The sequence below is a fragment of the Typopeltis vanoorti genome, chromosome 2, assembly GCF_054136105.1.
Source record: "Typopeltis vanoorti isolate ZY-2024b chromosome 2, IOZ_Tvanoo_1.0, whole genome shotgun sequence".
Lineage (NCBI taxonomy): Eukaryota > Metazoa > Arthropoda > Arachnida > Uropygi > Thelyphonidae > Typopeltis > Typopeltis vanoorti.
In genome coordinates this window covers 100,469,422-100,740,207 of record NC_143550.1, presented here as the reverse complement: position 1 = coordinate 100,740,207, position 270,786 = coordinate 100,469,422, and the positions used below count along the sequence as shown (strand labels likewise).

Sequence of the window (270,786 nt, the reverse complement as noted above, 5' to 3'; positions counted from 1 at the left end):
GAAGTCGCGATTCCGATGATGTACATCTGTCGGATAACTGCCGACGACTTCTAGATCACTGACGAAAATTTCTGGAACCGATGTTGCGATCTTTTCGCCAATGCCTTTTATTCGGTCACTTGCGAATCCTTGCATGGAGATATTGTTGTGTCCCAATTTACGATTTCTACTCTAATCTTACGAATTCCTTTTATCTATATTCTTCTAACTTCTATGCCCGAGATTTTACCAAAACTTATACCAATATCTAAGTTATTGCTCCCCGTAGTACCCCTAATATTAGTATTTATACTGCGCCTTTTGGGATATTTAGTTTAGGATATTACATACATAAACAAGGAGAAAGAACTCAAATATATCTGAAAGTGTAACTATTGCAGTCGTGACACTTAACTCGATTCTCAACTTAAATTTTCCGCGTGACTAAGTACAATATTTTCAAGTGGTTATCAACTGCACCATTTATGTTGTCATAAATAGGGAGAAAGTCAATCTCAAATATATCTCTTAGTATTTAAATATTGTTGCAGTCGTGACTCTTAATCTCTTTCCTCAACATTAAATTTTCCCGCGTGATTAGGTACGATGATTTTAAGCGGTGCATTGGATTAGCAACATCAAACAACTCTTTTATCACTGAACAAAAGGTTTATTAAGTTTCTAAACATGGTACAGTTTAAATACTAAACTAAAATACTTATAGACTAACATTAATTTATTACAAGCAATATGGCTATTTGTGATTATGCCACCATGCACATTAATTTATAAATTCACCTGATGTGAACAAATTAGATCAATTCACACTATCTGATTATTCATACCGAAGTAGATTAACAAATCATTCACTGCTAACACATACTTGTGACATTTCAGTTATTTTATACATTACATTAGGCATTCAATTCTTAGGATACGTAATTACTTAATTCACACTATTCCGTTATACCGTTATTTGCACTAACACACAATTATGTCATTTAAATATCTTGTGCAATATAATAGACATGCAAAAATACCTTAGGACTCTTAATCATTCACAAATCTTTAACACTAGTCAATCTACACATAATGCATCCTATCATATACTAAAGTCCTAGTATAACTTCAGCAGTTCTGTATTGGAATCACGATACTTTTCACAGACAAATTTCTAGCTAACATAGGTTATGATTTACAGTACCTTTCCTGAGCTTTTCGTATGGGCCTTTATCCTTTTTCTAACGAACCTCTGGTATAACTTCTCATAACTCTGGAATACTTTAACACACATATATTTGCTCTACTATTAGCAACGAGGACATCGATCTCTTTACAGCTTTCTGCTTTGCGTGGTTATCACTAGCGTTGAAACGAAGAAGATCCCTCCTTCTCTAGGACCCTATGGCAATTTTTTCTTTGCTTCCTACTCGGGAAAACGGGAATCGAAATCCCGCTCACTTTCGTTTCCGTGTTGTGACGAGGAGATATCACCCCTGTCGCCACTCAGGAAGACCCCGTGAACTCCACTGGAACCAAAACCAAACTCTAAGGTCAAAAGCGACTATCCAAAAAAAAAAAAGACCTTTTTCCAGGGGGTTACCAACCCTTTTATAGCTGCTTCCCTAATGGCACCATTTCTTACTTCCTTTCTCCTCCTTCTACTTGTTTTTTAATCACCGACCAATTAAGGTGGCGTTTTCCCGCCAAACGTCGTTTGATCGGCAAGCCCGTTCTCAATGTTTCAATCCGGGGATCAGCCCTAAGCAATAGCTTTGCCTTTCTTGTGCTAGCCTGACTTAATCCCCTTTCAAACTTTTTCTATGAATTCTACTTAATAACTTAATCTCTCACATAACGTATTTTATGACTCACCCCTTTCTACTTATTTACTTAACTCTCTCATTTTTAATCGTTTTACAATATTAATCTATACTTTCCTTTGTTAGCTACTTATTTAGTTAGAATTCCTTATTTTAAGTCATATTACAATATTAATACATTCCTTCCTTTATCAGCTACTTTAACGACAACCCTTACGTTTTATACATTTTACTGGATACAAGAAATTTTCCATTAAATAATTTTTTTTTTTTATGTAGGGGTTTTAATTTATGATATTTATTCTTCATGTTACACCATGATAGCTGAGAATACTATATTCCTAAGATATCAGGTGTAACAATATGTGACCCCCAAACATTTCGGTGAAATCCCTTGATCCTTTTCTCAGACTGACCCTTCCTTTAATTTTTCTCCAACACTCCCTAAATCCTATTCGTTCTGGCAGCAGACATTCTTTTGAAGCTTTTGTCGATCCACCTAGCACTGACCTTGAGCATTTCCATGTAGAACACACACAAAATTTGACATCTTTACAAAGAGCTAAAAATATACTGTTTACTACTGGCAAGGTATTACCTTAATATTACACCTTCTAGAATATTCCCTTACTTGGCAGAGAGCATATACAGTTCCCATTGGGATTATTTACATTTAAACAAACATCTATGTACAGGTTGCAATTCTTCCTGGACTTGACCTTGGTAAATTTTATGTAAAAATATTTAGACTTTTTGGAGCTACATAAATATTTTTACAGCAACATGTTGTATAATAGCCACCAGCTAGATGAGTGCTGTCCAGCATTTTTAGAGCCATGGGTGAAGTTTTATAAGAGTTTTATGACAGGCCATAATATTTTGGAATATATATAAGATGATGTAAATGTAAAGATGTCCTCCTTAATTTATTAAATTTTCTAGCTCTTTTAATTAATATTAGAACAACTGAAATTTAAAATTTAATAAAAAAACAAAAAACAAAAAAAAACCTTTTAATGAGAGCACTGTGGACAATTATGCTCCACTATAAGTTATCACGTGTCCACTTCAGTGCTTGTTATTGAAAGTCAAAGTAGTCATTCATTTTGTTCACGAGTAGTCATTCATTTTGTTCCTGTGTCTTTACTTTGATGTATTTTATGTCAGAAAATGTCCTCTCACTTATATAAGCACTTCCAAACATTGTAGTAATTTTTAATCTCAAATCTCTTATATTTGGGTATTTTTCAGTGGAAAATTTAGTTAAAACAAATCTATTCTGCTCTCTGAGCTGTGATAAATCTATTTGCTTGAAGTTCATATAATTCCATTAGATAAATGAAGTTACACAGTACTTTCTATGTCAATATTCAATGCATTATTGAACAGACATATGCTTGGTTTCAGTTCATCAAATTGTTTATACTCTTCATCAGAACTCATCAATTTGAACTGAGGAGCAATATTTCATAGTTTCACCAAATATTGCCATTTCATTAAAAAACTTCTTGTAGGATTCGAAGTGATGCCAAACTGTATGACTGTAAAGATTACAGATCTTTTCCTCGCAGAGCAATTTAACACTTCAAATGCTGTACAATATCAGTTAGGAAAGCTACATCACTGAAACTTTTAGTTTGATCACTGTTATTTTATTTCTTTCAATAAAAAAAGAGTTGAAGTTCTTCCTGAAGTTTGAAAAATCTGAATCAACATTTTCCAGCATTCAACCAGGGCTCAACTGGGCAAGTCTGCATATCTGGCATCAAGTTCATCTAAATATGTTTTTTCTAAGTGTTTCCTCCCTTAATTAAATTTGTTATTTTCACTATCTTGTCCATGGTTTTAGATAATCTCAAAAATTACCCACATAATGCTTGTTGGTGTATAATGCAACATAACATTTGAAATTTGATTCCTACTCTTCACTTGCAAACCAGCAAGTCAAATAATTTCCCCAGTCATACATTTAGATCCATCGGTTACAATGGCAGTGCATTTGTTGAACCCATCATATTCTATTACAACAGATTTAAGTTCATTAAATGTCTTCTCCTTTATATGTTTCATGTTGAAGCCAGTCAAAACAAGTCAAGTTACCTACTATTCTAATAAATATTAGCATTTGACTGGTAGCAGATACATCAGGAGACTTACCTAATGCCACGGAAAAAAAAAAAAGCTTAATCACTTTTTCTAGCTTGCCACTAACATTTGTCTGTCTCTGCCACACAGCAACCTATAGTTTAATGTGAAAGTGAAACAGTTCCAATTTTTTTAGCTAATTCATCTTTACAAATTGTAAATGAGGCAGTTATGGGTGCCGATTCAGTTTTTGTTACAGATGTAAAATATTCCTTTTGCTTAGTGAGTTGACTTTTAGGGTCCTTTCTTGAAGTGATCCTGCATTCTCCTGTATAACTGAAGTACTTCGTTTTATGTAAAGATGTATGTCTCTTAAGACTATATTGTTTGTTAACAGCTTATGTCTGAGAACAAATCAAACAGCATGGTTTGATTTGATTTGATTTGTTGTTTCCTTTAAACAAATGCCCTCTCTCTATTTTTCTCTCACATCATCTTGAACTTCATGATTTTCGCTTTCAAATACTTCTTAGCTACAGACATTGTTTGAGAAACCATCCCACAGGTAAAGGTCTAAAATCTAGATTGTCTGTGGTCATAACTAATTTGCCATACAAAGAGAAGTTTCAAGAATTATTTGCATTGTGTGACAAGAAGACCAAGCAAACTGTGTTGGGCAGTGAGGAAACAGAATGGAGAAGAAAAGAACTGTGGACCTAAGAAGATTGGTGAAAAGATGAATTGTGAGAAAGGGAAGAGCCTGAAGGGAAAAGGAACAAAGATGTGATAGCAGAAGAAGAAGTGAAGACGTCATCACTGCAACACCTCAAAGAACAAGATGAAGTGGTTAATGAAGAGAGGAAGGAAGGAATGGTCAATCCTAGATGTCAGCACACCCTTTACAAGTTATACAGTTGCCACTTCTTATGATCAATCTGGAACAAACGGGAAGAAAATGCAAGGCCAAGAGACAACTTTTTGCCAAAAGGGATGGAATTAGTGATGCTTGAGAGAGCTTCAAATCTGATGTCTCTTCTAACTTGGATTCATCCATAAGGACTAGCTAGGCAGTGAAGATGTTCAGAGAAATGTTTGGATGGTCATGGGGCAAAGTGAGTTCAGTGTGGGTTGTGGGCCCATAGTGTATGTGCTAGTGTTGAAAAACTTGTTCGTGTGTGGAACTTTTTGCAAGTAGGCTTAAGTTATGTTTCTAGGAATAATTTATTTATTTTTATTTTTGTCAGTTTTACTTCACAGAAACACATAATAGCTCATTGTTCTGGATAAAATAAAAATATTCCATATTGCTCCCAAAAATGCACTTTTTAAAATCTTTGAATAAGAAAAGAAAAGAAATATACTCAAGTTAAAGGAAATTGTAAACAGCAATTGAAATCAAACCTTCTGAGTTATATTTTGGCACAGAGATTTTGTTTTCCTTTTATCTTGCAAAACAACATGACATTTAATACTCCCCAAAGTTCCTAATACATGCATGCACACATACACTGCTTGGAAAGAAGTCAACAGACATCCATAGTGTGAGGAACAAACAGCCATGGCACCCACCTTAATGAGATGTAGGACCTCCTTTCACTGCAATGACTACAGCAATCCTATGGGGTATAATTTCCACAAGCATATGATATCGATCAATGGGAATTTTGAACAATTCTTCCTGTAGGCCTGTAATGAAGTCCTGGACTGTTGTGGGGCAGACGTCCTTTGATTTCACCTGACACTCCAGTTCATCCCACAGATGTTCAATAGGGTTGAAATCAGGGCTTTGTGGAGGCCAGTGTGATATTCATGTCCACAAACCATGCAGTTGCAGCACAGCCTTATGGCACAGTACTGTGTCTTGCTGGAATAGACAATGGTCAATTCCATAGAAACACCACAAAGTAGGAAGCATTGCATTGTCCAGAATATTCAGATACTTCTCTCGGAGTTCATTGTTCATGGCACCATAAAGAGAAGTCTGAGGCCAAACCAGGTAAAACTGAGCCATCATGCCACCACCACCACCTCTGAATTTCACAGTTGGGGGTTATATACTCTGGTAAGAGATGTTCCCTGAGCATCTACACCCGTCTAGCTGCTCATTAGAATCTGCAGTGTAATTCAATCCATATTTCCAAGCTTCCATGTTCCACTGTGCATGCTTTTAGCACCACTAAAGACGATGTAGCATGTTGGTTTGGGTAATTTGGGGCTTGTATATTGAGTCCTACCATGGAAGCCCATGTTGTGAACTTCGATTCTGAATGCTTTGTGCAGATTCATGTTCCAGTCAATTCCCTGAACTCTGCATTCAACGTGTCGGTTGATGGCAGTTTTTGCATATTATCCTTTGTAGCATCCTATGGTCATATTCTGTGAGGTGAGGTGATTGGTTGTCCACTGTGTGTAGCTCTTGCAGTTGACTCCCTGTGCTTCTATCTCAGTATGGTATCACTGATTGTAGTCCTGGAGTGGCCCAGTTTGTCAACAATTTGCCAAACAGATAGGCCTGCAGTGTGCATCCTATCACAATGCTTTTTTTTTCCTTTCAAACTCCATGAGTTCCCTCCTCACGACCATTTCATCCAGACATGTTTTGCACTGACTTGGGAGTATCATATTCCTCCAGTTTATAATGACGAAAAACATGTTACTACCTGTTACGTTGTTGTGTCGACTCTCTTATGTTATGGGCCCTCTTTTATATCTTATATAGATATATCACTTTATTTTACCTTTCTTTCAATAATTCCTATTTATTCTTTTCTTATTACTTGTTTAATACCATTTACTTTAAACTTCCATCTCAACTTAACTCAGGCTGAATCCCTGACAAAAGTGAAGCTGTTGGTTAGTGAGACAAAGAAAATGCTAATGGCAGATGCAGATTTCTTTGTCTCAGCACTTATTCAAATTCAGAGAAATTTATTTATTTTTGCTGCGCCACCCTCAATTCTAGATTATACTAAACTTGTATGACCAAGGAATTAGAACGCAGTCAGCATTCACTCTTATCAACTAAAATTTTCCAACTTGTGGTCATGACCCAATATTATCTATTCTCCTGCCTTTTTAGGTTTGCTAAATTTTATGAGCAAGTGCAATAGGTTCTAAGTTCAGGCAATACAACATTTATATTTAAACAAAACATTTCATTTCAAGAATACAATATAATACACATTATGACACTGAGTCAATCAAACAATCAAAGCTAGGTAGAGAATTAGCACTCATATATACAATTACTTTATCCTTGCTATAAATCTCAATCTGAGAAACATATTTAATAACTATTATAATTACAGCTATTTTGCCTGCTTCAGTTTAGGAGTACCCCTGTTTAAATGTCATTGGCTATTTACTCATGGATTCTTAGGGCATTATGAGTGTAGATGTAGTAAAAAGTATATGTAGCCTAAGGAATAGAAAATTGCACATACTTTTTTCTGGGTGTTGTGGCTTTTCCTCAGTCTGCGATGTCGAAAACTGCAGAGTGTGTGTGTGTGGGGGGGGTAGGCAGTTTGATAGAATAAGTTAGAAAAACCCGGGTTTTTTTCCGTAATATATAGAAACATACTTTTATATAGGGTGGGGAAAAAAGTGAAAGGGTTAATTTTTTAAAATAGGGAAGGGGAAGGGGAAAGGTGGTTGACGGGGTGTGGACCGTTTCGACTATTCGTGGTCATCATCTGAACACATTGGGAAAGTGGAAGCTATGTCAGGTCGAGTGGGTGCTTCTGCTTTAGAGGTGTTTGTGTTGTCTCCTATTGGTCGGGGTTGTGACCTCAATTTTATGTTGTGAAGCTTCCAAACCTCGGAGATTATGTATGGCCTGTGTACGTTGATAGAGTTCGCGTCACACTTTATAGCTATTGTTTCCGATATTCTGAGCATTGTTTCATTGTCTTGTCTGTCTATTATGATGGCCTTGTCTATCTGCGGGGTGTGTTTTTGTTCAAGGGCATGAACAGCTATTTCCGTTTTTCCTGTGTTTTGTATACGATTTTTCTTTTTGATGTTAAAAGAAAAATCGTATTTTTCTTTTAACATTTTCATCAGAAAAATCTGAATCGTGAAACACATCTTTAGTGTCTGCCATCTTTGCTGAGGGTTAGGCTATTATGACCATGTTTTCACCTGGCCAGTATAGTGAAGGCACTAATTGGTTCATTGGTAGCATTAGTGTGACATATTGGAGAGAGACATTTTGGTGAGTGATGCAACATGTAACTTTTATTTCATAAGAGTTAGGGTTAAGCTAGCAGGCTTAAAATCCCCCTCATATGTATGTACGTATATTGAGGTTTCGTGGACGCCAGACCCAGGAGATACCAAAGTTATATTATCTATATACAAGTAAGAAAATGGTGTATTACCATATTATTAACACTTTGATATATGAATTGTTAAAGTTGGAACAGATAAAACTTATGCGAACTTCGTAACGTCTGCGATACGTCAAAATCAATTTTGGTGCAATAAACAAAAGACGTGTCACAGACGTCTTTGTATGAAAAAGGGTTAAATAGTTGTAGAAAGAGTTACTGGGTTACCAAGTATGTTGGATGTACTTAACAAGAAATTATATTCTTTCTTTAATCTTTTACCTAAGTGTAAGCAAAGCAAGTCTGCAAGTGAAGTTGTCCTTCCCATAATGATTTTGCATTATAGGATACTGAGACAACTGATCATGAACATACTTCATGTGCAAACTTTGTTTGCATACACTTTGGTAAAGGATTAAGACAAGAATATAGTTTCTTGTCAGTATAATATACTTAGTTGTAGAAAGTTTTACTGCCAAACTTCAAAGTATATTATACTTTATATGTTATATCAGGAGTATTTAATAAGTTGATACACCATTTTACTACTGCTGTATAGAAAATGACTCTTGTATTGATTTAACCTTTATATTAATATATTCCTAGATCTCTCCCTCCCCCTCCTCCTCCAAAGACTTTTATTGAGACCTCCATAAAGATCAAAACTGATCTTGATGGTGTCCATCCCATAATTTTGTGGCATTGTTGGATACTGGGGCTGTTGTGAAATGAAAACTTTGTTTCATTTCACAACAGCCCCTTCACATGAAAACTTTGTTTACGCTTGAGTAAAAGATTAAAACAATAATATAATTTCTTGCCAAGTATAACAGGCTATAACTCAGTGGTAAAATGTTTTACAGCTCTGGTTGAAATTGTTTTAATTAAACCTGTTACTGTAAGCTGAATTAGTTATCCTAATTATGCCCATAACTTATGTGCCAGCTATTTTTGTCATATTTGAATATTCCTTGAACACGTTGACTGCCATCTACGAGATAACTTGTAGATGCCAGTCTGTTGCTGGACACCCACTACAAGTTATCTTGTAGTGGCCGGGATGATCTATGACGCCAACTATGATCATTCTCGTAGCAAATACATGCAAATAAATATTGGGCATTTGTGGCAAGTCCATTCAAAGCCTTGATGGCAGCAGGAAAAAATTAAACAAGTCATAAATAAAATGGATTTATTCAGATAATAAAAAAGCATTCACATTTTCAGCTAAAAGTTTTATAGTAGCAAAAAAAAAAAAGTATATAAAATATTTTTATGCATGATATTTCTTGAAACATTCTCTTCCACACGTAAGGCAGGTTTTTCTTCACAATCTGGGCAAAAATATCTTGTTTCTTGCTGACATTTTTCAGTCGTACAAACACGGCAAAGTTTAGTTGATTGTGATTTTTTTCCATTTGGTGGTATGTCCTCCAGTTAATGGAAGTTTTCAGGATTTGTAGATTTATTGTTGTCTGTCTTGGGCATTTTATCTCCAATTGATGGGCTATGAATTTTTCCCTGAATTTCAATGTCCTTATATCTGAGTTGGTAGCTTTTCGATATAACAAATGGGCATTATGAATGTACATTTCTATAATATGTCCAGCATTGACAGATCGGATCAAATGCTATCATATTATTCCTCTAGCAAAAAACAATTAGGCGGCCTAAGAAAATACTTCTACATATTATTATAGAAATGTACATTCATTGATAATGTACCTTGATAATGTTCAGCATTATTGATATCTTACCATTCCTATTTTGAACTTCAACAGATTGCACTTCGTGCATTTTTGATATAGCCAGATTGTCTCTTATCTTTCCACTTGCATACAACAACTGATTAATGTCTGCTTGATGAAACTTCGCCTTTCAGTTTCTTTGTTACTAAATCTTTCGGATTCCCTTTCCTGTTTTGATATTAGGGTCCTGCAGACATATGTTTTCCTACCAATGAGTCCCTTCATTAGTGAGACAGAGTTATAAAAGTTATCTGTGAATAGCATGTAGCCTTTGTCCAAGTAGTCTTCTATTAATTCAAAGCCTACATCTGAGGCATGGCCCATTTCAGTTGATATTTTAGTCTTGCCACAATATATTTTAATTCTCAGCACCATCCCATTTGACTCACACAACTTGTAAAATTTGACACCAATTTTTTTTTTTTTTTTTTTTTTTTTTAATATGTGCTCCTGGAAAAACAGTCTTTCATGCCAAAGTACCATGGACTTGACTATACACAAACTTCTGTCTGTAACATATTTCTCATGCATTGTTTTATTGAAATGGTTCAAATTGGTCTTATTTTATAGAGTCTGTCATTGCTGTCTAGAGAATTATCAGCAAAATGTGGGAAACGTAAAATCAATTGAAATCGGTTATGGCCCATAATTGAATTCCAAAATGGCATTTTGTATAGAATATCGGTACTCCAATAGTGTTCAATACTTGGAATTGTGCAAAGCCCCCATATGTAGTAACAAACAAAGAAAAATCTTCATTTCTTAGTGTCGACATCTTTCCACCGTGTTAATTGTGAGGACCTTTTCAATGGTTCCTGCTTTCCTATTTCTTGATTAGCATACAAGTTAGTCTGCACGACAAGGAGATTCAAAAATTCTTCTGTGAAGAAAGAGCCACAAGATTTTCAGTGGTTAAATTTTGGGAGTTGAATTGCAAACCACAATCCTCTAAAATCCAATTGAGATGGATCTTGTTCAGTTTGACACCAAGAAATGATTTCGTTAGTAGTTGTATTTTGCTGCTGAATGTCTTCATCTTCGGATTCACTTTCGGAAGTATATTTGTCATTTCCATCTGTACTTGTATCTGATGATTGATAATTTTCGTCGACAACTGAAGTATCCTGTAGAAAGTCCTCCCGATCTGATTTGTTCATATCCACTTAAATTTCTATTTCTCTTTCTGTTAGCTTTCTTTTTCACCACATGATGTGTATGCAGTGGTACATGCACTTTGCATAAAACTGAATGATATCCAGACTGAATCTACACTCTTCAAGAATCAACTAGTTTGCATATGAAATAATTTGTAGTTGATGGACGGAAGTACTACTTCTTTCAGGAAGCCAACTGTGAGATAACTCAAGGTTTTTTTTTTTTTTTTTTCGAAAAAAAAATCTCATTTTATCACTAAAAAGTATCAAAAAACCCAGCATCCGATGATTTCGAATGGAATTCGAAATCATCGGACTTGATGAACCACCATGGCAGTCAGTGTGTCAATAGGTATTACTATTCCATATATAATGAAACTTAGTAATAATTAACATTTTAATACATCTAACCTCTGATGTTTGACATTATATATATTCTTCTGGTAACAGGTTCCATCTGCGAAAGGTCTAAAGCTTACAGTACTTAATATGCTATTACTCTGGATAGGCCATTATATTCAGTAGCAAATGTTACCACTTTTATTGTTGATGGCCTCTGGAAAAATTTTGGAAGCTTGTATTTAATTTTTATTATATAACTACATTATTTCAAGAAGCTAAAAATGATAAACACAACAGTGTTGTAACATATTGTAATTGATTTAGTGCTCTTTTTGAAACTTTTTTTTTTTCATTGACCTTTATTAATGTAGACATTTTTCTTTGGAACTTAACAGCAGCTTTTCTGTGAATTAATACTAAAGCTAAGGCCCTCTATATTTCAACTTGGAAAATCATCATAAATTTAGTTTGTACTACTTAGAGAAATGACCAAAATAACTGAAATCAAGAAAATATTTCTTTCCAACATTTTAAAAGAACATATGCAGATATATTATAAGCATAGACAATTAACATGCATGGAAAAATAGAATTTATTAAAACTGTAACGTGAATCTAACGTTGTAGGATTCACATTATCATATGGAAGTATCAAAAGTATTAAATTCAATGTTTACCTGTTATTTTATTCAGAAATTACTAGTTTCTTGATAAAATAAACTTGCACTCCCATATCATATTCTCTGTTGTTAATCCAACAACAGTCTTGCCTTTTTTTTTTTTTTTTGACACCTTAATAATCTATATTCCTACAGGCAGTATTGAAATTTGTTACTGGCAGATACATCCATCACAGAAGATAGGTATTATCAAAAGGCCTGTACACAGCTCATGCAGTCTGCTCTGCTGATCCACACTGTTAGACAAATAAAATAAAAGTCACTCTGGTGATGAATAGTTATAACACAGTCATCAGAAAATTACCGATAGTTGTTATCCCTCAGCCAGACTACAATCTGATCTGGTCACTTAATAGCTTTTCAACATCCAGATCTCAGTGACTGTTACTTATGATGAGCTGGTAGCAGTTTTTGGTGGCCAATCTGTAGAGATGCAGGCTTTTAATTACCATATATGTTGGCATATAAGACTACTCTCAAATACTACAGAAAAACGCAATTGGAAGAACGACGGTACATTGCGCCCTTCGATTGGAATAGGCCTAAGTTCGATTCTCGTCGCGACGGGAGGAATCTTTATCTGGTCGATTTCAATCGATGGTGAGTTAGCCGATCTCATACGGTGGTAGCAGGATTTTTTCTCCCGGAAACTCGGGTTTTTCATCCCGCACACATACAAATCGGCCCTTCAGAACACACGCAATTTACAGACAAGAATTACTAGTTGTGGTGGTGTTGGAGGTGGGTGGTAGATGGCGTTGATGGAGATGATTCGTAGTAGAGGTTAGGTGTAGAGACAGTTGTAGGTGTCCTCCCGCGATGAGTCTTCGGACTCCTTGGAGGTATCAGGAATAATAATAATAATAATAAAAAACTCCTCGAAATCTTGGGTCGGATTATACGGTGAGTATAAAAAGGGAAGTTTAATTTCTTGGATGAACATTTAGGTAGTTACAATACAGTATTATAAAATAGGCAGTGTTTATAAACAAATCAGATTAATTTTTTGTTACATAAATTTATTTAAAATATTACAATAGGTAATAGATGCAAGTCTTAAGAAAACAAATAATTATTTGTTTTCAACCTCAATTTTCATGTTAATTTTCTTCATCTGTTGAAAATAGTTCTTCAGATTCATTGTTTAAATAATTGTCATATGGATCCCAGTTCGAATCCGGTGAATTGATTTCTTTTTCATCGTCATCAGTTTCCCACAACAGATCATCTTCCATACCATCCATAAGATTAGAGATACCACACTTTTTAAATGATTTTATTACAGTCTCTACTTTTACTTTATTCCATGCTTTGATCACAAAATTGCGCAACATATCAAATGATGCAGCATGCATAGATCCACAGTATGTAAATGATTTTTCACCAGTCAACATCCAGTTATTCCACTCTTCTCGCATATTATCTTTAAATGGTTTGTTCAAGCAGACGTCTAGTGGTTGCAATATAGAAGTTTAACCACCTGGTATAACAGCAATTTTTGTGTTATTTTTTTCTATTGTATATCTATAATGTATGGACGCAGTATAACTTTGTTATACTGCGTCCATACATTATTTATCCAAAATTTCACACCATTTTCGTCCATCCATCCTTTTTTGTGAAAATGTACAAAAACACCTGAAAGAAATTTTATTTTAGGTTTAGTTTTACATTTGAAGATGATCATTGGTTTTAACTTGGTTCCATCAGCCAAATATAACAACACATCTGTAAACCTTGTTTTTTCATGACCTGTACTTCGAACTGGTACACTGTTTACTACCTTTAGACTCCACTGTTCTATTACTTATCATATCAAAGCTCATAGGAGTTTCATCCATATTTCTGATATTTGACAATAGAAATTTATATTCATGTCTCAACTGAATAATAAATTTATGGAAACTGGTAAGTTTCTGGTGAAGATCTGCTGGTAGGTTTTGAGCAATTTTCGTTTTTTGTCGTATTACCAGATTTTGTCTGTTCATAAAACAATTGCACCATCCTGAAGTAGCTTGAAATTCTATACTTTCATCTGGATTCAATCTTGACCATTTTAGTGCATATTCTCTAATCATATTTCTTGTAACAAGATAACCATTCAGCCTTTGTTTGAATACCCATTTCTGCAACGTGATTTTCCAGGTGCGGCCATCAGGTGATCCCTGTTCTCATCGCACATTTTTTCTTTGGAAATTTTTTTAAAATATCTTCTTTCTTCCTCCATTTTCTTACCACCTTCTCAGTTATGTCAAACTTTCTTGCATAGTTATTAGTTTGCTTTGCCATTTCAATTGCCCTTATTTTAAATCGAGCTTCATACTTTTTTCGTTTTGTTGCTGGTTCCATGACTTTAAATAATTTCAATAATCCTAAAATTTAAAAAAAAATGCAAAATTAATAATAAAAATTGGGGCTAATCACTTTTAATTAGGGTAATTCACTTAAATACTAAATCTATGTTATGTAAAAAAAAATAACAGGTATGCATAGATATATAAAAATAACAGATATAACAACAATACCTAACGTTGAATTAATACAAGAAAGAAGAAATTGGGGGGGGGGGGGGGTCGTCTTATACAACCGATATAAGCTTAGAACCCAAAAAATAGCCTAAAATTTAGGCCTTGTCTTATACGCCGACATATACGGTAGTTGTTTATCATATCAGAAAGCACATTTCAGGCAATGTGCTTTCTGATATATTTATTAAAAACTGATGTGGTTATATCAATTTTTAATAAGTATTTCAAGTTCATACACGACATGAAACTTCTGAAGGAGTAGCAAATTTGATAGATAGTAATGAGCTTTTGAAAATAGTTTTTACATGTCAACGATAAACCAAAGAACTTCATACCCATTGGAGAGGAGAACAGTTAAACATGTACACAATTAATTTTCCATTTATTACTAATTTCCAGTCACCAATTTTCTTCCCAATTATCACTTGTCAGCACTCAGATTTCATCTTTTTAGGAATATAATTTAACTATACTGCATGCACTCCGTGAACATCAACATATACATTTGTAATAACTGTTACTCAAATGAATAGCTCAATTTTAGATTTGAAATTGAATATTATAATAGCTTTGTTTATTCTGATTATCAGTATGATGAATAGAAGCTATTCCACAACATTATTCTTAGTAACAACTCATTCTCAATGTACATAATTTGATGACTGTTCTTGTGCAGTGTTCAGTTATCATTCATTTAATATGTTGGCCATATTTTTATTAGTCATTTATTATTTTATTTATTCAGATTACATTGGAGAGCATTTCTTTTGCTACCTTGGTCATATGCACTTGTGCTCTGAACAGCAGATGATATTGTGGACACATTTCCAATTTTATTTCACTCCTGGATGATTTAAACTTTTTTGTTATTCATTAGTTAGTTTTTAACACAAACATGCAAGCATATTTTTGATTGCAGCTTGTTATCATAATCTCTAAAGCTCGATCTTTCATTTTGATCCATGAATCTTTTAAATTTTTGCAAAAATATGAAATTCCTCATGTAAAGTTTAGTATTAATACACAAATCATATTTTCAAATAAGGAAAATAAACTGATTTTCCAAGTGAAATTGTTCAAGGAATGCTATGTATATCTTTCTATGTTTGGTTGTTTCAACAGAACTGTAATTATCATAATCTCTTATCGTGATAAATGGTAATATTTTTGTATTGTTTGTTTGTATTATATTGTAAATTAGCATATATTGGTACTTTTATACTGTAAATACTTCTAATACAGTGCCCTTAGTGACTAGATCTTGATTAAAGGGGAAGAAAAAAAAAGTATGTGATAAAATATTTCACATTATTTTATCATTGGTACATTGTCATTTTAGTCAGAGAAAACGTTTCAACTGCACTAATAAATATAAAATGTTTTTTTACTTCTGAACATTGTAAATAAATACATGCTCAAAAATAAAATGAAGCAGAAATGTTTTGCTGTTAAAGTTTTACTTTAAATTAGACAAAGGACTACTGCAACATTGTCACACTATTAAATTCTAACAATTGAATGTAGCATAATAGTGTGGTAGAACTTGAATAATGGCAGCCCCAGCAAAGAAAAGTCTGCTTCCCTTTATTAATGTCATTTTTTTTTTTTGGTAATAGAAAATATCGATGCATGCGTGCATTATTTCAGTGTAGAGCTATTATTTCAAATTCCATTTGAAATCTGGCAGCATTGCATTATCTTCATTCTAGGAGAAAATGCATTATATTTTATCAAGAATGCATCCAGCTGTATTATTAATACAACCAGATGTTAAGGCCACAAGTTATGTTATGGGGTATCTTTAATAAATAACATGTTCACTCCTGCTTATTGAGTGAATGCCTGGGGTAATATATTTCATTATATATATATATATCAGCAGGAGTACCATCTTAACTAACCCACACTTGTTGATTTGCTATAAGTCACAAACTTTTCCTGATCTGTTTAAAAAAAAAAAAAAATAGTTGCTTTTATAGTTGCTGTCCGTTGTTCAGGGAAAGTATATAAAATATTGCCTGCACAAATTCACTAATAACTATTCTGTTAACGTTGCTGGAACTTTGATTTCCTTCTTCTGAAATAAGATATGTTACTGAAGAAATATAGCTTATAGTTTCATAACTATATTAAATTACTACAAATAAAAGTAGTACTTCAGTATCAAAATATCAGGTAACACAAATAGGGAGAGAACCTGTTATAATTTAATTCTGTGGTTCAAATCATTAGTTCAGAATCAATAAACATGCATGAAATTTTACTTAATGAGTTTTTACTTCATTTGGTGCATATAGCATACTTCATATTATCATACTCTTCAACTTTGAGACTCTGCTTTTAATTAAGGCTGACCAAATGAAACCAAGAAGCATGCCTTGGTTTTTGTTACATGGTGTGGGAGTGTGTATTATTATTAAGTCAAGTCTGGTCACCTGGATTCCTTGGAGATGAGGAATTGGTGGAGAGGACTCAGAAGAGAGTGACTAAGTTGTGAGTGATGTAAAAAATGCTCCATAGATTGAGAGCTTGTGGATTACAGAGGTTGGTTGATAGGCAGCGGAGATATGATAGAAACATTTAAATTACTTAAAGGTTTTTATAAGATTGATGCAATGGAAATATTTCAGCTGTGTGATAGTGATGGAAGAACAAGAGATCATCCCTGGAAATTAAGGAAAAGTGTGGTTAACAAGAGTGTGAGAGCTAGATTTTTTGCTTGGAGAGTGGTGAATGAATGGAATGCATTGTCTGATTCATTTGTGAGTCTGTAAATGAGTTCAAGAAGAGTATGATAGATATTGTTTTGATAGTTTGGGTCTCCTGTGATGAGTCTTCTGACTCCATGGAGATATCCATAATAATAATTATTATTATGTGACTCCTCCAGGGAGTCCAAAGCTTCGTCGAGGGAGACTGTGGCAGCAGCATAGAACCATTGATCTCCTTCCAACTACTAACCACACTCAAACTTGCTTAACTTTTTGCGTGAGCCATTAGTAGCAGAGGCTCTACCAATCGGCCAACCTTTGCTGGCACATATTTTCTCTTCACTTTTGAATTTTCATATGGAGTACTTATATAAGTCTATGTAGGAAATATATGGTGTTTTTGTAACATCATGTTTCTCTTTTGTGATATGGAAAGCCAAACCTCAGCTTCTTTTTATTCATTGTCTTTTACATTAAAATCATTGTATCAATCTCATAAAAAAAAATTAAAAAAAAACAACTGGGATTGCACAAAATTTATTATTCATGTAGTGTATGTTATGTAGCCAGGTCAGGTCCATAAGAAATGAACAAGAGAAATATTTTTCCATGTTCATTTTGTGCAATCCCACTTTTTTGTAAGATTGATGCAATGATTTTGGTTATCTCAGAACAGATGCAATGTCATGGACATCACATATGTAGTTAGTTGGAAGCGACTTTAATTACCTTTTTACAGTAAAAGTTCCTATTCTCTCTCTCTCATGTATCAAAGAAAAATTTCTATAATTGCAATCCATATTGATCTTGGATTGTAATCATTGTCTGTTGTGTTATTTTCTATATATATACACACACACACACACACACACACACACACACACTTCAGTTTATGTTCTCTATCTCTTTCTTTCTTTTCACCATAAGAGTCCTGTCCCTAAATAATGCACTATTGTGGGGAAGGATTGTAGTATAATATAGTATGTACTGATGTATCCTATGGTTAATCTTTGCAAACTAGTGGAATAAATCTAAAAGAAAAGATATTTCTTTTATCTGTGTTAGCTTTCTAAAAATTATTTTATTTTATTTTATTTATTTTTTATTTTTTTGTACTCATATCCTCATTTTTTTTCTATATATTACAATAGTTTAAAACTATTTTTCATAAAGAAAGATCATGTGCCATTTATTATTTGCCTTTTGCATTTTAAGTTTCTTTTTGGCTTCAGATTTATTGCACTATAACTATTATTTGCTGATTATCATTAGATTGTTAGCATATTAGAAAAATAAAATAGGGATTTATTTGGAAAGATTTTATTTTAATGCTGTAAACATTTGGGAGGTTGAAATGTTTGTTATAGCAATTAATATTGAAAGACTGAAATTATTCATTATGACAGTTCTTGGGGAGTTGAGTTGGCCATTGAAAATTATGTATATATTTGCAGTTTAATTTTATAAACCATTTTACCATTAAACTGTTCTATCCTTTCAGTAAAGTGTAATGTCTTATTAATTTTTAGTGTATAGTTTTTTATTTTATATATTGCATCTTAAATAGAACAACTTCATTCACATGTAATGGATTTTGTATGTAGTTATGTAAATTAATTAATTTTATAAAAGTAAATAATACAAAAACAGTGCAGATGTATGTATTTCCACTAATTCACTCATTATCCAGAAATTGCAAAACCCATAAATGTTCAGGTAATTGCAAGAATAATGATATTCAACTGAACTCTCAAACACAATACTGAGCACATGTGCTCTGTATGTATTCACTAGGTTGAATTCCTAGAATTCAGTATCATCAAGCCGAGATCCATGGTCACTGGTTTCATTGTATATGCTACTTCACTATAACGATGCGAGTTTGATAATGTCTATGACATTATCGAACTCACAACTCAGCTATGAAAATTATTATCCCTTGTGCAGGGTATTTCTTTCTTACAAAACAGGCCAAGATGATAAAACAAGACCACAATAAGAGTGTCCACCATTGAAGTGCCATATGCAATCAACTTTTAATTAGGCATGCATTGGACTTGAAGCAAGTTAACTTTTTAATTGCAGAAAATGGTAAAGGAATAAAATATATAAATTTTTTAAAACTATATAAGGATATTTATTCATTCTCTTGTCTGAAGACTGTTGAGATCCAATGAAGATATTGATATAAAAAATTCTGAGTATGTTTTATCAAATTGGAGTGCTGCTATTAAAAAAAATTTTTTTTAAAGCCAATCTTGAGAAACCAACAAATCTATGGAGAATGTTTTTTTTTTTTAATATTTTTTTTTATTTAAGTAGGAAACATAGTTTCCAATAATAGCATTATTCAAAACTTGACTTATTTTTGGCATCTTGGTATATGCAGTTCATGAACTGATTTTAAAGATTTTGAAAGTTTATTTTTCACTTGGTTAGACTATAATATATTTAGTTTAATTCTTTATCCAAGTGTGAGCAAACAAAGTTGGCCCCTGAAAATATCTTCAGGACTGAATATGGTGTTGTAGTACCTTACTGGGGTAGGTAAAGTAGAGAGAGGGGAAACTCTGGGCCTGGCTCCCGCTGAAGAGACCTCAATAAAGGTAGAAACTAGTCTGGGTAGTGGCCAATCCCTTAATGCATAAAATTATACATATCCGCAAGGAGATGTTTTGCATTATGGGAGATACTAGGATAGGAGTGTTGGTAGCTTGCTTCACCTTTGCTACGACTTGCCTGGTGTTGTACTACCTACCCCCCCCCCCCCCGGTAAGGTAGTACAACACCATATTCAGTCCTGAAGATATTTTCAGGCTGAAACTTTGTTTGCTCACACTTGGATAAAGGATTAAACTAAATTTATTATGATTTTAAAGATTGGCTTAAGTGTGTACACACACAGAAAGAATGTGTTGTGCGTTTTTTTCTTGTAATGACCTTTAGAAAGGCTTTTAATGACTTTAGGAAATATGTATATATAGAGGAAGAAGGGAAACAAAAAAGAAAAGTTTGTGATATCTCAGGCACATTTAGGTGATGGTAAAGTTTGGAATTTTAGCACTACAGTTAAACCAGGGATATGACAAGAGCAGAATTTGAATACATGATGCCAAAAACTACCTGTGAACCAAATGGAGAATTTTTTTTTTTTGATGAGACCATACAGGAGAGGTTGGTTGATCAACCTGTAGTACTGTATATGGGTAGTGGATTGGGAAAGGAGGTACTTGTTTACATTTGATTTAATAAAAGACTTGAATTACTGAGATAACCGACAGCATAACAATAGCTGGCAATTTGATCAGTGCTTAAAATATGGTAATGGTGCTGAGAAGTGAGTGGGGAAGTTCCTCACTCTCCCTAATCTTAGTGTTAGATTAGGGATAGTGATTAGTTGGGTGTAAAAATACACACTGCCAGTAAACTAATAAACAGTTTTGGAATTTGTTGCACTATCATAGTTTATTGTGCAGTTTGGTTATGTTGACAATGCAAGCACATAGAACTATTTTACATTTTAAATTCATTAAAAAAGTTATAATACTATTATGATTTAAATAATAGAATTAATATGTATTGCTTGTTTGATTTATATATATATATATATTCGTCTTTTTTTTTTTTTTTTTTTGACTGAAACCGAGAAAATAGATAAGTTAATTTAATAGAGCACACAACGTTTCGTCAAAACGACTTCTTCAGGTGTGGTAAAACTTAAAGCAAATTAAAAAAAAAAAAAACATAAAAACACTGCCATTATAATAACAGACTTGTAATTTGAAGTTAAGTTTGCTTTTCTTTTAGTGTTGCATGGTGATCAGCATTCATTTTAGAAATTATGGACTTTACAACCATGTTATAAATAACTTTTAATTTCCCGACGTTTCGACCATATTAAGGTCATCTGGAGTATATACAGATATACAAGGACAAGCTGGGTTACATTTCACATAGTAAGCTAAAGAAATGATTTGATCACTGGTTGTTCTACTGGCATGACCTCTAGTGGAAAAAAAAATACATAAAATTAAAAATTGATTAAATATTTAGAAACTATCAAAGCTAAATTCTATTTAAGATAACATGGGAGAAACATTCTTTCATATTCATATAGATAGTTTTCTTAAGTAACAATCATGTTCTGTTTTTAACATGACAATTGTTATATTAGATTTACGATTCTGGATTATCTACAGTCCTGTTTATAGTTAGCTCTTAGGGAGAAAGGTTCTGTGAGAATGTGCCTTCCATATGCTTGGGATTTTTAGACCATTATTGTTCAGATTGGGGTGGTTGATAAGAATCTCACAGGCTTCTTTAAATTTGCATTCATACCATGTTTTGGTGTGATGTTAACAACTGGTGCTTTTCCAGTCAATTCTATGTAAAGTGTTCAGGACATGATCAGAGAGGCCAGCTTCACCATAGTTATATTTAATATGTTGTTTATGTTTCTTTTGTCTGATAGGAATTGTGCATCCTGTTTCCCCTATATATATATATATATCGTAGATTACAGGTGCAATAAATATAGGATACTCCACAGTGAGCTAGCAGAGGGAGTGGGTCTTTGGATGAATTGAATAAGCTTTTTAATTCTGCAGGATGTTTAAAGGTGGATTTGAGGTATTTCTGTAGTATTCTGTTTATTTTATCTGATGTCCATTTAATGTAAAGAATGGGTATAGTTTTATTGTAGTCTGGTTTATCTTTGTTTTTTTGTTCAGGTCTTGTAGAGAATTTTGTTAATAATGTTTTGGCTGTAACCATTTTTTAGAAAAGTATTGCTGATAACTTTAAATTTGTCTTTCGGCACTTGTTCATTGGAGCAGATCTTCAAAGCCCTGTGTTTTAGACTATTAATGACACCTAGTTTTTGTGTTGGGTAGTGGTAGGAGTTTATGTGTATATATTGGCCCGTATGTGTCGGTTTCCGATAAACAGCGAAGGAAAGACTGCCAGAAGGAAGACGTGTGACAAGTGTATCAAGAAACGGAAGTGTTTTCTGTTTTTTCAATCTCAATTGTGAACTGTTTGTGTTGTTTGTTTAGGTGGTTAAGGAAAGTGTCTGGAGGCCATGGGGCCAGATCGCAAAAACATCGTCAACGTATCTAAGCCAGACTTTGGGTTTTAAAGGAGAGGAATCTAGAGCATGTTGCTCAAAATGTTCCATAAAGAGCGAAATAATTCCGTTGCATAAGGGAGGTTCTAAGACTACAGTAGCAAACCATTCTTATATAATGAAACCTGTGGAGTATCCATAACTATAGAATAACATGTATGCCACATTAAAATAAATTTTATTATGTAAATAAATGTTCCATATAAAAGTTAGCAATCGGGGGGGATAATGGCGAGCCCGTGGTGTGCCTTCTTTTTGTAGGTAGAAAGCGTTTTGCCATACAAAATAACGAGAACGTAATACGTGCGCAAAGAGCGCCGTGATATATCTGGAGGGAATTTGTTCTGTAAAAGGATTGCGACATTCGTAAAGGGCAGAGACATCAAAACTGACTAATAAATCATCTTTCTCATTAGCCAGTTTTGACTTCTCTGCCCCCTTTACGAATGTCCCAATCAATGACAATCCTTTTACAGAACAAATTCCCTCCAGATATCACGGCGATGAGATAAATCATCTTTCTCATTAGTCAGTTTCATCCAAAAAGAAGCAAGTATCAAATTAGTGCAGCCTTTTTTCCTGTTGAGAGCTACCACGTGAATTCCTTTGCACGCAATTCAAAATTTGAATGTCTATCCACTTTCTGCTCGAAATCGTCAGTTATGCAAATTGCCACAAGTTGATTCATCTGAATTTGCGGTAAAGGAATATTGTGAGAAGAGTTATCAAATATATAAAGCTCAGGTCAGAAAAAGAAAATGTTGTACAGAGAGTTAAATTGAAGTATGAAAAGAGATTGGCTGTGCAATCCTAACAAATATTATAATTTTGCAGTGAATAAAAGAATGAATCTTGAAGAGTAACTTTACTGAATGAAGACTTTGGAAGTTTTTTTTCACTTGGTTAGACTACAAATTATATCTTCAGCACTAGGGCAACTCGTGCTAAAGGTGGTATAAGTTCTCATCACTTGCCTTAGTATCTCCAATAATGCAAAGCACATCTCCTTGCAGACGTATAATGCTGTGCATTAAGGGAAGGGCCACTACTCAGACTAGTTTCGACCTTTATTGAAGTCTCATCAGTGGGAGTTAGCTGGGTGTGGGCTGTGGGGTTTTTTCCGCGTTTGTCTAGAGTTTTTCATTCCGCAAACCGGCTGTGAACACACACGAATCTATAGCCATAAATACTTAATCCTCCCTTGAGAGGGCTCAACTCGCCCCAATAGGAACGGGGGAAAAAAGGGAGGAAACTCCATATGAATAAATAAGTGGGAGCCAGACCCAGAGGTGGTAATACCAAGGTGAAAGTAATGGAGGTCATGTTTACCTATACGAATTGCCAAAAGGTGTCATACCTTATTAAATTACTCTGGATTAGAGAAAGATGTTGGAAGTTTTTTCTTCACTTGGTTAGACTCTAAATTACCGTATTTGCCGGCGTAAAAGATGCACCCCCTTTTTTGTACACATTTTTTAGGAAAAAAAGATTTTTTAGATCCTCTTCCTGATTCTGCCAAGTTCTTATCATTTTCTCAGTTGGGGCTGGTCCGAAATGCCTCTCTGCAGCCCTGTTTCCATGTTCTTTAGCATATGCAGTCACACGTAGCTTGTATGCAATATTGTAGCAATGCTGACGTCAGCCATAATTTGTCAAGAAATTTAGAGAAAATTTAACGACAGAAATTTATCATGTTTACAACAACAATTGGAAAATTTAAACGACCAGGAACATAGCTGTGATCTTCGATGACAGCGCATGGGCATCCACTGAACTCTATGCAACTGGAATGCTCGCACACTGCAGGGAAGCAAGAAAGAAATCGCGTAACTCGGAACAGAAAATTTCCAGAAATGAAAGTAATAAAAAACTGAGTACCCGCATATAAGACGCACCCTGTTTTTCAGACCTATTTTCAAAGAAAAAAAAGTCTTATACGCCGACAAATACGGTATACTGTATGTATTTAGTTTAATCCTTTATCCAAGTGTAAGCAAACAAAGTTTGCTCCTGAAGTATCTTCAGGACTGGGGCAACTTGTGGTAAAGGTATAAGTTCTCATCACTTGCCTTAGTATCTCCCATAATGCAAAGCACATCTCCTTGCAGATGTATAATGCTATGCATTAAGGGAAGGGCCACTACCTATAGATAAATATGACTTCACCATTACTTCCACCTTGGTATCACCACCTCTGGGTCTGGCTCCCACTGATGAGACCTCAATAAAGGTCGAACCCTATCTGAGTGGTGACCCTTCCCTTAATGCATAGCATTATTATACATGTCTGCAAAGAGATGTGCTTTGCATTATGGGAGATACTAGGGCAAGTGATGAGAACTTATACCACCTTTACCATGAGTTGCCCCAGTCCTGAGGATACTTTAGGTGCAAACTTTATTTCCTTATATACTTGGATAAAAGATTGAACTAAATATATAATTTATTGAATGAAGACTGTACCCTAATATCAGAAGCAGATGAGGTAATTCGAATAATGAGTGCCATTTTGGATTTTTTTTTGGGTTCACCTTCCATCACTATGGCGTCTACGAGTAAAATGCGTAAATCAAGTGATTCTTGTCTGTTTTTTAATGAAAAGTGAACACTTTGTACTTTTTTTTGCCGATCGACGATAAGCCAGTGTGTTTAATTTGTCGTGAGTCAGTATCAAAAGAATACAATATACAATATAAAACGACACTGTGAGACAAAGCATGCATCCAATTTCGATTACCTTCAAGGGCAGCTTCGTGTGGACAAAGTGAACCGTCTCCAAATTGATTTAAAATGCCAGAGTTACAAGACAGGATGTTGTGATGTGCTGCTATATTTACCAATTTTCGGATTGATGCACCAAAGAAGAAGGTTACGCATAAAAGGCAGAGGGAAGAGAGCGAAGCGTGCGTCAAAGTAAATTTATGTAATAGCTGAAAAAATTGCTAAAAAACAGTTGGGCACAGAATTTTCCCAGCAGCGATGAGACACGCCTTGGACAGTGAGTTTGTGAAAGAGTGTCTGATCGCTGCTGGGGAAATTCTGTGCCCAAATAATAAAGTGTTTAAAAAAACCGAGTTTGTTCCAGGTAACTGTAGCACGACGTCTAGAAGAACTTGACATTGAAGGAACTTTAAAAAAACGGTCGTCCGAATTTACGTCATATTCACTTGCTTTAGATGAGAGCACAGCTGTGAAGGATACAGCACAACTAGCTATCTTTGTCTGTGGCATTGATCAACAATTCACTGTGACAGAAGAACTGCTAGCGCTCGTACCTATGAAGGGAACGACGAAAGGCACTGATATTCTTGAAGCCGACAAGAAAACGCTCCAGTGTTTTGACCTCAGCTTAACCAACCTCGAGGGTGTGGGGTAACTAATGGTGCCCCTTCTATTCTGCGGAAATAACTGAGGATTTGTTGCGCTGCCCCCACGGAACGAACAGGAACAAGAAGGAAACGATTTTGTCTATTACAACTGTTTAATCCACCAGGATAATTTCTGCACGAAAACTATTGGATTTGAGAATGTAACGAAAGTTATTGTGACTGTCATCAACATTATTGGGACAAGAGGATTGAACATCGTCAAGTCCAAGAGTTTCTGATCCAAAAGTGCCAAGCGGATCACGGCGATGTGATTTATTATAGTGATGTGCGTTGGTTGAGCAGAGGGAAGGTTCTTAAAAGAGTCTGACTTAAGGAGCGAAATATAGCAGTTCATGTGAAGTCGTTGAATTCCACAGTCGGCTTCACCTCAACCAATGTGAAGCCGACTGTGGAATTCAACGATCCGAAGTGGATAACAGACTTTGCCTTTGTGACCAACATCTCTTTGCGTATGAATGACCTAAATACGCGGCTACAGTCCAAAGATCAACTGGTGCACACTATAGTCACATTAAAGCTTTTCTGGCTAAGCTCAAACTTTGGGAGGTAAAACTCGCTGAAAAAGATTTTCAGCTTCTCGCTGAGTCCAACTGTTCGTCTCTTGATGAATACGCTACAAAATTAGCCGTGTTGCGAAGTGAGTTCGAAGAGAGATTTAGTGATTTTCGTAACCAACAGTCTTTAGATTTATTTTCAATGTCATTCAGTGTCAATGCTGACGAAATGCCTAGCTCAGTACAAATGGAGCTGCTTGAACTTCAAAACAACTGAGTTTTGGGGTTCTTAAAGCTGAGTTTGTTTATTTTTATAGGATTTTATGTAAAATATTAAATGCACAGCGTTCCTTGTGAATCTGGCAAGCATCTTGCAATTCTAAATACCGTACCATAGCTTAGTGGCCCGCGGGTTCACTGAAATTTTTAATGCGGCCCGCACTGTCTGAAAGGTTGAAGACACCGGTCTAGAGTCTAGATTTTAACAAACTTTTCATATTGCTGCATGTTTACGGCGATCGGGGAGCTGCGGCGAAAACGCCCGCCAGTGGTGACTGTGACTAAGCCTCAGATTGTTATGATTTGATCTCGTTAAGTGCGTGTATTATGTTTGTGAATTTACATCGTTCTTTGTTTTTCTGAGGTGAGTTAGAGTATCACACTTTTTTTAGGCGTGCAGACTACACAAAGTAACATTTTAAAAGGGATTTATTTATCCATATTATTCCTTATTTGTTTAATCATTAGTTATTATGAATATCTTTCTTTTTCTTATTATTTTTCAGTCTTACTTAAAATAAAGCGAATTAAAAGAAAGTGGTGCCGCCTTTAGAAAAAAGAAAAGGGCTAGGGAGGAAGAATTAAAAAAGAATGAAGGTGCACTACTGAAATACCTCAGTCGCGAAACTACTACTGTTGCTGAAGCAATTTCCGAATTCAAACCATCGTCAAAGTCAAGTGATTTTTCAACTTCAACAAACGATAAGGAGTGTAAGGAATAACAAAAAAAAAAAAAAAATCCAGCTCTTGACTTAAAAGATGTTGGTTTTTGGCCGAGTAAGATTAACGATGACACATTGATCTTACTGATTCCTAAAGGTGCGTCTGTGGTTCAACATCTAGATTCTGATTTTGTTGAAGTGATTCGAGAGAGTGCGTCAAAGGATAAAACAAAACGTACAAGTGAGTGATTTTTTCGAAATCTGCCAAATAATAAAAAAATGTTGAGGTTGTAGTTGGTGTACTCTCCTTCCAAAAAAGCTTTGTACTGCTTTTTGTTGCAGACTATTTGCAGACAGAAGTAAAAAGCAAAGTTATCGAGCAAGTAAAAGAAGCAAAGTATTTTTCTATGATATTCGACAACACCCATTATATTTCTCATAAGGATCAAATGAGCCAAGTTTTACGCTAAGCTATGATCGATGGAAATAAAGTGAAAGTTGTGGAATCATTTGTTGATTTCATTGAAATGAAAGGTAAAACCGCCGAGAATATTTCAAGTGTGATTTTGGATAAATTAAAAAACGACGGAATTGATATTCAGAATTGTAGAGGACAAGCATATGATAATGTTGCTGTGATGGGTGGTCAACATACTGGCGTTCAGAGATGAATCAAGGTAATTAATGGAAAAGCAGAATTTGTCGCATATACAAATCTCTAGCTGAATTTGTCGGGTGTACATGCGGCTTCCGTTGCTGTGAGTTTTGTTATCTTTTTTGGAACTGTGGAACGTTTGTTCACGTTTTTTTTCCTTCCTCAACCCATCGCTTGGACATACTGACTTCAGTCACTGGTCAAGGTGTCAAGCGCATTGTAGAAACTCGGTGGAGTGTAAGGGGAGATCCTGTGAGTGTTGTAAAAAAAATTACTCGAGAAGAAAATAGAGTTACCAGGTCAGATGCTGGCGTGCTGCTTGTTGCGTTACAATCGTTTCCATCCTGCGCTTTCTTGACCTATGAGAATTCGTCCTTCTAGAAATTAACGACACACAGGTCTACCTCCAAACCAAACGATTGAATGTGCCATAAAATTCGAGGCATTTAAAGAATTTTTAACTGAGAATAGAGAAAAATTAGTTAATAATTCAATAGCTTACGTCAAAGTAATTTGTGATGATCATGGATCGTCGATGTAGAAAGAAGAAACTGACGAAGATGAAGAATCACGAGATGCTGAATTGTCGTACGAAACTGAGTTGAGGAAAGAAATGTTTTTCTCATTGGACAGAGTGATCCACGAAATCACCACGTCATTTCAACAGCTTTATGTTCTTGCTGAAAAATATACCTTCCTTACTCCATCGAATCTTTTGAATGATAAATATGAATGTCAACTAAATCATGATCATGATGACGTTAATAAGGAAGAGTTTCTCGTTGAGAAAAACACTTCAGAGTTTTATTTCTGTTGCTGCTACGTAAGACGAAACAGAGACGTGGAAGGACGGTCCCCTTAAACTTTTGCAGCTTATTCTAAAATAGTCTCGAGAACTCAGTTCCAAATATTGTAATACTACTGCGAATTTTCCTCACATTTGCTGTACGTGTTGCTCGTTGTGAGAAGAGTTTTTCAAAATTAAAATTGATTAAGAATTACCAAAGATCTACAATAACTACCTTGCGTTTAAGAAATCTTGCCATACTGTCTATAGAACAGCAACTGAGTGATGAAATAGACTTCGACAATGTCATCGACTATTTTGCTAACAGAAAATCAAGAAAAATAACATTTTAGAATGTTGGAATTAAAGTTTTACTTCAAAAATAAACATTGTGTTTTAATTTATTTCCCTATATGTCGTTTTGACTTTTTGTAGTATTTTGGTGTGTGTTAAGAGGTGCGCCAAAAGCATTTAGCTATGCAAATGCTCCAGGTCTAACTCTCACCAATCTTATTTCTTCAAAACGACTAGTCATTCGTCGCAGAGCACAGACAGTGGACCTCATCGACATTTGTTGAGGCGACGAAATTCGCTGAGTGCAGGGACAGAATTGCAGTTGATTAGGTAGTGCAGCTTCACGAGCAATTCACGTTGGGGAAAGGTTGGTACCATCACGGTGAACGGTATTAACTACCAGAATGAAGAGAAAAATCTCGTGATTATCTTTTTTAAACCCTCCTTGTACTTTCCGAGTGCGTGTTATGCATTTGGTATTTATCACGCCCCTTGTTGGTGAATTTTAGAACTACTTTTTTATCCGATATCGCTTCCACATGCCGCACAGCGTATTACTGCAAAGTTTTTGTATTTGTATCAATGGGTGGACCTTCACAAGGCTTTAAACAGGGATACTTTAATTTTGATCGTCCTGTAAAATATATCGCGATAAACATATTACAAGTTTATTTTTATGTAATAAATTTAGGATTTCTTTTCTTTCCCTTTCAAAGCAGATATTCCTTCTATAAAAATCAAAGTTTGTCTAATCACTGAATAGTGTTGTTATACAAAAATACTTAACTCAATCTAGAAGAAAGCAATTAAGTTGATTCATGCACAGTTTTTCACCAGAAACTGGAGACATTTAAACATTCAGTTGATAATGTCTCAAATTCTATCAATGTTTCTGTGGGAGTGTCAATCAGCATTGCTATTGTAATTCTCCTTCTCTCCTATAACCTATTAAAAAAGAGTAGTAGCTATTCAACATAAACCATAGTTCAAACTCACAGAAGAATATTTCCCCTCTTTTTTATTCTATGGGCACTACAAGGGTCAGATGGAATTTCCATGGTGATTTATTTTCATGGAGTGATTACTGTTTGCTTAATCTCCAAATACTCCAATAAATAACAAAGAATTCCGACTGAAATTGAGGTTGTTTTTCATGATTCCACTCAAAATCATGGGCTGCTGTCCAACTCTTGGTTCACTAGCAAGTGTGCAAGGACATTCAAGAAAAAAAATCACAATGATCTACAGGGTCGAGATAGATGAAAACTCAAGCTTCTCATTCTGCCAAATTCTAAATCTGATTTGGAAATAGCCAAAAGCAGAAAACTTTCTCACTGAAAAGGAATTTCAACTTGCTGGACACTTGTCCCACCAAAAAAGATTCCAACTACAATACCAGGACTTGCGTATTCCATGATGTCTCTGGTATTTTGTTAAAATTAAATTAGATGACTCCCGAACATTTGAATAACAACATTCATGCTGCTTCTGATGTATCTTCTACACTGTGTTCTAAACTTTTCTCCGAAATTAATAACCTTATGATGTTGATTTCAGTTTCTTGTAGAGCATCAGAAGCGAGATAATATTCAGTCCATTCCCCGAAAAATCTAATAAAATAATAAATTTTATTATTTTAATAAAATAATAAAATTTATTATTTTATTATTTAATAAAAGTGAGTGTCCTTAAATAATATTCCCACTTCAAAAATCCTCTGTAACTCACAGTAATGACCATGTCCTTTGCTGGGACGACTTTGCTCAAATCCAGTCTAAAGCCAAAACAACTATTATAATAGCTTTTCGACTGAAATTGAGTTAGCCGCTCTGATACGGGGGAAACAAGGTTTCCTCATGTAAACTTGTTTTGCAAAAAAAACCATGCAGATAACTCGCACGCTAGATAGACAGACATAATGCATAAGTCATAGCCTTAATGCCTAGACTATAGTTCTGAACAATCAAACCTAATCCAACCTTTGCCTCAGTTCTCTGAAAATCATGGAGATAGTCACCACTAATCTTCTTTACCACCTGGGGCTTTCTATATAATTAGTGACCAGAAATGTAGATTTCACCACGCGATTAACTTTAGATTTCTATATTCCACAAGCCATGGAAAGATAGAAATATATATATATATATATATATATATATATATGAACAGTTTCTTACCATGGGGATAATATAAAAAACTAATTTATAATTTAAAAATTATTTTTATTTTTCACCATAATCTCCGTTAAGTCTAATACATTTATTCGAGCGATGCTCCAGCACCATTATCCCGTCCCTGTAGTGGTTCTGTGTATTATCCCCATGGTTTTTTCACTCCTTCTCCCAAGTAAGCAAAACAGTTAAGTTTGTGCCTGAACGTAGTTCAAGTCTAATGGTAGTGCAACTCGTTGTAAACAGTATACATCTCTAAGTGAGATGTGTTTTACATTATGGGAAATACTAAGAATAGTGATCAGAGTAATTCCCATAATGTAAAACACATCTCACTAAGAGATGTATACTGTTATACATTATGGGTGTGTGTGGGGCGGTCACTACCCAGACCGGTTTCAACCTTTTTTGATGTCTCAGTGAGTAGCTAGACCCTGAAAAAAAAGGGTGAAACCAGTCTGGATAGTGACCCCCACCCATAATGTATAACAGTATACATCTCTTAGTGAGATGTGTTTTACATTATCGGAAATACTAAGAAAAGTGATCAGAGCTTTACCCACCTTTACAACGAGTTGCCCTGGGGTTGCCTTGGTTTTATAAACCAAGTTTCTAAAATTACTTGGTATCCTTAATATATATTATCCCCATGGTAAGAAACTGTTCATATATATATATGTATGAAAAAACTAATTTATAATTTAAAAATTATTTTTATTTTTCACCATAATCTCCGTTAAGTCTAATACATTTATTCGAGCGATGCTCCAGCACCATTATCCCGTCCCTGTAGTGGTTCTGTGTAAGCTCTGCAAAATACCTCTCTACAGCTGCAATCACCTCTTGATTCGAAGAAAAACGCTGAGCAGCGAGCTAGAGGTTTAGATTTGTGAAGAGATAGAAGTCAGAGGGAGCCAAATCTTGGAAATAGGGTGATTGTTTCAACATTTCATAGTGCAGGTCCATTGATTTTCCATTGCCAAAACACCTTTGTAGGCAGGTGCATTGTCCTGATGAAAGATGATTTTTATTTCCCGGTTATTGTTTTATCCTTTTCAAGATAATTAATAAACAAAATGCCTTTAGCATCCCAAAGCACAGATGTTATGACCTTTACTGCTGATGGAACTGAAGCTTTTTGCTCTGAACAACCGGTTTCTGTCCATTGTTTTGACTGCTGTTTGTATTCTGGTGTGTAATGGTGAATCCAAGTCTCATATCCATAGTAATAAATCGACTCACAAAATCACCTATTTGTTGTACAATAAATTAGGCTTTGTACAATTTATTGTACAAAGTCCAAAATATTGAATGATTTTAAACTGAGAGGTCTCGAGGATTATGTAAATAAATAAATAAATTCTCTAATGCCTCTTATATATCAAAGGAACAAGAATCAGTTTTATTCCTGTTAAAGCGCTCCAAGCACTGTTCAGAGATTTTCATGCGAGTAAATTTTTGATCTGCTGTGAGCATGCGTGGCACCCATCTTGCACAAAGCTTTTTCATTTGCAATTCTTCATGCAAAATATATCCTACACCTTCTATTGAAATGCTTATAGTTTAAGCAATTTATGCATTTTGACACGCGTCATCCAATACCAATATCGTGCACTTGATCAATGATTTTTGGCGTGTTACACACTTTTTGGACGTCGTTCACGTGGATCATCTTCAAGGCTGGTACGGCCGCGTTTAAACTCGGGAGCCCATTTCCTAATTGTCGAAAATGAAGGAGAAGAGTGCCCATAAACTTTTATGTATTTCGAATGAATTTCTTTTGGCGTTAAACCTTCTTTTACAAAGAAATTTATAACCGTTTTATAACTAGATTTTAAAAAAATCTTGCTGATAGTGTTGCCATCTATGGTCAAGGCTGAGAACTTTTCAGACCAACGTCGTATATATGTACAAATATATTTTATAGTACTGTGCAAATATATATATACGTTAAAGATACCAAGCTATTTTAAACCTGGTTTTTACTCCATTTCCCAAGTAAGCAAACAGACAAATAAGTCAAGTTTGCGCCTGCATGTAATGCAAGTCTAAGTGACCCGTAAAGTAGTACAAGTCTAGGCAACTCGTGGTAAAGTTGGAATAAGCTCTGATCACTATTCTTAATATTTACCCTTAATGCAAAGCCCATCTCCTTGAGGAGATGTATGATGCAATCATTAAAGGCAAGGGGCCACTACCCAGACCGGTTTCGACCTTTATTGAGGTCTCATCAGTGGGAGCCAGGCTTAGAAATACCAAGGTTAAGTAACATAGAGCATATAAGTATTTTACCAAAACAAGTTACCAAAAGGTGCTTTGACCTTATTAAATAAAAATCTCAGGATGAGAGATAGATGTAGAAAGTTTTTTTTAAATAAATATGTTATCTTTAACATATATTATACCGAAGGTAAAAATAACTTTCTATATATATATATATATATATATATATATATATATAGTACAGTAGAATTTATTGTACAAAGTCCTCAATATTGAATGCATTTAAATTGAGAGGTCTCAAGGAGTGTATAAATAAATTCTCTAATGCCTTTTATATACCATAGGATGCAAGCAAAGCCCCTTTATTTTCGACTATCATCTTTTACTTTGCAATTTCTCTACCAAGTTTTTGAGGTTGGATTTATGCAAGCATGCTTGAGAAAAGACTAACAAAAATTGCGGGAAAGAAATTACGATAAGAAAGAAAATCACATTAAGTGGATTAGTATCAGCCAATCAGACGAAGCGAAATATTCAACATTAATGACAAATTGGTTACTGATTGTCTTTCTGTTTGTTTTATTATGAAATGAGTGATGAGGTAGTCTCTCCCCCTGAATCTGCAACTGGTACAATAATTGTCAGTAGCGTAATCGAGCAGATTATTCCTATTGTCTGATATTCCCTTCTCATTAAAAATGAGATATATACATAACTTTTCTGCCTTCCCCTTTCACAACAATATGGGATCATCAAAACTCTTGTCAAGATAGCCTTCTACCTCTGTTCCACCGGACAGTAATGCCAATATCTTTCCCTACATCCAGGTATTTCTGAAAAAAAAAAAAAGCCAGTTCTTAAAAATATATAATCTCTGGACTGCTTTCAAACCTCTTATGAAGCTGACTTGCCATCTCTCCTCTCCTAAAGATCCACTTCCTCCCAGGTGTTTGCAAGGTTCCTTGTTCTTTTAACTTATCATATTATGTTCAGACCATGAGATCTGATAAGATCCCCTCCAAAAAACACAAAAATATGCATATATAATCTCTGGACTGCTTTCAAACCTCTTATGAATCTGGCTTGCCTTCTCTCCTCTCCTAAATATCCACTTCCTCCCAGGTGTTTGTAAGGTTCCTTGTTCTTTTAGCTTATCATATTATGTTCAGACCATGAGATCTGATAAGATCCCCCTCCAAAAACACAAAAATATACATCTGCTGCCACATCTGTAGTCAGTCAGGTCCAAAACGACATGCCTCGGATACTGCACAGAAGCAGATAAAAAAAAAAAAAAAAACTATCATGCTCAATCGCAGCAAATACAAACTTGAAAGACTTTTAGAAACAGTAGCAGACATGAGGAAAAAAAGCCTCATCTTAATAAATATAGTTGTATTAATCTTCCAAAGATCTGAGAGACTTTAATTCATAGGCCTCCCACCCGTCATCTATGGCTAGCCAACAGCACCCGTAGAAGGTGTCCCTCATAGAACTTTAGTTTTCATTTATTCCAACCTCATTTCTTCCCCTTATTGTTCATTATGTGTTTTTGTGTGTGTTATTACAATGTTAACAGTGCATTCCCGAAGACGTCTTTGTGACGGAGACAAAATATTGAAACGATTAAACCTGTTGTTCAATTATTTCTCTTTGTTTTGTAATTATTCCATTAAAGTGTAATATGGATTAATCTGATAAATCTTACATGTATTGCTCTTGAATTAGTGTGTAACTTCTGTATGTTGTAAGTGTATATTCGTAGTTTAAGGCGTGAAAGGAGATATTCATTTGCTTGCTGCTGATGATGATGATGGTCATGATACATTAGGAAGAGTAATCAGGGAAAAAAAGAGTAGTCAGGAAACTTTGGACTGAAGAATGAGGATCTCATTTCAGTTGCTAATTGCAAAGTTATGCACTTTGTTCACAGAAGATGGAATGCGGTTTACCACATTGGAAGAACTTTAGTTCAGGAGATGGATGATGCAAAGGTTTGGGCATATTGGTAGAGAGGGAAATGAAATTCAGGGGTTACATTGCGAAAATTGTAAGGGTTACTCAAAAAATCACTGATATAGTACTCAGAACGCTGACATTCAAGGAAAAAGAGTTGATAGTTCCACTCAATATTAGACCTCATTTGGATTTCTGCACACAGATATGGTCACCTGGCTATATTATTATTATTAGTAGTAGTAGTAATAGTAGTATCATCAACCGACCTACATGGAGTGAAGAAACTCAATTTGGGCGGTCCAACTCTTACATGCACAACTCATCGCACCTCGATTTAAATGCATTCACTGTCCCTTTACTCACCACACTCTGAGGCAATGCATTCCAATCACCCACCACTCTCCATGCATAAAATATACTCCTAACCGACTTGCTTATCCCATCTTATACAGCTTCCTGGGATGGCCTCTCATTCTCCCCTGTCTCCAGATAATCTGTGAAAAATCTTATCCATGCTAATCTGGTAATTGCTCCTTACCAACTTATACGTCTCGATCATGTCTCTCCTCTTCCTTCTTTCCACTAGGCTCTGTAATTACCATTCTCTCAATCTGTCCTCATATTCCACATTCCAGAGACCGAAAACCAACTTAATTAATCGTCTTTGGATACTCTCTGACATCACATCATCCTTTTGATAACCTGGCAATCAAAACTGTTCACAGTAATCCATATGCGGTATAATCAAAGTCTTGTACAATGGAATCAAAACATTCTTTCTTCTACATGTCAGTGTTCTCGCATCATTCCCATAATTCATTGAGGCATCCTCACAATTTTAGAAAAATGTCCACAAAACTTCAAAACCTTATCTACCATAACCTCCATATCCTTCATCTCCTGCAGCGCCTTCTCCTTTAAAATATCCCCATCAATTCTATATTCTGCATCCCATCTTTGCTTCCCAAATTTTAAAACCTTACACTTTGCAATATTAGATCTGCTCAACTTTGCATCAATCAAACAACTGCCTGAGTATATCACCATTTAAACACTTTCCAATGTCATTTATATACAAATTAAATACCGTTGTCCCCGAAACTTATCCCTGGGGGGGTGCACTGGTGACTTTCCACTTCTGGAATATCACTCCCCATATAAAGCCTGTCTGGCTGGCCGAGTGGTTAGCGCCAAAAGGCTGCGGGTTCGAATCTCGCCGTGGGCATGGATGTTTGTGATTGTCTGTTGAAATATTGGTGATGGTCAGCGATAAATGGCGTTGGTGTAGTTGCGGTCAGCTGGCGGATTGTGATCGAGACATAGTTGTAGAGCAGATGCCCTCCTTCGATGAGTCTTTGAACTCCCTGGAGGTGACAAATAATAATAATAATACCTATCAGACAGCCAAACTCCAATCCAGAGCACTAATCGACTGTCTGTTCCCCATCTGTTGCAATTTAACTATCAGTTTCTCACATGGCAATCTATCGAAAGCCTCTGCAAAATCTAAATATACTACTGTATATGCACCCCCCCCCTTGTCCAATGTATTCGTCACCTTGTTATAATAAGTAAGCAGAGTGCTAAAACATGATCTTCCGTTAGCAAACCCATGTCATCCATTAAAGAGAATTATACTGTTGTCCACCCAGTTCTGAATCCTTTTCCTGACTGGCTTCTCCAACATGACCACAACTCCAGGCAAGCAGATTGGCCTATAATTCGAAGCCTTAGTATTATCATCTCTTCATGAAGCAGAACAATTTCGCCATCTTTCCTTTCCTTTGGGACGTAGGACCTGCTGTTAACCCCTTTTAACATTTCATCAAGACACATGGCGATATACCATCAAGTCCCGTGGCCTTGTTGATATCGAGTTTACTCTGTGAGGGAATGTTCCAGAGAGTTAACATCAGCTTTTGCACATCTTTTCAACATGAGTCTCTCACTGGGTCAAGTTCCAAAAGAGTGGAAAGAGGGTAAAATTGTTTCAATTCATAAGGGAGGTGATAAGAGTAGGGCTTTGAATTATAGATCAGTCTGTGTGTCTGAAGTTGTGGTCAAGGTATTAAAGAAGTTACTAAGATTCAGAATTGGGTTGACAACAGAAAAATACTCTTTGGTGGCCAGCATGGATTTATTAAAGGAAGATCGTGCTTTAGCAATCTACTTACTTTTTATAATAAACTGACAAATGCGTTGGATAAGGGTGTTGCATATGCGAATACAGTGGTATGTTTAGATTTTGAAGAATGATTGATCTGGGTGAATGCAAATGGCGGCTCGCGTATTAGTTCAGTGCGATAGTTTTGAATGATAAATGATATGTATAGAGGTAAGCGTTCTTCATTTTCTGAAATTTCATATGCTATTGATTTGTGCATTTAGCTAATCGCTCGATATTGCTGGCAATCCTTTTCATCTTCAATATCCTCTACAAAATTTCTGCTGGCAGGTCTCAAGACCTGCGGGATTTCTAATTGCGATCATAAGCAATTTTCCAATCACTACCTACTAGATATAACAACAAATAAAACAGACATGGATAATATTACTGATCTGCTAGAGCATCTAAACAAAGAACAAGCATTAAAATTGTTTAAATTACTGCTTAAAAAATTTGATACTGAATGGCCAGGTTTCCTAAACCTGTACACACAGCCGGAAGAATCCGATGATATGGACGGCGAAGTGGAAGAGATCAATGACACATCCATCTCCATGCCCGAGAGCCTCAGTCAGACGGTCTTCACAGGTGAACAGACGGACAAGAGACGTAGAATCGAGGATGATCATGTGGAAAACGAAATTCCCTCACAAACAGTCCCGGAAAAAAGGGAAAAGATCCCCCGGTAATTCTCCGTGAAAAGGAAAAATGGACCACAGTTGCAAGAAACCTAAGAGAACATCAAATTGGATACTCCTGGGCCAAAAACACCGACGAAGGTGTAAAAATTCAACCAACAACAGTCACAGACTACAGAGGAATAACAAAAATGATGGATAACAGCAAACTACAGTACCACACCTTCGCACTAAGCAGCGAAAGAAATCTAAAGGTTGTACAGCGAGGTGTCACTGAAGGCATTACCTCCGAGGAGATCGCTGCTGACCTTACCCAGCAGGGCCTAACACCTATCAAAGTCAGCCGGATGTACAGATCCGATAAACAACCAATGCCATTAGTATTGGTTGAGATACAGAACACACAAAGACAAATTTATGACATAACTGCGGTCTGTGGACTTAAAATATCAGCAGAGCCACTCAGGAAAAGGGCATCAACAGGGAAATGCCATCGTTGCCAAAAGTTTGGCCATGCCCAAAGACTCTATAAAGCCGAGTTCAGATGCCTGAAATGTGGCGAGAAGCATCAAACCATTACATGCACAAAAGCAAGAACCACACCAGCCAAATGTGCCAACTGTGGAGGTCCCCACCCAGCAAATTACAAAGGATGCAGCCACCATCCCAGAAGTCACGGAACTACAAGACCCGTCCAACCTCCCCCAATCTGGACCACCAATCAAAGCATCTCTGCTGCACAGTCATCAAACCATCAAAACCCAAGCCATAAAAGTCAGGAAAGGGCTCAACCTTCCACCAAGACCTATGCTGAAGCAGCCCGTCCAAAGGACACAATACAAAGCAATCAAATAGGCTCCAACATCACAGCAATACTGACTGCTTCGCTAGCCACTATGCTGCAGGAATTCAGCAGAACAAACCCAACTCCATCCTCCACAAAGATATTCCTGCAAGGAACCCATTCCATACTCACAGCACTCAACTATGAATAAAACAAAAGTAAAACCTAACTCTCTTCTAATTGAAGCTTGGAATGCCAATGGCCTCACCAAAAAAACATTAGAACTACAGGAATTCGCACAAAGACACAACCCGGACATAATGCTGATCAACGAGACCCACCTAAGACCTGCCAACAACCCAAAAGTGAGAGGATACACAATATACCGAACGGATAGACTCAGCTCCAGAGGGGGAGGCACTGCCATCTACATCAAACCATACCTCCACCACAATGCCATATCCAACCCACAGACTACAAACCTGGAAACCACAGGAATACAAATGCTGGAAGCCTCAAGATATTTGCTGCCTACAACTCACCAAGCAATCCTCTACTGACAACAGACCTGGATGCAGTCCTCGGTACCACAGACCCCACCATCATAGTAGGTGACTTGAATGCCAAACACACAGCATGGTTCAGCATCACCAACAACAGAAGTGGTCGCATACTACACAACTATTCAACACTTAACTCAGTTGTGGTAGCAGGACCCACTGAGCACACTCATTATAGCCCTCATGGCAGATCAGATGTACTTGACATAGCTATCCTTAGAAACATCAGTTATCAATACAAACTAGACACGCTCAATGAACTATCATCCGACCACAACCCAATCCTGATCAAACTTGGCACGCAAGATCAACTGGCCCACCAGCACACCTTCATATCGTGGGATAGGCTAGCTAAAACCCTACCAGAATACATTGGTCCTGTACCAATCATCCACAAAAAAAAAAGAAGACATAGATGAAGCAATAAGCAATTTAACAAGCCAAATTAAAAAAGCACTACAAGCAGTCACCAAAACCACAACAAACCACCCATCCAGTCGGCTCCCAGAAAACATAATGGACCTCATCAGAACAAAAAACAAAGCCAGGAAAAGATACCACAATACAAGAGCCCCACAGGACAAGAAAACTCTGAACAAGTTGAACAACCAAGTCAGAAAAGCACTTCAAATCCACAGGAACCAGGATTGGGACAATAAACTATCATCACTCAACCCAGAAGATCACACAATATGGAAATTTCTGAAGATTCTGCGCAATAAACACAATCCCCTACCGCCCATGCAAACTGCTCATGGAACGGCGCACACTGATAAAGAAAAAGCAGAAGCAATAGCAGAAAACCAAGAAAGACAATGTAGCCCGTCATATGATAATATAAACATCACCCACATATATAAAGTCCACCAGCAGGTCAAGCGTACCTTAAATCAGTCCGAAGACAAACCAGCCAGCATCACCCCCACTACTCCAGTTGAAATAACCAACATCACAAAACATCTAAACAACAAAAAAGCTCCAGGGCCAGATGGAATTACTAACAGAATCATCAAATTACTTCCTAGAAAGGCTATTATGTGCACCTGGTTAACATAACCAATGCAATATTGAGGATACAACACTTCCCCCTCTGCATGGAAAACAGCAGACATCATACCAATAAAAAAGCCAGGAAACAATCCGCAACTCCCGCAAAGCTACTGTCCAATAAGCCTGCTCTCCAACCTGGGAAAGATTGCTGAAAAAATTATCCTTTCAAGACTACAAGAAAAATCAGACCAATTAGGAATAATTCCAAACGAACAATTCGGCTTCCGCCGTATGCACAGCACAGTGCAACAAATACACCGACCAGTGGAGCATATCACTCAAGGATACAACTGGAACCTTCACACAGCTGCAGTTTTTCTGGATATTGCCAAGGCCTTTGATAAGGTATGGCATCAAGGGTTACTCTATAAACTCATTCAGGCCAACTTTCCAACAAACCTTACCCATCTAATAAAATCATACCTCACTGACAGATCCATGCAGATAAAAATAAATGGCACCATCTCAACTAGGTGCAAAATCCTGGCAGGAGTACCTCGGGGATCTCTTTTGGCTCCTTTACTTTTCACAATCTACGTGGCTGACATTCCACAGAACCTGAGGACTACCATCACAGCCCTATATGCTGACGACACAGCCATAATGACAAGATCTCTCCGCCCACACCTGGCGATCAGTCGTCTCCAGGATACTATCATAAAGCTAGAGAAATGGTTCTCCGACTGGAGGATACAAGTAAACCCCGTCAAAAGCTCAGCTATACTGTTCACCAGACGCAAAGCCTTCATCCAAGATGATATTGAACTTCTCGGAAAAAAGATACCATGGCAGACAGAAGCCAAATACCTTGGAGTACAGCTAGACAAAAAGCTAAATTTCAACAGCCATATCAAGCTCATAGGCACAAAGACATCCAGAAACATAGCCCAACTCTATCCCCTGATCAATCGCAACAGCAAATTGGATAAACGCAACAAGCTGTTATTATATAAGATGGTAATTCGACCAGTAATCACATATGCATCCCCGGCATGGAGTCACACATCCAAATCTAACATCCAGAAACTACAGAGGATACAAAACAAATGCCTGCGGATGATCTTAGACGCCCCATGGTTCGTCAGAAACACGCAGATCCACAGCGAAACTGGAACCCCTGACATCCGTTCTCTCCTTCATGACCATGCAGAAAAGTTCTTCAGCAAGGCACATTCTCATCCCAATCCACTAATCAGACAAGCTTCCAGTTATAGTGAACATGACTATCAAAAACACAAAAGACCCAAGGCAATCCTGCTTTCAGCTGAACAGAGCCAACTCCATAGCTCACAAAGTGCGAGCATAAGTCTCACAACCTCCCCCTTCAAGCTTCTCCACACAGATAAAGGGGAAAATAAAAAGCAAAATATGCTTCACCCAGCAAGCCAGTAACGTTGTTGTTATTGTTGTTAAATTTTGAAAAGGCATTTGATAAATTTTCACATGACAAGCTGGTAATTAAATTGGAACTGATGGGCTGATCAGTAGATTAATTCGCTGGATTGGCTGTCTGGTAGGTATTAGCGAGTTGCCTATGGAGGAACGACATCCTAGAAGAAGAAGAAAGTACTAGTGATGTACCCAAGGGTCTCATTTGGGTCCATTGTTGTTTAATTTGTATCTAAATGATATTTGGAGAGGTCTGAATGGTGATATGCAGTTGCTTGTAGATGATGCAAAATTGGGAGAGCTATCAGGAGTAGAACGAATGCAAGAGGACTTGAATACATTGACTGAGTAAATGAGTGGGGATGTCATGTCAATTCAATGTTGCAAAATGTAAGGTTTTGAAATTTGGGAAGCAGAGATGGGATGTAGATGTACACAATCGGTGGAAATATCTTGGAAGTGGTAGAGGAGATGAGAGATCTTGGAGTAATTGTAGACAAGGACCTTAAATTTCGTGGACATGTTGCTTAAATTGTGAGACCAACACAACGCATAATGGGAATGATGCAGAGAGCAAAATGGGAATGATGCAGAGGGCACTGACTTGAAGAAGTAAGGTTGTTATGGTTCCTTTGTATAAGGCTTTGATCAGGCGATATATGGATTACTGTGCACAGATTTGGTCACCTGGTTTACAAAAAGATGAAGATGTGTAGGAAAAAGTTCAGAGAAGATTGACTAAGGTGGTTTCTGATCTCTAGAATGTTGAGCATGAAGACAAATTGACAAAATGAAATTTACAGAAATTGGTGGATAGAGGGAGGAGGGGATATGATCAAGACATATAAGTTGTTAAGAGGTTATCACCAGATTAATGTCGGGGAGGTTTTGCATAGAATGGGTGAAGATAGGAAGAGAACAAGAGGTCATCCCTGGAAGCTGTATAAAGAGTGTGCAAACAAGGAAGTGAGGACCAGGTTTTTTGCATGGAAAGCGGTGAGTGATTGGTATGCATTGCCCGAGCGTGAATATATTTAAGGCGTGGCGTGATAAACTGTGTATATAACAGTGGACCTCCCACAACGAGTAAAGACCCATCGTGGGAGTGAAAGGACTATGGAGATTTTTATAATACTAATAATAGTAATAATAATAATGCCTCATATACCTCCTGCTCACTCACCATCAGTGGTTCCTCCCCATTCTCATTGCTCTCAAGTTCTGCATTATGTTACAATCACAAGGATGGAATACTTTATATGCTCATTTATCACCTCTACTCTATCCTCCTCTGTGTTTATCATTCTTCCATTATCACTGACCAAAATTATCCTCCCATTGTCATTCTTCCTTCTATTGGCTATATATCTAAAAATTCCGTAGGATTTCTTTTAGCGTCATTTACTAACTGTTGCTCATAGCAAATGTTGGCTACCCTTACTAAGTGTGAGTCACCTTCCTTGCTTGCTCTTTGTACTCCTCACATAGCTGATTATCTCTGCTCATCTTGTGCCACCATATTGATGATAGGAAAATATTGGAGAGGATGCAATGTTTTCCTATCCTCAATATGATGGCACAAGATGAGTGGAGATAATCAGTTATACGAGGAGAACAAAGAACAAGCAAGGAAGGTGGCTCACACTTAGTAATAGTAGTAAACGTTTGCTATGAGCAACAGTTAGTAAATGATGCTAAAAGAAATTCTAGGGTGTATTTCAATATGTGGCCAGTAGAAGGAAGAATGATTATTGGAGGATGATGTTGGTCAGTGATAATGGGAGAATGATAAATACTAAGGAGGAGGGTATAGTAAAGGTGTTAAATGAGCAGATCATTAAAGTATTCCATCCTTGTGGTTGTAACATAATGCAGAACTTGAGAACTGTGGGAACCATTGATGGTGAGGAAGACAACTAAGACTATCTCAGGATTCTGAAATGTGAGTATGAGGACAGATTGAGAGAATGCAGTCTTCAGAGCTTGACGTATAAGAAGAACAGAAGTGGTGGTGATTGAAACATATAAGCTTGTGAGAGGAGCCTACGAAATAGATACAGGGGATTTTTATTTCATAGGATGTTTGATATAAGAACCCAAAGTCATCCCTGGAGACTGTAGAAATGTCATGTGAGTAAAGAGGATAAAACAGAGATTTTTTGATTGGAAGGTTGGTGAACGAGTAGAATGCATTGTCGGAATGGGTAGTGAGTGCTCCGACATTGAATGTGCTCAAAGCCAGGTATGATAGTTTCTGTGGTCTCTAAGTATTCGACCTCCCACGATGAGTCTTTGGACTGCATGGAGGCATGGTAGTAATACTAATAATACTAATAATAATATTCGTTAATAGACCACCTGTGGGCGTTGTTGTTTAAGTGCTTTATTGAATTTCTACATCTGGCGAATTTTATAGGCACATAACATTCTTCTATCTTGCTCTAGGTTACTTTGGATAAAAATAATGTGAATCTGTTGCTGTTATTGGTATCGCTCCCTATACATATTTATATTTTGCTATTAGTAAATGTTGACCAGGTTTGCTTCCCTGATTTCCAATTAGCAGGCATGCGTTTTAATCGCAGTGTGGCATAAATAAAGATAAATAAATCCATTCAATACCTTTTATTCCCCTATAGGAAGTATGCGAGGTGGTGAGCCCTATCTAACTTTGCAGACTGAAGGGAAGTTCAAGCTCCACTAGTAGCCAGTCCAAGACTATCAGTAATTATAAACGGTATCAGGTGAAGAGACGGCAGACTGCTTCGCCATTTCATGGTTCCTAGTCATAACACAAAATATTTGTTGTCTGATATAGCGTGCGTTCTACGGTCGATTTTCTCGAGGAGTACAGGTCGTATAAATGATCGACCGGTTTTCAGCGTTAGTGAGGTGACGAAAAATTCCACTTTCCTGGAGGGAAAACCCTCTTTCCCCCTGCTAAAGATCGATTAACTAGGGAACCGGTCAAAGTAAGTTTCCTGTCGCCGGCGACTGTATTTGAACTAACAACTTCCTTGGAGAGGCCTAGAATGTGAAAATCTTTATTTGTTAAACGGTTCTAATCTCTCAATATGGGACCACTTTCTTGTTTATTGGTGGCATGAAGTGACTTGTATTAGTTCCATGTTTGATCTCCTGAGGAGTGGTGCTAGCTTATGTAACCTCTTGTTCATTCTGTCCCTGCCATGTAATGTACGACCGGTTTACAACCTTTCGTGGGTGAGATTAAGAGAATTACATTTTTAATCAATAAAATATGCTTTTAGCACCTCATACAAAATATATCATGTGCAATGAAAACATAAAATTATTCTCATTTAAGTATTTAACTTTCTTATCTATTTTTTCTAAGAAATAAAAATAAAATACGGTATTCCCTCCCCTCTCCCTTCATACACACACACATACTCTTTTTTTAAGCCAAAAAATACCTAGGTGAAGCAAGATTTTGTAAGCCTGAAGCAATCATTCAAATCTTGAGGTCTTGACTAGTATCTATCGAGTGCGGGTTTGTTTATTGTTATGGAGCATTAAATGTAATGCAGTATGCCGAATTTTGAAGCGGTACTAGTTGTTTAAATATAATGAATAGAAAAGTTTAATTAATTCATGTGATTATTTGGACTCCTGTACAAGCTCTATATGCTTTACGTTTTTCCAGATTTCTTCACAGTGCGTGTGGAATACTCGAAATATGGAATCATGGATTTGTGATTTGACAATTAAACTTTCTTGTTTTGTTGTAATAGCAGTCATATTGGTAAGAGATCGATAGTTTGCCTCGTTTCGAATCGTAGCTGTAACTAGTGTATACTACGCGGTTATTTTGAGATGTGCAGTCTGTATCAGGTACATTCGCCCATAGCGCGCAGAAAATTTTTTGGTGTAGTTTAGTGCCACGTTGGCGTTTTCAGCTGGACTCGCATTTTTAAATTCCTCTTGCAAGGTATTTAATCTCAATAGCTGAAAACGATGTCTTTTCAGATGAACGTGATGCAATAAGCATTTGAAAATTACAGCAATAGCTTACAAAGTTACCAAATAATACTCAGGATAACAAAGAAAAGCAAAATCAAGAATAGTACAGTCCTCTTCATCTGTAACAGCACATCGGAAAGAATATTCTCATAAACATCGAAAATTATAACTTTTTTTTTTTTTGGCTTTATCCTTAAAAAAAAAAAAAAAGTTTTGTATTTTCTCGCTTAATTGTTTACCAGTCATGCAAAGTGGGAGAGATATTTATGAATTTTTGATAAGAATATCACTGTGCAATGATTTTGACAGACAGTCACAAGCATTAGATTAGCATTCACAAGTGCAAAGTTATGCAGTTTGGGCCAAAATATTACATATTCAATATTATATTGATAATTTTACTACAAGTAGTTCATGAAACTGGAAATGTAGGAGTTATAGTAGACAAGATGTTTAAAGTCAAGCTACTGCTTCTGAATTCTTAGGTGCAAATCCAGGCAATCAGAGATGAGGAGGGATAGTATACATACATTAAAGTTTATTTTATTTTTTTTTTATTTTAAATTCATTAGAGGTGAAGTGGGATGAGAATGGGCCATTCCTAGGATCAGAATGAGTTAACATGTATGAATGAGGTATAGGTTTTTCTCACGTTGGGCAGTCAAGTGAAATAAGATCCTAGCAAGAGAAAAATGCTGTAGTGAATATATTCAAAGAAAGGTATAGGATTGAAAGGAGCCAATCCATTAATAAGATAGAATCCCTCGAGGTACCTGTTTTCAGCAATATATATGTTATTTGCTCTTTAATTGTTTGTCAACAAAGTGTTGATTCATTCTCGCACATCAATCAAAAAATATATATATTAAAAAAAAAAAGAATGCCAAAACATTCAAGTACAGTATTAATAAGAATTATCCTGTTTGTAGAAGCAACTAGATATGAGGTTAGGAATCTTTCATAGGTGGAATTCATATTAATAAAATAAAATAAAAAGCAAACAAATGAACACATAACTCTGCTACTTTCATTCCTGTTAATAGCTAACATTCTTTTGCCTTAGTATTATTTTAGTTGTGTGTGTAAATCAACCCTAGCCATGAGAGGACTCAAAGACTTATGCCAGTGCCATGTGTAGGCAAGTGGAATCTTAATGTGTTTCTTGAAGAGAATTAGTTCAGGGAGTTTGAAGATGAACTATGTACAGATGTTGACCAACAACTGCCTGTCTTAATGGAATGATAGTAGTCAGTTCAGTGGAGCAGCATCCATAGAAATATTTATAGAAAAGACAATGTAGAAATAGATCATCTATGGGAAAGTGATTGGTGAGGGATGGGGAATCATTTATTAAGCAAAGAGATCTCTTTTGGATACAATCAGGCATTCTGCAAAATTATTTTGAAGTCAGGTGGATTCAGAATTTGTAAAGTGCTAAGAATTGAGCAGAAGAGAAATATTTCTTATAACAGAAAATAATACCATGGTTTTTAGAGCCTATGGATAGATATGTGAAATGGTAGAATCCGAGGAGAGAAAGCTGCTTTTGATTAGCAAGCAGAACATTAAAAATGTCAGGGAGAGTGAAGCATTCTTCTGAGAAAAGACAAGGTTGTTTTGATGTAAAGATAATCCAGTGAATATCCTTTGACAGGATTCCACATGGAATTCTAATCAGTAAATTGCAACATATGGGAATGGACATAGGGTTGGTGAGATGGATAGGAGGGTGGTTGACGGAGAGATATCAGAGAGTGGTTTACTCGGGAGTAGAGTCCACAAGACGGCCTGTGACTAGTGGTGTGCCACAAGGATCTGTTCTTGGACCACTGCTGTTTAATTTGTTCATAAATGATATAGGAAATGATCTGAGAGGAACAATTCATTTGTTTGCAGATGATGCGAAGTTGGGTAGGGCAATAGTGAATGCAGATGACGTCAAAATTTTGCAGGATGATTTGGATAGATTGGAGGTCTGGGCTAAGGAGAATGGATGTCAGTTTGATGTGGCAAAATGTAAGGTTATGCATTTTGGGGTGAAAAGATTGGCGGCAGTTTACTGCATTGGTGGAACCGTGCTCCAGGAAATTGATGAGGCACGAGATTTAGGAGTGTTGGTAGATAAGGAATTGAAATTTAGGGGACACATTGCAAAAGTGACCAAAACAGCTCATCAAATCACTTGGTTGCTGAAGAATACGATGACAAGCAGAGACAAGCAGGTTATTGTTCCTCTGTATCGAGCCTTGATAAGACCCCATCTAGACTACTGTGCTCAGATTTGGTCACCTAGGTTTCTTCTTGATGGGGAGGAGGTGGAGAGGATCCAGAGGCGAGTGACCAAGATGATAGCAGGTCTGTGGAATGAACCGTATGAGAACAGGTTGAGGATTTGTGGGTTGCAAAAATTGGTTGATAGGCGGAGGAGGGGAGATATGATTGAGACATTCAAATTACTGAAGGGTTTCTATAAAATTAATTCAGAAGATATTTTTGAGAACAGGGCTGGTTGTGGGAGGACTAGGGGACATCCATGGAAACTAGGCAAAAGTATGGTTAGTAAGGGTGTTAGAGCTGGGTTCTTTACTTTTAGAGTGGTGAATGAATGGAATGGGCTGCCAGAGTCTGTGGTGGATGCTGTGACAGTGAATGAGTTTAAGGCGAATGTTGATAGATACTGTATGAATGTCAAATAGTTGTGATGAATATGATTTGGGGCCTCCCTCGATGAGTCCAATGACTCCCTGGAGTTGCCCGTAATAATAGTAATAGTAATAATAGTAATAACATTCACTGGATTATCTTTACCATGCTTGAGAATGGTAAAAAAGTTATATTTAAGGCATTATAGAAGATCTTGAAGCTTGAGTCATTTGAGAACTACAAGATTTTGTGAATATAGTGTGCTACCATCAGCAAAGCTATGAATAGAGCTGGACGTTAATGAGAGAAGATCTTCATTGTGTAGGAGGAAGAGTGTAGGTGAAAGCACACAACTTAGGTACTTCTTTTTTTATTGATTCGTGTCAGAAGCAACATAGTTCAAGTACACATTAATTTACAAAAAAAATAACTGATTATATGTTGGAATTAAAAAGAAAAAAACAACAACACAATTTACATCATAAATACACTAAGTAAAGGTACATACACTAGAAAGTCCAGATTTTTTTTTTTCTGCCCAGAATTTTGCCAGATCACAAGCGTTAGGTGTCACATTTATCAAATCATAAGGGACATAACCTACAGTTCAAGAGGTGAGCCATAGTTTGCTCTTCCCCACATTCACATACAAATGATTCACATGAGAGTCCCAACTTTTTTACATTATCCTTTGATCTTCCATTGCCGCATTTGCAGCCTATTTAAAGCTTTCCAGATAGCCCAGTTTTCTCTGTGGCCTGGTGGGAGACTTTCAGATGGTACAACCCAATCTGTAAGGTGATTGTTTCTTGTCTTCCGTGAGGCTAGTCTTGATTTTTGGAGTGGTTCAGTAAGGCTTTTGGTTGTATGGAGAAAGCTTTTCCTGGATTTTAACTGTTGATGGGCAGTTTGATATTCAAATAGAGGATGGTCTGTAGACACGGATACCTTCAGCCTCTTATTTCTAGCTGCCATCTCACATCTAATATCTGGAGGTGCTATGCCAGCTAAACAATAGATTTTTTCACAAGTTGTCGGTCTCAAACAATCAGTAATGAGTCTACATGTCTCATTTCAGGCAACATCCACCTGTTTAGCATGGCAGGATCTATACCATACAGGGCACACATATTCTGCAGCCAAGTAACATAGAGCCAAGGCAGTGGTCCATATTATTTGAGCTTGTGTTCCCCAGGTAGTGCCGGATAGTTTCTGGAGAATACTATTCCTTGTAGTATTCTCTTACTTTTTACTTTATTTTTTTTTTACTTACTAGTTACTTTATGTTTTGTATTTATGGAGTGCCTTTCATAAGTGAGAGCACGGTCTAAAGTTACCCCTAAATATTTAGGTGTTGGACAATGATCTAAGTGAGTGCTCTCCCAAGTTATTTGTAGTTTCTTAGTTGCCTGTTTATTCTTTAAATGGAAAGCGCAGACTTGGGTTTTTATGGAATTAGATTTCAACTGGTTTTGCACTATAGTAATGGCTAAGTTCAATCAGTGCTTCAGAGAGCTTTTGTTCTACACTCTCAAAATGATCTGCCTGAGTGACAGTGGCACAATCATCAGCATAGATAAAACTTTTTGTATCTTTGGGGAGACGCTGGTCATTTGTCTAGATGTTAAAAAGCATCGGGGTAAGAACACTGACCTGAGGGGGGGGGGGCATTCCAATTCCTCCAACGACTACGTTGTCCTTGAAATTCAACAAAATATCTTTGATTCTGAAGAAGGCATCCTAGTTGAGTTACCTTATCTTTCGTCAATTTGTACATTTTACTTAACAAGATGTGGTGGTTTACTATGTCGTAAGCAGCAGTTAAGTCTATGAAAAACTACTGTTATTTTACAGTTCTCAAAACCATCCTCAGTATATTGTGTTAGGTGAAGAACTTGTGATGTACAATTTTTCTCAGCTCGAAAGCCAGCTTGTTCAGGAATTAGGAAGGGGATCAATTACCCTTGTTAGTTTTTCGAGGATCATTCACTCGAGAATCTTATATAGATGACACAATAGAGAAATAGGTCTATAATTTTTGGGATCGCTTCCATCTTTCCCTGGTTTGAGAACTGCAATAACTCTAACTCTTCTCCAAACTTTGGGTATTTTGCAGGTATCAATACAATTGTTTAATAAATTTAGCATCCAGTCTTTGGTTGCAGGACCAAATTCCTTGATTTGCTCAATACAAACTTCATCCAGGGATCAGAAAACCTGCTGCTTTTCCTTTTTTACAAATTTTAATTGCCCTATTAAGTTTTTCCATTGTAAAAGGTTTGGAAAAAATATTCATTTCTTTTCTATTATATTTGTTTAATGTAATTAATTAAAATTAATTTATTTTCTTTTTCTTTTCTTCTAGAGTCCTGTCTTTTGTATTCGAACCGGATTTATAGGTTTGCCACTTTTAAGAAGTTGGTGTGCTATTTGATTTGCTGAGACATTAGAATGTGTTGAAGTTTTGTTTGGATTATTGCTGAGGCATCTAAATAGCCTCCAAGCTTTTTGGCTACTCCTTCCCATATCTATTTCATTCAGTAACTTTATCCATTGTTCCTATTTTGCTTCAGATATGGATGTAACAACCTGTTGTCTGCTTGCTATAGTTTCATCACTAAAAGGATCTCTTTCAAATAAGTTGCAGTATTCTATCAGTTGAGCAGTTATCCTTGGAAATAACATATGCTCCCGAGAAGCTATCCCTCGTGGGATAGCTTCTCGGGAGCATATCTGAACGGATTCAATGACTTGGTCATAGGTCTCTGGAACTGGGTTAATGTTCTTGATTTTTTCATCTAATAGGTTAGAAAATTTTTCTCAGTTTGCCTTTTTAAAATTATATCTTTGTCTAAAAGGAACAATTTGTGGTCGAATTGCTGCTAGTAGTTGACACATTATAGGTCAATGTGTCAACTACCTTCTCCCTCACAAAGACGAGATCTGGGTTATAGCCCCACCTCCATCTTCTGCTGTAAAAGGAAGGAGGATGTTTACTATCGTGAATAAGGGATAGCCGGTATGATTTAGCCCATTCCAACACAGCCTCTCATTCATATCATCTTGCTGGTAACCCCAGACGCTACTGTGGCTGTTAAAATCACCGATAAAGAAAGACACTTTCTGCCTGTTAAGATTGGTAGGAGGTTTAAAGGAGAAAGCTACATTTGGGCGTTTGTAGATGGAATAGATGGCAGATTCTCCTCTGTAACAGATGTTGCGAGGATCTGAAGATCTGGTCTAATGAAAATGGCACTACCATATTTGCTATGGGGATATACTACTGCCAATTTCATTCCTGGAATTTTCGGACATTGTTGATTTATATCTCTCTGTGTTTCCTGTATATACAGTATATCACAATTTTGTTCTTGACAAGTTTATGCAAGAGTTCTTCTTTATGTGTTGAGAGACCCTCTATATTCACAGAAATTATCGTAATTTTAAACTCTGATAAAATCTTGTCCCGTCTTCTGAGAGTCATTTTAAATAGATTAAGTTAAAAGTTCTAGGCACAATAAATGCATAAAAGTTGCTTCTGGAGCAGAAGGATCAGACAGTGTTAACACTGTTGCCCAGGGGATGCCTGAATGCATAAATCACACATTCTACTAGGAGGCACCTTCCATGTCCCCAAGGTACTCCAACAATGATGGAAAAATATGATGAAAGGAAATCTTCAACATGATAAATGACCACAAAGGAAGCTAGCGAGTTCAGTGGAAGTTGTGTGCATCCATGTTGCTAGACCACTCGAGGAAAGTGTCCTAAGTTAATTTCTAGTTGCTGAATAGAACTTTTTCTAAGCCTTTTTTCGACTGATTCCTGAGTTAGTCAATCCCTGACAAGCAGGTTTTTTTTTCCTGTAAACTCAAGAAAATCAACTGCAGAAACCCCGCTATTTTCAGACATTAAACATAATGTTAGGAGGGACTACAAGATGGCCACGCTTCTCAGCCGCCTTTCTTCACTGGATTCCGTGTATAATTAGTGATAGTCTTGGGCCAGCTATCTCTGATTGGCTACCGGAGGAGAATGAACTGCCCCCTTCTCAATCTCCAAAAGTTAGATATGGCCAAAACAGCCTTGCCTAGGAGAATAAATGTCATTAGCAGATTTATATTTTATTTATTTATTTTAGTTACCTGTCTCTGAACTCTCCACTCTTTCTTCATCCACAAATTCACACAACCAAATCTGTACATATTATACTACATCAAATTCTTATTAAGAGGTGAAGACAAATTCTTATCTTCACCTCTTTTGCAGTTGGGTTCCTGAACTTCATAATCATCCCTGGATATCTTGTTCATCAGTTTTTTGTTTTTTTTTCAGTCAAATTTTAGCAGCATAGCATATTGCCTGCAATCTCATGATTCCAAAATATGAAGAATTACACCTGGCAGTATTTAATTTCCCCTCTGTTCACATCTGCTCATTCAAGTCTTCCTAAAGTGATATTATAATGATGTTTCTTTACAAAGCAGTACAGCTTCCTGTAGTATTTTAAAATGGTACTGTATCTCAATGATTTCTTTTCAACCATCCTCAACTTTGCCATAAGCAGAGAACTGGATTTCTCAAATCATTTATTATTATACAGATGAAACTGTTGTATACTAGTTTTCATAAATCAAGAAACAAAGAGAAAAATTGGGTAAATCTGGGGAAAAAGTTAAGAAAAAAAAATGAAAATCAGGATGTTATGTAAAAAGTGATGCTGAATCTAGTTATTGTCAGTGGTGTAGCTAAAGTTTTTGCCGCCCCCCCTCTCAATACACACCAAAAATACTACAAAAAGTCAAAACGAAATATAGAGAAATAAATTAAAACACTGTTTATTTTTGAACTAAAACTTTAATTTCAACATTCTAAAATGTTATTTTCTTGCTTTTCTGTTAGCATAATCGTCGATGACATTGGCAAAGTCCATTTCATAGGAATGTACATAATTCTTAATCAATTTTATTTAGAAAAAACTCTCACAACTAGCAACACTGACAGCAATTGTGAGGAAAATTCACAGTAGTATTATAATATTTGGAACTGAGTTCTCGAGACTGTATTTTAGAATTAACTGCAAAAGTTCAAAAAGCTTCAAAGTGCTACCCAGGGTGGACCCCCCCCCCATAGCTATGCCTCTGGTATTTTGGAGCGATAACAAGACATTTTATTTTATTAAAATTCTTGTATATGGTTGCAAGATATTGTTTAACTGATGAATTCAGGTGGTGGTGAGAAATGGTAAGACTAGATACAGGCCAAAGTTGGACAGAGGTAGCCAGATGGTTTACAGACTGGAACCAAATCCAGCAGTCACAAACAGCATGCCGGAGATATAGTGAAGAGAGGCCACACACACACTTCAGTGAGTGATGCATACTTAGGCATCGCTCACTGGGCTAATGCTGGGCTTGGGGAAGAGAACTTACTGGGCCCTCTGAAGTGGAAAAAAAGCAGAAAATAACTTATGCCTGGGCATAATAACTTATGCCCTTAAAAATTCTGGCCTCTGGGGATCTTATCCCCCCCCCCCCCAACTCCTCATCAGAGCTGTACATATCTCATAGTATCTGCTTGCTAAAACAGAAGTGTCACTCCAAATCAGCTGCGATTTGACCTTATGTCAGCTATGGGAGTATTTATATCTGCTTCTTCTGTGTGTGTGTGCAGAAGGCTTTACAAAGGTGGTCTGTATATAGGGGCACACAGACTACCAGGTGACTGGTAGTCTGTGTGCCCCTATCATCATGCCATAGGAGAGAACATTTGAAATGGGCCAAGCTCTCTGAACTGGGCCAAGATCAATGAGGGTGGGTATTATTTACTGATGAATCCCTTTACAAAGCAGTACCAGGCCTGCTCTGATCTGGAGAGAATCAAGGGTATGTTACCATTCCTCTAACATACAAAAGGGACGACACTTATGGTGGAGGTAGTGTGACGGTTTGAGGGAGGCATCTTGTTGGGTGGACATACAAGTTAATACAGGAGTTCAGAACGTCGTGCATATGGTCTATGCACGAGGTCCTGAACTTGTGCATTGACCTACATATATGTAGGTCTATGCATGTCTCCTCCCTATGCAGGTGTGATAGGGTAGACATCCTATAAGATATAATTCGTGTTGTCACTGAGCAAAGCTTGTGGACCAATGTCTCAATAGGAGACTATCGTGAGTATGGGCTGGTCAGCCAGGTCTCCTGATCTTAATCCAGTTGAGCATGTCTGGGGGGAAGCTTTAGGTATACATGTTGCTGCTTTCTTTCTAACTCCCCCCCCCCCCAAAAAAAAAAAAAATTGAGGGACTTATGAGAGTTTTGCAGGAACAGTAGTTATTAGTAAGCTTTTGGACATCATTATTCAGAACACACGCAATTTACAGACAAAAATTACTAGTTGTGGTGGTGTTGGAGGTGGGCGGTAGATGGCGTTGATTCGTAGTAGAGGTAAGGTGTAGAGACAGTTGAAGATGTCCTCCCGCGATGAGTCTTCAGACTCCTTGGAGGTATCATCAGGAATAATAATAATAATAATAATTATGAACATTATGGAACATTGTTGTGAGCGTTGTATTACTGTGTGTGTGTGGGGGGGGTGAGCATATTCCTTATTGAGACACTTTGACAATCTCATTTTAACCTCTTGTTTTTGATCATTGTCATCATGTACCCATTTGTTACTGAATTAAACTAGTTATTTTAAATTTTTGTGAATGTTTCTTTCACATTTCATATCATACTGCTTTTCACAGAATTGCATAAAATTCATCATAAAGCTTTTGAGTTACCATGATTTTTCTCTTCGTTCCTTAATTTATGGAAATCAGTGTCATTTGGAAGGCTGTTTTAGCACCACCCTTATGCAGTGCTACTATCATATCCTCATTATTACCACATTAACACTCCCAAGGTGTAATATTGCAATGACATTCCTTCAGTATTTCTACGTCACAGTGAAAACTAGGTGACTGAATCTGAGCACAATAGTATGTGTGCTCTGACCAGTTCTTTATAGAGTTACACAACTACCTCCATATTCCTACTTGTCAGCATACTTCTTATCATAGCAGCAATGCAGTGTACAGTCTTTGCAATACTCACATTGTGTTCTTTGAACTGTAGTTCACTGTTAACTGTTAACCGCAGATCTTCAGTTCATCCACTTCTGAAATCCATTTCAATCAATACAGTACACAGCCTTCTATCTCTGCACTCCACCCTTGCACTTTATTAATATTAAAACTGTAATCTCACTCATTTGTCCAAGCTAAAGATCTATTGATATCTTCCTGAAGGGAATTGACATCAGCGATGCTACTTAGAATTCTCCCCAACTTTTCATCATCAGCAAACAACTTAAGATTATTTAACAAATAAGTTAAACAGCAAGGACCTAAGAACAGAACCCTGGAGCAAGCTATTGGTTATCTTTCTTTTTTGAAACACTTCTTATCACACACAACTTGCTTGTATCATTCACCCTTCAATCCTGCTTACCAATCTATTATCCATTTCCATTTTCTGCATCTTGTACACCAATCATGTAATCTACTAAACATTTTTGCAAACTCCAAGAATATCACTGTATATGAATTTCCCTTAACCAACTAATTTGTCACTTTATAAGATGCAGTAGATTGCAAAAACAAGATCTATCCTTTATAAATCCATGCTGATCACCATAAAGAATCCTGTTAATTATGTATTTTATTCCTAACAAACCTCTCCAGTACTTTGACCACAACTGCTAATATACAGACTGGTCTATAATTTGAGAACCATGTTTGTGGAGTGATACTATTTTGCCTCTATCCATTGTTTAGGAACCTTTCTCACTTCAAGCCTTTCATTAAATAACCAGGTCAAGGCATAGCTGACCCTTTGCAATCTCTTAAAAATACATGAAAGGTTTGCAATTGGTTAAATTCCTCAGGAGTGGAAGATGAGTAAGATAGAACCATTGCAATAGGGTGGTGCTAAGATTTTGGAAAAAATGCTAAGCACTTGCATACAGAATTGGACACATGAAGACGTTATTATTATTTTTATGACCCCCCCCCCCCAAGGAGTCCATGGACTTGTTGCAGTAGGACAATCCATTCTGTGCAACCCACCATCTACACCTCAGTCCCCTGTCTACACACCATTATGGCAAGCATGGATTTGTTAAGGGATGCTGTTGTTTTAGTAATCTGGTTGCATTCTATATTAGAGTAACAGGAGTAATGGATGAGGGTAAGACATACACTGTCTTTTTTTGGATTTTGCACTGGCATTTAAGGGTGCCACATGAAAGGTTGAGGTATAAGTTGCAACATGTGGGTTTGGATATATGTTTGGGGAACTGGATTGGTAACTGACTTTCTGATATCAGAGAGTTGTGTATGGGTGAGCAGGAAAGTTACAAGTAGAGTTCAGTACCAGGACCATTACCCTTCAATGATGTCACTGGATTACAGGGAGATATTCAGTTGTTTGCAGATGATGTGAAGCTTGGAAAGGTTATTAGTAATATTGCTAATATTGTGGCTCCTCAAGAGGATTTGAATAAGCTGGAAAGGGAAATAAATAAATTGGGATGTCAATTTAACAGTGAAATGTAAGGTTTTGAAATTTGGAATTCACGTATAAGTTGCTTCATTACTTGGAGTTGTACTGGGGGGGGGAGGATGACTGTAAGTTCAGATGTATTATGTGACACCTCCAAGGAGTCCAGATACTCATCGAGGGGGGGGGGGAACCTACTCTTCAACTCTCCATCTCCACCACTCAATCCATCAACTACACCAGTGCCATCTACTGCCCACTATATCACTAGTATTTTCACAGACAATCACAAACATCCATGCCAACGGCAGGATTTGAACCTGCAGCCTTTTGGCTGGAGAGTGGATACGCCAACTACTCGGCCAACCAGGCCAGCATATCACAAATGTCATGAACAGTTTAGTAAGGATCCCAAATTTCATTCAAATCAATGTGCTCATTGCTCAGAAATAATGTGCATGGATTGACAGAGGAAATGGTTTAGATTCTAACAGGTTCTGTCATTTTGTTCAACTCATCTAAAAATTTGTGTTGTTAATGCATAAGTTATATTTTTAGTAGCATTTGCTATTATCACTTTTTGATGTCTATTAATATAATTACAGTAATTCCTTAATTAACTGATTGAATTGGGAAATCACTTTTGTGGTCAGATAATTGAGGGCATGGTTAATTGAAGGTACAGTTATGTAGTACTCTACCAGAAGTTGGTTGATATACAGTGGTGTACTTGGATTTTGCAAAGGCTTTTGGTAGACTGCCACATGACAAGCTCTTAATTAAATTGAAAGAGATGGGATTGGATAACAGACTTCTGTGTTGGGTCAGTGACTGGCTGTCAGATAGGTATCAGAAAGTTGTATATGGGGTATCTCGAAACTCCATATATATATATATATATATATATATATATATACAGTATCTCAAAAGAGAAAGGTCACCAGTGGTGTGCCACAGGGGTCAGTTTTTGGGCCATTGTTGTTCAATTTGTATGCTAATGATATTGAGTTGGGATTAACTTGTGATATCCAGATGATGCAAAACTGGGGAGAGGAATGCACAGTCAGGCTGAAGTTAATGCCTTACAAGAGGACTTGAATAGATTGCATGAATGGGCAGGTAAGTGGAACTGTCAGTTCAATGTTGCCAAGTGTAAGGTTTTGAGATTTGGTAAGCAACAATGGGATGCCAAGTATACACTTGGTGGGGAAACTTTAACAGAAGTAGAGGAGATGGGAGATCTAGCAGTGATGGTGGACAAGGACCTGAAATTCAGGAGCCACATTGCATAAATTGTGAAGACATCACAACGAATAATGGCAATGATGCAGAGAACCCTGGCATGCAGAAATAGACAGGTTATGATTCCATTGTATAAGGCCTTGATCAGGCCTCATATGGATTATTCTGCACAGATTTGGTCGCTGGGTTTTCATGGTGACGAGGATATGTTGGAAAGGGGTACAGAGAAGATTCCCAAAGGTAGCCAGTGGTCTTTGGAATGTGGAGTACGAGGACAGATTGAGGGAATGTAAGTTGCCGGGCCTCGTGAATAGGAGGAAGAGGGGGGGGGGATATGATTGAGGCATATAAACTGGTCAGGGGTTGTTATCAGATAGACATGGAAGAGATTTTTCATAGAATTGGAGAGGGAAGTAGAACAAGAGGCCATTGCTGGAAACTGTATAAGGAGAATGTGAGCAAAGGAGTGAGAAGCAGGTTCTTTGCATGGAGGGTGGTTGGTGAGTGGAATGCATTGCCTGAGTGTGTTGTGGCATTGAATCAGTTTAAGACGCGGTTGGATGAGCATTGTATGCAATAGTGAGTACCTCCCACCGATGAGTCTCTGACTCCATGGAAGTCAGGTGTTGATGATAATAATAATAATATGCTAATCCATTCTTCGGGGGTTAATTAACTGAGGTTTGAAGGTGAATAATTGAGATACTGTATTATTATTATCACAAACCACCTTGAAATCAGCTGACTCATCATGGGAGGTCTCACTGAGAAATTAACATATCTAGCATATTTAACCTTAAACTTATTCACTCTCCTAGTATTCATTCTGGCAGTGCATTCCACTTGCTCACCATTTTTGTTTCCCCTCTTTTACTTAGTGTATTATTCCCTCTTTATTCATCTGGTAAAATTCTCTCACTAACTTAAACATCTCTATGGCATCACCTCTTTTCAGCCTGTCTGCAGTGTGTTACTTCAGCTGGTCTCCTTAACTAATTCCAGATCCTTTTTGGAGTTGCCACATCAAATGGAAACTAGGTGACTAAATTTGAGCACAAGTCTATGTGGTTTGACCAGTGCTCTCTATGGTTAAACAATCATCTCATTCTCTCTGCTTGCTCCGTATCTCTTATCATAGCAGCAATGCTATGATAAGAGATATGGAGTATCTAAGTTGATATTTAAGTTGCAGCACATGGGTCTGGATGTCAGATTGGTCAACTGGATTCAGGATTGGCTGTCTGATAGGTATCAGAGAGTTGTGTATGGTAGAGCAGTTTCCAGGAGGCAGAGGGTTACAAGTGGGGTCCCACAGGGCTCAGTACTAGGACCTATATTGTTTAACCTTTATATCAATGACATAGCCAGTGGATTGCAGGGGGATATTCAGTTGTTTGCGGATGATGCGAAGCTGGGAAGGATTATTAGTAATAGTGCAGATGTGGTAGCCCTGCAAGAGGATTTAAATAAGCTAGATAGATGGGCAAATGAATGGGGGTGTCAGTTTAATGCAGCAAAATGTAAGGTCTTGAGGTTTGGGAAACATTGATGGGATGCTGCATACTCTATGGCAGGAGTTATACTGGAGGAAGTAGGGGAGATAAGAGATCTGGGGTTGATGATTGATAGAAACCTGAAGTTTAGGGGACATATTGCAAAGGTGGTGAAGGTAACACAGAGGATTACTGCTATTATGAGAAGGACACTGACCTGCAGAGATAAGAGGGTTATCATTCCGTTGTATAAGTCTCTGATCAGACCACACTTGGACTATTGTTCTCAGATTTGGTCCCCAGGATTTGAAGGGGATAAATTAACTGTGGAAAGGATACAAAGACGGATGACAAAGATGGTTTCAGGACTGTACAAGGATAGTTATGAGGATCGTCTGAGAGAATGTGGACTGCAGAGTTTGGTGGATAGAAGAAGGAGAGGTGATATGATTGAGACTTTTAAACTGTTGAGAGGTGGTTACAGGGTTGACACTGGGGAGTTCTTTCGCTTGGCTGATCAGCGGGAAGGAGTGATGACAAGAGGCCATCCCTGGAAGTTACGAAAGGAAACTGAGCAAGAGGGTAAGGAGTGGTTTCTTTGTGTGGAGGGTGGTTGAGCCGTGGAATGCATTGCCTGATGGAGTGGTGGGAGCGAGAACAGTCAGTGAGTTTAAAGAGTGGTATGATAGACTTTGTGTTTCTCAGGGGGGGGACCTCCCCTCGATGAGTCTTGACAGACTTTATGTCTTAGGAAGGACCTCCCTCGATGAGTCTTTTGACTCCTTGGAGGCCTGAATAATAATAATATATTGTCTTTATAAAACTTGCAAAGTGTCATCTGAACTTCATTTCATTGTCTTTAACTCCCCAAATCTCAGTTACTAGTTAGTAATGATTATTTCTAGATGTATATTTTTCCTGTTAAACTTCAGTAATGAGTGACCATATTTGTATTTTCTTTGAACATATTTACTGATATATATATATATACAGGTATCTCTCAATTAACGTGATTAATTAATCCCTCGATATTACCGCATATATCAAAATCGCGTTAATGAAATCTAATAATCAATGGTAAAAATTACAATTCGTCCATGATCGATTACTGTATTGATAATTCATTTTATATGGTACTCTTTTAGGGAAGATAAAAAAATGAATGCGAAGTAAATGATTAATAAATACTTGTACCTGCATTAGGTATTGCAATTTTTTTTTTATCAAAAGAAGTTAGCAAGAATCGTTTGAACCGTTTTAGTTTTTTTTTCTTATCAGCATAAATTCTACGATAACAAGCAAAATAACTCACCAGACCTCAGCAAACAAGCAATAAAACATAAAGAAAAAACACTGCAAATATAAAACATGATGGTACAAATTAAGTGGATATTGAATCCAACATTATTTCATAGCCAAATATAGAAACTACAAGAGTTTCGTGCCAAATATATAAAAACTAAAAGTTTTGTCGGATGCAAACATTAGCAACCTTTTGGGCAACTTGTAGTAAAGGTGGAGTGAGCTCAAGATCACTTTCCTTAGTATTTTCCATAATGTAAAGCACATCTCCTAGAGGACATATATGATAAATAAACCTTTGGCTCTCTATTTCAGTAATACATGATGATTTATATATTTTCAGTTACAATCTAGAAATTATTGCACGAAGAATAAAAAAAAACAACTAAACCCTATTATGCTGACATCGGAGGTCACGGTATATCTCTCAGATACAATTTACTGTCAAATATCACAAACCATTACATAGCATGTGTTAAACCAATCTTACAGCAAAAAGCAGTGCGGAATATCACTCATAACATATGAATGCACAGCTACTCATGACCTCCAAGCTATACACTGAATTGTGTAAGAATATTTATATTAAACATTTTGCTTGTATCTCAGATTAGCTGTGAGAGCTCTGTAGGGTTAAAGGCACGTTAATCAAAACTCTTTCCACGTATATCAAGGGATTGTAGCAATTAATTTTGGCTCGTTAATCAAATTCCGCATTAAGCAAGGGATACCTGTGTGTATATATAACTATATATATATATATATGTGTGTGTGTGTGTATATGTATAGTTATATTTAGTTATCTTATGTCGCCGAATTGAAGCCTTTTGCTCTTTATATAATTAATAATTTATTAGGACACCGATACAAAATAAATAACAGAAAAAACTCATGTAGAAAGATTATTTAATAGTATAATTAAATTCTACGTGAGTTTTTTCCATTATTTATTTTGTATCGATATGTCTACTCACGGTATACCTCTTTTAAAACTTATTATTAGGACACCTTCTTGGCAATTCTCATAGTAGGGGTATATGTAAGTTCTGTTTGCTACAAACTTGGTATTTCTAGGTCTACCTGCTCACTGATGAGACCTCAATAAAGTTTGAAACCAGTCTAGGTGAGAAGGTCACTCATAATGTAGAACAGTAATACAGCTCCTAGGAGCTAGGTTTCACATTATGGGGAAATATCAAGAATAGTGATTGGAACTTGCTCCACCCTTACCATGAGTTGCCTCAGTGTTGCACTCCCTAAAGGGTCAGGTTGTAACACTATCCAGGTATTTGCTTATGCTTGGACTCGCCGAACTTTATATATTTACTATATTTGGCATGAAACTCTTTGAGTTTCTTATTTGGCTGTGAAACAATATGGGATGAAATATCCCTTAACTTAAATAAGTTTGTCGCCGAATTGAAGCCTTTGGCTCTTCATATAATTAATAAATATTTAGTTGCTTTTTTTTTTGTTCAATACTACGATATTTAGTTTTTGATTTCATAATTTCTGATATTTATAACTTCACATTTTTCTTGATTATAGTTTTGTGCAGTGCTGTATATAACAAGCCCTCCATTACCAATAATTTCATTCTTTGAAGAAGAGAAAACCTATATCAATCCTCTAAAAAATCATGGATCAAAATATTCTTTTCCACATATAAGTGATAATCCATCACTGGACTTGTCTGTAGTCATTCCAGCTTTTAATGAAGAAAAGCGATGTAAGAAAATATTGTAAATTAGTTTATGTTGAAATAATGATAAATTCTTTTGAATTATGGAATATATGGAGTTAATATTTAGGACATTATAGAGCTTAGTAATATGTTCTCAGCACAGAGGCATAATGCAATATAACAACTATTCAGACATTTGTAATGCTTTTAGTATCTCTGTAAGGAAATAATTTTAGTAATTTTTTTTAAATGAAAGAATAGACTTCCATTCTCTTTGGACCAACTTTCCTTTTCTAATATTTTCTAAGGATTACAATTCTGAAACCATTTGAGAGAAATGTTGCCAAACAATTGTCATGACTAATTGCCTTAAACATATGTACCATGTTTGGCAGAGTTGCTACTGATAAAAATTATATTTCATGAACTATCAGTAATAGAATCATAGAGTTTTAACTCACTTGCTGATGTAGAGACTTACCATTTCAGTGGTTTTTATTAGCTGCCTAAAATTTTTTATGTGTATCTCTGAGGCCTCAACAAACATGACAATAGCACTTGATCTCTCATTGGGTAGCCTTCATTATGGCAGAACTGCAGTTATTCAGTAACATAGCTTTTTCCTGCATTTGGTATTTGATGTCCTTTATATATCCCTACAGGAAAAGATGTAATGTGTGATGAAACTTGCTTTTCCACTTCATCTATCTAGAAACATTTCGTGTATGATAATGAAATGATAAGTGTATGATAATGAAATGTATAATCAAATTAGCCAAGCAAATAAGAAAAGGAGGATCATAATGGGCGATTTTAATTATGGCAATATAGGCTGGAATGATGAAATAGCAACTAGAAGTAAAGAAAACGAGTTTCTTGAGTTTTTGAGGGATAACTATCTCAGACAGTATGTAACAGAAGGCATATGAGGATTTGAGGGTCTTGGATTAGGTCATCTCATCAGAAGATGTAATTATAAATGAGGTGTCAAATCATCCACCAATTGGTGAGAGTGACTATGAGGTGATTGCCTGGGTGGTTGCCAGCAGTGTGAGGACCTCTGTGAGAAAAGGGTATATGTGGAACTACAAGGGGAGTGATTATGAAGAGCTCAGGAGACAGCTTGCAGATGTAGCATGGAATGAGAAGTTAGCTGGAAAAGATATCAATGCGGCTTCGTTGATTTTCAAAAACTATCTAGTAGATGCAATGTCTAAATGTATTCCAAGGGTGAGAAGGTTAAATAAGGTAGGTGTGAGATGGATGAATAAAGAGATTAAGCATGTGATACAGAGAAAAAGGGCATTGTGGAGGCAGCATAAGAGAAGTGGAAATAACCAATTCCATGAGGTCTGCAAAGACCAGGCAAGGAGGATGACTTGGTTGGTGAGAGTAGCTAAAGAGGTGTGAACAGCAGTTAGCAAATGATGCCAAAAAGAATCTTAAGGAGTTCTTTTGAAATGTAGCCAGCAAAAGAAAGAATGATTATGGAAGGATGACATTGATTGGAGAAAATGGTATAAAGACAGCTGTTGCAGAATGTGTGGTGGAGATACTTAATGAGCAGTTCATAAAGGTCTTTCAATCTTGTAAATGTGACTTCATGGAGAGATTGAGAGCAGTCGATGATGGGGAGGAGAGACTGACTGTAAGTGAGCAAGAGGTGTTTGTGGAGTTGAGTAAACTAGATGTTAATAAGGCTGTGGGACCTGATAATATATCGCAACATATTCTGAAGGAATGTGCCAGGGAGGTGTTTGATCACCTGCCTTAACAGATTTTTTTAATATGAGTCTTGCGCTCGGTCCAGTTTGTGGAGTTGAGTAAACTAGATGTTAATAAGGCTGTGGGACCTGATAATATATCGCAACATATTCTGAAGGAATGTGCCAGGGAGGTGTTTGATCACCTGCCTTAACAGATTTTTTTAATATGAGTCTTGCGCTCAGTCCAGTTCCTAAGGAGTGCAAGATTGTGCCACTTCATAAAGAAAGTGATCGAACTCAAGCATCAAACTATAGGCCTATCTGTGTGTCATGTGTTGTGGTTAAGTTGTTGGAGAAGCTTGTGAGAATTAGGATCCAGAGTGGGTTGACAACAATAGTATTGTCTTTGATGGACAGCATGGATTTGTTAAAGGGAGGTCATGTTTTAGTAATCTACTTACTTATCACAATAAAGTGACTGCTTCCTTGGACAGAGGAGAAGGATACACAGTAATATACTTGGATTTTGCAAAGGCTTTTGATAGAGTACCTCATGATTAAGTTGACAGTCAAACTAGAGCAGATGGGGTTGGATATTAGATTAGTGCATTGGATTAGAGACTGACTTTCTGATAGGTATCAACAAGTTGTGTATTGGGAGTGATTCCAGGAAAAGGAAAGTCACTAGTGGGGTGCCTCAGGGGTCTGTTTTAGGGCCATTACTGTTTAACTTGTATATTAATGATATAGGTGAAGATTTGGATGGAGATATTCAGTTGCTTGCAGATGATGCAAAGTTGGGACGAACCGTAAAGAGTAGTGAAGATGTTGAGGCCTTACAAGAATACTTGAATAAATTGAGTGATTTGGCATTCCTGCCCTTGCCCAATCACCTTTATCATCATTTACCACATATATCTGCTCAGTCTCAACTTCTCCACCCATATTGCAGTATACTCCATCTTCATACACACATTCACTGCTATTTTCAACATCCACTCTGTCTATGGCATGTCTCCCTGTCCACTCGAGCTCCCCTCCCGTTTCCCTGTTCCTCTTGCATTCCCGTTCTCTCCTCTCCTCTCTCTCACACTACCATCGTTTCCACTGCTAAGCACTTCTGTCTCTTCAATACCACTCTCCTGATCTTTCACTTTCTTCTCTTAATTCTGATCTCTTTCTTGCATCACACACTGCACTTCCATCTAGCAACAGTTTCTCCAGTGGACACACATACCAAAGCCATTCAAATGCAACCCATTTGAATGGCTTTGGTGTGTGTTAACAGAAAACTCTTCTCCTCACACGGCTCTGCTAGCATACTATTCGTGATTCTGGCCCCATGTTTTGACTCATCATTGATACCTCAGCAACACACTGACAACCTTTCCCACTACACTGTTTTCTTTCACTCTTCTCAATAACCCTCCTGATATTCGCCAATGCATACTCCTTATGTCCACTTAAATCATTGTTCTCTTGCTTGTTTCCTTCTCATGTCCAGCACCTGAATTATCCAGTTCATTCTTCCTTCTGGATAGCAGACCTTATGGATTCTCTCATTATCTAATTCTCTAAATATGGAATCTCCATACACTGCTATCCTGAAGTCACTTGTTGTCTCTTTTACTGTTTTTTCTTTCATCCTATTCTTTTGTATACTTTATATCTTATACTTTTATACTTTAGGACATTAGGAGATAGGGCCAAAATCTTATTATAACTGAACCCACTTGTGAAATACTCTTTCCTGTCTGGGATAGCTACTTTGCATATTGTATTTGAATCCTTTTTCTAAACTGTCATAAACCATTTCAACCTTGGTTTTTCTCATGAATATTCCCAAACATGAGATATTCACTAGAAAATTATGCACATCACAATAGCAGTGACCTCACTTTTTTTTTTCTCCTCTCTGATCTGAAAAACACATACTCATTTTTTGAAAGAGTTAGGTCTGCTTTGATCAGAAATGACCTCTCTTCTTTTTCACTTTCTGTTTTAACATGAAATTCTTCTCAAATCCATAACATTATTTTTCTTAAACTCATATCCACTACAGAATGCTCCCTAACAACCAGAAGCCAAGCCAGTATCTGGAGCCACCTCTGCAAAGATATAAATTGTTTTTGGGAAATCTGTCCGAGATGCATTTTCAAAAATCATCTATCACCTTAAGACATCCATGTCACAGTTGAATTCAAACTCATGGTCTTTGAAGTCAGGGATATTATCCACTTACACAACCAGGCTGGCAAACCATGCTCCATCTTCGCTTTTAAAAATAAAAATTATAGTCTTTGTTTATGCCACTCAGATAAAAAGACTATAAATTTAAACTATTAATTCAAAATAAAGATATTTAGTGGGGTTTTATTCTTTTTAAGGGTATCTAACACATTATACAATATTATGTTTACTGTTTTATATATCTATATATATATATATAAATGTATACTCATACCTATATACGCTGATATATATATATATATAAAAATGTATACTCATACCTATATACGCTGATATATATATATATATAAAAATGTATACTCATACCTATATACGCTGATATATATATATATATAAAAATGTATACTCATACCTATATACGCTGATATATATATATATATAAAAATGTATACTCATACCTATATACGCTGATATATATATATATATATAAAAATGTATACTCATACCTATATACGCTGATATATATATATATATATAAAAATGTATACTCATACCTATATACGCTGATATATATATATATATATATAAAAATGTATACTCATACCTATATACGCTGATATATATATATATATAAAAATGTATACTCATACCTATATACGCTGATATATATATATATATATATAAAAATGTATACTCATACCTATATACGCTGATATATATATATATATATATAAAAATGTATACTCATACCTATATACGCTGATATATATATATATATATATATAAAAATGTATACTCATACCTATATACGCTGATATATATATATATATATATAAAAATGTATACTCATACCTATATACGCTGATATATATATATATATATATAAAAATGTATACTCATACCTATATACGCTGATATATATATATATATATATAAAAATGTATACTCATACCTATATACGCTGATATATATATATATATATATAAAAATGTATACTCATACCTATATACGCTGATATATATATATATATATATAAAAATGTATACTCATACCTATATACGCTGATATATATATATATATATATAAAAATGTATACTCATACCTATATACGCTGATATATATATATATATATATAAAAATGTATACTCATACCTATATACGCTGATATATATATATATATATATAAAAATGTATACTCATACCTATATACGCTGATATATATATATATATATATAAAAATGTATACTCATACCTATATACGCTGATATATATATATATATATATAAAAATGTATACTCATACCTATATACGCTGATATATATATATATATATATAAAAATGTATACTCATACCTATATACGCTGATATATATATATATATATATAAAAATGTATACTCATACCTATATACGCTGATATATATATATATATATATAAAAATGTATACTCATACCTATATACGCTGATATATATATATATATATATAAAAATGTATACTCATACCTATATACGCTGATATATATATATATATATATAAAAATGTATACTCATACCTATATACGCTGATATATATATATATATATATAAAAATGTATACTCATACCTATATACGCTGATATATATATATATATATATAAAAATGTATACTCATACCTATATACGCTGATATATATATATATATATATAAAAATGTATACTCATACCTATATACGCTGATATATATATATATATATATAAAAATGTATACTCATACCTATATACGCTGATATATATATATATATATATAAAAATGTATACTCATACCTATATACGCTGATATATATATATATATATATAAAAATGTATACTCATACCTATATACGCTGATATATATATATATATATATAAAAATGTATACTCATACCTATATACGCTGATATATATATATATATAAAAATGTATACTCATACCTATATACGCTGATATATATATATATATAAAAATGTATACTCATACCTATATACGCTGATATATATATATATATAAAAATGTATACTCATACCTATATACGCTGATATATATATATATATAAAAATGTATACTCATACCTATATACGCTGATATATATATATATATAAAAATGTATACTCATACCTATATACGCTGATATATATATATAAAAATGTATACTCATACCTATATACGCTGATATATATATATATATAAAAATGTATACTCATACCTATATACGCTGATATATATATATAAAAATGTATACTCATACCTATATACGCTGATATATATATATATATAAAAATGTATACTCATACCTATATACGCTGATATATATATATATATAAAAATGTATACTCATACCTATATACGCTGATATATATATATATATAAAAATGTATACTCATACCTATATACGCTGATATATATATATATATAAAAATGTATACTCATACCTATATACGCTGATATATATATATATATAAAAATGTATACTCATACCTATATACGCTGATATATATATATATATAAAAATGTATACTCATACCTATATATGCTGATATATATATATATATTTTTAAAAATAGATTTAATGACTTAAAAACCGAGATTACTTATAAAGATTTAATAAGATTAATACAACTAGTTTCAGCTTATAATAGCCTTCATCTGGTATTCTTAAAGGAAGAGAATAGTAATAAACATTGAAGTATCTAAAAACTTGAAAATACAGGTAAAATATCGCCACACATAATTGATACATAAAAAACGTTGTACTTTTTCAAGTTGTTCTAACAGACATTCCATTGTTTATTGCAAGTATGCATGCAGACTCATGTGAACGCCAATATTGAATAACTGCAGCATGGCTATCTGGGATGTTATAACTTAAATTGTTGTTTAAGTGGACAGGATTCAGAAGGATTTCCCTTGATTCTATAATTTTTCCCTCAAACTCATCATCAGAGCGAAAAATATTTTCTGATCTATCCCAGCAAACGAGTGGCTTTGTTGATCATCATTAGGATTATTTGAAAAAAGAACATGACTGGATAACGCAGTTGCATGTGATCTTTTGTAAGAGATGTCTCTTTTATGCTCTTCTATACATTGATATAGAAGAGCATAAAAGAGCTCTTCTCTTTTATGCTCTTCTTTTAGTTTGTCCGAAATAAGGGATATTGCAATCGCACCATAATTTATATACACCTGGATATTTTAGGTTGTGATGAGGAGGCTTTGGATGACTGATTAGAGAACGGATTTTTGGAAGGGTGGTGAAGAACGTCTTGATGTTATATTTTTTAAGGACTTTTGCTAATTTTTTAGAGACTGTGCTAATATATGGGATGGAGATGCTGCCTTTAAAATTACTAGTTCCTGTGGTGCACTGTTTAGGAGGATCCAGAAGAAATTTCTTAATCGTTTTTTCAGAGTAACCATTTTGTTTAAAGGTAAGCAAGAATTGATTTATTTCTTTTTGTTCATCTTGTTCATTCAAGAGAGAGCGTGCTCTGTGTCCTAAGGTAGATATAGTTCCAAGTTTTTGTGGTGGAAAATGATGAGAAAGATTATGCAGATATCTATTGGAATGAGTAGGTTTTCTGTATATAGAGATTTTTAATCTTTCAGAGCAACGTGTAAGCATGACATCCAGGAAAGGCAAGGAGTTATTATATTCTAGATCAGCAGTAAATTTTATAATAGGATGTTGGATGTTAAGATGATTAAGAAAAGCTATGAGAGATGTGTGCCCGTGATTCCAAACAATGAAAATATCATCAACATATCTTTACCAAACTTTCGGTTTAAATGAGAAGGAAGATATGGCTTTCGTTTCAAAATCTTCAACGAAGATGTTAGCTAGAACTGGGGACAAAGGATTGCCCATTGCCAGGCCTGGTTTTTGTTGGTAAATGGAGTCCTGATATTCAAAGTAACCAGAATGAATGCAATGTTTTAATAAAGCAAACATTTTTTTGGATAATTTGCCCTTTAGTAATGTAAGTACCTCATCTGTAGGAACATTAGTAAACAAAGATATTACTTTAACATGCAGAGAGAAGCAAGTTGTTGTTCCTCTGTATCGAGCCTTGATAAGACCCCATCTGGACTTCTGTGCCCAGTTATGGGCACCAGGGTTTCTTTGTGATGGGGAGGAAGTGGAGAGGGTCCAGAGACGAGTGACCAAGATGATAGCAGGTCTGTGGAATGAACCTTATGAGAATAGGTTGAGGATTTGTGGGTTGCAGAAATTGGACGATAGGCAAAGGAGGGGTGATATGATTGAGACATTCAAATTACTGAAGGGTTTTTATAAGATTGATCCAGAAGATATTTTTGAAAATATGACTGGTGGTGGGAGGACTAGGGGCCATGCATGGAAGCTGGGCAAGAGCGTGGTTGACAAGGGAGTTAGAGCTAGGTTTTTTACTTGGAGAGTGGTGAATGAGTGGAATAAGTTTCCAGAGTCTGTTGTGGGTGCTACGACCGTGAATGAGTTCAAGGCAAGGTATGATAGATAGTGTGTCAATGTCGAATAGTTGTTCTTGACATGATGTTAGGGCCTCCCTCTATGAGTCTGCCGACTCCTTGGAGTTTCCCAGAACAACAACAATAATAATAATAATAATAATAATAATAATAATGTCAAAACTTGCTAGAATGTCATTTTCATTGATGGGAATATCTTTTATATGTGAAACAAAATCTGTGGTGTTTTTGATGAAAGATGAAGATTTATTGGAGAAACACTTGAGGTACTTTGCTAGATATTTTGAAAGTTTATATGTAGGTGAATCAATTCCTTCCACAATTGGGCGAAGAGGGATGTTTTCTTTATGAATTTTGGGAACTCCATAGATGCGTGGGATAAGAGGATGTAGAGAGCGTAAAGAGAGGCGAACATTATGAGGAAGTTCACTCGCAGTCTTTAACAAGTTGTTTGTACGGTTTTGTAATTCTCTTGTAGGATCTTCCTGAAGAATTGAATATGTCGAACTATCTCCAAGTAATTGAAGCATTTTGTTGTGGTAATCTTCGGAGTTGAGGATGACCGTGGAATTGCCTTTATAAGCAGGTAAAATAATAATGTTACTGTTCTGTTTTAGATTTTTTAGGGCTTGTCTTTCAGCCAGAGAAATATTATCTGTTGGAGGTTTAGCATTATTTATAATGAAAATTGATTCAATACGAAGAAGTTTTGCCAAATGATTAGGAATGAGTGAACTTGCCTTTTCTATTTTTGTAAGGAGAGATTCTTTAGGGATAAATTTTGGTGAGGGAATGAAATTGAGACCTTTGCGAAGAATATCAGTTTCCGCATCCGTTAAAATATGAGAAGATTTGTTCACTACAACTTTTTCAGGATTAATATGGGCTTCACTATGACTAGATCTGTTTTGTATCCTTTGTAGATTATTAAATTTCCGGATAAGAGTATACTTATTATTGTTTTGTATTCGAGTGGCTTGTGCTTCCTGTTAATGATAAAATCATGTAAGTTATCATTATCCATCATTATTTCAAGTTTTTGAGCTAAAGATCTTTTAGTGGTGAACAAAAAAGCTAAACAACGTTTTGTGTCTGAAATTCTTTCACTGAGGAGATTATGATAAATTCTTTTAGCGCGTTCTGTTGTTATTTTTTCTTGAAAAGAGATGAATTTAGGAAAAACTGAATGGAACTTACAACGTTTGAGAAATACTAACCTGTTTATTTTCAGGCCTATTTTCTTCAATGTTTTTTTAAAATTCCTTTTTATGTTAATTAGAGATGCCTTGTCATTTAGGCTATAGATGCAATTATATGCTTCAACTCGGTTGTTGTGATACATTTTTAAAAATAGATTTAATGACTTAAAAACTGAGATTACTTATAAAGATTTAATAAGATTAATACAATTAGTTTCGGCTTATAATAGCCTTCATCAGGTATTCTTAAAGGAAGAGAATAGTAATAAACATTGAAGTATCTAAAAACTTGAAAATACAGGTAAAATATCGCCACACATAATTGATACATAAAAAATGTTGTACTTTTTCAAGTTGTTCTAACAGACGTGCCATTGTTTATTGCAAGTGTGCGTGCAGACTCACGTGAACACCAATATTGAATAACTGCAGCATGGCTATCTGGGATATTATAACTTAAATTGTTGTTTAAGTGGACAGGATTCAGAAGGATTTCCATTGATTCTATAATTTTTCTCTCAACCTCTTCATCAGAGCGAAAAATATTTTCTGATCTATCTGATATGTTTATATATATATATAAATGTATACTCATACCTATACATGTTGATATATATATATATATATATATATATATATATATATATATAAAAAAATGTAAATGTATACTCATGCCTATACACACACACACACACACACACACACACACACACACACACATATATATATATATATATATAAAAATGTAAATATATACTCATGCCTGTATACGCTGATATATATATATATATATGTAAATGTATACTCATGCCTATATACACACACACACACACACACACATATATATATATATATATATAAATATAAATGTATACTCATACCTATATAATGCTGATATGTGTAAATGTGTACTCATACCTATATAACGCTGATATGTGTGTATGTGTACTCATACCTATATAACGCTGATATGTGTGTATGTGTACTCATACCTATATAACGCTGATATGTGTGTGTATGTGTACTCATACCTATATAACGCTGATATGCGTGTGTATGTGTACTCATACCTATATAACGCTGATATGCGTGTGTATGTGTACTCATACCTATATAACGCTGATATGCGTGTGTATGTGTACTCATACCTATATAACGCTGATATGCGTGTGTATGTGTACTCATACCTATATAACGCTGATATGCGTGTGTATGTGTACTCATACCTATATAACGCTGATATGCGTGTGTATGTGTACTCATACCTATATAACGCTGATATGCGTGTGTATGTGTACTCATACCTATATAACGCTGATATATATATATATATATATATCAGCGTATGTAGATAGATAGATATATATAAATGTATACTCATACCTATATTATATGCTGATATATATATATATATATATATATATATATATAAATGTATATTCATACCTATATACGCTGAGATATATATGTGTGGGTGTACACACATATACACTGATATTATTGCAAAGACTTAAGGAATGCTAATTTGCTGTTTCAGTACCCCCTATGCTAAATGAGTGCCTACAGTATTTAGAAAATAGAAAGGTATGATATGTCTTTTATTCATTATCTTTTTTATATGCTAAATAATATGTTGAACATTTCATGTGTTTTCATTCCTATAATACCCTGACCCTCTCTCCTTGCCCTTCACTTTATAATAGTAATTCATTCCAAAATCAATCATACCATAAAAATATATTGAAAGTTTATTTTTCACTTGGTTAGAGTATAATAAATTTAGTTTAATCCTTTATCCAAGTGTGAGCAAACAAAGTTTGCGCCTGAAAGTATCTTCAGGACTGGGGTAAGGTGATACAACACCAGGGCAACTCCTTGTAAAGGTGTAGCAAGCTACCAGCACTCCTGTCTTAGTATCTCCTTTAATGCAAAACACATCTCCTTGCAGATATGTCTAATGTTATGCATTAAGGGAAGGGCCACTACCCAGACTAGTTTCGAGCTTTAAAGGTCGAAAGGTAGTGGCCCTTCCCTTAATGCATAACATTAAGGGAAAAGCCACTACCCAGACTAGTTTCGACCTTTAAAGGTCGAAAGGTAGTGTCCCTTCCCTTAATGCATAACATTAGACATATCTGCAAGGAGATGTGTTTTGCATTAAAGGAGATACTGAGACAGGAATGCTGGTAGCTTGCTACACCTTTACAAGGAGTTGCCCTGGTGTTGTATCACCTTACCCCAGTCCTGAAGATACTTTCAGGCGCAAACTTTGTTTGCTCACACTTGGATAAAGGATTAAACTAAATTTATTATACATTAAAATATAATATTAATCTAATAATTCATTGTATTTTGTAATTCATTATAGTATACTGAAAATTGAAATAGGCATGATTTATTAAAATATAAATCTGATTTAATTTTATTTAAAATATTAAAACATTTAAAAACTTGAAAAAATGGAGAAAAAAGATTAAAATTCTGAAGAAGTCACGCTGCTTAAAATTATTTGCAGTGTGGTGTTGTTGTGGTGTCTGGAAATCATGCTCTGGAGAGCAATAACTTTTTCAAGCCACTTCAGATCTCTAATAAGCAGGACAGTGGTCTCCCACTAAAGACAATCACAAGCATCCATGCCTGCAGCCAGATTCAGACCTGTGACCTGCTGATTGGAGTGCAGGTATGCTACTTACTTGGCCAACCAGGCTGGCAGTGGAGAATAGATACTATTCTATATATGTGTCCTTTAACCATATAATTGTAGTGTTTTGAACACTTTTTCCCTCTTGGCACCTTATATACCTTTTCAGTTCTACTGAACTTAAATCCATATTCTACTATATTTTCAGTTCGCTATTTTTCTTAAAGTAAAAATCTGATCATGATTATGCCTTTGGACTGAACCCAACTTGTTTTTTTGCAGAAGAAAACTGAAAGAGATACTATTTTGCATTTAGTATGGAAACGTCTCAGTAATTCTAATTTGCAGCTTTATTTTCCCCTTTTTTTTTTTATAGGTAGGAGCTGTTGAGATCTCATTTTCAACATGAAAATGATAATCTCATTTTATCTACATTCAGCCTTTTGACCATTGCTTCTCATTATGCAGTGCAACTACTGTAAAAGTGGAAGGAAAGATTTTTATATGGAGGCTCCATGATAATTTTGATGAAGGCTCAATGATAATTGCGATTCTGGTATAGTGGAGAAAGTGCAAAGGAGAGAGTATTAAAAATATCAGGATTGTGGAATACTGATTATGAAGACAGATTGAGAATTTATGGACTGCAGACACTAGCAAACAGGAGAAAGAGGGGTGATATGATTGAAAACTTACGAACTTCTGAAAGGGTCATACAAGATTTCAGTTGATGGAATTTTTCAATATATGGAGGGGTGAGGAAAGGGTAAGAGGACAAACCTTGGAAGCTGAGAATGAATGTTGCTAAGAAAGGGGGGGGGGGCTAGATTTTTCTCTTATAGGGTGACATGTGATTGGAATGGATTGCCATTGGATGTTGTGAGTACAAGTAGCGTGAATGAATTCAAGAATAAGTATGATAGCTGGTGCATGTAGTATGTGACCTCCCTCGATGAGACCCTGACTCCCTCGAGGTCTCTCTTAATAATAATAATAAGTGATGTGCTGAGGAGTATGTGATGAGATCATGTTTCCTTGAGGTCAGAGATGCACAGAGGGAAAGTGAAAGAGAGTATTATTTTGGAAAGTACAAATGATCTGGCATGCAACAAGTGCAACAGTGGTGTTAAGAGGAGTAACAAATGCAAATGCATTAATTATATTGTTTGTCTAGTTATTGTTATTAATGCATCACATAAATAGAAATGTGACTTTATGATAAAAATGCATCAAGTTTGCAAACTGCTAATCTTTTTTTTTTTTTTTAAATTGGAGGTGGCCATTCTAACAAAAGGGCATTATTAAAATGCAAAGAACCTATATCAGAGCTTTTCAACTGAAGGTGAGTTAGCTGTTCTAATACAGAACAGCTAACTCACCTTTAGCTGTTCTAATACAGAATAATGGAAATGTGGCAGGTTTTTTTTTCATCCAACAAAACAGGTAAACCAGCCAGAAGAACACATGCATTTGATAGTCATAATACATTGTGCACATAGGATGACTTCCCTATTAGAACACTAACTATAGCACTAACTAGAAAAAATAAAATATCACTCCTATCAAAGGATAAAATTAAACTTATGAAATTAATACAGAAGATTATATACATTCAATGCAATAGTTTAGGCTGCAAATTATCATAAACTAGGTTTCCAAGAAGCAAAGTTACTTAGCTGTGAGATGCCATTGAGCCTAACATGCATGGGCGAATGGGATATTGAGATAGCTAGAATTCCCTCCTGGAAACTTGGGTTTTTTCATCCAAAATACTGGAAAATGTACTAGTAAACAGTAAAATTTAGGGAAAATGAATATATTGCATCCATTGCAAGATTATGATGGTTAATAGAGATACAAAAGAAAAAATAAAATATCACTCCTATCAAAGGATAAAATTAAACTTATGAAATTAATACAGATGATTACATACATTCAAAATGCAATAGTTTAGGCTGCAAATTATCATAAAGTTTATTAATGTTTACTTCAAGGTATGTGACACACAATCTTAAAATATTATATGCAAATGATCATTTGAAAGTACTCTACACTTTGATCCGACTGTTTTCGTTTTTGAAAATGGTGATTCACAAAAATGGAGAATATTATTATTATTATCCTAAGACCCAATGCAGTCAAAGACTCATCTAGGAGGCCCCTTTGTCATACACAGCTCATCATACCTTGCATTAAACACATTCAAATTCTCTGCAGACATTACACTCTCAGGCTAGGTATTCCAATCAGTCACAACTCTGCATGCAAAAATACTGTTTCTCGCTCCCTTTGCTTACTCCCCCCTCCTTATACAGCTTCCAGGGATAACCTCTTGTTCTTCTCAATCTTCCACCATTTTATGAAAAATCTCTTCAACATTGATCCTATAACAATCCCTTACCGCCTCATATTTCGCTATCATATCACCCTTCTTTCTCCTATCCACTAGACTCTAAATTGCATCTTCTCAACCTTTCCTCATGTTCAACATTCCAGAGATCAGAAACTAACTTAGTCAATCGCCTCTGGACCCTTTCTAACATCTCTTTGTTCCTTTGAAAACCAGGTGACCAAATCTGTGCTTAGTAGTCCATATTTGGTCTAATCAAGGCCTTATAGAATGGAACAAGAATCTCCTTACAAGTCAGTGTCCTCTGCATCATTTCCAGAATTTGTTGTGTTTTCCTCACAATTTTGGCAATATGTCCTCTAAATTTTAGATCCTTATTCACCATCACCCCAAGATCTCTTATTTCCTCTGCCCCTCCAACAATATATCCCCACCAAGTGTAAATTCTACATCCTATCTTTGTTTCCCAAATTTTAAAACCTTGCATTTTCAACATTGAACTAGCATCCATACTCCTGTGCCCATTCACTCAATCTATTCAAGTCTTTTTGTAAGGCCAGAAGATCTGCTCTACTCCTCATAGTTCTTCCCAACTTTGCATCTTCTGCAAACAACTGAATATATCTCCATCCAAATCTTCCCCAATATCATTAACATTCAGATTTAACAGCAGTGGTCCAAAACAGATCCAAATGCACCACTAGTGACTTTCCTGTTCTGGAATGTTGCTCCCCTATACACAACTTGCTGACACCTGTCAGATAGCCAGGCTCCAATCCAATTCATTAGTCTAATATCCAACCCCATCTGCTCTAGTATGACCATTAACTTATCATGTGGTAATGTGTCAAAAGCCTTCTTTGTAAAATCTAAGTATACTACTGTGCATCCATCTCGTTCGTCCAATGAAGCCCTCACCTTATTGTAATAAATAAGTAAATTATTAAAACATGACCTTCTTTTAGCAAATCCATGCTGTCCATCAAAGATGATACCACTGTTGTCAACCCAATTCTGGATTCTGGTTCTCACCAGCCTCTCCATCACTTCTGACACACACAGATAGGCCTATAATTTTAATGCTTGAGTTCTGTCACCTCCCTTTTGAAGCGGCACAGTCTCACCTTCTTTCCACTCCTTTGGAACTTGACCCAGGTGCAAGACTCATATTAAACAAAAATGTCAAGGCAGATGCCAGTTCCCTGGCACATTTCTTCAGAATACGTGGTGATATATTATCAAGTCTAACAGCCTCATTAACATCGTTTGCTTAATTTTCCATATACCTCTTGCTCACTTAGTCTCCCCTCATCCTCAACTGCTCTAAAGCTCTCCATGATGTCACATTTGCAAGAATGAAAAACCTTTATGAACTGTCATTAAATATCTCAACTATATCCTCTGCAGCAGTTGTTCTTATACCATTTTCTCCAATCAGTGTCATCCTTCCATAATCATTCTTTTTTTTTTTTTTTTTTTTACTGGCTACATATCAATAGAACTCTGTGGGATTTCTTTTGGCTTCATTTGCTAACTGCTGCTCATACTTTACTTTTGCTATCCTTACCAACCAAGTTACCCTCCTTGCTTGTTCTTTGTAATCTCATGGAATTGATTCTTACCACCCTTGTGTTGCTTCTATAATGTCTTTTTCCTCTGTATTGCATGCTTAATCTCTTCATTCATCCATTTCACACCTACCTTATTTAACCTTCTGATCCTTGGAATACATTTAGACATTGCTTCTTCTACTAGATAGTTCCTAAATATCACCCAAGCAGCCTTGATCTCCTCAGCCAACTGCTCATTCCATGCTACACCTGCAAACTGTCTCTGAGCTTCTCATAATTATCATCCTTGTAGTTCCATATATACTCTGTCCTCACACTGCTGGCAACCACCCAGGTAATCACTTTGTGATCACTCTCACCAACTGGAATGGGATTTGACACCTCATTTATAATAACATCCTCTGATGAGATGATCAAATCAAAGACCCGCAATCCTCGTGTGCCCTCTATTACATACTGCCTGAGGTAGTTGCTCCTCATAAACTCGAGAAACTAATTTTCTTTACTTCCAGTTGCTATCTCATCATCCCAGTCTATATTGCCATAATTAAAATTGCCCATAATGATCACCCTTTTCTTATTTGCTTTGCTGATTTGATTATACATTTCATGGTCACTACCATCCACATTCTTCTTCTTCTTGAGTATTCTGCAATTCAGCAGGTTCTTCTTTTAGTAGCAGAAACTTTCCTTCCACTCTCTTCTGTTCTGAGCCTTCTCTTTCAAGGTTGTGTACCTGTCTCCATTCAGCATGTCATCTAGCATTGTTTTCCTTACTCTTCCTGTGGGTCTTTTTCCATCTATTTTTCCTTCGATGGCATCTCTGATTCTATTCCCTCTCAGAATATGTCCAATCCAGTTTCCATTGTTTCTTTTTATCCTCCTTAACAGACTTCTTTCTTCTTCTACTCTTTTTAAGACCTCTTCATTAGTTATTTTATCTGTCCATTTGATTTTTTCCATCCTTCTCCAAATCCACATTTCAAAGCCTTAATTTCTTCTTTCTTCAATGTCCAAGTTTCAGCTGCATAGAGGGCAACACTCCACACATAACAATTTATTAGTCTTTTCTTTAGGTTTCTATCCATTTTACTTCTGAATAAATTCCATTTTCTATTAAAGGCATCTCTTCCCATTGCTATTCTTGCTTTTGTCACTTTTACATCTTCCATCACTGTTAATAACACTTCCTAGATATTTAAATGTCTTTACTTGATTCAATTTTTCCCCATTTATTCTGATATCCATATTTTCCTCTTTCCACTACCATCCACATTACCAGGTATATAACAACATGCGACTAAGTATTTCATTCTATTCACCTCTATCTCATGATACTGCCTCAAAACCACTGTTACTATTTCCCCTCTTGCACCTCACTCCTCCCTTTTTACCCTTTCTATCTTCATGAAACTTCATGAAGATAGAAAGGGTAAAAAGGGAGGAGTGACAGGAAAAAAGATGACATCTTTTTTCCTGTCAAGATGTCATCCTCATCCAACCCTGTCTGACTTACTCCAACAATTTTTGGATGAACAGACTCAATCAATGCAACTATTTCATTTGCGACATAATAACAGCTGTTATGTTTGTATACACTTTCTAGCATTTGTATACAAACATAACAGCTGTTATTATGTCGTTGCTTTCTCTATATTTTACTTCATTTTATCTCTAATTAGCATGCTATCTAATCTACTGTTGTGCCTCTTAAATATTAAATCAGTACTATTTCCTTTTCGGATACTGGCAAATTTATATTATGCTGTGTCAGCCAATATCCTATAACAGAAGAGACTCTTGTTCAGGGAAACAATTCTAAATTCAAAAGGGATTCGCACAATAATTAATCTTACGCTAGCGCTGTGCAGATTCAGTTAGCAGTCGTGACCTGAATCTCACCTAAGCAATAATATCTAATTCCCTCCCACCAAAAGGTTCTGTTTCATAAGTGGTGGTTTGAATTCGTAATCAGGCATAAGCTCAGGTATAAGGTACAAAACATGTTTATTGGAAAAGCACAAAACATTTACAGTTAAGAAAATTCAAATACTCATTAGAACAAAACTCACTCTAAGTTAAGGTTCATACTTAATCACAACAATGAAATTGAGTAAGCTAAATCCTTCAATTACGAAAAGATAAGATTAAGTGTAAGCATAACACTACTAGGATATAATTCCTTTCACAAGTTATTCACAGAACATGCATTGAACACGTTAATACTCTATCAATAACTATCTTAATTCCAAATTTCATTAGTAAAGCCTAGCCATTCTCAATCAAAACACTGCCTATCAGCAGTTCTTCTTTGTTTCATGGGGTCTTAACTAATTCAATCAAATTCTCACTTAAAAGTTCTCTATTAGTGTCCTTAGTTTACAGTATACACAAAATTCTTATTCTTCTAAGCGATTTTTTAACATAGAATGAAATTCTTTACATTACCGGATCCTTTCTGATTTCATGCCACCATCTCATGTAGATCTGGATTACCTTACTGTATGGGTATCGGCCGTCTCTGCACCTGGCGAGGCACTACGCTTTTCTTTGAATCATTTCTGGACTGTGGCGTGCTTTCTACCGCTCCGCAGGAAATTTCCTCTGTTCTCTTCGATGGGACTTTATTCGAAGGCTCTGATTCTGCATAGGCCGTCGTAACACGATCAGCTTTGCTTGGAAATCCTCAAGCATTCTCAGGAATAGGCCTCGTCGTCCAACATCACTGTAGTTGACCCACCACTCTCTCACGAATCAACCGACAAATCTCCTAAAACTGGAATCCAGGAAATGAAGAAGAAAAAGGACGCCTGATATCGTGCCCTCTATTTGATCTTCTTTATCGCACAAACCTCACAGTTCATGCCCCTTGGGTGATCTCACACTCTCCCCAATCTGTTAGTTCACTGTATTCCAGGTAGCCGTTCTGATGTCGTTTTCCACGTAGGTACAGCCTCCGGCGCTACGCTCAACTCATACAGATTACATATGATTATTTTGGATTACTACTTATTATCTGTTTGGAAATTTCGTAATGTACTGGACAGCTTAATGGGATTTACAAATAATTTAACAATTTCTTTACACAATTCTCACTATTCTAACACAAAATTCTCTGCTTCTGAATTCAGTTATACAGGAATAAACTTCAGTATATATAGAACATATAATATCACATAACACAAGGAAATCTTCGCAATTATATGCTGATGTGCAGGTATCTCCTTAATTAGTAATATTTATTATGTTAAATCCTGAATAAAGAATTTCTTTGCAAGATTCCTTCATTCAGGATCTAACACAGCTCATACCATAGCTAACTGCTGTTCATACTTCACTTTTGCTACCCTTACCACTGATACCACTTATTAGATGTAACTTCTCCATACTTGAGACATTTCTTTTTCTCCTTATTCATCTTAGAACTTTTTTTCAAATCCACTCTTTTCCCTTGATCTCAGGTCATTCCCTTTTTTCTACACATGCATTCACATCTTGGAGCATCAACCTTTCTCATGAAAGGCTGCTGCAAATCTCTTTAGGTTCACAAAGGTATCAGGTAGTGCTGAATATACTGACAAAGAATTTCATAGAGCCTTGATATATCATAGGCATTTATTATTTAGCGAACTATCTCATTTGCATGCAGAATAATACTCTAGATTGGACTCTTAAAATATTGAACTCTGATTATCACAATCTGTAATCATTTTATCACTGGATACACTTCAGAATTAACTGATAAAAGTAACATAACAACAAAAAAAAACCCAACTCACACCAAGACACTAGGGAAGAATTCAAACACTTTTTCAAAACTTATCTGGCGTATGTCTCGATGGGTACTGACTGAAAGCAGTGGGAATAGTGTACTGCTGATTCGGATTGATTTGCGCTTATGCTCTGCTTCATTCTGCAAGTCTTGACATATCTCAGAATCGGTTGCTTCTCACAATTCTTTGCCTCCTCTGATCTCCATAACATTTGGGTGAAAACTGATACTGAAATGCCACTATCTGTTTCCTTTAAATGATGTAGTCTTTTTTTTTTTTCCTACAAAAAAAAAGACTGTTGGTCACTGACGTCATTTATTTGAATTCAGAATTTAAAAATTGGAAAGAAGTAGACTTTCTGGTATTTATCCCAGATGGTCTAGATCAGGGGGCCCCCAACCAACATGCCATGAACCCCGGATCTAGAAGAATGCACACAATTTAGATCCAATATACTAGTCTCATTATCCCTAATTGTTTCAGCTGTTATTTCAAGCATTGAAACCCGCTTTTTTTTTTTTTGTAATAAAAAATTTAGTATTGAAGACAAAGTTTCTACTGCTGAATTATGTGAAAACTTTATGTTGTGAACCATCTTAATAGTAGTTTTGAGTATTCTTTCGAGATTGATCATTAGCATTATGATTCTGAACTATTATAAGAAAGTAGTATTGAAAAAACTAAAGTTTATGAAATGTCTTAGCTCCATTTACAGTTAACTGACACATTCAGTATTATATATATATATATAATTATAATTATATTACAGAGGTATTTCTCTTCTGACTGTTCCTTGTAAGATTTATGCCAGTATATTTGAGAAATGGTTGAGAAGGATTGTGGAAGAGAAGCTTGGTGAAGAACAAGCTGAATTCGGGCCAAACATAGACTGTCAGGATCAGATTTTCACTTTATGACAAATAGTTGAGAAGTCATGGGAATATAACAGAGATCTGTATTTAAGTTTTGTAGATCTGGAAAAATCATATGACAAGGTGCAAAGAGAGAAGCTATTCAAAATGCTACAATCGTATGGTGTCAGTGGGGCATTATATCAAGCAATACTTAGTCTTTATATGAGTTGTAAGTCAGCAGTCAGAATTGAATGAAGTACAGGAAGATGGTTTAATGTTAAATTTGGTGTCAGATAAGGATGTACATTATCCCCTCTTTTATTCATTATCTATATGGATCACATTTTGAAGGGAAGTGGTATTAAACCTGATATCAAAATTGGAGATGTTAATGTCAGCTCTTTGCTTTATGTGGATGATGTTATACTTCTAAATAAATCCACTACAAGTCTGCAAGATTCTCTGACTAAATTGAATAACTGTTGTAATAGATATGGTATGAAGGTCAGCAATAAAAAGACAAAGACAATGAAAATAGGCAGAATAATTGAAAATGTCAACTGTATTGTGAATGGAGAACCTATGGAACAAGTAAAACATTTCAGCTACTTAGGCACAATTTTTAGTGAAGATGGTAAATTCAATATAGAATAACAGAATCAGCAAAGCTGCTATGGTGGGAAGTCAACTGAATAAATTCATATGGAATAGGAGAAATTAGTCAAAACACTAAATTAGCTATATAGAAGACAGTGTTCAAACAGTTTTAACCTATGGATCTGAGAGCTAGGTTAGAAGTAATACACTTGATCAAAGACTAGAGACCACAGATATGAGAGTCCTGAGAACGATTAGGGGCATGAACAGATAATATCAATGGCAACATCATATTAAAAACGAGGATATTAGGAAAGAACTTGACATTGTTAGCATCCGGGAATGTGTTAACAGAGCTAATCTCAGGTGATATGGTCACTTAAACAGAATGGGAGAGGAACGATTAGCAAAGCAAGTGTTTTCTGCCAGGTTGGCAGGACAGAGAAAGACCAAGATATAGGTGGATTGATATGATAAAAAGTGCCTTAGAAGATAGAAATATAAGGTCTGACAATGTGAAGCCTTGACAGGTAACAGATTGATTTGGAGGAAAATTGTAGATAAGCAGTTAGTAATGATGTAAATTTTTCATGTAGTACTATCATATCCTGTATATCCCTTGAGGGTAAATGTCAGGAATTTGATGATCTCTCTCTCTCTCTCTCTCTCTCTCTCACACAATGGACAAAACATTAGAGATACCTACCTAATAGTATTTCAGTCCTCCTCTAGTGCGAATAGTAGCATGTACTTTCCAAGGCATTAACCTCTACCAGATGCCAGAGGTAATTCCAGCAGTGCCTGTTGCGACATTTCCACAACTGCACCTAAGACATCTGTCCCAGATATGAGGATCTTATATCTTACTCCACGGCATCCCAGAGAGATTTGATAGGATTTAAATCGGGAACATTGGGGGCCACTGGATAGTCCTAAACTCAGATGAGTGTTCTTCAAGCCATGCCTGGATGGTTGTAGCCTGGTAAGGCAGTGCACTATCCTGCTGAAACAATCAGCATGAAGGCCATAGAAGTGCGTAGGTGATGAGCAAGCACTTTCTGGTAGCTCACAGCATTGAAGGATCTCTCCAGACACACTGAGGAACCTAATGTGTCACATGAGAAGACAACCCCCCCAAGTGCTATCACAGAGCTACCACCTCCTTGAACAGAGCCCACCTGGTATGCCAGGGCTGTTGCCTCATTTTATCGATGCCACACCTGCACCCTTCTGTTAAGAGATTGTTTATTTTATTTCATCTCTGAGTGTTTATAATTACACAAGGATTCAATTCAGATTGGTGCAATGACTTTTAAGTAATTCTTTTAGAATCTGGAAAATTATTGATTCAAGACCAAATAAAAAATATATACCTTTAATGAAACTAAAACATTATATACATTTAAATACATTACATAAATAACTATAAAGTTAGCTGGAGCCAAGGTTTTCTAAAATAAATCTACACTTCAGAGATTTTCTTATCCAAAAATAAAAAATCATTAATTCTCTGACTCATTCTATTATTGGATTGTTTGACATATACTTAATCATTTCTACCAGACTAAACGCCTTGTTTTCACAACAACAAAAATGTTCATCAGAGTCAGTTTCTTTCTTAGGCCCTTTCCGAAAATATAACTTTTTTCTTCTTCTTTTCCATGGGATCCTTTATCTCCATTATATAGTACACAATATTATTCCTCTTGTCTCACTGAAGTATAAATATTTCCTCTTGTAGTTCTATTTGACACACACAGTTTACTAATTTTTGTACCAGAGAAAAAGGTTTTTTATACTACTTCATAAACATATCTAAGTTGAGCTTTTCATGTTAAGCCACTTTACAGTTTCAAATTTCATCAGTTGCTTTTTCCATTGTAATCTGTTTTCCATAGTAAAATTTCATCTTCTGCCCTTAAGACAGAAGATGAAATTTTCCATTTAGCATTTCCTCGAACATTCAATTAGAATGCTGACTGCAATATCTTCTTTTATTTACTAAATACTTGTTGACATTTGAACTCCTCCAGTTAAAGACTTGCAGCTATACGATTCCTTTTCGGAATCTTCTATTAATATTCTCCCAATTGTCACGTAAAACTTAAAACTTCCTAAGAACAAAACTTCTCCGGTCTGCGTTCTTAAACTTCCATTAGCTCTCTAATTATTTTCCTTGTTACCCGATACCAAATGCTCACTCTCTGTCAGCTGTCAGTCACCAATCAATCTCCTCTGCGAGCATGCACACTCCATGTAGATAGCCAGCGAGAAGTTACACGTAATGGCTGACACGTTGTCTCCGTTAGCATAAACAGAATGCCTAAACAAACCACCACAAATACCTCAACACCTACAATTTTATATTACAATAAAGAAGATTACAATTATTACAAACTGTTAAATCTATTAAGTACATCAATTTTCAAATGCTTTACATTTTCTTCTTCATGTGTCATCCCCTAGAAGGAGGTTGGCAACCATGTCATGGAACTTTTTTCTTTTTTTTGTTGCTCTGGAACATTTATGGTAATTAAAGCCAGTCCAGTCCTTAATGTCTTCAAACCACATTCTCCTGGGTCTGCCTCTCCCTCTTTTTCCATCCAGTTTCCCTTCTAATATTAATTTCTGAATGCCTTTTTGTCTAGTTAGATGTCCAAAATATTTAAGTTTTTGTTCTTTAATTATTTTCATTAATGTTCTTTTCATTTTTGCTTTCTTTAAAACATCTCCGTTTTTCATTTTCTCTGTATGGTATTTTTCTCTGCTTCTTTATTTAGAGTCCAAGTTTCACTGTTGTAGAGAAGGCTTGACCAGATATAGCATTTTATTAATCTTTTTCTTGTGTCTATATTAATGTCTCTGAATGTTAGAATAGTTTTCATATCAATAAAGGCTTTTCTTGCTATCTCTATTCTTCTTTTTATTTCTTTAAGGGAATTTCATCTGTCTGTAAACATTTGTCCCATATATATATTTTTCTTTCTGTTAACAGTTATGTTTAGTTTCTTATTGATTGGCTCTTTTGATATAATCATGCACTTTGTTTTCTTTAGGTTAATAATTAATCCCATGTCTATGCTTCTGTTGTAAATTTCTGTGACTAAGTTTTGAAGATCATCTTCAGATTCAGCTATAAGGACTGTGTTGAAAGTTTTTTTTTTTTTTTTTTTTTTCACTTGGTTAGAGTATAATAAATTTAGTTTAATCCTTTATCCAAGTGTGAGCAAACAAAGTTTGCGCCTGAAAGTATCTTCAGGACTGGGGTAAGGTGATACAACACCAGGGCAACTCGTTGCAAAGGTGTAGCAAGCTACCAACAGTCCTGTCTCAGTAACTCCTTTAATGCAAAGGATTAAACTAAATTTATTATACTCTAACCAAGTGAAAAATAAACTTTCAACATCTTTCTCTAAATCCAGAGTAATTTATTAAAAAAGGGTGGCACACCATTTGGCAACTCCTATAGGTAGAGATGACCTGTGAATGCTTCTGCCTGGTATCTCAGCTTGGGCCTGGCTCCCACTGAAGACCTCAATAAAGGTCGAAACTAGTCTGGGTAGTGGCCCTTCCCTTAATGCATAACATTAGACATATCCGCAAGGAGATGTGTTTTGCATTAAAGGAGTTACTGAGACAGGAGTGTTGGTAGCTTGCTACACCTTTGCAACGAGTCGCCCTGGTGTTGTATCACCTTACCCCAGTCCTGAAGATACTTTCAGGTGCAAACTTTGTTTGCTCACACTTGGATAAAGGATTAAACTAAATTTACTATAAGGACTGTGTCATCTGTATACCTGAAGTTGTTGAAGTTCCTACCCTCGACTTTTACACCCTTCCGTTCTGAAATTTTTTAAAACTTGCTCACTATATATATTGTACGGTAAGGGTGATAAGATACATCCTTGTCTTACTCCTTTTTGGATTTCAAAGTTGTCAGAATATGCATTTTTATATCTTATTGAGGCCATTTGATTCCAGTATATATTTGTAATTATATGTAGATCTTTTCCTTTTAATCCGTTATTCTGTAGGATATGTATTAATTTCTTGTGATCTATTGAATCAAATGCTTTGCTGTAATCAATAAAACAAAGATATATGTTTTTCTGGTTATCAAGGCTTCGTTCACATAATGTTTTCAAATTGAAAATTCCTACTCTTGTACCTTTGTCTTTTTGAAAACCTGATTGAGTGTCTTCTATTTCTACTGACAAAGTGCTTTTTATTCTTTCTAGGATTATTCTCAGTAATAATTTTGTAACATGGCTTGTTAAACTTATTAGTCTATATTCTGAACATTCAAAAGTTCTTGGAATTTTGGGAATAGCGACAAAGATGGATTTCCTTAGATCATCAGGGATGTATCCTGTATCATAGATGTTATTAAAAATAACCTTTAGGTCATTAAGTGTGTTTTCATTATTTATTTATTTACATTTTATTTAGACAATAATAATAATATCAATAACTGGCACATCACAAGTGCCAATGCATGTATTATGAAACCAAAACTAACAATATATTAACATAGAGAAATAATTGTAAAAGATTCATAATTGTAAATCATGAATATTTTTACACTTCCATGAGCTCAGTACAACTGATAACAGGATTCATCAGACCACATGACTCTGGTATGCTCTGCAGAGGTCCAGTTTTGATAGTCCCGACATCAGGCGAGGTGCAATGCCTGATAACAATCTGTAGACGGTAAATGATTAGGGCGTTGGCTTCTGTAGCCCATGGTATGCAGGGTATGGCATACCATTTGCTTGCTGATGCTGCTTGGACCTCCGCTGACATTGAAACTGGATGTGATTTGTGCTGCCGTTGCCCTGTGGTTCATCTGTATGAATCTGGGCAGTCTACATTGACCTCGGTCATCAGTGGCATCTGGTCGGTCACCACTTGCTTGCTGGGTTCTGGTATGTCCGTTGATGGTATATAGAACTTTGATATGGTTGCCATCTAGCACCTCAGAGTTCTTATCACTTGGGTGATAGAATAAACATCTGTCTTCAGGCCCAGTAATATATCTACAATCAAAGTCTCTAAGATCACCACATTTACCCATATTCGTCAATTGTGATACACTGTTGGGAAGCCCTGATGTTTGCCTATTTACTGTCTGTGTTTGGTTTGTGTACATTTTCACTCTGCACTGTGGATGCCAGTGTCAACTTCCCATCACCCTTATCTCTGTTTTGTCCATTGATTGTATATATATAAAGCTTATTTTTATTATCTGTTGAAACTGATGATTCATATAAAGGCATAATTAATGTCCTAATTGTTCTAAAATGGTTTAATTTTGAATCTAATATAATGTACTTCGTTCCTCTTAAATTCTGTAGGATAATAATAAAGAAAACACGAGAGCTCTTACAGATTAAGTTAAAACTGTTTTATGCTGGTTTAGGTTTCAGGAACTATCATAATTTACAGCTAATATATTTTTCCTCCTGAGTAATGAGACTTGTGACTCCTGAGTCTTGTGTAATTCATAATGTTTTCCAAATGTATTAATGAAATGAAATGGTTTCTAAGAATAAATTTTGAGAATTTGTAGATCTTCAGAATGGTCCAAAAGTTCTTCACTTTATAATGTGTTTCAGAAAAACAAGCATGTATTGATAGTCAGATTCATGAAATGTTTACCATGCATTTGATGTGAGCACTATTTGTTACATGATAAGATCCACTTGGATCTTGTGTTTTAACAAATTAGATCCAGTTGGATTTTCTTTGCCTTTATGAAGTCCATTGGTGTAGTGTCTGGCAATGATCGAGGATAGGAGATACTATGAGATCATCCCTGTCGATTTATCAGTTTCTTCTTAGAACCCTAAAACATATACTCATGTTTTGTAAATTCACTTTCACAAAGATATGAAATTTTTGTCTCATCCATACACAAAAATTTATAAACTGTCCGCTCTCAAACATTTCCTCAAATGTCACTTGGCACAGTTTACTTCAAGTCTTCTCTAAGATCTTTTTATTGTAAGCTGTGGAACACCTCTGTAGCTGTTTGTATTATGTCATTATTGTGAACTCTTACTTCTGTTAAAAACTTTTGCCATGAAATTATCACCTCCTAGTACAAAACTAAAACAAAACTTGGCTAATCCTTGCAAGATTATTTAAGATATACATTAGTATACATGAAATGTGTATCTGTATATGCATATGTATAAGTTATAGTTTGGAAAAAATGTAAATTTCATTCACCAAATTCAGAATATGTTGTAAGTTTATGAATACTATTTTTCCTGGCTTTAATATAAAAAAAAAAAAGTAATAAAATGAATTTAAAAATTGGCCATGAAAAAATGATCTGATACTCTAATAAATTGTTCTTTCTTTTTATTTTATTGAGCATTTGTTATAACTATTTCTGTTTTAGAAAATAGATAAATCCTTTACGTATGAAGTGATAATAGTGGATGATGGCAGCACTGATGAAACTACTAATGTTGCTCTTCAATATGCAAAGAAATTAGGGATAGATACAGTGCGAGTTCTTACCTTAGTGCAGAATCGAGGCAAAGGAGGAGCTGTTAGGCTGGTAAGGCATTTAAAAATTTTGCATATTCAGAATTGATACTCTTGAATCAATTATTTAAGCACTTTCAATAGCTTGAGAATAATCTATTCTTATTTTAATCAGTGAAATGCAATTCATTCAAGCAAATTAATATATGAGTAAAAAAAAAAAAAAATCATAAGTTTGTTTTTTGATTGTTGCTTTTATTTACCAATTCTGTAAATAAAGGCCAATTCTGTTTTATGTTGTTTACTTGAATTCAGAATTAATACTTACAAATGTAAATATGTTTATCTAACTTATTGTGTCTAATGTGACACAATGCCTACTTTGTTAATTATCTGATTTTGTCATAATGAAATATGACCAATAAAAGGATGGCATACGGATATGTCATTTTATCTTCTGAGAGTACTCTGTCTTATTATCTTATTATCAGTATTATTATTATTGAGACCTCCAGGGAGTTGAGACCTCATCGAGGGAGGCTATATACATCACGCAAACCAGCTGTCGTACTTTCTCCTAAATTCATTCACACTAGATGCACTCACTACCTCTAAAAGCAAACTATTCCATTCACTGCTCTGTGAGAGAAAAACCTAGCCCTTACTCCTTTCTTGACTGCAAACAAACTTAACTACTGTGGATGCTCCTGTGTCATCTCCCCATCTTCTATATAACAAACATTTCATCATGCGATATCTTGTAACATCCATTCAGAAGTTAATAGAGCTCTATCATATCACTCCTCTTTCTCTTGTTCTCCAGAGTCTGTAATATGGGATTTAGATTATAAGCTTTCCCTCATAATCTAAATCCCATAATCCTGATATTACACATTACATAGTGGAGTGTGTTGTTATAGACATGGTGGATCAGTTGCTAGTGATGAAGAAATGCATCACCAAATAGAGATGATGGGTGTGAAAAGAGTAATCATAATGGAAGACTTTAATTATCCAAATATTAATTGGGTAGCAGTAAAATCTCGCAAGAAGAGTAAAACTGAATTTATTCAGCTGTTGCAAGACAACTTCTTTAAGCAGCATGTGACAGAATGAACTCAAGGTCAAAGAGTGTTAGAATTTGATTATAGTGTCAGAGGGTGTTTCAATTAAAGATGTAACTATTCTACCTCTGGTTGGTGACAGTAATCTTAGTCACTTAGGAAGTGACTAAGTTTATGAATGTTCCATTCAGAAAAGGTTACATGTTAAACTACAAGGCAGGACATTATGACAAACTGAGGAGTATACTGAGTTCAGGAGAATGATATTGGTTGCTGGATGGGAAGAATTGACAGTGCATGGGAAACATTTAAAAAATACTTAAATGATGCAATATCAGAATGTGTCTCAAGAGTTTAAAGAATAAATAGGGTAGGAGTCAAATGGATGTGTAATCTTATTAAGCAAGAGATTTGTAAGAAACAGATGATGTGGACAGAATACCATGTACGTGAGAATGATGTCCATTATGAAAATTATAAGCAGCAAGGTAGAATAGGGACAACTGTTGTACGGAAGGCTAAAAGTCTGAGTATGAAAAGAAACTGGCTCTGCACTCTAAAGATAATCCACAAGAATTCTGTTGATATGCTGCAAGTAAAAGAAAGATTGAATATGAAAGAATAACTCTTCTGAATGCAGATGGTGTGAAGGTGACAGATGCAGAAGAGGTTGTTCAACTAATGAGTGCCCATTTTGCTAAAAGCTATCTACTTGGTGTATACAACGTTTAATTCACTTATTTTGTATCCAAACACAAGTGGTACAGTAGTAAGTAATCGGTACAACATTATTTACAACAAATTAGGATATATTACAAATGAGAACAGCTTAAATTTAATAGATAGGTAAGTTATACAGGTAATAATATGTAAAATATGAAGGAAAAAGAAACTATATATAAGTTACATATAATAAATATGGTCAGATGTTCCTCCAGTATATTGCACAATCAACTTCTCTTTCTGTGCAGGATGCAAGGTCCTCTTTTGTGCGTGACAATTGAAGAAGGTGTTCCATGGACTGGGTTGCTTCAGACTTACAATTATCTGGTTCAGTGAGGTAACCCCATTTGATGAGGTTTTGTTTGCAACATCCTATCATTCGTAGTCTATTGAGGATTTTTCAAGTATTCCAGCCCAAGTGGACACCATGTGGAAGATGTTTGACTGTTGGAATACCAGTATTACTCTCAGGGTATTGTGCAAACCATTGTTGAAGTCTTGTCTCTGGGAAGTTTTTAGGTGGTTCAACAGTTACCAGGAAGCTATGTTGGGATCTTAGTCTTTGGGGCACTGTGGTCTGGCTGAATAGTGGGTGGCGTTCATCATTCATTTGTCTGCTTCTTTCATCAGCTGAGAATGCAGATCTTAGAATTGAAGGGGGTGCAGTACCAGCCAATGTACACAGGTCTTTTAGTGGTGTTGGTTTCAGGCATCATGTAATTAAGCGGCAGCTTTCATCCAATGCTGGATCAAGTTTTTCAGCATGGCAGGATCTGGACCATACTGGGCAGGCATATTCAGCAGAAGAATAGCAAAAGGCCAAGGCAGAAGAGCTCAGTGTGTTAGGATCTGCACCCCATTTGGAGGAGGTAAGCTTTCTTAGTTGTTTCTTGCATTCACTTTTGCCTTTGTTTTTTCTGTGTGGGTTTTATATGAGAGGGTGTGATCAAATGTCACACTGAGGTAGATTGGGTTCCAGGAATGTTCTATTTTAGAGCCTATCCAAGAAATCTAGCTTCCTGTTGGCTTCCTTATTGTTAAGGTGGAAAAGGCCAGTCTGGGTTTTCAAGGGGTTTGGTTTTAGTTGATTGCTGGTATAGTATGTAGTTAGACTATTTAAGGCAAGTGATAGAGTAGTTTCAATGAACTTGAAATTTCTTTATCGAGTAGCTATGGCAAGGTCATCAGCATAGATAAAATTTCTAGTTCCTGGAAAGATGGGGAGATCATTGACATAGATATTGAAAAGTAATGGTGATAACACTTCCTTGGGGGAGGCCATTTTTTTGGAGGTGCCAGCGGCTCTCCCCCCCCCCCCCAGGTCCACAAAAACGTCTGTTTTCCAAGAGTGATTGGATCAGGAGGACAAGGTGATAGTCTCTAGTTATTCTGTATATTTTATTTCCTAGTGTGAGATGGTGTATGGTATCATATGCTGCAGTTAGGTCTACAAAGACTGCTCCTATGGCTAGTTTTTCTCATAGCCATTTTCTATATATTGAGTGAGATTGAGAATTTCTGCTGTACAGGATTTGCGTGGTCTAAACCAGCCTGCTCAGCAATAAGATGGTTTTCGATTAGGAGTTGTAGCCTATTCAAAATTAATAATTCATGAAGTTTAAAGATGTTGCTGAGTAGTGATAGGTCTGTAATTTTTTGCTTCAGTTGGCATTTTCCCATCTGGAGGCATCTGATGATGCCTCCATATAGTTGATATCCTTAGCATTCTGAGGCAAGTGTTGTGTAGGTTTAATAACCACTCTTTAGTCCTGGATCCAAAATGCTTTATTTGTTCATTACAGATATCATCAAGGCCTGCAGATTTTCTAGATTTATTGCAGCATTGAGTTCAGTGATCGTGAAGTCTGTGTTAATCATATTTTGTTCCTCACTTGGGGTTCTAAATATCTTATTTTTTGGGTGCTTTTTAGGGAATTTTCCATTCAGCATCAGCTGGTGAGCAATTTGATTAACTGTTACCTGTGAATGCTTATTTGGCATAGTGAAATCCTTTCTAATTCTTTTGATAAAGTTCCATGCCTTTCTGCTACTATGAGTCATGTCAAAGGTTTCTATTTCTTTTTTCCATGAGGAATGGCTTTCCTCTGCCATCTCGGAGCATAATTTTTCTTCTGCATGGAGTCTCCTCTGAGAAGGGGTTAGTGTTGTAAAGTTGTAATTAGCATAGTGGGCTTGTATATCATTGGAAAGGCCTGGAATATAGTTTATGCAGCATCCTCGAGGGACGTGTTTGTTGGAGATTTTCCTCAGTATTTTTGAATTAGGGATACTCTTGTGGTTTGGAGGGGACTGGCCCTGTGGAGCAGTCAAGATCTTCCATGAAACCCTTCCAATTAGTTTTTTTGAAATTAAATCATCATCTGTAAGTAACTGTGTTAGGCATAATGTCTGGGTTGAATTGAAGTATTATAGGTCTATGTTGAGTATGTACAATGGGCTTTAAAACGTTTTTAACACAAGTGTTGGATATTTTTCAACTAACAAATATGAGGTCAGGGTTATAGCCCTGCTTCCATCTGCCACTGTTGAAAGATACAGGAAGTTTTGGATTGTGTATCAGCAGCCCATTTTTCAAAAAATTATCCATCTTTGTTGGACTTTGTGTAATCCCAGTTATTACTATGGCTGTTAATACTCCCAAAATCTTGCAAGGAGATTGCAAATACAACTCAAAAGTAAATTGCAATGCTGAAATGAACGTTCACGGTAAAGATAAGGATAGTCATATATGCATTATTATCGAGGAGGATGTCGGGGAAGGAGAAAGCTTCTTCCGGTGGTTTATAAATTGAGGTGATTGAGATTATTATAATCAGATTTAAATGTGATTATAATAATCTCAATGTTTCTGCTGTTCATTGAGTCAGTGGACGATGGAATTAAGTTTTCTTTAGTAATTATTGCACTACCATATTTATCATGGGATATCTTTTTGATCAGTTTTTATGCCATGGATGTAAGGTCTGGTGATACCTTCCCCTCTGTGAGTTTCTTGCAGGCAGAGCACATCACAGGCATTATCTCCACAAATATTTGCAATGAAATCTTGCATGATACTGGAGAAGCCCTCATTATTAAATTATATTATTTTTAGGCCTGGCCCCAGGTGAGATTCATTAAGCAGAAATTTGGGAGCATTTTAGTTTGATCACTTGCATTTGGTTGGTAGCAGCTTTAGCTTCCCTTAATAGGTACTCACTGGGTACAGGAACAAGAACCTAGTTACTACACACCCTATTGAGTTCATTGCTACCTCTCCACTGAATGAAGAAACTCAGGTGTATAAAAAGGAGGTATTATGCACAACTGAATAACAATTCAACAATAGGGACCGTTGGGGATATTAGTATGGGTGCTAAAAGAGTGTTCAGCTGAATCGACTATTCCTTTGACCAAGCTGTATAATTTGAGTTTCAGAACAGGGAAGATTCTGCAGAAATAGATATATATGGTAATCTCATTGCACAAGGCTGGTGCAAAAGCTGATCTATCCATCTATCGACCAATCGATATCTCAGGAGTGAATCTCTACTTTGCAATGAATAGCATGGATTTACTAAGGGAAGGTCATGTTTTAGCAGTTTGCTCACATTCTATAATAATGTTACTATTGAACTAGACAAGGGGAACGGATACACCAGGATACTTACTAAGGCTTTTGACAGAATACAGCATCGAAGACTGTTGCATAAATTGGAGAATATGAGTTTGATTATAAAATACAGGTATCCTTTGCTTAATGCGGGATTTGATTAACGTGGCGAAATTAATTGCGGCAATCCCTTGATATACGCGGCAAGAGTTTTGATTAATGTGCCTTTTACCCTGCGATGCTCGCAGCTGATCTGACAGATAATGCAAAATGTTTAATATAAATATTTTTACACAATTCAGTGTATAGATTTGGAGGTCATGAGTAGCTATGCATTCATATGTTATGAGTGATATTCTGTGTTTTTTGCTGTCAGTTTGGTTTAACACATTATGTAAAGGTTTATGATATTTGACAGTAAATTGTATCCAAGAGATACTGTGACCTCCGATGTCAGTATAGTATGATTTAGTTGTTGTTTTTTTTATTCTTGTTCAATAATTTCTAGATTGTAACTGAAAAGAAATAAACCATCATGTATTACTGAAATAGAGAGCTAAAGACTTATTTATCATACATGGCCCCTAGGAGATGTGCTTTACATTTATGGAAAATACTAAGGAAAGTGATTGGAGCTTACTCCACCCTTTACTACGAGTTTCCCATAAGGTTGCTTATGCTTGCATTCCCCGAAACTTTTAGTTTCTATATACAGTATTCGGCATGAAACTCTTGTAGTTTCTATATTTGGCTATGGAATAATGTTGGATTCTATATCCACTTAATTTGTACCATCATGTATTATATTTGCAGTGTTTTCCTTATGTTTCATTGCTTGTTTGCTGAGGTCTGGAGAGTCATTTTGCTTGTTATCATAGAATTTATGCTGATAAAAAAAAAACAACAACTAAAACTGTTCAAACGACTCTTGATAACTTCTTGTATTTATTAAACATTTACTTTGCATTCATTTTTTATCTTTCCTAAAAGAGTACTATATAAAACGGATTATTAATACAGTAATCGATCATGGACGAATTGTGATTTTTACCATTGATTATTAGATTTGATTAATGCGATTTTAATATACGCAGCAAGTGGTGTATATGGGAGATGTGAGTCTGCAAGATTTAAGGTAACTAGTGGTGTACCAACCACAAGGATCAGTCCTTGGTCCACTGTTATTCAATCTGTACATTAATGATATTGGGAAGGATTTGACAGGCAACACATGGCTATTTGCTGATGATGCAAAGATAGATAGGGCAATCAGGAATGCTGCTGTATGCAGTACTTTCAGAATGATTTGAATAGGGTGGAATTGTGAGCATGGGAAATGGATGTCAGTTCAATGTCAGTAAATGCAAAGTTATGGTGTGATTAGATATGCAGTGTCGTATTGTATTGGTGGGATTATATTAGAAGAAACTGATCAGGCTAGGGATCTTGGAGTGTTAGTATATAGAAAGTTGAAGATCAGGTGCCATATAGCAAAGATTGCAAATACAACTCAAAAGATAATTGCAATGTTGAAATGAATGTTAACATGTAAAGATAAGGATGTTTTTTTGCCTCTTTACAAGGTCTTGATAGGACCTCACTTGGACTATTGTGCACAAATCTGGTCTCCTGGTTTCCATTGTGATTCTGATACAGTGGAGAGAGAATGCAGAAGAGAGTGTTAAAAATGATATTAGGATTGTTTAATACTAATTATGAAGACAGATTGAGAATTTGTAGATTGCAGACACTAGCAAACTGGAGAAAGAGGGGTGATATGATTGAGACTTACAAATTTCTGAAAGGGTCATATAGGATTTCATTTGATGGAATTTTTCATTTTATGGAAAATAGGGAAAGGACAAGAGATCATCCTTGGAAGCCGAGAATGAATGCCTCTAAAAAGAGGGGGGGTAGATTTTTCTCTCATAGGGTGGTGCATGATTGGAATGGATGCCATTGGAGGTTGTGTGTGCAAATAGAGTGAATGAATTTGAGAACATGTATGACAGCTGGTGCAAGTAATATGTGGCCTCCCTTGATAGTCCCTGACTGCCTGGAGGTCTCTCTCTTAATAATAATAATAATATTTGTAACTCTTCTTTGCATCCTTTTCACAGCTTCTTTATCCCCTTGGAACTTGGGAGACCAAATCTGCACACAGTAGTCGAGTGCAGTCTTATCAAGGCCTCATAAAGAGACAAAATGACTTCCTGTACATATCAAGTTTCACTTCAGCATTGCAATATCCTCTGAGTTGTATTTGCAACTTTTGCTATGTGATCTTTGTACTTCAAATACTTGTCCACCATTATGTCAAGATCTCTAGTTTCATCAGTTTCTTGTAGCATAACCCTGCTAATATAATATGCTGCTGGAAATCTCATCATGTCAAAGTGTATAATTTTACAAACATTAAGCTGAGAGCCATTTTCTTTTTGCCCAAATGTCTAGCATACTCCTCAGTTGGTTATAATTTACTGCTTTGTAGTTCAACATGTAACCTTTTCTGAATGGAAGATTTTCAGAAACTTAGACATTTCCCAAGTCACTATTGCACGACACTGACACCAACCGAAGGAAAATAATTACATCTTAACTGACCCCCCCCCCCAGACACTATAATCAGAGCTAATACTCTTTGACTTAGAGCTCTTTCTGTCACATCCTGCTTGGAATTGGCATAGTTTATTCAAGAAATATAGTGCAGTTTTTTCTGAAACTGGTCAATATTCACACCTTATAGAATTTTCTGCATTTGGCAAAGGACACTTTTCTTTTTGAAAAATATCCTGGGTTGAAAATCAGCCCATCCTCATATAAACATATGTTTAGATGAGGATGAGCTGTCACTTTGGAATTTAGCCAACCAAATACAATTCAGTGCTAAATCATTATTGTAAGCCAAATTGTTATTGGTTTAAACCATAATGCAAAATGATGGTACAGCATGACAGAATCTCACCTACTGCAGCATTACCCAGTTAAACAAAGTCCCCCTGTTGTTTTAGTCAAGGTACCAAAGCTAATGGCAAAAAGTTAACTACTAATCTATAATCAAATCATTATAGAATTTGATAGAAGATGACAGGTGACATTGCTTATGAATTATTATATATCATCATCATCAAATTCCTGCCATGTACCCTCAAGGGGTGTACAGGATATGATAGTACTACATGAAAAAAATTACATCATTACTCCTATCTACAATTTTCCTCCAAATCAGTCTGTTACTTGTCAAGACTCCAACATTATCAGATCTTATATTTCTATCATCTAAGGCACTTTGTACCGTATCAATCCACCTATACCTTGGTCTTCCTCTGGGTCGTTTTGCTGCCAACCTGGCAGAGAACACTTGTTTTGCTAATCTTTCTTCGCCCATTCTGTTTAAGTGACCATACCACCTGAGATTAGCTCTGCTAATGCATTCCTGGATGCTGACAATGTCAGGTTCTTTCCTAATATCCTCGTTTTTAATATGATATTGCCATTGATGCCATCTGTTCACGCCTCTAATCTTTCTCAGGACTCTCATATCTGCGGTCTCTAGTCTTTGGTCAAGTGTTTTACTTCTGACCCAGCTCTCAGATTTATAAGTTAAAACTGGTTTGAACACTGTCTTGTATATAGCTAATTTAGTGTTCTGACTAATTTCTCTCTTATTCCATATGAATTTATTCAATTGACTTCCCACCATACCAGCTTTGCTGATTCTGTTGTCTATTTCTATATTTAATTTACCGTCTTCAGTAAAAATCGTGCCTAAGTAGCTGAAATGTTTTACTTGTTCCATAGGTTCCCAATTCAAAACACAGTTGACATTTTCAATGATTCTACCTATTTTCATTGTCTTTGTCTTTTTATTGCTGACCTTCATACCATATCTATTATAACAGCTATTCAATTTAGTCAGAGAATCTTGCAGACTTGTAGCGGATTTATTTAGAAGTATAACATCATCCGCATAAAGCAAAGAGCTGACATTAACATCTCCAATTTTGATATCATGTTTAATACCACTTTCCTTCATAATGTGATCCATATAGATAATGAATAATAGAGGGGATAATGTACATCTTTGTTTGACACCAGATTTAACATTAAACCATCTTCCTGTACTTCCTTCAATTCTAACTGCTGACTTACAACTCAAATAATGATTAAGTATTGCTTGATATAATGCTCCGTTCACACCATATAACTGCAGCGTATTGAATAGCATCTCTCTTGGCACCTTGTCATATGCCTTTTCCAAATCAACAAAACTTAAAATACGGATGTTTGTTATATTCCCATGATTTCTCCACTATTTGTCGTAAAGTGAAGATGTGATCCTGACAGCCTCTATTTGACCTGGATCCAGCTTGTTCTTCACCAAGCTTTTCTTCCACAATTCTTCTCAACCGTTTCTCAAGTATACTTGCATATATCTTACCAGGAACTCAATAGTGATATACCTCTGTAATTCTCAAATTCAGTTTTATTTCACTATTTATATATGGGTACTATGAGAGCTCTACTCCAATCGTCTGAAATTCGTCTCTGTGTCAAGGCATTCTGAACTATGCAGTGCAGCCACTGTAAGACTTTTATGCCACCATACTTCAGCATTTCTGATCGAATATTATCTATTCCTGCTGCCTTTCCACATTTAAAGCCTCTGATGGCTTTTTCTACTTCAAGTATGGATATGTATTCCTGACTGCATGCCTGGTCAGTGTTTTTTATCATCGTGCTCTCATCACTGCTTGTTTCATTTAGCAAATTTTTAAAGTAATTACTCAATACTTGAAGGATATCTTTTTCTCCTGTTTTCATGTCACCTTTATCATCTGTAACTCCTTTTCCACTCTTTCCTCCATTTCTAAGCTTCTTCAACAACCTCTAAAATATTTTGCCACCTTCTTGATATTTATTTTCTATGTTCTTGCCAAAGTTCCTCCCATGACTTTTGTTTAGCTAGTTTTACACAGAGTTTGGCTTTCTTACATTTGTCTCTGTGTTCTCTAAGAGCACAAGCTGACTTATTTGCCAAGAACTTTTGATATGCTTTCTTCTTTTCCTTCACTGCCTCTTTAACTTCCTGTGTCCACCATGGAGTTCTCATTTTTCTGTCATTGCAGACAACTTCACCACATGCCACTCTAGCTGAATCAATCAGGGTTTTCTTCAAGGTTTGCCACTGAATCTCCAAAGTTTGGTTCCTGTTCTCAAACTCTTTCATTTTTTCTTCAATAATCTTTGTGTATTTTAGTCTACAGTTCACATCTGAGAGCTGCGCAACATTTATTCGCTTTAAAACTTTCTTACATGTTATTCTTTTCAATACGAAATTCAATTTTATCCTGCTCAAGAATAGTGATCGCTTCCAATTACAAATCCTCTGTACACTCTGGTGTCCTGCACCAGGGAGAAAACATCACTATGAACAATAACATAGTCAATGAGACTTTTCTTATTCCTTGCCTCTTCTCTCCATGTGAATTTATGCACATTTTTATGTTGGAACATGGTGTTAGTAATAACCAGTCCATGTCCTGAGCAGAAATCCAACAGGTATTTGCCATTATTATTAGTTCTTTGCTCTTTTCTCCAAATTTTCCCAAAACATTTTTGTATGTCTGACAATCACTTCCTACTCTGCTATTTAGATCCCCAACAAGGACCAACTTTTCCTTTTTCATTGTGTCAGTAGCTTTCTCTAGAGCCTCAAAAAATTCCTCCACTTCTACCTTAATAGAACCCTCTGTGGGACCATAGGCACAAATAAGTCTCATTGTCCAGTTCCCCATTCTCATATTTGTCCAAATTACTCTACTTGAGACTGCCTGCCATTCAAGAAGATTAGCCTCATATTTTATGTTGAATACTATGGCTACTCCTTCTTTTCCTTGATTGTCATAGCCTGAATATAACATTTTGTATTTATTGCTCAGAAAGATCTCACCAGTTTTTGTCTTTTTTGTTTCAGTCACCTCTATTATGTTGATCTGGTACTTATCTAATTCCTCAGCTAGCTCCATTTCTTTGCCATTCAAGCCTTCTTATGTTGATAGTACTGATCTTTTACTCTGGTGATGTTGAGTTGGGGTTTGTTTTCAGATTTGTTCGCGTAGCTGACATTTCGCTGTTCTCCCTGGTTCCCTGTGAAAATAACGGGGGCCTTGTTTAACCGGGCGACGCCTCAGCCGGCATGAAATTTTGTCATGTTGTACCATCATTTTTTATTTTGATTTAACAAATAAGAATACAATTTGGTCGGCTAAATCCCAAAATTGCCAGCCCATCCTCGTTCGTTCAGTATCCAAGTAGATACCCAACAGGGTGCACCACGAGAAGGTGAGGATTGGACATTAGGTCAGAAGCCCTGGTCGGTTGTCCACATTCCTTTAAAGGCTATGTGTAGGTGTCCTCTCAGTTATACAGCTTTGACCCTTAAGCACCCCTTATATAATGATCTTTAAAAATTGCTAATAATTTGTAAATTATAGACAAATAAAAGAAATACCTTGAATTTTGATGAAATATTTTATTGCAGGGCATGCTGTGTACTAGAGGAAAGTATCTTTTGTTTGCTGATGCAGATGGGGCAACAAAATTTTCAGATGTTGAAAAGTTAGAACAATGCCTTAAAGATCTTAGTCAACATGTAGGTATATTTTTATTGCATATAAATCTTTCAAAAGTTTTTTTTTATTAACTGAAGAGAGGGAGAAGTGATTTTTTCTCATTTTTGGCTGGAAATTTTTTATGTGGTTCCCACTTACAGAAGGTTGTCAGCCTATATATACATTAGTATTGTGAGTGGGCTAAGGATTTTTTTTATTCTATTTTTTTTTTGTATTTTTTTTATCACACCGACTTTTCCTTAGTCTGGAAATTCTGCTTTGGAGATGAAACATGGAACTTTTTCAAGTCACTTCAGGCTTCCAATAAGCAGGGTGGTCTCACACTGGGTGATGAAATTCATCTCCCAGCTAAAGACAATCACTTACAATGAATAATATAGTCCAACCAGACTATATTATTCATTCTAAGTTTCAAATTTGCATTTGGCATATCAGCTTGCTGTTTGTAAAAATCACATGTCGAGACAATAAATATTCTTGTTGTTCACAACAGTATTGTCTGGATATATAAAAGACAATAAAATAAGTAAAGAGGTGAACATATACCGTCATAAAATGGTATTTTTCGCAATAGCATTCTTTTAGAAACCACAAGAATGAATCATGATGATAATGAATAATAGCAGGGCATGAAAGAGTGATAATGAATTATAGCATATATATATATATATATATATATATATATATATATATATTAAGGATACCAAGTAATTTTATAAACTTGGTTTTTTTACTCCTTCTCCCAAGTAAGCAAAACAGGTACGTTTGCGCCTGAACGTAGTTCAAGTCTAAAGGTAGTGCAACACCAGGGCAACTTGCACTACCTTTAGACTTGAACTACCTTCAGGCGCAAACTTAACTGTTTTGCTTACTTGGGAGAAGGAGTAAAAAAACCAAGTTTATAAAATTACTTGGTATCCTTAATATATATTATTCCCAAGGCAAAAAACTTTTCTCTCTCTCTCACACACACACACACACACACACACACACACACACATATATATACACACACACACACACATACACACGTACACCATAAATTGTTTTGTTTGCTTGATTTTGTTATTAAAATGATCTGATTCAAATGAAACCAAATTTTAATGGCACTCCTAAAATACTGAACGGAAACGAATCCCATCCTGCAAGAAAGGAATTGTTGTTATTTTGCCAAGAAAGCTGGTCTAGGTATAACAAAAATAAATAGATAACATTCCTAACATCGTTGAATCCAATCCAGCTATGGAGTAATTATTATTTTGCCAATAAACATGGTCTCCTTATTTAAAAAAAATAAATAAAAATCATCAGTAAATCTTGAAACTAGTCTGAAAATAAGTGCAGGAGTTAAAAATCATTTATCAACCAATCTTGAATGTAAGAAGCTATTGTATTGCCATATGTTCTTCATATTATTTTAATGCAAGCTCCTCATGGAGTCTTAGGATTGATTAAGGAAAGGGCCTTTTCCAAGTCACAGAATGCCTAAATGTATATCATATCTATCCCTTGCAACAGAACTACAGGGAGATGTTCAGTTGTTTGCAGATGATATGAAACTTGGGAGGGTTGTTAGTAATAGTACTGATGTTTTGGCTCTTCAAGAGGATTTGAATTAGCTGGAAGAGTGGGCAAAATGCATGGGAATGTTAGTTTAATGCAACTAAATCTGAGGTTTTAAAATTTGGGATCGACAGAAGGGATGCTTCATACTTATTTGGTGGAGTTATACTGGAAGAAGTGGAGGAAGTAAGGGATCTTGGGGTGATTGTGGATAGAGATTTAAAGTTCCAGGGACATATTGCTAAGGGTATGAAGACATCTCAGAGAATGGTAGCAATGCTGAGGAGAACATTGACTTTTATCTCTCATAGTCCCATCGTATAAAGCTTTAATCAGACCACATCTGGATTTCTGTGCTCAGCTTTGGTCATCAGATGTGCTTCATATTATTATGCAAGCTCTCAGGGAGTCTTAGGATTGACTGAGAAAGGGCATTTTCCAGTTCACAGAATGCCTGAGTATATATCATATCTATTCCTTGCAACATTCACATTGATGTCAGTGAGAATAATTTCTGTAACTTGTTCACAGTAGGTGTTAGAGTCAGATGAAAGGAAACAATAGACAAAAAAAAGGAGGAGCAGAAATTCTGGAGCTCATCTATGTTGGTTTCTTTGTAGTGCCAGAGAACACAGGGTTAAGAGGGGGCATTCTGTGAGAGAGGAGACTTGTACAAGATTGTGGTCAGAGTTGCTGAGAGGAGAGGTGACCTCTACTGTGTAACTGGAAGTGGAACTGGTCAAAAAGAGGTGGATTATTTAGAGAGTGAAGTGGGTTATCAGGTGGGCACTACAAACAGACTAAAACCTTATTACATTATACTCCCCCTCCCAGATATGTGGACTACCAAAAATCCATAAACAAAATGTGCCTTTATGTCCCATTGTGGATGGCACACCTTCACACATTAAAAAAAAAAAAAAAAAAAAAAAAAAACTCAGTCCACTTTAAAGCCAGTATAGAAAACCTCACATTCCAACACACTGACATAACAAGTTTTGATCTATCCTCTTTATTCACTAATGTCCCACTCAAAGATACCTTAGACCTCATCCAAGCCATATTTCTTCTCGATATCTCTGCCCTATTTCAGTTCACCATAAACTCAGACTATTTCTTTCTGCAAGGAAAATTTTACAAACAGATAGAGGAGACAGCCATGAGTTCTCCACCCCTGCCCAACTTCTTTATGGAGACCTTTGAAGAAAAAGCTTTAAACTCTGGCTCGACATAAACTCACTGTTTGTCTATGCTACATGGATGATGTGTTCTCCATTTGGTTGCATGGCCTGGACACACTCCACAATTTCTTAACACTCAAAACAGTGAACACCCTAGGATCCAGTTCACCTTGGAAAATGAAAACAACAACAATCTTTCATTCCTAGACCCTGATTAAATGCCAGCCGGATGGATCCCTGGCATTCTGTTTACAGAAAACCTACACATACAGGTAGATACGTTCACCAGCAGTCATCCCTCCCCGTCCAACAATATGGGATTATAATTTTGCCCTGTTATATAAAAACTTTATATAACAGGGCAAAATTAATTAGTTTGAATAACAGTGTCCTAACTACTGAACTTGACTATATCCTTAACACTTTCTTAGCCAATGACTACAACACCCAAAAATTCCGAAAAAAAAAAAAAAAAGAAATTAAAACCATGTAACTGCAACTCCCCCCCCCCCTTTCAAAGCAGAGATTACTCAAAATCTATCACCATTCCATATATCCAGGGCACATCTGAAAAATGGTTCACGAACGATTCATCACGGCAAAAATTCGCTGAAAACGTTATTCTCTAGAAAATTGAAATAATATTGATACCAATATATATAAAAAAGTAAATGCAGTGCAAAATTAATTTTACAAAACTATAGATTTTTTTTCCACTCTCTCCACCCCTTCTTAAGGAGATTGTGGATAGTTCTAATCTGAGAGTTGGTCGGATTATATTCAATGGGGAGGTAAGTAGTACGGTCTCGTATTAAAGAATTTAGCTTACCTTTGTAGTCTTTTTGGTTAAGTACCACAGTGGCGCTTCCCTTATCAGCTTTGGTGATTACTATTTTTTTGTTGTTTTTTAATTCTTGTAGGGCTGTATATTCGTTTTTGGATAAGTTGGATTTTGGAGGTTTGGCTTTAGTGAGAACACCGACTACATCCAGTCTCACGTTGGCGATGTGGTTAGGCAGGTTGCGAATTCCACGCTCTATTTGAATCATGATTTCTTCAGCAGGTATCCTTTTAGGAGCTAGGGTGAAATTGTGACCACGTGAAAGTGCGGTGAGTGCTTCAGGCTTTAAAACTGCCGACGAGAGGTTGACTACTGTGTTAAGTGGTGGCTGGGGTACAGAAGTAGAAGTCTTTGTCAGGTTTTCGTATTTCCAGCAATCCCCCCCCCCTCTCACAACAATATGGGGTGATAAAAACACTATATAACAGGGCAAAATTAATCTGCTCAGATGACAAGGCCCTGACTATGGAACTAAACCACATCCTCAACACTTTCTTAGCCAATGGCTACAACCCCAAAAAAATCCAAAAAATACTAAAACCTGTAAACCACAACCCCCTTCCACAATAAAGACTACACCAAGTCTATCACTATCCCCTACATCCAGGGCACCTCTGAAAAAATAACTAATATCCTCAAAAAATATGACCTTACTTCCTGTTACAGACCATATAAAAAGTTGGCATCCCTTATCCGCTCTACCAAATACCAACCACTTCCCCTAGACCTACCTGGTGTATACCAGGTCCCTTGCAGCTGCAAATTGTCCTACTTTGGCCAAACAGGCAGAACAACAAATATCAGGATTTCAGAACACCAAGACTACATCCGTTTTCACCAGTACAGCCGCTCTGGACTGGCAGACCATGCCTTAGATACCCACCATAAAATTCGTTGGAAGAAGACAAAAATAATCCATGGCAGCAAGTTTAAATACGAAAGACTATTCAAAGAATCTTCAGCAGCTCTAAAAAACGTTCCTAACCTCAACAAATTTGGGTGCATGAAACTGCCCCAAATTTGGGAGACTTTCATTTTGAGAACTTCAGCCCAACTGCCAAGACTACCAAACTAGCCTGCAAGAGGGCACCATTAGGACTTTAGGAACAAAATTAGTTCTTATTTTCTTCCTCATTTGCTTTGTTAGTTCCTTAGTGCACATACCATATCTTTATGTTCCCGAAGATGGCAATGTGACATTGCCGAAATATAGAAGTGATTCATTAAAGTTATCTTTAATTTATTTACTTTATATGTGTTGTCAATTCCGTAAATTAATTACCAGTTATGTCTAACCAACGTATAAGTCTTACTACTAGAATCATGATCATCCACGGGGATGCAATCGCACGAAAGGCCCGTCAATACGGCAAATTGAGGTTGAAGATATCGAGGCAAATAAATCGTCTGAAGTTCCTAAAACGCTGCCGGGATAACAAAGTGATAACCAACTGTGTCAAACTAAAGCACCGTTTCACTTCCGAGAAAGCTCTACGTATTTACAACCGCACTAGCTTCGCCCTGTTAAGAGAACAAATTACCGCGACGCGCGTTCTCCTTGCCGACGAAAACAAAACCGTACGGGCGCTAGAGGAAGAGCTTTCTAACACACTCGGTCTTGATCTATGGTCGATACTTCATGACATTTCATGCACATCGGCAAGAAAGGAATTCGAAAAAATATGTAGTCGGCACGTGAAAAAATACGAAAACCTGACAAAGACTTCTACTTCTGTACCCCAGCCACCACTTAACACAGTAGTCAACCTCTCGTCGGCAGTTTTAAAGCCTGAAGCACTCACCGCACTTTCACGTGGTCACAATTTCGCCCTAGCTCCTAAAAGGATACCTGCTGAAGAAATCATGATCCAAATAGAGTGTGGAATTCGCAACCTGCCTAACCACATCGCCAACAACGTCAGACTGGATGTAGTCGGTGTTCTCACTGAAGCCAAACCTCCAAAATCCAACTTATCCAAAAACGAATATACAGCCCTACAAGAATTAAAAAACAACAAAAAAATAGTAATCACCAAAGCTGATAAGGGAAGCGCCACTGTGGTACTTAACCAAAAAGACTACAAAGGTAAGCTAAATTCTTTAATACGAGACCGTACTACTTACCTCCCCATTGAATATAATCCGACCAACTCTCAGATTAGAACTATCCACAGTCTCCTTAAGAAAGTCACTTCTTGGCCTGTGGAAGTCATCAACAAACTTAAACTTTATAACTCTAGACCCCCCCGATTATATGGACTCCCAAAAATACATAAACAAAATGTGCCATTACGTCCCATAGTGGATGGCATTGATTCCCCCACATATAAATTAGCCAAACATTTAGCCAAAACGCTCACACACTACACTGGCAACACACCATCACACATAAAAAACTCTGCCCACTTTAAAGCCAGTATAGAAAACCTCACACTCCAACACACTGACATAATGGTCAGTTTTGACGTCTCCTCCCTATTCACTAATGTCCCACTCAAAGAAACCTTTGAGCTCATCCAAGCCAAGTTTCCTCCCGATATCTCAGCCCTATTTCAGTTCACAATGAACTCAGGCTATTTCGTTTGGCAAGAAAAGTTCTACAAACAGATAGAGGGGACAGCCACGGGTTCACCACTTTCCCCACCCTTGGCCAATTTCTTTATGGAGACATTTGAAGAGAAAGCCTTAAACTCCGCCCCACAAAAACCCACTATTTGGCTTCGTTATGTGGACGATGTGTTTGCTATTTGGCCACATGGCTCAGATACACTCCACTCCTTCCTAACACACTTAAACAACCAACATCCCAGAGTCCAGTTCACCTTAGAAAAAGAAGAAAACAACACCCTCCCCTTCCTAGACACTTTAATCACCCGCCAGCTTGATGGATCTTTGGTTTTCTCTGTTTACAGAAAACCCACCCGCACTGGCAGATACATTCACCAGCAATCCCACCACCCCCCCTCACAACAATATGGGGTGATAAAAACACTATATAACAGGGCAAAATTAATCTGCTCAGATGACAAGGCCCTGACTATGGAACTAAACCACATCCTCAACACTTTCTTAGCCAATGGCTACAACCCCAAAAAAATCCAAAAAATACTAAAACCTGTAAACCACAACCCCCCTCCCCCCCTCCACAATAAAGACTACACCAAGTCTATCACTATCCCTTACATCCAGGGCACCTCTGAAAAAATAACTAATATCCTCAAAAAATATGACCTTACTTCCTGTTACAGACCATATAAAAAGTTGGCATCCCTTATCCGCTCTACCAAAGACCAACCACTTCCCCTAGACCTACCTGGTGTATACCAGGTCCCTTGCAGCTGCAAATTGTCCTACTTTGGCCAAACAGGCAGAACAACAAATATCAGGATTTCAGAACACCAAGACTACATCCGTTTTCACCAGTACAGCCGCTCTGGACTGGCAGACCATGCCTTAGATACCCACCATAAAATTCGTTGGAAGAAGACAAAAATAATCCATGGCAGCAAGTTTAAATACGAAAGACTATTCAAAGAATCTTCAGCAGCTCTAAAAAACGTTCCTAACCTCAACAAATTTGGGTGCATGAAACTGCCCCAAATTTGGGAGACTTTCATTTTGAGAACTTCAGCCCAACTGCCAAGACTACCAAACTAGCCCGCAAGAGGGCACCATTAGGACTTTAGGAACAAAATTAGTTCTTATTTTCTTCCTCATTTGATTTGTTAGTTCCTTAGTGCACATACCATATCTTTATGTTCCCGAAGATGGCAATGTGACATTGCCGAAATATAGAAGTGATTCATTAAAGTTATCTTTAATTTATTTACTTTATATGCGTTGTCAATTCCGTAAATTAATTACCAATTATGTCTAACCAACGTATAAGTCTTACTACTAGAATCCCCCAAGTTTCTTCTTCTGCAGCCTGTCCCACTTAAGTGGTTTGCTGTTTTTGGTAAGTCTCCTCCACATCCTCCTGTCTTAGGATGTAACCACATCCAAGTTCTTCATCCTCAAGTCCTCTTCCACCGTTCATCTCTTCTTTGGTCGCCCGTACTTCCTCCTCCCCTGCATATCCATTTGCATGACCTTTTTTCACACATATTCATCCTCTCTCTCCTCATCATCTCAATTCCATGAAAAACCTGAGTTTCCGGGTGAAAAAAACCCCCTTACATCTGTATGAGACTAGCTAACTCACCTTTAGTCGAAAGAGACCAGATAAAGGTTCCTCAAAGTCACTGACAGGAATCGAACCCAGGTCTTTCTAATCAAAGGGCTTCATCTATACTGACTGAGCTACAGAGGCTCTAGAAGAATAAATATTCTTAAATATTGTGCCTTTCTTCTTAACTATTCTTAAATATTGTGTCTTTCTTCTTAACTATTCTTAAATATTTTATTCTCTCTAATACCTATTCTAACTATTAATAGATTAGTTAATAGGAATAATAGGAATATGCAAATAGTTACTATAAATATTAGTTCATCATCAAATTCCTGACATGTACCTTCAAGGGGTGTACAGGATATGATAGTACTACATGAAAAATTTGCATCATTACTAACTTCCTATCTACAGTTTTCCTCCAAATCAGTCTGTTACTTGTCAAGACTCCAATATTATCATTATCAGATCTTATATTTCTATCGTCTAAGGCACATTGTACCGTATCAGTCCACCTATATCTTGGTCTTCTTCTGGGTCCTTTTCCTGCCAATCTGGCAGAGAACACTTGTTTTGCTAATCTTTCATCGCCCATTCGGTTTAAGTGACCATACCACCTGAGATTAGCTCTGCTAACACATTCCTGGATGCTGACAATGTCGAGTTCTTTCCTAACATCCTCGTTTTTAATATGATATTGCCATTCATGCCATCTGTTTCACGCCCCTAATCTTTCTCAGGACTATCATATCTGCGATCTCTAGTCTTTGGTCAAGTGTTCTACTTCTGACCCAGCTCTCAGATCCATAAGTTAAAACTGGTTTGAACACTGTCTTGTATACAGCTAATTTAGTGTTCTGACTAATTTCTCTCTTATTCCATATGAATTTATTCATTTGACTTCCTACCATACCAGCTTTGTTAATTCTGTTGTCTACTTCCATATTTAATTTACCATCCTCAGTAAAAATCGTGCATAAGTAGCTGAAATGTTTTACTTGTTCCACGGGTTGTTCCCCGTTCACAACACAGTTGACATTTTCAACAGTTCTACCTATTTTCATTATCTTTGTCTTTTTATTGCTGACCTTCATACCATATCTATTACAACAGTTATTCAATTTAGTCAGGGAATCTTGCAAACTTGTAGTGGATTTATTTAGAAGTATAACATCATCCGCATAAAGCAAAAAGCTGACATTAACATCTTTAATTCTGATATCATGTTTAATACCACTTTCCTTCATAATGTGATCCATATAGATAATGTACATCCTTTTCTCACACCAAATTTAACATTCCTGTACTTCCTTCAGTTCTAACTGCCGACTTACAACTTAAATACAGACTAAATATTGCTTGATATAATGTCCCATTGACACCATATAACTATAGCGTATTGAATAGCTTCTCTCTTGGCACCTTGTCATATGCCTTTTCCAGATCGGCAAAACTTAAATACAGATATCATATATTCCCATGCTTTCTCAACTATTTGTCGTAAAGTGAAGATCTGATCCTGACAGCTTCTATTTGGCCTGAATTCAGCTTGTTCTTCACCAAGCTTTTCTTCCACCATTGTTATCAACCGTTTCTCAAGTATACTTGCATAGATCTTGCCAGGAACACTCAGTAGGGAAATACCTCTGTAATTCTCACATTCAGTTTTATTTCCCTTTTTATATATGGGTACTATTAGAGCTCTACTCCAATCATCGGAAATTCATCCCTCTGTCCAGCCATTCTGAACTATGCAGTGCAGCCACTGTAAGACTTTTATACCACCATACTTCAGCATTTCTGGTCAAATATCATCTACTCCTGCTGCCTTTCCACATTTCAAGCCTTTGATGGCTTTTTTCTACTTCAAGTATGGATACGTATTCCTGACTGTATGCCTGGTCAGTGTTTTTTACCACTGTGCTATCACTGCTTGTTTCATTTAGCAATTTTTTGAAGTAATTACTCCATACTTCAAGGATATCTTTTTCTCCTGTTTTCATGTCACCTTTATCATCTGTAACTCCTTTTACAGCACTCTTTCCTCCATTTCTAAGCTTCTTCAACAACCTCCAGAATATCTTATCACCTTCTTGATATTTATTTTCTATGTTCTTGCCGAAGTCCTTCCCTGACTTTTGTTTAGCTAGTTTTACACAGTGTTTGGCTTTCTTACATTTGTCTCTGTATTCTCTAAGAGCACAAGCTGACTTATTTGCCAGGAACTTTTGATATGCTTTCTTCTTTTCCTTCACTGCCTTTTTAACTTCCTGTGTCCACCACGGAGTTCTGATTTTTCTATCCTCGCAGACAACCTCACTACATGCCTCTCTGGCTGAATCAATCAGGGTTTTCTTCAAGGCCTGCCACTGAATCTTCAAGGTTTGGTTCCTGTACTCACTCTTTCATTTTTTCTTCAATAATCTTTGTGTATTTTAGTTTACAATTCGCATCTGAGAGCTGCTCAACTTTTATTCACTTTAAAACTTTCTTACATGTTATTCTTTTCAATATGAAATTCAATTTTATCCTGCTCAAGACTAAATAGTGATCGCTTCCAATTTCAAATCCTCTGTACACTCTGGTGTCTCACCAGGGAGAAAACATCACTATCAACAATAACATAGTCAATGAGACTTTTCTTATTCCTTGTCTCTTCTCTCCATTTGAATTTGTGCACATTTTTATGTTGGAACATGGTGTTAGTAATAACCAGTCCATGTCCTGAGCAGAAATGCAACAGGTATTTGCCATTATTATTGGCTTTGCTCTTTTCTCCAAATTTTCCCAAAATGTTTTTGTATGTCTGACAATCATTTCCTACTCTGCTATTTAGATCCCCAACAAGGACCAACTTTTTGTTTTTCATTGTGTCGGTTTCTTTTTCTAAAGCATCAAAAAATTCTTCCACTTCTACTTTAGTAGAACCTTCTGTGGGACCATAGGCACAAATAAGTCTCATTGTCCAATTTCCCATTCTCATATTTGCCCACATTACTCTACTTGAGATTGCCTGCCATTCAAGAAGATTAGCCTCGTATTTTGTGTTGAATACTATGGCTACTCTTTCTTTTCTTTGATTGTCATTGCCTGAATATAACATTTTGTATTTATTGCTCAGAAAGATCTCACCAGTTTTTGTCTTGTTTGTTTCGGTCACCCCTATTATGTCGATCTGGTACTTATCTAATTCCTCAGCTAGCTCCATTTCTTTGCCATTCAGGCTTCTTATGTTGATAGTACTGATCTTTAATTCTGGTGATGTTGAGTTGGCATGTGCTTTCAGATTTGTTCCAGTAGCTGACTTTTCGCTGTTCTCCCTGGTTCCCTGGCGAAAACAACGGGGGCTTTGTTTAACTGGGCGACACCCCAGCTGGCATGAAATTTTGTCATATCCTATCCCAGTTATGTAACAATTAATATTCCATCTACAGAGCCCTTAGTAAGAAAGAATTTTAATAACTTTATATGGAATAAAAATTTTCAGAAAGCTATATATGATAGAATTATTATTATTATTCTTATTTGAACCTCCAGAGAGTCCAAGGACTAACCGAGGTAGGGTACCTGCTCTATAACTCCATCTCCACCATTCAATCACCAACTGACTGCAACTACACCAATGCCATCTACTGCCCACCACCAGTGGTGTTTCCACAGTCAATCACAAACATCCATCCCCACAGTGGGATTCAAACCCAACAGCCTTTTGGTTAGAGAGCAAATACGCTATCCACTCGGTCAACCAGGCTGGCTATTTCTTAAATATTTCTGAAATTTAAAAAAAATATTTTTTCAAAGAAATATTTTTTATATTGGAAATATTTCTTTTTTTTTCTTTTTTTTTTATCACATATATCCACGATGAATTTTCGTGCGATTAATTTTCCCCACAACGAATTGTCGGCGATGGACTGTCTGGACATACCAAAAAATTAACAAAAATCCTAAGGAAATATGATCTTACAACCAGTTACAGACCACATAATAAATTGGTATCTCTTTTCCATTCCACCAAAGGCCAGCCACATCCTCCTACACCTACCAGGACTATACCAGATCCCTTGTAGTTGCAAACTGTCCTACTATGGCTAAATAGGCAGGACAACCAATATCAGGATATCCAAACACAAGGACTACATCCGGTTCCACAGCCACTCAGGACTTGCTGACCATGCTTTGGACACCCACCCAGGATATGCTAGAATAAGGTCACTTTATTATACTGCAGCAAATACAAGAGTGAAAGACTATTCCTCGAGCCTGCCTTTTCTCTGAAAAACTTTCCAAACCTCAACAAATTTGGGTGCATGAGACTGTCCCAAATTTGAGAAGCATGTATTTTAAGATTGTCAGCCCAGCGACCAAGAGAACTCAATTTAGCTCACTAGGAGGCACCGTTTAGGACTCTAGGCCTGACTTCTGTTACCATTCTTCAGCCTCATTTGCCCAGTGTTAGTGCCTGCATGCACATATCGTTGTTTTTTGTGATCCATGATGATGGCTATGTAACATTGCTGAAATATTCTAGTATACGTTATTTCCTGAAAAATTAAAAGCTCTGTGTAACCAATGTATAAGCTTATCTACAAGAAAAGCCAAGTGGCCACTGGATGTGGACAGTAGGAGATGTAGTTGCAATTTGGGTTTCTGTCAGGAATAGGGTGTCTAGGCTGAATGACTGCAAGTCATTCAGAACATCATTTATATTTGTGTTAATGCCACTGATGTTAATAAAGTGAATGTGAAAGTGATATTTAGTGAAGAAATTCTGGCTTGGTTCGTGTGTTGTGTCTGATGTGACTTTTTTGATGGGAATGGTCTATGAGGGAGATTAATTTTTTTTAGCGTTAATGTCATTGTAGGAGCCTTCATGAGTTTAATCCTTACTTATTAGCTGGAAAAATATAGTGGGGAAGTACAGTGCGAGAGAGACTCTTGGACATAATTTCCATACAGAGAGAAACCAGTCCCCAACAATGACGTGGCCTTGACAGGACCCCCCCCCCCCTCCATATACTACTAGGACTCAGTCTCCAGGAATGATCTGGCAGCAGCAGGATTATGTGGCACTTGATCGCAATAAGCATAATCTGCGATGCTACTCTGACATAAGGGGGGGGGTCACTGCTGTGACTCTTCATGTTTATAATCAGAATGAAAGCACTGATAAATATTTTAGGAAGAAGAGAAATTGATAATTACCACTCTGTTTTCAGCTGTTTCATGAAGGGAAGGGAAGAAAGATCATAAGAAGCTGTTACTTGGCTAGTAATGATAAGTTGATGGCAATATTTATCCTAGTCTCAGGGTTAATGAGAACTATGCATAATCATCAGATTTGGGATTGCTTCCAACCTACTGTCATCAAAATGGGTGTCATTTGGATAGATTTAAATAATACATGCATATAATTTTTATAATCAGGGCTAATTTAGTTTAATGTGGAGATTCTGTTATTCCCCCACCCCCACTTATGCAGAATTCAGGATTTCTCTCTCTCTCTCTTGCAAAATCAAATAGTATTAATATTACTTCCAAGTCTTTATGGAGTGTGAAGACTCATTGCAGGAGGCCAAACACTCACACACACACACACACACACACACAACAATCATGCCTTGCTTTGAACAAATTCAGTGTTGGAGCACCACCTGCTCTGGCAGTGCATTCTACTCATTTGCCACCTGCCAAGCAAAAAATCTTTTTTGCCTCTACTTACATGACCCTTATACAGTTTCCAGGGATGACCTTTAGTTCTTGAATCATCCATTATCCTATGCAATAATTCCCCTTTATTTATTTGGTAGGCTTTTCTCACTAGCTTATAAGTTTCAATCATATCACCCTTCTTCCTAATTAGCAATTTATAGAGAGTGGAACGATTACTTCTTTATCCTTACATGTCAGCATCCTTGACATTATTATAGCAGCAATTTTTGGGTAACCATTACAATTTGTGTGATTTGTCTCCTAGACTTCATTTCCCTATCTACCAATATGCCTGGATCTTTTTGCTTCCTCCACCTCCTGAAGCAAAGTTCTGCCAATGTGATAAACCTCATTCCATCTTCTTTGGCCAAAGTGCATAACTTTACACTTAGCAATATTGAAACGACATCCCCATCTTGAGCCTAAAGTATCATACTATTCAAAGCCTCTTGTAACAATAACACATCAGAATTTCCTGACATTGCTCTTCTTAATTTAGCATCATCAGCAAGCAACTCTTTTTGTGCTGTGAGCTTTTATATATCATTGATATCTAAGTGATATCAACTCTGTTCTGGGGCCACTGATAGACAGCAGTGGTCCAAATCCTATGCAATAATTCCAAGGCAGAAGCAATGGAGTGGGTTATATTTACTTATACGAGTTGCCAAAAGGTGTACCACCTTATTATTAAATTACTCTGGATTTAAAGAAAGATGTTCAAAGTTTATTTTCCACTTGGTTAGACTAAAATAAATTTAGTTTAATCCTTTATCCAAGTATGAGCAAACAAGGTTTGCACCTGAAGTATCTTCAGGACTGACCTCTCCATTGCTTCTGCCTTAGTATCGCCACTTCTGGGGTCTGGCTCCCACTGACGAGACTGCAATAAAGGTTGAAACCGGTCTGGGTAGCGGCCCTTCCCTTAATGCATAGCATTATACATGTCTGCAAGGAGATGTGCTTTTGCATCATGGGAGATACTGAGACAAGGAGTGATGAGAGCTTGGTTCACCTTTACTACAAATTGCCTCAGTCCTGAAGATACTTCAGGCGCAAACCTTGTTTGCTCACACTTGGATAAAGGATTAAACTAAATTTATTATAGTCTAACCAAGTGGAAAATAAACTTCCAAGAACAGAACCCTGTAGCATCCTACTTGTCACCTTCCTTTATTTGAGATACTGCACCTCCATACACAACACGCTGCCTTCTATTAGTCAACCAGCCTTGTAATCAAGCTATCAAATGACTATGAAAACCCATCCTGCCCAATTTCAACAGTATTTTATCATGTGGTACTCAGTGAGATGCTTTAGCAAAATCCAAATAAATCACTGTATAAGCATCTCCCCATCCAGTATGTTAGTCACTCGGCTATAAAATGTAACCAGATTCTAAAGTATGACCTCCCCTTAACAAACCCATGCTACTCTCAAAAAATTTCTATTCTCATCAATCCAGGTTTGTATTTTATCTTTAACCACCCTTCTAACATCTTCACCACTATACTTGATATACACACCAGCCTTTAGTTTGACACTACTAACTTGGATTCTCCCTTATACAGTGGCACTATTTTTCCTTCTTTCCACCCTTCTGGGACTGTTCCTGTTGAATAACCAGGTAAAAAAAAAAAAAATAACCAGGCACATTCCCTTATATATGTGGTGATTATACCATCCACTCCCACAGCCTTATTAACATCAAGGTTACTTAATATTCTAAACACTTCCCATTTTTGAACCATCAGTTTTCTGTCCTCCTTCCTATTATTATTCAACACTACTCTTAGTCCCCACCCCCCACACATGAAATACACTAACAAAATACTCATTAAACATTTCCACCATATTTTCAGCAGATGTGACTCTTGTTCCATCTATAGCAACTAGTCACTCTTCCATATTTATCCTTTCTTTTACTAGCAACATAACTATAGAATATTCTGTGGTTTTGCTTTGCTGCTTCAGCCAATCTCTTTTCACATGCCAATTTCTCTTTCCTTATGTCACCTTCCTAGCTTGCACCTTACACTCATCAAGCTACTGATGGGTACCCTGTTCTTTATACCTCCTCCATAATATCCTCTTTTTCAGAAGTTCCAACATAATTTCATCATTCATCCATTCTGCTCCTACTTTATTTATGTTCCTATCCTTAGGAATGCAATCTAATATTGCCATAAGTAAATTGATTTCAGACCAAATTGATTCCCATTGAATCCTCTTCCTTTCAATTAATCAAGTTACTGCACATCACCAATATGTTCCATTAATTTATCATAGTCTTCTGCTGAGTAATTCCACACATATATCTTATATTTCATGAAACTCATATCTGGCTATCCACTCCCCACATCAAAACAACATGATCATGCTCCCTAACTGGTAGCATTGTGGTGACCACTATATGAGATGTTGTTAAATCTAACACTCGAGTTCCATGTGTTGCTTCAGTTACATGCTTCATAAGATAATTGTTCCTTAGAAACTCAAGAAATTTGATCTCCTTACTCACACAAGATATTTCATGCTTCCGGTCAATAAAGTCATCCATTATTATTTTTCTGTAGCTTATCAGTCTCATCTGTCTGAACATTTCAGAATCATCTCCCTCAGCATTCCCTGACCTGTTGTAGCATTCCACTAAATATCCACAATTTTTGCTAACTTCAATCTTGAGCCAAATATCCTCAAAGCCACTATCATTATTGCTTTCTTCATGTTCCACCTTAAGACATAACTGTTCTGAAATCATCAGTAGTATCCCACCACTTATCTTTTCTGTCTTTTTAAAAATGCTGAAATCATCACATTCTATTCTCATGAGCATGTCATCATCTGTTAACTGTGTCTCATTGACACCAATGATTTGTGGGTTGACTAGCTGTATCATGGCCACAAACTTTGCATCCTTATTCCTAATACTCTTTGCATTGGTGTATTAGCACAGTAGCTTTCCCATGCATCCCCTTTCCTTCCCACAATTTCTTCTCCCATCATTCCAGTAATTTGACTGTTGGTCCCATTAAAGTCATCCCTATCTTTGTTCCTTATCTTACAATTTTGGTATCTTACACTCATGCCCCCCCCCTCCTCCATCTAGTGTTCATTTTTCTGACTGGCTATACGCTCCCCTCCTCTCATCAACAATCTATCCAGCTTCACACCCATTCTCACTCAGATGCAGACCATCTGCAATAAACAGTCCTCCTACATTCAAATTTATCCCATGAATCAACAAACACAAGTCCTCTCTGCCTGCACATTCCAGCTATCATGCCATTCATTATTTGCTCTTCTCCTCAGCTCTGTACTATCATACTTTGGTAACATACACTCACAATTCTCCTTCTGACATTCTTTCGCTTCACTGTCTCTAGCAACACTTGCAAATCATGCACTACTTTATTCACACTTCATTGCAAGTCATTTGTTCCAACCAGTACAGTCGACTCCTTTGCATTTTTTCTACTTTTCATAGTCCAGTTAACCTTCCTATTGTTGCTCCCCCTCATACTTTTGATACCTGCTCCATTTTCACCCTGCCCTGTCATTTACCACATTTACACTACATTCACTTCTTGTGACTTTCACTACATTCATATTGCTTGCATCATTCTTGCTACCATCGATTGTTTCGTTCAGCAGATTGCTTGTTCACTTATGAAAACTTTCTTCTCCTCCACCGCTCATTTACAGTATCTCTTTGCTATCAGATGAGCAGTTCTTCTCGTTGCATTCTCACTACTATTTCACCAATATGTTACTGCCATCAACTCTCCATTCAAATCACACTTTGCACACACACACACACACCCTCCTTCCATTTGCCTTAATAAATCCATAATTTATTGATGTAATCTAATGAATACATATAGCACACCTCACATATTTCATGAAATGATTAAAATCAAAATTTAAGTCTTGTAAAAAACAAGGCCGCTGCTATTTTTCTTTCAGTGTCAGTTACTATATCTCGCTCTCGCTTTAACATACGTATCTATATGTATTTTGTTACTATACCTCGCTTTAATTCATAGATGCTTTAATACATTAGAGACTTGCCCTATTGCATTATCTTGAATTGTAAATAAATCGAAACAGCAATTCTTATCAATTTCTCTGTCACTGTGCATATCCCCCTCCACTTCTGTCTTCATGCTCTTTTGTCGAAATTTATATTGACTGGCAGTGATATGCAGTTAATTGCATTACATTACATTACATTACAATTATATGCAGATGTTTAATTACATATTATGTAACTTTCTATGTTAAGATATGTTGGACGTTTATAGAATATTTTGAAATTATATAAGATACATTTTTTTATGTGATTTATTATACAATAGATTTTAGTGAACTGTTAAATAGAAATTAAAATTTTCAGTCGAAAATATTGATATTCAGTAGTGCAGAATATCAATGTCAGTGAATATGAATAACAATGAATTTTTTTTTTGTTTAATGTATAAGAAAATCAGACGATCTTATAATTTTTATATTTCTCAGAATGATAATGTAGTTGTAGTTGGATCTCGTGCTCATTTGGAAAAAGAATCTATAGCAAAGGTAATCTTGCTTATTTTTATTATTTTCTGTGAATAGAATATATAGTTTTATAACTCTCTTGCATTTCAGAGAAGTTGTACTTTTAAGCATAGTTATTATGAATAAGGAAATAACAAAATTCATAATCCATCAAATTTGAATAAGAAAAATATATAAGGAAAAAGAACACTGTAACAATTAAATTAATTTGACTTACATAATTACTTTTCTTTTTTTCCAAACAAAATTTTCACTCAGGTTTTGGTCATCTTTATGTTAAAAGCAAGTAGAATAGAACAATATTACAAAGTACAGAAAGGAGAGCTTGCTGAGCTCCTATTGTCTTTATTCCAAAGAATAATGGCTGAGTAATTATGTACTTAATTCCCCCTCCCCCTTTTTTTTTTATATGTGTAGATTGCTTAACAATGCTATCTCCCAGAACTGGGAAAGTTGAAAACAGTAATTCCTGTTTAAGTTTGGTTTGTGTAGCAGAGCTACACAGTGTACTTTGGTTTCTGCATCAAGGTTTTTATTTTGTTCTGGTGAGCCCTGTGGCTTGAAGAAATTGATATAGTAGGTCACATAAATAAAGTACCTGATAGACTCCTGTATAGGATAGTAATCAAGTTGGTTTAGGAGCATGTGAAGTTGCTTATTTTTCTAATAAACTTTGAACATATGGAATATAAACTATGCATTCTTCCAGTCTTCTTAAGAACCGCGTGGTTAGCCTAGTGGCTTTGCGCTTCACAACCATATGCCTGGGGAAGGAGTGTCCCAGGTTCGATTCCCGTTGTAGACGTGAAGAATTTGAGGATCTTCCTCAGGCATAGCCAAGTTAGCCGGTCTTGGGCGCGGTCAGTAGGGTTTTTTCCGCCAGTTTATCTGGCGTTTTTCATCCTGCAAACAGGCAAACCGGCCCCGTGAACATACGCCTCTACAGTCAAAAATATATCCCCTCCTCCCAGCGGCAGACCAGGTGACGGGTCGGTTGGAAGTAGTACTAACAAGAAGTCGCATCTAAGTGACACGCGGACCCTGCATAGGAAGCGGGAATAACGCGTAGAAGAAGAAGAAGATTCTTTCAGTCTTCTTAAGAAGACCTTGAGGAGAGTGCACAGATCATAGCTATTTATTATCTTTTCTATAAGTTGAGAGTTATAACCATTAGAAAGAAAGGAAAGTGTATTTAATGAATTGAAGTACCTCTTCTAGAAGGATGTCTGTGGTAACCTAAGATGTGGGTCTGATGAACAAGCATTTAGATAATAACTGGTTCTGTTTTTCTTTTTGTAGACAGAAAACTGAATGCTGCTATCTGGTTGTCTTAGAATTAAAAGATCTAATAAGGGAAGATACTGATTGTTCTCTACACTCTGAATTGAATTTTGTGATGGACTTGTCTACTTATGAAGAGTTCACAACTCTTTATAAAGTGATTAAGATGTGTTACCTAACATGCTTTATGCAGTAGTTGATGAGGGTGGGTGAGATTGGAGTACCCATTGCTGTTTCTTTAATCAGTTTATGAAACTTGCTAGCATGTGAGGTATCCTACATTGATTGCAAAATCAAACAGGTTAACAATGTCTGCAGGAAAGTCTTTCTGTAGAATAGTTCTAGAGTATCAGACAGTAGATGTTCATTAAAAAAAAATTGACTATATCCAACCTGATTAAAGTTAGAAATATCTTGTTTTTCATATATGGAGAAGAATAACTAGTATTGAAAGGATAGATATTTAGCCAATTTAATAAACAGGACTGATTATAGAATCAGCAGCTGGTTGAGTAGATCATTTGCTTTATGCATCTCAGACAGACCATACAGCTTTGTATTCCTAATATAATGTACCTGATTCCATAGCTGAACTTCATTCTCAATTCAAAAAACAATCTCAGATTAATAAACAAAGTTTATTAATCTGAGATTGTTTTAGGTTTTTTAAGATGGAGTTATAATATTATTTTTTTTATCATGAACTGCAACTGTTCTACCCTTGTCAGTAAGTTCTGATTGTCATTCCATTTATGAAAGGAGAGAAAGCTATAAATTTAGTCTCTTTTGATAAATTAGTTTTTATCTGTAAAGAATATGAGATGTTTCATAGTTAATTTTTCTAGTCATACAATATGGAATGTTCCATAGGCCTCAATCAGTATTATAGAGAAAATCCATAATGTAATCATATATATATATTTAATATACTTAATAAAAAATATATATATATAATATACACTGCTTGGAAAGAAGTCAGTGGACACCATAGAGTGAGTAACAAACAGCCATGGCCACCCACCTTAATAAGATGTAGGACCTCCTTTCATTGCGATGACTGCAACAGTCCTACAGGGCATACTTTTTGCAAATGTACAGTAGTGATCATTGGGAATTTTGGACCATTCTTTTGGTAGGAATGTAATGAGGTTGTGGGGCAGACGTTCCTTGACCTGATGCTCCAATTCATCCCACAGATGTTCACTAGGGTTGAACTGGACTGTCATTGTTCTAAAAAATCCAACAGATGTCCTGCAAGAGTCCCTAACTAAATCGAATAATTGCTTTAACAAATATATGGCATGAAAATCAGCAATATAAAAGAGAATTTTTGAATAAAAATTGTGTGTTTAGTTGTTTTATCAATGATATGTGCAAAAATTGAGATTAGGACTCTGTAGAGGCCAATCAAGTGTGGTGACATTCATGTCCAAAAATCACACATTTATAGCAGCAGTCTTATGACACAGTGCATTGTCTTGCTGAAAGAGACAATGATCATTTCTGTAGAAACTCCACAAAGTAGGAAGCATTGTATTGTCCAAAATATTCAGATACCTCTCAGAGTTAAGTGTTCATGGCACCACAAACATGCCTCTTACAAACTTCCTCAGTTCCATAATAAATTTAGTTTAATCCTTTTTTTTTCCTTTTTTTTATCCAAGAGTGAGCAAACAAAGTTTGCACCTGAAAGTATCTTCAGGACTGGGGTAAGGCAGTACAACACTGGGCAACTCGTTGCAAAGGTGGAGTAAGCTATGTTATCTTGCTTCACCTTTGCAACAAGTTGCCTGGTGTTGTACTGCCTTACCCCAGTCCTGAAGATACTTTCAGGCGCAAACTTTGTTTGCTCACACTTGGATAAAGGATTAAACTAAATTTATTATAGTCTAACCAAGTGAAAAATAAACTTCCTCAGTTCCCTTCTTGCAGCCATTTCACCCAGACGCAGTTGCACTGACTTGGGAGCATCATATTCCTTCAATTTATACTGGCTTTAAACATGCAACTCATTACATGGCACAGTGCACCTTGGCCATGGAAGTGTCCATTAACTTTTTTTCCCAAGCAGTGTGTGTGTGTGTGTGTGTGTGTGTGTATATATATGTATATATATACAGGGTGTTCGGGATAAATTTGACAGTTTCGTAAGGAAAAAGAAAATCTTCTTTGTATCTATTAAATTTAATGAATTGACAAAAAAACATTACAGGCAGAGTTAATTACAATACTATCAACAAGATTTACTCAAAATAACCACCATTAGCATCGATCACAGCTTCAATTCTGCTTCGGAACCTCGAACAAGCTGATGCTACAGTCTCCCTGGGAAGGGCCGCAAAAACTGTTTTAATTTTATCCATTAACTGGGCTTTTGTATTACTGGAAGTGCGATTGGTGTCTTTTTCAACTGCGCCCCATACAAAATAATCCATGGGGTTAAGGTCTGGGGAGTTTGGAGGCCAAACATTTGGACTGGTGAAGTCGTAGAAATTTTCAGACAACCATTTTTGACTTTTCCCAGAGGTGTGGCAAGGGGCCGAATCCTGCTGCCATACATACGGCCTACCATTGGCTACCCTTGTTATCCAGGGCTTGACTACAGTTAGCAACTCCACGAACAAAGCCCGAATTCCAATGCCAGGGTTCTTCAACACCTGTTCCTGCAGATTTGCGAGGAATTCTGCTGTACGAACGCAATCAGATCATCTGCTAGGGATCTTTCTTCTTGCTACATCCTCGTAGTCACCATTGCAAGTCTCTAGTTCATGCCTGATTGTTTTTACTGTATTCAGGGAGCATTGGGCAGCAGTCGTAATATCCTTATTTTGATGGCGGGCACAAATCATCATGATACAAGTTATTCTCTTCCATGATTCAGGTGGGTTCCAGCTATCCATCCTTTCTGACATCTTGTATATGAATGAAGAAGGGTCCAAACTTTTAAATGAAGAGAAGTGTGTGTTAATACATGTAACTTACGGAAAAATATAATTAATTATAAATATGTCAAATTTATCCCGAACACCCTGTATATATATATATATATATATATATATATATATATATTTATTTATTTTTAATGTGAATCCACCCATGGGCTAAGGGTTCAGTAATCTGAAAATTTTTTAGAGACCAAGCATTTAACATTTTTAGCTTCTTCATACTTCTGGTGAGCAAGGTGCTAGACACACACACTGGGTCATCACCCAGTTCATCTACTATTTAAAGGAATTCAGTATTGTTTATATCAACAATGGAAATGCTGTCTGCTAAGTTATCATGACTGTCATTGTCCTAAAAAATCCAACAGATGTCCTGCAAGAGTCCCTAACTAAATCGAATAAGTGCTTTAACAAATATGGCATGAAAATCAGCAATATATAAAAAAAAATTTGGATAAAAATTGCGTGTTTTAGTTGTTTATCAATGATATATGCAAAATGAATCATTTTATTTTGCACATTAATCATTTCAAAATTTTTACAGAAATGTTCCCTTTCTTTTAAAAAAAATTCTTGCATATCCTGTGTTTTCATAAAACAATATTGACCTATAGTTTTCTTATCATGTATTTTATTATAGTAAAACTAGGATGTTTTTACAGTTTGTTGAATAGTACAGTTATACTTCAAACCAAACTAAAAGTAAAATAGCAGACAGATATTTTATACATGGAAGTTGCAAATGTTTTTAGTGCTATATTGTATTGAAATAAGTGGATGGAATATTTGACTACATGCAGGATTTGTGCTCAAAAATAAACAATAATAGTGACCATTACATTGTGCTTCACTCCCAACCCCCCCAGAAATGGTTTAATTCCTCTTGAGGGTGGGAGAATAGTATTATCTCACAGCTTAAGAACCACTGTAAGAGCATGAAGCCTCTTACACTAAGAAACCATATGGAATTGTATCAGTATTTCGAGTTAAATATATTTATATGGAATAAGAGAGAAATTAGCCAGATCATTAAATATCAGTATACTAGACAACGTTTAAACTGCTTTTAACTTATTGATGTGCAGTTAACTTAAAAAAAACGTTGTTAAAAATTGAGATATAAGCGGTATATATACCTCAGTATATAGAAAACCAACTCATACTGGTAAATACCTAGATTTTAACTTCACCTTGTCAGAAATATGGTGCAATGAAATCTTTAGTTCACAGAGCTCATACTATTTGTTCTACAGATTCTCTTCTAAACAAAGATCTGTTTATTATCAGCACTACCTTGATTACTTAATGGTTATAATGCAAAAGCTATTGAAAACATAATCAATAATTATGGCCATCATCCTAATCTGCCTCAAGAAGACATCACCAGAATTTGTATTTATATGTTAAGGAACTGTCGGAAAAAATAGCAAGATTACTTCAACAGATTAACATACAAGTCGCTTTCTGCTCAGTTCACAAGCTTCATACATTCCTTATCTCACCTAAAAACAAATATCGTCCTCTTTCTTATCCTAGAGTTTACAGAATCCCCTGCTCTTGTGGCTTATGTTATTATGGACAAACTGGTCAATCTGGACAAATTAGTCTCAGTTTCATAAAGTTTCATAAAAACAAGTTGATCAGAGAGCTTACAAGAATACACTCGCCAGCATTTACGAGTTGCCTTAGCGAGGACTACTTAGAAATCATAGGCCCTCACCGAAGCGTCTATATATTTGCTTTCTATTAGTCCATTTTGTTAAGGTTTCACTGGCCTGACAGCTGTTTCAAACTGGTTGGTTCTCCTCAGAGATCAGGCAGAAACCTTAAGAGAACAAAAACTCTAGTTCATTATTAAGGAACTTGAAATGTCAGAGAGGTGTATTTTTCATAAACAAATTCTTGGTTGGTGTGTAAAAGTATTTACTAAAATAAAGAGCCAAAAGGCTCCAGTTTGGTGATGCAAAAGTTCCTTAGTACTGAATGAGAGTTTTTGCTCTTTTAAGGTTTCTGCCTGGTCTCTCTGGATATGATAGTACTACATAAAAAATTTACATCATTGCTAACTTCCAATCTACAATTTTCCTCCAAATCAGTCTGTTACTTGTCAAGACTCCAACATTATCAGATCTTATATTTCTATCGTCTAAGGCACTTTGTACTGTATCAATCCACCTATACCTTGGTCTTCCTCTGGGTTGTTTTTCTGCCCAACCTGGCAGAGAACATTTGTTTTGCTAATCTTTCTTTGCCCATTCTGTTTAAGTGACCATATCACCTGAGATTAGCTCTGCTAACGCATTCCTGGATGCTGACAATGTCAAGTTCTTTCCTAATATTCTCGTTTTTAATATGATATTGCCATTGATGCCATCTGTTCACGCCTCTAATCTTTCTCAGGACTCTCATATCCGCAGTCTCTAGTCTTTGGTCAGGTGTTTTACTTCTGACCCAGCTCTCAGATCCATAAGTTAAAACTGGTTTGAACACTGCCTTGTATACAGCTTATTTAGTGTTCCAACTAATTTCTCTCTTATTCCATATGAATTTATTCAATTGACTTCCTACCATACTAGCTTTGTTGAGTCTGTTGTCTATTTCCATATTTAATTTACCATCTTCACTAAAAATTGTGCCTAAGTAGTTGAATTGTTTTACTTGTTTCACAGGTTCTCCATTCACAACACAGTCGACATTTTCAATGATTCTACCTATTTTCATTGTCTTTGTCTTTTCATTGCTGACCTTCATACCATATCTGTTACAACAGTTATTCAATTTAGCCAGAGAATCTTGCAGACTTGTAGCAGATTTATTTACTAGTGTAATATCATCTGCATAAAGCAAAGAGCTGACATTAACACCTCCAATTTTGATATATTTAATACCACTTTCATTCATAATGTGATCCATCCATATAGATAATGAATAACAGTGGGGATAATGTACATCCTTGTCTCACACCAGATTTAACATTAAACCATCCTCCTATACTTCCTTCAATTCTAACTGCTGACTTACAACTCAAATAAAGACTAAGTATTGCTTGATATAATGCCCGATTGATACCATATAACTATAGCGTATTGAATAGCTTCTCTCTTGGCACCTTGTCATAAGCCCTTTCCAAATCGACAAAACTTAAATACAGATCTTTATCTCCACTATTTGTCGTAAAGTGAAGATCTGATCCTGATAGCCTCTATTTGACCTGAATCCAGCTTGTTCTTCACCAAACTTTTCTTCCACAATTCTTCTCAACCGTTTCTTAAGTATACTTGCATATATCTTACCAGGAACACTCAGTAGGGATATACCTCTGTAATTCTCGCATTCAGTTTTATTTCCCTTTTTATATATGGGTACTATGAGAGCTCTACTCCAATCGTCTGGAATTCGTCTCTGTGTCAAGGCATTCTGAACTATGCAGTGCAGCCACTGTAAGACTTTTATGCCACCATACTTCAGCATTTCTGGTTGAATATCATCTACTCCTGCTGCCTTTCCACATTTCAAGCCTTTGATGGCTTTTTCTACTTCAAGTATGGATATGTATTCCTGACTGCATGCCTGGTCAGTGTTTTTTATCATCGTGCTCTCATCACTGCTTGTTTCATTTAGCAAATTTTCAAAGTAAATACTCCATACTTGAAGGATATCTTTTTCTCCTGTTTTCATGTCACCTTTATCATCTCTAACTCTATTTACAGTACTCTTTCCTCCATTTCTAAGCTTCTTCAACAACCTCTAAAATATTTTGCCACCGTCTTGATATTTATTTTCTATGTTCTTGCCAAAGTTCCTCCCATGACTTTTGTTTAGCTAGTTTTACACAGAGTTTAGCTTTCTTACATTTGTCACTGTATTCTCTAACAGCACAAGCTGACTTATTTGCCAAGAACTTTTGATATGCTTTCTTCTTTTCCTTCACTACCTCTTTAACTTCCTGTGTCCACCATGGAGTTCTCATTTTTCTATCCTTGCAGACAACTTCACCACATGCCACTCTAGCTGAATCAATCAGGGTTTTCTTCAAGGCTTGCCACTGAATCTCCAAAGTTTGGTTCCTGTTCTCAAACTGTTTCATTTTTCCTTCAATAATCTTTGTGTATTTTAGTCTACAGTTCACATCTGAGAGCTGCTCAACTTTTATTCACTTTAAAACTTTCTTACATGTTATTCTTTTCAATATGAAATTCAATTTTATCCTGTTCAAGACCAAATAGTGATCACTTCCAATTTCAAATCCTCTGTACACGCTGGTGTCCTGCACCAGGGAGAAAACATCACTATCAACAATAACATAGTCAATGAGACTTTTCTTATTCCTTGCCTCTTCTCTCCATGTGAATTTGTGCACATTTTTATGTTGGAACATGGTGTTAGTAATAACCAGTCCATGTCCTGAGCAGAAATGCAACAGGTATTTGCCATTATTATTGGCTTTGCTCTTTTCTCCAGATTTTCCCAAAACATTTTTGTATGTCTGACAATCATTTCCTACTCTGTTATTTAGATCCCCCAACAACGACCATCATTTCCTTTTCATTGTGTCAGTAGCTTTCTCTAGAGACTCAAAAAATTCCTCCACTTCTACCTTAGTGGAACCTTCTTTGGGACCATAGGCACAAATAAGTCTCATTGTCCAGTTCCCCATTCTGATATTTGCCCAAATTACTCTACTTGAGACTGCCTGCCATTCAAGAAGATGAGCCTCGTATTTTGTGTTGAATACTATGGCTACTCCTTCTTTTCCTTGATTGTCATTGCCTGAATATAACATTTTGTAGTTATTGCTCAGAAAGATCTCACCAGTTTTTGTCTTTTTTGTTTCAGTTACCCCTATTATGTCGATCTGGTACTTATCTAATTCCTCAGCTAGCTCCATTTCTTTACCATTCAGGCTTCTTAAGTTGATAGTACCGAACTTTGGTGATGTTGAGTTGGGGTGTTTTTTCAGATTTGTTCCAGTAGCTGACTTTTTGCTGTTTGCCCTGGTTCCCTGGAGAAAACAACAGGTGCCTTGTTTAACCGGGCAATACCCCAGCGGCATGAAATTTTGTCATGTTGTACCATCATTTTGTATTTTGGTTTAACCAATAGGAATACAATTTGGTCGGCTAAATCCCAAATTGCCAGCCCATCCTCGTTCGTTCACTATCCATGTAGATACCCAACAAGGTGCACCACGAGAAGGTGAGGATTGGACATTAGGTCAGAAGCCCTGGTCGGTTCTCTGCATTCCTTTAAAGGCTATGTGTAGGTGTCCTCCGAGTTATACAGCTTTGACCCTTAAGCACCCCCATTGTTTATAATCTTTAAAAAAAAACGATTTTGGAACCTAACCCTACTTTTTCCTATGTGATCTGAGTCTCGCATAACGCAATTTATATAATGCGGCATTTCTATGGAAACTAACAGTCGCGTTATACAAGGGTTACCTGTATTTAGCAGCATGGTGCTGTATGTAGTGCTGTTTGAGGTAATATTCCTTGTGTACAGACAATACTTGCAAATACACAAGGCAATGTGGTTTGTTGTCATTATTGTTTATAAACAGAAATTCATTTTTCCATTTCTCCTGAAATAACCTGTTTTCTTTACAGATTTTACTTTTCTTACTCGTACTACACAAAAGGCTGAAGTAACTGACCAAGGGACACAAACTGCAACAATAACACTGTTGACTGTGAAACTGAGTCTCAAACTGATCACTGTAACTAGAGTAGAGCAAGTGACTTTCAGTGATGCATTACTCTGGAGCACATAGAAATCTACCACTCCCACTACTACAACTCTCACAACGAAGCAGTAGATTTTATAAATTGAGTAATCTTTTTAAAGCAATTTTGATTCCGTGTTGAGAATATAAATTGTTTCCGTCATCAAAAATAATGAATATAACTAGTATATCAATTAGAAAATCTGTGGTCGAAACTAATAGCTAAATTGATAATGCATATAATTTAATATAGTTTTTATCCTGCCGTGGGCTGCACAAAAGCACATTATGGGCTGCATGTGGCCTGCGGGCCTGCTGTTGGCCACCTATGCTGTAGAGGATCCTTTATCATCTTGAGTAAAAGTGATAATCAATGTGGAGCATTTCAGTTTGTTGCCAATCTGCTAGATGTTTTGTATCCATTGTATGTTCTGCCAGCCCTGATTTGTGTTTTCTTTCCAAGTCCTTGAAGTGTTTCGATTGGCATATCTCTCCAGAGCAGTCAGTTTGTCCTATATAGTGTAGACACCTGGTTTTTTAAGTGGCAGATGTGGAGTTTTTTTTGGTGGAGCAATCTTTTTATTTTTTCATTGAGTGATTGTATATATGGGAGAATCATTGCTCCTTTATATTCTTAGTTTATCTGTTCTGTTTGTTTTTGATATTTATTTAATTTTTTTTTTTAATATGGCACAAAGACATCAAGGTCATACTGCACCAGGACACAGGTTTTAGCAGCACACATGGTAAACAGTTAGTAAAACAGTCACAGACATCCATGCTCTTGGTGGTATTTGAACCTGCAGCTCTTGGCTGGAGAGTGGATACGCTAACCACTTGACCAACCAGGCTGGCTCTGGAGTTCGAAATAGAATTTTTTTTGACTGATGTTCTGTTGTAACCATTTTTAGGAAGACAGAATTAAGATGCTGTAGCTCTTGGTTTCTTTTATCTAAGTTGATGGAAATTCTGTAGGCTCTGTCATGTAAGGAATGGATGATTCCCATTTTTTTTGTGCTGGGTGGTGATGAGAAGTTGGGTATAGATAATGTCCTGTGTTAGTTGGTTTCCTTTAGCCTGAGAAGTTAAATATGTTTTGTTCTGATATCTCAAGAATATTATCTTGCACTATTTTTAATCATAGTAAACAGCAGATCAGTTTGGAAGAAAATTGTTGGTTTAAAGCTTGTAGTAATGTAAAGTTAATTATTTAGTACTATCACAGTATCATGTATACTTCTTGAGAACACATATCAGACAGGGTGAGAGGTGATCTTAATACATGCAAGATATGAACAAAACAGTGGGTATTGTGACAAACAGTGTTGCCTTAAACTCGTCTTGTAATATAAAAAATGTAATATAGGTTTCATAATAGATTGAATGCTGGAAGTGAATAAATATGTCAGTACTCCTATTATAAAATAAACAACACCAACCTTATGTTACATTAAGACATTGAAGGAATTTTCCTTTTCTCTCTCAAGGTTGGATTGGATCTTCTTGGTCATGTTACGTTTATTCTATTAGGCCTACTTTGTGTTATCTGCAACTTTATATACTTATGGCTTCTCTTTAAAAAGATACCAGATATTGGATTAATATCATCATCAATTCCTGTTAAGTACAGTCATACCCCGACTTATGCTACCTCAACTTACGTGAATCCGGAGTTACGCATCATTTATGTACGTATTCTCGCCCTGCTTCACGCCTCACCACTAGTCATATCTTTCCAGCGCCGGCCACATTTGCCAGTGTCGCACATGCTGTGAACAAGCACTGATATGTTTCGTGCAGTCTCCATTCATACACGATTTTTATAGTCTAAAAACCTTGCAAGTGTTTAATGTTATGTTCTTGATAAAAATTTTATCACATAAAAAATAATAATGTCGTCCAAAAGAAGTGAGTCCGATTCTTCTACTGCTAGCAAGAAAAGAAAAACATTGACTTTGGAAACAAAACTCAACATCATTAAGGATTTTGAAGGCAGAATGAAAATTTGTGAGCTAGCAAAGAAGTTCGATCTACAGGAATCCACAGTAAGAACAATCATAAAAGAAAGGTTTACAGATTTTGGAGGACATACATTCTAACGAGGAACGAATTGTAGCCACAAGGTAAGGAATAAAAAAATCATTAGCTTGCTATGAAGAAAATTTGTGTGACAAGAAAAAGACCTTATGCCGTCAGATGAATCTGTTAGATTTTATAAAACCATTGACATCGAAATAACTTTCTTTTTTTATGTACGAAAAACTACAATTATGATTATATTTCTTAAAAAATATAGGTGTTTTTGTAAACCTTTGGTCCCAATTGTATGTTTGTATATATAAATTACATGCAAAATTATACCCCAAGTTACGTGAATTCGATTTATGCGCTTTTTGTTGGTCCCACCTACCACGTAACTTCGGGGTATGACTGTACTATCAAGTGGTTGTAAAGGACGATATGACAGTACTATATAATTAAATTTACTGGCTCAGTACTAGGTATTATCAGAAAATTTCTTCTATATTAAGGTTGTTATATCTTCGGTATTGTTAGATTTTACATTTCAGTCTAATGGAACATAGCTAATTACATTAATTGGTACTAAATGCCTGTTTTTCTAGCTTTTCTAGTTTTTCTAGAAAATATTATTTTCTTAATTATAAGTAAAGTAATTATTCCAACAAGTGTGTTTTTGTGTCCACAATTTTTTTCTGGTAGTACTGTCAAATTCCTTTCTAATATTACAGTCTCTTGTTTTCAATACTGTTTTATCTTCTCAAGAGGAGTAAAGGATGCTATGATAAACTTTCAAGTTTACATTATTATTAACTTCCTATTGATGTTTTCCTCCAAAATAATCTTTATTTGTCAAGACTCCAGTATTATCAGATCTCATATTTCAGTTCTCTAAGAAACATGTGATTGTAACAATTTGAACTGTTAATGAGGTGGTGATGTACAGTATATAGCTTCTTCCAGCTAAGTCTCCCTGCCTTCCTCTGGTACAGCCTGTTTCCTCAAATGGAACTCTAATAAGACAAGTATTGCTACTTTAAAAGTATTCCTTCCCTACTTATTATAGTGTCCCTACAGTTTTAATACACCAGAAAAATAATAAATTAATTAATAAAAATCCAGGGATACAAAAAAAAAAAAATTCCATGTAAAAAAACAACAAACAACTACCACTTAGATTTAACCAGCATCCAGAAGATCAATACCAATATTAACAGTGTGTATATCGCCACATACAGTCATCCATACATGACCTCTTATTCGCTACTGAACTTTGAATAGCATCCTCTATGACTACACCTTGCTTAACTTTCTATGTTACATCATGCATAATGCTGCCCTATATAAGAAGAGCAGAACGTGTGTGATATTCCTTGTCGAAGATTAACAAACTGAAATCTCCTGTAACTTTGGCTCATGATTTCCTTACCTCATTTAGTTTCATTCATTTTCTGCTTTTACCGCTTTCCTAATTCTGATGACCATGCTTACCCCATTTTCAGTATTTATCTTTGAAAGTTGATCACATATAGTCTAATTACCCTAACAGCGAGATAATCTTCCTTAAAGATTTCATTGTCCATAATTCCAAATGGCTCCCCCTCTCTAACTTCTCAGACCAAGCTGCTTGCTGTTGATTCTTATGCAACACAAATTATTCACCTACCTACTAGATAATCCCCTTCATTCTCCTCTTAAGTTTCTTAATCAACTCTCCCTCCAGATATGCCACTGATGTTAGGTTTCCTCTCGGCAACTTTTTTTACACATCATTCTTCTCCATGCTAGTCTGCGCCTTGTATCCTATGACACTGCAGTGGTGCTGATTCAAATGACCTTTGAGATTTCTATGCCTCTTTCCCTACTTAGATTACTGATTTTGCACACTTGATCCAGGCACTTGCCCTGATTTAACAATAGAAATTATTGTGCTGGGATGAGTATCTTTATTACTCTCTTCATTCAACTCCCAATTCTTGATTTTCCAACAAATGTGCCAAAGCAGTACAAACTGAAAATGCAGCATATGCTCAGTGATTTAAGTTAAAAACTCAAGCTTTTCACTCAGCTTGCTACAGCAACAATTGCAAAAAATATTAAACGAATCTAGCAAGCTTTGTGAAGACCAAATGCACTTAACTTGTCTCTTACTCAAGCCAAGCCTCCTGGTCATTTGTGAAGGCTGTTGGGCAAAACTTCATCTTATTATTTTCTGCCTGTTTGCATCAGTCATCTCCTCCAACTCCTGTTTTGCCCAACAGCCAGATGACCAGATTTTCTTTTACTGTTCCATGAATTATCCACAGTATACCTCCTCTTATCTTTTGCCAGAAGGTCATCAGAAAAATAATAAGATGAAGTTCTGATAAGCTCTCTAACCTTGTTGGTGTCCTTTCAGTTATGCCAAGAAATTGTGGTGCAACTGATGCTCATCTAGCATCTGTCCAACAACATGGGAGCAAGATTTTTATCCAGTCATCAAATTCTTGATTTGTAGGTTACATAGCAAAATTTTGAATTACAGGATACTATGATAGTAGTAAACGAAAAGTTCACGTTATTACTTACTTCCCACTAAAAAAATTTTTCTTCAAGTCAGTCTGTTATCTGTTCTAAACTTCAATATTGTCAGATCTTATATTTTGGTGTTCAAAAGTACCTCTAACTGCATCAATACACCTATATCTTGACATTCCTCAGGGGCATCTCTTTTCTAGGCATCCTAGCATCAAATACCTGTTTTGGTAACGTTTTCCTCCATTCTTTTTAAGAGATGATACCACCTAAGAGTAGCTCTACTTTCACACTCCTCCTGAATGTTAATAATATCAGGCTCCTTCCTGATATCATTATTTTTCATATGATTCTGCAGTTAATGCCATCTATCACTTGGTGACCTAAGTTTTCTCAAAACTTTCAGAGTAAAGCTGATATTTTCATGTCTACTTATTTTTGTAGAATTTGTATAATTAATAAAAATTAATATACCTTTCTTGTAACAGTTATTCAGTTTCATTAAGGAATCTCTCAGAGTTGTAGTGGATTTATTAAAGAACATAACATAATTTACATGAAATTAACATCTCTAATTTTGATATGAAGAGCTCAGGAGACAGCTTGCAGGTGTAGCTTGGAATGCTTAGCTAGAAAAGAGATCAATGCAGCTTGGGGGGATTTTCAAGAACTATCTGGTGGATGTCTAAATGTATTCCAAGGGTCAGAAGGTTAAATAGAGTAGGTGTGAAATGGATGATTAAAGAGATTAAGCATGCGATACAGAGAAAAAGGGCATTATGGAGGCAGCATAAGAGAAGTGGCAATAACCAATTCCAAGTGGATTACAAAGACCAGGCAATGCAGGTGACTTGGTTCGTAAGGGTAGCGAAAGTGAGGTCTGAGCAGCAGTTAGCTAATGAAACCAATAAGAATCCTAAGGAATTCATTCGATATGTAGCCAGCCAAAAAAAAGAATGATTATGGAAGATAATGAAGATACTTAATGAGCAGTTCATAAAGGTCTTTCAATCTTGTGAATGTGACTTCTGAGGAAATGTGCCAGGGAGTTGACACCTGCCTTGACATATTTTTTAATATGAATCTTTCACTGGGTCAAGTTCGTAAGGAAGGAGGACAAGATTGTGCCGCTTCATAAGGAAGGTGATAGAATTTAAGCATCAAATTATAGGCCTATCTATGTGTCAGGTGTTGTTGCAGAAGCGGGGTGCAATTCTAGCTCGCCTCCTCGTGGTGCACCCTGGGTTATGCTAAAGAGCTAGAGCAACTGGTGGTCAGACAATTGTGCAATCTCCTGACCATATTTACACATGGAAACTCAAAACCTTCACAACTGTTCTTTTTCAAACCAGCTGATAAGGAACATTGGACATAATATCCGTATCTGCCAGTTAAATGTTGAGGGTATTAGCGTATCAAAATGTCAATATCTTTCCAAACTTCTAAGAGAAAACCAACGTCGATCTACTTCTCATTCAAGAATCACATATTGAAACTGAAGATCAAGTTAAATCTAGAGCAATAATCCCTGGCTACGACATTTTGGGGATTACTTACAGTCATAGGTACGGCAACATAACATATGTCCGAAATGGTATTGAGAATGCTGTGCTGATATCTTCATCTACTGATGACGAAATCTATAAGATTGCTGTTAAAATAGCGGACATCACTATTGTGAATATATATAAACCACCTGCAACTGTTTGGCCAAATGATGTTCTACAGACATACTCCCACCCAACAGTGTACTCTGGGGACTTTAACAGTCATCATACTTCTTGGAAATATGATCGGAATGATCAAATTGGGGAAATATTAGTTGAATGGACAGACCAACACTGTCTTCACTTGGTTTTTGATGCCAAGGAAAAAGGCAACTTTAAATCAAGAGCCTGGAATAAGGAATATAACCCAGATTTGACATTCGTGTCTACTGATAGTGAAAATTAGCCTCTCCAGACTTTCAGACATATTCTTGAGGTTTTTCCAAATAGCCAGCACTGTCTCATTAGGCGCCCAAATTCCAGTGATAACATCATTTCCTAGACCAAGATGGAATTTCCAAAAAGCTGACTGGGAAAACTTCACTGCAGAACTAGACGCATGCCTTAGAAGAATTCCCCCAACTTACAAAAACTACACACGGTTCACTGGAGTGGTTATAGCAGTGGCAAAAATACACATTCCTCAGGACTTCCGAAAAGAATACATGCCTGGATGGTCCAATGAAAGCGAATCCCTGTATCGGTAATTCCTTGAAAGTTAGGATCCTGAGATAGGAGAAGAACTGCTTCATAGTCTCAATGCTAAAGAAGTAAAACGCGAACTAAAGGCTATGAAGTCTGTAATTCAAAAGAATCAACAATTCTCTTTGCCTTTTTCCCAAGAGGAAATATCCTCGTCATTTCAAAATATCAAAATGGGGAAGGTTCCTGGATTTGACAATATTCATAATGAATTCCTGATGCACTGTGGACCTTATGCAAGATCGTGGCTGGCTAAGTTCTTTAACGATATACTGGAAAGTGGCCGTGTTCCTAAAGAATTTCAAAGGACAAAAATCATGCTGTGTTAAAACCAGGTAAGCCAGCAGACAACTGAAAGCTCTCACCCCATAGCCCTTTTAAGTGCAACCTACAAATTGTTGGAGAGACTAATATTGCATAGAATCAGCGATAAAAGTTTGGAATGTATCCCAATAGAACAAGCAGGGTTCAGAAGTGATTGCAGCTGCACAGATCAAGTTCTCAGCTTAACAACCTACATTGAAGCAGGATTTCAAAGATGCCTGAAGACTACTGCAGTCTTTATTGACTTAACAGCAGCTTACGATACCATTTGGAGGGAGGGACTCGCATGTAAATTTCTTAAGGTCATCCCATGTAAAAAATTGGGTCATCTCCTAAACAACTTACTGTGTGATCGATATTTCAGGTTAGTCTCCGGAGGAAGCACCAGTAAACAGAGAGTGCTTAAAAATGGATTACCTCAGGGCTCGGTGTTTGCTCCACTGCTTTTTAGCCTTTACATCGCAGATATTCCTGAAACAGCCAGCAGGAAGTTTGCTTATGCAGATGATCTAGCTTAGGTGATCAGCAGCAAGTCTATAAAAAGAACTGAAGAAATATTGACAAATAATCTGTCGGCTTTATGGCAGTGCTATAAAAAATGGAGATTAGCACCAAATTCTGGTAAAACCGAATGTTCTTGCTTTCACCTCAATAATAGAGTTGCAAATCAAAAACCAGAGATATGTGCTGATGGAACATTAATTTCATTTAATCCGACACCTAAATATCTAGAAATCACTCTGGATAGAACTCTGTCATATAAACAGCATATGATTAATATCACTACTAAAGTTCGCATCAGAAATAACATAGTTCAGAAACTCTGTGTACTATACGGGACTCATGTGCCACAACTCTGCGGTGCACTGCCATGGGTCTAGTTTACAATGCAACAGAGTATGGTGCTCCTGTCTGGCTCAATAGTTACCATGTCAATAAACTAGATGCTCAACTTAACTCCACTCTGCGTTTAGTAACGGGTTACATTAGGAGTACACCCTTGCAATGGCTCCTCCAGAACTGCGACGACAGGAAGCCTTGCTTCGTGAATATAAAAGAATTTTAAATAACCAAAACCTCCCAATACATGAATTTATTCCAGATTCTTTATCTAATAGACTAAAATCCAGAAGACCTGCCATAAAATCTGCCCATAATCCTCTTAGCCAGAATGACAGTATGGTGAGTAGGTGGGATGTACTGTGGTCCCAAGCAGTATCACCTGAAGTTCGTAATTACATAAACATCTTTCAAAAACCATGTGGACTTGACCTGCACAGGAATATATTGATGACGGCTAATAGGATTCGTACAGGCCATGGTGTATGTGGAGACTCACTTTCAAAGTGGGGCAAGATACCAAATCCTCACTGTCTCTGTGGATCCGAGACCCAAACCATTCTCCATATAATGCAGGAACGTGAGCTGACGGCATATCCAGGTGACTTTAAGGATATCTTTGACCTATCCCCAGAGACGATCAACTCGATTAAAAACCTAAATGTTAAAATATGATTAATCTTCTGTCTGATGTTTGTCATAAATTTCATATTTGTATTTGCCTGAATGTAGATGTTTTACTTTCTTTTATTCATATTATCATATATGTGTATCTTATCTATATTCATGTGTATTTTATCTTATTGTCTTTTAACCATGTGTACAGGCCATATGATAAATAAATAAATGTTGCAGAAGCTTGTGAGAACTAGGATCCAGAGTTGGGTTGATAACAATGGCATTATTTTTGATGAACAGCATGGATTTGCTTAAAGGGAGGTCATGTTTTAGTAATCTACTTATTTATTACAATAAGGTGACTGCTTCCTTGGACAGAAGAGAGGGATACACAGTAATATACTTAGATTTCACAAAGGCTTTTGATAGATTACCGCATGATAAGTTGATAGTCAAACTAGAGTGGATGGAGTTGGATATTAGATTAGTACATTGGATTGGAAACTGGCTATCTGATAGGTATCAGCAAGTTGTGTATGGGGGAGCAATATCCAGGAAAAGGAAAGTCACTAGTGGTGTGCCTCAGGGATCTGTTTTAGGGCTGATACTGTTTAACTTGTATATTAATGATATTGGTGAAGATTTGGATGGAGATATTAGGTTGTTTGCAGATGATGCAAAGTTGGGACTAACCATGAGTAGGGAAGATGTTGTGGTCTTACAAGAAGACTTGAATAAATTGAGTGATTAGGAATGGGGATGCGATTCAGTGTTGCAAAGTGTAAGGTTTTAAAATTTGGAAAACAAAGATGGGATGCAGAATTTAGCAGGTAGGATGCAGATTAGCATTGCCAAAATTGTGACGACAACACAAACTCTTCTCGGAATAATGTGGAGGACACTGACATGTAGAAGTAGGGAGATTCTTATTGTATAAGGCTTTCATTAGGCTACACATGGACTACTGTTCCCAGATTTGTTCACCTGATTTTCAAAAGGACGAAGAGTTGTTGGAAAAAGTCCAGAGGCGACTGACTAAGGTGGTTTCTGACCTCTTGAATGTGGAACATGAGGAAAGATTGAGAGATGCAATTTACAGAGTCTGGTGGATAGGAGGAAGAGGGGAGATATGATAGAGACCTACAACTTAGTAAGGGGTTGTTATAGGATCAATGTTGGAGAGGTTCTACAGAAAACAGTGGGAGATCAGGGGAGAACCAGAAGTCATCCCTGGAAACTATATAAAGAGGGTGTGAGCAGGGGAGTGAGAAGCAGGTTTTTTGGTTCTAGAGTTGTGAATGATTGGAATGCCTTGCCTGAGAGTGTGGTGTCTGCAAAGAATTTGAACGTGTTTAAAGTGCAGTATGATGGACTGTGTTTATGATAAAAGGACCTCGTAGATGAGTCTTTGAACTCTTCCATTGCCAGTACAATATGGAAAAAACATATTGCTACAGAAACCTCAACCATTCTTGGAAAACCAACACAAAACCAAGAGGGAGAAGTTCTGGGGAAAATGAAGCAAGCCAGTGAAAGTCCCATTGGGGAATCTGACAGGCAGAAAACTCCAAGAAAAAACCTTTTTAGCCCAAAATGTTTAACCAAAATTGGATGCTGGAATATTAGGACTTTTTACGAAAGTGGAAAAGCTAACTTACTAATCAGAGAAATGGATAGATACAAAATAGAAATACTAGGTCTAAATGAGACAAGATGGAATGGTAGCGGAGAAATCCAACTAACAACAAACAAACAAATACATTTTATATTGTGCAAAGAAGAATAAAGATGACACATATAGCAAAGGTGTAGTTTTCATGCTAACAACAGATGCTAGAAGAGCACTAATTGAATGGAAACCAGTTTCTAAAAGAATCATCAAAGCTAGATTTAAAACTAAATACAGAAATGTGAATATAATAAACGTATATGGACCAATAAACAATGCAAAAACATTCTATGATATGCTGCAAAAAGAAGTAAATGAAGTAAAAAGTAAAGATATGCTTTTAATTATAGGTGACATGAATGCAAAAGTAGGAGATAGTAACGTGGGATATGAATGAATAATGGGAAAAGAAGGTTTAGGAAACTGTAATGAAAGTAGGGAAATCCTAAAAGACTTTTGCACTTTCAATGATATGATCATAGGAAGAACCTTATTTAAACATAAAGACATCCATAAACAGACTTGGATATCACTCGATAAGAAAACCAAATAGACCATATTTTAATAAACAGACCTTGGAGAACCTCTTTGATGGATGTAAGAGTTTGGAGAGGTGCAGATGCCTTTACAGACCACTTATTGTTGATTGCAAAAATAAAAATGAAACTAAGAAAAATATTTAAAGGCAAGAACTAAAGAATTAAATACAATATATCCAAACTGAAAAACAAGGATACAAAAGACAAATATAAAGTAACATTAAGAAATAAATATGAAAGCCTTATAGAACAACATAAGGAAATAGACATTGAAGAAAACTGGGAAAAAATAAAGAATATATTTAATAGTACTGCCGAAGAAGTTCTGGGAAGGCAGAGTGGAAATCACAAACAATGGATCTCTGAAGAAACCATCAAATTATTTGAATTATGTGAAGAAAGGAAAGCTTTATGGAATACAGTTCTGCAAAGTACAGAAGAAAACAACAGAAATAGGATAAATGAAAGATACAAGCTTAAAAAGGGACAGGTGAAAAAAAGTGCAAGGAAAGATAGAAGAGTTTTCCTGGAGTAAATGTGTAAAGAGGCCGAAGAAGCAGCAAGTAAATTTAACTCAAAGAGGCTGTTTGAGATAACAAGGAAGTTAGCGGGGAAGAGTTTTAAAAGAGAAGAGCCTGTAAAAAATAAACAAGGAAAGTTACTCACAAATGAAGCAGACATAGAAAAAAGATGGGTAGAACATTTCCAAGAAATTTTAAATGGAGATATAGAAAATTTAGAAATAGAAATACCAGAAACACCAGAAAAAGAAATACTTAAAATAAATACAGGAACTGCAACTAAACTAGAAATAAATCAGGCAGTAAAGAAAACAATAAAGCAGCTGGAAGTAACAATATACAGGCCGAACTACTTAAAGCAGATATAAACACCACTGTTGAAATTCTACACCCACTATTTAATCAAATATGGGAAAAGGAGGAATGGGCAGGAGACTGGAACACAGGACTCCTGGTGAAACTGCAAAAAAGGGAGATATAACACTTTGTAAAAATTGGAGAGGAATTTCACATTGCTAGAAAGAATGAAACAAGAAATTGAAACTAAACTGAGGAAAGAACAGGCTGGGTTCAGGCCAAACAGATCTTGTATTGACCAGATAATAACATTAAGAATAATTGTTGAACAATCAATAGAGTGGCAGAGTAGACACAATGAAGCAGACATATTTGGGATTCATAGCATAGACAGAAAGCTATATGGAAGCTAATGAAGCGCTATGGGATTCCTCAGAAAATCATAAATATAACAAAGAAAGCTCATGAAAAATCCAAAATCCAAATAATAAATAATGGAAAACTATCAGAACCATTTGCAACAAACACAGGAGTAAGACAAGGATGTATACTCTCCTCGACTATCTTTCTGATTGTTATTGATTGGGTGATGAATTGGCATTCAATGGGGATGGTCAAATGAAATCAGTGACCTGAATTTTGCGGACGATATATACCTTTTGGCACAAAAACATCAACACCTCCAAAAGAAAATGGATAATTTAAACCAGGAAGCAAATAAATGTGGATTGAAAATAAATCATAACAAGACTAAAGTAATGAAGATAAACCCCCAAACAAGAATTAGTCTTTGAAATACTAGAACAGGTAGATAACTTTATCTACCTGGAATCAGTGATTAGCATACTAGGAGGAATAAAACAGACATACAAAATAGAATCCAGAAAGCACAGATTGCATTCAGTATGATGAAGAAAATTTGGGGATCCAAAGAAATAAAATATTAAAAAAACACAAAATTAAGCTCTTCAACACTAATTTTAAACCAGTTTTACTATACCAAGCTGAGACATGGTCTCAGCTCGGTATAGTAAAACTGGTCTACATAAACAAAAATGCAGGTCTACATAAACAAATGCTTGAGGAAGATACTAGGAATATACTGACCAAATAAAATAACAAACATAGAACTTTGGGAGAGAATAGGTCAAATCAGCATCAGAAATGAAATCACTAAAAGAAAATGGAACTGGATAGGTCACACAATCAGGAATCCAGATAAGGAAATAGCAAAAATTGCAGTAGAATGGAATCCCCCAAGGCAAGAGGGAAAAAAGTAGACCATGAATAACATGGAGAAGAGAACTAGAAACAGAGGCAGGACAGCTGGGATGTTCCTGGAAAGAGATCAGAAAAAGAAGCATTGAATAGAGTCAGAAGGAAGTCAATGGTTGAGGCCCTATGCTCTGTAGGGATCAAAGAGGATAGGTAAGGTGAGTCTTTGATTTCATGTGGTCTTGGGTAATAATAATAATAATATTAAGTCTAATACCACTTTCCTTTGTGATGTGATCCATATAGATGAATGACAGTGGAGATAATGCACACCCTTATCTTACACCTGAATTTACATTAGACCATCTTCCTGTACCTCATTCAATTCTAACTGCTGAACTTACAACTTAAATAGAGACTTGTATATTGTGTACCGTAATGTCATGTTTACACCACATAATTATAGCATTTTGACCATCTTTTTTCACCTTGTCGTGCCTTTTCTAGATCTATAAATACAAATATCCTTATTATGTTCCCAAAATTTCTCGGCTATTTATCTTAAAGTGAAAATCTGATCCTGACAGCTATTTGGCCTTAACTCAGCTTGTGCTTTCTTAAGTTTCTCTTCTGCAATTTTTCTTATCTTCTTTTTCATGTATGCTTGCATAAATCTATCTGGAACACTCAATAGGGAATTCCTCTGATTCTCATATTCAGTTTTATAGATGGATACTTTAAAAATTATTCCATTCATCCAGAATTTGATCTTCTGACTAGGCTTTCTGAATTATCTGATACAATGACTGTGAAACTCTAATACCTTCATATTTCAGCATTCTCCATGAATGTTGGAGAATGAAACTGAAGAACAGATTTGTGGAAAGTGTTTCATGAGTGAATGCCAGAAGTATGAAAAGAGTAAGAAGAGTGATCGCAGTGAGTTGAAAGATAAAATACATGATAATGCAACATAGTTAGTGTTGCAAGTGGTATGAATGACTACGAATGACATGGCGGAAAATGAAGAGGATGATCAGAAGGTAAATGGAAGAGATTGTGCACATATGTGGAGTTCTTCACAGAAGAAGTGAAATTGAGTTGGTGGAGAAAAACTTGGTGGATGGTATGACACAGAAATGAAATAAAGGGGGGGGGGAGAAAGCAGAGCATGAAAGAGCAAAAGCATGAAAATATGGATCAGATTTTGTATGGGTATGGTGATTCATCGATATTAGGAGTCCTTGAGGAGAGTGTGATGAAATCATGTTTTCCTGGAGCTAAGATCAAGGATGTCAATTATGCTGTAAGGATGCAGAGTGTTAAGGTGAAAGAGATGTTTGTTTTGACTGGTACAAATGATTTAGCAGGTGACAAATATAGTATGCAAGAAGACATGAAAGACTTGCTAGTGCATGCGAAAAAGAAAAGTGAGAAAGTAAAAGTTGTATCTATCATATGTCATATATCTGTCATGCGAGCTGTATGATAGATACTATTGTATCTATCATACATATATCATGTAGCTTGCATCTATTATACTGTTGCCACAGTATGATAGATGCAAGCTGAGATGGAGCTATGATCGCAAATTATTCAGTGTGCAGAAGGAATGGTGTGGAGTTTATGGACTTGTGGAGTGAGTTTGATGGAAGGAAGGATTTATATATTTATATGTGGATTGCTTGCATCTAAATGGATTTGGTTTCAAGAGTCTTGAGAAAGTTTTGTTCAGTGAAAGTTCGGAAATACAAAGTCAAGGAAATAATAGAATAGAAGTAACACAAGGTAGTAAAGGATGAAAGGGGTTTTGCAGTTCATGTATACTAATGCCAAAAGTATTTGATATAAGGTTGAGCAGATTTTGGCATTGATTAGCAAAACTTGGGCAAAAATTATAGGCAATTAGTGAGATGTGGTTGACAGAGGAATATGGTCATAAGAATAGAATGCAAGGGATATGATGTATTCAGAGAGGACAGAAGGAACAGGATGGGGAAGGGATTTTTCTAATGATCTATCCCAATGGCTTTAACAGGCCTTTAAGGCCCACAACCTTCCAAGCATGCTTGGATTTCGTAACCGAAATACGAGGATAGAATGGTCACTCCTATGCCTCAAGGTATTCTTGGCTGTATCTCTGTGTGTTCAAGGGGCCAGTTTGCCTGTTTGCGGGATGAAAAACACCAGATAAACTGGCGGAAAAAACCCTGCTATCCACGCCCAAGACCGGCTAACTTGCTATGACTAAGGAAGATCCTTCAGCTCCTCACGTCTCCGACGGGAATCGAACCTAGGACACTTCTTCCCCAGGCATATGGTTGCGAAGCGCAAAGCCACTAGGCTAACCACGCGGACTGAGTGCTAACCGACTCAGTGGGCATTTGCCTCTATCTCACACCAGATAGCATCAAATGAACTGCTCTCTGAGCAGTTCATTTGATGCTATCTGGTGTGAGATAGAGGCGAACAGGACTAATTATGTGATTGGTTGTTGCTGTAATCTGGGGATGGGGGGGGAATGTGGGAGAATGTAGATGACATGCACTCATAAATTAGCATGATGAGTACAGGTTGATTAATTATTATGGCAGATTTAAACTGTGGGGACACAGATTGGGAAAAGGAATGGTCACAGGCAGGAAGGAAATGGAGTTTATGCAGCTGCTGAGAGATAATTACCTGAGACGAGTAATGGACGGAGATTCGTTGTTCAAGAGTGCTGGATCTCATTATTACATCAGAGAACTTATACTAACCAATCTAGTTATGCTTCCTATTGCTAAGAGAAAACGATCATATAATCTTTGACTCAGGAGATTGTCAGACATGCAGAATTTTCTGTTAAGAAGGGATATATGTTGAATTACAAAGCAGGTGATTATGACAGGCTGAGGAGTCAGCTTTCAACAGAGTTCTGGGTTAAGAATCTGGAGGGGAGAGATGTTGGTGCATGGAGGTGCTCAGTGGGCATTTGAAGAAAGCAGTATTTGTATGCATACCTAGAATCGGAAGGATAAATTGGGTAGGAGAGTTAAATGAATGAATGGATTCATTCAGCAGGTGTTGCACAAAGAAAAGGTTGTGGAGGGATTATAAAGAAGAAAATGATCAGCATGCCCATGAGCAGTATAAGGCACAGGCAACAAGTGTCACCAGTATAGTAAGGAAGGCTAAAGCTAATTATGAGAGAAAGCTAGCTGATGAGGTCAAAAGAAACCCCTGAAGAGTTCTTTCACTAGGTGGCATGCAAAAGGATGAATTTAAAAAGTGCTGATTGTGGGGAGGTAACAGAACCAAACCAAATAATTGAATTACTGAGTGAGCATTTTGCAGTGGTGTACTATCTGGGTGGTGACATTGGCTGATAGGAGAATGGAGGTTGAAGAAATGGGGGTGCTTAAAATATTTTAGAACCTCAATAGTAATACAGCCATGGGATTAGATGGCATATTGGCCCATATATTTATAAGTATATGCAACGGCATTATTGGTTCCTCTGACCAAGCTGTTTAATTTAAGTCTCAGTAGTGAGAAGGTGCCAATGTTGTGGAAAAAAAAAGACAAAATAGCCCCAATGCATAAAGGAAGCTCCAAGACATAAGTAGCAAATTATAGACCAATCAGCATCTCATGAGTAAGTTAAGGTATTGGAGAAAGTGGTGAAAGACAGAATTCAGGACTTCGGTGGATAGGAGTATAATACTCTATAAGGTACAGCATGGTTTTGTGAAGGGTAAGTCTTGCCTTAGTAATTTGCTTACTTTTTATAATCAAGCAACAGTGGAGTTGGATAAGAGAAATGGCTCAGTGATATTGCTAGGCTTTGCAAAGATATTTGACAAGATTCTGCATAGAATTCTATTGCATTAAGGAGCAAATGGGGATGGATATGAATCTGATGATTTGGATTAGAGGATGGCTGATGGACGGATATCCAAGAGTGGTTTATGGAGTTGAGTTCAGGAGAAGGCAAGTGACATGGTATACCACAGAACTCAATACTTGGTTTTCTGTTATTTAATTTGTATATCAATGATGTAGGGAATGATTTGACAGGAAATATTTAGTTGTTTCCTAATGATGTTAAACTGGGAAGAGCAATGATGAATGAAGGGATTAGATGGCATATTGCACATGATGCAGAGATCCTGCAGGAAGACTTAAACAGACTAGCTGTATGAGCATAGGTAAATGGCTGCTAGTTTAATGTGGCCAAGTGTAAGTTGCATTTTGTAAAGAGATCAAAAGTTGTGTACTGTATTGATAGAACTGAACCGTAGGGATCTGACGAGGCAAGGAACTTTGGTGTGATTCTGGACAGGGAGTTGAAGTTTAGAGGGCATATTGAGAAGGCAACAAAAACAGCACATCAGATAATTTGATGAAGAACACACCAACAAGCAGGGACAGAGAGGTTATTGTTCCCTTATATAAGGCTTTAACGAGGCCCCATCTGCACTACTGTACACAGATCTGGATTTCAAGATTCCGTGGGGAATGGAGAAGTTGTGGAGAGGATCCATAGGCAAGTAACAAAGATTGTGGCAGTTCTGTGGAATGTTCCTTATGAGAATAGATTGGTGGCTTCAAAAATTAACTGATAGACAAAAAAATAGGGGATGTGATAGAAGCATTTAAGTTATTAAAGGAGTTTTATAGGATTGACACTGAAGACTTTTTTTTACTTGTCAAGAAGAGAGGGAACATGGGGGTCACCAGTGGAAGCTGTGTAAGAGTGTGGTTAACGAGGGTGTTAGGACTTAGGACTAGATATTTTGCTTGGAGGGTGTTGAATGGGTTGCCAGAGGTGGCTGTGGTACTTCATCAGTGAATAAGTTTAAGGAGAGGTATGATAGATATTGTGTGAATAATGGATCTCCCACAATGAATCTTTGGACTCCATGGAGATATCTGTATAATAATAATATCATCTATTTAAGCTGCCTTTCAAGTTTTTGATGTTTTTTTCCTGCCTCAGGTACTGATATGTACTCCTGATTGCATTCCTTTGAATGTTTTTGACCATTGTTCTGTTGCTTTTTGTCTCTCTGTAGTAGTATTTTTCAAATTACTCCAGGCATCTAGAATATCTTTTGTCTTCTTCAATGTATCATCCCTTGTGTGATCACTGATGTCCTTTCCTTTTACAGCACTCTTTCTAGTATTTTAATTTGTCTTTGATAGGCTTTAGAACATTTTATTAGACTCCTGATATTTATCTTCTGTATTCTTACCAGACTGTCCATGACTTTAAGTAGTTTTACACAATGCTTTGCTTTTTTACATTTATCTCTTTATCCTGTCAAAGTACATACTGACTTTCTAAGAACTTTTTATATGCTTTCATCTTTTCAACCACTGCCAATATACTTTTTCCACTATATATGCTTCATCTGATTTCTTTATCTGATTTGGCCAAATCAGTTAGTGTTTCTAGTTTTGCCTCTGCCGCTGTGTCATTTATATTTATATATATTTATATATTTACTTTTCAATATTTACTTTTTTCTTTTCAGTATGAAATTAAATTTTATCTTCTATATACTTGTTCTGATCCAACATGAAGATATTACTAACAAAAATAACAATCAATGAAACTGTTCACATGACTTTGTGAATATCTTTATGTTGGAACACAGTATTAGTAATAACTAGTTGATGTTCTAAATCAGGGGTCGGGGAACTTTTTTACCTATTACCCCAAAATATATTTATTTACGCCGATGTTACCCCCTTGATTTGAAAGGGAGGAAGCCTTTGCAGCTATTGACATCCAAAAATATGACAGATCTGCTTTGTTTTCAAATTCAATACGTGCTTCATTATTGGATTGAAGTTCAAGAAGTGCCTCTGCCAACCCTTGAGGCTCTTCTGGTACATCAGCAATTTCACATTTAAAGGGATCTACAACCCAACTGACAGTATGTGAATCAAGATCTGGAAAGTAATCAGAGAACCGCTCTTTGAGTTTGATAAGATGCCTTATAACTGTATCCTTGATGTCGTCAAAAGTAATATTTTCACAATCTTCCAAAAACAAAGCTAACTTTGAAAAGGCAGCTATCTTGTTTTGTTCTGCTTTCTGTCTCCAATATAAAAGCTTTGATCCAAACGCCGAAATTATATTGATGTTTTTTCCTTGCAATTCTTTGTTCAGTGCATTCACATACTCAAAAATATCGGCTAAATGTGCAACCCACAAGGAGTTTGTAAACTTATCTGCGAGAACATGCTTTTGATCAACTATAAAAATTTCAAGTTCAGTTTTGAGAGCCCACACTCAGTTCAGAACATTTCCATGTGAGAGCCACCTCGCTTCTGTATGATAAAGTAGGTCTGTATATTCAGCCTCACCATCTTTACATAATTCACGAAATAGTTGCGTGTTTAGTGCATGTCCTTTGACAACATTGACAACCTTGATAACATCATGCATTGACGGCTTCCAGTGCAGGTTCCAAATGTTTCACAAGCAGTGCCTGGCAATGTATCATACAGTGGTTAACTTCAATTTTTGGATTATTCTCTCTCGCCAAAGCCGAAAAACCACTTACATGACCCAACATTGCTGGAGCTCCATCAACAGATAGCAGTGCAGTCTTCCACTTTAAATTAACATTATTAAAGTATTCATTAACTTTATTGAAGACATGAATTCCACGAGATCGCAACTTGAGAGGAGAACAAAACAACAATTTCTCTTCAATTGCATGTAAACCTTTGTAGCGAACATACACCATCAGCTGCGAATTACTACTGACATCTGTAGTCTCATCAAGCTGAATAGCAAAGCATTTACTCTCTTTTATTGAAGAAATAACTTGTTTCCCTCACATTTTCTGCTAAAATAGAAATTCTTTCTTTCACAACTTTTGCAGACAAGGGCACTGAATTTAGTTTCATGGCTTCTTTCTGACCACTCATAATCTCTGCCATTTTCAAAGCTGCTGGTTTAACCAATTCCTCACCAATAGTATGTGGTTTCTTGTTTCGGGCAATCAACCAGGCCACTTCAAAAGCTAGCCTTTGATGCTGAATGTTCCTCTCAAGTTGCTGTACAATCTTTGTCTTTTGACAGACATTTCCAAATTTACAAAGTATTCCCATGGTTTGGAAGACAGATGTGGATGCAAATTATCCAAGTGTTTCTTCAATTGACTCTTTTTGAAAGATTCTGCAGTCAGTACTTACAAACAGACAACACACAGTGGTTTCATTATTCCTTTGTCTTCTATTTGTGTAAACCCATAATTGAGGAACTCTTCCTGGTATATTCTTTTTCTAGTTGATGTCATCTGAAGGATAAAAAAGACAGTGATTGAATTTAAGTTTTTTAAAGTTCATTTAAATTTACAATAATTTAATTGGTAAACGTGGCACTAAGACATGTCCTCAAGATAAAGGCAGTATTTAATTATTTTATTGACCATTGAAAATTAATCGAGCAAGGAGAAAGTATATTAATCAAATTATCGAACTAACATAAAACTAAAATATGGTTAATAAATGAAAATCTTACACTTAAAATAGAATATTGAAATAAATTAAATTAAATAACTACTTAAATCGACTTAAACAAAGCAAAAACACATATGTCAAAAAATAAGGTTAAGGCAGGTAATAGACAACTGACAAATAATATCTGTTTAGCCACTTGACAACGCCTTAGCAACCAAATTGTTTGGAGTTCAACATGCCGTGACGTCTCCTAAACACGTATATTGCATTGGCCAGATGCAGTGTTGCCAGAAGAAAAATTTCTTGTAACAAGGAACGTGCTTTTTACATAATTTTATTTATGTCTATTGAGTCCTCATTATCCCCCAAAAATTTCATTTTTATCCCACTTGGGGTAATTTATCCCAGTTCTCCGACCCCTGTTCTAAATAGAAGTCTTGCGTGCGTGTGTGCACACACTTTCTTTTATTAGTAGTTTTGTTTTTTTCCTAGAATTTTCCTGAACATGTACTGTTAATTGAAACCCTTGATTTACTAATGTCACTCTTTCCCCCTAATATATTTCAACTATTTAAATTCACAGTACAGGCAGGTTATTTTAGATGGAAAGGGAAAATATACAGACAATTAGATGGGACAGCAATGGTCTTCCCTTTCCCCCTTTAGCCAACTTCTACATAGAACACTTGAAAAAAGCTAGCTATCAATACAGCCACTCTCAAACCAAGGCTTTGGCTACGCTGGCCCAGACACATTGGATACATTCTTAGTGCATTTAAATAGCTAACACTCAAAACTCCATTTCACAATGGAATTGGAAGCTAATGACTGTCTGCCCTTCCTGAATGCACTAATCACACGTCTTCCAGATGATTCCTTATCATTCTCGTTTTATAGAAAACCCATACATACAGGGAGATTTACACAAACAATCGCACCATCACCTATCTCAACAATATGGTATCCTAAAAACACTAACCCAGTGAGCTAGAGCGATTGTTCCAATGACATTGCTCTCACTGCTGAACTCACTCACTTACATCACACCTTCTTGGCCAATGGCTATAAATCCCCTATAAGATAGCAAAATACTAAATAATCCCCAGAAGTCCCCCACTGTCTACCACAGAAGACTACAACAAAACTGTCACCATCCCATACATTAAAGGTACATCTGAAAAGATATCTAGATTGCTTAATAAACATCAACTATGCACTGTATTTAAACCGTATGTGCCAACTCTCATCCATTCACCCAAGGACAGAATCTCTTCCTTATCACATCCAGGAGTTTACAAAGTGTCCTGTTGTGTGATCGAGCTTACGATCACACAAATAAAAACAGACAAGAAGAACTGTGGACATCTGCCTCAGAGAACATAAAAATTACATCTGGCACTACCACTATTTCAAGTCAGGTCTAGCACACTATGCTGTAGATCCCCCCCCCTGTACACAGGATCACTGGTTTTCCCTTTCAGTCATTGCCAATCATAGGTGACATTGCCCACAAAGTAGTCCTGTTGAGATTTTTTTTTACAGGGTAGTTCACCATTTGTCAGCTATTATAATTACCTGGTTTCTGTTAAGATTTTCTCCAGAATGGAGGACTACAACGGCTTCTTTGAAATTTCTACAATGGAAATCTTCTTCTAGATAAGGCATGGAGCTACTATCCCAATCAATGCTATAGTTAGTAATCCCGAAATGATGGGCTAGTCCTGAGTTGTCTGTTCTATTGTTATTAGCATTTCCTATATGTTCTTTTTTTCATTGTTTCTGGAAAGGATGGGAGTGCTTTCTCTGTGTTACTGATGATGTCAATCTTGGGAATATGATCTGGGACGATGGTGAAATCCTTTAAGTATTTCAGTTTCTGGTTGTGTTAATATATGGTCTGAAAGGTTAAAAGTCACTTTTTCATCAGGGAGGCTGGGCCCAGAGTTGGAATACTTTTCATATAGTGTGTTGAATACAGACCGAGCCTACCTAATGAAAAAGTGATTTTTAACCTTTCGGACCATATATTAACACAAAAAGAAAATGAAATACTTAAGAAAGGATTCAATTTCACCATTGCCCCAGATCATATTCCTATGGTCGACATCATCAGTAACATAGAGAAAGCACTCTCATCCTTTCCAGAAACAACAGCAAATGATCTGATATTAAAAAGTGCTATTATCCTTTCAACTTCAAAGCCACCTAACCTAAACATAACACCCCAAGAAAAAAGAGCTCTCTCTCTCTCAAACTTGAAAAAGGATAAACAAGTAACTATCTTAAAAAGCAGACATAGGTAATGCCACAGTCATTTTAAACACTAAGGACTACATAGCCAAGATTGCAGAATTACTATCAGACCCATCAATGTATCACATATTAGAGTCAGACCCAACATGGAAAAACCACAAGGACACTAATAACTTATTACGGAACATAACTAGTTGGTCCACAAACTTGCAACGGAATCTGAAGTCACTACACCCATTGATGCCACGATTGTATGGAGCCTTGAAAGTCCACAAAAGTAGAGCTCCACTATGCCCGATCATTGATGGTAGAAATGCTCCCACATATTTATTGTCCAAACGGCTCTCCAGCCTCCTAAAAGGACATATCAGAAAATTGGACACTTACATTAAGAATTGAAAGCACTTTATTGAAAAATTGAAAAACATCCTGACTTTAACACGTTCATTGTCAAGCACGTGATATCGCGTGATGCGAGTCCTCACCAACTGGCCAATCATGCGTTATCGCATTGACGTCGCTATCAAGTAAAAAAAAATTTGGCCACCACACGAAATTCCAATTTTCAGCTTGGCAATGAACATGTTAAAGACGGACATTCTCGCTAGCTTGGACATGGTATCTTTATTTACCAACATTCCAGTGTAAAAAGTTATCAGTAGCCTATACAATCTCTTCCCTGAAGATATGGCTCACGTTTTTTGTCACTGCCTTAAATGTAATTATTTCAAAAGGAATGAAATGATATATATGAGCAACTAAATTGCTGCTCTGTGCAGATCTGTTCATGGAAAAGCTAGAAACAGACATCCTCTCAAAATTAGATCCAAAACCTTTAGTGTGGTGGAGGTATGTAGATGATGTCTTCATAATTTGGAGGGACGCAAAAACAGCTCTTTTGGACTTTTTAACCAAAATTAATTATTTTCATCAAAAAATACAATTCACTTTGAACTAGAAAAAGATAATCAACTGCCATTTTTGGATACCCTAATCAAGAAACTAGCAGATGGACATATCAAACTAACAGCCTACCACAAACCAACACACACTGGACGCTACTTCATTTCAAGTCAACTCACCATATTTCTCAGAAGTTCATCATAATACATATGCTCAAAAATAGAGCTACGAACATCATCTCAGAAGAAAAAGAACTCTATAATGAAATTACTCATATATCAGAGACGTTAATAAAAAATGGCTATCCAAAGAATCTAATCGAGATTCTTCATGGAAACCTCCCACAACAATAACAACAATCTACCATCACTCAATACAGTTCATCCTTAGTTATTCCTTATGCAGGTACAGTGTCTGAGAAGATCGCAAAACTTTTTAAACCTTTCAACATCAGAGTTGCATTCAAATCGGTCAAGACTGTCCGTCAAGTTTTAAGATCGCCAAAAGACATTAATATTTTTTCAAACATGCTGGAGTGTACAACATCCCATGTGCTTGTGGTCTAAACTATATACGACAGACGTCAAGAAGCTTTGAAATCCAAAAAAAAGAACATATAGGAGATGTTAATAACAACAGATCAGACAACTCAGGTCTAGCCCATCATTTTGTGATTACTGACCATACCAGTGATTGGGAGAGCAACTCCATGCCTTACATAGAAGATTTCCATAGTTGAAATTTCAAAGAAGCCGTTGTAGTCCTCCATTCTGGAGAAAATCTTAACAAAAACCAGGGAATGATAATAACCGACATATGGAAAACCTTAATAAGATCACTCAATCTGCCAGAATTTAATTTCGCTCAAAATTACAGAACATGCTCTCATAACAGTGACTAACACAGCACGCCCCATGCCTGTAATGTTACGTGTTCTGTTTTAATGTTTAATTTATACGTTAGTGTTACTCCGTTTTCTCTGTACTAGCCACTTTGAGTTTTTTCTCTTCCCGTTATAAGCCCTGAAGAAGCTGACAGCCCCTTCCGTAAAACTTGTTGGTATTAGATTTTTATAAATCATGGTCAATTAAAGATCAGTATATATTTCAATCTAATTAATAAATAGTTATTATTTATTAATTTATCTTATTAACGTTAAAAATTAAGATGTACAATGAACACAAGCCTTTCCACATGTTTGAGGATCCCTTATATGTGATCATCATATGGTTTTGACAAAGATAAAAGTTAATAACATATTGGGAAAAAAGAAAAGTAAGAAAATTTTAAAAGGAATGAAAGTCAGCAGCTTTCAAATGTTAGCTGTCCACTCAAATATACAAATGCTGTGGAGAAAAGCAATGAAAGCTTGAAAATAAAAACTAAACCTTGAACTGTCAGTGCCAAGCTCTTAAGAAAACATTGATTCACATAGAGAATATGTGGAGAGGTTTGCAATGATAGAAGGTAGAAAAATCTGAACTTATATTGGACTCAAGAAGTTAGAGGCAGTCCTGTGAAAGAAGGAAACATATCAAAAGTTCTTATCAAGTAAGTCAACAGAAGCCTTGAAAGAATATTGAGAAAAATATAAGATAGTGAAAGAGTGTAAGAGTAGCTAAACAAAAGCGATGGGAAAAATTTTTTAAGAATATGAAAAATAAATATCACAAAGGTGATAAAATGTTTTGGAGGCTGCTGAAAAAGCTTAGATATGGAAAACAGCTTAGTACTGTAAATGGAATCAGAGATAATGGTGAGGAAAGAACTGAAGATATTCTGGATGTCTGCAGTAATTATTTTGAAAGGTTGTTAAATAAAATAGGTAGTGACAGAACAGTGGTATTTCTACCATATTCAATTGGAATGCAGTCAGGAATACATATCAATATTTGAGGTTGAAATAGCCATCAGACACCTGAAATTTGAAAGATCAGCCAGATTAGATGATATTCAATGAAATGCTCAAATATGGAAATATAAAACTAGTCAAATAGCTGCACTGCATAATCAGAAGGCATGGTTCTAAGATAAAATTCTAGTAATTAGAATAGTTCTCATAGTATCTCTCTGTAAAAAAAAGAAAATATGACAGCTCTAATCATCTGGAATTCTTTCTTTAGACCATGATTTCTGAATTATGTAGTTTAGCTACTGTAAAATTTTATTCTTCAGTATTTCAGAATTTCTGATTCAATCTGAGCATTAAAGAGAAATTTGCTTATTCAGTGCTTATCAGTGCTCCAAGTTAAAAAAACTCTCTAACAGCTTAGCTTTTATCCAGCCTCTCCCCAAAAAGATAGAAAGGGAGATAAAAGTCAACCATTACCATTACTATTGCTCTGACTTCGGTACTCTGGGAAATAATGGAAATAGTCTTCAACATCCAACTGCTTCACTACTTGGAGATACCAATTATTTCATGATCACCAATGTGGGTTCCACCATTCTCATTCCACAGCAGACCTCATAGCCAGTCTTGCCTATCTTTGGCTACAGGCCATGGATAAGTTTAGAGAAAGTGGTGGTCACTCTTGATATATCCAGGCATTTGATCAAATCTGGCTCATGGCCTTCTTACGATCATATGGTATTCCTCCTTCCTTTTGTGAATGAATTGCCAGCTTCCTCTCCAATGAATGATTTCCTTTCATCAGATTTTTCATTCAGTGCTGGTGTACCCCATGGCTGTCTGCTTTCATTTACATTCTTCCTGTGTGTGTGTGTGTGTGTGTGTGTGTGACATCCACTCATATTCATAACTTTGCTGATGACAGTACTCTTCACTTTTTCATTTTCAAAACCTTGTAGTGTTTAGGTGATTCATGCTTCAAGAGCTTCTTTAACCAATGCCTTAAACACTGATATCCTTTTTACATTCCAATAAAAATGCAACAAAAAACTAAACCTAATTTCTTTGATCATGGAGGACACTATACAATACTTTGTGATCCACTGCCTACACAATTGACACCTTCTCTCGTGCATTGCATGGTATTATGGTCTGTTAATTCATGTGTTGTTCTGACTGGTTTGTCTGTTTTGCTGGAGACAGAAAACACAATTTAAGATTGGAGTTAGACTTTTATTAGTATTATTATTATTGTTCCGGGCAACTCCAAGGAGTCGGCAGACTCATAGAGGGAGGCCCTAACATCATGTCAAGAACAACTATTCGACATTGACACAGTATCTGTCATACCTTGCCTTGAACTCATTCACGGTCGTAGCACCCACAACAGACTCTGGAAGCTTATTCCACTCATTCACCACTCTCCAAGTAAAAAACCTAGCTCTAACACCCTTGTCAACCACGCTCTTGCCCAGCTTCCATGCATGGCCCCTAGTCCTCTCACCACCAGTCATATTTTCAAAAATATCTTCTGGATCAATCTTATAGAAACTCTTCAGTAATTTGAATGTCTCAATCATATCACCCCTCCTTCGCCTATCGTCCAATCTCTGCAACCCACAAATCTTCAACCTATTCTCATAAGGTTCATTCCACAGACCTACTATCATCTTGGTCACTCTCTCTGGATCCTCTCCACTTCCTCCCCATCACGAAGAAACCCTGGTGCCCATAACTGGCACGGTAGTCCAGATGGGGTCTTATCAAGGCTCAATACAGAGGAACAACAACTTGTTTGTCTCTGCATGTTAAAGTATTTTTCAGAAGCCAAGTGATTTGATGAGCTGATTTAGTCACTTTTGCAACGTGCCCCCTAAACTTCAATTCCCTATCCACCAACACTCCCAAATCCCTGGCCTCATCAATCTCTTGGAGTACGGTTCCACCAATGCGATATACTGCTGCTATTCTTTTCACCCCAAAGTGCATAACCTTACACTTTGCCACATTAAATTGACATCCATTTTTCCTAGCCCAATCCTCCAAACTATCCAAATCATCCTGTAAAATTTTGACATCCTGTGCACTCACAATTGCTCAACCCAACTTTGCATCATCAGCAAACAAGTGAACACTTCCTCTCAAATCCTTTCCTATATCATTGATGAACAAATTGAAAAGCAGTGGTCCAAGAACAGAGCCCTGCGGCACACCACTAGTCACAAGCCGTCTTTTAGACTCCACTCCTGAATAAACCACTCTCTGGTATCTCTCCTTCAACCACCCTCCTATCCATCTCACCAACCCTATATCTATCCCCATCTGCTCCAGTTTACTGATTAGGGTTCCATGTGGTATCCTGTCAAAGGCCTTGGCAAGGTCCAGTAGTATCACTGTAAACCCATTACTCCTATCCAGTTCAGCCGTCACTGTGTTATAAAACGTGAGCAAGTTACTGAGGCATGATCTACCATTCACAAAACCATGTTGTCCCCCATATAATATCCCATTTTCATCTATCCAATCCTGTATTCTTTTCTTGACTAATTTCTCTAAGACCTTGACAATGATTCCTGATATGCTAATTGGTCGGTAATTTACAACAGCAGTCTTGGAACCACCTTTATGCAGTGGAACTATTTTCCCCTCTTTCCACCCCCTCGGGACTAACCCAGACCCGAGACTCAAATTAAACAAAATGGTCAAGGGTACTGACAATTCTTTAGCTGCTTCTTGTACGACACGAGCTGGTATACCATCCAATCCCACGGATGTATTGTCATTGAGGTTATGCAATAGACTACTCACCTCCACTTCATTCACCACAATTCCCGTATAATCTACTGGTTTATTCGTTTCTGCAATGTCACCACCTGGATGATATATACTTGCAAAGTGCTCACTCAGTAACTCAGCTATCTCAACTGATTCAGTTACCTCCCTACCATCGGCATTCTTTAAAATCATTCTGCCATGTACATTTTTCCTTTTACTTGCTACATATCTAAAAAACTGTTTAGGATTCTCTTTAGCCTGCATGGCCAATGTTCTTTCGTAATCCTTTTTTGCTTTTCTTACCACACTCGTTACCCTTCTGGTTTGCGCTTTATACTGTTCATGTGCCTGCCTGTCACCTTTCTCCCTAAATTCCCTCCATAGTTGTTTCTTTTTTTGCAGCTCAAGCTTAATGGTGTTATTCATCCATTTAACCCCTACTTGATTTATTATTCGGACTCTAGGTATACAGTCAGCCATTGCTTCATGCAAACACTTCTTAACTGCCTCCCATGCACTATCAACTTCTAGTCCTTGCAGTTGTACATGCCATGGCACTGAACCAATCAAACTCCTAAGCTTGTCATACTTTCCAGCCCGATAATTCCACATGTACCCTGTCTTAATTGAAAATTCCACACCTTCAGCACCTCCCAACTCAAGACCCTATGATCACTCTCACCAATTGGTGGCAATGTGGTCATATTTGTTACAGCCAAATCCTTAGATGTAATTACTAGGTCAAGCACTCTCTGACCCCTAGTATTTTCCATTACATGCTGTTGCAGATAGTTATCCCTTAATAACCGCATAAAATCCAATTCCTTCCTCCCGTGTGTCCTCTCCTCACTCCAATCAATGCGACCATAGTTGAAATCTCCCATAATAATTACCCTCCTTCCACTCATTTCTTCTATTTGCTTGTGCATACTGTCACCACCATCTTTTCCATCACCTGGTCTGTAGCAGCACCCAATTGTATATTTAGTTCTGCTAGCCACAATCTCACACCAAATGGCCTCAAATGTGCTATTTTTCTCTATCCTGCAATTTAACTTCTATTCTCCTTGGCTGTAGCTCCTCAGCTATCATCCACAATACTCCTCCCCCCATTTTATTCTCCCTGTCATTCCTGAACACACTATACCCATCACATTCAATCCCACTAGCTATATCATCTACAGTCAGCCATGATTCACTAATACCAATAACCTGTGGTCTGGACGTGCCAACCATGGCCAAAAACTCTTCCTTCTTGTTCCTAATACTCCTAGCATTAGTGTACATGAATTTAAGACCCCCCCATTAGCCCCAACCCTACCTTGATGCCTTATATTAACTATCCCACTCTGATTTGTTGTCCTTATTCGCTCGGGCATATTATATTCATTCATACATTCAACTGCCTCCCTAAGGACTGTATATCTACCTCCCCCCCTTAATAAATCTAGTTTCCCTGAATTTACACATCCATTACATTCAGCAACACTTTCTCAAGTCTCCTTACACCATAACCATTCAAATGCAAGCCATCTATCTTATATAGATCCTTTTGCCCATCGAACTCACTCCATACATCCACAAATTCCACACCACTTGTCATACATAACCCATGCATAGTCATTCGCAATTATGGCCCTCCTTTTAAACATTTCACTGTCATACCGTGGCAAAAGACTAATCATTCTAACTCTCTCACCCTTTTCTTTTGCTACCTCAAACAATTCATTCAACTTATCTATCATTTCCATTTTATCTCCTTTCAAATCATTTGTCCCTGCCACAACAATCATTTCTTTTACCCTTTCCTTTTGCTCTCTAATAGACTCAGTTACATCCTTTATGGTCGCACCAGGTTGGTACGATTTTGTCAAATCCTCTACTAACACACCTCGTACTAACGAGTCTCCATACAGCACTCTATCCTTCATTTTGTTCATGTTCACACTCACACCTATTTTTCCTGTCATACATTTTATTATTATTGGCTGGTTCATTCAGTCGACTTTTGCTCATAACCTCTAGCTGCTGTTTTACCCTTTGTATCGCACCATTCAACAACGTGATCTCACTCATTGCATCTATCTCATCTTTTTTATTCTCTGTAAAACCATTAATACTATCATTCACACTTTCTACATTCACACTCTCACAATTCTCTGGTACAACCTCGCCGTTTCTTGTCATATTCCTATTTTCTTCATTCTGAAGTTTGACAAAAATATCACACTCACGATCCGAAATACACTTCAATTCCTCATTCTCCCTACATTTTCTACACACACATTCACTCTTTTATTATCATCTAACCACACTCTGACCGCACTCCGCAAAGCGTACATTTCGCAGATAGTACACTGAATCATCTCCTTTACATTACCGTTCTTGAAAGAAGATGGCAAACCATCATTACTGGCCACCATTTTCCTTCGTACTGGAACCATACTTACTAGTAATGTATTTTATCAAATTATAAATTATAAACTCCAAAAACACACAAACATATGCACTAAGATACGCAAGGCAAACAAAACTACGCAATATTAAAGTAAATTTCTTAACGATAACTGAAAATAACGCTTATCTTATCAGGAGCTTTCACGCACACTACACACTACGAATCCCTTTAGCGGCGACTTCCCGACATAGATTATGCTATAAAACATTTTAGTACACTAACTACACTAATAAAACTACAATAATATACTAAAATTACACAATTAAATCTAACAAAATATTAATAAATCAACAAAAATCACAAATCTTTCAGGAGCTCTCCGACAGTACGTCCTTTCACCAGCTGGTCTTGACACCAGACTTATTCCAAGAAGAAAGACGTTTTACAAAAAATAAGACAGGATTAAGTTTGCTAGCATAGAAATCTTAACAGTTATCAAAACCCTGCTGAAGAATGGTTTGGTCATTAGCATTTACAGATTTGCATATGTCCTAGAGTAGATATACCAGAGTAAATATTGTACAAGATTTGTTCATTTCTTTTGTAATACAGTATATTCCAGTTAATTGTTCGCTAGTTAATTGGTACAGCCATTTTATTGGGACAAGTCTGGAAGAACAAAAACAAAATGAGAATATAACAAGAATTAGCTTTGTTTAGTTGGGACACCATGCAGTTTAATTGGGCTAGCCAGTAACTTTTACCAGATGGAGTATTAAAAAAGTATGTAATGTTGATTAAAAAATTTAGTGCTGATGGCATTTGCAATGCTGCTGAAACAGGGCTATTTTAACTTGTCACACTGGATGATTCTCGGTGTTATACATGTGTACTATTTAGATCGATGAACGCAGTGAATCATGTAACAATGTTACTGTTCAAATATGTCAGAAACTGTTAAACTAAATCTGTTAGTTATTGGAAAAAGGTTCCAGGTCCTAATGCATAAGAAGTAGCTTATGCATTAAGACCTGGAATTACAATGGAAATCAAGAAAACTGTTACTGGTTCTTGACAATTGCTAAGGAGGTCAGTGCAGAAGTTAATCTTTTACAAGCAATACAGTTTATGGACTATCAGCCATAAACTGTATTGCTTCAGTTAAGCAATAAGACCATTCAAAACTGTTTGGTTTCCTGTAGTTTTAAGCATTCATTCATTGATATGCCAGATATGGCCAATAGTGAAAATGATGTCCCACTAGAAGTGAACCACATTAGAAACTATGAAGAGTTTGCATCCCATGATGGTAGTCATAATTGATGAAACTGTAATGATGGTACTTTATGTGAAAGTACCATCGCATTATAGTCATCGATGGTACTATAATGAAAATGAAGATTTTGAGGAGAAAATTGCAGCAAGGCATCAGAGGTAAAACTTAATAGGCCATCAGAGGACATTGAGGATGACACTCCTGAGCTTGAATAAGTGACTACCCAGGATGCTAGAAAATTTATTACTGGATTACAGCTCTTTTTCATGTAGCAAAGCAATGCTGTATCTTCACTAAATACTTGCACATATTTTGTTTAATTGCACTCAAAAAAAAAAAAAAATGACTGCATGTTTAATGTGCATATAAATGAAATTATTTTGATGGAAAATATTTTACTTAAAGCCAGTTGTTTAAGTTTATAAGTCAGTAATTTTGCCATGCAATAAACAACAACAAAAAAACTTCTCTAAATTTATATTTTGTCTTACGTATATACATCTTTTAAACTCTTGATGTGCTACCTTTTTTAATTGGGACTGTTGCTTAATTGACCCAAATTATGCTTTTCCTGATGTGGTCTGATTAGCCAGCATAAACTCTGTACTATGATAATAATATTTCTGTAATAATATAATTTGTGGAAAATAGTTTAATCTGAGAAAAGCTTTGGATTGGATTTGCAGTTAGCTTGAAACAGTCATTGATATACAGAAGAAAGTATGTGAAAGACCAGTCCTGTGGGATCCCATCATCAGTTACAAAGTTTAATTAAAATTCATCCACATTATCCATAATGCACAACATACAGAATGCCAGTTGCAAAGGTAAGAAGACAAAAGAGGAGCTTACTTAATAGGCCATTTTGCTAAATCCACAAATGGAATAGATATATGAAGGGTGGTCATGACTTTATGAATTGTCCAAAATAGGGATGATATATAACAAGATTCCCTCTTAATGGCAGTGGTGGAATCCATACTGGCAATCATTTATTATTTGAGAAGTTTCCACATTGTGTAAAAATTGACTTGATTGATTTCTCTCTGAAAGAAAGAAAGAATTGAAACAAGAACAAAAGGATGATAATTTTGATATTAATGATTTCTCACTTTTCTTAGGAATAGTTTAGAGGTCACCTAACTTCCAAGCTATCAGATGTGAATATTGATATAATTGAAAGTATAAAAATCCACAGAATAGAAAAATCATCTTTTAGGCATAAATTTTCTGTATATTTGGAGAAATCTCATCAGGACTATGGAGACATTTTTGGTAACCAGAGTGGACTAGGTTCTACTGATCTTTTTATTTTTGGACAAGTTACAGAGTGCATTGAATTTGTGAGTTTGAAAATAGAGGAAGATATATACTGAGATCAAAACCCTGCTGTTGGACAGTAATGCAAGTTTTGTGCTTTTGATCCTTTCAAAATCAGTTCAGTAATGATAATTTGCTTGCAACAATATTTAGAAGAAAAGGATGATAAATTTCGGTGAAAGCTAGTTTTCAAATGTTTTAACTTCTCTCTTTGACAGCATTAGTAATCATTTTCAAGATCTAAAGATTGGATAAGAAACATGAATTAAATTTGGCAGGGAAGCATTCAATGCAAATGTTTGGATCTGGAAACAGTAATCCAATCAAAGTAACAAAGCGTAGAAAATATGAAAAGCAACACGCTTGGAATTATTATAATGTTAAGAATGACTGTTTGTTTTGTGTTTTGAGAATAAATTCAGATTATGGTCTGAATTGTCTAGAAGAAAACTGCAAACTGATTGCACTCTTTTTTTAATGCAAATCTCACCAATGAATGGTTGTAAACTTACAGTATGTGCTGCTGAAGGTTAGATAATATGGAAATCCCTGCTCGGAGACTAAACATAGAATTTTTTTAAGCTATTATGGGTATCCAATAAGCAGGGGGTGGTGTTTGTTCTTACACTGAATGATGTCATGTAAAATCATCTGGCATTTACGAGGGCCATTACTGAGGAATAATCCAGTGTTTGGAGAGTGGTTAGGATTGGTTAGGTTTCGACTTCAGTAAAGGTCATAACCGGTCTGGGTAGTTGCCCTTTCCATAAGACATAGCATTATACACACCCAAAAGAGTGTGTGCTTTGTATCATGGAATACTAAGACGGTTAATGTGAAGTCACTAGCCTCTATATACAGAATTAGCCTAGTCATGAAGTATTGTGATGTACAAACTTTGTTTGCTTACACTTGGATAAAGGATTAAAAAAGAATATATGTTCTTAGCATTTTTAATTTAATTGGCTGACTGGTAGATTAGAAATGGACATCACTAAGGTTTGAACTTGTATACTTGTTGATCATGCATATTGCAATGTGGATAAGGCTTTTGATGATTTACAATTTTTCCCCCTCCCTTAGATGTAATCTGTTTTCTTTGGCTTAAATTTTTGTTGTGTTCTTATGATAAGATGCATTGGAGAAGCGGAGCATAAATATGTAGTAATGGATTCTTTAAGCAATATGCAAGGAATTTCATCCAGTTTCAAACAGGTGTATTGAAATGGAGTCTGAGTAGTGTTACATGAGGAGGCACTGCCAAGGCTTTGAAATGTAGCTCCTTATGAAATAAAATAGCACTTTAAAAGGTTTCTGAATCAGTTAGTGAATAGTTGTAGCAGAATAATTTGCTAGCTGACCTGAAGCCTTATTAAAGTAAGTTTCAGCCCAGTACATTGTCTTAACTTACAGAATGTTGGATCCCTCTTTGGTCTTCAACATAACTCCGAAAACATCGCTTATATGCATAGTATTATTGGAAAAAAGTAAACTAAGACTCTGAGCATAGTTTTGTTGTATTCCCTCCACCACTAATCACTGCTAGGTAATGAAACTTTGCTGTGACCAAGCATGACCTCAACACTCATCAAAGCGTTGAGGGACGTAAGCTTTACACTTTGATCATACCTGTTCACTGAGAGGTGAATTCTATCCTGCAGATGTATAAAGGTGTATGTAGATGATTTGGTTAACTCAGACTGACTAAACTTTGAAGACTGGATTGTATCCAGATTATGGTAGCAAATTATTTGAATCAGTATTTTAGATTTTTTGAGTGTTAATCTAGTAGGAAGCAAAAAATTTATGCATTCTATCTTAACTAATGCAAGAAGACTATTTTCATCTCTGACAATTGATATTCCAAGTAGTTCTTACAAAAAAAAAAAAAAAAAAAACACAGCATTAATAGTAAAAATTTCCTAATTGTTTATTCTCCCTTTGCCTTCATCCTCCCATTAAGGATTTTCTTTATATTTTAAACATTTCACAGGTGCTTAAGCACCTACAGGTTCCCTTCTACATTCAGCTGTCAGTCTTTCTATACTTATGCACACATAAACTCTACTCTGAATTATTATTGCCAGATCTCCATGGAATCACGACCCATTGCAGGAGGTCCTGCTATCTCTCTCTCTCTCTCTCTCTCTCTCACACACACACACACACACACACAGTTCATCATACCATGCCTTAAATACATTCATTATCTTCAAATCCACCACTCTCCTCACCCTTTGTGCATATCCTTCTTATACAACTTCCAGAGATGACATCTTCTTTCCATCCTGTCTTTCCCCGTTCTGTGTAAAACTTCTTCCACATTAATCTGGTAATAACTCCTTAGCAACTTTATGTTTCAATCATATCATCCCCTTCATATCCACATCTGCAAATTGCATTTCCTCAGTCTCTTTTCATACTCAACATTCCAGATACCAGAAACCATGTTATCAGTCATCTCTGAAATCTTTCCATTATCCCCTCCCCTTTAAATGATAACCAGATAACCAGATTTGTGCATAATAATCGATATATAGCCTGATCAAGACTAAACATACACACGTAACCACAGTAATAAGATTTTTTACTAAGTAAATATTTTGTCCTAAGTATCATAGGACACCTTTCTTTTAAGCTTACACGGTGATCCGAATGCATTTTTGAAAATTATGGAAACAACTGCCGTGCTTGAATAAACACTTTAGTTTAATATAACTAAAATCTACATTCGACCTTTATGTCAAGGTCATCGTCTGGAGCGTACAACTATACACAGAAAACAAGCTACACTAAACTAGTTTGTTAAAGATACTGACCAACCGCTGCAACAATTGTTGGCCTGACCTCTGGTGAAAAAAAAAAAAATTATACATGAATGCTAGAGTCCTATTATTAGTGTTATCTGTTGGTTGTAGAAATACATTGGGCATAACAACAAGTCTCTATCTATATACATTTATTAACATCATGATTATACATCTACATTCCAGCCAGTTGGTATGGAATGGTTTCTAATACTAGCTGAAGATTGCTTAGAGTCCTGACTTATGCTGGATCTTATATATTAGGTAGGCTGAATGTGTGCCATCCAGATCCTTGGAATTTTCATGCCATCTTTGTTGTTGATATTTGGGTAGCTTATCAGGTTTTTGCAGGCTTCCTTAAATTTCCTTTCATACTAGGTTTTTGTGTGGTGTAAAGAGCGGGTGATTTTCCAGTTGATTTTGTGTAAGTGTTGAGCACGTGGTCTGAGAAGCGTATTTCACCATAATGGTTATATTTAATGTGTCAATGTGTTCTTTCTTGCATATGGGGATTGTCCATTCTGTTTCATCAATGTACGGTAAGTTACAGGTGCAGCGGATGCAATAGACTCCAGGATGTGCTAATGGGAGGAGAGGATCCTTAGAGGAGTTGAATATGGTTTTAAGTTTAGTGGGTGGTTTAAAGGTGGCATTGAGGTTATAATGTTGTAGGATTCTGTTGATTTTTTCTGATAACCCTTTAACATATGGGATGGCTATGGTTTTACTAGATTCGTTTTTGTTGTTGTTTTATGGAGTATTGTTGATACAGTTGAGTTACTGAGTGAGCACTTTGCAAGTATATAAAATCCAGGTGGTGACATTGCAAAAACGAATAAACCAGTAGATTGTATGGGAATTGTGGTGAATGAAGTGGAGGTGAGTAGTCTATTGCATAACCTCAAAGTCAATACATCTGTGGGATTGGATGGTATACCAGCTTGTGTCGTACGAGAAGCAGCTAAAGAATTGTCAGTACCCTTGACCATTTTGTTTAATGTGAGTCTCGGGTCTGGGTTAGTTCCGAGGGGGTGGAAAGAGGGGAAAATAGTTCCACTGCATAAAGGTGGTTCCAAGACTGCTGTTTTAAATTACCGACCAATTAGCATATCAGGAATCATTGTCAAGGTCTTAGAGAAATTAGTCAAGAAAAGAATACAGGATTGGATAGATGAAAATGGGATATTATATGGGGGACAACATGGTTTTGTGAATGGTAGATTATGCCTCAGTAACTTGCTCACGTTTTATAACACAGTGATGGCTGAACTGGATATGCGTAATGGTTTTACAGTTATACTACAGGAACTTGCCAAGGCCTTTGACAGGATACCACATGTAACCCTGATTAGTATACTGGAGCAGATGGGGATAGATATAGGGTTGGTGAGATGGATAGGAGGATGGTTGAAGGAGAGATACCAGAGAGTGGTTTATGCAGGAGTAGAGTCTAAAAGATGGCTTGTGACTAGTGGTGTGCCGCAGGGCTCTGTTCTTGGACCACTGCTTTTCAATTTGTTCATCAATGATATAGGAAAGGATTTGAGAGGAAGTGTTCACTTGTTTGCTGATGATGCAAAGTTGGGTAGAGCAATTGTGAGTGCACAGGATGTCAAAATTTTACAGGATGATTTGGATAGTTTGGAGGACTGGGCTAGGAAAAATGGATGTCAATTTAATGTGGCAAAGTGTAAGGTTATGCACTTTGGGGTGAAAAGAATAGCAGCAGTATATCGCATTGGTGGAACCGTACTCCAAGAGATTGATGAGGCCAGGGATTTGGGAGTGTTGGTGGATAGGGAATTGAAGTTTAGGGGGCACGTTGCAAAAGTGACTAAATCAGCTCATCAAATCACTTGGCTTCTGAAAAATACTTTAACATGCAGAGACAAACAAGTTGTTGTTCCTCTGTATCGAGCCTTGATAAGGATCTGGACTACTGTGCCCAGTTATGGGCACCAGGGTTTCTTCGTGATGGGGAGGAAGTGGAGAGGATCCAGAGACGAGTGACCAAGATGATAGAAGGTCTGTGGAATGAACCTTATGAGAATAGGTTGAAGATTTGTGGGTTGCAGAGATTGGACGATAGGCGAAGGAGGGGTGATATGATTGAGACATTCAAATTACCGAAGGGTTTCTATAAGATTGATCCAGAAGATATTTTTGAAAATATGACTGGTGGTGAGAGGACTAGGGGCCATGCATGGAAGCTGGGCAAGAGCGTGGTTGACAAGGGAGTTAGAGCTAGGTTTTTTACTTGGAGAGCGGTGAATGAGTGAAATAAGCTTCCAGAGTCTGTTGTGGGTGCTACGACCGTGAATGAGTTCAAGGCAAGGTATGATAGATAGTGTGTCAATGTCGAATAGTTGTTCTTGACATGATGTTAGGGTCTCCCTCTATGAGTCTGTCGGCTCCTTGGAGTTGCTCGGAACAATAATAATAATAATGGAGTATTTTATTAATAGTATTTTTGTTATAGCCATTATTTATGAATGTGTCGCTGATGATTTTTAGTTCTTGTTTCAGGGCTTGCTGGTTAGTGCAAATTGTTGTAGCTCTGTTTTTCAGGTTGTTAATGACTGACTCCATATTTTTGTGATGGATGGTGGTATGAATTAACATGTATGTATTGGGCAGTGTGTGTGTCGGTTTTCAGTAGACCGTGAAGGATAGACTGCCTGAAGGAAGAGGTGTGACTAGTGTGTCTAGGAACGGGAGTGAATTCTGATTTTCGATTTCAATGGTGAATTGTATGCGTTTGTGTTGTTTGTTCAGGTGGCTAAGGAATGTGTTTAGCATTTGTTGCACTTGCAGCCAGATCGTGAACACGTCATCAATGTATCTAAGCCAACAGTCGGTCTTAGCGTGGCGGAATCAAGAACCCTTTGCTCAAAGGTTTCCATGTAGAAGTTAGCGATTGGGGGGGGGGGGGATAGTGGTGAACTGATGGTTGTACCTTCTTTCTGTAGGTAAATTTTGTTTTGCCACATGAAGTAACTGGACTGTAGTACTTGGGCAAAGAGGGCCGTAATATCTGCAGAAATTTGTTCTGTAGTAGGAGAATTGTGTCATTGATGGGGACATTAGTGAAAAGGGCAGAAACGTCGAAACTGACTAGCAAGTCATCTTTGTCGAGTGTTATGTTTTTAATTTTGTTTATGAAGTGTTGTGTGTTTTTTATGTAGGAAGGGGGAATGATCTACCAACTCCTTGAGTATTGCCGCTAATTTCTTGGCTAAGTGTTAATTGGGACTGTCTATTCCTTCTATGATTGGTCAGAGGGGCACATTTTGTTTGTGTATTTTTGGGACCCCGTATATTCTGGGGGTGGTGGGCGTAGTGGGGTTTGAGTTTTTTAAACCATGTCTGGCGGCCAAGAAGTGACGGACTTGAGTAGTTCTCTGTTTTATCTTTTATCCTTTTTGTTGGGTTATAATTTACCAGCTTATATGTGTTGTTATCGGCTACTAGTTGATTCATTTGAAGTACATATGTTGACCTATCTGTTGAGGTTGATCAAGTCTGTCTCTTCTTGGCAATCAGACACGGTCCCGAAAATACACAAACAAAATGTGCCCCTCTGACCAATCATAGAAGGAATAGACAGTCCCAATTACCACTTAGCCAAGAAATTAGCGGCGACACTCAAGGAGTTAGTAGGTCATTCCCCCTCCTACTTAAAAAACACACAACACTTTATAAACAAAATTAAAAACATAACCTGCGACAAAGACGACTTGCTAGTCAGTTTCGACGTTTCTGGCCTTTTAACTATCATCAATGACACAATTCTCCTACTACAGAACAAATTTCCACCCGACATTATGCCCCTCTTTGCCCACGTACTACAGTCCGGTTACTGTGTGTGGCAAAACAAAATTTTACCTACAGAAAGAAGGTACAGCCATGGGCTCACCACTATTTCCCCCCCCATCACTAACTTCTACATGGAAACCTTTGAGCAAAGGGCTCTCGATTCTGCCACGCTAAGACTGACTGTCTGGCTTAGGTATGTTGACGACGTGTTCGCAATCTGGCCGCATGGGCGACGAACGCATACAATTCACCTTCGAAATCGAAAATCAGAATTCGCTCCCGTTCCTAGACACACTAGTCACACGTCTTCCTTCAGGCAGTCTATCCTTCACGGTCTACCAAAAACCAACACACACTGGCCAATACATACATGTTAATTCATACCACCACCCATCACAAAAAAATGGAGTCTTTAACACTCTTAAAAACAGAGCTACAATAATTTGGTCTAACCAGCAAGCCCTGAAACAAGACTAAAAATCATCAGCGACACATTCATAAATAATGGCTATAACAAAAATACTATTAATAAAATACTCCATAAAACAACAACAAAAACGAATCTAGATTACAGTAAAACCATAGCCATCCCATACATTAAAGGGTTATCAGAAAAAATCAACAGAATCCTACAACATCATAACCTCAATGCCACCTGTAAACCATCCACTAAATTTAAAACCATATTCAACTCCTCTGAGGATCCTCTCCTCCCATTAGCACATCCTGGAGTCTATTGCATCCGCTGCACCTGTAAGTTACTGTACATTGGTGAAACAGGATGGACAATCCCTAGATTGTCCATCATGTATATGCAAGAAAGAACATATTAGACACGTTAAATATTATGGTAAAGCAGGCCTCTCAGACCACACGCTCAACACCTTACACCAAATCAACTGGAAAAGCACCCGATCTTTACACGACACAAAAACCTTGTAAAAAAGGAAATTTAAGGAAGCCTGCGAAATCCTGATAAACCACCCAAATATCAACAACAAAGATGGCATGAAAATTCCAAGGATCTGGATGGCACACATTCAGCCTACCTAATATATAAGATCCAGCATATATTCCAATTTCCAATTAATATCCAGTCAGGACTCTAGCCAATCTTCAGCTAGTATTAGAAACCATTCCATACCAACTCGCTGGAATGTACAAGTATAATCATGATGTTAATATATGTATATAGATAACGACTTGTTGTTACGCCCAATGTATTTCTACAACCAACAGATAACGCTAATAGTAGGATTCTAGCTTTTTTTTTCACCAGAGGTCAGGCCAACAATTGTTGCAAGCGTTGGTCAGTATCTTTAACAAACCAGTTTGATTGTAGTGTAGCTTGTCTTCTGTGTATAGTTGTATGCTCCAGAAGATGACCTTGACATAAAGGTCGAAACGTCAAATGTAGATTTTAGTTATATTAAACTACAATTTTTATTCAGACACGATAGTTGTCTCCATAATTTTCAAAAATGTATCATAGGACACCTTTAGTACAGTTAATTCAAACAATACTAGGAATTAACAGTTAGGGTGCATGCTTACAATGGAATCCTTCTATGCATGCAGTAGCGTGTTATAGAAATAAATTAAAATATATCTGGAAAAAAGCATGATTTTATTAAAATGAGATAACAACATATAGAATTATATTACACAATTTAGGATGACAATTTCTGAGACTTTAGGGATAGTAAGAACATCATTATCGATTCAAATTAGGTCTGTGACGTAGGGCTTCACACTTTCTTTATATAAACGTTCATATTTATATGAAGATCTGTGTAGAAGTTTGTTTTTTTTTTCAATGTATCCTATGGTTAGGTTTTCAATTCCGTGTTGTGCAAGGCCAGAATTCTGTGGTTTGAGACCGATATGGTCTTGATGTTCAGAAATGCATTTGTTGATGGATCTGCCTGTCTGTCCATAGTAGGACAATTTACAGCAGCATGGGACCTCGTACACCATGGTTACCATAACAGGTGAAAGTTTGTCTTTAGGAGAAGGTAACCAATTGTGGATTTGGTTGAATGGTTTGTAGGTAGCAGCCAGTTTATATTTCTTCAAGAATTTTGAAAGACGTTCGGAGATGCCTTTGACATACGGTATGGGAATCCTATAGGTTTGTTCTTGTCTAGGTTGATGTGCGGGGAAGTGACTGATGATTTTTTGTGTTGTTTTTGGATTGTATTCATTTTGTATGGTGGTATTTTTGATTATTTCCAATTCTTGGTTTAAAGAACTTTCGGAGGAGCAGAATCTGTGCTCTGGTTACTAATGATTTAATAATGCCAAATTTCTGAGATGGATGGTGAGCAGAAGCATTGTGAATGTAGCATCCTGAAAAAGTCGGATTTTGATAGACAGAGGTGGAGATGGAACCATCTTCTTTCCTTTGGATTTGTACATCCAGGAAGGAGATACCTTGTGGAGATTCTTTTTCGAGTGCGAATTTGATGCTCGGATGAAGAAGGTTGATTTTATATAGGAACAAGTGTAGCTCTTGTTCAGAATGATCCCAGACAGCAAAGACTTCATCAACGTATTGTAGCCAGATTTTTGGTTTAGGATTAAACGTGAAAAGTTTTTCTTCCAGGTGTTCTAGAAAGAGGTTGGCTAGGTTTGGTGATAAGGGAGACCCCATTGCTGTTCCTTCCTCTTGCTTGTAAATTTTCTCTTTCCAGGTGAAGTATCCAGATGTAATAACAAATTTGAATAATTCAACAATGTCGGATGGGAATTTCTGAGTTAGCAAGTCCATCGCTTCCTTATGGGGCATGTTAGTGAAGAGGGAGACAGTGTCGAAGCTTATTAGCATGTCAGTTTCCAACAGTTGAATGTCTTTTATTTTTGCATGAAACTCTGTGGAATTTTTAATTGATGATGCTGAGTGGAGTTTAGGTAGACCGTATATTCTAGGAGGCCTGGCATGGTATGTCCTGAGTTTTTTTATTGCTTCTTGATCTAAGGAAATGGTTTTCATCTAGTAGCTTGTTCAGTTTCTTGAGCTGTCTTTTTGTAGGATCATAATCAAGTTTGGTGTATGTATTACAGTCTCGGAGTAGCACATTTATTTTTCGGTCATAAGTATTAGTATCTAGGACAACAGTGGTATTTCCCTTGTCGGCTCTGGTGATAATTATGTTTTTATTACGTTTTAAGGAGGTAAGAGCTTTCAATTCTGATGGAGGGTATTCAAGTCAGAAGGTTTGGCATCATATATTATTTTTGCAATTATAAAACATAGTCTATTGGCTTCAATATTGGACAGATGGCTGATGTTTCTTTCAGTGTTGTGTATCGAATCTAAATATGGAATGCGTTTAGGTGAAATGGCAAACTTATGACCTCTTGTTAGAACATTTAATTCATTTTCTGTTAGTGGATGGCTAGATAAGTTGACAACCCATTTTTCGGTTGGTAATTTGTTGGTATTTTTCTTGGATCGATTTAACAAGGTAAGGTATTTTTTTTATGTAGATTAATATCACTTTTTTCGAATGCTTTGATTCCCGCATTTTTTGAGGCATTAATAATCAATAGTAGCAATTCTTGATTTAACGTGCTAGATAATTCCGCTTCTAATTCTGTGATTTCTGAAATATTTGTTGCCAGTTCGTGTTTAGAAACTCGTAACTGATTAAGCAGTAAGGAATGGCTTGCTTTCTGATAAATTTTATGTGCACCTGGTGATTTAATAACTTCCTTTAGTTTAGCGAACGTGGGAATGAGTTGATCGTTCTGCAATTTTTTAAAAAAGAGATTCTGGCATGTAGCTTACCCTGTTTCAATTATAGTTTGCCTAGTAAGTTTGTCTTCTGTGCTGTCATTTCCCTGTGAAGGAATAAGACTTTGTTGTATTTTTTTCAGATATATTTTAATTTATTTCTATAAAATAATGGAACCATAACATCCTTATTTGTAATTCATAATTTTATAATTTCCCAGATTGTATCCCAGACACTTTGCAACATTGAACTGGTAACCCCCACTCACTTACTAATTCAAGTAATCTTGCAAAACCACAATATGTGCTCTGCTCTTCATAGTTCTTTCCAACTTTGCATTATCTTCAGACAACTGCATAACACCATTCAGACTGCTTTCAGTATCTTTAACATACAAGTTAAACGGTAAGAGTCACAAAAGCTGACTGATAAGTCTTTGTTGTTGAGTGTAATGTTAATTTTGTTTATGAAGTGTTCCTTTTTTTAATGTGTGTGTGTGGGGGGGGGGGGAATGACCTACCAACTCTGAGTGCTGCTGCTGCTAATTTCTTGGCTAAGTGACAATTAGGACTGCTGATTGCTGCATCTATTGGTTGTAGTGGTGTGTTTGTTTTGTGTATTTTTGGCAGACCATAAATTCTAAGACATAATGCGGGAATAGCTTTTGAACTGCTTCTGCCAGCCATGTTGTGACTGAGTTAATTATTTTTTCTTTTGGATGCAGTTTGTTGCACTGCCAGTTATCCGTGTTGGTATATGCTGTTGTTGGGATAGGAAGAGGTTCATTTTTTTTTAGGTAAACTGTTTGGTCAAAGAATGACTGTAGCATAATAACAGTTTTCAGAGATTTTAGGGCTGATATTTCTGCTTTGGTTATAATAAACTTAATGGTTTATTATAACCTATTATATTAGATGTTTTATATATTTTATCAACTATATTGGTGGGAAGAAATTTTAGACTTTTTTCGGTGTAATAGATGAAATCTGATTTGTTCAGACCTTAGTGTGATGACAGTGTAATTCAGGCCTCTTTGCAGAAGCAAGAGTTCTCCATCTCAACTTGCTGGATAGGTTGATAACTTGCCCATTGTTTCTGGTTGGCTGTTCCTCTGAGCATTGCTTCTAGGTTGTCTTGCTTTCTTATTTGCTGTTTTAATCTTCTATCAGTTTTTCTTTGTTTTTACACAAAATATGCTTTACAGAGTTGTCCGTAATTCTTTCGAGCACATCCCAAATATCAGGATTTATGTAGCTTGATAGTTTTAATAAGTGACTTTATGTGGGTGTGATTTTATCTGATATGAAATATATGATTTTATACATAATAAAATATGTATAAAAATATCTAATATACCAAGTTATAATAAAGTACTAATTCGCAATCTAACCAAAGCAAAAATATTACCTTTAAATCTCTGAAAACTAATGAAGACATCATTATTACCAAGGCAGACAACAGTAATACTACTATTGTTCTTTACCAAACAGCTTACCTAGAAAAAATGAACTTACTGGTATCCAACAACATGTAACAATTGGTTAGATTAACTACAGTCCAACATTAAAAAGAAAACAACAGAATTAAGTCAGTTGCTACATAACTGGCTAAAACAGTTGAAAAGTGGTTATTGCATTATGCCTGTGCTACTAGAATTTACAGTTTGCCAAAAATATACAAAACAAACTTACCACTCCAACCAATAGTTGCAGGAATGAACAATTGTCACTTAGCCAAGAAACTAGTGGCAGCATTCAAGGAGTTGATAGGTCATTCAACGACAAAGACTTATGTCAGTTTTGATGTAAGTGCCTTTTTCACGAATATCCTGATCAGCGACAATTCTCCTACAAATCAAATTTCTGCCTGATATCACAATTCATGTGGCAAAATAATTTCTGTCTGCAAAAAAGAAGCCATGACGATGGGCTCATCTTCTCCCCCCATAGCTAACTTTTACATGGTAGACTTCAAGCAACAAGCCTTAGATTCACCATGTAAAGCCCAAAGTGTTGAAAATATATTCATCATTTGGCCTCACTGCTGCCAAACTTTAAACACATTCCTAAGCTACCTGAACAAATAACACAAATACATTAAATTTATCATTTACTGCCATCCAACATAAAAACTTGGATCATCAGCACCATCAACATAGAGCTCTAACAATTTGCTCTGATGAGGAGACATTGAAGAATGAATGTGAAGTTATAAGCAAGACCTTTATAAATAACAGCTGAAAAAAAAAAAAACGTCACAGGATCCTTCACAATAATGATACTAATGATAAAAAAAATTACAAAAATGTCACAACCATATCATACATCAGGAAAATATCTGAAAAAATACAGAACACCTTATAAATACAATATGAAGACAACATTCAAACAAAATAAGAAGCTTGTGAGATGCTGATTCATCATCCCAATCTCAACAGTAGTGATGGTGGATTAGCAATTCCAAAAGTCTGGAAGACCCATCTACAACCTGTATAGTATTTCAGTTTAGAACAACAGCAGAGTAAAGTGCCGAACTCCAACACAAGAAAACCTGGTCAGTGTACAGAACCTAAAGACAGTGGGACTGTAGAGAAGTTAACAAATAGCAGTTCATGTAGTTCCACTTTAAATTTTATTAATTTTATTAATTTTATTTTTACTTAAATTCAATTTTTTCAAATAATTTTTTTAAATTCAATTTTACTTTTCTTCCCTCTTTCTTTCCCTCTGGAGGTAAGGCTAGAGTAAGTGATTAAGAAAACAGGTATGCTACAGCATACTTATGTGTATTGTAATGTAGTTTGTGGTTATATGATGTGATGATGACCTTGGTCAAGTTCATCATCAGGAATACATATGATATGATATATATATACAGGGTGTCCCAAAAAATATATGCACACTTTGAATAATTATAAATACAATGTTTATTAAGATACATCTAAGTTTTATAATCCAAGTTTAAAGGAGACAAATTGTAGAATCTTTTTAAGTTATCACAAGTGTTTGAACTGATGGCCATTCTGATCCTGCCTGGATCAGAATGACCATCACTGCTAATAACGTGGAATTGCAAACATCACATTATTTCATTTGGTATTTGGGCACATTCTCTTTCAATGGCTGCTTTCATTTCATTGATTGTTGCTGGTTTTGTGTCATAAACCTTATGGTGTGTCTCCATAAAAAAAGTCCAGTAGTGTGAGGTCTGGTGAATGCTGGTGTGTGTGTGTGTGGAGGGTTATTCAATGCCACCCCTTCGCCCAGTCCATTTGTTCAGTAGAGTTTCATCAAGATAGGCCCTCACATCACAACAGTAGTGGAGAGGTGTTCCATCTTGCTGGAAATAAAACTCCAAATCCCCAAAGTTCTCTTGAATGTATGGTATGATGGATTTTTGCAGCAAGTTCAAATAATAAATGGCACCAGTGACAGCATTGTCAAAAAAGAATGGTCCAATTAAGCCCAACAGTGACACCACACTGTAACCCTTGGTAAGCTCACATAGTGTTCCTCAATAACATGCAGATTCTCAGTTGCCCAATAGTTGTAATTGTGGCAATTAATTGGGCCATTTAACTTAAATATGGCCTCATCACTCCAAACAATTTTGTTTGAAAGCTGTGTCTCTGCACACTTTGCCAGTAACCACTCACAAAGTTCAACTCTCTGGTAAGGATCATTTTCATTGAGGACGTGGACTAAAGTTGGAATAAAACTTGTGATGAATCATCATCTCAAAATGTGATGAATGTTTGATTTTGAAATTTCTGTGTGTCACTAGCCACTTGCTGAACAGATTTTCTTGGAGATTAGTGGTAAGGTTCTAGTAGCTCATTTTCTCTTGTGGCTGTCCACGGTCTTCCAGAACTCTGCTTCTAGATGTCTTGAACAGTTCCATCTGCTTCAAACTTATCTGATTCAAGTAATGGTGAATCACATTGGTGGATCTCTTTGAAACTCCCTTCTAAACTGTCTTTGCACTTCACTTACATTCTCACACTTCCAGTAGCACTTTAGGATAAATTTCCTTTCCTCAAAGCTTAGTCTCATTTCAGCCATTATTTCAAATCAGATTTATGGGCCGTAAAAGTGTGCATACATTTTTTTGGGACACCCTGTATATATTAGAGCAATTATTTTTCATAGTTTTAAGTAAAGTAATTGCTCTAATGTGTGTTTTTTTTGTCTCCATAATGTCTACATAATAAAGCATAGTCTGCCAGTCTTACTTGTCATAATGATGGTAGAAAATATATTTTTGTGTTCTCAGGGACAGGTGTCAACTAAATTAGGATATATATTGTTTTCTTATGTTCATTATAATTTTAAGTGTAATGCTCTCTCACTAGAAACTGATTGCCAGTGTTTTGGTACTACTGACAAACTATTTGTGCTTTGAAAATGGTAGTTTAAAAATCATTAAAATATTAGCAGATAAATAAATTTTATTTTATTTATTAAACTAAGCAGCTAATCACTGCAACGATCCAAAATAAGTAAATTTTATTTACTTATTTTGGATCATTGCAGTGATTAGCTGTTTAGTTTTCTTCTTTTCCACCAATCTATAATACATAACCTTGAATAAATTCCCATTTTAAATTCACTACAGGTTAACCTAGAGTATTGAGTATTTTCACTAATTTTAGGATGACATTATATGTTTGATATCATATTGTCCTCCTACAGCATCAGATAAGTAGACAAACCTCATTTTATGTAGTCTGATGACCTAATTATATGTATGTTAATTTATATAAGGTTGCTTCTGGGTTTTAGTAATTTTGTTACTGTATAGTATATAATTGTTCAAGCAAAATAGTCATCAAATAAATATACCTTGTAATGAACTTTCTTATAGTACAGCTAATTATTCCTATTGTTATTTGTTTTTCCTCTTTTCTTCTCTCAGTTTTACATTCCTGGAAAGTATAATTTTCACAACCCCACACCATCATTTTGTGTGTTATTTATTTTTTTAATCATGATAAATTATTAATATTCTTGCAGAGTAATTCTGAACTTTTTTTTTAAACTTGATTTTCTGCTTAAATATAATTCTGTATACTGTGATTTGTTTTCATTCAGAATAATACAGCAATTCCTCGATTAATGCGCATCCGATTAGTATGTTTTCGATTAGTGCATAATTTTTTTTTCTATACCCAAATTCGATTAGTGTGCCTCTAAAATATGATTAGTGTGTCTATATACATCTTAAAAATAAATGCTACAGATTTTAAAAATTTTCTATCTATACATTTTTTATGGCTAACTATTTTAAAAAATCACTCACCAGGATGAAATGATTTAGTTACTGATTTAAAACAATTTACAAAGTTATTTTTAATGACATACTACACTATTTCCATGTACACTATGTTCCAAATTTACCTCCAAAATTTATGTCTTCTGCTAATTACATAGCATTTTGATGATCACAGTGCTGTAGGTAAGGGGTGGGGGCAATCTGCCCCGGGCAGCACTTTTCACATGAGACACAATTTTATTTTTCGACGATTCTTTTATTTATGTTAACTTAGTACTTTTTATTACTTAATTAATAATTAGTTTTTAACAACTACACTTGCAACTAAGATAAACATAAAAATAGTGTTGTAATCTCATTGTAAGAAAAACTTGAAATAATAAATAAAAATGAACAAGGCGAGTCCAGAACAAAGATAGGACAAGAACACAAAAAATGGTTGAATCAACTATAAGAGCAATTATAAGCAAAGCTGCTGAACACAAAGAGAAAGGTAAGGCTACTTCAAGTTCATCATGCATGCACTTGAAATCAAAGTATTATAATGATTGCATTAGAGAGACTTCTTTCTACATGGATTGAAGATTGTAACCAAAAACGGATCCTGCTAAGCACTGCCCTTATTAAATCAAAAGCATTAAGTCTCTTTGCAACCTTGAAAGAAAGGGCTATCAATGATGGAAAAGAAGAAGAAGAATTCCATGCTAGTGCTGGATAGTTTGAGCGTTTCAAAAAGAGAAATAGCTTACATATTGTTCTAATCATAGGCGAAGCTGCAAGTGCAGATAAGGAGGTGGCTGGAAATTATCCAGAGATTTTGAAGAAAATTGTGGAAGAGGGGGGGGGGGGGGGGGGAGAGGCTATTGTGACCAGCAAATATTTAATGTTGATGAAACTGGCCTCTTTTGGAAGCGAATATCTTCCAAGACTTTTCTGGCCAAATCAGAGAAATTTCAGCCTGGTTATAAAGTCGCAAAGTCGAATGAAATTACTGCTAGCAATATGCGAGCCATTTGAAAGCATATTCTTCCACTTTGTACAAATGATTTTAGAGGCTTTTCAAATTAATCTAAGTTAATTAAATCTCATTCTGAGAAATTGAGTGATTCCGACCTACTAAATTTAGATGCACAACTGGAAGATCCTGAAGAATAGGAAGAAAATTTAATCACTGACAAGCCCAAAGAGATTTCACAGAAACAATTTGAAAATATTTTTTGTACAATAGAAGTTTTTAAGCAGCAATGCTTAGATGCTGACCCTGATGAAGAGAGAAGCAGTAAAATTTGCAGAAGTAGTAGAAGAGGCAATAGGGCCATACCGTCAGTCATATGAAAAAAATAAACAGAATACCTGCCAAACTATGTTAGCTCAATTCTTTGTTAAGAAGTAGAATAATAAATTTATATTCTGAATATGTTTTATTGTCTTTTCTTTTATGAGACATCTTAATTCTTTTATAAAAAAAAATTAAGGGTCATAAAAGAATTTGAGGAACGAATTATACTTTTTCCCATAGGTTATTATATTTAATTAGTGTGTTTTCAATTAATGTGCCTGTTTTAAAGAATGCATTAACAGCATTAATCGAGGGATTGCTATACATGAATTTATTCAGGTAATAGACAAAGAAATGGAAACACTGAGCTAATGGGTCATGTTATTGGTAGTTGATATGCAAATGTACTCTTGGCATCTCTAGGGACATGTATATAAAAACAAACAGAGCCTGCTGCCATTTATTGCATATTAGAATGGAATCCAGAGAGGACTTCAGTGACTTTGAAAGGGGCATGATTGTTGGATCCAGGCTGGTACGTGCATCTGTGATCAGAACCACTGAAATTGCACATGTTAGTCGAGGAACAATCTCTAAGGTTATATCTGCATGGCAGTTGACAGGACAAACATCAACAAAATGCAATAGTGGATGAAAGCACTTACTGCAAGAGGGATGTTCAAGAATTAATGCGCTACATCACGAACAATAGGAGAGCTACTGCTGAGCAATTGTGTGATAAATTTAACACCAGTCTTGAGAAACCCATTCCAACAAAAAACTCTGTGCTGGGAACTACACAAAGTTGGATATCACGGTTGGGTTGCCTTACACAAACCTTTGATCACTCCCATCAGCGCGTGCCATCGCATTTAATGGTGCGAAGATCACAGGCAGTGGACTACACAACAGTGGAGGAATGTGATGTGGTCCAGTGAATCCATGTTCACACCTTTTGCTGCAAAGAGATGAATATGTGTGTGGTGTCAGCCAAAGTAAACGTGACCAGCCAGAGTGCTTGTTTCTAACTGTGAAAGGTTTTGGTGGTTCTGTAATGGTCTGGGATGCATTCTTATGGCATGATTTGGGTCCACGTGTGTTGGAAGGCAAAGTGGATGCTGCACGTTATCTTTCAATCATAAGTGATCATCTTGATCCCATGTTGACACACTTTTCTCCTATGCAGCCAGTCACATTTCAACAGGATAATGCTCCCATTCATTGCACAAATGTGATTACCCAGTGGCTTGTAGAACACTACAGTGAGGTGTCCTGTCTGCCTTGGCCATCCCAATTGCCAGACTTAAATCCTATAGAACATTTATGGGACATTTTGGAGCTAGCTGTCGGACAACATTTACCACCTCCAAAGAACAAGGGCGAATTGATCCAGTTTCTGTCAGACGAATGGTGTAAAATTCCTCCTGTTGAGTTGTAAGCACTGACAGAGTCTCTCCCTCGAAGACTGCAGGCTGTTGGTCCTGCCCATGGTGGGCCAATGCCATATTAATTGAAATGTTTTGCTGTTTCCATTTTTTTTGTCCATTATTGTACATTAACTACTTTTAATTTGAATTCTGGCACTGATGTTTTTGCTGTGCTACCAATCAGGCTGAATTCTATGTATCTGTTCAATAATTTCAATAAACTGTTTAGTATAATTTCATCCTTCATGATTGAATTGGGGGTTTGGTGGAAAGAGAATGACAATTTAATATAATTTCCTTCAGAGTTGAACTTTCAATTGGGTAGAAAGAGGATGTGTTAGTTTAGTAATACGAGGTGTGACAATTTAATTCCTGAACGACTGTGTAGTGTCGACCATGTAGTGATTTGGTTAGTCGCATGAGCAATCGTCTTTGTACATGTTTTAACTAATGCATGCGCAAATCTCAAGTTGATAGTTATTTGCTAGTTGGCTATTGCAAAAAACAATAGAGATCTGCATGAACTTTGCCGTAAAAAATGTGTGATCGAAATTTGGAGCAGCGTATTAACATCAAATTTTGTATGAAAATTGGCAAAACTGCTACTGAAATGTTAGAGCTGTTGAAAGTGGCATATGATGTGAATGCTCTGAAAAAGTGAAGTGTCTTTGAGTTGCATAAGAGATTCAAAGGTGGATGAAAAGATGTGAACGACGACCCTAAGAAGTGGGCAGCCCAAAACAAAAACGACAGATGCAAATGTGAACAGAGTGCGAGATTTGGTATGGTTTGACAGATGATTAAGTGGCAATCAATGGCTGATAAATTGCAAGTGAATTAAGAAACAGTCTGGGTAATTTTAACTGAGGAATTCGGTATGGGAAAGATTTCTGTGAAGTTTGTGCTTGGATCTTGACAGATGAACAAAAGCAGCGGTGGCTTCAAGTTGTGACTGATCTTTTTGCAAATAAGCAAATTTTTCTGAGAGTAATTATGAGTGATGGAACTTGGTGCTGTCAGTACGATCCGGAAACATCAAAATGCCAGTGCATGCAGTGGAAAACCCCAAGTTTGCCATGTCACTTTTGCAGTTCAAGACCATGCTGGTATGTTTATTTGATCACAAGGGGGATAGTCCACTATGAATTCATTGAACAGGGACAAATGGTCAACCAACAATGCTATTTAGAGGTGCTGAAAAGATTATGAGATTCTCTTTGGAGAAAAAAGACCTGAATTGTGGCCTGACAAGTGGATCATCCATCATGACAGTGCCCCAAGCCATAGTGTGCTCATTGTGAGAGAGTTTCTGGCCAAAAAAAAACTGATTTTGAACTTAGCTCCCTATGATTTCTGGCTGTTTCCAAAATTAAAGGACTGCACTAAAAGGACGAAGATTTTCTGACATCGCTGATATCCAGCTTAATGTGATAAAGGAATTCAAGAGTATTCCAGAAAAAGAGTTCCAGACCTGTTTCAAAAAATGGGAACACTGTCTAAACCAGTGTATAAATGCACAAGGGGGACTACTTTGAAGGCAACAGTAGCCACTAATGTATGGTACCAAATGTATGTTTTTTACAGGTGCATTCTGGGAATTAAATTGTTGCTCCTCGTATATTAAGCATAATTTATATAATGAACTGTTATTTTAATTTTTCATTTTCCATGATAAGATAATGAAAAAAAAGAGTTAAAATGCATAAATTCAGCAACTTTTTTTTCTTTTTAGCGTTCCTTTTTTCGTACCTTTCTTATGTATGGATTTCACTTCCTTGTCTGGATGCTTGCAGTTAGAAAGATACGTGATACACAGTGTGGTTTCAAGCTTTTCACGCGTAATGCTGCTCGGCTTTTATTTCTTTCTATCCACGTTGAAAGATGGTAAGTGGTTTAAAGAAATAAAAACTTCCTAAGTATAAAAAAAAATAATAAAATAAATTTTAGCCCTATTTTTTCTACCCACTACTGGGTGAAGGCCTCTCCCATTGTGGGAGGTTTTGGGTGTACTGCTCCCATGGTGACCCATTCCATATTGGGAGAGGACATAACAAACATCCATGCCTACGTGGGATTTGAACCCACAGCCTGTTGGCTGGGAAGCAGATATGCTAACCACTCGGCCAGCCACCTGGCTGGCCGAAGTGGTTAGTTCAATTCAATTAATTCAACCACAGAGGCTTGTGGTGATATTATCTTCAAGGATAGAAAAACTCGGAAGTCTGGATTTCTATCTTCAAGGATAGATAACTGTTCTGAGTTTTTCTATCCTTGAAGATAATCTCACCACTCCATGGCAGACTCAGAAATTTAAAGTAGCAGAAGAAAAAGAATCAAGTATGTCAAAAGTTCCTTTTAAGTAAACTTGTACTCTGAAAGAATGAAAATGCAGAACTCTCTACAACTAGCTAAGTGAAAGTTGTGGCAAAAATATTCTGGTGGTTATTGAAAAATGGATTTGAAAAAATGAGAAATGGAAACAGTACTGTAAAAGGAATCAGAGATGATAAAAGGTGACATGAAAACTCGAGATATTCTAGACTTATTCCTTGGAAATATTGCTGATGTCAGAATTAGAGAGGAATTCCCTACCATGGGTTTCTGGTAAGATTATGTAAGCACACTTGAGAAAAGGTAAGAAAAATTGTGAAAGGGAAGCTTGGAGAAGAACATGCTGGGTTCAGGCCAAATAGTGATTGTCAGGTTCAGTTTTCACTTTTAAGACAAATAGTCAAGCAATCATGGGAATATTAAAAGTTGTCTGTAAAAAAGCCATTCAAAATGCTACAGATATGTGGTGTAAATGGGACATTATATCAAGTAGTACATAGTCTATTCAAATTGCTATCTTCAATTTTTGCCGAAAGTGGATCCATTATCCACATATTGCCACGTCTGGGGATCCTCTTCCTTTGGGTAATTACGGCCAAAAGATTCTGTGAGCGACCGCAATTGCTGCCGAACAATGGTTATTACCTTTCGGTTAACATTCTCTTCTTTCATATACTCATCAAGATTCGGGAACATTTCAGATCTTCTTCAGCCAGCCGCGTTTGCTACAGCAATATATTCTTTTGAAATGCATCCATTTTACCTCGCAATGTGAACACATCCGTAAACTGTCCTTGCAAGGACATGTTTATCTCGTTTAACAGTGAAAAATGATCTGCCAGGTATGCGAGCTTGGCTAGCCAATCATCGTCGGACAAGAGATCTAGGAATTTTGATTTATTTTGTTGCAGGAAATATAACTTGACTTCTTGGCGCAAGTCGAACAATCAGGTTAGTATTTTGCCTCTAGTTCTTCTCTGACTAAAAAGTCAGAGAAGAACTTAACCTTAAAGAAACAATAATTGCACACTAAAAAAGAGCCAACTAAGCTGGTTTGGACATATTTCAAGAATGAACCCAGAAAATCCACCAAACATGTTATTAAATGGCAGAATTGAAGGACAGCACAGCAGAGGAAGACCAAGAAAGAAATGGATTGACAACATCAAAGAACTCACCCACTTAAACTCCATAATAGAACTTTACAAAAAAGACAGCAGACAGAAAGAAATGGCAAAAATTCGTCTTTGAGGTCAACCCCCTACGAGCGGAAGAGAAGAAGAAGAAGAAGAGAATTTTGCTGTCACTCAATTATAAAATATAAATTACTATGGCTGGGCCTACCTTTTACAAAGCCATGCCGCTCACCATAAAGTATTGTATTCCTATCCACCCACTGCTGGGTTTTAACTTTAACTATCTTTTCCAATATTTTAACCACCACTCCTGAGATATTAATTGGTCTGTAATTTGCTAATTCTGTCATGGAGCCACCTTTATGTAATGGAACTATCTTACTCTCATTCTACTTACTTGGAATGTTGCCAGAGCTCATCAGAAACACTGCCATCAGAAGATCATGCATCAGAAAATCTTGCATATCTTACTATCACAGGGCCTGACTTGCTATCCTGTCCCACTGCTGTATTCACATTGATATTTTTAGTATGCTAGGCACCTCCTGTGCTTGAATTCTCATGTTAGTCTTTCACATTAGTAACTCTAAAATCTCCATCTGGATGATACACCTTTGCAAAGTGATCACTCAGTAAGTGAACTATTTCTTCTGCTTCTTTTACCTTCCTACCATCAACATTGATTAAAGTCATCCTTTCATAATCATTCTTCCTCTTACTCATATATAGCAAAAAAAAAAAAAAAAAAAAACTCTTTTGGATTTACTTTGGCCTGCTTAGCTAATTTTGCCTCAAAATCTGAAGTCGTATTCTTACCATACTAGTCATTCTTCATGCCTGCACAAAGATAACTATTAGGATTTTTTATCATTATAAAAAAAACTCATAAAAACCACTCATTATAAATTATTTGTAGAAGACATCAAAATGATAACGTGACAAAAGTAAAATCTCTTGCCAGTTTTTGTCTTTTTTGTTTCGGTCACCCCTATTATGTTGACGTAAGATATGTTTAAAAGTAGCTAAACAAAAGTCGTGGAAAGACTTTGGTAAGAGTATAGAAAATAAATATTAGCAAGGTGGCAAAATATTCTGGAGGCTATTGAAGAAGCTTAGAAATGAAGAAAAGAACACTGTAAAAGGAATTAAAGATAATAAAGGTGACATGAAAACAGAAGATAAGGATATTCATTTTAGACAAATTATGGAGACTACAACTGTGTTAGTAATACTTATTTTAATTTTCCGATATTTTGACCTTCATATTGACATCATCATCTGGAGTACACACACACACACACACACACATATATATATATACACACACACACACACACACACACACACACAGAGACAAGCTATATTACATTTCACACATTATGCTAAAGAGACAATGATTTGATCAACAGTACTAGCCTGATCTCTAGTGCAAATAAAATTAAAATAAATAAATGAAATAAAATAACTCCATCAAACCTATAAATTTTTTTTTTTTCATACAGATAGTTTTATAACAGAAAAAATTATGTCCTAATTTAACATGAGAATTGATATATTAAATTTAAGATCCTGGATTACCTATATATCTATTTATAATTAACTCTTAGGGTGAAAGGTTATGTGGGTAGAATATGTGCCTTCCATAATCTTGGAATTTTTAGACCATCATTATTTTTTCCTTCATAGCAACAACAAAGAAAAATCTCAATACAAGAAGACTTGTGAAGTTTTTTTTTTTTTTTTTGGAACATTCAATAGAACTGTACAAAATCCAGAAGAAAATCTTAGTATAACAATATGAACTGTACAATTCCAGAAGAATCTTAGTATGTGAGGACTTTAGCAGAGTTTATTGTAGTTTTTTTTTTTTTTTCTTCACTTTATATATATATATATATATCTATATATATATATATTATATAAAAAAATCTATTCTATAATATAAAATGATAAGCCTTTTCTTGTAACGTTTTTGTGTCACGTTTTCGTATCACATTTTTTGTCAAGTTATTTCAAACATTTTGAAACTCAGGGCTACCCGGAACCCCCTTTTCGAGTCATCAGAATTCAAGGAGAACTGGCCTACCAGTCTGGAACTTGGGTGGGGGGGGGGCGTAGCGTCAGGGGGAGGAGCCCCCTAGTGTGTGTGTGTGTATATATATATATATATGTGTGTGTGTGTGTGTATATGTATAATGTTTTTTTTTTTTTATCACTAGAGGTCAGGCTAAAAAAAAGATTAGTTAACAACATAGTTTTAATTTACCTTTATTAGAGTGCAACAGCATGTAGCTTGGTTCCTATACACATGTATCCTTCTGATGATGACCTCGATACAGGGGTCAAAACGTCAATTGTTATTTTATTAATAATTAGTAAAATAATCATTTCAACATGTATGTTTTGTGTCCCTAAATTCTTAAATATGAAGACCATCATTGTTGTTAAGATTAGGGTAGTTGATAAGAATTTCACAGGCCTATTTAAATTGACATTCATACTACGTTTTGGTGTGATGTAAACAGCAGGTGCTTTTCCAGTCAATTCTATGTAAAGTGTGCAGGGCATGATTATAAAAGCCAACTTTACCATAGTTATTAAATTTAATGTGTCATTTATGTTCCTTTTTTCTGATGGGAATTGTGTGTCCTATTTCCCGTATATAGGGCAAATTATAGGTGCAATGAATACAGTATACTCAGCAGAGGTAGTGTGGATCCTTGGATGAGTTCAGTAAGTTCTTTAAGTTTGCAGGAGGTTTAAAGGTGGCTTTAAGGTTGTACTTCTGTAGTATTCTGTTTATTTTATCTGGTATCCTTTTAATGTATGGAATGGTAACAGATTTATTGTAATCTAGTTTATTTTTGTTTTTAGGTGAGGTCTTGTGAAGAATTTTGTTGATAATATTTTGGATGTAGCCATTTTTCAGAAAGACGTTGCTGATAACTTTTAATTCATCTTTAAGTGCTTGTTCATTAGAGCAAATCTTCAAAGCCCTGTTTTTTAGTATGTTAATGACACCTAGTTTTAGTGTTGAGTGCTGGTAGGAGTTTTTGTTTATATTGCCCAGTATGTGGAAGTTTCCGGTAAAGGAAACCTTTCCCAGTGAAGGAAAGACTGCCAGAAGGAAGATGTGTGACAAGTGCATCGCGAAATAGAAGTGTGTTCTGCTTTTCAATCTCAATTGTGTATTGTATGCATTTCTGTTGTTTAAGTGGCTGAGGAAAGTGTCTAATGTCTGCTGGCCAGACTTTAGGTTTTAAAGGAGAGGAATCAAGAATGCTTTGCTCACAATATTCCATATAAAAGTTAGCAATTGTGTGTGTGTGGGGGGGGGGATAACGGTGAGCCCATGGCTGTGCCTTCGTTTTGTAGGTAGAAAGTGTTTTGCACACAAAATAGCCAGAACGTAATACATGTGCAAAGAGCACTGTGATATCGGGAGGGAATTTGTCCTGTAACAGAAGGATTGTGTTGGATATTTGTGAAGTGGGCAAAAATGTCAAAACTGACTAATAAACCATCTTTTTCCAGTGTGATGTCTTTGATTTTGCTTACAAAGTGTTGTTTGTTTGTAATATAGGAGGAGGAATGGCCTACCAACTTCTTGAGTGTTGACGCTAGTTTCTTGGCTAGGTAATAATTGGGGCTGTCTGTAACTTCAACTATCGGCTGGAGCAGTATATCATGTTTGTGAATCTTTCGTAGACCATAAAATCTTGGGAAACGAGCATAGTGCAAAGTAATTTTTTAACTGTATCTTCGGGCCAAGAAGTGACTGATTTAAGTAACTTTTCCGTTTTCTTTTTTATTCGATTGATTAGGTTATAGTTAACAAGTTGATAGGTGCTGTTGTCTGGGACTATTAGATTCATTTTTTCCAAATATGTAGTTCGTTTTAAAATAAGTGTGACACTGCCTTTATCGGTTCTAGTAATTACGATGTCTGGATTTAATTTTAGCGATTTCATCACTACCAATTCAGATTTTGTTAGGTTGCTAGTTATTATTTTCGTATAATTTAAGTTTAAAATGTTAGCGGTTTCCAAAGAATTTTTTCAGCTGTGGTGGTTGGGAGAAATCTTAAGCTTCTTTCAATATGGTAAATAAAATCTAGTTTGTTAATTGCCCTGGGTGCCACAGCAAAGTTTAAGTCTTTGTTTAGTAGCAAGAGGCTAAAAAATGGCTAAAACCAAAATACTATCAACAGAATTCTTCACAAGACCTCACTTAAAAACAAAAATAAAGTAGACTACAGTAAAATAACAATTCCATACATTAAAGAAATATCAGATAAAATAAACAGAATACTACTGAAATATAACCTTAAAGCCACCTTTAAATCTCCTACAAAATTAAAGAACTTACTAAACTCATCCAAGGATCCACTTCCTCCGCTGGCCCACCCTGGAGTATACCGTATTCATTTGCACCTGTAATTTGTCCTATATAGGGGAAACAGGATGCACAATTTCATCAGAAAAAAAAGGAACATAAATGACACATTAAATTTAATAACTGCGGTAAAGCTGACCTTTCTGATCATGCCCTGAACACTTTACATGGAATTGACAAAAAGTACCTGCTGTTTACATCATACCAAAACCTGGTATGGACATAAATTTAAGGAGTCCTGTGAAATTCTTATCAACCACCCTAATCTTAACAGTAATGATTGTCTACAAATCCCAAGAATATGGAAAGCACATATTCTACCCATTTAACCTTTCTCCCTAAAAGTTAATTATAAATAGGACCTAATCTAGGATCCTAAATCTAATATAACAATTGTCATGTTAAATTAGGGCATCATTTTTGCTGTAATAAAACTATCTGTATGAAAATTTTTTCCCCGATGTTGTCTTAAATAGAATATAGCTTTGATATAGTTATTTTATTATATTTATTTATTTTAATTTTATTTTATTTTCACTAGAGATCAGGTCAGTAGAAGAAGTTGATCAAATCATTCTCTCTTTAACATATTGTGTGAAATGTAATATAGCTTGTCTCTGTACTGTAGTATGTGTATGCTCTAGATGATAACCTTAATATGGTCGAAACATTGGGAAATTAAAAGAATTATTTCTAACACAGTTGTAGAGTCCATAATTTGTCTAAAATGAATGCTGATCACCGTGTAACACTAAAGGTAGGGGTATTCTAGAGTACTTACTTTGAAAGACTACTAAACAAACCAAACTGACAGAGCCATACTAGAAAATTTGCAAGAGCAATGAGGAGTATGTATCAGTACTTGAGGCAGAAAAAGCTGCCAAAAACTTGAAATGTGGAAAGGCAGCTGGAGTAAATGATATTTGAACAGAAATGGTTAAGTGTAGAGGTATGAAAGTTCTGCAGTGGCTACACTGCATAATTCAGAGGGCTTGGACATGTCGAATTCCCAATGAACGGAGTAAAGCTCTCATAACATCCATCTATAAAAAAGGGAATAAAGCTGAATGTGAGAATTACAGAGGAAGTTCTCTACTGAGTGTTCCACGTAAGATTTATGCAAGCATATTTGAAAATAGGTTGAGAAAGATTGTGGAAGAGAAACTTGGAGAAGAACAAGCTGTTGTGTTCAGGCCAAATATAGATTTTCGCTTTAAGACAAATAGTTGAGAAATGATGTGAATATGACAAGGATCTGTACTTAAGCTTTGTAGATCTGGAAAAGGCATATTACAAGGTGCCCAGAGAAAAGCTTTTCAAACCACTACAGTTATATGGGATGAATGGAGTATTATACAGAGCAATACATAGTTGATATTTAAGTTGTCAGTCAGCAGTTAGAATTGAAAGAAATAATGTAAAATGAGGGATAAGACAAGAATACACATTATTTCTACTTTTATTCATTATCTATAATGATCAAATTATGAAAGAAAGTGGCATGAGGCCTGATATTAGAATTGGAGATGTCAAACCTAGTTCTTTGCTTTATGCAGATAACGTATCTTTAAACATATCTAGCAAAGCTCCAGGATTTTCTAACTAAATTGAGTAACATCTGTAATAAATTAGACATGAAAAGCAGCAATAAAAACATATAAGACTTCAGCTGCATCTGAATGTAGTTCCTATAAAACAAGTAATATATTTCAGCTATTTAGGCACAGTTTTTAGTGAAGATGGCAGGTTAAATCTGGAAATAGTCAACAGAATAAGCAAAGCTGGTATGGTGGGTAGCCAGCTGAATAAATTTATATGGAATAAGAAAGAAATTAGCCAAAGTATTTAATTAGCCAAACTAGCAGTATAAAAAACAGTGTTCAAACCAGTTATGGATCTGAGAGTTGGGTTATAAATAATGCACTTGATCAAAGACTAAATATGATGAGGGTTGTGAGAAAAATTTGGGTAGTGAACCAGTGACATCAACGGCAGAATCAGAATTGCCTTAGAAGAACAAAATGTTAGATATGACAATACTGGAGTGCTCACAACTAATAAACTAATAGACTAATTTTGAGGAAAATTGTGAATAGGAGATTAATAATAATCTAAACTTAATCATGTAGTGCTATCATAGTAACCATAAAAATCCTCTGGTGGTACATATCAGCAAATTGATGATGATGAAAATTCATACTCTTTGTGTGCTGAGGGCACGTGTTAGTGATGATGACTGGTTGTCTTCATTTTTTTTCTTATTACTTATCTTTCATAAATTATTATTATTATTTTTATTTTTTCCATTCCATTTTACTTCTCCATACCACCATTAGGATCCAATGTTTTGCCCTATAGTGCATCCCGTGGACATTCAGAAAGTAGTCCTGGTGGTTTGTGTATATATGCTACTTTAGCCCCTTCTTCAGCAAGACAGATAACTGATTCTGGAGGCCATCCAGGATTATCTAGTTGACTTTCTCAAGGGTCGCTGGAGTCAATTTGTTCCCATTTTTAGATTACAGTACATAAGGATGGCTTTATATCTGGAAAGAAATAAGTGCACATTTCTTGCTTGCCAGACTTATCTCTTCATATATTGTAGTGTAGAGGTCCCATTCTGACATAAATCCTCTGCATTAATTTAGTGTTTTATGGGACATAATCGGTATTCCTCTCTGGATGTTTCTCAGAGGAATTGCAGAGTGTTACCCTTTGAATGTACAGTGAGAAAAAATGGTATATTTACATGTGCTGAACTTAAAGATCAAGGATCATAACTATAAGGTACACCATCATATCCTTACCTTTAACATACACCTGAACTCCATCTATAAAGGCAAGACATCTTAACTGTTCTGTAAGGCTCTACACCAAATTCAGTGATACTTTAAATGTCAGCATATGGATGTGCTGAAATTTGTTATGATGTTAACATCTGTTCCCAATACCGCAGTAAAGAACATGGGTTATTTAAAAAGCAGCAGGGGACATATCTACTGTCCAAAAAAAAAAAAAAAGTCTCAATGTGTGAAAACAGTGAGAAAGAACATCCAACTTACTTCTGAGCAAGCCAAAGATGGAAGGAACATCTGATACGAACATGTCATATCGCAGATAGCTTGCCACAACAACATCGATTGGAGACCCTCTTATGCTGAGAAGGTGGTGATCAAGAAAAGATCCAGAGGAATGCAAACATGTATGATTGTTCCATTATCTCACAGATATAATGTACCTGATCTGATCACTACAGTGTTTTGATAATCGTCAAAATATCATCAAAGATGCGCTAAGTCAGCAACTTAGAGACTGGATAATTCTCCTTCAAACTCTTAGAGAGACGTAGTGAATAAAGTGCCTTCAGACTCTTTGGAGACTGGATAAATGTATTTTAAACTCTTTTAAATATCTTTCATTGCGATTCATGGCAGCCCTTCAGGCTGTCATAAAACCTTGCAAGAAAGTATATAAAGCACTTCAGAAGAAAGCCACAAAAAGTAAAATCTCTTAGTCTTTAAGAAAATCAAATCTTCTCAGCAGGTACTCATATTCTGTGTGATTATTATGAGGCATTGTGTTAATGAGAAAATATGGTTTTGGAGAAAGAAATGAACGAGGTGAAAAATTGTTAGAATTTGCTGTGGACCACGAGATGATGATCTGTAACACAAGATTCCAACAAAAGGAGTGTAGAAAATGGACGTGGCAATCAAATGATGGGAAAACCAAAAACATGATTGATATGATTATGATTAAAAGAGGATGGATAACATCAGTACAGCAATGTTGAACTTTTCAAGGAGCGGATATAGACTCGGACCATAGTTTAGTGATTGCAAACATGAAGATGAAATTGAAAAAGAAATATAAACCCCAACATCAGAATAGAAGAGATACAGCACGAATAAGTGAAGCAGAAATAGGAAGAAGGTACAGAACAGTGTTAGCAGAGAAACTTAAAAGTGTGGAGAAAGAAAAAAACTCGAATTTAAGAGTGAAAAGAGTAATGAAGGCAATAGAAGATGCAGTTGAAGAAACAGTACCAGAAGAAGAGAAGATCAAGAAGAAATGGATTACACAAGAAACACTGAAGTTAGTACAGAAGAAAAGAATGTTGAAGATAAGAAGGGATACATCAGAACAAATAGAAGAGCAATATAGAAGAAAGTGTAATGAGGTGAAAAAAGCAGTCAGAATGGATAAAATGAAATGGTTAGAAGCCCAATGCAACAATATAGAACAGTACTATGGAGAGCATAAAACAAGGGAGGTATACAAAATGATCAGAACCATTAATAGAAAGTGGCAACCAAAACAGACCACAATTAAAGATGAAAAGAGCAAAGTATTGATGAATAAAGAAAAAATTGTACAGTGGTGGACAAGATACTGTAGTGAGTTATACGAAGAAAAACTAGATTCAGATAGCATTGGGAAACTCACTGAAGAATTGAAGCAGATATCACCACCAGGTAATGAGCATGATATGGACATTTTAAGAGGAGAGGTAGAAAAAGCAATAGGAAGGCTAAAACACAACAAGAGTCCTGGTAACGATAACATTACTGGAGAAATGATTAAATATGGTGGTGAAAGTATGGTTACAGAAATGCACCAACTATGCAGTATGGTATGGAAAGAAGGGAAAATGCCAGAGGAGTGGGTGAAATCAATATTAGTAACATTATACAAGAAAGGAAATAAGCTAGAATGTAAAAATTATAGAACAATTGCCTTGATAAGTCTCCTTGGCAAAGTGATGATGATCATATTGACAGAAAGATTGAGAACACAATTGGAAGTATACCTTGCAGACGAGCAAGCAGGATTTAGGAAGGATAGAACTACAATTCAACAGATTTTGACAATGAGGTTAATAGCAGAGAAAGCTAGGAGAAAAAACAAAAGCATATATACTTGCTTTGCTGACTTTCAGAAAGCATTTGACAGTATTGACCAGAAAGTGACATTAGCAGTTCTGGAATCCTATGGAATTGATAAAAAAAACTAATAGCTATATTAAAAGATGTTTACCAGAATGCAGTTGCAGCAGTTAAAATAGGTGATGATTTGGGGAAATGGTTTAAAACATGCAGAGGTACTAGACAGGGAGACCCAATATCACCCAAGCATTTTCATCGCACATTTAGAAAGAGCAATGGATAAAATGAAAGAAGATGCCAAAGGAATATCTGTACACGAAATGAGAATTAACAATTTGAGATTTGCAGATGACATTGTTATTACTGAAGAAGACGAAAGAGAACTACAAAAAACACTGAAACTGTTAAATGAGGAAGGGAAGAGATTTGGACTTGTTATGAACTTTGAAAAAAAACAAAGACAATGGTATTTGGTGAGAAGAACATGAAACAAAAGATACAAGTGGATGGAACTGATATAGAAAATGTAGAACAATTCACATATTTGGGAAGTAAACTGACATATGACTTGGACTGTAAAAAAGAAATAAAGATCAGGATTGCAAAGGGAAGAACAAATCTGAAGGCCATGGATAACATCTGGAAAAGTAAAGTGATCAGTCTGCAAACAAAACTAAGAGTATTGGAAACATGCATCTTCAGTGGTGTACTGTACGGATCTGAAACATGGGTAATAAATAAGGAATCAAGAAAAAGAATTTTGTCATTTGAAAGAACTTGTTACAGGAAGATTCTAAGAATAGGATGGGTACAGAAAATCACCAATGAAGAGCTCTATCAGAAGATACAACCAAAACAGAATCTAATGCAGAAGATTATAAAACGGAAGCTGCAATTATTTGGACACATCTGTAGAATGAGTGAGGACCGGAAGATAGACATTTATGTTTGGTATTTTGGATGGTTTAAACAGAAGAGGTAGACCATACAGAGAATGGATAGACGATATAAAAGACTGGTGTGGAATGGGTGTACAAAAACTGCAACACTGTGCTCAACGGGCAGTGAGCCCATGATTCGTGATGATGATGATGATTGTGTTAATACTACGTTATTTAGAAAAATATTAATAAAGATTTTTTTTAGTTTTTTTCTTAATTCTTAGGTTTAATTTTGCAAATGATTTTTGTAAAAATAAGCCTAACTGAACCAGAAATTCTTCCAGTCACAGCAAAAATTGATATTCTGTGAACAGAAAATATAGCAATGCTGCATCATTTTGACTGTTTAATTTATAACAATTAAACAATCAATTAAACAAGAGGATTAATATTATTTAGAATAAAATACAAGAAAAAATGTAGTGTTATGATGATGGTGAGAAAAGGGGTGTCTTTGATGACTGGAACCAAGCTGCAAGCAAATCCTTGATTAAAGCACTGTCAGCCCAACTCCTGTTGAACTTCTAATATTGTTGATTGCATTTCTTTGCTCTCATCAAAAATACTGCTCCCTAGTCCTGCTTTATCTGTTCTTCCTGAAAATACAGTACTCCTTACATTCTGTCTCTGCCACTATAAGGGGGGGATGAAAAGTTCTAAAAACACCTAGAACAAATATGATATTATAGCAACTGATATAACTACAAGAAAGAACATATCTTAAAATCCTTTAACCCTTTACATAATAAGGCATTTTCATCAAATTGTAATAATTTGTTCCTTTTCTTTTAGGATATATAAGGAGACTTATCAATTCCTTCTTGGTGATTATCACAACTTTTCAGCACACCTTCATATATTGTCCATCACCAAAGTGTCACTAATGCATATTATTTTTTGGCCATGCCAAACATTGTTAAAAACTCCTCCTCAGTCTTGTTTCTGATGCTCTTGGCATCAGAAACAAGTATATGTGAATTGCAATATCTTGTTAGGCCCACAATTCCTATTGGGATTTAAAACCTAAGAAACTGCTCTCAGTATTCTTTTTCTCATTCTCACTTTCCTCAAATGCATGCACACTCACCTGACCCCCCCCCCCTCACTAATAGCCTGCTTCAGATAAATATGTATAGCCGTAGAAACTATGAGCTATACATACTTATCTGAAGCAGGCTTTTACAAACATCTATGACCAAGGTGGGATTTGAACCCACAACCTGTTGGTTGGAAAGTGGGTATGCTATCCACTCAGCTAACCAGGCCAACTGATGTGCAGGTCCATTCTTTCACTGAAGAAAAGTTTCTCCTGATGCCTAACTCCAAATCCATTTGAGTGCATTTCATCAGTTATATATGTTGGTTTTATCCATCAGTCAAAATTATTGACTCTTTCACTTTTGCTTTTTGCATTCTAATGGCCTCAACATCTTTATTTTTGCACCTGGTTAACATGATTTCATGATGCACTCATCAAGCACATTTTTGATCATGGAATCAGCACACAATATAATCTCTTGACTCTCTCTCGCTCTCTCTCTCTTGTGTTTCATGCTTTCCTTTCTCTTTTTTTTTGTTACTCTTCTCTTCTGTACCACTTGGCAGATGCTTCTTCAGTCATTCTAGTTAATGCTTTCTCCTATGAAAAACTCCTTGTAAGTATGCTATATGTCTGTTATGATGGCCACTTTGTCATTCTTTCACCACTTCTAATGACTCACATTTCTATAACGCATTTCATTTGCCTTCATACACCTCTCTTCATCATTTGCATCAATCACGTTTTTGCACAAATGTCCCATGACAAACATTCGCCATACTGCTATCTTGTTTTTGATATGAACACTTCTAGCACTGCTTTTACACTACTTTTGACAAACTCCCATGTTTGTTCTTGCTATCAGTGAATCTTATTTTCATTAACAAATAATTGTTCATGATGAAATTGTGTGCATATGCATTCTCTCTCTCTCTCTCTCTCTCTCTCTCACACACACACACACACACTACATCTCATAAAAGTCTTCCATAATGCTGAACAGTCAGGCCTCAGCCACTAATTATTTTTTGGTGTCATTAGCTGCACTGTATTAATATATAACAAAGCTTCACTTATCATATCAATTCAGACACTATGCACCAAGTTAAAACTGTCTTATGAACTCTTCTGTTTTGAGGTAATTTTATAAAGCAATATTTATTTGGCTCATTCATGTTGCTCTTAGTGTAGAAAACACATGTCCAAAGATAATGATTAACTAAATTTATTTAGATCATTATTATTAAGGCAATATTTTATCTTGGTCATCATGGCATCTTTATGTGTATGGGTGTAGTGATGGAATTGTGCCTGATGTCTCATGCAATATGATGCAGCCAAAATTGTTTAGGTTTGGCAAATGTTGAGTGTTATGTCAGATTTCAGAAATACTCTGATTTATATCTACTTCTTGTATATGAGGGAGGGTTTCCCCCCATTGGATCCAGTAATCTATATCCATGGCATGGTCTGCCATACCATAATGGCTGTAGTGCAGATCCCTTGCTCCTGCAAACTTACATTCTGTGGTGTTCTTCTAGACATTTTAGCTAATATATATCTAGAAGAACACAGATTATTTCCTTCATCTGCACTACTGCTGTTCTCTAGTGGCAGACCATCCCATGGATACAGAAGCAGATATAAATCAGAAGCTATTTCTAGAATCTGCCAAACCTAAAGAAATCTGTTGCATCACATTATTAAAAATCTGGAAGATCATTTTGAGACATTCAGCATCCATCACTGCATCCAAAGAAGGATCAGTTAGGACTTTTGTAGCCTCCCTTTTACAAATATCAGTGTTTGTCTTCCTGTGGTGTGTCTCTGTGCATGTACTTAGTATATTTCTTTGTGCCCATCCATGAAAGATGTCTTGGTGACCGAGGTGAAATATTAAGCTTAATAATCTAATTAGCTAAATAAAGTTAGTTAACTATTATCTTTAGTGTGTGTCACATGAGTGATCAATGTCAAAGCATCCAAACCAGATTAAATATTTGGTTCATTAGGTAGAAATAAAGAGCTGAGAAAATAAAGAAATACCTATTATATTATTTAACAGATGTGAGAAATCTTTGATCTAAGGCATATAAATGTCATTGTTGAAATCACTTTAGCAAACTCGTATAGTAAGTTATTCAAATACAAACTCTGTTTGAAAAGTTTCAATCTTATAGACCTATGGAATATGTTACATAGTTATTTCAGTTACTCTTCATACAGTTTTAATAATAAAAAGCATTTGGGTAAATTAAATATTTTAGTGGGGTCTGATTGGGTTCAAGTTGCTTCAGTTTGCATTACATACTTAGTTATCCATTTCTTAAAAAATGCAGTATGGTCTTTAGAAGGTTTTGCATCACTCTTGCAACTGCTACATTTTCTCTGGAAAGCTTTTACAAAATTTTCCACACTATTTTTAAATATGGGTGCTATTTTTAAATAAATACTTTCTATTTTTTTAAAGTATAGATAAATGTGTATTTCTTATTGATTTCTAATAGATATACTAATAGATACATATTTGTGATCTTAGATGCAATAAATTTCTATACTTGTGCCTTTTTTTTTTAACAGGGCTTTTGATGTTGAACTTCTTTATTTGTGTGACCATTTAAACATTCCTGTTGCTGAGGTTGCAGTAAACTGGACAGAAATAGAAGGCAAGCACATAGCCAAACAATCTAGTAACCATTTTCAATTATATTTGTGAGCGTGCCTCTGCATGCATTATTCCTAATTGCAAAAATGGAAAAGTTTAACTTTTCACCTTTGGAAAGTGTTATGCATGTTAGCAATATTCATATTTATAATGCAAAAGAAAGTTTTTTTTTTATGCTTAACAGATCTGAAGTTAGCTAATTAACTTGTGAGTTTTTGATGACTGGGTTGGAAAGACAATCCAGATTAATTTTCCATGGCAGAATGAGAAGTACATTTCAAGTAAAGGTGATTAGCCAATCTAATTTTTTTTGTGATAACATGGACCTTTTGCTTGCAAACTAGTATCATGAACACATGCATCTACAGACAATATCTGCAGGGTTAATATGTGTGCCAAAAGTTAACTAGAATGCTGAGCCCACCAGGAATTGGGAAAATGTTGAAAGAAGGTAGATTTTGCAGATGATCAACATATACAGGCAGTTATTGACTTATGTAAGAGTTAGGTTCTACAAACTTGACATAACTGAAATTTTACATAATTTGAGTTTAACCTCCTTACTCATTAATCACATCTTATTGCTTACATTTTTACATTGTGTGTGTGTGGGGGGGGGGGGGTAACATATAAACATGCTACTGCGTGCACACACACACACATGCATAAAGATTATTTTTGTGAGTTTCACAGAATTTACACATAGATTGGATTTTAATATGTAATTATTATTGCAAAGTAATACAGTGATTTCCCAAACTTTTATAGGTCGAGACCCCACTGTCGAAAATGGTAATTTTTTGCAACCTGCTCACATTGCGACTTCTTCGCGGAGTTCAACAAGTCTTGTTAGCACTGCCCCTTGACAGCCAATGTACTTCAATATGCAAAAGAAGAGATTTATGGAAACTTCCCATCTCTTCGTACAGTTTTTCAAATAAATTATTATTATTATTTAACACCTCCAGGGAGTCCAAAGACTCATCGAGGGAGAGTGTGCCAACAGCATTGGGGAAGTTGAAGTTGAAAGTTAGTTAGAAGAAGTTGAAGTTGAAAGTTAGTAGTTGGAAGGGGACCAATCGAATGATTGGTCCCCTTCCAACTACTAACTGAGCCATTAGTAGCAGAGGCTCTACCAATTGACCAACCTTTGCCGGCATGTAATGCAAATAAGCATGATTGTAATGATTTACTCTTGATGAAATTTATTATTTTCATGGCAGTGTTTAAAATGTTTTTCAAATCATCTGACATAGTTTTAGATACTAATGCTTCCCTATGAAGACTACAGTCAGTCCATGATGCATTCGGACTCGATTTAAGAACGCGTGTCACATTACCACTATTTTTACCACACACACACTGCCCATGCAATGCCTGTACATATACCAACTTAATTCACCCAGTACAATTCCTTCAATTTTACATAAGTGTCAAGAGTTCTGAAAATATCCTCAGTAGTACCTCAAATAATTGGTTTACAAAATAGTATATCTTCATGAGGCTCATTATTCCATATAAAAACAGATAAAAACAGTCAATTGGGATTAACCTTGTATATCTGTTGACTCATACAGTTGCAGAGAAAAAAAATTACTTGCCTTAACTCTGTTGATAAGCTGATCTTCTACCCACTCTGACATTTCATCGTTCTGCGTGCACCTGTATTATTGGAAAGTGGAATTAATTTTTCTTTCAAGCTCTTGTCACCAAACATAACTCCAACAGTATCTTTTATTGCTGGGAGTACTAATAAATTGCCAATGGTGCGAGGCTTACGATTGTGCAATTCACAAACTAATGAGGTATGAGGCATGCATAGCTTTTTCATTAATACTGGTGAAATGAGAAAGCATATTTTTTGAAGCATTCAGTTCTTTTATTTTGCTTTCAAAAAAATGAAGTGATTTGTTTTTCAAATCTACAAGATTTGTCTCAATATATCAAAGTAATTTGTTTGATCACATACTCTCATTTGTTGAGAATTTCACAGCAAATAACACACTGTGGATCTCCTTTGTCACCATTCCATGTAAATCCAAATTTTAAGTAAGTCAGAATCATATTTTCTTATTATGTCGAAAGTTTATTTTTCACTTGGTTCGAGTATAATAAATTTAGTTTAATCCTTTATCCAAGTGTGAGCAAACAAAGTTTGCGCCTGAAAGTATCTTCAGGACTGGGGGTAAGGTGGTACAACACCAGGGTAACTCATTGCAAAGGTGGAGCAAGATACCAACAATGTAAAACACATCTCCGTTTTGAAGGGCCACTACCCAGGGTAGTGGCCCTTCCCTTAATGCATAACATTAGACATATCCGCAAGGAGATGTGTTTTGCATTATAGGAGATACTGAGACAGGAGTGTTGGTAGCTTGCTCCACCTTTGCAACGAGTTGTCCTGGTGTTGTACCACCTTACCCCCAGTCCTGAAGATACTTTCAGGCGTAAACTTTGTTTGCTCACACTTGGATAAAGGATTAAACTAAATTTATTATACTCGAACCAAGTGAAAAATAAACTTTCAACATCTTTGTCTAAATCCAGAGTAATTTATTAAAAAAGGGTGGTACACCATTTGGCAACTCCTATAGGTAGAGATGACCTGCTAATGCTTCTGCCTGGTATCTCAACTTGGGCCTGGCTCCAACTGAAGAGACTTCAATAAAGGTCGAAACTAGTCTGGGTAGTGGCCCTTCCCTTAATGCATAACATTAGACATATCTGCAAGGAGATGTGTTTTGCATTATAGGAGATACTGAGACAGGAGTGTTGGTAGCTTGCTCCACCTTTGCAATGAGTTGTCCTGGTGTTGTACCACCTTACCCCCAGTCCTGAAGATACTTTCAGGTGCAAACTTTGTTTGCTCACACTTGGATAAAGGATTAAACTAAATTTATTATATTATATTTTCTTATTACTTTTCATCATTTTGATTGAAAACATTGAAGGATTTCATCAATTTTTCTTCGATTGTCTGTTTTGTCTGCAGCAGATCTTCTTTTTGGGTTTACTTTTCAGCGACTTGTGTTTTTGCCATATTCCTTATCAATCACCTGTTCATTACTATGGTAAATATTAAAAAATAATTAGAGACATTTATTATTTATATAATGCGCTAATTATTAAATTAAGAAAATACATTTTATTTGCGATTACAAACAATTGCAGTTACAAACAACTAACTTGTATCAATGCACCTATTATTTTAGCCTCTGACAGCATGCAGCTACACTAAGTATGTCACGTCATTTGTCACGAGTTCGTTTGATCGAGCATGTCTTGACCTGTTTGTCTCCTCACCTACATTTTTGAGCTATGTGCAATAATGAAGTGTAATTGTTATTGAGAGTTGATTGATAAGCAATTCAAAATTGAATTGAATTGATATAGATTTGCGAGCTGAGAGAAACTGGACAGAAATAGTAATTTCATTATGTAATCTTTAATAATGTGATCTTTAACTGAATCGACTTTGAATTGTTCATCCAACGATTCTCAATGAGTAAAACTCTCTTAATGAACGTGTAAATTACTCTCATATTTTAATATTTAACTTGACCTACTCAAAATCAGCTCATGGCCCACCGGTAGGTCATGACCCACACTTTGGGAATCTCTGCAATATGGTATAAATAATATGAGAAAATAGAAAAATTTTGAGAAATGTTTTAGTTGTCTATTTGATCTTCCTTATAAAATTATCAAGCGATGAGACTGAAAAGTGGCTTTTTCTTCTCTTCATCAGTCTGGATAACAGACTAATGAGTCTTCTCTCTCTCTCTCTCTTGGAAGTGAGGCATTAGGATCCATGCAAACACTCACACTAAAAAATGTAGCACTAAAACATTAAAAATATAGCACATCTGTGTTGAAAGCAAGACTGAGGAAAGGATAGGCATAAATCATGTGAAATGTCGGCCTTATAGAAGACTACCATTAGATGGCATGTGAAAAACATAGGTGGGTTGAGTGAAATTTTTATAATTTACCATTTTTCTAGCCCATTTGCTTAAGTCAGAATTTACATTAGTCGAATTTGCATAAATTGAGGACTGTCTGTATTTCATTTAGAAAATAAACATATTAAAGCCTGCTGATTTAGGAATTTATTATTATATGAGTACCTCCAAGGGATCATATGGACCTCTCATGGGTGGCTCACTTAACCTACACACCACATATTATTCTTTGCTTTAAACTCGTTCATACTCATTTAAACTGGTAATTTATTTCACTCACTACTTATCAGGAGAAAAATCTGTTTCTCGCACCTTTTCTAACCACAAACCTACTCAATTTCCAGTCTCTTGTTCTCTTCTCTTCAATTGTATACTGAAAAATTTCAGTTTCTGTCCAATAAAAATTCCTTTATAGGCTAAGGTGTAGTCTCCTTAGTTATTGCACTCAGTGTTTCACAGTTCAGATATCATTTTGGTTATTTACTTCTTTACCCTTCAGTCTTTTTGGTCTGTTAGATCAGAGCAGTTCAGATGAAGTTTTTTCAAGAGGCTTTGTAATGACACAAAAGAACTTTATTCTTGCATGTTAACATACTTTTATGCTGCCCTGTGTCATTTATATCACATCTGCAATATTATCCCTGAACTTCAACCCCCACTGGACAATATCACTCTAACATCCGTAGCCTCATTTGAAGTAAGACCATATTAATTAATATAGAAAACTCTATCAATAACTGGCCAATGTATTTACACTTCAAAATGCAAAATTTACATTTGCAGACATTGAACTGCATCCGTTCAATATATATATATATATATATATACCACACACACACACACACACACACACACACACACACACACACACACACACACACACACACACACACACACACAGGAACCTATATATATATATAGGAACAGATGTTTGAACTGGAAAATTCATTGGACCAAAACAATGGAAAATGACTAAAAATGAATAAAAGTAAACGATTAGGAATCTTGGACATTTTAAAAGTAGCCATGTGGAATGTGTGAAGCATAACAACAAAGGAATTAGAACTGGTAAAACAACTAAATACTAAAAATATTAATATAGCCATGATAACAGAAACAAAAAAGAACTTAAAGAGAACAAAAGTTATAGCTGGTTTTACTATGCTATATAGTGGAGTGAACCAACAAATCAACTTCTAGTAGTGTCGCCATTTTAATTGATAATAAATGGAAAAATAGAATATGAAAGTAAAACATTTCAGCTACTTAGGCACGATTTTTACTGAAGATGGTAAATTAAATATAGAAATAGACAACAGAATCAACAAAGCTGGTATGGTAGGAAGTCAATTGAATAAATTCATATGGAGTAAGAGAGAAATTAGTTGGACTAAATTAGCTGTATACAAGACAGTGTTCAAACCAATTTTAACTTATGGATCTGAGAGCTGGGTCAGAAGTAAAACACTTGACCAAAGAAAGAGACTGCAGATATGAGAGTCATGAGAAAGATTAGAGGCATAAACAGATGGCATCAATGGCAATATCATATTAAAAACGATTATATTAGGAAAGAACTTGACATTGTCAGCATCCAGGAATGCGTTAGCAGAGCTAATCTCAGGTGGTATGGTCACTTAAACCGAATGGCCGATGAAAGATTAGCAAAACAAGTGTTCTCTGCCAGGTTGGCAAGAAAAGGACCCAGAAGAAGACCAAGATATAGGTGGACTGATACTGTACAATGTGCCTTAGACGATAGAAATATAAGATCTGATAATGATAATATTGGAATCTTGACAAGTAACAGACTGATTTGAAGGAAAATTGTAGATTAGGAAGTTAGTAATGATGTAAATTTTTCATGTAGTACTATCATATCCTGTACACCCCTTGAAGGTACATGGCAGGAATTGGATGATGATGTAGAATACGAAAGTAAATTTTGTAAATGATTGAATTATAACAGTTAAATAAAAAGAAATATAAGCTACTTAAATCTCATAGGGGAGTATGTGCCCCTGAAGAAGGTAGGAAAGAAGAGGCCGAACAATTTTATGAGGAACCACAAAAACAGTTTGTAGTTCCTCATAAAATCAAAACAAGAAATGTAATAAACATGACTATATATATTAATAGCAGGAGATCTTAATGCTAGAGTTGGAAATAATAATCCCAAATGTCTTAGGAAAATATGGAGAAATTTGAATGAAGAACAATGGTCAAGAATTATTAGACTTCTGTACTTTCAATAATTTCAAAATAGCCAATATTTTTTTTCAAAAAAGAATATAAATAAATATATTTGGAATGGCAGAGGAACAAGATTTATAATTGATTATATCATTACTAATCAAAAACTAGCTCCACACGTGAGAGATGTACATGTTTACAGAGGAAGTGGAATCTTTTCAGATCATTATTTAGTAGTCTCTAAAATGCAAACATTAGCAAAATGGAGAAAGGAAGTAAATAAGAAAAAACAAGAATTAGAACAAGTATACAAAGTATATCTATTACAAGAAGAATGCATTAGAATGCTATGAGGATTGTTTGAAAAGTTTTGTAAAAAAAAATAAGTTAAACACATTTTTTTTTTGAAAAAGTCACCTTTATTTCTCAACATAGTCTCCATCGAGGTCTACACATTTTTTCATCCCATGTAAAAAGTAGGATTTGTCAAATTGTGCGAAATAGTCATTGACAGCCTTGATGACATCTTCATTCGAAGAAACTTTTTTTCCCACCGAACCAAATTTTTAAGTTTGGGAACAAGAAGTCACACAGGGCCAAGTCCAGAGAATACGGTGGATGTGGAACCAACTCGAACCTCAATTCGTGCAGTTTTGGCATTGCGATGGCCGATGTGTGGACGGTCTTGATGAAAGAGCACTTTATTTGTGTGCCAATCTTGGCCATTTTTTTTCTTCAGTTCTTCTTTTAAATGGTCCAACAATGATGCATAATAAACTCCTGTTATTGTCTTACCCTTTTTCAAATAGTCTATCATGATAATTCCTTGGGAATCCCAAAAAAACAGTGGCCATCACCTTCCCAGCTGACAAAATGATCTGTTTTTTCGGTGCTCTCTCACCGGGCATTGTCCACTGTTTTGACTGCTGCTTGGACTCAGGTGTGTAGTGGTGGATCCAAGTTTCGTGTACAGTCATGAATGAAAGCAAAAAATCCTTCAAATTGCAATTAAATATCACCAAACACTGCTTTGAAATGTCTTTTTGCATGCGTTTTTGATTGACAGTCAATAATTGTGGCACCCATCATGCATACAGCTTTTTCATGTGCAATTTTTCGTGCAGGATATTATACACCTGTTCAGTTGAGATGCCTACAATCTCACCAATCTCATACACTTTCACTCGGTGGTCTTCCATAACGATGCTATGGATTTTGTTAATCATTTCCTTCGTAGTGACCTCAGTCAGGCGTCCAGAGTGCACTTCATCTTCGATGGACTTACAACCACATTTAAATAAACTTGTTTATCCAAAAATAAATAGTCTTTAATGCTGGTGCAGAGTCCCCATGAACTGCATCTAACTCGCTTTGATTTGCACAGCCATCCACTTCTCCAAATAAATGTGTTTTATCACTGCATGAAACGCGTTTTTCTCCATTTTTATGAAAAATGCAAACACGGTCATTTTAAATGTTTGCCAAACAAGAACTACACTTTGCATGTGGCTAAAATTTTGCCATGGGTCATGAAAAAGATGATACATGCCGACACTGGTATGAACGAACAAATTGTGTCGCTGTCTATTTGAAATTTACCAAACTTTTCAAATAACCCTCATATATCAATCACGATTAACAGATTACCTAAAAGAAGCCCATGTGAGTGAAGACAAAGCAGCTTCTGAAGTACTTGGAAAAAAAAAATATTAAAAAGAAAAACATTAAAAATCTGGAACACAGATATAGAAAATGCAATAAAGAAAAACAAATGGCATACAAATCACTTCTTCAAAAACATACAAAGGAAACAAAAGAAATATAGCTAAAAACCATAGTACAGAAAGCTCACCAAGATTCTTGGGACAGATTTATTAATAAAACAGAAGACAGCCAATTATGTATCAATAATTGATTAGTGCTCACTATGATGTCAGTAACATCATAGTGAGCACTAATACTGAACAAATAAAACTCCATTTACTGGGTTTCCACATAAGAGCAGCAGTACTCAAGCCAAACATCACAACAACGAACAAGGCGGCTGGTCTGCCCTTGTGCAGCGAGCATGTGAACTGGACAATTGACCAGTGGAAAACAGTACTCTGGAGCAATGAATCAAGGTTCACCTGTTTCCAGTGATGGCAGGGTATGGAGGCAGCCTGGTGAACACTTGTTACCACAGTGTGTTGTACCAACAGTGAAGTTTGGTGGTGGAGGAGTAATGGTGTGGGTCATTCAGCTGGTTTGGAGTGAGACCACTGGTCATTGTCTGTGGTTCCATAGTTCATTACCTTGATATTCTGGATAATCAGGTGCTATCTACACTGTGGAGTTTTTATGGAACATATTCGTGTCACTATTAAGATGACAATGCCTCGTGCCACAAAGCTGCAGCTGTTATGGAATGGTATGAAGAGATGGATGTTAAACAACTGCCCTGGCCTGCACAGTGACCTTGAAACTTAGTGTTTGTAATGACAAGTCTTCTATGTCATGAATAGGATATGTTTGATATTCATTTCTTGCTCTGCTGTTTAGGTCCCCAACAAGAACCAACTTTTCCTTTTTCTTTATGTCAGTTGCCTTCTCTAATTGCCCAAAAAACTACTGTACTTTTTCCTTACAAAAACTTCTGTGGGACCATAGACAAAGAAGTGTCATTGTTGTCCAGTTTTCCATTTTGAAATTGCCCATATCAATACTTGAAATTGCTTACCATTCAAGAACTTTATTTTCATGTTTAGTCTTGACTACAACCACTTCCTTTCCATGATAGTTATTGCCCAATGTAACATCAGCAACAGCACCTTTGTAGTACAGCTGGAGGAATGATGAGACATGCAACCCACCTCAATCATAAAAGAAGAGTTAGATTCTTATAATGACAACAGGAATTTTTATTCAAGAGGATAAAGATTCCTCTGGTCATTATGAGAATGTGCTTACCCTCTTGGGCTTTCTCAGCTGAAGGTGAGTAAGCCTTTGATGGTAGTCAAAACTCCCAGAAATTCAGATTGTTATGTTGATAATGGCTATCTTCAATATTACAGAATTTACAAACAGAATAAGAGATTAGCAATGGGTTTGCTACTGGTAAGCCATGAGGATACACCATAGCAAATCTGTATATACACACGCTGTGTGGGTTTCCTCCCATTTATGTAACTTTGAGCATTAAGAGACCCATGTTTTAATTGGTTATACTTAGTGATCCAAAATTCAAATTTCAGTCAAGTGTTTGGAAATGCAGAAATCTGTTCCTGCCACAAAAATCTCACATGGCACATGTGTATGAAATGCTGATATTATTTTTTGACTCCAAACATGTATTCAGGTGGAATACCTGGAAACTCTGACAAGATATTATGCAATAATTAGAGTGGATGAAACAATGGTTATTGCTTTAAGGACATTGCACAGCTGTATGATGCACATGTGGTAGTTCGTGATCATCAGCGTAGCTCCTTTAGAATACCTTTTGCATTATCTCAATCTCATTTCATGTGATTTTAAGATGGTTCAAATGTTTAAAGATGAGGATAAGAAATTTTAACTCAAAAATGAAGCAAACCACAAAACCCTCTAAAAGCGTTTGTGTGTGAGAGAGAAATGGTTGAAGTACTAATGCAATAAATGAATACCATGTGGAGAGATGTGGTTAGAGGAAGCTTTTCTCAAAATGTCAGTATGTAAATAAATATTTTCTATCTTAGTTTGAAAATTTTCAGATACAGTTTATAAAGTTATAATAGTAAAATAAAATTTATACAATATATTAAAAATCCTATTAATTAAAAATTTAATTTCAATATAATAATATATATAATAGTCTGCATGGTTAGCCTAGTGGCTATGCTCTTTGCAGTCATATGCCTGGGGAAGGAGTGTCCTAGGTTTGATTCCTGTTGATGACTACGCAGGGAAATTAAGGATCTTCCTTAGCCATAGCCAAGTTATTTGGTCTTAGGCGTGGACAGCGGGGTTCCCCCCCCCAGTTTATCTGGGGTTTTTCATCCCGCAAGCAGGCAAACCGGCCCCGTGAAAAAACACACACACACAGATACAGTCGTGAATATCGCCCTTAGGGGATGCAGCAGAGGAGTGGTGAACTGGCTGCATTAATATGCCAGTAATCCCTCATTAGGAGGGGACTCAACCCATCCTAGACAGATGAGAAGGATAGGATAGAAATATATATAATATTTTGCCACATATATATCTCAGCATGGCAGTTTATGTATTTATTTATTCTTATGGCAAAAAGAATACAATGCAGCTGTAAAATAATCATAATTTACAATTATGAATCTTTTTACAGTTGTTTCTCTATTCTAATATATCATTAGTTTTGGTTTTGCAACACCTTTATCGCCACTTGCGATGTAGCAGTTATTGATATTTTTATTGTCAAAATGAAATATAAAGCATTTGAAAATCTATGTACTTACTAAATTCTGATAGTTATGTTACTTTCAAACTTTTTTTTTTATTGTAATTTAAAATTTATGCTAACAGAGATGTGTCAGCCATTATATATAACTTCTTGCTTGCCATTTACATGCAGTGCACATGCTTACCAAGGAGTTTGATGGGTGATTGACAGCTGATAGAGAGAGAGCTTTCAGTATTGGAGTAACGAGGAAAACAAGTAGAGAGCTAATGAAAATTTGAGAATGGCACCTGGAGAATTTTGTCCTTAGGAAGTATTTAAGTTTTACGTGACAGTCGGGAGAATGTTAATAGAAGATTCCAAAAAGGAATCGTAGAACTGTGAGTGTCTAAATTGGAGAAGTCGAGATTGTCAACATGTATTTAGTAAATAAAGTAAGATATTGGTCGACATTCTAATCAAATGTTCGAGGAAATACTGAAATGAAAATTTTATATTCTGTCTTAAGAACACCGGATTACTATGGAAAAAGCAGTTGGTGAAACTTGAACAGTAAAGTGGCTCAACACAAATAGCTCATCTTAGATATGTATTTATGAAGTAGTAGAAGAAGCTTCTTTCTCTGGTATAAAAATTAGTAAATTGTGTAACAAATAGAATTACAAGAGGTAAGAAAATTTATACTTCAGTGAGAAAGGAGGAATGATATTGTATGCTACATAAGGGAGATAAAAAAAAAAGGATCCCAGGAAAAAAAAGAAAATTTTTATATTTTTGGAAAGGCCTAACAAAGAAACTGACTCTGAACATTTTTGTTATTGTGAAAATAAGGTGCTTAGTCTGGTAGACTTGAATAAATATATGTCAAACATAATAAATTTAGTTTAATCCTTTATCCAAGTGTGAGCAAACAAAGTTTGCGCCTGAAAGTATCTTCAGGACTGGGGTAAGGTGGTACAACACCGGGGAAACTCCTTGCAAATGTGGAGCAAGCTACCAACACTCCTATCTCAGTATCTCCTATAATGCAAAACACATCTCCTTGAGGATATGTCTAATGTTATGCATTAAGCGAAGGGCCACTACCCAGACTAGTTTCGACCTTTATTGAGGTCTCTTCAGTGGGAGCCAGGCCCTAGTGGAGATACCAGGCAGAAGCATTAGCAGGTCATCTCCACCTATAGGAGTTGCCAAATGGTGTGCCACCCTTTTTTTTTTAATAAATTACTCTGGATTTAGAGAAAGATGTTGAAAGTTTATTTTTCACTTGGTTAGAGTATTACAAATTTAGTTTTATCCTTTATCCAAGTGTGAGCAAACAAAGTTTGCACCTGAAAGTACCTTACCCCAGTCCTGAAGATACTTTCAGGCGCAAACTTTGTTTGCTCACGCTTGGATAAAGGATTAAACTAAATTTATTATACTCTAACCAAGTGAAAAATAAACTTTCAACATCAATATGTCAAACAATTCAGTAATAGAATGAGTAGAGAATGAATGATTTTAATATTTTGGGATAAGAAAATCTCTAAAGTGTAGATTTATTTTAAGAAGGCCTTGGATCCATTTAATTTTGTAGTTATTTATGTAATTTTATTTAAATTTATATATTGTTTTAGTTTCATTAAATGTATATTTTTTTTATTTGGTCTTGAGTTAGTGATTTTCTGGATTGCACCAATCGGATTTGAGCCTTTGTGTAATTAATAAACACTGGAAGTATAAAAACAATCTCTTTACAGAAACAGTAAAGGATAAACTAAACAGTGGTGCAGCTGACAGCTTTTTTTTTTTTTAAATAACTGGAACAGCTGATTACAGAAATTAATAATAAATAGCAATTTGCTACATATATATCTCAATATGGCAGTTTATTTTTTCTTATGGCCAAAAGAATACAATGCAGCTATAGGTCAGTAGTCCAGAAAGCCAATCCAGGACCTTATCTGCCACTTCATGAATGTCTTGGAGGTTACCATGAAATTACCACCTTGGGCAGTCATTCACAATATGAGTGAACATCTTGGATATGGGGGGGGGGAACAGTCACAATAAGGGTAGTCTGACAGTTTCCATTTGTGTAGTGGTAGTTGCCACATAAGAACCCTGGTTAGTTCTTATGTTGTTGACAAATGACCAAATATTTTTTATTTTTTTTTTATTATCCCATGGTATTATTACACCAGATCATAGAGGTCAAGTTCCTGTATTTTATACAGCACCTTTTCTGGGTTGTTATAGAGTTCACATTTGGAAATATTCATACAGTTTAGCAAATGCATTGGTGATGCTTCCTCGATGTTACAAATTTTGCAGGTGGGGAAGACTTTTATGCCATTGCTAAACTTGATTGGTCTTGAGGTGAGAGATCATGGTAGTGGCACTGTGATTAAACTTGGAGTTGATGGTAGCTCCTGGATTTTCTGCTGAGTACCAGTGGTGATTCATGTCCTGAAGAATTGTTCTTTTTATGTTTTCTTTTTGGGTGGTTTTAAAAAGATCGAAATCTGTGGTATCACTTGATGTTGCGGCCATTTTTGCTACTTCATCTGCAGTTTCATTTCCTTTTAATCCCACATGGGATGGAATCCATTGGAAGATTATTTCGGAATCCTTATGTAGTTTATGTTTTTTGCTATGTCTCTAAGTATTTCTTGATGGCTAATGTAGCGGTTCTTAATAGCTTAAAGGGCTACTAAGGAATCTGTGAAAAATATAAACTCGTTCGGGTTTTGTTTGTCCAAATATTGCAGTGCTGTGTTAATGTCTCCTGTCATGGATACAAATGACCAAATCTTCTTAGGAAGAGCAAAACCAGACTGCAGATCATAGGGATCTTCAACCAGGAATCCATTTGTTGGGAGATTGTTGGACCAGTGCTGTTCTCTCTACATGTCAGATGTTGATGGTAAGGCAGCTGAAGAGTTTGTCCTTGGACCAGAAAGGGTTTCTTGATTTTAGCTGAAGACTAGGTGGATTTTTGAGAGTCTGGTGCAGGGACAGGAGTAGATTGCTCATTACTTGATTAAATTTTTTAATTAAGGCTTATCTTCTCCATATATTGGTGGGGCAATGCTGGATAGGACAGGCAGCCAGGGGGAGAGGGGTGCTTCTCAGTGTCCCATTAATTGTGCACATGGTAGAGTTTAGCTGGGTATCTATGATGTTAATGTGCACACTTCTTTCTCAGACGGGCACAGTATTCTGCTGCAGAGAATGTGAGGGCTGGAGCAGACGACCCTAGGACTTCTGCCCCACAATCCCAGGTTGTTTCAGCAAGCCTTAAAATGATATTATTTCTTGTTTTAATTTTGTTGGACAGGTTGGTTATGTGCCTTTAAAAGTTAGGCTTTTGTCCAGGTTTGCTCCCAGGTATTTCAGGTGATGCTCATGTTCTACCATCTTGCTACAGAAAGAAAAGTTGAGATATCGATTTGCCTCTGCATTGTTTAGGTGGAATGCTGTGGACACAGTTTTTGTTGTATTTGGTTTCTGGTACCCTGCTTGAAGTCTTTCGGGATGTTTAGATCTATGTTCAAGGTTGTTTTCATTTTGTCAAAGGAAGTAGACTGGTGTCGGATCACAAGGTTGTCAGCATACATGTTATTATTTGCTTGAGCTGGTACGTCAGACATGTAGATGGTGAAGAGTAAAGGGATAACACATAGCCCAGTGGGAGACTGCTGTGGAGGAATCTGGACCTGCTCCTTTTTCACCAATATGGACTTGGATCTTTCTGTTGGAGAGCATGGATTCATAAAGCTGGGAAGTTTTTTTTGCGCCTTATAATATTGTCTAGCTTTAGGAGGAGGTCCCTGATTCAGACTGTGTCATAAGCTGATGTTAGGTCAATGAAAGTGACTCAGGATTTAAGTTTCTTCTGGAAGCCTGCTACAATCTGTGTTGTCAGGGCCAGGACCTGGTCACAGCAACTTCTTCCCGGCCTGAAGCCAGCTTGTTCAATCAGGAGTGCTCTTTCAATGAGCAGCGAAATTCTTTTAAGGAGAATTCTTTCAAAGAACTTAAAGTTGGAGCAAAGCAAGGAGATAGGTCATAGATTCTTGACATTATTTGGATCTTTCCCTGGTTTGAGCACAGCAATTATTTTGGCTTCCTGCCATAGTTTTGGTAGTTCTCCATGGCAGTGTATGGTGGTACGTAAAATCAGCCATTTTGGGTGAAACTGGGTTAAATGTGGATAGGAGAAGACTAACTGGATAGAAGAAGACTAACACCCTCCAGCTTGGAACCTGACATTTGTTTACTGGTGTCTGACAGAAAGCAGTGCCATTCTTCTCATTAACATATATAATATATCTTATACTCTATACAAATTTAATTCAGCTGAATTCTTAATAAGCATTATCTACTTAATAAGCTTAATACAGCTTAATAAGCTTACCTACTTACAGGTATTTCACTTTTTGGTGTAATTCACAATACGGTATATCCCATTTCTTTTCTAATTTTTCTTCAACTTAATTTTCCACTGAAAATTATTAAGTTGTATATGTTATTCTAATTATTCCACATTTTGCATGCCTCTGCTGGTAAAATATGACTTGTTGGTAAAGGATAGGGACATGGAGACTCTGAGTTTTATATTTTTTCTAAGTGGCTATGGCCTAAAAAGTTTGAGAACCACTACTTTAGAAGACCAGAATATAAGATAATGACAATATTGGATAACTGAAGATATGACTAATTTGGTGGGAATGTTGATAGAAAGTTAGTAATAATGTAAGTATAGAACTGTCATATCCTGTACACTCCTTGAGAATATATATCAGAAATTTGATGAAGTTTCTCTACAAAGTAATATCTTGATCATATCTACAGTACAGTCAATAGATTTAAAATAATGTATATTATTTCTGGGAAAACTCCCATCTGAACACATTGGGAAGATGCCCAATGTGTTCAGATGACGACCACGAATAGTCGAAACGGTCCACACCCCATCAACCACATTTCCCTTTCCCCCTCCCTATTTTAAAAAATTAACCCTTTCACTTTTTTCCCCACCCTATATAAAAGTATATGTTTCTATATATTACGAAAAAAACCCGGGTTTTTCGAACTTATTCTACCAAACTGCCTACCCCCCCACCCCCACACTCTGCAGTTTTCGACATCGCAGACTGAGGAAAAGCCACAACACCCAGAAAAAGGTATGTGCAATTTTCTATTCCTTAGGCTACATATACTTTTTAGTACATCTACACTCATAATGCCCTAAGAATCCATGAGTAAATAGCCAATGACATTTAAACAGGGGTACTCCTAAACTGAAGCAGGCAAAATAGCTGTAATTATAATAATGATTTAAAATAAGCTTTGGCAGATTCAAGAATGTGTCTGCAATACCAATAGTCAACAATAATTGCAAATAATTTGTGAACAATGCTTTGTCCTGTTATTCTCTGTTTAATGCATTATTACCTCCACACAAAAAAAAATAATTTAAATTCACTTCCCTGCTGTTCAACTATTCCAAATGAAAGTGCACTTTAGAAAACTGACCCCATCTACTCCAGACAGCATTGGTTCTTATATGGTTTCTGCATTTTGGCATCTTTTTAACTACCAGTCATCATGAAAGCATGAATTTCAGACAAGCTGTAAACTAGCAGATCATGCACCATTAGGGACAGCTGAAATCAGTTTCAGGAAGACTGTTCATCAGCATGCCAATCTCTATGAAAGTAATATTATTAATGAACACCTAGCGACATCTGGGAACTAAAAAATTACTGAATGTGGCTATCCTCCTTGCATACTTAGCAACAATCCTCCCACGGCCTCCTTCTCCTCCTCCTTCAATGGCAGAATCCCTCTGGGTTAAATGTCCTCTTCCCATCTCTCTCTCTCTCTCTCACACAAACACAAACACCCAGATTTATTTGATGAAATGGCAATGGAAGCCTCATTCCTTGGTGAAGTAACATCTTTTTTATATATCATATTTCTTCTTTCCTCTCATTTCTTCATTCTTATTAAACTTTCTAAATTTCTTATTTTTACTTTAAGTAGGCATTTCTGCATAAGTTTTGATTTATTTATCTCAAGAATCTATTTGAAATAATCAACATATCAACCTTAATTTCTTGATCCATCTTACCTTTTCCTTATTATTCCTAAATTAACTGATTCTTTTGGATGAGATTAACATTTTTCAGTGCATTTCCTAAATCAACAGTTGCAGCAGATATGTGTCAAGCAAATAATCATGCATCTTTATTTCTCCCTTTCTCCTCAATTTATTATTTTTCATTTGAGTCTGAATGTGGTCAAGAGATTAATCTGGTCTTATTGTTGAAAGCATTTACACATGAACTAAAAAAAAAGTATCAGTTTACAATTTATGTGTAGAATAATTATAATCCATGTGAATTTCCATAGACAGTCATTGTAAGATTTATTCTCAAAGAAATTGCATTTAACTATTTATATATTATGAATTTCATTTTCTGGTGTGTGTGAGTGAGTGAATGAACGAATGATCATTGCCTGGTTTATTGGAACCCTGTAGCAGCTTGAAAAATTCCATATTTGGTCTCTATAGCTAGGTTTCCAGATTTGCTAACCCTTGACCATCCTTGAACTAATGTAATATAAGTTTACAAGGTTTGATGGGTAAGAGTAATATAAAAAATTAGAAAGAAAAAGAACAAAAAAAATTGGATCCCAGCAGGATATAGAGGTGTAATTAATATATAATTAATTCAGTACGTTGTTACTGAATTAATTATATATTAATTCAGTAACAACATTTCTTCTATTGAATTTGTGAATGTATGTCCTTGTCTCATTATTTATTGTATGTAAATTCTTCCAGGCAGCTCTCAAACTATGAGTTTTCTTTCAGATGATTCAAATAGTTTGATGTGCTCTATAATCAGACCTTCTAATTAGTGCAAAATGTTGAAATCTTTCTTTTCATCATTGGAATTAAAGAAAAGAAAATTGGAATATAAGATTACAAAGTTTAATGACCCAAAAATATTTTGGAGTGTAACCATTAATATGAAAATAACTTATTTTAGTTGTTTTCAGAATTAATATAAACAATACCTTAAAATAATTAGCTATAAACATTTATACAGAAACTCAGTGTTGTTATCTTATTTTATGGGTTTGAGAAATATGCCGTTCCTTTACATACTCTCTCTCTCTCATATTGATATTTTATAAGGATGCAATTAAAATATAATATACATTAATTTTTTAATGCATTATTTAGGTTCCAAACTAATTCCATTCTGGAGCTGGATCCAAATGGGAAAAGACCTAATAGTTATTTGGATCAAATATCAAATTGGTGCATGGAAAATAGCAGCAAAAGAAAAAGTTTTGTAAATAAGAGTTTGTATTATTTCTATACTGTGTTTTATAATAAAGAGCTATTTTATTTTCAAATAAACATATTTGAAACACATTCATGTTTCATACAAATTTTGTGGATCCATTAACTTTTCACAAAAATTGTCTCTACACATTTTCTTTGCATATCTAAATTACCTCTAATAACTAGATGATCATTAATTCTGTTTCATTGAATGAAACAGTGAAGAAAGAAAGGACATTTCTTGGTTTCTTTTGCTTCCTCTATTAAGATATTAACATTAATAATTTATCTTAATATATTAATATTGGAATAGTCAATTAAGATATTCATAGAATATTAAATAGTAATAGTTTTCAATTCTTTTAAGAGTAATAAAAGGATTGAAAGCATGGTATTTATTTACATTTTTGATTCTTAGTCACTAATTCAAAGTCAATATAGTAAATCCCATTTAATTTACTATTATTCATTATATTTAATTTATGGAGTAAACCACTATTTCAGATAAAAACTTTAATAAAAAATTCTACATTTCGACCTTTAAGGTCATCTTCAGGGATATACACTTTACTACTATATTGCAGCAGCTAGTAACATGCCATAGGAAGCTACATCATGTGATCCAAAAGTTGTGCACATCTTAAAATAAACTTGAATTTTTCAGTATTAGTGACAAACTTTATAGAACTGAATTGCTACAAACAAAGCTTATAACCATATCTTTACAAAGGTAAAAATAAATAACATACTAAATCAAATGTTCAAAATGGCCGCCTCGTTCTTGAACGCAAATATGTGATCTTTTTCTCAAATTGGAAGCAACTCTTCGAAGCATAGGATTATTGACTACTCTGATTGCTTCGGTGTTGTTTGTCTTCAGTTCATCAATTGTGTGAGGATTATTTTTATACACCCTACCTTTGGGTAACCCCATAAGAAGAAATCTGAAGGTGACAAATCTGACGACCTTGGGGCCAATGTCCTTTAGAAATCAGTCTGTTCAACAAAAACTCTTGCAAAAATTTCATCATTTCATTTGATGTATGGCAAATGGCATTGTCCTGCTGAAAACAGCAATCATTTTCTTCATTCTAAAGGAGAACTATGAACTGGGTAATCATGATGTCTTAGTACAGTGCTCTGCATAATATCGTCTCAAAGAAAATGGGTCAAACAATGAAATGGCATTATTGCATGCCACACTCTAATTTTCAGAGAATGCAAGGTCATTTCATGGAAAACATGAAGATTTTCCAACGACCAAATTCTGTTATTTTGGCTATTTTATTTCCACTTAGGTTGAACCATGCTTCTTCACTGAAGAAAACATTGTCCAGATCGTGAGCTTCATTTTCTTTACAAATGATTGAAACCATATACTGTACACAACATGTTTTTCCTTATCCACTGGCTTCAAATCCTGAACTGAGTGAACACAGAATGGACAAAGCTTTAATTGTTTGGTGGCTCTCCAAGGACTGCTATATGACATACCTGTCTGTGCCGAGAGTTTTCTAAGACCCTTTGAAGGTTAATGATGCAATACATCATATACTGCAGTCACTTTAGCCTCAGTCAGAATGGATGGTCCTCCACGTTGCTGTTCGTCTGCAATTGATCCAGTTTCTTGAAAGCGTTTGATTAATCTCATAATTGTTGAATTTTGAGGAACAACAAAGTTGGAATACTTCTAATGAAACTCCTCTACTACATTTGCATAAGAATGACAGGCAAAATAAAATTCCAAAATAGCTTTTTTCCCCTTTAAAACACACACTGTGCTACTATTTCTAATCACTGCACTTGGTTATAAAAGTAATTATAGTTGACTTACTATAGCAAACATTACTAAAACTAATGACAGGTGAACCTCTTCTTATGAGCTCTCAAGGTACAATTTGTATTTATTAACATTATGCTGACTAATAAATTATGCCTCAAAATTCATGTAATGAACACAGAACCCTTCACTAAGAAACGTTTTTTATGCTGCATGAAGTTCACCGATATTTTATGAAGCATAACGGAAAATGATTATTCTGGCAATATCTTCCCCTTTCAATGGTACTGAATATTCTTCAGGTGATGAGCATATTCCACACATTAATAGCATGCACATATTTCAAGGGTAATAATAAAATGGTATATAGAAATATACCGTTCAATTTTTATTACCCTTGAAATATGGAAAACAAACAGAGACACAGTAGTTATGAAAGTGCTGAAAGTGTCAAAAAAAAATTAGATGGATTTCAGTAGAAACTGAGTGGGACATAATTGAGCCATCTGAAAACAATTGTTTGCATTATCTGTTCTTGTTCATAATGTCACTTGTTTTAACAGTTGCAGCAATTATAAAAGAGAGACAAAAAAAATTTCATTATACTTGCAGTGCAAACTATGTTCTGTACATTGTTATTTGTAAAATGGAAATATCATCAAAGAAATGGAACACTGTTTAAACAATGCACAAAGAAATGAAAAAATATTAAATTAAATTTTTTTTTCTTCAAATTATTATTATTATTAATAAAACCTCCATGGAGTCAAAATGCTCATTGTGGGAGGTCCCAGTGTTACACATAATTTATCATACCAAACATTAAATATGTTCACTCTCTCTCTGCTCACCACATTCTAGGATATTGCATTCCAATCACTTGCCACTCTCCATGCAAGAAACCTGCTCCTCACTTCCTTGTTCACACTCTACTTATACTGGTTACAGGGATGACTTCTTGTTCTCTCTCTCTCTCTCTCTCTATTGTCACCATTCTATGCAAAACCTCCCCCACATTAATCAGGTAATAATCTCTTAGCAGCTTATGTCTTGATCATATCCTCTCTTTACCACATTCTAGGGCATTGCATTCCAATCACTTGCCACTCTCCATGCAAGAAACCTGCTCCTCACTTCCTTGCTCACACTCTACTTATACTGGTTACAGGGATGACTTCTTGTTCTCTCTATTGTCACCCATTCTATGCAAAACCTCCCCCACATTAATCAGGTAATAATCTCTTAGCAGCTTATATGTCTTGATCATATCCTCTCTCTTCTTCCTATCTGCCAATTTCTGTAAATTGCATTTTCTCAATCTATCTTCATACTCAACAACATTCCAGAGACTAGAAACCACCTTACTCGGTTGTCTTTTTTTTTTTTTTTTTATGTTGGGTCTATACACAAGAAGTTGGTTGATCAACCTGTAGTACTTTAGTATTGTATATGGGTCGGGAAAGGAGAAACTTGTTTACATTTGATTTAAAAGCCTGTATGTTGTATTCCTTGGGAAACGAATAGGGAAAGGCTATTCCACAGTATAGCAAGAGGAGGAGAAGAAACTGGTTTTGTGGGTTTCAAGGTGTACTGTGAAGATGTTGGGCAGCCTCTGCACGTGTTCCAATAGTCTTAGTACTAAGTGAGGAAATTATTGATGCTATTTCAGATGAACATTTGTCATGGAAATATTTATGGAATACACAAATTGTAGAAACCGAATGTCTGTGCAAAAGTGTGCGTGTGGGGCAGGGGAGTTGGTAAGAGATGGGTCATTTGTCACTCTAATTGCTCTCCTCTGTATTGAGTCAAGCATTTTGAGGGATTTCTTAGAAGCTCCTACTCCAAATGTGAGAGCAGTGAATAATAGCTGGGTGGATTTTTGATTTGTATAAGGTTAACAGCTGTTCAGAGGTGAAGTAACATCTTGACCAAAAGAGAAATCCTAGTTTTTTAGAAGCTGAGGATGCAATGGTTGTGATGTGTTTATGTCAGGGTAATTCCAAGAAGAGATTCTCATCTTGTCCAGAAATTTGAGTATTATCAAAATTAATACTGGGAGAAAATGGTTCTGTTTTGTGAGAAATAGACAGAACTGAGTTTTACTAGCTTTGAAATTGAAGAGGTTATCTGAGTCCCATTGGAGGATGGCTTGGAGATTGGAATTGAGGGCAGTGGTGGTTGGTGTTCTGTAGGTTTAGGTGAATTGTATAGAGTAAGGTCTATGAAATGAAATGGAAGAGTGCAATGTGCTATCATCTGCAAAACTGTCTATTGAGTTGGAGGTCAACTGAAGTAGGTCATTGATATATAGAAGAAAGAGGGTTGGTGAAAGAACAGAACCTTGTGTAACCCAGGCATTAGTTGGATGGTGCGAGGATAAGGAACCATCTACCATCACACATAGTGTGCGTCCAGACAGAAAGCTGCCAATCCAACTGCAAAAAGTCCTGAGACAATCCAAACGATGGGAGTTTCCTTAGTAAGCATTTGTGCCAACACATCAAAAGCTTTGAAGGTATCAAGTGCAACAACTTGAGATTCACCAAACTTCTCCATGGCATTTGTCCAGAGATGGTGATGTATGTGAGTAGATCTCCTGTTGATCAGCAGTGATGGAATCCATACTGGTGGATGTTCATTAGCTGGGAACTTCAAGGTAGTGTAGGTGCTGGGTATTGATAGTTTCTCCATTACTTTAGATAGGACTGAGGTGAATGAGATTAGGCTGTAATTAGATGACAGTGATTTGTTGCCCTTCTTGGGAATGGGTTGAAAATAGGACAATTTCCAAGTTGTGGGATAGGTACCAGTGGAAGAGAGTATATACAGGCGGCATGGGATAGGAGTCGGTTCTGGTGCACAAATCTTCAGGACAGTTGGAGGAATGCCATTGGGGCAATAGCTGATCTTTTTCTTGCAAAAGGATATAGAAGGCATTGCATATTGGACAGTTTTGGAAGGCATTTACCATTGTCAGTTATGCATGCATTGGAGGCAAAGTACGAAGCCAGGAGGCTGGCTTTTTTATGTAGGTGATGATGCAATAGCGCCATCTGGGTATTATAGGAGTGGGAACAGTGTTGTGCAAAAGTTACAACCAGTTGCTTTGGCAGGAGACCAAAAGGCTCGGCTGCCATTTGGACAGGCTGCAAGTATCCTGCTTTTTGCTGTTTCAAACTCTGTTTCGGAAACATTGATAGTTTTCTTGCATCTGTTTCGGGCTTGGGTATAAGCACTAAAGGAGGATGGGGTTCTTGATGTAATCCAGTTGTAGCATGTATGTTTTTCATTTGTACATCCTTGTTATACACCTTTTGGAGAACCAGTGTTTTAGTTATCACCAAAGTAATCCTCACTGGCATGGAAACATACATCCCCCCCCCCCCCCACACACACACACGTCTCTGAACTGCTGTCCCCTAACTAAACCCTGGTTCTCCAAAAGATGTGCCAAGGCTGTACAAATGAAAAATCAAGCATACCACAACTGATTCAAATCAAGAACTACATCCTCCTTGAAGCCCGAAATAGATGCAAGAAAACTATCAATGCTTCCAAAAGAATTTGAATGGGCAAAAAGCAGATGGCTCTATTGCATCATCACCCACAGAAAAAGCTAATCTCATGGCATCACACTTTGCCTCCAACACATACATAACTGACAATGGCAAATACCCCCCAATCATTCCAACTTCCCAATGTACGATGTCCCCTATATCCTTTTGCCAGAAAGAGATCAGAAACCTATTGTCTAAATTAGACACACAAGAAAAGTCTCCTGGCCCTGATGACATTCCTGAAATTGTCCTGAAGGTCTGTGCACCAGAACTGACCCCTATCCTTTGTGGCCTGTACATACTCTCTTACTCCACTGGTATCTATCCCAAAGCCTGGAAATTTGTCCATATTCAATCCATTCCTAAGAAGAGCGACAAATCACTGACATCTAACTATCGCCTATCTCACTCACCTCGGTCCTATTTAAAGTAATGGAGAAAACCATCAATTCTCAACTCCTACACTACCTTGAAGGCACCAAGCTATTAAGTGACCACCAGTACAGATTGATTGGCAACAACAGGAGATATATTCTCATCTCTGGACAAATGCCATGGAGAAATTTGGTGAATCTCAAGTGTTTGCACTTGATATCTCTAAAGCTTTTGATGGGTCTGGCTCAAATGCTTACTAAGCAAACTCCTATCATTTGGACTGTCTCAGGACTTTTGCAGTTGAATTGCCAGCTTTATGTCTGGACGCACACTATGTGTGATGCCGGACAGTTCCTTATCCCTTCACCATCCAACATCTTCATCTCTAATGCTAGGTTCCACAAGATTCTGTTTTCTCACCAACCCTCTTCCTTCCATATATATCAATGACCTGCTTCAGTTGACTTCCAACTCAATATACAGTTTTGCAGATGACAGCACATTGCACTTCTTCTTTCATTTGACAAACCTTATTCTACAAAACTCACTTCAACCTACAGAACACATCATCTGCCACTGCCCTCAATTCTGATCTCCAAGCCATCCTCCAACGGGACTCAGATAACCTCATCAACTTAAATGCTAGTAAAACCCAGTTCTGTCTTATTTCTTACAAAAAAAAGAGAACCATTTTCCCCCAATATTATTTTTGATAACCTACAAATTTTAAGACAAGATGAGATTTTTCTTTTTGGAATTACCCTGACATCAGGTCTCTCCTGGCATAAACACATTAGAACCATTGCATTCTCAGCTTACAAAAAACTAGGATCTCTCTTTCTCTCAAGATGTTATTTCATCTCTAAACAGCTGTTTACCTTATGCAAATCACAAATCCACCCAGCTATTGAATACTACTCTCACAATTGGAGTGGGGCTCCTAAAAGCTCTCTCAAAATGCTTGACTTAATACATACAGAAGAGAGCAATCAGACTTATTAATGACCCATCTCTTACCAACTCACTCCCCCCACTTTTGCACAGACATTTGGTTTCTGCAATATGTGTACTCTACAAATATTTCCATGGAGAAATGTTCATCTGAAATAGCATCAATAATCCCCCTGACTCAGTACTAAGCCTGTTGGAACATGTACGGCTGCTGCCCAACATCCTCCCACAGTACTCCTTGAAACTCACAGAACAAGTTACTTTTCGTTCTCCTTCATCTCTGCTGCTGCTGTACTGTGGAATAATCTTCCCTCTGATGTATTTTCCAAGGAATACACTATACAGACTTTTAAATCAAATGTAAACAAGTTTCTCCTTTCCCAGCCCTCTATCCACATATGTTACTAATGTACTATAGGTTGATCAACTAACCTCTTGTGTATGAGCCCAACATGGAAAAAAAAAAAGTTAGGAGATGGCAGTTCAGAGCAGTGTGGGAAATGTATGTTTTCATGCCAGTGAGGATTACTTTGGTGATATGTTTGGAATGGAAGAAACAATGGTCCAATCATGGCAATGAGGCATAGAAGTCACTGAGGCTGTCCCACTTGATGCTGTTATAGTACTTTGCTTTGAACTGATTCACAACCAGTCATTCACCACTCTCCAAGCAAATAACATTTAGTCCTCATACCCTTGCTAACCACACTTTGTCAATTTCCAAGGATGGATATTCCATAGTTCTCCCACCACAAGACCTGTTTGGAAAGATTTCCTCTGTATTAATCCTGTAAAAACCCATGAGTAATTTATATGTCTCAATCACATTACTCCTTTTCTGCATGTCAGCCAATTTCTGTAACCAACAAATCTTTAGCCTATTCTCATGAGGTGCATTCCATAGACCCCACCATCTTGGTCACTTGCCTGTGGATCCTCTCCACTTCCTCCTCATCTCCAAGAACCCAGGTAACCACATCTGTGCACAGTAGATCAGATGGGAGGGGTCTTACCAAAGCCCTATAAAGAGGTATAATAATCAAGTAATCCGATGAGCTGTTTTAGCCACTTTTGCAATATACCCTCCAACCCTCAACTCCATATCCACTAACACCCACAAATTGCTGGCTTCATCTATTTCCTGGTGTACAGTTCCATCAATATGGTACAAAGCTGGTAATCTTTTCATTCCAAAAACCTTAACTTTACACTTTGCATTAAACTAACATCCATTCTACTTTGATAAGTATTCTTGAGGGGCATATGGGCTACTATGACAGTACTACAAGTGATGACAAATAATAGACTAATTGGGAGGAAAACTGTTGAGAGGATATCCTCTCAATTAGTCTATTACTTGTCATCACTCCAATACTGTTGTATCTAACATGTCAGTTATCTGAGGTACTTCTGACTGAATCAGTCCACCTAGATCTTGGTCTTCCTCTGGGTCCTTTTCCTACTTTCTTGGCAGAAAACACCTGTTTTGCTAACCTTTCCTCTCCTATTCTGATGGTCCTATCTAGATGGTCCATACCATCTTAGATTAGTCTTGCTCATACATTCTTGAATGCTAATAGTGTCAAGTTCCTTCCTAAGATCTTAATTTTAAATATGATTCCCATTGATGCCATCTGTTCAGGCCCTTAATTTTTCTCAGAACTCTCATATCTGTTGTCTTTATTTGATCAAGTTCTTTATTTCTAACCCAACTCTAAGATCCATAACTTAAAATTGGTTTGAACACTGTCTTGAATGCTGTTAGGTGAGTGTTAGGGCTGATTTCTCTCTTATTCCATATAACCATATTCAACTGGCTCTCCATCATACCATCTTGCTTATTCTGTTATCTATTTCCATATTTAATTTGATACCTTCATTAAAAATTGTGCCTAAATAGCTGAAATTTTTTTTTCTTCTTTTTTTATGTTCTTCTTGCCAATTTTTTCTAGTTTTGGTCTTTTTATTACTGAATTTCATGCCAAATTTGTTACAGCTGCTATTCAATTTAGTTAGAGAATCCTGAAGACTTGCTCCTTTGTGTGTATGAGTGTACAACAACTCTTATCAAACTTAGGATATCAACCTAAGTATGATATCCTCTGATTCTAATATTTGATTATTGCCAGTTTCTTTCATATACTGATCCATATAGATGAATAAGAGTGGAGATAGTGTGCATCCTTGTCTTATACCAGATTTTATAACAAACCATCTTCCTTTATTTCCTTCAATTCTAACACTGACTTACAATTTATATATAGCTACATATTGCTCTGTATAATGTTCCATTTACCCTATATACAGGGTGTTCGGGATAAATTTGACATATTTATAATTAATTATATTTTTCCGTAAGTTACATGTATTAACACACACTTCTCTTCATTTAAAAGTTTGGACCCTTCTTCATTCACATACAAGATGTCAGAAAGGATGGATAGCTGGAACCCACCTGAATCATGGAAGAGAATAACTTGTATCATGATGATTCGTGCCTGCCATCAAAATAAGGATATTACGACTGCTGCCCAATGCTCCCTGAATACAGTAAAAACAATCAGGTATGAACTAGAGACTTGCAATGGTGACTACGAGGATGTAGCAAGAAGAAAGATCCCTAGCAGACGATCTGATTGCGTTCGTACAGCAGAATTCCTCGCAAATCTGCAGGAACAGGTGTTGAAGAACCCTGGCATTGGAATTCGGGCTTTGTTCGTGGAGTTGCTAACTGTAGTCAAGCCCTGGATAACAAGGGTAGGCAATGGTAGGCCGTATGTATGGCAGCAGGATTCGGCCCCTTGCCACACCTCTGGGAAAAGTCAAAAATGGTTGTCTGAAAATTTCTACGACTTCACCAGTCCAAATGTTTGGCCTCCAAACTCCCCAGACCTTAACCCCATGGATTATTTTGTATGGGGCGCAGTTGAAAAAGACACCAATCGCACTTCCAGTAATACAAAAGCCCAGTTAATGGATAAAATTAAAACAGTTTTTGCGGCCCTTCCCAGGGAGACTGTAGCATCAGCTTGTTCGAGGTTCCGAAGCAGAATTGAAGCTGTGATCGATGCTAATGGTGGTTATTTTGAGTAAATCTTGTTGATAGTATTGTAATTAACTCTGCCTGTAATGTTTTTTTGTCAATTCATTAAATTTAATAGATACAAAGAAGATTTTCTTTTTCCTTACGAAACTGTCAAATTTATCCCGAACACCCTGTAATTGTAGCATTTTGAAAAACTTTTCTTTAGACATATTGTTATATGCTTTTCCAGAGCTGTAAAAACCTAAGCACAGATCCTTGTTATATACTCATGATTTCTCAACTGTTGTAAAGAAAACTGATCTTGATAACCTCTGTTTTATCTGAACCCAAATTGTTCAAGTTTCTCTTCCACAATTTTTCTCAACCTCTTGTCAAGTATGCTTCTATAAATCTTACCTGAACACTTAATAGAGAAATTCCCCTGTATTTCTCATGTTCAAGTTTATTTCCCTTTTTATAGATGGATGTAGTGAGAGCTCCACTCCAGTCATCTCTGAATTTTGACCTTCTGACCATGAATTATGTAAAAACACCACAATACTTTTATACCTTGATATTTTGAGTATTTCCAGTCAAATATCATCTGCTCCAGCTACCTTTCCATATCTCAGGCTTTTGATGCTGCAAGTATCAATATGTACTCCTCTTCACATTCTTTTTCTTCTTCTTGAATATTTCCTGCTACTGTTCTGTCACTGCACATCTGATTCCATTTGCAATTCTCTTTCTGCTATATTTAAGCTTTTTCAATAGCCTCCAGAATGTTTTGCCACCTTCCTGATATTTATTTTTGTATTCTTACTGAAGTCTTCCTATGACTTTTTTTTAGCTATTTTTACACATGGCTTAGCTCTCTTACATTTTACTCTGTATTCTTTAAGGGCATGTGCTGACTCATTTGCTAGGAACTTTCAGTATGCTTTCTTATTTTCCAGGACTGATTCTTCAACTTGTGTCCACCAAAGTAGTCTTATTTTTCTATCATTTCAGACAAGGTTACCATATGCTTCCCTACATGAATCAGTTGGCATTTTATTCAGAGTTTACCGGTTAGCCTCCAAAGTTTTTTCCTTGTTTTTGAACTGTTCATTTTTTTTTTTTATATATAATGTTTGCATATTTGAGTCTGCAGTTTACCTTTAAAAGCCGTTCGACTTTAGTTCTTTTTAAGACTTTGTTATGTTTTGTTCTTTTCAATGTTATATTCATTTTTATCCTAATTAAAAGTAAGTAATGATCACTCACAGTTTCAAATCCTCTGTACTGTTTTATCCTGAACCAGCATGAAGATATCACTATCAAGAATAGCATAGACCGGTCTGGGGTCTTTCCCCCAGAGGCAAAGCTACATGCCACCGGACTGGTCCCCTAGTTGCGGATCAGGAAATAGCTATGTAGACAACTCCAGTAACTCTATAAAATGCCACAGAAGTCCAGTGACTGTACTGCGTCAAGGTGAGCTTAAGCCACCCTTAGCCTAAACATAACCTATATGCTCCTTCTTACATCTCTTCCAAGCTCTTCAAGAAAGACTGAGGGTTTGTCAGATAAGTGCCGATATGCTGACAATAAAAAGAAAATATGATTGAAATCTATGCCAAAGAACAAGAGAAAAGACTCATGCCAACTCGGACGTCAGCTGGTCAAACAAGGTTTGTGTCCCCAATCGAGCAATCTGGGTTGGATCAAAAAATCAGCTACTGAAAACAAAGACAAAAAAAAATCAAATTCAAGCCTGTAAAGGATAGAATAGCAATAGGTACATGGAATGTCCGTATACTATGGGCAACTGGAAAATTGCAGTTGCTTCAACAAGAAATGAAGAAATACAGATGCGACATCATGGGTATTTCAAAAATGAGATGGACACTGTCAGGAGAAACAAATAGTGGAAGAGTTCTCTGGTTAGGAAATGAAAGTAAGCATGAAGCAGGCATGGGCTTCCTGTTAAATAATGGCCTGTAAGGCAATGATAGGATACAAACCAGTTAGTGAAAGAATAATGGTTGCAAGATTCAGTGCCCAACCATTTAACTATTCTTGTTGAGAGGCTTATACGCTGGTTAAACATGATAACTAATATTTAAGGAATTGACAGCGTATACTAGAAATATAGATTAAATAAACTTTAATATATACTTTCCGATATTTCAGCGAACGTCACGTTGCCATCTTCTTGGGAACTTACTACAAGACACGTGCACACAAGTACTAATAACAGCAAATGAGACTAAAGCTAGGAAGCTAGCGTTTTTCCTAAAGTCCTGATGGTGCCCCCTGGCAGGCTATATTGGTAGTTCTTGGCCTTTGGACTGAAGTTCTTCTGATAAAAGTTTCCCAAATTTGGGGCAGTTTCATGCATCCAAATTTGTTGAGGTTTGGCATGTTCCTAAGGGCCGAGGCTGATTCCATGAATAGTCTTTCATACTTGAACTTGCTGCGGTGTATTACTGTGGCTTTCTTCCATCTTATTCTGTGGCGAGTATCCAGAGCGTGGTCTGCAAGCCCAGAGTGGCTGTACTGATGAAATCGGATGTAATCCTTGTGTTCTGAGATTCTGATATTTGCTGTCCTGCCTGTTTGGCCAAAGTAGGACAGTTTACAGCTGCAAGGGACCTGGTATACACCAGGTAGGTGTAGGGGAAGTGGTTGGTCTTTGGTGGAGCGGATAAGGGATGCCAGTTTTCTATGTGGTCTGTAACAAGTGGTCAAGTCATGTTTTTTTAGGATTTTATTGATTTTTTCCGAGGTGCCTCTGATGTAGGGAATAGTGATGGATTTAGAGTAATCTTTTTTGTGAAGGGGAGGGGGTGGTGGGTTGTGGATAACTGGGTTAAGTATTTTTTGGAGGGGGTAGCCGTTGGCTGAGAAAGTGTCACGGATGTGATTTAGTTCAGTGGTTAGGGCTTCATCATTAGAACAGATTATTTTTGCCCTTTAATAACTCCATATTGTTGTGAGGGGGGGAGATTGTTGGTGAATGTATCTGCCTGTATGGGTGGGTTTTCTATAAACTGAGAAAACCAAGGTTCCATCAGGTTGGCGGGTGACTAGTGTGTCTAGGAAGGGGAGGTTATTGTTTACCTCTTTTTCCAGGGTGAATTTGATTCTAGGGTGTCGGTTGTTCAAGTGTGTTTGGAAGGAGAGGAGTGAATCCGGGCCATGTGGCCAAATAGCGAAAACATCATCAACGTAGCGAAGCCATATGGTAGGTTTTTGTTGGGCTGAGTTTAAGGCTTTCTCTTCAAACATCTCCATGAAGAAGTTGGCCAAGGGTGGGGAAAGTGGTGAACCCATGGCTGTCCCCTCTATCTGTTTGTAGAATTTTTCCTGCCAAACGAAATAGCCTGAGTTCATTGTAAACTGAAATAGGGCTGAGATATCGGGAGGAAATTTAGCTTGGATTAGCTCTAAGGTTTCTTTGAGGGGGACATTCGTGAATATTACTATTATTACTATTATTACGGGCAGCTCCAGGGAGTCATTAGACTCATCGAAGGAGGCCCCAAATCATATTCATCACAACTATGTGACATTCATACAGTATCTATCATACCTCGCCTTAAACTCATTCACTGTCACAGCATCCACCACAGACTCGGGGAGCGCATTCCACTCATTCACTACTCTAAAAGTAAAGAACCCAGCTCTAACACCTTTACTAACCATACTTTTGCCTAGTTTCCATGGATGTCCCCTAGTCCTCCCACAACCAGCCCTGTTCTCAAAAATATCTTCTGAATTAATTTTATAGAAACCCTTCAGTAATTTGAATGTCTCAATCATATCTCCCCTCCTCTGCCTATCAACCAATTTTTGCAACCCACAAATCCTCAACCTGTTCTCATACGGTTCATTCCACAGACCTGCTATCATCTTGGTCACTCGCCTCTGGATCCTCTCCACCTCCTCCCCATCAAGAAGAAACCTAGGTGACCAAATCTGAGCACAGTAGTCTAGATGGGGTCTTATCAAGGCTCGATAGAGAGGAACAATAACCTGCTTGTCTCTGCTTGTCGACGTATTCTTCAGCAACCAAGTGATTTGATGAGCTGTTTTGGTCACTTTTGCAATGTGTCCCCTAAATTTCAATTCCTTATCTACCAACACTCCCAAATCTCGTGCCTCATCAATTTCCTGGAGCAGGGTTCCACTAAATGCAGTAAACTGCCGCCAATCTTTTCACCCCAAAATGCATTACCTTACATTTTGCCACATTAAACTGACATCCATTCTCCTTAGCCCAGACCTCCAATCTATCCAAATCATCCTGCAAAATTTTGACGTCATCTGCATTCACTATTGCCCTACCCAACTTCGCATCATCCGCAAACAAATGAACTGTTCCTCTCAGATCATTTCCTATATCATTTATGAACAAATTAAACAGCAGTGGTCCAAGAACAGATCCTTGTGGCACACCACTAGTCACAGGCCGTCTTGTGGACTCTACTCCCGAGTAAACCACTCTCTGATATCTCTCCGTCAACCACCCTCCTATCCATCTCACCAACCCTATGTCCATTCCCATATGCTGCAATTTACTGATTAGAATTCCATGTGGAATCCTGTCAAAGGCCTTGGCAAGGTCCAGTAGAATCACCGTAAACCTTACCCTTATCCAGTTCAGCCGTCACTGTGTTATAATACGTGAGCAAGTTACTGAGGCATGACCTACCCTTCACAAAACCATGCTGTCCCCGATACAGTATCCCATTTTCTTCTATCCAATCTTGTATTTTCCTCTTGACTATTTTCTCTAAGACCTTGACAATGATTCTTGATATGCTAATCGGTCGGTAATTTACAACAGCAGTCTTGGAACCACCTTTATGCAGTGGAATTATTTTCCCCTCTTTCCACCCGCTCGGTACTAACCCAGACACGAGACTCAAATTAAACAAAATGGTCAAGGGTACTGACAATTCTTTAGCTGCTTCTCGTACAACACGAGCTGGTATACCATCCAATCCCACAGATGTATTGACATTGAGGTTATACAATAGACTACTCACCTCCACTTCATTAACCACAATTCCCGTATAATCTACTGGTTTATTCGTTTCTGCAATGTCACCACCTGGATGATATACTTTTGCAAAGTGCTCACTCAGTAACTCAACTATCTCAACTGATTCAGTTACCTCCCTACCATCGGCATTCTTTAAAATCATTCTGCCATGTACATTTTTCCTTTTACTTGCTACATATCTAAAAAACTGTTTAGGATTCTCTTTAGCCTGCATGGCCAATGTTCTTTTGTAATCCTTTTTTGCTTTTCTTACCACAGTCGTCACCCTTCTGGCCTGCGATTTATACCGTTTATGTGCCTGCCGGTCACCCATCTCCTTAAATTCCCTCCATAGTTGTTTCTTTTTTTGCAACTCAAGCTTAATGGTGTTATTCATCCATTTAACCCCTACTTGATTTATTATTCGGACTCTAGGTATACAGTCAGCCATTGCTTCATGCAAGCACTTCTTAACTACCTCCCATGCACTATCAACTTCTAGTCCTTGCAGTTGTACGTGCCATGGCACTGAACCAATCAAACTCCTAAGCTTGTCATACTTTCCAGCCCGATAATTCCACATGTACCCTGTCTTAATTAAAAATTCTACACCTTTAGCCACCTCCCAAGTTAAGACCCTATGATCACTCTCACCGATTGGTGGCAATGTGGTCATATTTGTTACAGCCAAATCCTCAGATGTAATTACTAGGTCAAGCACTCTCTGACCCCTAGTATTTTCCATTACATGCTGTCGCAGATAGTTATCCCTTAATAACCGCATAAAATCCAGTTCCTTCCTCCCGTTTGTCCTTTCCTCACTCCAATCAATGCAACCATAGTTGAAATCTCCCATAATAATCACCCTCCTTCCACCCATTTCTTCTATTTGCTTGTGCATACTGCCACCACCATCTTTTCCATCACCTGGTCTATAGCAGCACCCAATTGTATATTTAGTTCTGCTAGCCACAATCTCACACCAAATGGCCTCAAATGTGCTCTTTTCTCTATCCTGCAATTCAACTTCTATTCTCCTTGGCTGGAGCTCATCAGCTATCATCAACAATACTCCTCCCCCCATTTTATTCTCTCTGTCATTCCTGAACACACTATACCCATCACATTCAATCCCACTAGTTATATCATCTACAGTCAGCGATGTTTCACTAATACCTATAACCTGTGGTCTGGAAGTGCCAACCATGGCCAAAAACTCTTCCTTCTTGTTCCTAATACTCCTAGTATTAGTGTATATGAATTTAAGACCCCCATTAGCCCCAACCCTACCTTGATGCCTTATATTAACTATCTCACTCAGATTTGTTGTCCTTATTTGCTCTGGCATATTATATTCATTCTTACATTCAACTGCCTCCATAAGGACTGTATCTCTACTCCCCCCCCCCTAACAAATCTAGTTTCCCTGAATTTGCACATCCACTACATTCAGCAACACTTTCTCAAGTCTTCTTACACCGTAACCATTCAAATGCAAGCCATCCATCTTATATAGATCCTTTCGCCCATCAAACTCACTCCACACATCCACAAATTCCACACCACTCGTCATACATAACCCACGCATAAAGTCATTTGCAATTATAGCCCTCCTTTTAAACATTTCACTGTCATACCGTGGCAAAAGACTAATCATTCTAACTCTCTCTCTCTTTTCTTTTGCTACCTCAAACAATTCATTCAGGTCTTCTATCATTTCCATTTTATCTCCTTTCAAATCATTCGTACCTGCCACAACAATCATTTCTTTCACCCTTTCCTTTTGCTCTCTAATAGACTCATTTACATCCTTTATGGTCGCACCAGGTTGGTACGATTTTGTCAAATCCTCTACTAACACACCTCGTACTAACGAGTCTCCATACAGCACTCTATCTTTCATTTTGTTCATGTTCACATTCATACGTCTATTTTTCCTGTCATACCTTTTATTATTGGTTGGTTCATTCAGTCTACTTTTGTTCATGCACTCTAGCTGCTGTTTTGCTCTTTCTATCGCACTATTCAACAACGCGATCTCACTCAATGCATCTATCTCATCTTTTTTGTTCTCTGAGAAACCATTTATACTATCATTCACACTTTCTACATTCACACTCTCACAATTTTCATGTACAACCTTGCCGTTTCTTGTCATATCCCTATTTCCTTCATTCTGAAGGTTGACAAAAATATCACACTCACGATCCGAAATACACTTCAATTCCGCATTCTCCCTACATTTTCTACACACATTCAATCCTTTATTATCGTCTAACCACACTCTGACCGCACTCCGCAAAGCGTACATTTCACAGCTAGTACACTGACTCATTTCTTTTATGCTACCGTTCTTTGATAACGATGGCGAACCTTCATTACTGGCCGCCATTTTCCTTCGCACAGGTGCCATATTTATCTGTAACCTTATCTGGAGCTTGCACAAACACTACTCATTACGAATTCAGCTAGCGGCGCCTTCCCGACATAGATTATGTTATAAAACACTTTAGTACACTAACCACGCTAATAAAGCTCCAATAATATACCAAAATTAAACACTTAAGTCCATTAAATTGAAATTTAATAGCTTGGATTAGCTCTAAGGTTTCTTTGAGGGGGACATTCGTGAATAGGGAGGAGACATCAAAACTGACCATTATGTAATTATGTTGGAGTGTAAGGTTTTCTATACTGGCTTTGAAGTGGGCTGAGTTTTTTATGTGTGATGGTGTATTGCCAGTATAGTGTGAGAGCGCTTTGGCTAAATGCTTGGCTAGTTTGTAAGTGGGGGAATCAATGCCATCCACTATGGGACGTAATGGCACATTTTCTTTGTGTATTTTTGGGAGCCCATATATGGGGGGGGGGTCTAGAGTTATAGGGTTTTAGTCTGTTGGTAATCTCCACAGGCCAAGAAGTGACCTTCTTAAGGAGCCTATGGAGTTTTCTAATTTGTGAGTTGGTGGGATTGTAATCAATGGGGAGGTAAGTGGAACGATCTAATAATAAAGCCTTGAGCTTACCTGTGTAGTCTTTAAGATTGAGTACCACAGTGGCATTTCCCTTATCCGCTTTGGTGATCACTATTTTTTTGTTTCTCTTCAATTCTTGTAGTGCCTTGTATTCACTACTGGATATGTTGGATTTTGGAGGTTTTGCTTTATTGAGAACATAGGCTACATCCAATCTGATATCGTTGGCGATGTGGTTTGTAAGTTGGTGAATCCCACGTTCAATTTGAATCATTAATTCCTCGGCCGGTAATTTCCTAGGAGCAATGGCGAAGTTGTGACCACGTGACGGAGCGTGGAGTGCTTCTGGCTTTAAAGTAGCTGACGATAGGTTAACAACAGTGTTGGTTTGTAGTTTGGACGCCGAGTTCTTTGTTAATTTATCAAACTTGTTGATATGTCGGCTTCATACTCTTTCAAATTCTTTTTTAGCTGCCGTACACGAGACGTCATGTAGGACCGACCAAAGCTCGTGATTCAGCGTAAGTGAAAGCTTATTTTCTAGCGTTGATATAGCGCTGTTTATGTCGGCTAGGGAACCGCGTGTAGCGGTAATTTGTTCCCGAAGTAATGCCTGGCTAGCGCGGTTGTAAATACGGAGAGCTTTCTGTGAGATGAAGCGGTGTTTAAATTTAACACAGTTCGGGATGACATGATTATCCCGGCAGCGTTTTAGGAATGCCAGACGGTTAAGTTGTCTGGATAATTTCAGCTTCAGTTTGCCGTAATGGCGGGCCTTGCATGCGAAGAGATCTCCGTGGATGATCATTATTCTTGTTGAGAGACTTATACGCTGGTTAAACATGATAACTAATATTTAAGGAATTGACAGCGTATACTAGAAATATAGATTAAATAAACTTTAATATATACTTTCCGATACAAAGCGGATAAGGGAAACGCCACTGTGGTACTCATTCTTAAAGACTACACAGATAAGCTCAAGGCTTTATTATTAGATCGTTCCACTTACCTCCCCATTGATTACAATCCCACCAACTCACAAATTAGAAAACTCCATAGGCTCCTTAAGAAGGTCACTTCTTGGCCTGTGGAGATTACCAACAGACTAAAACCCTATAACTCTAGACCCCCCCCGCATATATGGGCTCCCAAAAATACACAAAGAAAATGTGCCATTACGTCCCATAGTGGATGGCATTGATTCCCCCACTTACAAACTAGCCAAGCATTTAGCCAAAGCGCTCTCACACTATACTGGCAATACACCATCACACATAAAAAAACTCAGCCCACTTCAAAGCCAGTATAGAAAACACCTTACACTCCAACATAATGACATAATGGTCAGTTTTGATGTCTCCTCCCTATTCACGAATGTCCCCCTCAAAGAAACCTTAGAGCTAATCCAAGCTAAATTTACTCCTGATATCTCAGCCCTATTTCAGTTTACAATGAACTCAGGCTATTTCGTTTGGCAGGAAAAATTCTACAAACAGATAGAGGGGACAGCCATGGGTTCACCACTTTCCCCACCCTTGGCCAACTTCTTCATGGAGATGTTTGAAGAGAAAGCCTTAAACTCAGCCCAACAAAAACCTACCATATGGCTTCGCTACGTTGATGATGTTTTCGCTATTTGGCCACATGGCCCAGATTCACTCCTCTCCTTCCTAACACACTTGAACAACCAACACTCTAGAATCAAATTCACCCTGGAAAAAGAGGAAAACAATAACCTCCCCTTCCTAGACACACTAGTCACCCGCCAACCTGATGGAACCTTGGTTTTCTCAGTTTATAGAAAACCCACCCATACAGGCAGATACATTCACCAACAATCCCCCCCCCCCCTCACAACAATATGGAGTTATTAAAACATTATTCAACATGGCAGAAATAATCTGTTCTAATGATCAAGCCCTAACCACTGAACTAAATTACATCCGTGACAATTTCTCAGCCAACGGCTACCCCCTCCAAAAAATCCAAAAAATACTTAACCCAGTTATCCACAACCCACCACCCGCTCCCCTTCACAAAAAAGATTACTCTAAATCCATCACTATTCCCTACATCAGAGGCACCTCGGAAAAAATCAATAAAATCCTAAAAAAACATGACTTGACCACTTGTTACAGACCACATAGAAAACTGGCATCCCTTATCCGCTCCACCAAAGACCAACCACTTCCCCTACACCTACCTGGTGTATACCAGGTCCCTTGCAGCTGTAAACTGTCCTACTTTGGCCAAACAGGCAGGACAGCAAATATCAGAATCTCAGAACACAAGGATTACATCCGATTTCACCAGTACAGCCACTCTGGGCTTGCAGACCACGCTCTGGATACTCGCCACAGAATAAGATGGAAGAAAGCCACAGTAATACACCGCAGCAAGTTCAAGTATGAAAGACTATTCATGGAATCAGCCTCGGCCCTTAGGAACATGCCAAACCTCAACAAATTTGGATGCTTGAAACTGCCCCAAATTTGGGAAACTTTTATCAGAAGAACTTCAGCCCAAAGGCCAAGAACTACCAATATAGCCTGCCAGGGGGCACCATCAGGACTTTAGGAAAATGCTAGCTTCCTAGCTTCAGTCTCATTTGCTGTTATTAGTACTTGTGTGCACGTGTCTTGTAGTAAGTTCCCAAGAAGATGGCAATGTGACGTTCGCCGAAATATCGGAAAGTATATATTAAAGTTTATTTAATCTATATTTCTAGTATACGCTGTCAATTCCTTAAATATTAGTTACCAACCATTTAATATCATGACCATTCAAGTATATGCACCCACTGTGCAGAGTGCAGATGAAGACATTGAGAGATTTTACAGAGATCTACAACTGGAAATTGATGAGGTGCAAGCAGGATATACTCATCATTGGAGGAGACTGGAATGCAAAGATCAGTAGAAATAACACAGAATGGGAAAAGGTTATGGGAAAATTTGGATATGGAGAAAGAAATTAACATGGAGAGATGCCTCTGGAATTTGCCACTGATAACAACCTGATGATTTGCAATACCAAATTCCAACAAAAAGAGTGTCGTAAATGGACACAGCGCTCCTTCAATGGCAGGCACAAGAATATGATCAACATGATATTAATAGACCAGAAATGGAGAACATCAGTTCAACAGTGCAGATCATTCCAAGGAGCTGATATTGATTCAGACCACAGCTTAGTGATTGCAAATATAAGACTAAGACTGAAACAGAAGTACAGTAAACCCTTGATTTTATGGACCTCGATTTAACAGACAAAATTTCTGGTCCATATGTCACATGAAAATTAACACCCTGTTAATTTTAAAATGCTTTTAACCAAGATTTGTTTATAATTAAATTAACAGGTTATTTTTTGTTATTAACTTCCTGTTATTTTTAACAAATTTCGGCAAATAGGCCATATGTTGGAAAAACACTGTAGTAATTTAGCCAACATAAATGAGTCACTGCTCATAAAACATGTTTGGCAAATGGATGTGCTGTAATTGGTTCTTTTGTCACGTGGTGTGACTTTCTGCAGCAGTTTTAATGAGTGCTGGCCGATGTTCTGACATGTGCTAAGCCATGCCCAGTTGTGTGCATTTGTTTACTCGCGGTGAGTGGTTTTATGTACATATGCAGTTTATAGACCTATTCAATATAAATATATTATAAAATATTATAATATTTTATAAATTTAAAATTACAACTTTTCTGTGAAATTAAACTTTTCATAGATACAATACTTAATTTTAATTACATAAAAGTTTCTACTGTAAATTAGCTAATTTGTCAATTTTTTAACACGGGCATTCATTTATTATATAACGGACTTTTGGATTTAATGGACACGTCCTCGCCTGAATTAGTCCATTATATCCAGGTTTTACTGTACAAAGGAAAGTTCCGAAAAGCTAGAGACATCTGAAGACTAAATGAAGACAGGCTAAGAACAGCATATCAGAACATATCGGAAAGTAAGGTTAAGACCATGAGTAAAAAACATGATATAAATACAAGAGCAGAACGAGTGACTACAGTACTAAAAAAATGGTGGAGGAAGTAATTAATTCCTGAAAGAGAAAAAATCAACAAGAAATGGATAACTCGGGAAACCCTGAAATTGGTACAAGAGAAAAGAGAACTGAAACTTAAAAGAGAAAATTCAGAGGCAGCAGATGAGTTATACTCTCAAAAATTCAATGAAATATGGCTGGAGGTGCAATGCAAAGACATTGAACAGTACTATGGAGAACACAAAACTAGAGAGGTCTATGAACTTATAAGAAATGTCAATAGGAAGCGGCAAACAAGATCAGTAGCAGTCAAAGATGAAGATGGTCAAGTATTGATGGACAAGACTGAAATCATACACAGATGGACAAGATATTGTAGCAAACTATATAAAAATCAACTAAATAATACTGCAGCAGAAGTAATCAAAGAACTAAAAGCAATCTCTATACCAGTACAGATCTTTGAAAATAATATCTTCGAAGAGGAGGTGAATAAGGCTATAAAACATCTCAAGAACAACAAGAGTATTGGAAATGACAAGATAATAGGTGAGTTGCTAAAATATGGGGGAAAATGAGTTGTAAAAGAAATATCCCAGAAATATCCATCATTCCCGGAAGCCTTTGTGTTGTCTTCACAATTTTGGCTATGTGTTGCCTAAATTTCAGATCCTTATCCACTCTCACCTCCAGATCTCTTATTTCCTTTACCTCCAACAATATATTCTCACCAAGCATAAATTCTGCATCCCATCTTTGTTTTCCAAATTTCAAAACCTTACATTTTGCAACATTGAACTTGCATCCTCATTTCCATGCTCAATCACTCAATCTATTCAAGTCTTCCTGCAAGGCCACAACATCTTCACTACACTTCATGGTTATATCCAACTCCATCCACTCCAGTTTGACTATCAACTTATCATGCGGTAATCTATCAAAAGCCTTTGTGAAATCTAAGTATATTACTGTGTATCCCTCTCTTCTGTCCAAGGAAGCAGTCACTTTATTATAATATGTAAGTAGATTACTAAAACATGACCTCCCTTTAGCAAATCCATGCTGTCCATCAAAGATAATACCATTGTTATCAACCCAACTCTGGATCCTAGTTCTCACAAGCTTCTCCAACAACTTAACCACAACACATGACACACAGATAGGCCTATAGTTTGATGCTTGAGTTCGATCACCTCCTTTATGAAGTGGCACAATCTTGCCCTCCTTCCACTCCTTAGGAACTTGACCGAGTGCAAGATTCATATTAAAAAAAATATGTCAAGGCAGGTGTCAACTCCCTGCCACATTCTTTCAGAATACGTGGTGATATATTATCAAGTCCCACACCCTTATTAACATCTAGTTTACTCAACTCCCCATACACCTCTTGCTCGCCCACAGTCAGTCTCTCCTCCCCATCATCAACTGCTCTCAATCCGTCCATGAAGTCACATTCACAAGATTCAAAGATCTTTATGAACTGCTCATTAAGTATCTCCACCACATATTCTGCATCAGCTGTATAAAGACAACTGATGCACAATACCATTTTCTCCATAATTATTCTTTCTTTTGCTGGCTACATATCAAAAGAACTCCTTAGGATTCTTTTTGGCTTCATTAGCCAACTGCTGTTCATACCTCTCTTTAGCTACCCTCACCAACCAAGTCACCCTCCTTGCTTGGTCTTTGTAGACCTCATGGAATTGGTTATTTCCACTTCTCTTATGCTGCCTCCACAATGCCCTTTTTCTCTGTATCGCATGCTTAATCTCTTTATTCATCCACATCACACTCACCTTATTTAACCTTCTCACCCTTGGAATACATTTAGACATTGCATCTGTTAAACAGTTTTTGAAAATCCCCCAAGCTGCATTGATCTCTTTTCCAGCTAACTCCTCATTCCACGTTACACCTGCAAGCTGTCTCCTGAGCTCTTCATAATCACCCCCCTTGTAGTTCCACATATACCCTTTTCTCACAGAGGTCCTCGCACTGCTGGCAACCACCCAGGTAATCACCTCATGGTCACTCTCACCAATTGGTGGATGATTTGATACCTCATTTATAATTACTTCCTCTGATGAGACGATCAAATCCAAGACCCTCAATCATCATGTGCCCTCTGTTACATACTGTCTGAGGTAGTTATCCCTCAAAAACTCAAGAAACCTATTTTCTTTATTTCCAATTGCTATCTCATCATTCCATATCTCATCAGTCTATATTGCCATAATTAAAATCACCCACCCATAATGATCACCCTTTTCTTATTTATTTGGCTAATTTGATTGTATCATTATCACCACCATCTACATTACCTGGTCTATAACAACATCCCACCAAGTATTTGATTCCATTCACCTCTATCTCACACCATACTGCCTCAAAACCACTGGCACTATTTCCCTCTTGCATCTCTACTTTATATGAGCATAACTCTTTCTCTATCATCAATAGCACTCCCCTCCTTCCTTTTTACCCCCTCTGTCCTCACAAAACACATCATACCCTTCCATCTCTATTTCTGTCAGGATGTCATCCTCTTCCAACCATGTCTCACTTATTCTGACAATCTTTGGGTGAACAGATGCAATTAGTGCAACCATTTCATCTGCCTCGTTTCTTATACTTCTAGCATTTGTATACAAACACAACAGCTCATTTCTGGATCTATAGCTAGTTCCACTGATACCACTCACTCGATGTGATCTCTCCATGCTCGACTGTGGCCATTTCCCTTTCTGCTTCTTCATTTTAAAACACTTTCCAATTCCAACTGTCCTCTTGATCCCTGGTCATCCCATTCCTTTCCTGCTTACACATGCTCTCACCTCCTCTTGGAGCATCCACCTTTCTCATGCTGTGTACCCCTGTCCACCCTGAGCCTTCCAGTTTCCCTGCTCCTCTTGCACACCCATTTTCTCATTTTCTATACTCATACCACTGACTTCCCCATTCATAACCACCTCTTCAATCTCTCCTGTCTTACTCTCCCGCTCTTCCACATCACTTCCCACTCGATCTGATTCATTCTCTCTACTCACTTCTCTACCTTCCAGCAGCAGTCTCTCCAAGCGACTCACACCATAACTACTCAAATGCAGTCCATCGCTCCCATACAGCTCACTTTGTCCCTCAAACTCATTCCACACATTGAGAAACTGTACTCCCATCTTCTCACACATTTCAGCCAGCATATCATTCATAATCCTTGCTCTCCGCCTCATTTCACCACAGTCATACCTAGGCAACATGCTAACTACCCTTCCTGTCACACTATTCTCTTTTATCCTTCTAAGCAGCCTCCTGATATCCATTCCAACACACTCTTTGTCCTCTCTCAAATCATTCGTACCTATTAATACTATTAACTCTTTTGCTTGCTCCTCCCTCATATCCAATGCCTCAATCACTCTACTCATTTTAGCACCTGGAAAACATACCTTGTGAATTCTATCCTCCAGCACACCTTTAATAATGGAGTCGCCATACAACGCCACTCGCACATCTTTCGTTAACTCTTTCATGCCATCATTATTTATTTTAATAGTTTTTACCCGAATTTTCTTAATTTCATTCTGCATCCATTTCATTTCTTGCCTCATCCAATCCAATTCAACTTCTGAATCTCGTGACACATTCTCTCTATCATTCAATCTTTCTAACTCTCGACTCACTTTCACTCTCATTCATCCTTCTTTGTTTCCGTACTTTCAGTCCAACATGCGTCCAACTTTCGCTATCATTCTTCCCATTTTCACACTCATTCATCTTTCTTTGTTTCCGTACTTTCAGTCCAACACATGTCAAACTTTCGCTATCATTCATTTTTTTTTCACTATCATCCATTCTTTCAGTTTTTTTCACTATCATCCATTCTTTCAGTTTTTTTCACTTTCGATTTATGCGTGACACCATTTCTAGTTTCATTCGTTCTCTCAATTTCATTTCCTTGCCACTCTTGGCTCACTTTCATCCCTTTTAAACATCTGTTACGGTTTTCAAATTGCTCTTTTTCTTTTTTACTGATTTTTTAACATTTTTTCGCCTCTCTTCCTCACCATCCTTCTCTTTCAAACGTGCAATCGTTTTCCCTGCGACAATCTCGCTACTAACACTTTCTGTCATCAATTTCATATTTGCATTCATCAATTCCTCGTTCAGGTCACACTTCGCACACTCTCCTTCCATCCTCACCAAATATTTACAAATCATTTATGTAATTGAAAGAATACATATAACAGACCTCACACTTAACAAAATGACTGAAATCTAAATTAAAGTCATGGAATGACAATGTCGCCACCATTTTTTGCAGGTTACTAAGTCTAATAATGATGATTTCGTAATTAAATTTTGGCAAAAAAAAAATCTCCCACACTGATAAAACCGGTAGTGCACAACTTTTACAGCCTATATTACTCAAACAATTATGCATATATATTTAATTATATGCGTAATTATATGCGAATACAACCAAAAGAAAACCTGATCCAGAAAATAATCAAAAGGAAACCTATTTGGCCATATATGTAGAATGAACAATGAGAGGAAATTAAAAATGCTACTGTTTGGGATGATTGAAGGAAAGAACAAAGGAGGAAGACCAAAAACAGAATGGGGCAATGACATTGTGAAATGTGCGGAAACTCTGTACACAGACCGGATCATCTTGCACATAATAGAATGCAATGGAAGAATCATATTAAGATGGCATCAGACACCTATGGGCATTGAACCCATGGTTGTTGTTGTTGAGTGAGAATTTTCTTATTTCTTATTGTCTCTCCATGTGAACTTGTGAACCTTCTTATGTTGGAACATGGTTAATAAAAATAATAGAATGTTCGTAAACGTTAATAAAATGAAGGAGCGAGTGCTGTATGGGAATTCGCTATTAAGAGGTGTGATAGTTGAGAGTTTGATGAAATCGTACCAGCCGGGTGCGAACATAAAGGACGTCAGCAAATCTATTTGAGTGCAAAAACAGAGGGTGAAAGAGATGATAATTGTGGCAGGAACATGTGATTTGAAAGAAGACAAAATGGAAATGATAGAGGATGTGAGGGAATTACTTGAGGTAGCAAAAGAGAAGAGTGAGAGAGTTAGGATGGTGAGTATTTTACCGTGGTATGACAGTGAGGTGTTTAGAAGGAGGGCCATAATTGCCAAGGACTTTATCCGTGGATTATGCATGGAGAGTAGTGTGGAATTTGTGGATGTGGAGTTGAGTTCGATGAGTGAAAGGATTTATATAAGATGGATTGGTTACGTTTGAATGGAGTTGGTGTACGGAGGCTTGAAAAAAAAGTGTTGATGAATGATGTGGAAGTGGATGTACAGACTCAGGGAAACTAGATTTATTAAGGGGGGGGGTAGATATGCAGACTTTAGGGAGAAAGTTGAGTGTATGAATGAGTATAATATGCCTGAGTGAGTACGAAGGACAATAATCAGAATAGGATAGTTAGTATAAGGCATCAAAGTAGGGATGGGACTAATGGGCTTCTGCAATTCATGTACACTAATGCCAGGTGTATTAGGAACAAGAAGGAAAAGTTTTTGGCCTTGGTTGGTACTTCCAGGCCACAGGTTGTTGGTATTAGTGAAACATGGCTGGCAGAAGATGATAAAGCTAGTGGGATTGAATGTGACGGGTATAGCGTGTTCAGGAGTGACAGGGAGAATAAAAAGGAGGGGAGGAGTGTTATTGATGATAGCTGAGAGTTGCAGCCAAGGAGTATAGAGGTTGAACTGCAGGATAGAGAAAAGAGCACATTTGAGGCTGTTTGGTGTGAGATAGAATCTAGCAGAACAAAATATACAATTGGGTGCTGCTATAGACCAGGTGATGGAATAGATGGGTGGGGATAGTATGCATAGGCAAATAGAAGAAATGAGTGGAAGGAGGTAATTATTATGGGTGATTTCAATTATGGTAACATTGACTGGAAAGAGGAGAGGGCACATGGGAGGAAGGAATTGGATTTTATGCGGTTATTAAGGGACAACTATCTGCGACAGCATGTAGTGGAAAATACCAGGGGGCAGAGAGTGCTTTATCTAGTAATTGCAACTGAGAATGTGGCTGTAACGAACATGACCATGTTGCCACCAATTGGTGAGAGTGACCATAAGGTCATGACTTGGGAGATGGCTAAAGGAGTGGAATTTACCATTAAGACAGGGTACATGTGGAATTACTGGGCTGGTAAGTATGACAAGCTTAGGAATGTGCTTGGCTCAGTGCCATGGCACGTAAAACTGCAAGGGCTGGATGTTGATAGTGCATGGGAGGTGGTTAAGAAGTGTTTGCAGGAGGTAATGGTTGACTGTATACCAAGAGTCCGAATAATAAATCAAGTAGGGGTTAAATGGATGAATAACACTATTAAGCTTGAGCTGCAAAAAAAGAAGCAATTGTGGAGGGAATTTAAGGAGAAAGGTGACCATCAGGCGCAGGAACAGTATAAAGCTCAGGCCAGGATGGTAACAAGGGTGGTAAGAAAAGCAAAAATGGATTATGAAAGAAAATTGGCCATGCAGGCTAAAGAGAATCCAACATTTTTTTCAATATGTTGCAAGTAAAAGGAAAATTGCTCATGGCAGAATGATTTTAAAAAATGCTGAGGGTAGGGAGGTAACTGAATCAGTCGATATAGTGGAATTACTGAGCGAGCACTTTGCAAGAGTATATCATCCAGGTGGTGACATTGCAGGAATGGAAGAACCAACAGCTTATACTGGAATTGTGATGATTGAAGTAGAGGTAACTAGTCTATTACAAAACCTCAATGTCAATACATCTGTGCGATTGGATGGTATACCAGCTCGTGTCGTACATGAAGCGGCTAAAGAATTGTCAGTGCCCTTGACCATTTTGTTTAATTTGAGCCTCGGGTCTGGGTCAGTCCCAAGGGGGTGGAGAGAGAGGGGAAAATAGTTCCGCTGCATAAAGCTGGTTCCAAGGCTGCTGTTGAAAATTACCGGCCAATCAGCATAACAGGAATCGTTATCAAGGTCTTGGAGAAAATAGTGAAGAGGAAAATACAAGATTGGATAGATGAAAATGGGATACTGTATCGGGTACAGCATGGTTTTGTGAAAGGTAGGTCATGCCTCAGTAACTTGCTCACGTATTATAACACAGTGATGGCTGAACTGGATAAGGGTAATGGGTTTACAGTGATTCTACTGGACCTTGCTAAGGCCTTTGACAGGATACCACATGGAATTCTAATCAGTAAATTGCAGCATATGGGGTTGGTGAGATGGATAGGAGGGTGGTTGACGGAGAGATATCAGAGAGTGGTTTATTCAAGAGTAGAGTCCACAAGATGTCTGTGACTAGTGGTGTGCCACAAGGATCTGTTCTTGGACCACTGCTGTTTAATTTGTTCATTAATGATATAGGAAAGGATCCGAGCAGAACAGTTCATTTGTTTGCGGATGATGCAAAGTTGGGTAGGGCAATAGTGAATGCAGAAGATGCCAAAATTTTGCAAGATGATTTGGATAGATTGGAGGTCTGGGCTAAGGAGAATGGATGTCAATTTAATGTCGCAAAATGTAAGGTTATGCATTTTGGGGTGAAAAGATTAGCGGCAGTTTACTACATTGGTGGAACTGTACTCCAGGAAATTGATGAGGCACGAGATTTAGGAGTGTTGGTGGATAAGGAGTTGAAGTTTAGGGGGCACATTGCAAAAGTGGCCAAATCAGCTCATCAAATCACTTGGTTGATGAAGAATACGTTGACAAGCAGAGACAAGCAGGTTATTGTTCCTCTGTAGCCTTGGTAAGACCCCATCTCGACTACTGTGCCCAGATTTGGTCACCTAGGTTTCTTCTTGATGGGGTGGAGGTTTAGAAGATCCAAAGGCGAGTGACCAAGATGATAACAGGTCTGTGGAATGAATCTTATGAGAACAGGTTGAGGATTTGTGGGTTGCAAAAATTGGTTGATAGGCAGAGGAGGGGAGATATGATTGAGACATTCAAATTACTGAAGGGTTTCTATAAAATTAATTCAGAAGATATTTTTGAGAACAAGGCTGGTTGTGGGAGGACTAGGGGACATCCATGGAAACTAGGCAAAAGTATGGTTAGTAAGGGTGTTAGAGCTGGGTTCTTTACTTTTAGAGTGGTGAATGAATGGAATGGGCTGCCAGAGTCTGTGGTGGATGCTGTGACAGTGAATGAGTTTAAGGCGAATGTTGATAGATACTGTATGAATGTCAAATAGTTGTGATGAATATGATTTGGGGCCTCCCTCGATGAGTCTAAGGACTCCCTGGAATTGCCCATAATAATAATAATATCTAGTCTATGTCATGAGCAGAAATCTAGCAGGTCTTCTTCTTCCTAACATAGATTTTAGGCCAGGTGGCCTGTTGCAGTCTCATGCCATCTCTTTCTTGGTCTTATGATTCTTCTTTTTCCATTTATTTTTTATCCGTATAATATTTTTGGTAGTCTGCTGTTGTCCATTCGATTTAGATATTCTATCCATTTTTGTTTATACTGTCTTATGTAGTAATTAACTGGTTTTATATTCAGGGATTGTAAAATTTCTTCATTTGTTTTATGGTCTCACTTGGTATATCCAGCTGTTCTTCTGAGAAACTTCATTTCTGCTGTTTGAATTCATTTTTCATCTTTACTTTTTATGGTCCATGTTTCACTTACGTATAGTAGAATTGGTTTTGACAAGACATTATATAGTCTGATTCTAGTGTGTTTTTGTACTAGGGATGGTTTAAATATATTATTTATTATGCCATTTACTTTGATAAATCTAGCAGGTACTTACCATTATTATTTGCCTTGACCTTTTTTCCAAATTTTCCAAAAACATTTCTTTATGCCTGGTGGGATTAATTTTCTGCTCTGCTGTTTAGATCTTCAACAAGGACTGCTTTTTCCATTTTCTTGATGTCAGCTGCCTACTGTAATGACTCAGAAAAATTCCACTTCATCCTTTGGAGTATCTTTCGTGGGACCAATAGGCACAAATAAGTTTCGTTGTCCATTTCCCCATTTTGAAGTTTTGCCATGTAACTCTACTTGAAATTGCCTTCCAATCAAGAGGTTTGTCTTCGTATTTGGTGTTGAATGTTATTGCTGTTTCTTCCTTTCCTTGATCATTATTGCCCAAATATAAATCCAATGCATATAAAAGTGTACATATTAAGATATGTATACCCTATCATGCTGAACATATATACATATGTTATATATATATTAAGGTAATTTATTTCACAAATGCATTAAAAATTTAACAATATATCTATATCTTGAGAAAAAAATTCAGCTGATGAATTTATATGATTCAACTATAACAAACCTCTGAGAAGTCCTGACCATTACCCAGTAGTGTGGTAATGGTCAAATATTCTTTGGTCTGAAATACACCTACTACATTGTTATAGGTACAAATTTTAATGTTTGTTTAAAGAGAGTGCTGAGGCCTTGCTTCATCGCCCGAACTTGAATTGAGATGGCTGATTACCTTTGTCTAAAATATGGTAAAGTTTTATTAGAATAACATATCATTTATTTTTTTTATTTTTTACGGTGGTGATTAACATATGTTTCCTCAGTTATAACATTATGCTGTTCTAAGTATAACATCATGCAGCTCTTTTTGTTTCAAATCAATCCATTGTTTGCATTCTAACTTGAAATCCAATAGTCACTGCCACCAAAGATGTCTGTAAGTTTCAGACCGAAATATCTGGCTTTTTTAACAAATAAATAGTATTATCTATGCCTTGTGTTTTTGTTTCCTCTGAAAGAATGTAGTCCTATCACAGTTTAAATCTTCCTATTCTACATTTTCCTAGCAGCTCCATATCAATAATGCGATGACTTATTGTACTCTTTGTGCCTTCTTACCATACCAGTACCAACTTGCTTCTTGGGACTTCTTTGAAACCATCAACATTTAGCTGTTGCTCTAACTTCCCTTGCTGTCTGTTTTCTTTTACTGATGACCTCACATATCCATGTTGGTCTTTATTTTTGTAATATTTTAACTTACGTTTTATGCTTTTTATCACTGGCAAAGTTTCATTACTCAACAGCACTGCTGATATTTACTAGTCTTAAAATGTTTATTTTTCAGCTTCACTGGAAGCCTTCTATTTAGAGACTACACCTGATTTTTCTTCCAATTCATTATTCCATCCCATCTGCACTCTGTTTACTTTCCCACTTACCTCTTCCTCCAGTGCTAATCCTAACTATCAATTTGATTTTTCCCTTCTATATTACAACACAACTCGTAGGTCTACTTATCTTTACCACTCATTTCTAATGTCATTCTTAGTGTTCTGATGTTCTTACTTCCTTATTTAATAATAAGGAGTATAATGCTGATACTTGATATATGGAACAACTCGTGAATATTGTATAAGAATGACTAGGATAAAAATGGAAAACCTTGTCCATATGCTTTTCCATTTCTATCTTAGTTATTTTTATGGTTCGTCCCATTAAATTTTTCTGTCTGCTATACACATACTCTATACATCTGTTGCCTTTATCAATTGCATGTTTTTCTGGTACCATTTCTTCCCCCCCCCCCCCAGTATTCCATATTTCTTGTCCAGACACACTACTTTATACTTTTCTCACATCTATAAATATTATATGCTGTGGTTTTTTTCTTTTGCCATAAGATTCCAAGAGTTGTTTTAAGATAGATATGACATATGTTGTACTACTGCCAGGCATAAATCTAAATTTTATCTCCTGCTGTCTTTACCATTTTTAAACATATGAAAGTCAGTTACATATAAAAAGTGATGCTGATTCTAGTTATCATAGACAAATGACTGGCGCTATCAGCATTATGTGCAAATGAGCCAATGGCATAAAGGCAGGTGTTTTGGAGTGGTTTTTCATTTTATATCTAGAGTGAGAACAAGATATTTAATTCTTTGATATGGCTGCAAAACATCATTTGATGGATGAATTCAGGTGGTGGTGAGCCATTGTAAGATTAGAGGCCTACCAAAATCAGGAGGATGTAGCCAGATGGTTGCATGTAAGTCATTACGTGGTTCACAGACTGTGGAAGCAATGACAGCGGTCACAAATAGCATCTCAGAGATACAGCTAAGGAAGGCCACAGGTTATAACTACAGTAGGTGATTGATATCTCAGATTATCTACTCACTGAAACAGGAGTGTTACCTCAAATCAGTAATGATCTGACCTCATGTTGGCTGCAGGAACATTGGTATCTGTGTGATCTGTATGCTAGGCAGACCAGTAGTCTGCATGCTCCTGTTCTCATACCATAAGAGAAAATGTTTGAAAAGGGCCAGGCTCCACGTTAACTTGACCTAAGACCAATGGGGGATCAGTACTGTTTACAGACGAGTCCCGATTAACTCTATAAATGATATCAGACATTCTATGATCTGGAGAGAACCAGGGACACATTATTATCTCTCTAATATCTGTGAAAGGGACACATTGTGGAGACAGTGTGATGGTTTTGGGAGGCATTTCATTCAGTGAATGTACTGACCTAATATGTATTTACTAGTGGAACTATGAATGCTGCTTCTTATAGAGACATTTATCTTACAAGATGATAATGCGCATCCTCAGCAAGCAAAGCTTGTGGACCAATATCTTCAAGAAGAGACTAATACATGTACTGGCCAGCCAGATCTTCCGACCTCGTTCCTATTTAGTATGTCTGAAATGGAATTTCCTAGGTAGATATTTTGCTGCTCTCGGTACCCCTCTCTAAAACCATGAGGGACTTAGAAGCACTTTGCTAGAACAGTTGTTATTATTATTACCAACTCAGCTCCTGGACACCATTATAAACAGTATGAAACATCGTTGTGTATACCACATTTTTTATTGAGGAACTTTGAACAGTCTCATTTTGACCTCTTGTTTTATACCATTAGCTTCATGTTCCCATTCGTTACTAAATTAAACTATTTATTTACAATTTTTGTGGATATTTCTTTCACATCTCATAATCATACTCTTATTTACTGAATTGCATAAAAATTCATCATGCAGTTTTTGAGTTATCGTGATTTTTCTTAATTGATGGAAACCAGTATAATGAGTTATAAATTATATATAGTTACTGCAGTTTAGAATACATCTGGGCCATGTCTCTATCTCCAGTGAAATGCACTAACTGGATATGCTATGTCTATTTTACCAGTCCTCCTCTGATGGCAACGTGCAGTAAGTATGCACGAGAAAGCCTACAGCAGCATGTTATTTAGCTAACGTTGCACATCAGTGTTTATATAAGAAAAATTGAAAAGTTTCATTAGCTCTTCTGAACATTCTTCCTCAGCAAGTGTAGAAAAGAGGATACATTTAAATTTATATTTAAGAATCGGGAGTACTTTATTACAAGAAGAATAATACAATTTTAGTTTGTATCTGGTTGGCCGAGTGGTTAGCGTATCTGCTCTCCAGTCAAAAGGCTGCGGGTTCGAATCCCGCCAGGGGTATGGATGTTTGTGATTGTGAAAATGCTGGTGGTGGTCGGCGGTAGATGGCGTTGGTATAGATGATGAAGGTAGTTGCGGTTTGTTGTAGTTGGTGAATTGAGTAGTGGAGATTACGTAAATAGTACCCTCCCTCGATGAGTCTGGACTCCATGGAGGTGTCATGTAATAATAATAATAATAATCTAGAAAAGCCAATCATGATCTATATTTTAAGAGAAGGAAATTGACTTTTATTCAAATAAAAGTTCAAAAGATTAAAATCTTTTGAACTTTATTTTATTCTGGTGAGTTTTTTCCTTTTTGAATATTTTCTACCAATATATATATATATATATATATATATATATATAAAATTATTCTTAGTAATTTTATAAACTTGGTTATTTTACTCCTAATCCCAAGTAAGCAAACAGTTAAGTTTGTGCCTGAACATAGTTCAAGTCTAAAGGTGGTGCAACACCAGGGAAACTCATTGTAAAGGTGGGTAAAGCTCTGATCACTATTCTTAGTATTTTCCATAATGTAAAGCACATCTCACTAAGAGATGTATACTGCAATACATTATGAGCGGGGTGTGCTTTACATTATGGAAAATACTAAGAATAGTGATCAGAGTTTCCCTGGTGTCGCACCACCTTTAGACTTGAACTATGTTCAGGAGCAAACTTAACTGTTTGCTTACTTGGGATTAGGAGTAAAATAACCAAGTTTATTAAAATTACTTGGTAACCCTAATATACATTATTCCCAAGGTAAAAACACACACACACACACACACACATATATATATATATATATATATAACCATGATCTCTCAATTCACAATGTACTGCAGTCATCTAATTCTAGTATTTCTTATTCTCTCCATTTTTGTTATGTGAAATATTCGTCTCTCTTTGGGCCCACGCAACTTGTCTTACTGTTTTTTAGTCATCGCTCATGTCTCACTTCCATAGGTAAATACTGGAATAATGCATATTAAAGAGCTTTCTTCTTAAGCATAAAGGCAAATCTAATTTTAGATCATTTTTACACCGCAAAATACTTTGTTTCCTTGTATGATTTTTCTACTTATTACTTTATTGTGATTTTCCTTAACACTTAACTAATTGATAGTCCTCAGCACTTTCAATATGATTTCTGTTAATTTCATTTTGATTTGATTTGTTTTAAGTTAATCTTTAAAGCTTTTTTTCTTGCTTTCTCTGGCAAGATCATTTGGCATTTTCTGAACTTCTTTATTTTTTACTAAAAGAACAATATCATCTGCAAAATATGTGATTGATATTTTTTCCATTGATGGTAATTCCATAGTTTCGTCATGGTTCTTAAAAACTTCTGATGTAGCAGAAAACAATTTGGGTGATATAAGATCTCCTTGCTTACTCCTCCCCCAGTACCAAATTCTTTTCCTTGATATTTTACTTTTATACTGGCTGTTAGTTTTGATATACAGTTTTTAATAATCTGATATACAGGGTGATCAAAATAAAAGTATCCCTGTTGTAAGGCCTTGTGGAGCACAATCCAGTGATCAGAATGCTGCGGAACTTTGCAGGAATAAATTGTGCATCATGTGGAAGTGATATCTGAGAAATAAAAAAAAAAATAGTAGTTCAAAATTCACCACCAGGGACACTGTAAACACCAAATGCATGGAATTGCATATCACTCAACTCAGCAGGTGCCAGAAGGGTTTAGAAAGATGGATACAGGATTTTTTCCCTTCATTCTGGTTGTTAATACCATCCACAAGGATGGCACTAACCTTGCTCCAACTTGCTTTCCTCGTAAAGCTGTACCACCTAAACAATTGCAATGCTGTTGTGCTCTGTGATAGCTGCCTGAACAAATGTTGAAGAAATCCACTATTTCTATATGCACTGCGCCAAATAATTAGTCATTTTGAAAAAATGGGATTATCGTGAGTTAGACCTGGCAGAGGCCTCAAACTAATTAGTTCGCAGCAATTGAATGAAGTTGCTACTGCCATTGTGGAGCGGACCATGAATGACAGCATTGGTTATAGCAGTGCACATGCTGTATCAAGATACATGTGTATGCCTTACACACACACACACACACACACACACACACACACAATAGGCAGAAATGCGGATTCTATGGAAGATTCTGCATTTCTGCCTATTCAAGATAATCCTGACAAAGGTGTTGCGTCTGCATTACTTTGAAAGTTGAGTGACCACTTTAACATTCCTTGCTCAAGTAGAGTTGGATGCTGCATGCCTGGGGATGACTTTGTGGGGAAATGAGGCTCTCTTTCACCTGAATGGATCTGTGAATACCCACAATTGCCAGGGATCCAACACATTCCTTTGAATTCACTCAAAGTTACTCTCTGGTGTGGGTTTACAGCTTTGTTTATCATTGGACCATTCTTCTTTGAAGACATTTGCCAGTTAGGTCCTGTGACCTGCTCAGTTACTGTCGAGAGGTATTGCAATATGATAAACAATTTTGCTGTGCTACAGCAGTGCCTCTGCATGGATTCATGCAGCCTCCTTTTTTACGACATCTAAAAATAACTGTTTTTAAAAGAAAAAGTTGTTTTTGAACAGAATTGTTTAAAAAAAAATCAGTGTGCCATAAAAAAGTAGTACCTTGATTAACCAAATCAATACAAAAGTTCATTTCAGTATTGTTCATAAATTACTTTGTCCCTTGAAAAAAAATCAAGAGGAAGAAACAGTACTTTACTCTTTTAATGGATTTCATAGTATCTGTACAGTGTCATATTCTTACATTACTGGGAAATTAGGTTTTTTAGTTGTTCTTCTGGGTATTCTTGAATAGCTTTGTTGATAAGTTGTTTGCATCAGTTCTGCACATTGGTAACCAGGACGAGAGGGAACTACAAAGAAATTAAGTTTATATAATAATGCATACTAAAAAAAAAGAGAGCATGTTAAATTTAAAAGATATTTTATTATGTATAATAAAAAAAAATTAAATAATAATTTAGGATAAGCATCTTCAGAATAAACGTTTGTTTGTTTGGCAGTTAACAGTGATTTAATTAGCTTTTGTATAACAAATGCTTCATTGTCCTGTTTTAAATACCAGGACAAAGAAGCATTTGTTATACAAAAGTTGATGAGAGGAGATCACTAATATTTCATTGACATTATATCCTGTCCCTAACTATGAGAGTATGCCTCATTCCTTCTCATTTAACAAATTCCATACCTAAAGAGTATTCTTAATGAACACCTTTAATTCTGAAAACTTCATATAGTTTTAATGGAGTGTGGACAAGCTGGTTTTCAATACAACCACCAGTCCTGTACTCTTTCTCACAAAAAATCTCACTTCACTTCTCTTACTTAGTTCTTCGACATAGTCAGATTTCTCTTTGCAACCTTAGCATCTTAGCATCCATAATTTTTTAGCACAAACTTTTCACATCTGTAACTTCCTTAGCCTTTCAAAATCTCTGCATTTCCTATTCTATTCTAGATATTACTTCTCTGGTACATCTAATACTATACAAATTCCAAATCTTTTGCACCTAAAAAGTAGGAACAACCTTAAAAGTTTGGTGCACCATCCCATCCCACTCTCTGTGTGGGGAGATATGCCAAAAACCTCTTTTAGCATTTTTGATTGCTTTCTTACAGCCACACTCCAATTTCCATTACACAGTTAAACTGTTTCTATACATGCTTTTTCTATCAGTAGTATCTCTAAACTAGAACAGGAAAACCTTGTTTAATGCGAATTCAATATGTGCAATAATCAGTTATTATATTCAATCCCTGATATGGAAAAGAGAAAGACTGATGAAGAAAGTGGCTGTAATAAAAAGAGAAAAGTAATTAGGTTAGAGGAAAAGCTGGAAGTCATTAAGAGACATGAAAGTGGCATAAGCAATACAATGATTGTGCGAGACCTGGGATACAGCGTATCTACAGTTCAGACTACATTAAATAAGAGCAAAGAATACAAAGAACAAGGAAAAGTTGCTACTGCTTCTTTAAGCATGCAGATCATCTGAAATAGATGCCATTTAATGATCGAGATAAATGTCTTCTATCACTCTGGATTGAGGATTGTAACCAAAAATGAATACCTCTTAGTACAACGAATATTCAGGAAAAAAGCTCTCAATATTTTTACATCATTGAAAGAGACCAAATTTCAAGAGGAATGTGAAAGCTTTACTGTGAGTTTAGGATGGTTTGACCATTTTAAAAATCGAGCTGGACTGCATAACGTAAAAATAATTGGGGAATCTGCTATGCTGATAAAGATTCTGCGGTCAAGTTTCCTGAAGAATTGCATCATTAAAATTTATATATATATATATATATATATATATAAAATCTTTATTCGCTCTGACAAGTTGCTTTATATAAATCAGTAGCTTTCTGCACTGAATGACTGCATTATAAACAGGTGTACTGAAAGTTTGATATAGGCTTATTTGGAACTGCCTTTAACATTACAATAAAACTTGTTCTTTGTTTTGTTTGCATCTATGCTGAATAGTATCTGTGGAAGGAGTGGCATTTTTCAATATACAGGGTCAATTTCTTTCCAGTTGTCTCTAATTGCAATTAAATATAGTACATAAATTATAATTGTCTCTGTACTCTGTTTAGTGATATTATAAAACTTCTACTGTTTTGCTTGACTATGTGCAGCAGTATGGTGTCTGTGGAGGAGGATATGTTTTTTTTTGCTATATAGAGATGTTATCATTGTTATTCTTGTCTTATCTTCATTAAGAATCAATGTAGTGAATAAAAATTGATTTTTTTCTTGTGAATAATATGAAACCTATGTTTTATATGAAAAGGACTGTCTATTTAGTGATCCCCGACAAAATACCGGCATATCCAAAATTTAGCACTAAGTAGATAGAAAACAAAAAAAAGTAAAATATAAATTAATAAAATAATATAAAATAATATAAATACACATAACAAGCACAATAAATCACAGGATTGATTTGCTTGATGGTCCAATGCAATTAATTGTTGGATAACCTTGAATAATTTAATTTATCAATCAATATGATTTTAAATATAAAAAGCATAAAGGTCAAATGAATAATAGCTATGTTTCATATTCACTGTTTATGTGAGAAGCACAAAGGTTTTATGCTTCGTGGTGAGATTAGATTATAATCCAATTTCACCACAATGATAATTTGGCAAATACTAGAGTGGGATGTGGATAATTTGAATTTTGATACGATTTTTAAATACAGCCATACAATATGCACAGAAACTGGAAAAAGTTGGAAAAGGATGAAATAACTCGTTTTACTTACTTATTATACACAAGTTCCAATGTCATTCAACTATAATCATACAATCTTCAAATGCTCTGGTGGAAATGGGACATTCAGTAGATCGTCTACACTGTTTCCAATTGTAAACAGGGCAAAAAGTTATAAATTATTTATAAAAAGAATTATATATTGAAAACTTTTCTATCTTCTTCTTGAGTATTCTGCAATTGAGCAGGTTCTTAATCCTTACTTTTAAACTTACACGGTGATCCGAATGCATTTTTGAATATTATGGAAACAATTACCGTGTTTGAATAAAAACTTTAGTTTAATATAACTAAAATCTACATTCGACGTTTCGATCTTTATGTCAAGGTCATCTTCTGGAGCATACAACTATACACAGAAAACAAGCTACACTACAATCAAACTGGTTTGTTAAAGATACTGACCGACCGCTACTACAATTGTTGGCCTGACCTCTGGTGAAAAAAAAAAAAAATTATACATCAACACTAGAGTCCTATTATTAGTGTTATCTGTTGGTTGTAGAAATACATTGGGCACAACAACAAGTAACTATCTATATACATATATTAACATCATGATTACATCTGTACATTCCAGCCAGTTGGTATGGAATGGTTTCTAATACTAGTTGAAGATTGGCTAGAGTTCTGACTTATGCTGGATCTTATATATTAGGTAGGCTGAATGTGTGCCATCCAGATCCTTGGAATTTTCATGCCATCTTTGTTGTTGATATTTGGGTGGTTTATCAAGATTTTGCAGGCTTCCTTAAATTTCCTTTCACACCAGGTTTTTGTGTGGTGTAAAGACTGGGTGCTTTTCCAGTTGATTTGGTGTAAGGTGTTGAGCGTGTGGTCTGAGAGGCCTGCTTCACCATAATGGTTATATTTTAATGTGTTCTTTCTTGCGTATAGGGATTGTCCGTCCTATTTCACCATGTACGGTAAGTTACAGGTGCAGTGGATGCAATAGACTCTAGGATGTGCTAATGGGAGGAGAGGATCCTTAGAGGAGTTGAATATGGTTTTAAGTTTAGTGGGTGGTTAAAAGGTGGCATTGAGGTTATGATGTTGTAGGATTCTGTTGATTTTTTCTGATAACCCTTTAATGTATGGGATGGCTATGGTTTTACTGTAATCTAGATTCGTTTTTGTTGTTGTTTTATGGAGTATTTTATTAATAGTATTTTTGTTATAGCCAGTATTTATGAATGTGTCGCTGATGATTTTTAGTTCATGTTTCAGGGTTTGTTCGTTAGAGCAAATTATTGTAGCTCTGTTTTTAAGGGTGTTAATGACTCCATATTTTTGTGATGGGTGGTGGTATGAATTAGCATGTATATATTGGCCAGTGTGTGTCGGTTTTCAGTAGACCATGAAGGATAGACTGACTGAAGGAAGACGTGTCTAGGAACGGGAGCGAATTTTGATTTTCGATTTCGATGGTAAATTGTATGTGTTTGTGTTGTTTGTTCAGGTGGCTAAGGAATATGTTTAGCGTTTGTCGCCCGTGCGGCCAGATCGCGAACACGTCGTCAACGTATCTAAGCCAGACTGTCAGTCTTAGTGTGGTGGAATCAAGAGCCCTTTGCTCAAAGGTTTCCATGTAGAAGTTAGCGATTAGGGGTGATAGTGGTGAGCCCATGGCTGTACCTTCTTTCTGTAGGTAAAATTTGTTTTGCTGCACGAAGTAACCAGACTTTAGTACGTGGGCAAAGAGGGCCGTAATGTCGGGCGGAAATTTGTTCTGTAGTAGGAGAATTGTGTCATTGATGGGGACATTAGTGAAAAGGGCAGAAATGTTGAAACTGAATAATAAGTTGTCTTTGTCGAGTGTTATGTTTTTAATTTTGTTTATAAAGTGTTGTGTGTTTTTTATGTAGGAGGGGGAATGACCTACCAACTCCTTGAGTGTTGCTGCTAACTTCTTTGCTAAGTAGTAATTGGGACTGTCTATTTTCCTTCCACGATTGGTCGAAGGGGCACATTTTGTTGTGTATTTTCGGGACCCCATATATTGTGTGTGTGGGGGGGCATAGTGGGGTTTGAGTTTTTCAACCGTGTCTGGTGGCCAAGAAGTGACTGACTTGAGTGGTTTCTCTGTTTTATCCTTTTTGTTGGGTTATAATTTATCAGCTTATATGTGTTGTTATCGGCTAATAGTTGATTCATTTGAAGTACGCATGTTGACCTGTCAATGACGACAGTGGCATTGACTTTATCCGTTTTCGTTATTATTATGTTTTGTTTGGCTTTTAATGACTTAATTGCTGCTAGTTGTATTTTTTTGAGAAATTGTTCTGTATGGTTTTCTTAGTGTTTAGGACATTACTAGTTTCTAGTCGTATTTTATCTGCTATATTGTTAGGTAGGTACCTGATGCCTCTTTCTATGTGGTAGATAAAATCCAATTTGTTTACCTTTTTAGGTGGCTATTCCGTAGTTAAGTCCTTTATTCAGTAGTGTAAGTTCTCCGTTGTTCAGGGTGTGGCTTGATCACATAGTTCTTGCTTGCTGGTGGTTGGTCGCTCCTTATCTCCCTTGTTGTAGTTGTCTCCATAATTTCAAAAATGCATTTGGATCACCGTGTAAGCTAAAAAGAAAGAATTCAGATCATCCATGGAAATGATACCCACAAGCGCTGAAATCGCTATGGTAAGTTAAAGATTCGTATTTCCCTCTTGATCAATCGGCTGGCCTTTTTAAAGAGATGCAGAGACAATAACCTCATTCCTATCTGCATCAGGCTAAAAAAGAAATTTATGTCCGCTAAGGCACTCTGTATTTATGACCGCACAGAAAAAGCAATGCTCAGAGAACAGATTTAAACAGCCTGCCAAAACCTACTAGCTACAACACAGAATCTGGTTTCAAAAATGCAATCTGAACTATTGAACTATATTAATCCAGACATTCTCCAAGTACTTGAAAGAATTACTGACAATTCGGCCAAACATACCCTGGAAAAGAATAAAGAAAAACTCAAGACCAAATTCCACAGTTTGAAACAACGGTAAAATATGGCGGCCAATCACAGGAATCCATCCAATCAGAACACCAACAATGAACAACAAACAAGGGAAACAAGGAGCAACCAACCACCGGCAAGCAAGAACCATGTGATCAACCTATCAAGCCACACCCTGAACAACGGCAAACTTACGCTACTGAATAAAGGACTTAACTATGCAATAGCACCTAAAAAGGTAAACAAATTGGATTTTATCTACCACATAGAAAGAGGCATCAGGTCCCTGCCTAACAATATAGCAGATAAAATACGACTAGAAACTAGTACTGTCCTAAACACTAAGAAAACCATACAGAACAATCTCACAAAAACAGAACTAGCAGCAATTAAGTCATTAAAAGCCAAGCAAAGCATAATAATAACCAAAACAGATAAAGGCAATGCCACTGTCATCCTTGACAGGTCAACATACGTACTTCAAATGAATCAACCAGTAGCCGATAACAACACATAAGCTGGTAAATTATAACCCAACAAAAAGGATAAAGGATAAAACAGAGAAACTACTCAAGTCCGTCACTTCTTGGCCACCAGACATGGTTAAAAAACTGAAACCCCACTATGCCACCTCCCCCCAGAATATATGGGGTCCCAAAAATACACAAACAAAATGTGCTCCTTCGACCAATCGTGGAAGGAATAGACAGTCCCAATTACTACTTAGCCAAGAAATTAGCAGCAACACTCAAGGAGTTGGTAGGTCATTCCCCCTTCTACATAAAAAACACACAACACTTTATAAACAAAATTAAAAACATAACACTCGACAAAGACGACTTATTATTCAGTTTCGATGTTTCTGCCCTTTTCACTAATGTCCCCATCAATGACGCAATTCTCCTACTACAGAACAAATTTCCGCCCGACATTACGGCTCTCTTTGCCCATGTACTAAAGTCTGGTTACTTCGTGTGGCAAAGCAAATCTTTCCTACAGAAAGAAGGTACAGCCATGGGCTCACCACTATCCCCCCCCCCCCAATCTCTAACTTCTACATGGAAATCTTTGAGCAAAGGGCTCTTGATTCCACCACGCTAAGAGCGACCATTGGCTTAGATATGTTGACGACGTGTTCGCGATCTGGCCGCACGGGCGACAAACGCTAAACACATTCCTTAGCCACCTGAACAAACAACATGAACGCATACATTTCACAATCAAAATCGAAAATCAAAATTCGCTCCCATTCCTAGACACTAGTCACATGTTTTCCTTCAGGCAGTCTATCCTTCACGGTCTACCAAAAACCAACACACACTGGCCAAAAATACATGCTAATTCATACCACCACCCATCACAAAAATATGGAGTCATTAACACTCCTAAAAACAGAGCTACAACAATTTGCTCTAACCAGCAAGCCCTGAAACAAGAACTAAAAATCATCAGCGACACATTCATAAATAATGGCTATAACAAAAATACTATTAATAAAATACCCCATAAAACAACAACAAAAACGAATCAACAGATTACAGAGCCATCCCATTCATTAAAGGGTTATCAGAAAAAATCAACAGAATCCTACAACATTATAACCTCAATGCCACCTTTTAACCACCCACTAAACTTAAAACCATATTCAACTCCTCTAAGGATCCTCTCCTCCCATTAGCACATCCTCGAGTCTATTGCATCCACTGCACCTGTAACTTACCGTACATGGTGAAACAGGAAGGACGATCCCTATACGCAAGAAAGAACACATTAAAATATAACCATTATGGTGAAGCAGGCCTCTCAGATCACACGCTCAACACCTTACACCAAATCAACTGGAAAAGCACCCAGTCTTTACACCACACAAAAACCTGGTATGAAAGGAAATTTAAGGAAGCCTGCAAAATCTTGATAAACCACCCAAATATCAACAACAAAGATGGCATGAAAATTCCAAGGATCTGGATGGCACACATTCAGCCTACCTAATATATAAGATCCAGCATAAGTCAGGACCCTAGCCAATCTTCAACTAGTATTAGAAACCATTCCATACTAACTGGCTGGAATGTACAGATATAATCATGATGTTAATATATGTATATAGATAGTTACTTGTTGTTGTTGCGCCCAATGTATTTCTACAACCAACAGATAACACTAATAATAGGACTCTAGCGTTGATGTATAATTTTTTTTTTTTTTTTTTCACCAGAGGTCAGGCCAACAATTGTAGCGGTTTGTCAGTTTCTTTAACAAACCAGTTTGATTGTAGTGTAGCTTGTTTTCTGTGTATAGTTGTATGCTCCAGAAAATGACCTTGACATAAAGGTCGAAATGTCGAATGTAGATTTTAGTTATATTAAACTAAAGTTTTTATTCAAACACGGTAGTTGTCTCCATAATTTTCAAAAATGCATGAGCAGGTTTTTCTTTTAGTAGCAAAACCTTTTCTTCCACAGTTTTCTGTTCTGAGCCTTCTCTTTCAAGGTTGTGTGGCTGTCTCCATTCAGCATGTCATCTAGCATTGTTTTCCTTACTCTTTCTCTGGGTCTTTTTCCATCGATTTTTCCTTCAATGGCATCTCTGGTGATTCAATTCCCTCTCAGAATATGACCGATCCAGTTTCCCTTTCTTCTTTTTATCCTCCTTAACAGACTTCTTTCTTCTTCTACTCTTTTTAAGACCTCTTCATTAGTTATTTTATCTGTCCATTTGATTTTTTCCATCCTTCTCCAAATCCACATCTCACAGCTTTCCAAAATCTTAATTTCTTCTTTCTTCAATGTCCAAGTTTCAGCTGCATAGAGGGCAACATTCCACACATAACATTTTATTAGGTTTTTATCCATTTTACTTCTGAATAAATTCCATTTTCTATTAAAGGTATCTCTTCCCATCACTATTCTTGCTTTTATGTCACTTTTACATCTTCCATCACTGCTAATAACACTTCCTAGATATTTAAATGTCGTTACTTGATTAAATTTTTCCCCATTTATTCTGATATCCATATTTGCCTCTTTCCTTGCTATTTTCATTACCTTTGTTTTTCTTATGTTAATTTTCATTCCATAATTGATACAGGATTCCAGTAATCTGTTCAGCAGATGTTGTAGTTCTGTTTCAGTATTTGTTGATAATGCCTTGTTGTCTGTCTACCTCCAATCTTTATTTCTTCTTAATAATTCTCCAGTGCTTCTTTTAACATGTTCGCTGCCAACTACGAGTATACTCGTAGTTGGTAAACTAGCTACACAAGCCAGCTACGAGTATACTCATATGATGCTTACCGCCGGCAATGAGATTACTGTAGTGACCTTGAAGAAGTGAAAATGCTTGGCTTGTGGGGCTAGCATCAAAACTGTGTATTCTCATAGATCGTATATGCGCTGTACAAGCCAACTACGAGTATACTCGTATGACGCTTACCACCGGCAACGAGATTACCGTACTTACCTTGAAGAAGTGAAATTGCTTGGCATAGGGGAACAGACTATGCCAAAGTAGCATGGCAGCGAACGTGTTAATACTGCTTCAGAATACATTTTAAACAAAATTGGTGACAGAGAACAGCCTTGTCTTACTCCTCATCCAATGATACCTGGTTTTGTTGTACCATATATGTCTCTCACTATGGCAGTTGTCCCATATATAGTGAAATAATTAGCCTTCTGTCTTTCCAATCTATACCAATCCTTTCCATTCCACCATCTTATCCCATTTTACAAAGTCAAAAGCTTTTTCAAAATCTATGTAACAGATATTAACTTCTTTATTCACTTTCAGACTTCTTTCACGTACTATTCATAACAGTCCAATCGCATCTCTTGTTCGCCTACCCTTCCTGAAACCAAACTGATCTTCTCCAAGAAATTCTTCCACCTTAGATGCAATTCTTTGTGTTAAGATTCTCATAAGTATTTTTGATGTATGGGAAATGAGGCTTATTGTTCTAAAATCTATATAACAGATATTAACTTCTTTATTCACTTTCAGACTTCTTTCACTTACTATTCTTAACAGTCCAATTGCATCTCTTGTTCGCCTACCCTTTAACAGGATAGTTTAACAGGGAGTCTTTAACAGGATAAATACATAAATATCGGTGATATAGCTATTCCGTACACTTAGTGCACACATAATTCATACCACACCTAGATGAATTATCTGAACCCTGTTATTAATTTGATATATTCTCTGCCTATAGTCATTTACTAAAGCTGTATATAGGGGCTGTTTATTATTTATATTTTGCAAACAAATCTTCCCATCTCCAAGTTTTTTAAATTATGCCCATCATGAATGTGAACATGCAGTGTCTCGCTGTTATAGGATCACATGTAATTTGTTCTGTTCCAGTAGCAACTTAGTGGACACACAATACTACATCAGTAAATTACAGAAAGTTTTTCACTTGGTTACAAATTTGACAAATTATATTCTTGTTTTAATCCTTTACCCAAGTATAAGCAAACATAGTTTGCATATGAAGTATCTTTACATCTAGGCTGCTTGTGTATATATACTGTTGCCTTGAATCAGTTGTCTCAATATTTCATAATGCAAAGCAGTATACATGTTTTAACAATTTGTGCTTTGTATTATGGGAAGCCAAGGAAACTGATGTGAAGTCAGCAGTCGCTATATACAAATAGTCTGGTCATGAGAATACTTCACACACAAAACTGTGCTTGGTTACACTTGGTAAAGGATTAAAACTAGAATACACTTTCTTGTCTAGTATAATTAACTGTAAATTATTAGAAATTCATTTACCTATAATGAAAGTCATGCCTGTTCTTTTCCTTTCAGGCATGAGATGATTTGTTCCTGTCGGGCATGAACGTTAAGTAGCAGAACCATTTTATATATGATCTCTTTAACATGTTCATGCCTGGCAGGGACAGATCCTTTCATATCATACTTGACTTTAGGACAGTATACAAGAATTTGTCTTATATTTCTATTTGCATTAATAATTAATATCAACTCATTTTTCACATGGTTCTGCCACTGGCACCATCTATTCATTCAGTTTAGATGAACTGTTATTTCTAGCCCAACTGCTCTCACCACAAAGTTGTTTAATTGTCATTATTATTCCAAGAAGCCAGATCTTTGGGAACAGACCATATGGTATTAACTCCAAGAAGTAAACTTTTTACTGATACACACTAAAGGTTGAAACATATATGAATGATTGTTACCATAATGTAAAAATTGATTTCTTAATTATTTCTCTCTGGTAATCAGAGAAAAATGAACAGAAAGGTAGTATACTGTAGCAGAATTAGGCCAGAGTGTGTGTGTGTGTTCATAGAATAGTCTGTTTAGCAAGTGGATGTAAGAATTTTTACATAGACTGGAAGGAGTAGTAGTATATGGGAACAAGGAGAACGAGTTTGTAGAATTTCTGAGAAATAAGTATCTTAAGCAGCATGTGATTGAAGCTTTTGAATTTGATGATAACTTCAGAAGATGTGGTTGTTAATAAGGTGTAGACACTGCCGCCAGTTGGTGAGAGTGATCATGAGGTACTTGTTTGGGAAGTGATGAAACAAGAAAAGGTCACTGCCAAAAATGGATACATGTGGAAGTATGAAACAGGTGATTATAGGAAGCTTTGTAGTTAGTTAGCATCAGTACGTTGGGTAGATGAGTTGAGCGGAAAAGATGTTGACAATGCATGGAAATTCATAAGGCAGTATCTGACAAAAGCAATGTATGACTGCATACTGAGGGTTAAGTGAGTAAATAGAGTGGGAGTGAAATGGATGAACAGTGAAATCAAGCAAACTGGATGACATATCACCGCTGGAAAAGAAACTTTTATGGAGGAGGTACAAGACAGTTGATAGTGATCAGATCCATGGAGAGTATAAGGTGCAGGCTAAAAGGTGACGATCATGGTAAAGAAAGAAAAGGTGCAGTATGAGAAGAGATTGGCTGGTCAGGCCAAGGTTAACTCAAGGGAATTTTTCCACTACATGGCAAGCAAGAGGAAGAATAATTATGGTAGACTAAATTGGTGGATAGTCATGGCAGCAGAATAATAACAGCTGCAAAAGATACACTAGTGGCCAAAATTGTGGAAACCTTTTGGAAAAAGTGTATTTTTGAGGTTTGATGGCTCATAACACTGCTTTTTTTTTTGGTGTAATACCATAAAATTATATACCAATGGAAAGATAATTTAATCAAGAATGTAATGCAACAAAGTTTGTTCAATTATCTGTATTCTATGAAACGTTATAGCCAAATAACCAGAAAAAAGAAGCACAACTTGCTTAGGTTGATACGAAGTAGCTTTCCTTCATTTGAATGTAGTCAATGAGCATGAGTGTTTAGAAAGCCAATCAGGTGTCATCTTGTTTTGGCAGTGAGCCAGTAAGGTCACAGTAGGATTCAGCTATTGATGTCATGTATTGGAGCTGAGAGGAGGACATTTGTCAGTGTGTTATGTGATTGCTATCAAGTTGGTTGGGTTTTTTTTGTGTTTTTTCATTTAGCAAGCTTGTGAAACTTAATAAAATTAAAGAAATGGTGCAAAGAGTTGACTGGTCACCCAGAAAGCGATGTAAAATAGTACTATTAAGTGAAGAAGGCTACAGTTATGAAGAAATTAGAAGAAAAATTGGTGGGAACTTAACCGAAGGTGGCATTTCTAAATTTTTGAAGAGATATAAGGAGACTCAGTCACTACAAAACCAGACTGGTAATGGCAGGAAAAGGTGCACAACAGCAAGTAATGATAGACGAATTGAGAGACTGTGCCTACGTGACAGAAGAAAATCATCTGGGTGTATACAAGATGAAATGGCACAATACAATGTGAAGTTGAGTGCAAGGACTGTTCAGCGCAGACTGCAGGAATTTGGTCTAAATGCTAGAATTCCACGAAAAAAGCCATTTTTATCTCTCAAACAAAGGTTGAAAAGATTAAACTGGGCTGAAACCCATGTTAACTGGACAGCGGAACAATGGGATAGTGTTATTTGGAATGATAAGACCAAAATCTCCCTGTTTGGTAATGATGGCATAAAATACGTGAGGAGAAGAGTTGCATCCTGATTGCATTACACCTACCATGAAACACCCACTTAGTGTTATGATCTGGGGTTGTATGACATCAAAAGGTGTGGGCAGAATTTGTGTGATTAATGGCAATATAAATGCCCAAAAATACATAAATGAAATGCTTGAGCCCAAACTGAAGCCTTCCACACATGATCTTTTCAAAGATAATGAAGCATTTATATTTCAACAGGATTCAGCTCCATGTCATGTTACTGTTGTGTGAAAAATGTGGTTTCAAGATAATCATATTCCACTCCTGGAATGGCTTGGGAATAGCCCAGACCTTAACCCAATCGAAAATCTATGGAGCCGACTAAAGAAACTTGTTAGTCAGAAGCAACCCAGCAATAAAACCCAATTAATAGAAGCAATAATTCAATCTTTGAATTATTTATTTTGAATTATTTTGAACTGATATATCACATAGACAATGTGATGACGTCCAATACATCAGTACTATTACTATTCCATTTGTCAGTAGCATTTCCAAAAAATTAGCTAATCTTCTAAAACCACATAATATCAGAGTAGCATTCAAGCCAATCAACACTATTCGGAAATTTTTAAGATCACCAAAAGATCCTCATCCATTCTACAAGTACTCTGGAGTATATAATATACCTTGTTCATGTGGTATTAGTTATGTAGATCAGATCTCTAGAAGCTTTGAAACGAGAAAGAAAGAACACATAGGATATGTCAGAAACAACAGACAAGACATTTCAGGCCTTTCTTGCCACTTTGCCTCTACTAACCATCACATTGAATGGGATAAGAGCCTTATGCCCTATATAGAAGATAACTACCATTCAAGAACCTTCAAGGAAGCAGCTACAGTCGCCCATAAAACTGAAAACCTAAACAAGAATCAAGGTCTAACCTTACCAGAAATTTGGAAAGCTTTAATCAGATCATTTAACATCAAAGAAATGAACTTTCATAACAATTACATCATGAGCCATAACGAATAAATCACGTTCCTGAGACACGCTCATTGCCTCATTCAATACTAATTTTTTGTATGAATTAGAACCATCAGTTATAACCTAGTCTGTTACCTTCATTTAGCTTACTAGTTTGTATTCCCTGAAGATGCCGATAGAAAAAAATTGGCGAAACATGTAGGATAATAAAATAAAGCTATTTGACGAACATTAAAAAAAGTATAATATTCTTAATTCAATCTTTGTTTTACATTATAACAGCTACAGAACTAAAAAAGTTGGTTCACTCCATGGGAAGGCGTTGTAAGGCCATAATTAACGCTAAAGGTTACCCAACTAAGTATTAACTCGCATTGTGAGAATTTTTGTATATCTAATTTTTTCTATGTGTTTCACTTTTATTCTTTATAACTACTGTTTTAATAAAAAATCCTTCATAAAAGTTATTGCATTACATTCTTGATTAAATTATCTTTCCATTGATATATAATTTTATGGTATTACTCAAAAAAAAAGTGGTGTTATGAGCGATCAAACCTCAGAAATACACTTTTTCCAAAAGGTTTCCACAATTTTGGCCACTAGTGTAGTAGAATTATTGAACGAGCACTTTATCAGCATATATCATACTGGTGTAAATGATCCGGTGCAATATATTAGAAGAGAAACAAATATTAGGAGAATTGGAAGTGAAAGAAAGGGGTTTATCAGGTGTTGGGTTAGATGTGAATATAGCTGTGGGAATGGATGACATATCACCACGTATGTTTAAGGAATGTGCACCATAGCTAGTTATGCCCTTGACCTGGTTATTTAATGAAAGTCTTGCAGTGGGTAGGGTTCCTAAGGAGTAGAAAGAAGGCAAAATAATACCACTCCACAAGAGGTACTATTTTGCCTTCTTTGGTTCTAAGACAGAACTCTCCAACTATAGGCCAGTTTGTATAACTGCAATTATCGTCAAGGTGTTGGAGAGATTGGTAAGGACTAGAATACAGAATTAGTTTGATGGACATGGAATTCTTTATGATGGTCAGCATTGATTTGTAAAGGGTAGGTCCTATTTCAGTAATTTACTTGCATTTTTTGATAAGGTGATGATTGTGTTAGATAAGGGAGAATCATATACAGTGATATTCTTAGACTTTGCAAAAGCGTTTGATAGATTACCACATGATAAGTTGGAGTAAAAGCTGCAGAGGATGGGAATGGACAGGTATATTGGTTAGATGGATCAGAGATTGGCTCTCTGAAAGATACCAGCAGATTTTGTATGATGGAGCAGTGTCTCAAAAAAGAAGGGTAACCAGTGGTGTGCTCCAGGGTTCTGTTATTGGACCCTCTGCTGTTTAACTTGTTTGTAAGCGATATATCTTGTGAACTGACTGGAGATCTTCAGTTATTTGCTGATGATGGAAAGTTGGGAAGCATTATAAGTAGCACTGCTGATGTTGAATCCATTCAGGAAGATATGAATAGACTTTTTACTTGGACAAAAGAGTGGGGTTGTAGTTTTAATATCAATAAGTGCAAGTTGTTGCATTTTGGAGTGCAGAAACATAAGGCTCTGTATTATATCGATAGTGCTGTACTGTAGGAAGCGGATGAGATTAGAGATTTGAGAGTAGACTGAAGTTTAGAGAGCATATTGCTAGTGTTGCAAAGGTTGCACATCATAGTGCTGCTATGATAAGAAGTACTCTAACATGCAAGGATAAGGAAGTGGTTGTGCCACTGTATAAGGCACTGGTCAGACCGCACTTGGACTATTGTGCTCAGATTTGGTCACCTGGTTTTCAATGTGATGTGGAGACATTGGAGAGGGTCCAGAGACGAGTGACTAAGACAATATCAGGAGTTTGGAATGCTGGCTATGGAGAGAGGTTGAAGGGATGTGGATTGCAGAGTTTGGTGGATAGGAGGAAAAGAGGTGATATGATAATGATAGAGATGTTTAAGTTAGTGAGAGGATTTTATTAGATTAATCCAGAGGGGATGGTAAAAAAGAGTAGAAGGTGAGAGGGGAAGAACCAGAGGTCATTCCTGAAAGTTATGTAAAAGTGTGGTGAAGAAGGGTGTGAGGAGTAGATTTTTTACATGAAGAATTGTCAGTGAATGGAATGCATTGCCAGAATGTGTTGTTAATGCAAGAAGTGTTAAGGACTTTAAGATTCTATATGATAAATATGTTGTCAGTTGAATGAACCTCCTACGATGAGTCTGTCGACTCCATGGAAGGTGTAATAATAATAATAACAATAATAATATTTTCTGAAATCATTATAGAATTAATTGCAACTTACCTATCCCATAAGGAATAACTTTTTCTTCTGGTTGTGTTCTTTGTAGGACCTGTATCTTTAATAACTTTATTCTTTCTTTATAGGAATCCATTTTTGGCACTATCTGGCTGTCTTCCATTTTGTATACTGCTGGTACACCATGACCTTCCAATAAATTATAGACTAATGTGTGTGTGCGTGTGTGCATACATGAGTATTTGTTAGATAACTCACAAAATACAGAAAAAGTAATAGGAAAGTGTCTTGAACAATGCATTTATTTTTCAATATAATCTCCAGCAAGTTCAAACATTTGTCCCCATCATATTTTCAAATTCAGGAAACCTACTCTGTAAAAATGACAGTCTAATGACACAATTAGAGTTTGTTATTTTCAGTCTCTGTATTGTCAAAAAAAAAATGTTGCTCCCAAGTTGTTATTTAAGCAGAACGAACAAATATAAATTTTCCCTGGGTAAAAGGTCAGAGCTGTAGGATGAATCAAGACCATCCAATCAAATTGTTCTTGGTCTCTTTATTTACATGTGGTGTACATCCAATGTCTT

The 270,786-nt window shown here is 36.4% G+C and overlaps 1 protein-coding gene and 1 long non-coding RNA gene across 2 annotated transcripts; one reads left to right on the top strand and one right to left on the bottom strand.

The window, feature by feature from the left end:
* Window positions 1-45,453: 45,453 nt before the first annotated feature.
* Window positions 45,454-217,528, top strand: wol (Dolichyl-phosphate beta-glucosyltransferase wollknaeuel). Its single transcript, XM_090412410.1, has 9 exons — window positions 45,454-45,767; window positions 62,763-62,943; window positions 74,015-74,061; window positions 90,673-90,834; window positions 102,706-102,816; window positions 120,783-120,842; window positions 183,882-184,033; window positions 199,458-199,543; window positions 217,334-217,528. The coding sequence occupies exons 1-9, from the start codon at window positions 45,702-45,704 to the stop codon at window positions 217,447-217,449; spliced, it is 981 nt and encodes a 326-aa protein (XP_090268536.1). The 5' UTR covers window positions 45,454-45,701; the 3' UTR covers window positions 217,450-217,528.
* Window positions 217,529-254,416: 36,888 nt separating this feature from the next.
* On the bottom strand, window positions 254,417-270,359 carry LOC150109290 (uncharacterized). The gene is made up of 2 exons (XR_016549187.1): window positions 270,242-270,359; window positions 254,417-254,529 (listed from the first exon to the last, which is right to left on the bottom strand). It is a non-coding gene; the product is annotated as an uncharacterized LOC150109290 (long non-coding RNA).
* Window positions 270,360-270,786: the final 427 nt, after the last annotated feature.

Coding starts and splice junctions, on each gene's coding strand:
- wol (XM_090412410.1), top strand. CDS start 45,702: ATGGAATCATGGATTTGTGATTTGACAATTAAACTTTCTTGTTTTGTT. Junction 90,835..102,705: donor AAGGAGGAGCTGTTAGGCTG/GTAAGGCATTTA, acceptor ATTTTATTGCAG/GGCATGCTGTGTACTAGAGG. Junction 102,817..120,782: donor TTAAAGATCTTAGTCAACAT/GTAGGTATATTT, acceptor TATATTTCTCAG/AATGATAATGTAGTTGTAGT.